The sequence below is a fragment of the Halichoeres trimaculatus genome, unplaced genomic scaffold (genome assembly GCF_033239565.1).
Source record: "Halichoeres trimaculatus isolate MK-OKI-2021-1 unplaced genomic scaffold, fHalTri1.1 fHalTri1_scaffold_8, whole genome shotgun sequence".
Lineage (NCBI taxonomy): Eukaryota > Metazoa > Chordata > Actinopteri > Labriformes > Labridae > Halichoeres > Halichoeres trimaculatus.
The window spans coordinates 5,645,731-5,898,572 of record NW_027437186.1 but is presented as its reverse complement, the minus strand read 5'-3'; the positions used below and the strand labels follow the sequence as shown (position 1 = coordinate 5,898,572).

Below are 252,842 nucleotides of genomic sequence, written 5' to 3'. Positions count from 1 at the left end.
AAGGTTATTTACCACCATCTAGTGGTCAGACAGTAGAACTATATCATGTGAGGAGTGACTAAGCTGACACTGACTGGGTTTCTGCCACTGGTTAGCCCAGTTCTGACGTCCCTCTGAAGTTAGAGGGATGCACCCGCGTCCTCAGATCAAACACACACAGACACCAGGACTGAGGAGGGACAAAGCAGCAGCTTCTTTTCTCCACACATGAAGGTGAAATGTGTCTGTGAGCTGAGCTTAACTCAGTTCAACAGGTGAGAACCCTTCAGAGAAACCTGTACACGTTTGATGATCAGGATCACTGAGCTCACATGCTGCTGGATCACTGCTGAACTGTAGAAATGTTTCTGGATGCTGATTGGCTGTTTGGAACACGTTGTAGAGTTTCTCTTTGAGAGAAAGAGCAGTGGTTTTACAAAAATTGACCTGTTCATTCAGATTGTACAGATTGTGTTTGTGGAGTAGAGTCAGCAGCAGATTGACACCATCAGTGAAAAAAATGCAGCAAGGAAGACAGCTGAAAGAGAATGCAATAATGATCAGTCACAGGCAGTTTATTGGAGCCAGTGATGTCCAAGTCGAGGGTAATGCCTTTGATATGAGTTGGGCCACTGACATGTTGGATGAAATTGAAAGAATCAGTGACTTTTAAAAAGGTTACAGCAAAAGTGCACGCAATGTCATTTACAGGCAATTTAAAATCTTCAAAAAGGAGAATTTCCTCAAATTTGATTATAGAAGCAGAGAAATCTTTGAAATCAGCTAAAAAAGCGCCATTCGAACCAGGAGGGCGGTAATCCAGGACACAATTAAAAGGGTTGGCACGCCAAGCCTTAGTCACTTGGAGTTCAGGTGGTGTAAGCTTTCGTGCTCACCCTTGGGCAGGAGAGACAGTCCTTGTACAGCACAGCAAGCCCACCCCATGGCCTGTGGTCTTAGGGGCACAAACGTAAGAGCAGCCTTGTGGGCAGAGCTCATTCATAAACAAATATTCATCATCCCTTTGCCAGGTCTCTGTGAGAAACATAATATCTAGTTCTTTGGACAAGAATAAATTGTTCAATATGAACAATTTGTTTGCCACAGAGCAGGTATTTAGTATTGCCAGCTTAATCGGCCTCAAATCAACCGGGGCAGTAGTAGGTGCAGGTGGTATTTGACGTAGATACAGATTCCAATCAAAAGTGGATCTAGATGGAATCATATTGGGTGAGTTTTTCTAATCAGCGCATAGAGAGAAAGGTCTGTGCAATCTATTTGACACTCTCAGTGTGATGCTCTTAGGAGTAGTAAGACTGCTGCACAGGTGGGGGGGAGCTCTCTCTCTTCAATGGACCAATGGAGCTTCAAAGAATATATATATATATATATAGCCTATGTAGACATGTTTTTATTAGCAATACTATACAGATGTGCTTTTACTAACTTAGTTGTACACATGTGCTTATTGTTGGGGTATGTATTGCAGGACACTTGAGGGGGGCTGGGGATTTCTGGGATTTTATGGAGCACCCAGAGTAGAGAGTGACCACAAGAGAAGTTAATGTTTATACCCAATAATAAAAAGAAGTAACTGTGTAACACTAATAATGCAGGTCAGCAATTACTTTTTTAGAGTTGAGGTGTTTTAGTCGAAGTGAGGAAGGTAAACAATTAAAGGAAGGAAGGAAGCGAGATTTGTGTGTCTAACAGTTTCTCTACAGATAAGTGAAGGGGGGCTGATCACCCACTTGATGAATGCCAGTCACAGACAGAGACAGAAGACAGCCAGCAGCCAATCAGAGGGGGACAACACCTGGAGAGCCAATAAGAAGATGACTCAACCTACATTCCTTAGAGAAACTCTGTTAGTGACTATATATTGGTGCTGAGAGAGAGAGTCAGGGTCAGTCTCATGAACTGTCTCTGCAACATGTAGGGAACAGGCTGTACCAGAGATCTCTGTAAATGCATATTCTTGACCTATTGTTAATAAATTTGTGTTCAACTAAGAACCAGGACGTCTCCTGATCCTTCCCCATCAACGAACTGCGCGGAAAGAGGTGAGAGGAGAATGGAGTCAGATTAATAATTTCAAGGTATTTTGGTCAGATTGATAGCATCACATTTCTTACAAGAAGTAATTCAAGTATTTGGGAAATTTAGAACTAAGACATCATTTTGAGTGACAAACTATATCTGTGAGGTACCCTGTCAGGAAAGCAGTGTGGGAAAATGACTGAGTGCACAGTAAAAGGTACCCTGTAAGGCAGTGTGAAAATGTACCCTGTCAGGAAAGCAGTGTGGGAAAATGACTGAGTGCACAGTAAAAGGTACCCTGTAAGGCAGTGTGGAAAAGTAGCTCTGTCAGGATAGCAGTGTGGGAAAATGACTGAGCACACAGTTAAAGGTACCCTGCAAGGCAGTGTGGGAAAACAGTAGAATTAACACTTAGATGTATGTCATACACCTCACCTCGTTTCCAACAAGCTTCAGGTTGGTCAGGGGCGTCAAACGGCGGCTGGCTCTGTGGAGATGTTGCAGGGGGCTTCCTTCATGACTGAGGACAACACTGCAGGTCACAATGGGCGCCTGACAAAGGACTTCTTCCAGAGGAATCAGCTCACTCTTTGGACCATCCTGATTTTCCCCTGATCTAAATCACTCTGACAACATTTGGGGATGGATGAAGAGGGACGTTTACAGAAATGGACATCAGGTCCAGACAGTGGATGATCCTCCATGAAGACATCTTCATCACCTGGGGCAACGTTCTCACTAACCTCCTGGAAACACTCCCATCAAGAATGTCAAAAACAATTTTTGAAGTGATAAACAAGGACAGTGGAACTCCTAATAACTGAGTCAAATAAAAAAAATCCCCTTTTACTTATCACATCTCTGGACCTGACCTGGACGGTTTATGCAGAACAAGCTCGTGGTCACATGGTTCAAAACCCCACAGGGTGAGCAAGGTTCCTCTGCTTTGTTTTAAGGTCTTCCTAACCCTGTTCATCAGACTGAACATGAAAACAGTAATGAAGAAACACTTTAAACTGAACCCATTCAATATGGTTTCTTTATTCTGGGTCAGCGGCAAACTGATTAAAAATTGTTTTAGAACAATGGATCTGTTTGGCATCAGTGACAACAGCTGCCATTGGCTGATTATAAAAAATAAAAACATCTTTGGAAAACAAAAAAGAAAAATCACTGGTACATAAAAATTCAGTTCTGACACTGCCACTGAACTCACGTGTTGAGGTGAATCCAGTGAGTGCCTCACCTGTAGCTGGAAGTCATGTTAAAACACACTCATCAATGCTTTAACTGTAGCACAGAAATCTGTGAGATGCCACTCAGCTGACAGATCTCTTTGAATGTGCAGAAAAAAAAACATCAAATGCATTTCATGTTCCATCACAAATACACAGAAAAGATCAAAAACATGAGTAAATAGTGCTTAATCAGGCTGAACAAAAGCATGCCAAGTCTGCGTAATGCCCTGCTACCCATTCTCAGATCTGCTAACCAGACAGAGTTTTAAACCAAACATGTCATACGAGTCATACATCAAGAGATTGATGGATCAAAATAAAACAAGTCTTGTTCTGTAGCGGACACTTCCAGGGACTCTGTCTGCAGCGACAGCACTTTTTCTTCTGCACTGGCAGGTAATGTTTACTACACATGTGGTGTTTCAGAACTACAGAGTGCTCAGGCCTTCAGGGTGTGGGCTGGTTTTAGCCTCTACACTAAAAATCGACCATAGTTTAACGCTCTGAACCGGGGCCCCATCCTATTCCCAGAAGGGCCTTTAGTCAGAAAATCAGTTTGGATTTAGTTGATATTCTTCATTCTCATTATTTGTTTTTGATTTTTGATTCACATTTTTCATTGCTGTTACTCTGAGTTTTTACTTCTGCAATGAGATGATGTCATTCTTTGATCATTATTTGTTTTCTCTACCAGAGCCGTTCTAACAACATCCCCGGCCCCCGAGCAAATTGATATGTTGGGGCCCCCTGCGCGCCAACTTTTTTTAACAAAGACACAATGGATTGAAAAATTAAAATCCTTTTTCATTGATCTGTTGTGCCCCCTAAACCTGTGGGAGTGGGGGTGCCCTAGAAACTGCTCACAGTTCTCTGAAATACTGGTCCAAATGAGAACGGAGAATAGGCCTTCTGACCGTGAGGTGCCTGTCAATCTGTTTGTTAACACAACAGATTTTACAAAGCCTAACTAAAACTAAACTTAAAATTTTTCTTTAAAGAATTTTTTATCTTTTTACTGAAACGGTGCCTTGCCTAGTTTCAAAGTTGGAGTAACATACTCAGATAATGTGGCTGGAGATTGAAATTCTTTTGAATGCAAATGCTTCAAACAGATGTAAACTAACCTAGTCGGTCTTTGCATGCACACCCGGCTTTGACCTGGGAGTACATTTGTTTTCTGCACTCTGGTGTCAGCATAACATGCTCCAGAGGTGAAAGCACGAAAATGAAGAAGTTTGTCAGACTGGCTCATATTTGGCTCTATGATGAGGTGAAAAGCTTTATTTTTGCAGGTTTGAACTGGAATGTGAGCATAGTGGACTTTAGTGGCCGCGGATCAGGGGTAGTTTTCTTTTTTTTTATTCAGTGTTTCTTCAGTCTCGGCCCTTTCTTTATCGGGGGTATCAAGAATCTCACCCATGGCGTCTTTTTACAGCCTTATGTGTGTTTCTGAGCAGACTTAATATATTGTAGGGTTTATGCAGATGCCAACTTTGTCATTTTGTGGAGGACTCTCCATCCTTCAGTAGCTAGCCATGGTTAATCAAATGCACTCGTCTCTTTGAAAGTATAAACCCTGACTCAGAAGCAAAACCAGGTGCTGCCAGTGCAAAAAGATAAATGCTGTCGATGGACCCAGCCCCTGCATTTACTGCCTGATCTTCTTGGTGTTCCAATCTGATATTTTCCTTAAGCTTTGAAAACTAAATGTTTTGATACAGATATCTGCTTTTTGTGCCGCAGTGAGGTCTGAAACTTAACAGATTTAGATCAGGTTGGAGTCCTTTGCATGAGATGAGCAATAATCCTATTTAAGCCGGATGCTGGAGGAAGTTGTGCACCAAAAAATGCCCAGCGACTTTCAAAATAAAACCAGGTCATATTTTACTCGACCACGAAAACAAACTGACATAAGGAGCAGAGCCAGACCAGGAGTTAACAGATCAGAGGTTTTACAGAACAACATGAATAAGAAGATTATCAATAGGTAGGAATTAAAGGGGACTCCTCCAGAAAATCAGACGGCCCATAAATCAGAAAATTAGTTTAGATTATGGAATATCAACTAAATCCAAAACTACTTTCTGAGTAATGGTCAGAAGACCCTTCTGACCCAATCTGACCCATTTGGTTTAGAAAAATGAAGCCTATGCAGAAGCACTAAAGGTTGCTGTTCATCAAGAATCCTCTTGAGGCTGGCTGCAGAAAGACTGGAAGTCATGTACACACCCAGACATAAAAACAGACTTTTGCGGCATTAAAAAGCATATTTACAGCCTGGTTCAAAAAACAGCTTGGGTCTGAAACTCTGTTTTCACTATAAGCACACACTGTACGGTAGGGAATTTTTTTCTAACTCGGCAGTTTAGAAGTTTTTAGGATCGTTTGATTGTCCAATCAGAGACATGGCTTAGCTCATGGGACTGATGGGCACCCAAAGAAAACCCAAAGTCCAAGTTGTATTCAATGTGGCTGTGACCAAAGATGAGCTTCATTTCACTGTATTAGGAACAGACAGGTGACGTCGTGGGGAATACGTCCATGTTTTATACGCAGTCTATGCTTCTAACTAATAGATCTCTGATTTTCTGACTAAAGGGCCTTCAGAGTTGGCATTCTCGTTTTCTGACAAATAGGTCATCTGACTAGTGGACCTTCTGATTTTCTGACTAAGGGGTCTTCAGTCAATTGGGTCTTCTGACTAATGGGCCTTCTGATATTCTGATTAACAGGTCTTTTAATGGCCTTTTTCCACTAGCACGCCTTAGCCCTACTCGATTTGTGGCGTGTTTCCACTAGCCTGGTATCTCCTAAAACAAGACAAGTTTAGGACCTACTCCACGCTGGTCCAAGCGAGCTGAGTCGACACTAAAAGATGACGTCACCAACAGCTGGCTACTGACTGGTCAGACACTGTCGTCATCAATGTGTCATAAGCACGACGCCCAAAACAAGATGGGACATAAGAGGACGAAAGCCACCCAGCCTTTTTTTAAAAACAAATCCAAGAATGGTGTCCCGTCATGTTTCTCCCTGTTCCAACGACGAGGTCCAGACCTTTTTGGGTTTGGTGGCCGAGGACAGGATCCAACGGGAGCTGGACGGAGCCACGAGGAACAAAAAAGTGTATCAGTAAGTCTCCAAGATGTTTTATGGCGACCCTGCTAATGGGAAAAACGCTGCAAATCGAGTAGAGTAGAGTCGCGCTGAGTAGAGTCGGGCTAAGGCGTGATAATGGAAAAAATCCATAACTAATGGACCTTTGACAAATGGACCTTCTGACTAACAGGCTTTTTAAGAATAGGATGGATCCCCATACTTAAGTCCAGCATACCAGTAGATGGACTCATTTTAAGTTTTTTCTAGATTACCATTGGATTGCCTGAACTCATCATCAGATTGGTGACAAACACCTTTTCTGCTTTTGTCTTTTTGAGCAGCCACTGTTCTTTCCTGTCCATCTCTTAGAGGCTTAGTCTACTCGTTCAGACTGAACCGTACCCCAAAGCGGCTGGACAGCATTATTTCCAGATACTGCTCACATGATACACACACCATGAAGGGAATGGGTTTCTCAAGGTATTCAAATGCTCAACTCAAAATACACTTTTGCTGAGGCTGTTTTTTCCAAACACTGATGGAAGGTGTTTGTTGCTCTGCTGAGCTGCAGGTATCTGCTTTGGGGTACTTCTGAGATAAATATAGATTACTTGTTTACAAATGGCCCCCAGGATTGCATCTGTTTTCAGTCCTTTTTTTTTTTTTTTTTTTTTTTTTCGGTTTTTGCTCTCCTGTTCAGGCTGAAATCAAAACACTTCTGATCCTAAAATCTCTGAAATTTTTATGCTCCTTTGTTTCTTTAACCATGATGAAAACCGATACGCTAACTGCTTCTGGAAGAGGATTGCTACGAATGAAAGTAAAGATTTCCTGGAAAATAAAAACAAACAGAAACCAGCAGAAAAAACATCAATGTTCATCTGAAATGATTCATTAAACAACAAAGCAGTTTGATTATCAGGTTTGAAGCATTCACCTCATCACTTTTTTTCAACAAAAAGTCTGAGTGTGTTATGCCCCCAAATAAAGTTAATACCACATAGTTCACTGACTGGTGTTAAAACTCTGTCACACCAACCACATGATGCACAGTTAAAACTCTGATACAAAAAAAAAGTTAATGCAGACTGATACCATAAAATAAATCAAATAATGCCTTCATGAGTTCACATAGATGATCAAAACTTAAAACCTTACAACATTAAAGTAAAATTCTCTAACCCAAGTTCATGCAAAATAAATTACATTTCCGCTGTTTGAAGTGAATTACATAGAAAGAAGTCAATAAAGCTGATGACCATTTTTATAAAACCAGGATTGCTTCATTTTTTGTGCAAAACAGAAACATGAAGCAGAAACGATGTTGAACAATGAATTAGTTTTGTGTATTACTTCTCCTTGTAACAGGGTCACCTTAAAGAGAAGAACATTTCATCTGAGATTTTGAGGGAAAAAATGGAAATTTTTACAAAAGTTTTAAAAGTGTCTGTGAGAAAGTTAAGGTTGGAAATAAGGATGAAAAAATTTAGATTCTTTTCAAAATGGTATGATTGTTTGTTCCTCTTTCTGTGTTTTTTTCCTGTCATGAGATTGTAAATGTTGTATCTCCTTCTGACTGAAGTCACTAGCTTTTACCTTCATTAGGACCTAATAAACTCAGTCACAATATTTTTGATATTGTTCTGTACTCCATTTACAGTTTTTCTCAGTTGCTTTGGTTCATTTCTCAGATCAGAATTGAAATTCCCAAAACTATTTGTTCAATCTTCACATCATTGTGTCACTTGCGCACATCTATTTCTCACAATTACGGAACTTCATTCTTGAATTCTCTTTTTCTTTTCTTTTAAGGTGGCCTGACCCTCTGTTGTATAATTCTGTGTTAAGCTTTTAAATCAAATCCAAATTTGTCTTAACCCTCTGATGCATGAAAAATCATTAATTTTGTGTCAAAATGTTTTACTCAAGTGTTTTTAATCCTCATATGGCATGAGAAAAAAATGAATTCAACTTTTTCATGTCCACAGCATGCCCTCAATGTAAAAATGAATGAAACTGTGATTTTTGGTGATTTGATAATTATCAGTTATTTCTTGTTAAGCTTTGCAAAACATTTTTATACTTCGTATATTTTGTGGCGAATGGGTTTTTTGACCTCTGTAACTTTCAGAAAAAAATCAAATATTTAATAAAAGAACTGAAAACTTTTTTTTCTTCATTCCTTAAAGTGATACTCCGGGATGGAACAAGTTGGGTCCTATCACAAGGTTTAGGGCAGAAATTACCCCTACAGCAGTGATTTTGTGCAGCAGAAGCCCAGGGCGCTCGCACCAAACACCCCCTCCCTGCTCCTCTGCCGGTTTCCTCTGCACTCAGACGGGGCAATATTTTACTTGACCAAAAACACAAATAAACGGACTCCTACCTAAAAAATCTGATATCGGTCTGCATTCACGCTTTATTTAGAGAATTTTCAGCACGTTACTTTCACACAAAAACACCGCTAAATAAGGCTCTAGTTCTCATCGTGTCGTAAAACGGCACTACCTCCGCTGCAGAGCCACAGCTGGCTACGAGGTGCTCGCTGCTTAGTGTGTCAGTCCGTGCGCGGCTTGCCAGATATAAACAAACGCAGGTAGTCTGCCAGGACGAAGAGACACGATGAGAACTAGAGCCTTATTTAGCTGTGTTTTTGTGTGAAAGTAATGCGCTGAAAATTCTCTAAATAAAGCGTGAATGCAGACCGATATCAGATTTTTTTGGTGGGAGTCCGTTTATTTGTGTTTTTGGTCAAGTAAAAAATGGCCCCGTCTGAGTGCAGAGGAAACCGTCTGACGAGCAGGGAGGGGGTGTTTGGTGCGAGTGCCCTGGGCTCCTGCTGCACAAAAACACTGCTGTAGGGGTAATTTCTGCCCTAAACCTTGTGATAGGACCTAACTTGTTCCACCCCGGAGTATCACTTTAATACGAATGAAAACATCACATTCAGATTTCTTTGTGTGACAGCAGAAAACAAGCAGATTAGATTCAGTATGTAACAACTGATGCTTCAGCCTAACACAATCCGAGCCATCAATACAAGCAGGCCAGCGAACGCTCAGAGGGTTTTTGTGTGATTTTTTTTTTTTTGCTTGTGTTCTGATGCCGCAGTCCTACAGACTCCTCAGAGGTTTCTCTTTTGAAGACTGAAAACTGATAAAAACTAAATGAAAAATTTCAAAGTGTTTTACGTTTTGAGCTGGTTTCAGGCAGTTTTGATTCACACACAACAAGAAGAGTCGAAATAACACGTCGTTTCTGCTATGTTCTTCCAGTTTCACACTACTGAAGTCAAACACCAGGAAAAAAAAATAAAACAACAACAACAACAACAACAACAACAAATAAATAGAAAATCAAACACCATTTTGACCCAGGTCTGTTTACGAGGCAGCTGTCAAAATGACTGAAGGAATGCTCTTTGACTTTAATGAAACAGGAAAAATTTCTTTTTGAGTGTTTGATATGCAGCCACAGGGCTTCTCCTCTGGTTCAGGAAAAGAGTCAGCAATTAAAAAAAACTTTTTGAAGTCTTTAGATCTGAACATAAAAACACTGTACTATGCTTGATTAATGATCTATGCAAGTCTGATAAGAGTACATTCTTGAAAAGAGGCCAAAAGATGTTATTCAAATTGTAAAAGAGTCTGGAAACAGTGATCAGCCGTCTGCACAGACCTTCTTTTTGAGGACATTGGTGCTTATTCCACATGCCAATTCATGTTTCATTAAAGCAATCTATTTACAAAGATCCAGTACCTTTATACATACAATCCCTTGTCTTATATTACACAATAATTACAAACAGCATGAGTCAACCCGGTGTCCTTTAACACCTCCATACAAAAGCAATATCATACAATATCATACGGTATCTGTGACCAGGCGTGGTGTGTGACGCTGGGTTCTGCCTTTCCAGCACAGTCATGTCAAACAAACGTCATAGCTGCAGGTACAGGGACTCTTGAAATGGCAGTGAGTGAGATAACATCAAAAAGGAATCATCGAGAGGGTCTCCCTTTGTTTTGGGTTTTTTTTCTTTCATGGAAACACATGGCATCTACCTGCTCTGTGAGCTGCTCTGAATTCTTTATCACAGTTACAGGGTCCATGTCACATCAAACACAACAAAACAGCATGTGCTAGAGTGTCCATGCCTCGCTTTTGACTATAAGATAAATAGATTCATACGTATGCAGTCAGAAGACACGTGTGTAGGTACAGAGAGCCCTCGTGACTAGCTGAAGGATGAGGAAGTGTCTCTACTGTCCAGTCTTAGTGAAGTGAATGTGCTCACCGCTGCCGACATTACTGGCCCTGTGTCCAGCCTCCTGGATACACGTTGAAATGCCAACTCCAGGTAAAGATACGAACTCAAAGATTCCTCCAAATGTCTTCAAGTTTTCCTTTCTGTGACTTTGTGGAGACAGCCTCAGGTGGCCTTACTTCTTGGCCAGCTGGAAAGGATGTTGACCCTTAAAAATACACGTGAACAGACTTATTACTTCAGGAGCAGGAGCACAAATCAGTGGAAGAGCTTTGAACTTGTTAGCTGCTGTTGGTTGTTACTGAGACATGGAGAAATGGTATGTAGCTCATAAAACATTAGTGATTAGATTGTGGACTTTCATATTGACATCTTGGTGAACTGATGCTCACTGTGGTGGAGACTTTTTAAGACTTGGAGAGAAAGTCTGGCAACCCAGAGGCTGCGTCCACTCATACCCCTTTTCCACCTGGTCTTGGTGCTGGTTCAGAGTTAGTTTAACTTGAGAACCGTCTGAGAACCAGTTTGCTTTTCCACAGGCCAGAGCAACAAAAGAGTCACATCATTACTCACTTTGTTTATAGACCTAGGTAAAGAAACAGACGCGATGGATGGGATCTTATATTAAGGTTTCACTTTTTTTCACAGTCCCATAATATGCAAAAATCACTTTATGAAGTCTTTCAGTGAAATTTGTGGTTCTTTGGCTTTCCTCCCAGCCCACAAAATGTGATATTTAATGACAAAACCTGTATTTAGTAGTGCTTGTGAATGTAAAATCCTGACCTAAAATGAGCTGTTTGGATTTTGGGGATTTGCTGACGTCAGCAATTCCCTTTTTTGACCAATCAGGAGCAAGTCTGACCTGATTGGTCCACCAGAGTAGATAACCCCGAACCCCCTCCCCGCCGTCTCCCTTCCCCGTTAAGGATAATGCCAAAGTTGAAGAGCCATCACTGCTTTGTTTTTGGCTGTAAACAGCCACATAGTTCCATGCACAAGATTCCCATCTCGGAAGAGGACAAGACTAAGTGGCTAGAGTTCATTTAAGAGGGAAATATACCAGCTACACTCAGTGACACTGTGCATGTGTGTGCTATTCATTTCACGGCCGACTGCTTTTCCAACTTTGGTGATTCTAGCGAATAGACTGGTCCTGAATCCAGGCGCGTTACCAACCATCTGTCTACAAACCTCAGACCCTGGAAATGTGAGTATCTTAAATGCTGTGTGCTGTGGAGCAGATGTAAGAGCTTTTCCTCAGTGTCCCCCCTGTCTCTATGTTAGCTTCAGAATGCTAACTTTAGCTGTGGTTAGCCTGTTGTTTTGGCCTGTAAGGTTACAGTAATTCTTCACTGTTTTCAAAACATTGTGCACTTGGAGCTTGTGGCGCCGCTCTCAGTGACGCAGAAGAGCGGGGCGGTATCAGCGGTGGCTCATTTACATATGAAGGTCACGCCCACTAAATCAGAGCGTTCTGAACAGAGGGGCTATGAGAGCCTGGAAACAATGCTGCTGTGCTTGATTTATTGGCTTTTTGGACCAAAACATGTTACTACCATTTCGTGAAGACATAAATGATCCATATTAAACTGCAGAAAAGGAGCAGAATATGGGACCTCATTTGTTCTGACAGCACTTCAGTACCAAAACTCTTAACTTTCCCCAAAACAAGCAAGAAACAATTCACTGACTTCATAGAAAGAGGGAAATAGTTGAAGCGTATCCCGTTCCTGATGGGAGGAGGAGGATAAACAGACAGCCAGAGCCAGTGAACCCACAATCTACCGATCATTGTGCACTCCTCCAACTGATCAGGTGAAGGTTAGAGAAATTTACACTTACAGGAGATACAGGGAGGACTCTGCTGCTTGTGCTGTGTTTAAAGATGGAAATGAACACGAGCATCGTTTCAGGAACTTTAGTCAGACTGTTAATTCTGTGGACTGGCTAATGACTGGCTGCCCAGCCACCTGGAGGACAGATATAAATTTGTCCACATTAACAATTTAGACTCAAATCCACTAAAAGTTACATGTGGGATGCCTCAGGGATCAGTACTTGGACCATTGTTGTTCGCATTCTATATTATGATTAATGTTTCATTTCCAGCTCACTCAACTGTATTTTATTTGCTGATGACGCGACAATCTTCTGTGGTGGAAAACACCTCATACAGCTTCTGGATACTGTGAAGGGTGAACTTCTGATACTCAAAAATGGTTTGATGGCATTAAATGATCATGTCACCTTGGGAAAACAAACAAATAGGGCGGCAGACTTTAACCATAACATTAGCATTAGCATGTATTTATTTATTTTTCTGCTTTAGGGTCACTTCTTTGGAGATATATACACAAAGATCTGGTCTCTGGTTGGGCTCTGGCTCAGAACTAGCACTCAGACCTGGCTTGGTGGCAAAGGGGTACCATATGGACCACAGTTTGGTCCTCAAGAATGACCTTCAATGCCACTAAAAAGAGCAAATATCGTTATTTAGTCCATGCTGTGATGCACACACAAACTCATTTTTGGATCAGTCATTGTTAGAGCATCATTCATCACAGAAAAGCTCAAAGGAAGCTAATGTCATTGGATTACTATTTTTTTTTTCCCCAAAATTTTCTTGAACACATTGAGAACAAACCTTTTTTCTTCTTTTGTAACTGAAGTAAAAACACTTTTTCCTCCGGCCTTGTGGCTGAAGTCCAGTGTACACATATTGGTTCACATTTCCCAGCTCTCTCATGAACTGGTTTTGTACTGCTATGTTAAAACAAGTGAAACATTTCAAATTCCACAATTTGTGATAAAATAAAAATGAACAAGGTTCAATGCAGTGGACATTTTGAAATGCAGGACAAAAAAAAATATAAGTTACAAATGCATCACAAGTTTTCTTTAGTTTGTGGTGAGTTATTTACTTTGGACTAGACCCACCTGCCTATTTAAATGAGACTCACATTATTGATTGTTTATTAAATTGTATGCACATTACATTCTTTGCTTTTTTTTCGAGTACAGATGAGCTTGAGTTTTGTTTCCTTAATTTATTTTATTTGGTATTTGGATTGTATAATTTTTCCTAAGAGGAAACACTGATTTATCTTGTCTTTGTGTTTAACAAGTGCAATAGGCCAAACTCTTCACTCATAGATCTGACTACAGTTTACTTTTTTAACTCTTTAAACCGTCTGTTCATCCGGCTTTTTTGATATTTAACTTTCACACTGCCCGATGTCTTCACTTCTTCACTTTCATGTTTTTTCCTCCCCTCTTGCTTCTCCAGCTTCCCTCCATTTTCCTTTCCTCCTTCCCTTTTTTTTTACTCCTTCTTCTGAACTCCTTCCCTGCTATACTTAAGTTTCACTTTTGCTCCCCTGCTTTTCTCCTCCTTTTCTCCTCTTCTACACTCATTCTTCCCTGCATCTGTATTCCATTTTCATTTTTCCCCAGCTTCCTCCCTCCTCCCTGGCTATTTCTTCCCTACTCCTTCCCCACTTCTTTCCTGTGTCTTACCTCCAGCTTCCCTCATTCTTACCTCCTTCCCTTTTCCTTTTATTCTTCCCTTCTCCTTCACTTCCCCTCTTTCTTCCTAACTATTTCTTCCCAACTTCTTCCTTTCTTCTTCCTTACTCTTTCTTCCCTGCTTCTTTCCTCCATCTTTCCTCTTTCTTCCAAAAGTTATCCCTACTTCTTTCCTCCTTCTTCCCTGCTTCTTCCCTCCATCTTTCTTCCTTCTTCCAAGATTTATCCCTATTTCTTCCCAGCTTCTTCCCTCCATCTTTCCTCTTTCTTCCCTACTTATTCCCTCATTCTTCCCTGATCTTTTCTCCATCTTTCTTTCCTCATCTTCCAAGATTTTTCCCTATTTCTTCCCTGCTTCTTTTCTCCATCTTTCCTCTTTCATCCAAGATTTCTCCCTCTTTCTTACCCGCTTCTTCCCTCCATCTTCCCTCTTTCTTTTCTCTTTCTTCCAAGGTTTATCCCTCTTTCTTCCCTACTTTTTCCTTGCTTCGTCCCTCTAACTTTCCTCCTCCTGCATCTTCCAAGATTCATCCCTCTTTCTTCCCTGCTTTCCTCCATCTTTCCTCTTTCTTCCAAGATTTATCCCTCTTTCTTTCCTACTTATTCCCTCCTTCTTCCCTCCATTTCCACTCTTTGACCCGTAGTTCTCTTTTTTTTGCTTTTTTCAGTCTTTTTTTTACTGTCCGTTACCTGCTTTAGTTGTTCACATTATCAGTTTTTCTTTACTGCTTTCATTCATCAGCTTTAACTTTTCAACTTCTCCAGTTTTTGTTCAAAATCTTAAACTGATTTCAGTTGTTGTATGTGCATTTTGTTTTATTTGTGTTATTTTAGAATTCATTACAGGCTACAGAAACAGTTTAAAGCAGAAAATGTTCTTCTTTAATTGAAATATTAAGACAAAACTGAAAGCGGTGAGATGATTAAACTGACAAGTTTTAGACTCTCAATCTTACTGTTCAATACCAGGCGACTTCAAAACTAACGGTGAGGAGAGAAGTTACACAATGTGGCATGAAAGTTCTGCTCTGACATCTGATTGCACAATAACACAATAGTTTGGATCTTTATTGGATCCTCATTAACCACAAAATGCCTCAGTCACACAAAAACAGAAACAAACAAACCCATCAGGTCAGCAGGAGCCCAGCAACAGCTGTCAGCTATTATCCACTGTTCTTTTTGTGGAGTCTAGGGACTTTACAGCTGTTAAGAGTTAAACACTGGGATTTATTCTAATATAAAAGAGACGGTTGGGGTGAGACGTATCCACAGAGAGGAGAAACCCTGCAGAGGACACTGTGTGCGCTGCTCGGACTAGAAGAAGGGACTGATCTCTGCAAATACACCAGGAAACAGACACAGGTACGTCTGTCACAGAGCCAAGCTGGCCACTGAGAGTAAGGAACTTTCCTCCAACTTTTTAAAAAATAAAAAATCAGGGTCAGAAAAAATGTCATGCAGTTGAATATGGGCGTTGATTGTAGAGTTTCACACACTACAAATAACATTTCTCCACATTTAGCTTTTAAAACATCACTTTTTCTGCAGATTTAGTGAAATATTTGCACTGCAGCATCAGTGCTGTGCTGGCACTGTTGCTCCTGTGGCCCACACCAAGGAAGTGGTGCTTGAAAAACCCTGAATCCTGACTAAAACAGCCCTTCCAATGTTCTCTGCTAATTCGTCCAACATTCTCGAAAAACCTTCGTGACTGGATAACTTCCTGGAACTTTTACTTTGGTGCTTTGGGTGGGCCAAGGTTATGATAATTAACCAAAACAAAACTAAAATTGAAAACTAAAATTTAAAATACATTGCAGTTAACTCAAACTAATCACAATCAGAAAAGAAAACAAAAACGATAAGTAAACTTAAACTGTATCTTGTGTTCACAAAACTAACTGAAACTAACTACAATTAAAGACAAAATGCCCTGAATTATAATTTTTTACAATATGAATAGTCTTTAGGATTTAAATTAATCCGACACATTTTCCCAACCAATTTTACGATAGTTTTAGGCAGTTGTCAGTGCCGTACGGCACCATCACAGCGACGTACTGGGACGTGCTTGTTTACTGCACTGACTGGCTGTGCGCTGTGCTGCGAAGAAACATAGTGGAGCAATGAATCAGAGCATCTGTAATAGTTTAATTTCATGTGAGTCTGACTTTAATTGTATTTGAGTCTGCCTTTATTGTTACAGAGTCTGAGTTTCTAATTATCAAAACTCATATTATATTGTTTAATGTAATTTATCTTTGTATTATTTTTATTTAATTTATGTTAACATTATTACTTATATAATTTATGTTTATATTTTTTATATTAAGTTTATATTATTTTCTTGTGTTTAAGGCAGCAGCCAACAGTTCAGTATCAGCATTGACTGAGCAGTGAGCACTATGTTGGACTTGAAAATAAACAGTATGACAAAATATTTACTCTGACCTTTTTGAATCCTGCACCTGGTTGATAAGGTATGAAAAACTAAAACTATACTGAAACCAAACTGAAACTAAAACTAAACTGAAACTAAAACTAAACTGAAACTAAACGAAAACTAAACTAAAACTAAGCCTTGTTGCAAAAATCAAAACTAAATAAAAACTAGAATGCCCGCTCTAAAACTAATTAAAACTGAACTGTAATGGAAAAAAAAAATGTCAAAACTAACTAAAACTAAACTATAATGACAAATCCAAAACTATTATAACCTTTGGATGGGACGGGACTGTGAATTTACATATTAGCTAAATACTTAGAAATCTTGACTTCATATTTAGAGATGTTTGCTCAAGATTTAGAAATATTTGCTTGGGATTAAGAAATTGTGAAATATTTCGAGATCAAAGCTAAATTTTAGAAATCTTAGAGAATTATTAAGTCTTAGCTAAATATTTAGAAAGCGTAACTAAATATTTGGAATGAAAACTAAATGTTTAGAAACAAATATATTGTATTGTATGTATTGTATTCATATACATGCTTCCTTCAGGAGAAAATGTTCAGAGTTACAACACCTCATTTCATTGTTATGCAGATGATACTCAACTTTATCTGCCCATTCACCCCCATAACCACTCTGGTCCCTCAGACCTCGATAATTGTCTGGAGGATATTAGGGTATGGATGGCAAACAACTTCCTGCAATTAAATGATAGCAAAACTGAGCTCATAGTTTTTCATCCCACAAACTCCCCCAAAACCACCCTGCACTCCCTCAGTCACCTATCAGAAAACACAACACCTCATGTGAAGAACCTTGGAGTAATATTTGACAGTAAAGTTTGACAAACAAATTAGCTCTGCGATCAAATCTAGTTTCTTTCAGCTCAGGATTATATATAAAATGAGACCATTTCTGTCTCATAAAGATTTGGAGAAAGTCATCCATGCTTTGATATCCTCCAGACTTGACAACTGTTGTTCCTTGTATTTTGGGATTAACCAAGCATCAATGCAGCGATTACAGCTTGTACAAAATGCCGCAGCACCACTGCTTTGCAGCCGTAAAAAAAAGGGATCATATTACACCTATATCATCATCACTTCATTGGCTCCCTGTTCAGTTTAGAATACAATACAAAATTCTTTTGTTTGTATATAAAGGTTATCACAACACTGCTCCCAGGGTTTTCCTTGCTGTTCAGCAATTTGGCTCAAACTCTGTATTTGAAGTGCTCTATAAATAAAGCTGACTGATTGGTTGATTGATATTTTGCAAATGTTTCTCTGAACCTGCAGAAAAAGTGATGTTTCAGAGCTAAATGTGGAGAAATGTTATTCTCAGCATGTGCAACTTTACAATTGGCGCCCCACAGTTGAATCCACTGACTGAACAATGGGCTGAAATGTTGTTTTACAGGAAGAGAAGATGGAAGTCACAGTCGTTCTCTTCATCACTTTGTGGATCGCCACAGTCTTCACCCCAGGTCTCGGCTGCCCCGAGCTTTGCACGTGCACAAGAAAATTTGGTCAGCACTATGCTGATTGTGGATACCAAGACTTCACTGGATTGCCAGATGGTTTGCCTTCTGATATCATGACTTTGAGTCTTTCTGCCAACAAAATCAGTTCGGTACCATCAGGGAGCTTCGAAAACACCAACGAAGTGCACACGCTATTCATGGCTCATAATGAGATAGTCATCTTTGAGCGTGGAGCTCTCTCGCCGCTGGTTCACCTGAGAAACCTTGATATCAGCCACAACAAAATCGCAGACTTTCCTTGGGAGGATCTGCAGAACCTCACAAGCCTTGAGCGGCTGAAGATGAACAACAATGAGATGTCCCACCTGCCGAGGGACGCCTTCACCAACCTCAAAGACCTGAGGATCCTCCGGCTCAATGACAACAGATTCACAACCATCGCTGAGGGAACGTTTGAGGGTTTGGTGTCCTTGACCCATTTGCAGTTATTTACAAACCCTTTTGCTTGCACCTGCTCCCTCGACTGGCTCAGATACTGGATTTCTACAACAAATGTCAACGTCCTGGAGCAGGATGAGATCAGATGTTCCTCTCCAGAGGAACTCAAAGGGGTAGCCATCGCACAATTACCCAAATCAATGTGTCCCAAAGTCACAATAAGAACCGAGCTGGACATCCTTAACACAACCCTCCAGGAGGGTAATTCATTGGTCCTGTCGTGTAAATTCACAGGAAACCCAAAGCCACTGATCATACGGAGCATTCGGCGCAAGAGCCAGAGGAAACAGGGAGCTGGAGAGGAGGGTGGAGTCCCAGAGACCGACTCAGCAGAACCTGTCCAAGTGTTCAGTAACTGGAATCTGATCATTTCACACTTTAAAGAGAACGACAACGGCAACTTTAGCTGCTCGGCCTTAAATGATTTTGGGGGAGATGAAGATTCACTGTTAGTGGAGGTGGTGGCTTTACCAAAACCAAAACCCTGACCCTCAAAACAGCTGACCACGACTACAAACCTACCTTTGGACTCACCAAACAACTGGCAGGAGATCTGTTATTCACCACAGTGACTGTCAGCGGCTGTGCTTGAGTTTGTATCTGCTTTGAAGATCCTGACATGGGGGGGTTATCTTAAAGATTGTAGCTCTGTCCTCTGGGCCTTAATCTCCAAACAGAGGCGCACTCTGCAACTGCAGTCACTTTGGGAGTCTGCGATAAAATGGTGATTTACGAGTACATTTGTTCACATATGTAAGTTACTAAAATGTGATTTAATTTGGTTAAAGTAGTTTAAGTTTTAATAGTCCTTTATTTCGAATGTAATGATCCTTTTTTAGAACACTTCTATTCATTTAAAGCCATTAATCTTTTTCAACTTTGTATCAACACTTACTCTGGTTTCATTAAAGCAGTTCTGTACACCAATTTAAGCATCCTCGCTTTTTAAGGGTCATTTCAGAGACATTTGTTGTTGTAGGGGACACAAGCTAAAAGCTGTAGATCAGAAGTCTCTGTTGTTAATAAGAAAAAAACAAATAAATAAATAAAAAGCTTTTTTTCCTCAAACAAAACCACAACACAAACCTTTAAATAGTAGGAGCAGAGAAAAAAGAATTTAATTATATTTTTTAAAGTCTTCCCAGTCTTTCCAGAAAAGCATGAATATATAAATAATCAAATCATCTCTCACCCTGTCGACCAAAAAAGTCAAGTCATCTGAGTGCATCTTTTACAGTAACAAAATGTGTGTTTTTATGACTTTAAATGTTGCGAGTGATATCCCAGAAACCCTCAGAAAGCTGTCTCTTCTCTCTTCTCCCCTCCCACTCCTCCTCCAAGCACCCGCCCTCCTCACCTCTTCATCCTCCACAACCCTCTCCTTCCAAACCCTCCTATTTCTACCAGCTTCCTTCGACAGCTCCTGCTCAGTCACACAGAAGGTAAAGTAAGTGCTGGCTTTTATTAATGCTCTCATTTCAGAATAAACTGCAAAAGTTTTCCTGGCTCTGAAACAAGATCATAGTGCACAACCATCTGCAGTACCATCAAAGCCCACTAGGAGGCTGCACCACACTATAATCGTGTTCTTTCTAATGCTAAAAGACTGATTTGGCATTTCAGTGCAATAATGGAGCAGTTAAAACACAACCAACAGGACAGACTAGAACTCGCATTTATTCAAAACCAAATGTTTGATTCTGATACCTGCTGTCTATCAGTTAATGCCACTACACACTGTCTCCTAGACCTCTGTCACTGATTAATTCTACACATAAACATCCAGGGAACAGCTTGGTTTGGGGTTCATCTACAACAACTGGTCACCCTGTGCCTTTGAAATACCCCTATATGTTTTGCACAGCATTTTCTGGAAACCATGCTGAATCAGTTGCTGCCTCAAAGCCTTTATCAACACTTTACATTTTTGAAACTGCAAAGCAGAGAACCACAGCAGGTAACACTTTTAAAGAATATTAAGAGATGCTTTCTGCAATGACTGACAGGATTCTTTCCAGGGTCATTACTTCTTCCATGACTTCATCTTCAGGTTCAGGACTATCACTTTTTCTGTTTTTGCATAATCAGACGTAGGGTATTCAGTTTTTTCCTTAAAGATGCTAAGGAGGATCTGTAGCCCCTTGCCACCTTGTGGCCCGGAGTCTCACACACACTAGCTGTGTCTGAAATCACTCCCTATTCACTATAAAGTGCACTATATAGTGATACAGTGCACTTAATAGTTAATAGGTAATTTTGTAGTGCTATCCAAAATCTGAGTGAGCATGGTCATTCACTATACAGTCCACTCAATGTATCCCACAATGCATTTTGAAAAGTAGTGCAATAGAGATGCTCACTACATGTTCAAATTAAAGAAATGGCTGATAACATGATTACTGATGACATGAAACACTAAAAACTGTCAGAGAAATAAACTTAGCTCCCTGTTTAACTTTGAGACGAGCCGTCTCAACACAGGTGTTAGCCGCTGAACCGGCAATCGCGGCTGATGCATTCACAGGACCTTGTAATTCTCAGACACAGCAAAAGTTCTGTGCAAATATATGGTTTATTTATTTAAAAAATAATGTGTAATAAATGTTTCTATTACATTTGGCTGTTGTGGAAAATAAGCTTAGTATAATATTAGGTATCACTGAAATAAATACCGTTTTGCAGTGTTTGAGAAAAATAACAACTGTACATCCCCAGCTGTCCATGAGCAATGCGAGAGTAATTACATCACTGTCAGCGGCTGGCGAGTGAGAGAGTAGTGTCCGAAATGTTGTTTAAATGTAGCTGATTGAGTGGACTATATAGTCCAATACATCTAATTCAGTCATTCATATTGTGAGTAGTGAGTAGGGAATGAGTGAATGATTTCGGATACAACCACTGTCGTAAATGACTTTTAGCGAGGCGTGTGTTTGTTCTGGAATTATATGGAAATCAGATCGAAACAAATTTTCTTTGTTAAAGACAACTTTTTACTGGATACAGCGTGCCGAGGTAAGGTATTTATCAGTGCAGTTACGTAGCGCTACAGTTTGAAACGTGACATCAAGGTAACGTTATAGCAGCCGACTGTACGTAGAGCTTTAGGCAGCCCGGTGCTACGACGTATCTGTAGGCTAATGTGACAACAAGTAAACACTGTCAGTTTGTATGTAGTTTTGTAGCTGTCTATATTTTTCTTCTGCTCTTATGTCCTTTTTCTGTCTGACAGTTAGGCTCCAGTGTCCACCATTAATCAGAAAATGAATCACAGAAATCGTTTTCAGCAGAGAAAAACACAGATTTCTCTTCTCTCTACTAAACTTCATCAGTCGGCATGGTGTTGTCATAGAGACCTAGACATGCTGCCTCCCCGATCAGGAAGCTAAGACGTTGCATTTTAGAATAACCTGTAACCTGAAGTATTGGTGCTGAGGTCATTTATTTTTCAAAGGGATTCCTCTTCAGGTCAGGGGTCAGGGTCATCACCTTTTCTTTTTTTTTATGTTATTTATTTATTTATTTATTTTGTCAGGTCTGGGGTTATCGATTTTTTTTATTCACCCCCAAATAGGTTCCTCACCAATTTTGGGAGATTTTTGGATTCACCTTTGTGGGGCTTCTGACACAGACAGAAAGTCCCTCTGATAATTAGAGACTGAGCAAAGAGATGGCCAAGTTATCAGTTTAAGCAAGTGCATCTTCATGAGAAATCTCATCTTAACACACTTTTTAATGGTTTATACGACTGTTTTTGTATGTATTAATACAGTTATGAATTAAGAATGTCTATTCCCTTTTGTCTTTCCTCAGCTTGACTGGTAACAGGGTTAAGGTTTGGGTCGGGGATGGGGATAGGAAAACTCTAACCCTAGGGTTATTTCATTCCTAAATAAAAGCTACTTGTATTATGTCATTGTTGGGATTTTATTTGCTACAAATATTGAGAAGTGACAGTATAACGGTGGGACATCCCTATATATCAACAAGAAATGACTGTTTTATTTAGATAACATGATTTAACTTAGAGATTTAGAACAAAAGATTCAGAAGTAAGCCTGAGAAAACACTACCTACCATTTGTCAGCTCATCACTGAAGATTAAATAACACTGATTTTGAGAGTGAAAAAAGAAAAAAAAAACTTTGGAAACGTTTGTTTAATAATGATTGTCACCTTCAGCACAACCAGAATCTGAACATTTCAGAACATATCTGTACATAAGTATTTATGATCAGTACGACAGCAAAATGAAGGCCAGCTAGTGTCTACAAGGCGTGAGTTAATGTGAGGTACTGTGCAGCAACAGGACACACTGCGGGGCTTTGTTGTTGCCATGCTTCCATCAAAGGGAAGTCAGGGCAACACAAATCCAGACAGAGCAAAACACAGACAAAGCTTAGTCAAAGAGCAGCAGCAGATAACGGACCCAAGCTCCACCCCAACCGGTCGGTCCGTTTCTTCAACACTGAGGCACTTGGTACAGTTAATGAGGTTAGCTTAATTAGCTCAATGCTTCATTTATATTAAAAAAAAAAAAAAAGTTCTCCACTGTCTGAGCAGGTTACAGTTCTCTTCTTAGATGGACGACAGGATCACAGCAGCATGCCTTTATGGTGAGCAGCAATATTTCCATACGACAAAATGAGCGGTAATCCGTGCCAGAGATCAGACGACAGACAAACACACAGTCTACAAACACTACAGGTAACACTCTGAGCCTGACAGACGTTTAGCCAAAGGGGTGGGGCTGTCTGTGAAATAAGGCAGTATTTACAATGAACTGAGACAAGAGGCTACGACAAACAAGAAGTTAAAGCTGTTGCTTTCCTGCTATATGGTTTTCAGGGTCTTTCTAGCCTGAACTTTAGAGCTTTAAAGGATTGAGAGATCTTAGCTGATACTCTTCTCTGAGGCACAGTGTTGTTATGTCAGGAATAAGTGACTCTCCTTGTGATTAGTTCAGAAATTAAGGTGGAGAGCTTACAGAAAGCATTAAACAGACATTTTAAGGTCTTTTTTTCCTCCTTATTCTGGGTTTATCTTCTGGGATTCCTTCTCAGGGGGGCATAACAAACATGCCATGATTGTTTCAGTAATGTTAAAGAGCAGTACTAGTTGATTTATAATTATTTTTCTTTTTGATATTCCTGAAATCTTTGATAAGGAAGCAAAAAATCATGTTGCTCTGAGAAACAGCTTCAGCCTGGATACAAAATCAAATTCAAGTTTAAAATGAGCTTTATTGACATTAAGTTAAAACATCTAAAAATCTAAAATCTGAAAACATACGGTATGCTGGAGATTCTTGCTGGATACTGTAAAAGCCAAAATACACCAGATGCAGCCCCAGAACAGTGACATGTCAGTTTACTAACAGCAGATTAATACCGACAGGAAGACGTGCACGGAAACCACCTAAAAACACCCAATGACTTTCCAAATAATAAAAAAAAACACGTCAAAACTAGAATATATTTAGTGTTACTGTCAGCAAACTGACATGATGAGAGGAGCAGAGTCAGCAGGTTTAAGAGCCTGACATGAATGAAAAGATGCAGTTCTGAAAACTCCTCAGTAAAGAAAGTGGCTATATGCTGTCTTGGAAGTCGCTAAATGACATCATTACTTAATTTTCATAAATGGCCATTTGTATAAATGCACTTTCTTTGGTCAATTCTTGCTTTGAAAAAAAAAAGAAAATACACCCATCCCACTTCTTTGCTGTACGAGCAATGAGGACTTGTCTGCCTGTGAGTGTTTTGGAACAGGGGAGGGGCCTATGACAGCACCTGATGCTTGCTAAGAAAAGTAAGATCTTTATGCGGTTTCAGATCAGAGTCTCCAAACTCCAGAAAAAAAAAGCCTGGAGGGGTCGACAAAGCCGCTAAGTTGGCATCACTGAGGAGAGGCTATGAACTGTTTAGAGTTTGGGTTAGGGGGTCTCCATTATGTCACTCGTCTGTTACTAAAACAAAGTTTTTTTTATCTCTTTTTTCATTATCTTTGCATTTGGAGTGGGTCATTACTTTGTATGGCTCATTTGTTTTCCTTGGACACCAAACTTTTTGTTTCTTCAGTGATATTTTTATTATTTTTTCTCCTGTGTTTGTCTGGGGATCCAATATGTGCCATGGCCGCATTGTTTAGATGTGAAATCAGCTGTTAGCAGCAATGCTAATTGGTGCAAGGCCTGATGTTTCCCCACAAGGTAAGGAGAAGGAGATGAGGACGGCATGCTGGTTCTCAGGTGTGAGCTAAGAAGTGACGACATGGACCTGTCTTTCCATCCATCTTTATTGTGAACATAAGATCTATCTCCACTAAGATGGACGAGCTACCCGTGCTAACCCAGCTACAGAGGGAATACCAGAAGGCAGAGTAGCATCATGCTATTCACAGACATGGCTAACAGAGCTAACACCTTTGGAAGAGCTTCACCTGCTGTGAGTAGACAGGATACAGGAGAGATGGATTCCTCTGATTCATGACTCTAGCTCATGTACTTAATTTCTTCTAAACTGCTGAGTTAGAACCCTTACCCTGGTCAGTGTAGGAGAACACTTTTGTACCAGGCTGTAAACATGTTAATTTCTGCTGTTAAAATGGCTTTCTTTTGACTCAGTGTGTATTTGGTCTTCACTATTTCTTGGACACTGACTGACGAAGTGCAGATTTTAGCACGTCCTCATTGTCTCTGCTTGGGAGAAGGTTGTCACTGGGGAGGGAATCAAAGAACCTCCTTGGTCTCGTGACTCAAGCTGTCTAGTAGCTCTGTAACACGGCAAACTGAACACACACAGCCAGGGTGGGTTTACAGATGAGAGAGCACGCGGTCAACAGATGATAGAGCGGAGTCAGAACGGAGATGCATCTGGTGTATTCCTGGCGTAAGAATTGAAAGTATCTCTAAATGCAGAGCTGATGGATCTCCTACAAACCAAGCCAATAAAGAGAAATCAGATCCGTTGATTTCAGTCAGTTTTGGAAACGGGCTCTGTAACCTTTAAATAGGCTGAAAAGAGCTGTCCTTTGGCTTCCTTTGCTGTCTCCGGTAGAGTGAAATGTAGTTCCACTATCCTGTGAAGTTAACTTAAAGCAAGTTTCGGATACAACTTCCAATGTCCTTTTTTATACATCACAGCCATGCGTGTCTCATAAAGTGGAAGTGTCAGTCTCAACCACCTAAGATTATGTGTATCCCTAAGTTTCAGAGTTTTACTGTGTGTAGCTGTAAGATTAGAAATAAACAGGTCTATATCTTTACCAGAAGGTTAAATCTACATATCAGTGCTGGAAATAACAAAATGGTTTGCTTCATGTATTCCCTGGCCTCTGAATTTATATACAAATGAATTTAATCTTTGGTAGACTGTAGGGATCCCTGTAGAGTCACACTGCCCTTATTTCTTATTTCTTTTTTACCCCACAAGCAAAGCACAAGAGTTTATTTACAACACTTTATCTTATAGAGAAGAGTTCAACTAAGATGTCCCAAATGATAACACAAATGTTTCCAGCTCCACCACTCAGTGCAGCATGGTCTATTACAAGAGAACACATCAACGTAATACAATAAGTTAATACGCATCATCCACTTCACATTATGCACAAATATCATGCATATGTAGCCACATTATAACTTTTACTTATAGGATCATATTAAAATAATGCATAGATATAAAAATCCAATACATAGACACTATCATACGTATTCAAATAAAAATAAACAATCTGTACAAAATCTTTGCTGGATGTTTTTAAGACTTTTCATTTTTTTTCCACATATAACAAGTGAAGTAAAAAAATAAATATTCTATGTACAATCACACAAGCCATTCCAAAGTTATCGTCACTGCAAGGAGAAAGCACAAAAACATATTAGATGTTAATTCAAACAGAATTCACAGTGAGGTTAGCATTCAGCATGTGAGCTGCTAACGCTGATAAGCGTCAAAACACAACACCATGTCAGACTTACTTTATTCCAACATCCCGGTACAGGTAAGCCGTCGTCTCCCTGCGCAAAGTGAAACAGGATGAAAAAAAACAGTGAATACAGAGGAGGTGCACAGGTTTATCATGCTTTACACATCGTGCAGGTCACAAACAGTTTCAGTTCATCCTCACTGAGAGTCAAAGTGATCAGAGTCTAGCTCTAAAGGTTTCTGGAAGTAAAAGTCTTCTACTGCATATGTTTACATTTAGGTAGAAGAATCAACATTAATGTTTGGGGATATTTCACAGGGTTTGGGAAAATGGTCCACCATCAGAGGCATGCAGGATGCTGAAAACACCGATGAGGCAAACAGTCTTAAATCTTGGTACAAAATTCAACCCTAGTTCTCTTTTTTTTTGAAGGTTGAAAATAAAAGGGTCAAATATTTACAGTGTTAACCAAAGTGGGTCCACAGTTTCCACTGTGCTGTTTTATTCTATCATTCTGCACATATTAGTTGAAATTCCTTTTAAATACAACTGTCATGGACAGTTTTTATCAACCTTAATAAATAATGACAGAAATAAAATGTGGTTTTCAAATTTTCCAGTATGGAGAAAAATATGTGGACCTGTGAAAGAATTTGCAGTAGTTACAGTTTATTTACTTCCAGAAGCAATAGATTCAGATTCTTGTCATGTGCCATAACTACTTCAGCAGCAGCAGCAGCAGCAACAACAACAACAACAACAACAACAACAACAACAACAACAGCAACAACAACAACAGTGGTCATTAGCTCCAGTGAGGCATCCCCTCTGTATTCAGGGATTTGCTTTATTTTCTGGCGCTGTGGTTCTTCTGGAGGTTACCTTTTGATCGTACATCATGGCACATCAGCGCTCCTCTGTGGCACACAGGGGGATAGCACTGACACTTGTGTTTCATAGGAAAGGCAGATTGGTAGAAAAGAGCCTGTGTCCATTCACGCTTTTTTTCTGTATGTAATCTAAAAAACCCCAATGTTTTCAGAGATTAAAGCTCAACTTGTGCCACATGTGTGCTTATTCATGTCCTGTCTCCATCTTCAACCAATCAAAATCAAAAAGGTCAAAAAATCTACTCTGTCAACAAGAGAACTAGAGGCTTGTATCAGGAGACATTTTCCAGAGGGACTGCTAATACCACAGCATGATTTCTATCAACTATTTTTATGGGGTTTTAATTGTTTTGACTGCAACATGAACCAAAACATACAGAGCATGAACAGAAGGGGGAAGCTAAATCTAGCGGGACAACTTTGGTACCTGAGCAACAGAGTAACTGTTACAGAGTGACCATTACAGATTAACTGTTACAGAGCGACTGTTAAAGAGCGACTGTTAAAGAGCGACTGTTAAAGGGCGACTGTTGCATAGCGACTTAACAGAGGGACTGTTACAGAGACTGTTAAAGAGCAAACCATTACAGAACAACTGTTACAAAGTGACAGTTGAAAAGTGACCGTTACAGAGCAACTATTACAGAGTGACTGTTAAAAAGCGACTATTATGGAGCGACTGTTGAAGAGCGACTGTTAAAGAACCACTCATTACAGAGCGACCGTTACAGAGGGACTGTTACAGAGTGACTGTTACAGAGTGACTATTACAGAGCGACTGTTACAGAGTGACCATTACAGGTTGACTTTTACAGAGCGACTGTTAAAAAGGTGACTCATTACAGAACAACTGTTAAAAGCGACTGTTACAGAGCGACTGTTAAAGAGTGACTGTTAAAGAGTGACCCATTACAGAACAACTGTTACAGAGGGACTGTTAAAGAGCGACTGTTACACAGTGACCCTTACAGATTGACTTTTACAGAGCGACTGCTAAAGAGTGTGTGTTACAGAGCGACTGTTACAGAGGGACTGTTAAATAGCCACTCATTACAGAGCGACTGTTACAGAGTGACTGTTAAAGAGCAACCGTTGCATAGCGACTATTACAGAGGGACCGTTACAAAAGGACCAGTGTTTTGGAGTCCAGAGTGACTGTGCAAACTTAGGACCTTCAGCTGAACATGTCAGTGATTGCAAGCTGACGGTCACCAACTAACAGGGTCCCATTTTACTCTGAAACACCAGAGCCGACTGTGGCTGTGTTACTAAACGTGTTTATATATCAGCCTCAGCTAAACAGGTTTGACTGGAAGATTAACTGATGAAACTCTGATGAAAACGTTGGTTTAGAGCCAGGGACCAAACATTGAGGATTCAATATGGAGAGTAAATAATAAAAGGGAAGTTTAAATTATGATTAACAGAAACAGATTTTGTGTTCATAGTCAAACTATGATAAGTTATTATCAAAATATTAACTATTCTGATTAATAGTACAAGAATATAAAGTCATTTTTATTCTAGACCATAGACTGTAAAAAAATGGATGTCATCTCTCTTGGCTCTAAGTGAGGTCGCCACAAAAACTACCCCCCCCCCCCCCCCCCCCCCCCGGTGGGTGAATGCAGTACTGGTCAAAAACTCTGTCTCCCTAGTCATTCCAGATGTTCTGTGGTCAAACTTCAAAAAATAAATATACCTGGTAGAAATGTTTCTAACATGTGTATGCTGTGGTATTATGAAGATATTACTGGGCTGGGTTGAGTTCAACTCCTCTTTTGTCTTAAAAGTTTCATTTTCATTAGTTATTAGAGGTTTAAATCAGGGTTTTAAGTCATGTTTGATGATGACTGACAGCTGCCGTTCCTGGGCATTTTTCTTGGCATTAGTAAAACATGTCGCAAAGGAGAGCCAAGAGGTGATTAGACCTTCAAAAGAAATAAAAAACCTTAATTTTCCACCTGGCTTCACTCCAACTCTCTGCTGCGCAGACTATCGCTGCACAAACGGCGGCATTTACCGTTCTTCAAAGTGATGTCTTTCCAGTAACAATTGAGATTTTGTTGGTGAACCCAACAGATAGAGGACAGTGGAAGCAAAAACAAGAAAAACATAGCATGCTGAATAGATGCTGTTCGTGCTTGTACCAGGAGTATCTGGTTCCTACTGACTTTCAGGCTATGAACTACTCTGATTCCTTAAAGGTATACCAAATAGTTCCCCATGCAGGAGATAGAGACTCTAGCATTATTAGTGGCGTTACAGTAAAATGTGAGGTTATCTATAATCTGCATTGAGTGATGTTTGAGTGATAAAAGGTAGAGGCAGAGCTCTTGCAGACACCTTGATGAGACTCTGATGGCAGGTCAGATGGTAAAGTTCTGCCCTTTCATTAACTATAGACATAAATTTCATTTTTCATACATGCATGCACTGCTTTATGATTTGCTCTGTTTGAGTTTTGTGAATCCAAGTGTTAGAAATAGCCTAATGCATGCTGGGAAAATTAAAGGAACGAAAGACCACCATACCACAGGACAAGGGGCATCCAGCCCATCCAGGCCTGGCAAGCCTGGTTCACCTTTCTCCCCTTTAAAGCCTCGGAAACCCTGTTTGTGAAATCAGCTGTTTTAAAAAACAGTTCTGCAGCTGTGTGTAGCCGCCGAGAGCTTGTCCTCCCCAGCTCGATAGCCAGAGAATCCTCACCTGTGGGTTCAGGTGTACCATACATGCAGGTAACCTGGAGCTGACAGGAACGAGGCTCGCTGAGATGAGTTCTCAAAGGTGTGCGACACTGTCAAATGTTGACTTCACTTTGGAGTGAAGGAGGCCTCCATGATGGCTTCAATAAGGGTGACGTTTTACATCTTTAAATATCTAAGAGTGATGAGGTTGGATGCAGGTCTAAACTTGGAACAGGTATTGGAGGTTTGGTGCTGAGCAGAATTTGGGTCTAAGTTTTTGAACCAAGCAGGATTGTAAGTGCTTTGCAGTCTTGTAGCTTCATGAAGATGTCAGACAATCAAGACGAAACACTTTGTTTTCTTTTGAAACTCATTTTCAGCTCATGCCTGGTTCCTGTCTGCTTGATTCCTGTAAAAAAGAGGTTCCTAAGGCAGAGTTGTGGTCCATGGTCCTTTTATGCAATTTGTCTGACAGGCTGCTGTGGACACTTGGACCAAACTCCTCCTTAAGTTGATTAGAACCACGTATGACCAGAGGCAAAAGGAAGCTAGCTATCTTTAATCCGACGTGTCTGAGACAGCGCTCCTTCCCTTTGCCTCTGGGTTACACACTGTACTACTGACATACCAACGGACAGGGGGCATCTAATCCAGGTGCTCCTTGGTCTCCCTTATCCCCTTTGGCCCCCCTGTTGCCTTTCTTGCCCCTCTCTCCCTGCAAACAACAGCGTATTAAAAAAGACAAACTTTAGTCCTCCTTATTAAGCCACACAAAGAGCAAATGTTTGTTTGTTGTAGCTCATCAGTAAGACTTTACACAAAAGTAGTCAAGACCGTTTAAGCAATATTTGTGTCATATACGCCTACTCGTGTTTGGTTTGCCTTCTTCAAAAATACTAATGATTTTATAAAGTATATCCAGTGGGAAGAGGAGGTGAGAAGAGGGGGTTAGGGAGGGATTAGAGCCAGTGCTGCTGGTGAACAGAGTTCGTTTAAAGGTCTTACAGACCACTCCTGTAAGCTACTGATCAGCTAAAGAGTCCTCTCAAAAGAGTCTGTGATAATCAAGCGGCAACCTTCAGATGTGTGAAATGAAGCTGATGCTGAACTGCTGAAAACTGAAATTCACTGAGCATATGAAGAACGTAACAGAATGGCTCCAGACGTAACAGAAAACCAACACATCAAATTAAAAAAAGACGATCTAAACAGCATTGATAAAACTATTTATAGCCCTGTTTAAAACATTACTCTAGTTATCCCAGATTGGTGATAATCAGCTTATTCAAATATTCTTAGAGTCAAACTGAGTAGTTATTTAGTTATTGTACCTAAATTAAAAACTGTATTTAAGGATATTTGAAGCTCCCCCTACTGGCAGGCTGCAGTAAAGGTCTTTAGATCACCTGTTTTATGTTATCGGATGGACCTAACTTTAAGATGGGTAAATCTTTAAAACTCAAATACTGGTCAAATGAAGCCTCTCTGCAGACGGCTACAGGATGCTCAACTGGGAAATCAGCCATGCCCTTATATGGACAAAACTTAGTAAGAAAATAACAAGTTAAAAAAAAAACAAGAACAAATCAAATAATTATATATATATATATATATATATATATATATATATATATATATATATATATATATATATATATATATATATATATATATATATATATAAAAACATGGCAGTTCAGTATATGCTCAAAGAGCAATGAGGTACCTCCCCCAAAAGAAAAAAAATGCTACTGTTAAGCTGTTTTAAAGAGATTGTGCTTATACGTTACCATGTAAGACGAAATATGGGTAGAGAATAGATGTTTAGGAATCAAATTAATCCTTTGGAAAAGTCTGACAATGTCACAATATACAGTAAATTTAGATGCAGGAGACCCTATTTTAATTTTTTTTTTTTTTGCTGTTACGCAGAAAACGCAAAGACAATTAAAAGTTGTTGGTTTTCCATTAAGTTATCCAGATAAATAATGTTCTGCCCCTGCCTTGTTTTTATGGTGCAATTAGTTCTTTGGTAAATATTTGGCAGTTGTACATGCGTTCTTCAACCTACACTGGCTGCGTGTTCAGTCCGACAAGCTGTATGACTGACAGACAGCTGGAGTCACAGACCGAGGAGTTCTTGATAAGTCTCTCCTCATTCATGTTGGGCTGTAAAACCTCAAACCTGTTGACCCCTGGTCTGGCTGCGCTCACAATGTCTGTTTGTCATTGTAGTCAAGCTAAAAATGAACTGATTTTGACATGGTCTGTTTTATCTTGAAAGTCACTGCAGTTTCTGGTCACGACTTCCTGTCCAGCTTAATCTTCTCTACACTGAATTTATGTGTCACAGCTCCACGTCTGTCAAAAATAGGATGGCTGCGTATTACCTGCAACATGACGGACCAGCCACACAGACACATCACAACAGAACAGATCCAGTGTGAGCTGACACATTGACTTGAATAGAAACCTATCTGATCTGAGCTGTGACGGAATGGAGACGCACTGCAGACGCATCTGGTGTATTTCAGCCATATTGCCTCCACTAAAAACCCAATTTTGCACTTCCAAACAAGCTTCATATTTGTAGACCTGAGGTTGCCACTTGTTATCCTTTCTTTCTTTCTTTCTTTCTTTCTTTCTTTCTTTCTTTCTTTCTTTCTTTCTTCTTAGTACTCTGATCAGAAACATCTTTTACACAGAAATATTTTAGTCGACCTAAACTTTTGAAAAATGGCCTCCAGAGTGGATTTTTTCTAAATCACTGCTGCGTTGCCATGTAAACAGGAAGCAAGAGTTTTTGGGTTAAACACTGACGTCACCCTCCACTTTGCACCTGCCCATATTGCTACAATCTTCGCAGTCTACCATGTTGTACTTGTGCTGCTCAATCTGCTGACTGTGTTTCAACAAAATGTGCATCTGTTGCTCCACTTTTGCTTGTTAGCTGTATGCATTAGCATATGCAAATACACCATACGATTGGCTTAACACTTCGGGAAAAGAGAGTTAAAGTGCCAACTGCAGGCCTGGCATGCTTACTACAATGTTTTCAGTCCCTCAGTGTTTCCATGTAAATGCAAATTTTTTACCACGTTTTTTTTGTGTTTTGGGGTTAAACATCTACGTGTTAACGGGGCTTCAAATTAATCTCTGCTGTTTAGGGGGAATAATAAAATGAATATTTAAATTAAGAAAATAACATGGGAAGAAAGACTTATAGGGACTTCAAATCCAGTTTAATAAAGCGTCATTTTTCAGCCTGGCTGTAAACAGTGGACTTTTTTTTCCCCTTAAATGTTGGTTACAAGAAAAAAAATCAGTCAAAGCATCTCTAAAATGTTTTCCCTTTTTTGAACCAGGAACTTTGTACATATATAACGTCTATGCTTTAATCTGGTGGTGGTTGTGTTGCATTGTGGGAAGGAAAAGGGGAAAGGAGTAAAATCTTTGATCTGTTGAGCACACTTTCTGAGTTTCCAGCACTGGGCCAAGACTTAAGGGTGCACTGATTTGGGCCAATGCTGATTTTTATTGTTTATTTTTTATAACTGACTGCATATACATTCAATGTTCTAATCACATTTTATTTAACATCTTTGAACAATACCTGTGAAATAATAAAATCTTTATGTTTTGACTTAAACAACCAATAAAGTTACTGAGTTTTAGGTCTGAGAACAAAAAGCAACAATGGCTGGCTGTCAGACCTTCCTGGAGGTACAGTGGGGAAAATAAGTTTTGAACGCGTCAACTTTTTTCTTTTCACATTTATTTCTAAAGCTGCAATTCAAACTAAATTTCTACCAGACATTGGTATTAACTCAAACAATCCACACATGAAAAGAAATCATGACATTCATATCCATAAATAATGATTATGTGGACTCAAGTATTTTAACATGGGAAAAAAGTATTGAACACACCAAGGAAAGGCTGTATACTTTGGCAAGAAAATGCACCATACCACCTGAAATCTGTCAGTAATTATTACTTGAACTTCCAATTAGCGCAAACCAACATCAGCTGGGCTAGAGCAAATTGATGATCCTATAAAAAAGGTCATTTTTTCACCAAGCAGTTAAGTATGACACACCTCATGATGGGTAAAGACAAAGAGCTCTCTGAAGACATTCACAACCTGATTGTTGCTCAGCATCAGAATGGAACTGGTTACAGACTTATATCAAAGCACCTGAATATTCCAGTCAGCACCGTTGGGGCCATTATTCACAAGTGGAAGAAGCACCACCTTACCATCAACAGGCCACGCACAGGAGCTCCTTGGAAGATTTCTGACCAAGGAGTCAGAAAGAAAGTCAGAACAGTACTCAACGAGCCAAGGATTACCCTGAAAGAGCTCCAGACAGACTTGGAGGCAGCAGGTACAATGGTTACAGAGAAAACTAAGGCAGTATACTCCACCACCATGGCCACTATGGATGCTTAGCTTGCAAGACTCCATCCCTCAAGAAAAGGCATGTTGAAGCTGGTTTAAAGTTTGCTAAACAGCATCTTGACGATAGTCTCAGTTAGCGTGTTCAATACTTTTTTCCTGTGTTATCGTACTTAATTCCACATAATTATTATTTATGGACCTGAATGTTGTAATTTCTTTTCATGTGTGGATTATTTGTCTACCAATGTCTGGTAGAAATTTTGTTTGAATTGCATCTTTGGAAATAAATGTGATGAGAAAAAAGTTGACGCGTTCAATACTTATTTTCCCTGCTGTATATAAGATCGGTTTCATATGTAGGGACGGTCCGATCACTGCTTTCCCAAGGAAATTGGCACCGACCGATTGGTGCATGTCTACTAAGACTTCACAGTTTTTTTTGTTGCAGGTTACTACCAACCTGGATGGAGTTATAAACTGAACATCTGCTCACCAAAGATAAAGGCTGTGAGTGACAATTTCAGTGTTACAGGGAAAACGTTTTATGGGAGAACTATAGTTTGTTCCGTGGTTGCAGTGTTCCCACATTGCTGTCCATGGAGGTGCTGCTAACAACAAAAGCTCAGAGTGAGATGAGACTTCGCTCTGATGCAGTTGCGTCTTCAATGTCTCTCTATGCAATCTTGTTTAACTTTGGCCTAGTTTGGGACCAGAGGAACCTTTTGCATGGGCTTTTTCAGTCTTCATTTTTTTGTGTTCTTACATGTCAAACTCTTATAAAACTATAAAACAGATCTAAAACAAGCTCACTTTCTGCTGCACCAGAATCATTTCGCAACACACTCTCTGACAGTAATAGGACAACACTGCTTTAAAATCTGGGGTATGAATAAAGGGTTCAGGGGTTGGAAGGAGTGCATGATGCTTGCAAGGAAGAGGTTCTGTTAAATATGAAGGTAGTAGTAAGTGAGTTAGGAGAATTAGAAAGGAGATGTGAGAGGAGGAAGAAGATCAACCCAGGAATACATTAGAATGCAGGAGGAAGAGGAGGAGCAGGAGGCCAAAGTTTGTGAGAGGGAGAGAGGGCAACTCCGGCAATAAAAAGAGCCACAGGCCACAGAGCAAGGTGGAGGGAGGAAAAAGGGGATAGGAAGACCTGCGGAAACAAAGGAACAAAGGACAGAGAGTAAAATAACACCAACACTATCCCATAGCTTTGTCTTCAGCACCTTTAACTGAGCGGCCACATTCACAGCTGTTTGGACTTTACACATCGAGACATGTCTTGTTTGGAATTGATGCCAGTTGAAAGTGCTGAGAGAGCTTATGAAATGTGAAGACTTTGAAGATGGGAGTGGAAATATTAAGAGAGGTTCATGTTAATGGGAGGGAAACATTCTCTTAGAGGAAGGGTACTTGACATTACAAACAGATGAAACAATTTCTATAAAAATAATTTTACTTGAGGTCACAGTTCAAGAAACATTACTAAGGCTTGTTTTTGATATTCAAGGTCAGTGATGTCATGTCAGGTCAAAATGTAGAGAGATCACAGTTTTCATTTTCTTTTTAACAGAGGATGAAATGAATATTCTTTTCCCAATGTTACTCATCTTCATTGACAAAGGATTTGTTTCTGTGCTCTTCAAACTAAGGTGTGCTTGTATCGCTGCTGAACTCATTTATTTACTTCAGAAAGGAACAAGACATGGTGTTGTAAATCAAAAGCCCTGTTTCCACCAAGTGGTCCGGTTTGGATAAGTACAGTTTGGTACAGGTTGGATCAGTAAAGTCTGATCCCGTTTGCGTTTCCACAGCCAACCGTGTCCTTCTTGGAAGGTGGCGTGTGAGCCAGGTGCTGATAGCTGCATCAGCTATGTGTTAACGTGATGGCAGTATACATGTCTGGCACCCCAACAGAAGGTTAACAAAAAGTGGGATGGTATGGGTTGGTGGTTTGGGGACCTGTCCCGGTCTTAGTCATAAGAACTGCAACAACCGAACAACCGAGATGAACCGAACTGAACCGCTTTGTGGAAACGGGGCTATAGAAAACAACGTGACATACTGAGGTCTTCTTATCGTGTCTGATATCAAAGAGAAGATCTGATCTTTACTTATTATTTATTGATATTCAGCTCTTTAATGTCTATCTCTGCCTTGACTGAGTCTTTGAAGTCTGCCCAGGGATGACCTTTTTAACTCATTGGCTGCCACTGAGGTCGATTACGTTTTTCAACCAGATGGACTCAAGGGCAGTCTGGCAGAGCTTGTCCATCAATATCAGGTTTGTGTCCTGACAAACTGACCCCTGTGGGTGCCAGTAGTGTTCTATTTGGATAAAAGATCAGCAAAAGTTATGAGAAGAAGATGATAGAGAAACAATGGCTGTTTTCCAAACTGCCTATTACAGACCACATGTGTTGGGTCTGTTTTGTAGTATAATACTCTGGTTTCCAGTCTCGGAAGGCGGAGCTACAGATGTTTTTGTTTTTTTAATTTACACACCTTTAATATAAATATACAAAACAAGCAATGGCAGATCTTGGCATTTGGCTATTTTGTTAATCATATCATAGCAAAATCATCATCCTTGATTTCTAATCTTACACCAAAAGTTTTATTGTTTACTGAAAATAAATCTGAAAGGGATTTTTATTTTTTACAGCTGATGGAAAAACCACTTCTATATAATACACTATGGTTTAAAAAGTACACTAGTGGTTTAAATGGGCTAATGAATTTGTAGAAGTAAACACCTCTTTTACCACTGGAAGTGACAAGATTTGCGGGTGTTTCTTTGCATCACTTCACTTCTATCGCATGGACAGTCTAACATTAGTGTAGTTGTGTTGTAGTTATAATGCTGATTAATTCCAGTAGATGGCGGTAATTCACCAAAACCTGCCACCCGCACAGACAAACAGCATTAGCGCCGTGCATTGTGAGAAACAGTATGCCCGGTAGACTGGTAGACTGAGTCCGTTGCATACTGAGAAATTTTCCTGGATCAGTAGGACATCCGGGGACATTTGGCATACTACAGATTTTGCAAGTTTCCACATACTGACTACTACAGACTGAATACCAGCCAAAATAGAAGGCCCAGCTAGTGTAGTAGGCGGTTTGGAAAACAGCCAATGACGTTGTAAGTTGGACAAGTTCAGGTAGCTCACACTTGAAGAAAAGACGGTGGAGATCAAAGGAGAGGATCAAAGAATGGAACCTGGGAGTCAAAGCGCTAAAAACTAATCAAAGCTCGTTTTCTCTGTTTTTTGGTCAAAACAAGCCACTTTTGTTAAAAAAACAACTCTGTTCTACTGATGATAACTTAAGTTGAGAGAAGATGGTCTACTTTTTTGGTAGTTGATTTATTTACATAGTCATTGAACACAGTGTTCTGTGGGTCTTGAAAGATTGATCAAAATGCTCTAAGCCGGCTGGCACTATGGAGCCCTCTGGTCTAAAACGAATGGCAGCCAATGAGTTTAGGGCAGATGACTAAGAAAGGGGGGGGTGAATAATGTTGTCATTGCAAATGCACCAGGCCCATATGTTTCACAAAGACTACTGGAGTTCCTGTCTACAGATCTATGGTTCTGCTCTTTGTCAATGGCCAAACAACACATGAAATGACTTACCCGATTCCCTTTGAATCCTTGTGGTCCTACTAAACCCTGTAAAAAGAGATGAGTCAACATGTTAGTAGATTTACACATTTTACCACAACCCTATATTTACCCAACCTCTCTTCTTGTTTCTACAGACACCAGACTACAGCGCCCCCCTCAGCCACAGAGCAAACAGATAGAGGGAAAAACCCGGCTCCAGTTCATCCTGTATTACATTACACATTGTATACACTGAAACTAGTTATTTTTTCATTTCACTTGTGCCATTGTTTGGCTGTACCAAAAAGATGTTAGGTTAATTTTAACTGGTTGACAAAAATGTCCAAACTCTCTTCTTTGTTCCTTTATGAAACTAAAACTTGGCCAAGTCCCAACCTTCCCAACCAGGTCTGTTAATCATGTCAGAATCAGAGTCGGTGAAAAAAATCACCTCATGCAAAGTAATTTACATTTTTTATCTTAAAGATGCTGTGAGGGTGATTTCTTTTAATTGCACTCTCTCGCCACCTTCTGGCCTGGAGTCTCACACACAGTCTTGATGACTTTTAGTGAGGTGTTTGTTATTGAATTAAATAAAGATCAGATCAACAACTTTTTACAAAATACAACGCACCAAGGTAAGGTATTCATCAGTAAAGTTACGTAGCGCTACGATTTGAAACGCTATCGTCAGCCTGGTGCTCCGACGTATCTGTAGGCTAATGTGATAACAACTTCACACAGTCAGTTTTTAAATAGTTGAGTAGCTGTCTATACTTAGCACAGCTGGCAGCCTGGTGCTTTGAGTTGGTTCAATTTTTTCTCATCAGAGAATAAAACTTTTTTCCACCTTTCAATGTACCGTGTTTGATGCTCCCTGGCGAAGTCTAAACAAGCAGTTTTGGTTTTTGAATTTGTTTTTTGCTTTTGAAACCCTTTTCCCGCAGATGCCGTCTGATGGTTATTGCGTTGTAGTCAGCCCAGTAAGGGCTTTAATTTGGGTCAAGGACCGCCCTGTGTCTTGACAGACAGCCAATCGGATTCTCCGGCTCAGCTCAAATGTATAATTTTTTGGGGTCTACCACTTGACATTTTTGTTCCATAATGCTCAGAATCTTTCCAAAAATGTAGAATGACTGTCTTACTGCGTCCAACCTCAGCAGCAATGGCACGCTGCGAGAAGCCTTGCTGATTCAGCTCGACGATCCGACCACGTTATAGAAGAGACAGCTTCTTAGCTTTAGCCATCAGGTGGGCATGACGGTGTTAATGCCTGAGCAGGCTTTAACAGCCTGTGGTCTTAAACTTTTGATCAGCTGATAAACAACCTATTTAAGTTTTTTTTATTTATTTAATTAAAGTATTTAAATAAAGTTCCATATGTGTTTTCTTCTTGCTTTTGCATATTGTAGCTCTACTTAAAACCTTACTAAGGTCCAAATGTGCAAAATGCATATTCTGGCAATTTTTCAACTGGTCTTAAGATTTTGAACAGGCCTGACTCCTTCTTGCCTACTACACTCTGCTTGTGAAAGACGCCTGGTGCTCCCAGCCCAGCGCAGCTCCAAATCACTAGCCTGACTCTTCTACTCTATAGTGCCCAAATGATGGAATGAATCACCTTACTCTATACAATCCGCAGAGTCTCTTTCTACTTTAAGAGATGTCTGAGGACTCATCTTTCAGGGAACACTTGTGCACTTAATCTGAGCCTTCTCCTCTTTGTCCTCAGGGGTAGAATGAGTCAGAAGGTCTAAGACTCAGCTCTTATGATTTTTCAGCACTATTACCGAATGTTGTTGAAGACTGAAGTATACTGTTGCATCAATAATTGTTGTTTGTTGGCTTGTTGATCATTATATTCCCCTACAGAAAAAAAAAATCCTGCACTTAATGGCAGCACCTGCAGCAGAATAACTTGTAGCACTGTTGTCGCACTAACTAGGTTTTTCCTTTTGTCTAAATTCTTGCTTGTGTTGTACACCGCATTGGACAAAAGCATCTGCTAAATAAAACTGTAGAGCTGTAAAGTGTATCTAGAAAGGAGACTTTTTCAGGATCACTTAGAAACTCCTCACAGCCCCTTTAAGTTATAGAAGTTTCCAGTTGTGAAGGATGTTTGAGTTGGCTTTAAAGACTCACTGGGATGCCTTGAGGCCCAGTTGGTCCTGGTAGTCCTGCGTCTCCCTTTTCACCCTGTTGTAACAGGAAATCATGTGGTCTGACAACAGTGACAGGAAGTTTAAAACTCTTTTTAATGACATGACACAAACAGCACTGTACTTACCCTTTCTCCCTTTGGTCCTGCTGGCCCTGGAACACCTGCTGGTCCTATTAGACCCTTAAAAGGAGGAGGACATAAAATCCTGTGAGCTGTCGCACACAGTATTTACTCCTGAAGACAGTACAATCAATAACTCAAAACAGTAAACCAACAAGCCTCCAGGTGGACACGATTGCATGTAACAGAATTTTGTTTTTATTGACCTTCTTTTCACACCTCTGGGTTAAAAATAATGATTTTGATTTTTTTTTTCTTCAAGCTGCATCACTGACACACCAAGCTTGTTGGAGTACTGTCCAAACTGTTAAAAAGGAAGGAAAATGGATAAAATGTCAACAGCTGCAAATGTCTGTCTGATTAGCAGTCAGGCTTTCAGAGGATGACTCAGCATCTCAGGCATGTGCTGTACGTAGTGTGCTGTTTGGAGTACAGACGTCAATGCACTGTATGACATGTCAACATGCAGCATGGGGACCTCTGCATGCTACTCCTGGACAGTTCTTGGCAAAGGCTGCTCTGCAGCCCGCGGCTGATGAGGTCAGGAGGCAGGAGACGGTTAGGCAGGGCTGGGGACGGAGGAGTTACACTGTTTATCAAATATCAAACAACACTCAAATGCCAAAAAGGATCAGGTAACAGCGCTCATTTAGAGGCTCCAGATAACAGATGGGGTTTGGACATTTACAGCCAGCAGCTCAGCTCTTCATGTCCTACATGGTCATCATTTCATTCTGCTGCCACTGCTTCTCAGAAATATGGACATCCTATGTACTAGGAGTTGTCAATTCTCTCGAGTGACTCTCTTGCTACTCACCCTTGCAGGTTGCTGAAATTTTGGTTGGACATGTATGAGCGTGTTTCTCCAGTTCTGAACTACATGTCCTCAGGCAGAGACTGTCACTGTTGAGACAGTAGTTCCTGTAGAGATGGTACTTTGGAGAATTACTACTAATGCTTAATAACGAAGCATGTTTGTGACAACTGGACTATGACACAGTGGTGCAGTGGTTAGCACTGTTGCCTCACAAGAAGGTTTCTAGTTTGAATGTTTAGCTGGGCCTGTTCTAGCCATGCATGTTGTGGGTTCTTTCTGACACCTTCCTACAAACACGCCTCCTCAGGTTGGTTGGTCACTCTAACTTGGCTGTAGGTGGGAGTGTGTGTAACTGACTGTCTCTACATGATAGCCCTACCACTACCCCATCACATGGGAAGGAGCCAGATGAGAGGGTTCAGGTATCTGAAAAGGATGCTCCCTGATAAGAGTTTTCCAGGTGTGTTGGACTCGTAGGAGACGGCCAAGTAGACTAAGACTTTGCTGTAGGAGCAGTGTACTCACATACTATCATTTGGGGAATTACAGTCCTTACATAAAGAAGCCACTGTAAACCTGGAGCCATAAAGGTGATAAGTGCTGTTGCCATGTTTGCCATGAGAGTAGTTCCTTCAAGCCAGTGCATCCTCTGAGCCCAGCCCTGAGCGCTCCTGCCCCCTCAAAGCTTCCTCAGACAGAAAAAAGAGAGACAGGACAGGCATGGGAAGCAGGAAAGCAAGCGGACAGGACAAGCAGACATGGCAGACGTCAAGCAAGCTGTAGCGGGGAGACAGAGGAGGAGGAGGAGGAGGAAGAGGAGAGAGGGTGATGGGACTGGAACTTGCACCACTCACCACAGGACCCGGTCTGCCGTCTAACCCATGAGCCCCCTGTATAGCGTTGTACATAGTTAGAGAGCAGAGATGAAGGGGGAGATGGTGGGAGGAAGGTGGGGGAGGGGTGGAGGGGGTGGGGGGGTGAGTGAAGCTGTGACTCAGGTGACATATAAAACATATTCAGATGATGACACATGAAGGGTGATGGAAGTGGCGGGGGAAAGTTAAAGTAAGTGACAGTAAATGTGAGTGACGACTTTTACTGGTCAAAGTTGGTGATGACATCATCATTGGGACAGGTTGAGGCACGCTGTAATAATCTGACTATCTGAGAGTTTTCATTTTCAACCTTCTCTCCATTCCATTAGTTCTTGTCCAGAATATTCCCACTTGTTGGATACTGTGATATCTCCAGTGCTGTCCTTTGACATCTATATTTACATTGGTTGGTGCTCCAATTTACTACAGGCTGTTCACTAAGTAACAACTGCTACAGTTTACATTAACCCTCTGGTGCATGGTAGGGATGCACTGATCCCAGTATCAGGTGTTGGCCCAATCCAGCCCCTCAGAGCTGGATGAGGTATTGGTTAGAAAGGGCTGATCCATGATCTTGGCAACGAGCTCTAAGTCTTTTCACCATTGCTCTCATATTTTGTAACAGCACTTTTGTTATCACTTAAAGAACTTGACACTAAAGCAAAATTTTCCCCCTATCTTCTCACAAAATTGTTTCTATGTTTACAGTATGTGGTTTCAAATATTAATATTGAACAGTTTTGTGCTAGAATGTTACCTCTGATGCACTTTATTTTTTTTGCTGCAGTACTAGTCTACAGGGTATGAAAGTTTAAATTTGAAAATCAATTTCCTTCAAGTTCATAGCACAGTTTTTGCCAAACTGATGGTAAACACTTAAATACTTTACAGTTTAAATGAAGCTTAGCGAAAGTTCAGTCAGGAAGACTGGGTGCTTACACTCTTCTGTTCCTTTACTCACTCTTTCCCACTTCTCTCTATCAGCTGACCGGGGGCGTCAACTTTTCTCTCCAGCCAATCACATTGTCTCTGCTTCAATCGTTAGCCAATCATTTCATAGCTGTCAAAGTTTAAATGCCATCTCTTCTGCTGTCCCCCATTCTCCATGGCTCAGTCCTCTGTTCTTCAGCCCAGCAGTTCTCACTGATCTTCAAGACACAGCCTTCTAAAGACTCTTTCCACCACCACCAGAGTCTAGACTCCATCAGGGGATATTCATAACTTATAACGCCATTGTACCCCTACATTGATTGTTTTGCTTAACGCCTGATGGTGTCTAACCGCCAAACTTTCTTTGCATTTATTTATTAAATCTGTTCATAACTCTTTCTGGTGTGTAAGTCTCTCCTGATTAAAATAAATATTAACTTAGTATTTCCATCTGTGCTCATGTTTTGCCTTTTACGCTGTTATCAGATCTGTATCTGTCAATACCTGCCTAGGTATCTGTATCGGCATTGGGGCGAGAAGAGTAGACTGGTGCATCCCTAGTGTGTAGCAGTGACTGCATCAGCCTGTGTCAAGCTATTTTTTGAAGTGTTTTTATTCGTCCTGAGGTATGAACAAAACACAATTCAACTTAATTCATACTGCCTTATGTTGAATGCTCAGAGGCACATTGTCCACTGGAGTGGACATATCTATAACTTTGTGAAAACATCAAATTTTTAAAGGAAAATGGAAAACATTTTTTTCCAAGCTCAAAGAAGACTAAAAATACTTAAGAAAAAAAACTTGTCACAGGATTTAATATTTCATGCGTCAGAGGGTTAAGGTTGATCTCCAAGTTCTTATGAATGTGGAGTCAAAGCTCAATTTGCAGAAAAACTAAACCTAACCTTTACTTTGTTTGATTAGAAGGTAAAAACTGAGCCATCGACAAACTCCTTGAACTTTTAACAGCTCTGAGACGCTGTGGCCCAGTGCTATTTGAACCTTTAACACTATGACACTCTCTTTCCACACGTTTAGCTGTTAGCATGTAATTCTTCAGTTTGCCACTCATTAGTTAATATTGTTGTGTTACTTTAACAGAACATGATAGAACTAGAGATGGTTCATTGTCTGACAGAAAAACACAGAAAAGCCATGTCTCAAGGTTACCACCAATGAGTGCCTTAGTTCAGTGAACATAAATGATTGTGATGTGAGCGTAAACCAGGCACAAAGTCACAACATCACACTAATGCAAACTGATCTGAAGAGGATAAAAACAGATTTATTACATTTGAAAAAAAATGTAATTAGATGTAAAGGGAGAAATGCTTTGATTCTGAGTTTTGTGCTAATGAATTCTTTTCGTCCTTCTTGCAACATCTTAAAGTTACGATGACATAAAACAGCCCGAAACACAAGTCAGTAATTAATGCTTCAGCTAGGATTAAAGCAATGTATTATAAGGCACCTGTGCTGATATGAATACATTGTGATGATGAGACTGATAGCTGATTAACAGATAGAGGGTTTGATTTACTTACAGGCAATCCAAGATGGCCTCTATCTCCCTTTTCCCCTTTTTGACCTGACGCTCCTTTCTCTCCTCTCATGCCTATGCCGGGTTCTCCCTGAGACAAAGATTCAACAAAAATCTCATGAACAGATTGACTGGGATCAGACTACACAACAAAGAGCAGATTTAATCAAACAGGAAGAAAATGAAGGGGATTGATAATAATAATAATAATCTCACCTTAGGCCCTGACGGTCCTTGGGATCCCTGAATGAAACATAAACAGAGGAGCATGACTGACACAATCCGTCTCAATGTATCTCAGCAGCAGCAAGAGATATAATACATAAAAAACAAGAATGTGACATGTACATAAACAAGTAAAGAAAAATGTGTCCTAAAGACTAAGCATGATTCTCTGTAAATATAAACAGAAATCACTTGTATCTGGCGAACCAGCAGGAAAGACCTGATGGTGTCATGTACAGCTCAAATAAAATCTCTATTCCTCTCTCACTGGTGTTTTAGAAAACTCTTATTTCAGCCTCTGTCTGAATACTTTGTTTTAGCTGCTGTCTCTTTAAGGCTCCCTGCTCCACAAAGCCCCTTCCCTCTGTCTGGTCAGCCCTCCTGGGGTGGGGGTGAAGTTATGGGAAGACCTTGGTGTTTGAGGCCACCCCTCCAACATAAACATGGTGAACTAGATAAGAGATCCTTATAGGATGACATCATTATTTCAGCATTTCTCATGAAGAGCTCATTCTATTTTTAGAACAGTATGTTTTTTAAAAACAAATCAGTTCACAGATCAAAAACTGTTTCTTAAAGGTAGGGTCTGCAGGATTTTACTTTTACTTTTACAGGGCTAATCATGCTCATTTGTCACTTCTGGGCCTCAGTGTCTGTGTCTGCCTCAACCCCCTCCTCAGCCTGCATGTTGATGTTTTGGTTGTTTCGAGATGTTTCTGGGCAGAGAATAAGTGTGGTTTGGTTACGTCAGCCAATCACAGCACTCCCAGTGTGCAAGTGACTTTGCGGGTTGATTTACTAGTTGAAGAAGCTATCCTGAGTGGCTACGATAGTGGACGTAGCACGGAGGAAGAAAAACACAACAAAAGTAAAACAAAACGCCAAACTGATAAAGCTTTCAACTAAGCGAGGATGAAGCACGATGCTACAGATGGTTGCTGGGCTAGTGAGTGTGTTCGTGTAGTCACAGTTGAAAGCAGTGGGTGTGTGCTGCCGCTGGCACTGATCCAAGGAGGAGGAGCCCAGTTTGAATGCGTTTGCGATTACTGACAAGTAATGTAAATTCCTGCAGACCCTACCTTTAACATGAGCCAAAACAATTGTGGAAATTTTTTTAATTAATTATTGAAACAAAACAAAAAACAAACAGAATTTCCTTTAAAACAGGCGTTATCCTAAACGAGAAAGAAAGAAAGGTTTTTGATTGACTAAATTATTTGTGCTTTTTAAATGGGACTTCATAAGATGCTTAAAACACAACCAGTACTTTTAAGTAAAGACTAATGAATTCAGTGGATGGTGCTACTGTTATTTTAATGATCACTGGCCTCTCTGCTAATAATGAAACCAGGTTTGAGACATATCTCGATCATTTTCTTCGCTCTTACAGCTTGAGTTTGGCAGGTACTACTTTTCATGCCACAACTAAGCCAAGAAAACATCCAATCACACTTATGGCTTTTAGAAAGGATTAGTCTGATAGCCATGTTCATGGGAAGCATATTTGACTCACCGCTGGGCCAACTGGTCCTGGAGGTCCTGGAGGACCATAGATCTGGACACAGACAAAGACATGCAGACATAGTTCATTAAAGAGAGTCCAAACTCTTTGGTTATCCACCCAACTATATTCAGAACCCAGCTTCAAGACAAACCCTCACCATTTCTGACCTTCCTCCCTCTCCAGCTTCACCTTTAGGACCCTGTAACACAGATAAACACATTGTTTACAAATGAACTCCTTCATCAAAAAATGTCTGAGTTAATTAAAAATGAAGCAGCACAACATATTTTTATTCACACAACGCTTGATTTGAACACAAATGCTCCAGTGTCCCCTCTCTGCAGCATGAGGGGCACCATTGCGTACCATTGCACCAGGTAATCCAATAGGGCCAGGGGCCCCGTTAGCCCCCTTTTCACCAGTAGGGCCATCTAAACCCTACAGAACAAGGAAGGGGAGATAGACATCACAATAACGACAGAGGGTTCAAATTTAGGGACTGAACTGATTTTCATTTCATTAGAGGCAAAAACTGAGATCAGGAAATAAAGGGTTTCATCAACTTTCAGTCTCTGAGTCCAAACTTTAACCAATCAGCACCAAACCCTGGCTATAAACACACCCTACAACCAAACAATACGTTCTCTTTGCTTTAAGGGTCAGGGACGCAGTGCTGCCCATCATTCTCAAAAACCAACAAGAAAACACTTTTCATCAAAGGTTGTTGGAGTAACTCACGGCAACAAACAGAGGAACCCTTAAAAGAGGACACACTTGTGCTCCGTGCCACAGTGAATTAATAGTTCCACCCAGCATCGGTCTCATCAAATCTCTAATTGGCTAATGAGAGGGCAGCTGGACTGAGTGAGGTCTCTCCTCTGGATAATTACAGACACCAGCAGCTGGCTGTGGTCAGGAAACCCCACACACTGATGTGACCTCATGTGGTGCAGTTTGTAGTTCAAACTCACAGGTGATCCAGATTGACCCGTGTCCCCTTTGTCTCCCTTGGGTCCAGGGAAGCCCATGACACCACCTTCTCCTCTGGGGCCTTCAGGACCAGCTGGACCTGGGAGCCCTTGCTCTCCAGGCTTTCCTCTGGGTCCCTGAAATAGAAGAATCAGAGTACTTTCATTTTTAGGGGACAGTCCCTCCCAGTTAACACCTATCATGTAACATGCAGCAATTAGCATGTTATTACCTTTTCTCCATCCAGTCCTGGGGGACCTGGTAGTCCAACTTCACCCTGAGGACACAGAGAGACCGGGTGGTGTTTGTGTTGCCAAAGAATGATGAACGGCTTCTTACTGAGTCTGAATGCATCATTTTGGACTCTCCACTAGGCTTTTGCCTTGGATACAGGTTGAGTTCAATTAATCTAATTCTGACCCAATCGAATCCTCAGATCAAGCTAGAAGCTTCATCAATCATGATTTTTCCTCAGTAGGAGCATAAACCCAACTCCATCTGAATGCAGCCATGTGATCAGTGAAAGTTAAGAGCGCTTGCTGAGTCTTAGTCACCTTGTTTTACCACAAGGACCCTTTTAAAAGATCTGGTTTCTAAGGGCCAGCCTTACACTCAAACAACAAAACAAACTCCACATTCATTTCTAAAACATTTTTTCTTAAAGTTAAGGATGTCCAGAAAATGGTGTGAGAACATGTTAAGGTTACTGTGGTTCTAAAATGCCTCCTACCTTAGTCCCAGAGACACCAGGAGGCCCAGGAGGCCCAGGTAATCCAGGGGGGCCCTGAGAGGAGAATGAGTTCTATCAATCAGTAACATAAGTATGATTACTCTGTGGTTTCTTGTGTTGTGACATCCCAGAAAAGCACTTACCATCAGCGGTATGTTGCGGATATCCTGTGGAGGAGAATGAAATATTAAAATTATGTATCTGATTTTTTTTTTTAATAAAGAAAAGTGCGACTTCCCAGGAGGAACATACATTTTCATTGTTCTGGATTTCAGCTTTCCCTGGTTCACCGGTTGGACCTGGAGGACCCTGTGGAGAGAGACCATCAGTTCCCCTAGACATGGCTGTATGCTTTATACACTGGACATTGTGGACTTTGTATGAATAGAAATGACATGTTCAGATGAGATGCTTACCCTTGGTCCTGCTGGGCCGTCAGGGCCTGTCTCCCCCTACAGGTAAATAAAGGCATAACATTTAGATTCACCTGTGGCATACTTCAGTTAGAAGAAGAAAAACTCAGAATGCTGTCCATCTCACCTTGTTGCCATGATCACCTTTGTCCCCCTAGAAAAGAAAAACAACAGGGTGATTTCTTCGAATGCTAGCTATATTTAGATGTCACAAGGTGAGCAGATTCTGAACTGAGTGTTAGACTAATCGAACACAGATGAAACATGAACATATGGCTGAGATGTGCAATTTGACATTGAATGGCTGAGTGAAAACTCCACATATAAAGGAGCAAAAATACTGAGAAAGTTGATTTCCATGATGTGACCCTCTGAAGCTCTACCATAGGCTGTATAATTAATGGACATAGTCCCCCAAATGTCACCCCTCTGTTTCTGAAACAGTTTTTTAAGCAAATCAGCTGGTGCAGCTATAGTGGAAGTGGGGCAGTCTTTTTGGCTTATCCAACTATGCACCTTTTGTCCCATGGGGCCTTGCTGTCCTGGTGAACCTGGTTCTCCTTTCATTCCCTGTGCGGCAAGGTTGGGATCTCCTTTCTCACCCTTCTCACCCTGCAAACAAAGAGGATCAATGTTAACTGGGCAGAGTCAAGAAAACGAACAAACAGAGATTGAAGAACAAGCAGAGACTGACTTGGATCACTCATGCACTGGCCATGAATGCTGTTACAGTTCAAGTAACACTGATCTAGGAAAATGTCGTCTTCTTTCATCTTCGTTTCACTGTCTCTAGGTCACATGGTTTCGACTGATTATCACGGGGGGAGGGAGGGTTGTAAATCCCTAATTAAAGCTTTCCCAGTTGATTATTTTCCTGGTTTGGTCTGGTTTGTGATTTTTCAGCTTTCTTCATTGGATTCCCTGATCGCCTTTGGTCTGTTTTCCAACATTCACCTGTTGCTGTTACATGTGGCCAGGTAGGATATGGCTGATCTTCCTATCTCTCCCTGTTTCTCTAGTCTCCCCTCCCCTTCTGCCTGCTGCACACAACTTTTATTATTATTTTTTTAACTAGCTTGTTGTGTTGTTAGTGTTAGTTTGGGCTGTAGTCCAGTTTTTGCATTTCACTTAAACTAGTTTTTGTGATAGTTTAGTTTAAGGGGTGGCACTGGCTTGACAGCTCATTGGCTGGCTCAGCATCTTTCCCTTTTTGCCTTTTTTGATTGGGGTTTCCAGCTCTTTTTGGTCTGCCTGTGGGGGTTAACATTCCACTCATTTGTGGTGTCCTTCTTCATATCTTAAATGTCTCCTTTATTGGGCTTCTGTTGATTTGTTATTTGGATTGAGGAGGCCGTAACAGTCACAGATGATTGAAACAACACACAAAGATATTTGAGCGGATGCTCCCGAGATCAGGGGTGCTTGGAGAGATGAATCAGGTGTTTCCATGTTAAATAAGAGCCTGTTTCTGATCCAAAGAACTCTTACCGTGGCATCAGGAACAGTTAAAAGAAAGTCTCTAAATTTGTTTTGAGTGTCATATTTGAGTCTTATATAAGGCTTGTTCTTGCACATTGAATTTAGCTGTCAAGACATTTGGGCAGGAGAGGAAAAAGATTAGTCAGTGAAACAGTAAAGCCACTGACCAACGGATTGAAGCCTTGCATGGTTGGCTGTGGAAACACAAACAGGACCAGGTCCAACCGAGCCAACCCGTGCCAAACCGTACTGATCTAAACCAGACCGCTTGGTGGAAACGCGGCCTATACTTCCTGTCTGCTTCTTCTCACCACCTCAGGACTTCTTGTCAACTTTACGACAAGGGAACACACCCGAAACTCAAATTCTCAAAGAAGATGAAGGCTGTTTGATGAACTCACTGCACAAACCAGGGTTGAAATAAGGTCTCGGATAGTCTCCTCTAGGGGCGGTACTTTGTGAAAAATAAGAGGCGTCGGTGAGAGACATTGTGCAAGGTGGTGAGCATGTCCGGTTGGGGGAGTGCAGGCATGGCTCTTTCAAAGATAAGCACAGTAAATGGCCTCATCTTCATTTGTTTTATACTTCAGTGGGAACACAATTGACACATGGTAAGGGTGAGCCTTTTGGTGCCTTGAAAACCACCTTCTATAACAAGAAGTCCCAGGGGCTTGAAGAGGCAAGGCAGCCAGTGACCCGCAAATCTGTCACATCTTAAGCTGGTTTCACACAGTTGAATTAAACTAAGAATGCATGCGTGGGTGTTAAAAAGACACTTGACGAGGTTTGGTCGGGCAACAGAAAATGGAGTTACCCAACTCAAACCTGGAGCCTGACTCATCCACTTTAAAATCTGATGTGATAGAGTCAAGGATGCATGAAAAGAAGCACAACCACTCAGTTTTAACACTTGGACCATTCAGGCCTACCCTGTAGCCCCTCTTTCCAGGGATGCCAGGGGTACCTGGGACTCCAGCCTGGCCCTTTACAGCGACAGAAAGACATTAAAGATCAACTAATTTAAGTGGGTTTGCATAGAAAAGAACACACACACACTGTACAGGAAATGACTTTACCTTTAACCCAGGAGTGCCAGGGAACCCTAGTTCTCCCTACAGTCAGTCAAAGAAGAAGAAAAGGAAGAACAGGAAAGTGGTTGGTGTTAATTTTTCCTGGAAAGGTGTTAAATGGAAGCATGCAGAGGCAAAGACGTCACCAGAGAGGAAACTCCTGGCAAAAACTGGGAAAACTCAGATTAAGGAGATGACGAAAGACTACCAGAAGAATCTAAAAGAGCAAGAGCAAGCTAAAGGAAGTGGTATATGTCTGACTCTGGGGTCAGGCCCATGTATGACTCTAAAGGCAAAATAGAATCTGTCCCTGATCAACATCTGTCAGGCTGATGATGCTCTTTCTGTCTGGTATAAATAAAGAAGAAACATGCGTGAGTCATTAGTTGGTGTGTGTGTGTGATGCTCCTCCTTCAGATTAATGAGTAGATGGTTTGGAGATGATGTACAATCACAGCTGTGACCACATAGCACACATATAACTGGGAGCTAATCCACATCTAAGTGGATTAGACATGAAAGCAGGAAGCAGAATGACTAGATACAAATGGAGGGATAATCTTAGAAGACTTTCATTTGTGTGTGACAACCGCCTTGGATGGCATCATCTTGGCACCGGGCGCCACTGTCAGGAATCTGGGAGTTTGTCACAGCCAACAAATCTCAAGGACAGCCTTTTCAGAGAGAAAAGTCTTGATAAAGTTGGGTGGAAATTTTGCTTCTTGTGTGGAAAGGGTCTGATGCTGACTTTTTCACCCATGCCTCAGCTGTAAGGTGGAGATGTGAGGGACCGCATAGAGACCGAGTGTCTACAGAAGCTGAAGCTGGTGGTCAGATGAAAGCATTGCTGGACTTCCATAATCCCTGCCACCCTCAGGAGTCCCCTTGTGCTGACGGCTCTGAATGCACAGAGAGGGTTTTAACAGACACTGCCCGACAGCAGGAAACAACACCAACCTTTGATCTATCAAACCTACTTTTAGAACCCCTGTGCACGCCCTGAGAGCCTGTCACGTCTGCGAAGTACATCAGTGCAGTGCAGGATCAGTCACTCTGTCATGTCATGATTTATCAACATGCCAAACTGTTCATTGACACCACGTATGCTCTTCACTCCAAGGAAGGAAAGACGACAGCTTAAAACAAACTGCAATCATCTTCCAGTGATGTTAGCATCACTTGTTTTCATCTTGTTTGTGCTGTGTCCAAATCATCATGTCACACTCAGTTTGAGAGGAAGGACACTCAGCTACTCGCTGCCAGTGTTTCTGCAAAGACCTCCTGTTCCTTCACTCTGTGTGTTTACTCCCAACAGTGAAAATGTACACTTGGAAACAGAAGTATTGGGTTCTGTTTGGACTAATATGACGGTGTGCTGATTCAAAGCTGAAACCAAACATCATGGAAGATTTCCTTCAATGACATCAATGATCAGTTCACTGCTGGCTGTAAACCAGTGCCGCGGATAAGATCATCAGTCCTCTTTTCTGTCAAGACACATCCTGGTAGCCTGTCGTTCTTTCCATTTTGGGCTAAATTATATTTAAATAACAGAAAATACGACTTCAACTGCTTGTTTCTCAGCTAACTTTGGAATCTCAGTTCTTGCATGTATGGGATGTTGATATTACAGAATAAGAGGTAGCTGTGGATGAGGTAGTGGTGCTGGCGAGAACAGGTTTGGGACAGTCTCAAATGTATTTGTAACTCATAAACAGCAATCTGTTTCTGTAACTCTATATCTGTGTCTGTACAATATGGTTCATTTCTCAAAATAAATAATGTCTATCTGGATCTGTAACTGCCTCTAAAGCCTTGTTCAGTTCAGATCAGTACGGTTTACTATGGGTTGGATCAGTTAAGCCTGATCCTGTTTGTGTTTCCACAGCCAACCATGCCCCCTCATGATAGGCTATGCCTAAGCCAGGTGCTGATAGCCACACCAGGCACATTATAGCGTGACGCCATAGTAGTGCAACACTGTGTACCCCGCTAATAAATCCAACAAAGAAGAAAAATGTGATGGGAGACACCCGGCAATTCACCTTCTCTGTGATTGGCATGTAGCTCTTTTATACAAAGTGCAATCAATCTTTGTTTCAGAGAAGTCTGTGTGCCGCCAGGAGAAATGCAGCCGCTGTTGTGTGGTAAGTGATGATTCTTTCCACCAATCAACAGTCTACAGTGTTGTAGCTCCACCTTCCAAGAGTGGATCGGTTTAGTCTGGCACTCCAATGGAAGGGTGCAAAAAAGTTGGACGGTTTTGTCTCGGTTCTCTGGGGATCTGTCTCTGGGTTAGTCGGTCGAAACTGACCAAAAACATAAGCTATACTGAGACAAACCGAAGTGAACTGCTCGGTGGAAACAGGGTTTAATTTAACACCTCTGTTCTGGTTAGTGACACTGTTGCATTTTGGTGTGTGTCACTCTATCTTCCAACATTTGCTGTGCATTCACATAACAACGAAATGAATTAATGAATAAATAAACAAACAGTTCTCCATTGAGAGCAAGGAGCACACAGGCCGCTATTTGTGTTAATTATCATATTGAATTTGAAAAGTATGATCTAAAATCAAATTTCATGTATGGAAACTGGATTTATTTGCTCTGATATGATATTTAGCCTACCTCAAAATCAACTCTCTATTGCCCTTTAATTCAAAATACAAAATTTATTATCAGTTCAGTGTGGCACATCCGTTGCGTCATCCAAGTTTGTACAGATTCACACAAGTCCTCTGCATGTCAGCAGAACTTTATTTCCAAGATGACCTGATTATTTAGTTCCTGGTCTTCAGACATCATGGAAACAGTGCCATCCTCCTCACTCCTCAGGTGGGCTGATCCTCAATGATTTTTTTTGTGGACATTAAGAGGATTTCTGTGTATCTGTACTCGATTACTCCATCCATCCATCTTCTACCGCTTATCCAGTCAGGTCGCGGGGGCAGCTGCCTAAGCAGGGAAGCCCAGACTTCCCTCTCCCTAGCTACTTTGTCCAGCTCTTCCTGGGGGATCCCGAGACGTTCCCAGGCCAGCAGACAGACATAGTCTCCCCAGCGTGTCCTGGGACTGCCCCGGGGTTTCCCCCCGGTGGGACATGCCCTGAACACATCACCAGGGAGGCGTCCAGGAGGCATCCGTACCAGATGCCCAAGCCACCTGGCTCCTCTCAACGCGGAGGAGCAGCGGCACTACTCCGAGCTCCTCCCGGATAGCCGAGCTTCTCACCCTATCTCTAAGGGAGAGCCCGGCCACCCTATGGAGGAAGCTCATTTTGGCCGCTTGTACCAGTGATCTTGTTCTTTCGGTCACTACCCAAAGCTCATGACCATAGGTAAGAGTAGGAACGAAGATCGACCGGTAAACAGAGAGCTTTGCCTTCCTGCTCAGCTCCCTGTTCACCACGACAGACCTGTGCAGAGTCCGCATTACTGCAGATGCTGCACTGATCTGCCTGCCGATCTCTTGCTCCATCCTTCCCTCACTTGTGAACAAAACCCCGAGATACTTAAACTCCTCCACTTGGGGCAGGATCTCATCCCCGACCTGGGGAGGGCACTCCACCCTTTTCCGGCTGAGGACCATGGACTCAGATTTGGAGGTGCTCATTCTCATCCCAGCCGCTTCACACTGGGCTGCGAACCGATCCAGAGAGAGTTGGAGGTCACAGTTTGATGAAGCCAACAGGACCACATCATCTGCAAAAAGCAGTGATCCAATCCTGAGGTCACCAAACCGGACCCCCCTCGACATGGGTGTCCTATCCTGAACTGAAATTGAATTTTGTGTTTTCAAATTTAAGGAATATAGAGATTTCACTAACATGATACACTTTGTAAAAATAAACACATGTGGCCCAAAGATCTTTTGTACTCTACCTTAAAAAAACTTTCCCTCTACACATCATATTAAGTTTGGTCAAACAGCATATGCTATGAAAATGTGAACACTATTAGTTACACATAATCTAAATTAGCCAAAACAAGACAAAATCAGACTTGTCCACCTTTGGACAATGAGTGACAGAGTCCACAGAGTCCAGAGCCAGCCTCTACAGTAGGGTTGAGCATTGGCGAGAAGCTAAAGGTACGATACGCATCACGATACTTTGGTCCTGATACGATAATACCATGATGTCACAATATCGAAGTTGCAATATTTTACACAGTTAACTATTTGATTGAAACAACTTTTCTATTTCATTGCGTTTGAAATAAAGAAAGTCAGACGCAGTGCTTCATACATACACTGAACTTAAAAACATAAAGTGCATCAAATTTATAAACTAATGATGCAAAGAAATGATTGGGTGAAAGATGTGGTCAGTTAATAAAACTGATAAATGTCACTTGGTGTAACCAATGTTACTCTTAAAAAAATCTAAGATTGCAAAAAACATGATTATGATTGTTATTTTATCAGTCTACTACGCTGTAAAAAATAAACTTAAAATGATTTTGAACTGACCCAAGATAAGAGAGAAAACACTGATGTTTAAAGAATCAAAACCCAAATCATTAAGTTTAGGAATAAAATATTTTGAATAAACTTTGAGATTGTATTCATCATACAGTTTATGGGCAACATACATCTGAGTAACTCTTCAGCGCCATCTACCGCAGTGGAGAAGTGGAAGATGGATTGTACTTCAAGCTCACCTAAAGTATGAATTTTTATTTGAAAAAAAAAAAAAAGATATTAAGAGTTGAAATATTTATATTTTATCACAGACCAAAGTATTGTGATACATTTCTGTATCAATAATTTTTCACACCTCTACTCTACAGGCTCCAGTTTTGGGACCTCTTATGTTTGTGCATGTGGCTTTATGTCCCCACCTGCTGCAGCTTCCACACTAACCTCCACTCTTCCTCCTCATCCTCTCATCGTCTCCCTCTGATCCTTTCTTTTTAGGTCACAGGCAGCACATCTGTTCCTCCACCACTTTTTTAGCAGCTCCTGTCTGTTTCTGTTCCTGAAACCGTCATTTCTTTGACCACTAGAGGTCACCACCCATCAGTGAATGTGGGTCTTTGTGACCAGCTTTCTCACACAGGCCTGATATAATCGAGGAGAATCATAGAATGAGGTGAATGATGGGAGCGTTTAATCCATGTCTTCCTCTCAGTTAATATCATTTCCTCCATCTGGGCAGCTCATTGCCTACCATGTGAGGAGGAAGAAGTGCGACAGTTGGCATACACTCCTCTTTACCATGAAATCCAATCCCTCTGTCCCTCTCCGTTCCCACAAGCAAAGTAAAATCAAAGCTGCTCAGAGAGACAGAGATTATTGGATCAGTCTGAAGCACAGGAGTATTTCATGGCAGTGACAGACAGGACGAGGTCCTGCAGTGGTACTTGAGTCTGCTTCCTCTTTGGCTAGACACTGGCCTGTTGCCTGCTGGGAGCTGGAGATCGGAAGTGGTTGGGTCTACAGGAGTCTGCGGTCAGCACCATGCAGATAATGATGGTTACTGTGTATACCACAAAATCCTACAATGGCACTCTTAGTTTCAGCCAAGTCTGTGAGGTTTTATATTAAACAGTTCACCCTGAGATGATGGACCTCTGCTCCAAAGACAACCACACTGTTCTATAACTTTTTATTAGATTCAAGCTCTTCCAGATCGCTGTTTCCTGCTGGTACCAATGGATATACACTTAGCTTAAGTGTTCTCCGTCTGTCTATCTTTGAGGCTTAATGGGGAAAACACACTTTGACTGATGTTGCCATGCTCTTGCAGCCAAAAGAGCGCCACTATTGCTGCAGAACTGCAGGACTCCTCTGATGCTGTCAGTCAGAAAAGTAGCCTGACAACTAGGGTCCGTACGTACGTCCAGTCACTAAACAAACAGGACCATCAGTCTTAACATATTGTTATGACCCAACCCTAACCTTAACCCTTAACCTTAACCCAGAGGTGTCAAGTAACTAAGTAAACATACTTTGTAACTTTTTACTTCTACTCCTGACATTTTTTTTTGGCAAATATCTGTACTTTTTAGCCCACACATTTTAAAAATAGCCTTGCTACTCCTGTTTCATTCCAGCTTGTCATCATTCAAAAAGACAAACCCTAAAAAGTAAAGACCTATCTTAAAATCTCTGAATTTGTGTTATGCAGAAAGAGTGTATTTTATTGTGGATGGATGAGATGTACAAACGTAATACCATTCGATCCATCACACCTGCACACGACAGAAATTTGCCACACTTCAATGACATAACAGATATATGTAGCATAGGCCTTGTGGAACAGTCTAAGCTTTTGACCTAGGCACCCACCTTTGAGTTTCTTTTACTTTATAGTTTGAGTAGTTTTGAAACTGATACTGTTACACTTTAACTCAAGTGAAAAGCTTGAGTTGATACTTCAACTTCTACAAAAGTCTTTTTAAACCCTCGTATCTATACTTCTACTTGAGTAATGAACATGAATACTTTTGACACCTCTGCCCTCACCCTATCCCTGAAAGCGAAGCAGGTGCAGATTATATCATAATTTTGGGGAACCTCCTGGAAAACTCCCTTTCTGTCAAAAATGAATAGTGCATGCCTACTACATATGAACAACAATAAACCTGATGAGCAGGAACACTGTGACTGAGAGAAGATCAAGGAAATGTTTTAGTGGGTGAAATGGAGATTTTAAAATAACCAACAGCTGTTATCAGTGAGTCAATTGTCCGAAATTTAAGGTAAAGGACATTTTGCAGCAGATCTTGGACAGAGTAAGGGTGTATTCACACCTGTGGCTAGTTTCCTTTGTTCTGATTCAGCGGCAAAAATGATATAATTGTAGCGGTTGTGTCTTGGTCTGTTTGTGTTCACAAGGCAATAGTCTTGTGCGGTCCAAAGTTGTAAACAAATGTCACGTACGATTGATTTTTTTCTCTCATTGGTCAGAAATTAAACCTGGAAAGTGGGGAGTTTCCCTGTCTTCATTCATTCATGTTCTTACCCGCCATGGAGAATCAACAACATGTGTGGCTAGTTTGCATTATGGCGTTTATCAGGCTCATGTACCAATATGCACTTTCTGAACAACGTGCAGTTTTTTCAATGAGGCATTTTATTTCCTCACTGTTCCACGTGAGCCCACGACTCTTCTTCTTCTCCTGCCATCGTTGAGTCTTCTACTCATTCTTCTTCTACTGTTTTGACTGTGCAGTTGTCAACCGAGCTCATTCCTGCCCCATCACTACAGTGTGAGCCACGGTTTTGAGCAACTTGTTCCAGTTGCTTGGGTATATGTGTTCTCACTGTAAAGGAACCGCTACAGGGCTCGAATGAAAGCGAGCCGAGACCACCTATTTTTGGCTGTCTCGACCCACTTGCTTTGTCCCACATCTGAGCGGGGTTGCTGTGTGCCCAAACGAACCGGACTTTCGGGAGGGCTGCTCACTGTTTCGGAGCAACTGCCCCAAACGATCCAGGTGTGAATACACCCTAAATGTGTGTGGGGCTTGCAAGCGCTCAGCAGAGGACCTCAAAAACAACACAAGTGGAACAAGCACTGCAGCAATGCTCCAGTAAGTTCATGAATGACTCTACAAGCAGCTGTTTGATGAACTCCATTTCACCACACACATCTTGAAGGACCAAGATACATAGAAGCACAGAACAAAGTAAACCTGCAAAACTAACAGCAGCAAGCCATGACGAGACGTCGATTGCCTCATTTGTCTCGTCTGTTATTTGAATAATGTGGTGTTTCCTAAAACAAAATGTGCTGTATAGCTCCACAACGTGATCCCTATATATCCGCTGCCTGTCTTCGACGGTAACACATTGCACAATATGGCTGTCTTTAAACAGCCAAACAGGTACAAGTACAAACAAGTTGGTTTTTCTTGCTAATGGCTGGACATGCATATGGGCCTTGATTTCAAGAGAAATACACTCCTTCCCAGTTGTACGTTACAGCAGGGATGTCCAGATTAGGTCATGTGATTGAGAATCGGGGCCGATCTAGTAGTTATAGACTTGATCGGAATCAGACATAACATACACCATTGGATGAATGCCGTAAAGTAGAACAGAACATGGCAGGAGCTTTAAGCTGGGACTGCGATGTATCAGAGTAGAAGTATTGGGTCGGGGCTTGGTATCGGAAGATACTCAAAATCAAATGACTTGTACTCGAGCTCAGGGCAAATAACCCGATCAGGACATCCCTACTTTTTAGTAAACCACTGAAACAAACCTTGATACTCTTAAACTACTAGAGTAGCCAGCATCACAGAGATGACCGATGAGACTGTCACTTGCTTAAAAACAGAAGCATCTACCTTTAAATCACTGTAAATATCTCAAACTGATTTGGCTCACTGTGGTCCATCAGCAACAAGGTCAAGCACAAGAATGCCAGTCCCCAAGAAATAATAAAGGTCACTGAAAGTCAATTTCCATAAAAATGACTGGCTTAACAGCACACCAGGCAATATCGGAGTCCTGATTGAGGCACTGTTCCTCTGCACCTGATTGCAAATTTTCTCTGCAGACAAACTTAGTTGTTTTACAAATCTTCACTAACACAGAGTTTTAAATGCTCTTCAGCTTTCACCATTCATAGCACAGCAGCAACACCTGCAATCCTACCATTCCATGCATTGACCTCGACATGCCACACACACGCAACTCCATGCGAACCCATCACTCTACCTGCTTTCCCTTCTCTCCAGGGAAACCACGTTTTCCTTCATCTCCCTGCAGAGTACATGGAAACATCAGCACAGAGAAGCTGGGGAACGCTAAAGATTTCAAGCAAGGGGACATCAAAAGATGTGCAGGAGCTCAGGGGAAGAGGGGAGTTTTCCTTATTTAAACGGAGCTGAAAGGACGGGATCTAAATCTTCAGAGATGAAATGAGGGGCCCTCATGTTGGTCCCATGACACACAGTCAGGAGGGTGCAATATAAATGAAACCAAACAGAACCACAGCCAACAGTGATGACACAAAGCACCAGGTGTTTCAAGGGGCTGGTCTCCAGTGGTTCCCCATACTGAAGTCTAACCAGCATACCCAGACGCCAATCAAAAGTACTCTACATAATGTCAGGCCTCCCAGGGGGCGCTGCTGTAAGGAGTGGATGCGTCCCTGCATATATCAGAGTTGTAAGGACCAGTGGCATAATATCATGGTGGTAGGCCCTGGTGCAAATATTTGTTTTGTGCCCTCACCCCATACCAGGAGATCCCCTCCCTGCCTCAACATTTTTAAGCCCCCACGTTAACACCTTAGCCCTGTTTCCACCAAGCTGTCCAGTTCGGTTCCTCTCAGCACGGCGCGCATTTTGTGGCGTTTCCACTGACTAATCCCAGGACAGATCCCCAAATAACTGAGACGAGCTGTCCCACTTTTTGGGACCCTTTCGTATGGGTGCCAGACTGCACTGATCCGCTCTCGGAAGGTGGAGCAACAACACTGCAGACCATTGATTGGTCGAAAGAATCATCTCTTACTGTGCGACAGCTGGTGTATTTCTCCTGGTGGAGCACAGTCTTCTCTGAAACAAAGCTTGATTTTTCTCTGTATCAAAGAGCTACATGCCAATCACAGAGAGGACAAAATGCTGCATGTCTTCCATCTCTGCTCTTTGTTTACTGTGTCGCGTTTTTCTTCTTCGTTGGATTTATTAGCAGGGAAAACTGTGTCGCACTGCTACAGCGTCACACTATTATTTAACAGCTGTGGCTTTCGGCATCCAGCATACACACCGCCCACCACGAGAGGGCGCAAACAGGATCAGGCTTAACTGTACCAAACCGTGCCAAACCGTACTGAACCAACCTGGGCTGCTTGATGGAAACGCGGCTTCAATTGAATGTGACTCATATCAAGTATATTAAGACAATTTTTACTCACAATAAGGCAAAAAAATCTTTTGCAGTCTTCCTGTGAAAATCCATTACATCCTTTTTATTCTACTCCACCTTATTATGTCTACAACCAATCTTATTAGTGTCTCTCTTTTTTTTTTTTTAAGGGCCAAAAAAAAAAAAAGATATTGATTGACTGATTGAGAGGGGTTAAGATTAAAGACTCCTGCAATGATCCATAACAACATTCACGCAGTCTCATCAGCTCCCTTCAATCAAGGCTTTTCTTCATTTTTTATGTTTTAGAAGCAAAAATCATGGAAATGATCTTACCTTAATTCCTTGGTCTCCTTTGACCCCCTGAAAAAAAAAAGAAGAGACAAACGCTGTGACTTCAGCACACAACATGCCTGACCACCAGATGGAGCCTACGGTCAGGACAGTAAAGGCTTCAAACTCTAAGACCAGTCTGAATTCATCCCTGTTGTGCAACTTCAGGAAAAGCAAATCCAGACCGAGGGCCTCTCCTCTGTCCTCTGAGTGACCTGCTACTGGATTGTGTGATGAAGCTGCTGGAACTAATGCCAGCAAACAGGAACAGTTTTTTTTTCTAATTTAATGTGCAAACAAAGTGAGATGAGGGAATGGTTGGATCAGAGGTTCAGAAAAACAATAATCTGAGAAGAAGCTCACAGGAACAACATTCTTCCAAAGAGCCGGGCCTCTGAAAAGCTCCAGCTTCAGAGGGAGCACATGTTTGTCGGAGTTTACAGTCAGGGAGAAAAGAGGAATAATCACTTTAACAGAGGATCACGTCTGAGATGTCCGCTGGGGGTTGTTGTGACAGCAGCTGCCATCAGTGATGAGATACAGATGACTTTGTTTCAGCTCTGCAGAGCTCAGTGGATGGAGGAACATCAAGTTTTCAGGTAGCAAAAGTTTAACCAAGTCACTATAAAATCAACTAAGCCTCTTGGATTTTAATAACAAAGCTGTAATTCTTCAACATCTCCTCCAGTTGCTGTGATACCAAACAGCTCAGTTTTCTATTTGTGTCATGTGATGACATGGATTAGCTTGGAGCAGTTGCTGTGAGCGTGTACTCGTGCTCGTCCTCTAGAGGAAGTCTGTTAATCCATGGAAAAGAGCAGGACAAGCACGTGGAGAGAGAAGCAGACAGCGCTCACTTTGCCCTCTGCAAAAACACCAACAACTTCAAAGCCAAGGTTAAATCCTTGAGCCCGCTGTCCACTCACACTGTCTTTGTGTCAGCGTGTGCACATGTGTTTGCACGCTTTACACATCTCTGTTTATTCAATACTAAGGAGACCATTATGCAATCAGCCAACCAACATTTTCCACTGAGCAAACCCATAAATGTGTGAGCAGATGCTACCTGAATCATTTAGTGAGGTCAGGGCCTCGGTATTTATGTGATAACAGTTCCAAACACCTCTTAAAGCTTTATCTGTGATTATCTCTTAATGTTTCCTCTAGAAAAAAAAAAGTGATGTGATGCTGGCAGGATAAAGAAAGATGATGCAATACAGATCTGTCATCGTCTAAATAGAAGAAAATAGATTCTTAAAAAAGTAAGTCTGAAGTCTCCACATAGCTAGAAGCCCCATGAACTAAACTTAAATAGCCTAACATTAAATATTAGATCTGCACGAACACTGGAGCACTTTAAATTTTTGCTAAAGTTGCACCGCTATGGACTGGCTTTTACCACAGGTTGACCTGAGCATTTGTCTTCATTGATTTATTGTTTTGTGAGTGTTTTTATCTTAGTTAATATGTTTTACTGTATTTTATTTTATCTATTTGGTTGGTTTTAACACCTGTTACATTGCAGCTTTTAATTTTTCATATATACTATTTAAATTTTACCTGCTCTTTGGGCAGGTTGAGTAAGCTTGAGCTGTAAATGTGTTTGACCTTGGCCATAGTAATTCTATTCAAGTGTCGACACAGAAGCCAATAAGTCAGCTACATCATTGATAGTATGCAAAGTCATAACTTTATCATTTCAGTCTGTAAATTAAGGTTGAGTATGTTTTTTTACTGTTGTTTTCCTGAGATTTAAGTCAGAATTCTGACATTTTTTTCTCAGAATTCTTACTTTAATCTCAGAATAATAATAGTAAAAATAAACAGGACCTGATTTTTTTTTATTTTTCTTTCTTTTTTAAAAACATTTATTTATTTATTTCTTCTTCTTCTTCTTCTTCTTCTTCTTCTTCTTCTTATTATTATTATTATTTCTTTCTTTTTCTTTTTCTTTTTTTTTTTCGTCAAAGGCCCTAATCCTCTTCCACACCCTCTAATAATATTCCTAAAATCAAAAAAGGAGGTGGAATCATTGCCATATCATATCAGAGGAGGAAGATTAGTTTAGGATACAACAAAAAGTTTACATTTATAGTCTGATTTCATACTGACCAGAGAAATCTGTTATCTTATATTTTTGTTTTTTTCTCTTTTTGTAATGGCCCTTTAGTGTATTCTTACCGCAGGGAGTTTTAAGGTCTCTGGCATTGTGGGCTGAAAAGTTGAGAAACCTTTGGCTCTTTAGGTTCATCGGTGGCTATGTCTAATTTTTGAGTTTCATGCTTGACTTTTTGTCATGAGCTCTTGAATGATGCACAAAACAGCACAGTTAATCCTGACGGTGTTACATGAACAGAAAGGGCATACCTGAGGGCCTTCAGGACCTGCTGTGCCGACATCACCTCTATCACCCTGTGGGAGAGATGACAGAGGAACAGATATCAACACTGGTTTAAAATGAGACCACTGACAGCATCAAAAAACGACTCCACACAGGCTAGCTGGGTAAAAATGCTCCAATATGTCTTAGTGAATGCTCTGACTGGTCTCTAATCAAGATGTTTTTCTGCCAACAAAAGCAGGAAGAGTATCAGAATGCTATCAGAGTGCGTTGGTCACTGGAGAAAGTCTTATGGAGTAATAACCTTACATTGTTTAAAAGTGTAAGGAGCTCACCTTTTGTCCTGGCACACCTGGCTCACCCTGGAGAAAAAAAAAAAAACAAAGTGAGCACACTCAGCCAGAGTAAAAAAAAAGAATTAAGTATTTAATATGGACGGATGAACAAACAGGTGTCTGAAGCTCATTGTGAGGGCTGAAATTCTTGTGATCAGTGCTGAGGCAGTTCAGCTATTACTGCTAAAGCCCATCACATGTGAAAAGCTCCGCTTGTTTTCCATCGTCGGAGGCGTCTACAGGACTCTGAACACTTCCCTGACCTCTCAATCTGCATTCCTGCTCTTTAATAATCCATGATGCAATTAATGCGTCATGTGGAGATCTACTCTTCCACTCCAAAGGAAGTGTGCTGTGCTGTGTAGGCGAGGCTGAATCCGAGCGCAGCTGCACAGAGACTGTGTGGAAACATCTCGGCTGGATCCCTGTTTCATGTGGCGTGTTGTGCTTGGCCGTGAGTGTGTTTGTGTGTAAGAAGCTTGAGTCATCATAAGAGGCCTAAATGATATTAATCACTCTGTTCAGAACTGTAATTTCACTGTTTGGACAGAAAGAGAGAGATGTTTACCTTCAGTCCCAGCAAAAGCTGCAGAAACAAAGAGGGAAACACAAAATGTTTAATGTCACACAAACAACCTTTCACCTTTGATCAGAAAAAATTACATCCGTGGACTCAATGGGACAACACTTACCCTCGGGTCTTTTCCTGGTTTACCGGGCTCACCAGGCTTTCCCTGAACGACAAGAACAGAAACTCAGAGTCTGACGCTACCTTGAAGACTTTTCCCTATAGATTCCGGGTGATTAACTTGAGAAACAGCGCTACAGCGCATATGCAGCCTGTTCTCACCACTGAATAGGGTACTATAGTCTAGTTATTTCAACGGCACTTTCCTTCCTTTTTTTTATTTCTTATTTTTTTTAATAACTGAGCCACAAGCCCTTCCCTCCACTTCCAACTTATATTACAGTCAGAATACCAGGTAGTATCACCTGAAGAATCAGCTTCATGGATGAATCACATCAGCCCTCTGTACAAAGAGCTTTCAGATAAATGAACCTGAACATTATAAATCAATGGCATAGAACACCCCAGCAGCTGAACAGATACGAGAGACCGGTGCCTTCATCTTCCATTGTGGACATGCTCTGTGATGAAAAAGAAATTTAAAGTCTTTTCTAAACTGACTTTTCAGAACTTAGGGTCTCAGACTTGTTTAGTTTCAACAACAGCCAACAGATACCACTGAGACACATGAGGCCTTTACACAGCTTGGTTAACTGTCTGCAACTGAAGTCCATTCTAAGGCTCAACTTAAAATTGAGGCTGTCAATTGATTAAATTGACAGAAAAAATCTGATATCAGTCTGCATTCACGTTTTTTTTAGAGAATTTTCAGTGCGTTACTTTCACACAAAAACACCGCTAAATAAGGCTCTAGTTCTCATCGTGTCTCTTTGTCCTGGCAGACTACCTGCGTTTGTTTGTATCTGGCTACGAGGCATGCACGGACTGATACACTAAGCGGTGAGCACCTCGTAGCCAGCTGTGGCTCTGCAGCAGAGGTAGCGCCGTTTTACGACATGATGAGATCTAGAGCCTTATTTAGCGGTGTTTTTGTGTGAAAGTAACACGCTGAAAATTCTCTAAATAAAGCGTGAATGCAGACCAATATCAGATTTCTTCTGGGAGTCTGTTTATTTGTGTTTTTTGTCAAGTAAAATATGGCCCCGTCTGAGTGCAGAGGAAACCGGCTGAGGAGCAGGGAGGGGGTGTTTGGTGCAAGCGCTCTGGGCTTCTGCTGCACAAAATCACTGCTGTAGGGGTAATTTCTGCCCTAAACCTTCTGATAGGACCCAACTTGTTCCATCCCGAAGAATCACTTTAAAGGGATCATTTTTAAATTTTAAACTAAACAGTCTGTTTTTTAGGCTTCTCCTGCATCACAACAACAGGGGCATTGTCAAATCAGTACTTTTGGAAGGAAAAAAAAAGATAATTCCCTGGACACTTCACACTTAATAAATTATCTCAGACAGTGTATCTCTCTGCAGCCCTATATACTTGGCCAGCAAGTGGTTTTTGAGGAAGTGGTCATACTGGCAAACCGTACGGTGCTCAAGCACCTTCAATCCCAAAGCCCAGCTTGTTTGGCCAGTGTGACCGCAAGTGTGCCGTGCTACAGCCCAATTCACTTCTCTACTTTGGCAAGCTTCAGAGAGGTGGGCTTCAGCACAGTTCACTTCATACACAAACACAAGCACGCAGACAGCATGTATGATCCATGACATATGATCCCCACGAGAGCACCTCCTGACAATCATTTCGAACAATAACCTGGTGTTAGAGGTCTGTGTCTGACCAAAACAACTCCCCATAAGTCAAAAGTCACTAAAGTTGTAGCAGTGCTCTCTGTGTCTCATTGTGCTGACTCTGATGAGATCACACTTTGTGTTAACAGACGCTTCACAATGACGAGCCATAAGTGTGTGTAATATTTGCTAACGGTTCATATTGAAGTAGTCTGACCGAGCTGTGTCAGCCGTACTCTCCAGTGGGTGATGGTGCTGTCTGGATGGCCAGTTTTCCATCTGGTAGATCTTTGGAGCTGAATTTCCCATCCAAAACTCCATCTGTACTGATTTCTGCTTGTCAACCACAATGTTGTGTTAGTGCTGCATTGGATCCTGATTAACCAACCTATGGGGGGGGCAGAGGATCATACACAGAAAGCGTGTGCGTTTCAAGAGAAATTTGGTTTAACGCGTTATCACGCCAGTTTTGACGGCCCAACTTAAAACTCTTCAATTCTGAACACATGCTGAATCTTAAGCCTTGGGTTGTTTTTGTGAGCATGCCAATTTACTTTATGTCTGTTTAAGGATGCAATCGCACTGGCCATCTGAACCGTGCACAAGCACGCTTCAACCCTAAAGCCTAGTCCATTTGGCTAGTGTGACCACAAGTGTAACGCTCTCAGGTGTGATTTCCTTCTCTGCTTTAACACCCTTTGGAGAGGTGTACTCCACGGTACACAGCACAGGCACACATACCCAATGAGAGCATGGCATATGAGTCATGATACATGATGGTGCTCCTCTGGACAATTGTTTCAAACAATCGTGGGGGTGTCAGAGAGCTGTGTCAGATCAAAATGACCCAATATTAGCTAAAAGCCACAGAAGGTGTAGCAGTGCCCTCTGTGTCTCATTGTGCAGACTCCGAAGGGCTTGCTTGTTAACAGACGCTTCACAATGACGTAGGCCGGCCACGTGTATGTCTTAAGTCTGGTTCATACTGGAGTTCTGAGACCCCGGTACAAGCCAGCAAGGGAACAGCACAGATGCTTAGGTGCAGTGTGGTTCAGATGATCAATGTGACCACTTTAAAACTTTAAAACTCCTCGAGCGCTGGTGCTTCCTTGGCTGTGAGTGCCCTTTAAATAACCATAATTCCTCAACTATTTGAGCTTGGAAGAAATTTCAAATGGCTCATTAAAGACAAAAGTACAGGCTACATAATGATAAAAAAGCACTATACAAGTACAAGTACAAGTACTGGTCCGCTTGGTCCATTTACCATGATGCTTTGGTGATAAAGGGATTTATCATTGAAAGTGTCTCTTGTTTGATTTCCTTTCTTTTTCATAAAAACTGTCAAACACACACAAAGCAGAAGACTTTCAATAGATGAGTTCAACAGCACAAACTCACCGGAGCACCACTTGCCCCTGTCAGGCCTGGAGGTCCAGGGGGTCCTGGAGGTCCTGGAGGTCCCTGCGCTCCAGGCTCGCCCTGCTGAGAGACCTTGAGTTACAACCTGACATACTTGGAGTGAAGCTCTTCACACAGCCCATGCTTCAAAAACCAAAACCTCACACTACATGTCAAAAAACTGCAGCCAGGGGGGCGGAGCAGGGTTAGCTGGGGGGGCAAGCCAAGCAGTTATGATGCCTGAGTACAGGGTTCATTCTGGAACTAAAGTACTCGCAGCTCAAGGTTCCTGTTTTGGTTCTTTGACACACTTTGAGATCCTTGCTTTGGAAACGGGTCACAGAATCACAGCTTTGACTGTCCAGGTCACGATGGAGAACTTGAGTCCATCATGATGCTGTTTTTTCTGTCCTAAGATTGGCACAACTGAGGTCAAAAGTTTCATTGTTGTCCCAGTAATGTGTCGTCATCTGAGAAAGTGGGTTTAGAGCATCTTTAGTTTTAATGAGTTTTTTTTTTTTTCATTACTCTAACTTTTTTTTTTTTTAGGTTTTTGATGCTGGTACAAGTCATGGCTGATCAGACTTGGTTTCTGATTTTCACAGGACTTGCCACAGGTACGCCATCTTTTAAACTGATCTCTGTAGGTCACATCCTGGGTCTGAATAAAATCAAAGACAGAAGTCTTAGAGTGAGCGCAGCAAACGAGGGGAATAAACTCCCTCAGCGTCTCGCTCTTACACACCCTGAAGCTGCTCCTCTTTTGTTTCCAGCAGAAATAATTTCTCATCCTTTATAACTCACAGAATCAATTTCCTGATTTGCTGCAGGGTCAATATTTCACAGAGCAGACGCCTCTGTGTGGAAACATCCGTTTTCATAGAGGGTAGTAAGTTTGCATTGAAGGGCATTCAATGAATTATGCAGGAGGGGATTATTTATTTGCACATGTGGTCTGACTTACAGAGCTTCCTAACACAAAGCACTGGCTGCACTTCAGTCACTCAGCAATCCCTGTGTGACTGCAGGAATACACACACACACACTGACACACACTTACAGTAGCTGAGGACTGCAGAGTGCTGCCAAGCTCCTGAGATAATAGAGAACATATCTAACCACACTCGGTCCATGTTTTACCATCCATCTATCCCGCTTTGATTCCTGTGTCATGGACCTTCCTCGGGCTCTAAACACTCGGTTATGGATGGACTCCAGCTGCCAAAATCTGATGCAAGAATGTGCTGCTCTGCAAAATTTGACCACATGTACTGTGTCTTGGCACAAAGCACACTGCGAAAACATCAACACTGACACTATGGATGGATTTCTTTCCAACAGGTATACACATGGATTGATTACATCCAGAGAAAATTGGACTTTACTCCCACCAAGGAAGTTTTTTTTTTTCACTTTTTTTGTCCGTTGTTCCATTTATTTGGTTTTTAGATGACCTGCAGGAGAAACTCTAAACTTTCCTGGTTTTAATGAAACTTTGCGAGAGGGCTCAGGATGATTGGAGCCCAAACAACAAGCAGTGTTAGTGAAACCAACTCAGCCTCAGCTCATTCAACTCACAGAGAGAAAAATCTTCATTTTTAAATTAGCTGCTGAGTGCTAACATGCACATAATGTTTGAGAGTTCACAATGTTCTGTGAGACATGTCATTTATCCTCATTTAAAGAGATCATAGTAAATGTTTGAGTCATCTTTATGGGTGTCACTGTGAGCGTCCCTGTCTGTCTTCCTCCATCCCTACCCTGTTTTTTTTAACCAGACCATAGAACAACTTTTCCTGAGGTTCAAAGGCACTGTGAGGAGTTTCATGATGTGTTCATTTGAGATTAAGACTGCATTTCCCATGAGCATCATCACCCACTGTGGTAAGGTTAACTTTCGTAGATTGCTGAGGTGAAGTATGGGTTTACAGCAATGTCAAATTATCGGCTTATCTAATTATCTAAAAAAGTTTGTAAACTCTTATTTAGTATCAAGCTTTAGTCCTTGTGCACACATAGTTGGGTATTTCTGAAAACAAACATCCCCCCTCATTCATTTTTAAATACTTTGTCCACATGTAACCAGGCAAATCATTTGATAAGTGTGTCTTAAAGCATGATAAACCCATTTGTAGCAGTGTTTTTCAGACGTGAAACCCGTACCAGCCAATCAGAATGAGCCACCATCTTTCAGCTGTGACATTTGAGAACCAAGAACTCAATTTCCTGGCATCTACATGAAACAATGAAACCAAGGTTTTCCAAAATCTTCACTTTGGTCGGAGTTTTCAGAAAACATTGTTTTAAGTGATGTAAAACTGCGGTGACTGTGAATGACATGCCTAAATGTATAAAGATATATGCAATTTACCAGGTACCTGGCTACACGTGGACATGGCCTAAGTGTCTCAATAAATGTCTGAGTTAATGAACAAAGCAGTAAAGCCTCACTATCCTGGTATAAACATTAAATCTTGTTCTATTTAGCTCTCTAAAGCCCTATTGGCACAGGACTAGAATTAAGCAGGCACTTCTGGGGAACTTAGACACCCTGACGTCAGTTTTTGCTGTGGTGCATTTGCTTAGGATAAGTGAAGCCGTTAAGTAACTTGGCGTTCCTCATGTTTTTGGTTAAAAATGCTGCACAGAGCCTCCGTACTGTGGCGGCAGCACACAGCCAGCTGTTTATACTGATAAAAGAAGAAGACATCCACACCCAGCTTCAGTCAAACAATGAGTGTTGGAGATGCAGGCTAAATTTCATTATCTTAGAACTTAAAAGCTACTTAAAAAAAAAGGTTTTAATTGACTCCTTCCTACATCTAAGAGCGATAAAATAAAGAAGCCAACACTGTTTTTCCAGCAATGCTGGATTTTAGTCCTCTTGGTTTATGGAGCTGTCTAAATGTTTGACTGTACTTTGTTTTATGTGTTGTCATCAAGGGGCAACATCCAGTCAGTAAAAATGAAGCCTATACAGAAGTGCTAAAGTTGCTGTTCATTGAGAATCCACTTGAGGCTGGCTGCAGAAAGACCTGAAGTCACGTACACACCCAGCCAAAAAAAACAGACTTTAACCGCATTTAAAAGCCTTGTTCAAAAAACAGTTTGTGTCTAAAATGCTGATTCCACTATCGGCACACACTGTACGGTGAGTAAATTTTTCTATATCTGCGATTTAGAAGTTATTAGGGTTGCTTGATTTTCCAATCAGAGGCAATCAGGTCTCGTGACGGGCGGGGTGCCCTGTAGCTGCTTGAAGAAAAACTCACAGTCAGCGTCATAATGAATGTGGCTGCGTCCGTGGATTGGCTTCATTTCATGGTTTCAGGAACAGACGGGTGACGTGGAGGCTACATACAGCCTATGGTTGTTATCTTGATTGTGTTAGCCTAATATCCTGTGACTGATATTAAACCAGTGATGTACGTTCTTGGTCATTGTTATATTTACTTAAGATAGACCAATACGTTTTTTTTTAAGGGCATTACTGATACCAATTATCAGTAGTCAAGGAAAACCGATTACCAATAATTGGGGCCAGCAAAAGTGAAAAAATTGGCGTCAAAATTTGAGATGATACAAGCTCCAGCACTTAACTTTGTTTAAATGCCTTAAAGCAGGGATCTCAAAGTCGTGCCATGGAGGGCCAAAAGGCTGCAGGTTTTCTTTCCAACCAGAACCCCCACCAACTGATTTCACTGATTAGTCCATGCTCTCTGCTTGAAGGTGAGGTAATTAGTGAAATCAGCTGGTGGAGTTGAAAAGAAAACCTGCAGTCTCTTGGCCCTCCATGGCACGACTTTGAGATCCCTGCCTTAAAGCATATGTTAATTAAACAGCTCCGCGGCTAAGCAGCTGTCTCATAAGTTGAACAAAAACTGAAAAAAAAAAAAAAAAGAAAAAACAATAACTCCCTAAAGTTTTCTACAGTAAATCAAGTTTTCCAAAATATGGTTCTGGGTGTCAGCAATCAGATGGTAACCTGGGTGGGACAATGCTAGAGACAGAATAGTGACTGCAGACAGAGAGGCACAGCTGCACTGGAGCAAAAGTAACACAGTCTAAAATTTTATTTCTTATCCGCTGATGCGGAAAGACTGATGCTGATATGCCCAAAAATGGTAAATATCATCAGTGCTGATCTGCCTGGCTGATAATTGTCCTATCCCTAATACTTACGTCCACAAATGAGCCTTTTTATAGCCGATTTACCTATGACACAGGGGTACTAAGCGAGCCTCCTTCCATCTTATGTCATCTTATGAGTGCTGTTGAAACCTTTGTTAAGAATACCGAACACTGTCTCAATCATTTTTGGGCAGAAAATGATGCAGAGACTTCCTCAAATAATCTCAAAGAATATTACGACCTGAAATCACAGAGCTGCCATTTCAGAAATGGATTGGTTTTGTCAGAGGACCTATCAGTTTCTTTAAATGTGGTCGGGGATTTGCTCTTGAAGTTTTGCTTTATAAATTACGGACATGGTTGATTCACATAAGATTAAAAACACAGGTGTTCTCCACAATCATTACAAATCTTCCAAGGTTTTGAGGTTGAAACCATGTTAGTAGGGGTTCAACAGAAAAAACTGTTAGCTAACTTTTTTTACTTTTGAATTTTACCATCAGAGCTTTGAACAGAGACACCTCAGGATGATGAATATCCACTCAGCTCAGGCTTTAGAGTCAGAGTCAGAGTGATTTAGCATCAGTTAAAACTCCTCACAGTGGCTTTGACGTACAGCAGGCTTTTACTTTTGGAGATAAGGGGTTAGGATTTGAGAGAGGTTTGCAATTCAAAAAATAAGAAATAAAAAATAATTCTACACAGGGATAAACCAGGATTTTATTTCACCATTTCTACGAGAGGCACCACTACATTTTTATTTGCTTCTGTTTCTATATCTCTTCAACTGCACATGCCGACAAACATGTTTGTGTTTTTGACCTTTCATGGCTCCACCAGACTGGATAGTTTAAGGTGAAAGCAGGTTTTAGCGCACAAAAAACTTGCTGTTTTTAATTTCCTGTTGTACCATTCGCTTTATAGCACCTTGAGCCTCGGACTTAACTATACACTGAGGAGCAGTAGCAGCCAAACGTTGGTTAATTTCAGCAAATTGGCAGGGTTTGGGGCGTGGGTTTGGGACGAGGTTTTGGCGGCAGATGGCGGCGGTCAGCATCCACAGGGCGAGCAAAGAGGAAAGGGCAGGTGGGGGGGCAGAAAGAATTGTACCTTCAGGCGTTTTAGGATTAGAGGGCTTATTGAGGGCATGTTGCGCACGGTGATGGGCAACATCTGCCAGGGGGGGGCAGTCATAAAGCACAGGTGGCCACCGGTGAAAAAAGGTCACAGGGCAAAGGTCACCAGGAGGCCAGAGAAAGGAAACAAGGTAGGACCAGGGAGGACAGGGTGGAGGGATGTGGAGGGAGAAAAGAAATAGAACATTAGAGTGAAAAGCAAGGAAACGGGAGGCAAAGAGAGAAAAAGAAGACAAAGTCGAAGAAGAGGCACCAGCACCGCAAACTACAGGCCTGGAGTGGCAGCGGGGAGGGTTGATGTGCTGAGGAGCTCTTTGTTCTAAATGATTGCAGAAGCGTTCATACTTCTTTTGGACTGTAATACAGATTATCAGCGTGCATCAGTGTCCCCGTTCAGAGCAAACCAGGCCTTTAGATTGCAGCCGAGCAGAGGTGGGCGCCAGTCTTGCCACAAAGAGAGCAGAGCAGTACAGGTACATCAAATCCAGACTTACTGTGGCCAACTGTCCAACACAGGGCTGTACAATACGCCGCTTCTGTTGAGATGACCAGCATGATCAGATACAGGTTTAAGAGAGGGTGGTACAGGTACGATGGATTATCCTGCTGACAGCTACAAGACCCCACTGACCCAGAGTAGGACACAGCTGCATGCAACTTGCCTACTTTTCAAAAACAGTGTATATATTTCCAAAATAATGTTGCAACAAGAACCTGCAAAGCAATGACCCCGCCCTGACACCCAGTGAGGAAACAAAGTGTTCAACACGTTCCTCGATCATAAAGTCTGTTTGGAGAAGTGTTTCTGTTCTCTCAGTGTGATTAGTCACACTTTGGCTTTTCCATGGAAATATATACAGCATGTTATGAGTATAAGTAAGGGTATCAATCTGGTAAAAGTAGGCAAGTGTGCAGCTTTGCCCCTCACTTTTCCTCACTCTTCACCCAACACGTCTGGAGACAGGTGTAAAAGTATGAAGTATGAAGCTGCTGATCCAAGACTGGAATCTGTCAACTAGGTATGAAACTTTCATTTTATCTAAACAATAAATACGTTTCACCGAGGTGGCGTCTTTGCAAGAGGGCTGGCCTAATGAGACCAAACATTACCATTTACAGTCTTCCTTCCTTCTGCTGAAAATGCTTTTTGTAGGAACATGAATACTAGGATTTTAAATCTGATTTCAGCAAACCAGTGGCAGCTTTGACTTCATCTTGTCCTCTTTGGTTTGGGTGGAGAGCAGAGGGGTTGAAGAGTGCCTCGGCTCATGACCACTGGCTCTCTCTTTGCAGCATGACTTGGTGTCACCCCCTCTGAGAGTAATCTACCGGGGGGGGTGTTTGGAGGCACCCACAAACCTTCAACGCCAGAGCCTGACTGGAGCGCAATGCAGCCAGAGTTTTCAGAGGGAGCTCCTGCACAAACAGGCCCTACACACCAAGGAAGTGGTCATTTCAGTCAGTGCTGGTAACGCTTTACAATGAGCACTTACCCTTTCACACACACAGGGGAGTCAGGTTTTTAACGACTGATGAACTCCGGTACAGCGAGGTACAAGAGTCTGAGTTCATAACACTAATTAATCGGAGGAAGAGACTCCTTCACAAAATTACCCTGGAAGGCAAACTCTCCAAACACAGAGAGCCCCCCAAACTTCAGGGGTCTCACCAAGGGCCTGATCTACTAAGATCCAAAATAACAAGTGCTAAATTGTGTGTACAAACTGACTTACTTGTCTGACTAAAAAGCTTTCTGTTTTTTTGAGTAACAGAACTTCTGATTCTCTGACTAACAAGCCTTCTGGCAAACAAGCGTTCTGTTTTTTCTGACTAACAGGCCTTCTGATTTTCTGACTAACAGGCCTTCTGATTTTCTGACTAACAAGCCTTCTGACAAACAAGCTTTCTGTTTTTCTAACTAACAGGCCTTCTGATTTTCTGACTAACAGGCCTTTTGTTTTTCTGACCAACAAGCCTTCTGATTTTTTGACTATCAAGCCACCTGACTAACAAGCTTTCTGGGGTTTTTTTCTGACTAACCGGCCTTTTGTTTTTCTGACTAACTGGCCTTCTGATTGTCTGACTATCAAGCCACCTGACTAACAAGCTTTTCGCTTTTTGTTTTTTTTTTCTGACTAACAGGCCTTCTGATTTTCTGACGAACCAGCCACCTGACTAACAAGCCTTCTGTTTTTCTGACTAACAGGCCTTCTGACCAACAGTTATTAATTATTTTTGGGCGTGTTGTGAGTGATCTACTTAGACTGCTCTGATCTACTAAAATGTGAAACTGCCCGGTTTAAATGTGGATTTAACCTGTCCTACCTGCTATCACCTTATTGAGTTTGGGAGAGCAGAGTGGCTGTGACGGAAAAATGAAGTTTGAACTTTTTCTCCATTATTTTTTATTTCTGACAGTCCAAATATGTTGATACGCTCACAGAAGATGCCCTCTCTACCTCGTCCGTTATTGTACCTCTGCCTCCTCGCCACATGACCAAAGTCGTTTGTGCGCAACACTGTGCCAGTTTGCGTCTGCCTTTTAAACATGCTAAATAAAGACACAAAAACATCATCTGCTTACAGTTTTAGGTTTGATAAATCACTCTGCAGGTGCTTAATGATAACATTTGCATTTTCTTCCTCCTCTGCGCTCAAATGTTTGCATATATATTTAGCATACTCTGCAAAAAAAACGGAAATCTTATCAAGTGTTTTAGTCTTAATTTCAGTAGAAAATGTCTGTAAATCTGCCAGTAAAATCTGCCAGTGGAACAAGAGAAAAGTTAGCTGTATCAAGACTTGATTCTAGTTTTAAGTAAATTTTCAAGGAAATTTTTCTTGTTCCACTGGCAGATTTTTTTGTAACTCACTACAAGCAATTCAGACCTCATTTCTGTCTTTAAATAACTTGAAATAAGACATTTTTCTGGACTGATCAGTCCATTTTGTGTGGCTCATATCCAGTATAATGAAAATTCATGAAGGAACACGAGCTACATGCTTTAAAAGTGCCACTTTTTTCTTTTGACAGACGCAATTCTCTGTGCACCCAGATAGTAAATCAGATTTTCATGTGCTATCAAGTTTGCACGTGTTTTTACACACGCTAACCTTTAGTAGCTCAGGCCCTCAGTCTGCAGACCCTGGAAACAGACCTCCCATGCAGAGTGCTGCAGGGAGCTCTTAGAGGTGTAGGGAAAATAAATCCACCCAGGGTGAAGCTGGTTAAAAAACAGGGATTTGGCATCATTCAACCCAGAATCCTCTCTGGGTCCTCTTTCCTTTGAACTCTGTTTTCTGAATTGATGTCACCTGACCTTAAAGTCCCTGATGTTTATCACAATCAGAGGCATAATTGATGACATTTCATAATGAATGCGTGCATTACATTGTGAAGTTATTCTTAGGTGCTTCTGGAGAGCACAGAAATAGGTTGCACATGTCTGATCATCTCAGTCAGAGCGTGTCATAACTCAGAGGTTAAATTATACTGGAAATGGAGTTAGCTATCTGAAAAATCCCCCTTTACACCGGAGACTCTTATTCTTGGCAGCTTCACACAGGATCTTATCACGTCTGAGTGTGTGCCGCAGCAGGCTGCTGGTAATTGCTTTGTTTTTCTCCCAACCTGCCAAACCCCAGAGAGGACAGGCCAAAGAAGTGCTTAGCTCCGCATGTGCTACCCATCACGGTGCTACTCGCAATTTGCCTGTCCAGCTTCTGCAGTAGTTTCTCCTCTTCCACCTTCAGATTTCTGTAATTAGCTGACATTTCACATCCAAAAATGAAAATAATGTTGCACGCTGTCGAGTAAAGTACAGGAATTATAAAGCAGTGAAAACATCAGACTTAAACGACAGACTTTTGAATAAACAATCAGAAATAAATGGGTGCTTATGGGGAAAAAATCTTGATGTGTGTGTGTGTGTGTGTGTGTGTTGTGAGCACTTTCTTACCCGGTGTGTGTAGTCTCCACAAACTCCCTGAGAGAGAAAAGAGGAGAAAAGAGACTCAGTCAGGAATAAAAAGCCTGTAAGGTGGGTTCTGTTCCTGCTTGTGATGTTTTACCTATCAGTCCAACACCACTTTTTGCCCAAATGAATGAAAAAACCACATGCAAACAGCACAGAGATCATCATTAGTGTAGACGGTACAGAGATGAAGCGCTTTTGGGGGAGACGTTGGCACTGATTTGAAATGAAGTCTGCAGTGAGTGAAAAAAGAGCAAAATCTACAGTATGCTAAAAAATACCCTGATCTCCTCCTGATTGGGGAAGAATTCTCAGTATGGAGCTGGCCTGTCTAACTCACAAACTGATTCCCATAATGCAAAATGCTAATGCTGATTGACATTTTTTTTCTGTTTATTGCAGGTGGCATGGTTTTTAGAGCATTAACGCCACCTACTGGGATAAGTTACTACAAGGCTACCACAACGCTGATAATCAATGGTCTGTTTCTATCTCACAGGTGGTATCTAACTTATTTTTAAAAGGCCTGTTAGTCAGACAACTTGTTTGGATTGAGTTGATATCCTTAAATCCACACTAACTTTCCAGTTTACAGGCTTCCTAAATAACTGGCCCTCTTATTTTCTGACTAATGGGCCTTACGATTATCTTACTAACAAGAGTTCTGATTTGTTGACTAACAGGCCTTCTGACCAGCAGGCCTTCAGATTTTGTTACGTACAAACTTCTGACTAACAGGCCCTGTGATTTTCTAACCAACAAGTCTTCTGACAAACAAGCTTTGTGTTTTTCTGACTAACAGGCCTTCTTGGTTTCTGACATCCAAACTTTTGATTAACTGGCCTTCTGATTTCCAACTAACTGGCCTTTTAATTTTTTGACATATAAACTTCTGACTAACAGGCCCTGTGATTTGCTAACAAGCCTTCTGACTAACAAGCTTTCTGTTTTTCTGACTAACAGGCCTTCTGATTTTCTGACATCCAAACTTTTGACTAACATGCCTTCTGATTTTCTGACTAATAGGCCTTTTTATTTTCTGACTTATAAACTTTGGACTAACAGGCTTTCTGATTTTCCGACTCACAAATTTCTGACTAACAGGCCTAGTGATTTCTGACTAACAAGCTTTCTGTTTGTTTTTCTGACTAACAGGCCTTTTGACTGACAAGCTTTCTGTTTTTCTGACTAATGTGTTTTCTGACTATCAGGTCTTCTGATTTTTTTATGTACAAACTTCTTACTGGTGGCCCTTTTTATTTTCTGACTAACAGGCCACCTGAGAAGCCAAAAAGCAGTTTTAACAGCAGAAATAAACATGTTTACAGCCTGGTACAAAAAAAAAGTCTCCTGTGTCAACAGTCAATTTCACTATGGGCACACAGTGTTAGGGGTGCAGGAGTTGTTGTGTGAAAGGGGTTCTGGTCAATATAGTGATCTCTTTCTCTGTCAAACTACAGGAAGTAGAAAAATGTCCTACCTTCTCTCCCTTGGGTCCAGGTTCCCCCTGAAAGGTAAAGCAACACAGGTTAATGGTTCACAGCTGAGGGGGTTAGCTTCTTACCTAAAACATTAGAAGTGATACCAGAGTTCAAAAACCTACCGGGACTCCTTTAAGGCCACGCTGCCCCTGAAAGACACCAGCAGCAGGTTAGACTTTGGTTTACAGCTTCTTAATGACTTTAACATGACTCAGCACTTTGAACGGACACGGTGGAATGAGGGAAAATGTCCAGGGATCAATCAAGCTAATGCATTAGCTGCTGCACGGGTCTCTTCCAATTACTTGTTGTGGGTGAATGTTCTCATTTTGACTTCCCATCAGGCCCTGGGATGTGCCCTGTGTATGTAGCTGTCAGAGCTCCGCGGCTGGTTGATTTATGAACTCAGGGAGAGGACCCAGTAGGACGCATCCAGAGCACCCCGTGCTGCTGACCTCACAGAGTCAACACGTCTAAAGCCACTTTGTGAAGGTAACAGCACCTCCATACATTTGGCAGACACTCCTCACAGCCCTTTTCAATACAGGCGGACATTTTTCAGGAAGGAGACGAAGAAACAGGAGCTCATTACAGGGCCATTAATCAACATTAAGAGTTATTTCAACAGTATCCAACCCCACTCGGCTTCCTGGAAATGTTATCATTTATCCTGGCATGGCGTTGGACGCAGAAAGAGCAAGTCCTCCTCTCTGAAAAGTAAACCTTAGCATGTCTGATCTGGAGTCCACAGGCAGAGACATGAACGATGAAACTGCTGAAGGTTTAGCAGGATGAAGTCCAGGGAATCAACAACTTTCAAGGTAAATTCACTTTGAGGAACAGAGCCCTCTCATCCTGCTAATAAACTAAACTTCAACTGACTTAAACATATGGAAAAAATCACAGTCAGATAAAGACATTTTTAACTTTTGTCCCCCTCCCCAAAGACTTGAAGCTAATAGTAGACCTCATCTCTGAGTGCACTCTCTGCACTTTTTCCTTCTCAGTTCTTTCTTTTATGTTTTTCTTTAACGTCGAACAGTGTCTAAAACAGATCCTGTTTCTCAACTCTTTTATTCACTAATCATCTCCATTTGCATTTTTTGGCTTGGTCCACCTGCCAACCTAATGATGCTTATTCAATGATGGTTGGTGCTTAATGTTAACATCACTGGCTTCAGGGCAAAGGTTGGTTCATGACATTTCCAGAGCTGGCAATGTCGGGCTTGGAAAGCAAATGGAAGCAAACAAGTTACCCAAAAATGAGCAGACCAACCAGCTGGACATTTCTCAGGCATTTAGAAAACGGGGGGCCGGCCATGATTGGACGATTTTGGCCAAATATGTGGGCACCATTGCTTTTCAGTCAGAAAATGCAAAGAATCTCCCAGGAACTTGTTACAACTGCATATGTTTTTTTTTTTTTTTTTTTTTTAATTCTTTTGTTTAAATCGGGAAGAAAAGTGGCACATTTAACTTAATATTTGGTAGCATCCCCTTTGGAAAAAAAAAAAAAAAAAACAAAAATTCTGTTAGGGTTCCAGACCAAACTGCTCAGACCCCAGAAGGTGGAGCTAGAAACACTGCAGTCTATTGACTGGTCAAAAGAATCATCACTTCCTGTGCGACAGCGGCTGCTGTGTTTTTCCTGGCGGCACACTGCCTTCACTGAAACAAAGCTTAATGACACTTTGTATCAAAGAGCCACATGCCAATCACAAAGACAATGAATTGCTGGATGTCCTCCATTATTGCCCTTTTGCCGAATTTTCACCAAGCAGTCAGGTTTGGTTCAGTACGGTTTGGCTCAGTTTGGTACAGTTAAGCCTGATCCTGTTTGCGTTTCCACAGCAAACTGTGCCCTCTCATGGTAGCCGGCGTGTAAGCTGGATGCTAAAAGCCACAGCTGTTAAATAATAGCGTGATGCCGTAGCAGCGCGACACAGTGTACCACACTAATAAATCCAACAAAGAAGAAAGACGCGACACAGTAAACAAAGAGCATAGATGGAAGACATGCTGCATTTTGTCCTCTCTGTGATTGGCATGTAGCTCTTTGATACAAAGAACAATCAAGCTTTGTTTCAGAGAAGTCTGTGAGCAGCCAGGAGAAATACAGCAGCTGTCGGGGTAAGTGATGGGCTTTAGTTCACTGTGTTGCGTTTTTCTTCTGTGGATTTATTAGCGGGATACACTGCGTCATGCTACTATGCCATCATGCTGATGCAGCTATCAGCATCTGGCTCACACGCTGCCCACCAAGAAGGTCTGTGGAAACACAAAGAGGATCAGGCTTTACTGATCTGACCAGTAACAAACTATTCCGATCCAAGCAGGAAGAAGTCACTCTCACGGCTCGATTCAAAGCTTTGTTGATGATGTTCTGTTTTCTCTTCTCCACTGACCCTGATTTAGAGCTCCTATTTTAGCCTCTGCGTGTTACTCACTGTGAGTCCACCCCTGTGTTCCTAAATCACACCAGCGCTCTGTTTTCCTCGTAACTTTGAGGGAACAACATAAACATGCAGCTGAAGTAGCCTCCGCAGAAGAAGTTTTTTCTTTAACTTATTGAATGTGCAATGTGCTTGCAAGACATTTTTATCATGTGCATAAAAGTATGATTTCTTGTGTTTTTATTGTATTAAGGTATTTTATCTTAAAAAAAAAAAAAAGAAAAGAAATATATGGGGGTGCCTACCAAGTCTCCTTTGGGTCCGTTCTGTCCCTGTGTGAACATTAACACATAAAGCAGTAGTCATAAAACACACCAAGAAATCTGAACAGACACATTCACTCTGGATATTCAAAGCATGATTAACCCCACCCTTTAATAACAGTAATAACACTAATAGAGACAATAATAAGCATAATTACTCTTGGCTTAATTATGATCATTATCATTACAGATAATCACAGCGCTGGGCACTGCAGGAGCACACAATTTCACAGTTATTTCACTTCCACAGGAAGGTGGGGAGAACTTACAGGCTTGCCATCCAACCCGATTGGACCCTGGGATTAAAAAAAAAAAAGAGAGAAGGAGAGAAGAGGGGGATGTAAGGGCATTTGTGTGTGGATCAGGAAATGCTTCACAAAATTTCTGCTCCAACAGCTGGCCAGGGTACAGCACCCGTTTCCAAACCCAAACCTACTGCTTCCCAAAACTGTCTCAGTGTATAACTGTTTCATTAAGGTACAGAGCAGCGTGGGAGTAGATGAATCGAATAATGTTGTAAAATGAAATGAAATTTATGATCAGCTGCCATTCAGTATTGTCATACTGCGTGTCAGAGCAGGCAGGCCTTTCAATGAACTCTGAAGTATTAGTCACTCTGGACCTCATAAATACGGCCACAGGAAGACGCTGAAAATATCACTTGGCCACTTTGAGATGGAAAAAAAAAAGACACTGTGTCAGTCTGAGGCAACAAAAACGGTTAGTTTTCCCTCCAGCCGACTGGAGCCCTGCTTGGCTGCCCTCTCTGCTGCCACTGGTGGATAGAAAGTGGATTTTCCAGTAAGACATGATGAACGAAGTGTGTCATTTATACGTCCTCTGGTAACGAAACAATCTGCCTCCACAGTCTAGTTAGCAAAGGAGAAATAACGTCCACTTTTAAAGAAACTGTATTGACTGTGAAAGGGAAACACTTCAGTGGCTTAAAGAGGCAATCAACCTGCAGGGGCTGCAGTCATTTCCATCAGAAGGAGCATGCTGCTGATTTAAATACAAATAAAGTCTAATAAACAAATGTCTATTAGACATGAGTGAAAGGTAGTCACAGCAGAAAGGCTCTAGGCCTGAAGGGGGCGCTCATTTTTATCACTTAAAAGGAGAAAGTAAGGGAAGAAAAATAGGGAACAAGAGTGTGATCTAGGTGGAGCTGTTTTCAAAACCATCCATCAGGACACAGTATGAACTGCACACTGCTTTAAGCTAGTTTGAGGTTTGACTGTTTTGTTGAATCTGATTTGCATAAATTAGAGGAACACAGACACACAAATAAATAAATAAATTTGTTTCTTCTTTTTCTACTTTTAAGACAGAGTAAATAACACCAACTGACCTGTATCTAAGTCTTGCCTTCAAACAGGATGAGCTAATCACAGAGTGTAGCCATTCCCATGCACTTGGACATTCTTTGCCTGCACGTCTATTGAATTGTGTTGCACAAAGTCACATTTTGATCAGTTTTATGAGTTTTTCCCAACTGGCAGCCTGTGGTCCAAAAATATGAGACAATACCAAAGTACTAAAATCTGCTGTTTCAAGAGTCCACTTGAGGCTGGCTCCGGAAACACGGGAAGTCACACGCACACCAAGCTAAAAAAGCTGTTTTCACAGCAGAAATTAACACATTTAAAACCAGTTTCCCATCCAAATTGTTAATTTTACCATTGGCACACAGAGGGTGATTTTTTTCTAATTCGGCAGTTTAAAGTGATACTCCGAGATAGAACAAGTTGGGTCCTATCACAAGGTTTAGGACAGAAATTACCCCTACAGCAGTGTTTTTGTGCAGCAGAAGCCCAGAGCGCACGCACCAAACACCCCCTCCCTGCTCCTCTGCTGGTTTCCTCTGCACTCAGACAGGGCCATATTTTACTTGACCAAAAACACAAATAAGCAAATAAATAAGGCTCTAGTTCTCATCGTGTTGTAAAGCGGCGCTACCTCTGCTGCAGAGCCACAGCTGGCTACCAGGTGCTCGCCGCTTAGTGTATCAGTCCGCGCGCCATCAGTCTGGCGCGCACGGCGTGCCAGATATAAACAAACGTAGGTAGTCTGCCAGAACAAAGAGACATGATGAGAACTAGAGTCTTATTTAGTGGTGTTTTTGTGTGAAAGTAACGCGCTGAAAATTCTCTAAATAAAGCGTGAATGCAGACCGATGTCAGACTTTTTCGGTGGGAGTCCGTTTAGTCCGTTTGTGTTTTTGGTCAAGTAAAAAATGGCCCTGTCTGAGTGCAGAGGAAACCAGCAGAGGAGCAGGGAGGGGGTGTTTGGTGTGTGCGCCCTGGGCTTCTGCTGCACAAATACACTGCTGTAGGGGAAATTTCTGCCCTAAACCTTGTGATAGGACCAAACTTGTTCCAACCAGGAGTATCACTTTAAGGACTTTTTATAAAACTGAGTGTGGGTTGGTGACACTCCGTGCTCATGCTGGAGTTCCACAATTAACTGTGATAAATTGTCTTTTTTTTATTTAGCACAATTTTTTTTATGATTATTTGATCATAATTTCATCTCGTTATTACATTATAAAGTCCCAGTCCTAGAAATGACCTTTAACTGGATTTAATTCAGTTGATATCTCTGCTCACTTCTGGTCTTTTGTTAATTTATTCAAAAGTCATTCAAAAAAAAAAAAAAAAAAAAAAAATAGATATCTACTAAAAATCGTCAATTTGTACTATGTTACACGAATAATCCAGACATCATCCACTGCCTCAGCTCACATATGTTGCAGACATTATACGGCTGTGACTTACCGGAAAGCCTGGGAATCCTCTTGTTCCAGGTTGTCCCTAAAAATCAAACAAAAAATAAGCATTGTGTTTTTTTAAATATCAGAGGTTCCCTGGCAGACAGTTTAATAAGCAGCAAAAAAAAGATTCACTTTTCTCCTGAAACCGCTCCACAGAGGTATTTGAAGAGTAGTAAAATTGATTTTGACGGAGGAAGTGATACTGTGGGCTCTGGGGAACACATTACGCCTATGTTCAAGCATTCACTCAACACAGGAGGGAATCAGGTGCTGAAACGGAGCAAAGAAAAGACGAGACGGAGGAGCTGTAATCTAATAAACCTCTACCTTCGACCCAGAGAGCTCAATGAGTGCATGTCAGCAACAATTAGCCGGCGTGCTCTGATGGTGGCCTGTTTGAGCTTTCCTATCCTGTTTTGTTGGAGTCATATAAGACATTTAATATCCGCGGGAAAGGAGAGAAGGAAAAACAAAGAGCTTGAGGAAGACAATTACATAGAAACGTGACTAATGAAGCAGATTGCAGGGACACAGTCACGCCCAAATATTGAGCCAACATGAACATAAGGTTTCTGAAAAATATCCATCTGAGGATGTGGACCACAGGATGGAGATAAACGCTCCTGGAAAAGCTTTAAACTGGGGTTTGATTTAAGATGATGTTGCTTTCAGGTTGTTATATTTAAGGTCAATGAATAACTTCTCCTGCTTAACTCTGATGCCAACACAAATGTGTTCAGAGTTCAGAAAAATGGAGACATCCATCTGCAGATGGAGACCAGATGTGGTTGTTCATTATTTCCTCCTAAAGCGTTCCTTGAAGTCATTGTGCATGTGCTATAAAACATCATGTCTGTAAAATACAACTCCTTACAGCTCATAGTCGAGCTGTTAAGTTGAAAACCTTTCTCTAAGTGGAAAATATCTTCACACTCATCCATCTGACCCGACGACATGACAATGTGGCGTATAAGTCGAAGCTTTTGGCTCGCCTCAGCTGTCATTTCCTCCACTTCTCACTTCTCTCCTGAATTAGCTCCCTTGTTCCATCTAAGGTCATGACTGGGCTCTCCCGTGTCGGTCTCACCTGCTGGGGTAAACTAAGCTTTAAGTGTTTCTGACTGACGGCCCTCTGAGTTCAGGATGGACTCCTCCTACATGAAGCTCTCTCAGCCTGAGACCATCCAGCGTGGGCGCACTAAGGCTGAGATTATAACAACCAGCAATTGGAAAACAGATGTTGCATGCGTGGGTATGGAAGTTTGATTCCTTAACTGTGATTGGCTTTTTGCCAATGAGAGAAATGACTGATAGATAGAGTGAAGCCAAAACTTTTGGAGCTCCCCCTACTGACTGTCTGACTTCAGTAACGGTCAGAAAGCCTGTTTACTTTATTACAACAACTGGAACATGTTCAAAACTGAAACATTTCAAATGATGGTTTCTGTCGTTAAAGTTATTCAAATTCACAGGAATACAGGCTATATCTAAAGGAATAAGGCCAAAATTTCATGGGAATAAACTTGTTATTCTAGTCTACAGCTAGGCTATCAGAAGACCTATGAAATGTAGTGAGGAAAATCATTTTGATGATGCTACACCCCTCCGGGGCGAAGGTGTTTTGAGTTCAATAATTAGGTATCATTTTTTCTATCGGTTTCATTTAAGCAAGAGCTCTCCATGTAGGCCAAAGCAAGTTCCCCAGCGCTGAGGACAGCTTATTTTGAGGAAAATACGTTTGTAGCTCTTAGTCTACTTTGCTATGATTGCAGAGAGGTGTTGAATATCTTTCTACCTTAACTGAAGCTCCTAACAAAGCCCCAGTTTTTCAGCTGCCTTTTCAGGGTCCTTATACTTACCACAATGTTACACCGATGTGCCAAAAGATGAAGCAATTCCTTAATTGTGAAACTTTGTGTGCTCCATGTTCCTTTTTATACAGGCCTAGCTACTAAAATAGCATTATTCTTTCAATTTTGTAAATTTTTGAAATTTTTTCTAATACATTTAAGACTTTTTTCCCAAAAAAAAATCACGACTTTATTCATGTATATTTATGAGATTAATCTTGCAAACTTTTTTTTAATTTTTTTTATTTTTTTTATTGTTTTACCCTAAATAGGCCCTAATCTTCCGTTGCAGCAATGGACAACTACTTTAGCAAACAGTTATTCTGTACATATTTTAATCTTATCTTCTCTAAGTGTATATATATTTTTGAATTGATTTTATTTTTAATGTTTCACTTTTGCATGCCATCACTTTTGTTTTTTTTATGCTCTTAATTAAACATGCACTGATCAATAGATGCCGATTTCCTCTATTTTGGGGGATCAGCGATGGGTGATCAGGGATTGGTGATCGGCCCATCCTTACATATGAAACTGATCTTATAAACCTCTGGGGAGGTCTGACAGCCAGCCATTGTTTCTTTTTGCTCTGACACTTAAAACCAAGGACACTTTATCGGTTGTTAAAGTAAAAGCATAAAGATTTTATTGTTCAATGATTTTCAATAAAATAGAATTGAAACATTGAAGGTATATATGCTGTCAGTTATGAAAAATAAAAAAATAAAAATCGGTATTGGTTTAAATTGGTATCTGCAGGTCAGGCTTTTTAAAGATCGGTGATCTGCCAGAAAATTGTGAACAGTGCACCCCTACTCTTAATACTTCTTAATTTATGCTCTTGCTTTATCTATTTTTTTTTTTTAATTTAATCTAAACCTAATTCTGATTCTAAATAATTACTCTGAGAATGATTTAAGTGACTCTGTTGTGTTTCTTCCCAAAGCTAAATCATATAACAGTAACTGTTTAGTGCTTTAATGTTGGTGGTTAAAAGATTATGTTACTCATGGTTTATTTGTGTATGTAAACATATTTCACACCACACTTGTAAAACCCAGAGCCAGAGTTGGACCACCCCTGATCATAAGCCTGGTCTGAACAATCTGAGTCTGGTTTATGAGGCCATGCTTTCATGTTAAAAACTTACAACAGTCGAGATTTTGACACATTAAACTCGTTTTGCTCCCAGAAAGAAAACAACACCTGGTGTCTGGATAATTGCTGACCCCAGTTAGACCGGGGTAGAGTTTCTCTCTTTGATTCAGGACTAACGATACAATTCATCCACAGTTCCAGCTGTTTCCACACCCTGCCCTCTTAAGTTTTTTTTAATCATTTCTTTTGTTTTCACCCAGTCTTGATTCCATTCAGTCCTGTGAAGCGAACATCCATCCAAACAGAAACTCAAAAGCTTGGAAATCTCTCCGTCGGACTGATTTAATCAGCAGAACTTTACGTCTGTTGGGGTCTAAGAAGTTAATGTGTTCAGCAGAGGTCTACCAAAGAGGCAAGTTGATAGTAAAAAGCAAAGCGTTAAGAAAATATATTTATAGGGTGTAGGCAGAGGTGCAGACACTTACAGGAGGTCCTCTTGGTCCGATGATGGACAGACCTGGCTCGCCTGGTGCTCCCTTTAGACAGATAGAAAGAGAGGAAGAAAGAAGGTAGATAAGATGAGGACGATCATTCATTGTTTCCCTTGTCACCTCTTCTTTATATGAAATCAGGCCAAATCAGCACATTGCTGCATCCCTCAGAGGGTAGTTAGCTGTAGCAGGGCCAGATCCAGCTGCTAGCATGTGTTCAATGTACATGGTGTCATATTAAAACAAAACAGAGAGCTACATGCACACATAGTGAAGCTCTTGTCGCACTTCAACGCTCCACAGTAAAGCGCCCTTACTCTGGAGTTAGTCTGTGATCAGCTGAAGCTAGCAAGTTACTGCTAACATGCTAGCCAAATTAAAGATGCTGAAGCCTCTCTGTTGCTTGGCTCTTCACAAAAGATGGCCTTTAGTGAGCAACAATGCTGGCTTTGAACACACTAGAGAATGATGTTATTCAACCACCTGACTCCTGATCATGTGAAAGTTGGTGTGTTTGAAGATCTCATCTCGAGCTTATCGACAACAAATCTACAAATGTTGGCGAGGATCTGAAGGTGATGGTCTATAAAACATGTAGGCAAAAGCTGAGCATGGACCATCAAACCCACTTCATGCAACATGACGACAAATAAAGCCTTGTTATTTCAGCTGGACTCATACCCAAGAAGCAACAGAACAATTTGGGGCATTTTCACCCACTATCTCACATGTAGGGAGAATCATAATCCATACTCCTCAAATTTAATTGCAGTTCGCATGGCACAACCACCATATCATCTATGTCTGTGAGGAAAAGTAATCAAGCACAGAATAACAAAAATCTTCTCATCTGCTAAAAGCTCTTTTACTGTCCGTCTGTGTCTGTCCTCCCCACCTGAGGACAAGCTCAGATATCGCCATTTCCATGATAACAAAAGACCAGGGACTGAATAATCAGGTTTGCTTTAAAATTAAAACAAAATATAACTAGCTAGCTGCAATGGCTTATGATAGGGCTAACGTTCTGTTTTTTTCCATATATATGGAGATAAATATGAATAATTTGAAGGGAAATCCACTGGATCCTAGGGATACAGCGAAAACACATTAGAAATAACCAAACTTTGGTGCTGGTAGTATTATTTTAAATTGTAAATAATGAGAAGGCAAATATTTAAAGTGACATGATTTGGAGATGACTCATGAACTCCTCACAGTGCCTTTAACTTTAGCAACAAATTTGTAAACAAACAAAAACAGGCAGCTCTGTCTCAGAGGCCAGGCCTTCTGACTAATGGGTCCCGAGTTTTCGACTGTATGTAAAAATATAAAGGGTCTTCTGACTAACAGGCCTCTTGGTTGTCAAATGGGCCTACTGATTTTCTGACTAACAGGCCTTGTAACTAACAGGCCTCATGACTAACAAGCATTTTAAAACCATGCCTTCAGATTTCCTGACTAACAGGCCTTCTGACTAACAGGCCTTCTGACTAACAAGTATTTAAAACAAAAAACACGTCTTCTAATTCCCTGACTAATGGGCCTTCTGACTAACAGTCCTTCTGACTCAAGGGCTTCTGATTTTTCTGGCTGACGGGCTTTCTGATTCATGGGTCTTCCGATTTTCTGACTGATGGGCCTTCTCACCAGTAGGGATGGGTACTGAATTAGGTACTTTTATAGGTACCGACCGAATTCTGTCAAAAGTACCGGGTACCAATTCACTTAAAACCAAAAGATACCATGTTTAGGTACCTAAATGCATCCTTGTGACTTTGAGGGGACTGGAAGAGTAGGTAATTTTCCATGCTGGACATGAACACAGCATTGCAAGGTTATATATTGAAGAATAAATATGTGAAATTTAAGAAATTTGAGATAGTATTACCACTAACTTTTATTAAATTGACATTTTTTACCACATGAACACACAAAAGTACCGGAAATTGGTACTGTTGAGCACCGATACCGATTGCCAGGTACCGGGCATCGGTACCATATCAATTCAATTGTGAAAGGTACCCATCCCTTCTCACCAGTGGGTCTTTTGACTAACTGGTCCTCATGTGATGCTCACAATCATGTTGGACGATTTAATAATAAAAGTCATTAACTGTCTAAATCTAAAGCTCTCATGGCTCAGGTCCACTGCTACTAGTTGAAATTTTGAACTGTAAAACTCAGATTTTTCCAGATTTAGCAGCACACAGGACTTCACACATTGCTGAAGTAAACAGAATTTAGCCACAGTACATTGCTTTACTCAGCAAACACTGACAGTGACTTATTGAACTTCACATTACAGCTTATAGGTGAATGCCAAAAAGCCTAAAGTTGTTCTAAGACAAAGAGAGACGTAGAGATTCAAAGCTTATGTTCAGCCAAGACGACAAAATACAGTAAGGTGTTTTTTTCCACCCACTTAGTTTGTGCAGCCAGGTAAATTTCTATCTCTGACAAGCTATTGTAAATCTGTCTGAGAAAAGGCAATGACTGATATAGAGTCAAGCAGAACAAAATTAGTTCCACTGACAAAGAGAGTATGTAAAGGGCTCTATCTCTCTTTGTCAGTTTGAAAGCTTGAATTCTACAGTTGAATAGGAGCAACATGATTAAATAACACAAGACATCAGGAAAAAGAGTCAGCCGAGCTGCCCAAAAACACACTTATTCCCACACGGAGAGGGCTTTTTCTGACCACTGCATGGCTGACAGATGACAGACCCAGCTATTTGTCAAAGAAAAGGTCCATTCTAAATATTTCTGAACAAATGTCTACTTTAGGAGGCCAGCGATTTGTTTTTGCACTCTGAGTCTGATGACAGATAAATCACCAAGGGGTCAGGAGGCAGAGGTAATGATGGTTTACATCAGCTGAGGTGGTTTTCACTTCCTTCTTTGGTTTTCTACAGGTTTACTACATCAGACAGGTGAGGATCTGCAGATACACTCAGGCAGAGATTGGATTACTTTGGTCCTGAGAGGTCAAGGTAACAAGGAACAGTTAGAATCACAAGTGAAACCGGGGCACAATCTGAGCAAAACCCACACCCATGAGAGCAGTTTCTGTGGAAAAACACGCAGATCAATCTTTGTAGATCTCATTCCCATCAAGTTTAAGTCTCCTGCTTCTGGTTAGGATTCCTTTAGCAAACTAATCCATCATGTCTCTGCTTTTCCTGCTCAGTTTGCAAGTCTCTTGCCCAAAACACACAGCACCCACAATAGCTCTTTGTTTGAGGAGTTTTGGAAAAGGGAGCTTTGTCTTCAACCCTGATTCACTTGGATTTACTCATCAGGAGACGGCCTCACATGTCTGAGGAAGACGCTGCTTTTTAAGAGATGATCTACAGCCAAAGTCTGCTGTGTGTAAATCCTGGACTCCATCTTCTCTGTCCTGGCAGCTGCTGTGAAAGACCCAGGGCCAAATCTTTATCACTCTGTCACAGTGAGTACCCTGCCTAGAATAAAAAGGAAGTTTGTAGATTATTTTGGATGTAGGTCTGTAGAGGGATCCTGTTAACACCACTAGGATGTCTGCTTCTCCGCTTACTGTCTTGGTGGTCAGATTACTATTTCTGTTCCCTGGTTTGAACAATGTTTGATTTTTAAGACACTTGGCTGACAAATACCTCACCCAGACTGTTCCTACCTCCTGTGTGAAACATTTTTGTTACAGGTAGCACAAATCATGTTTTGATGAGAACAAACCTGTGTTGACCACATCTTGTGGACGCTTCACTTATTTTATGAAGCTAAATCAGCTAAATTTGCTCATGATGTGCTGGAAAAAAAGGCTTTTAACTTTAGCTATAGATTTGTTTAACTAAAATAGTCAGCGCTGTCTCTAACAGGCCTTCTGACTAATGGGTCCTTATTTTTCGAATGTAAGGACATAAAAGGTCTTCTGAGAAATCAGCCTCTTGATTATCTATTCGGCCTTCTGATTTTCTGACTAACAGGCCTTATGACTAACTATCCTTTAAAAAACATGCCTTCTGATTTCCTGACTAATAGGCCTTATGGTTATCTGACTAACAAGCCATTTGACTAACATGCCTTCTGATTTTCTGACTATTGGCTAACTGATTTTCTGACTAACAGACCTTCTAACTAATGGGTATTATCACTAACATGCCTTCTGATTTCTTGACAAATGGGCCTTTTAAATTTCCAAATGATGGGTCTTTTGACTAACAGGTCCTCTGGTTATCTGACAAACAAGCCATTTGACCAACATGCCTTCTGATTTTCTGACTAATAGGCTAACTGATTTTCTGACTAACAGGCCTTCTGACTAATGGGCCTTCTGACTAACAAGCCTTCTGATTTTCTGACTGACAGGCCTTATGAATAACAACCCTTTTAAAAATGTGCCTTCAAAAGTCCTGACTAACGGGCCTTCTGACTTTCTGAATGATGGGTCTTCTGACTAACGGGCCTTCTGGTTATCTGACAAACAAGCCATTTAACTAACATGCCTTCTGATTTTCTGACTAATAGGCTAACTGATTTTCTGACTAACAGACTGTCTGACTAATAGGCCTTCTGACTAACAAGACTTCTGATTTTCTGATTGATGGGCCTTATGAATAACAACCCTTTAAAAACATGCCTTCTGATTTCCTGACTAACAAGCTCCTGACTTCATGAATGATGGGTCTTTTGACTAACAGGCCTTCTGGTTATATGACTAACAAGTCATTTGACTAACATGCCTTCTGATTTTTTGACTAACAGGCCTTCTGACTAATGGGCCTTATGACTAACAACCCTTTTGACTTTCTGAATGATGGGTCTTTTCACTAATGGACCTTCTGGTTATCTGACTATCAATCCATTTGACTAACATGCCTTCTGATTTTCTGACTAATAGGCTAGCTAATTTTTGACTAACAGGCCTTCTGACTAATGGGCCTTCTGACTAACGGGCCTTCTGACTAACGGGCCTTCTGACTAACGGGCCTTCTGATTTCTAACTAATTGGCCTTCTATCAGAGTAACAAACCATACAGATCAAAGTGAATGAGGGGTACGGCCCATCCAGCCACGGTCATTTTACTGTATGAATCTCAGTAGCTCACAGGGTGTTTTTTTTTTTTTTGCCAGAAAAAAACTTTTGCTGGTTTTAAGAAAGAATGAGTACAAGTTACTTTAGTCCCTCCAGGTCTTAAAACATGAAACTTTTTTTTCTTTTTAAATCACAGTCTTTGTGATTTGAAAATTGCATTCTATTAAACTGCGATGTTGATTGTTTGATTAATTGTTCAGCCCTAACCTATACATTTGGTGAACTTAGCTTGAACCCTGCCTAAACCTCAGCAGATATCACTTCAGCTTTGTAGGTGAAGTCCGTTTTATTGATGGGAGTTTAGATTCTGATTCTGATTTATATGCTCCTCCTCTGCTGACATTGGCAGATTAACTGAATGATCACCGTCTCTGTTGACACACTTTTGCAGTTCATAAAGCCGAGTGGGAGAACTCTGAGCCTCCAGTAAAATTTGTCGGACGTGTAACTTCCACCACGAGGCCAATATAAATCTTTCCTGTCCCGGCTGGCAGCTTGTATTTATGCTAACTTCAACATGACAGAGAGCTTGGATTTAACTCTTACACAACACAGCAGTAACAATATTTATTTATATCTCTGTATAACTCCATTCACTCTGAGCTCTCTTTGAGAATCTCCTCATGTACTCTGCTGTGGCCTCTATAAACGTCTCTGCGCCTTCTTTAGGGAGTCTTAAATTGGAACTTTCAGACGGTTAAATGACAAATTGTTACGATTGTGTTTCATGGTGTAGAAGTCCAGGTAATCCAACCAGGGTGGGAAACCGTTAACAAAATGTGACCCTCGTACTTCCAGAAAATACAGAACTGAGTCCATGATGTAAATCACACACTACCTGTACACACTGTACACCGCACAGCATGGAGCATCCAACCACATCGCCACCCACTAAGTCACAATTTAACAAAGACCTAACTGACAGCCTGAGCGTACTTCACACTTCCATCCTACCCTGATCTGATGCAGCAATTCAGCAATTCCTCTCAGTTCCACATGCTCCTAAACTTACCTTATGCCCTGCTTGTCCTTTTAAGCCCTGGGATCAGTCACAGCAGACACAGTCGCATGCAAAGAGGTTTGAAGAGGAGGGAGACAAGAGAAAGAGGAACCAGTGTTAGAGACATGGGATTGGGTCATGCAGCATCCTCAGGACTAGAGACTATGGGGAGGTGGTGAGGAGCTAAGGAGAGTTACTCTGAGTTTATGTTACATGGAACTATGTTCAAGTTTCTTTCAGGGGGTTGCACTACAGGCTGGGTGGGCTGAAAGGACAAAGGCATAAGCTGTCTTTAACTTATCACAGGGAAAGAAACACATTATCGTCATTATATAACATTGACAGGTCTACGGCAGCTGGAAGGTCTCAAATCTTTGGATTCTGTTCTATGTCTTTGAATGTGCTGTAGATCTCAGACCTCTGGGGTTAACGCTGGCTATTTTGCACAAACGCTTTCAAAGCAAAATATAAAATCTGGTGATCCATATTTTAACCCTTGAACACTAACGAAACAAGGCAAAACTTCTCGTTGACATACACTCACTGGCCACTTTATTAGGCACACCTGCCCAACTGCTCATCAACACAAATTTCTAATCAGCCAATCACATGGCAGCAACTTAATGCATTAGGCATGTAGATCAAGACTATCTGCTGCAGTTCAAACCGAGCATCAGAATGGGGAAGACAGGTGATTTAAGGGACTTTGAACATGGCATGGTTGTTGGTGCCAGACAGGTTGGTCTGAGTATTTCAGAAACTGCTGATCTACTGGGATTTTAACCCACAACCATCTCTAGGGTTTACAGAGAATGGTCCCAAAAAGAGAAAATATCCAGTGAGCAGCAGTTCTGTGGGCCAAAATGCCTTGTTGATGCCAGAGATCAGAGAATTATCAGACTGGTTGGAGCTGATAGAAAGACAACAGTTACTCTGAACGCACAACACGTCCAACCTTGAGGCAGATGGGCTACAGCAGCAGAAGACCACACCGGGTGACCCTCCTGTCAGCTAAGAACAGGAAACTGTGGCTACAATTCACACAGCAACACCAAAACTGGACAATAGAAGATTGGGAAAACGTTGCCTGGTCTGATGAGTCTGTATTTCTGCTCCACATTCAGATGGTAGGATCAGAATTTGGCATCAGCAACATGAAAGCATGGATCCATCCTGCCTTGTATCAACGGTTCAGGCTGCTGCTGCTGGTGTAATGGTGTGGGGGATATTTTCTTGGCTCACTTTGGGCCCCTTAGCACCAACTGAGCATGGTTTAAAGTCCACAGCCTACCTGAGTATTGTTGCTGACCATGTCCATCCCTTTATGAGCACAGTGTACCCATCTTCTGATGGCTACTTCCAGCAGGATAACGCTCCATGTCATAAAGCTGGAATCATCTCAGACTGGTTTCTTCAACATGACAATGAGTTCCCTGTACTCAAATGTCCTCCACAGTCCCCAGATCTCAATCCAATAGAGCACCTTTGGGATGTGGAGGAACGGGAGATTCTCATCATGGATGTTCAACCGACAAATCTGCAGCTGCTGTGTGATGCTATCATGTCAATATGGACCAAACTCTCTGAGAATGTTTCCAGTACCTTGTTGAATCTATGCCACCAGGGATTAAGGCAGCTCTGAAGACAAAAGGGGGTCCAACCAGGTACGAGCAAAGTCTACCTAACAAAGTGGCCAGTGAGTGTATATCAAAGTTCAACAATATATGGCTAAGTGAAGTAATGGTTTGTTTACTTTTCCATATTCAATGTCTCATGAAATGAAAGAAAAATAAACAGCTATCATGGCAGACCCAAAAGAAAGGCTCTAAAAATGAGTGACAAATCAAGAGGAAAAAAACAGATTTCTAGGATAAATGGATGTCATACTCCCCTCAGAACTAATATATCACCTTAAAGATTGTCAGTGTCATTATGAATGTATTTGCTACTGCAGTGCTCAAACCCAGGTCACTCACCATTCTCCCAGGAATCCCCATACTGCCTTTGTCACCCTATTGACCAATGCAGATTCAGAGGGAACAATGAGAAGGTTAGACTGAAGTGAAGTCTCAAAGGGAAATGATGGCATGTGGAGTTACAGGCTGATAATCTGAATTTAGTGCACCATGGAGTCATGGAGTCTGCTCTGAATTCAGTTGTTCTAAAACAGAGGAACAACTGGAGTTTTCCCTCACTCTTAATATTGGTCTGTTATAACAAGCAGAGGGGATAGATGATGATATTGCTTACTCTTCAAGTTCAGCTTTTAAAGTCCAAATGCCATGCCATCCCTTTGGGGAAACATAGGTAGAGGTTGGGCTTAGTCAGTTAGTCGTGCAGTGCCCAATGATGAGGATCAAAACAAGCAATCTGTGAGGCTTTGTAAAAACACAGTGCAGACATGTCCAACCTGAGACCTCAGGTGAATTCAAGATGTTATGGAAAGAAATGAAAATTATTACCTCCTTCTAAGAAGTGGAAGGTGGTTCGAACAAAACTTTACTCAGACACAGATCTCACCACAGCGTCCTATTTTTCCAACCTGGTTCCATTCCCACTGTAACGCCTTACTCTAGCTTTTGTATGTCCACATCCAGATCTAAAGGAAACAAAGCTTGACTCACATTATGCCAAGCTGACAAGTTTCCATGGTAGGTCAGACCACTCACTTTGCTTTGAGCTGTTATCTCCAAAATGTTTTTATTTCAGACAATCATTGTTTTAGACAGGGCTGGATAGATCATCTCCACCACCTCCTACTTTAAAACCCACTGACTGTCCAAACCAATGGTTTGAGACAGGGACCTTCTAAAAACCAGTGGCGAACCGTGAGTACTACAGCTGGGCCTTCACCTCAGCCCTCACAGCCCAGAAAAGAAATCATCGCGGAAAAAAGTAGTTGACAAAGAACATTTTCATTGAATAAATAAAATAAAAATAAATAAGAGGCTTTACATAAAACAATGACTAACATTATTAAGTGAGTTTACAAAACTTACTTAAATAACCTAAAATTATGAAGAAAATGTCTTTGGTTTTTCTTTGGTTTGGAAAATGTCTTTGGTTTTTGGTTCTTTGTCAATCTGTGTCATACATAAACTCGTTACTTTTACCCATCGAGAGTCCTGGCAGGCTGCCAACACTCCTGAATATGGAGGGAGTCTCCCATTTTTTAAACCCCTTCTCTGGCTGTTCTCCTGGCTTATGATTTCTCCTAATTGTCCCCCAACTTTAAGTATACTCCTGTAATTGCTAATATTTTTTGAAAGTGAATCAAGTCCCGTACTTGGGCGTTATATCGGAAACTCAAAAACCATCCACCCCCCACTCTTAGTTGGTTTGATCCAAAGACGCTACAGCAGACCTAGAACAGTAGAGAGTTCAGGTGGAGGAGACTGACTGAGCCAGTGGAAGAGAGGAATCATTCAAAACAAATTGTCCCTTACAGTGCCCGTGATAGATGAAGTATTAAGACGTAAGCACTCGCACGAGCGCCACCAGATGCAATTTTTACTCGCACACGCTGAAAAAATGCTAATAAGCTAGCCACAACTTCGCTCTTGTCCTCTGCCATTCCTCTCACCGCTCTCACCGCTCTGCCCACTGTTCGGACTTCACGAAGGCCTATGCTCTTCTGTTTGTGTCCCGCCCCCCAAAAAGTCAAATCGTGATTGGTCAATTTTCCTGTCTCTCTCCAAACCAAAACACATAGCCAGGCCTTCGTGAAGTCCTAACCACTTAACAAGCCAGCAAACCGGGCTCCGATAGAGATAACATGTTTCAGGACAGTAACCCTTTCATTGCTGAAGTGAACTTTGCAGAACACTTAATTTCAAAACTTACATGATGTATTAAATGTACTTTATTCAACTAAATGAGAAATTTTATATATATATATATATATATATATATATATATATATATATATATATATATATATATATAAAGAGAGAGAGAGAGAGAGAGAGAGAGGGAGAGAGAGAGAGAGATGATACGTATATTTTTTGGTCCAGATTTTTTTTAAGGCCTTCTCTGAAGGCCTAGAAGTCCCTGACGGTTCCCCACTGCTAAAAACTGATGATGTTACGTTTGATGTTTGTATTAGGCCTTCAGTACTGTTAGAAGTGTGGCTCCAGTTGTCAGCAATAATACCATTTAAACACCAATCAGAAACAATAACTTAAAATACCACCGAGGACCGATACCACTACCTTTGATCGATAAATTTATTTAGTCATTCTGCCATTAAGTCCAAAATAAAACACAAACAACTCTCTCTGAGTGTATAATTTGTTTTTAAAAAATGTACAAATGTTTACAAACGTTTCAAATTAAACTGTCAGAGTTTTACTTATCTTTTAAATAAACTAAAATGCAAAATAAAAAAGTTTAACTGTTAACTTTCCCTGTTTTTTCACGTTGTCTAAAAAAGACTTTCTTTGTGTACAATTTTTTTTGCCCTGAGTATCGGCTGCTGGTGTCGGCAGCCTTCACAAGTAATGAAACCTTGAAATAAGGCTGGTATCGGCCAATACCCCATACCGGTACTGGTTCTTCTCTATCCCTAATTTTTTCATAAAGTCACTGTGTAGACTACATGAGCCTGAGCATTCAACATAAAAGAGTATAAACTTGATGTGAAATTGAATTAAATCATGTACTTTGGTAATTCCACCAAGGATGGGTACCTTTCACATCTTGTGTACCTTTTTGTGTACCTTTCACAATACAGTACCGATTCCCAGTACTTTGCAATCAGTATCAGTACTCAACAATACCAATTTTTGGTACTTTTGAGTGTTTATATGGTAAAAAAAATATCAATTTGTTTAACGATAAAATGTAAATTCTTTTCAATTTAAGATATTTATTCTTCAGTATGTAACCCTGAAGTGCTGTGTTCATGTCCAGCTTGGAAAATATTCTACTTTTCCACTCCCTCACAGTCAAAAGGATGCGTTTAGGTACCTAAACATGGTACCCTTAGATTTTACGTGAATCGGTACCCAGTACTTTTGACAGAATTCGGTCGGTACGTATAAAAGTGCCTAATTTGGTACCCATCCCTAAATTCCACAAATAATTCTCTATTTCAATATTTGCAAAACCTTCTAAAATATTTTCACAGATTTTAACTATGTCTATTTTACAGTTGTTATATAGTTTGTAACCCCTATGAAACATGTCTGCAGCTTTGTGGAAAATAATCAAGTATTTGTCAAAAACAAAAATTTAAAACCTTTTTTTTTTTTTTTTTTTTAGAGTAAATGCACTTTAAGAAAAACTCTGGACAGGCTGAAATGTACTTTAACAATAGAGACCTTTGCATTTAGGAAGAAAGCTGTCCATTGCAATGACCACTGTGTACCAGAGGGTGAAATGTTACTGTATCATATTAACATATCAATGAAATATTTCAGGTCTAACTTTTGAAATACTGTAGTTGCTTTGGGGTAAATGTTCTATAAACTGTATAAATCTGCTTTTCCCCACACTCTTAAGATTCTCACATTTTATTTGAAATTAGGCTTTCACATATTTAGTCAGTTAAATTCACCCACTCTTAGGGGCTGGTGTTACTGGTTATCCATAGAAAGTTAAATAAAGAGGATTTGCCTTCATCACTGTCTCTAACATTTCAGAGACACTTTAACCGTCTTTTCTTAGCTCTTTGAGACTTGTTCCTGTCCTGGTACAGCTGGCCATTTTTGCAGCTCTGTCCAAGGTCCTGATTTCATTTGAGGCCTTGGGGTGACCACTAATCCTGATGAAATAGTTCCTAACATGATGAGTTACTGTAACCACATCATCAGGGGAGATGGTCAAAGTGTTTTTTAACACCTCGATCAGGTCAATAGTTGTGCTGATCTCCGCAGAAGCCTGAACACTGCTGCACAAGATGACTTCAATAAATCCCTGTCCTCTAAGTGTCCTTAAGGCAGTTTAAATCCATGCTTGCACACACGCAAACACTGAATACTGTCCAGCTTCAAAGTGTAGTGTCTGTCACTCTTACTTGTGGTTTTCAGATTGAGTAGGACCCAGGGAAGTTTGTCCAAAAAGTATTTCTACAGTTCCTTAAAGCTGCAAGTTGGAGGTGTCTCAGGCATATTTACAACTGGAATGAGCCTCTGCTTTACTAAAGACTCCAACCAAACACACACATACACACACACATAGCTCCGTAAAGCAAGCCTGGTGAAAAGGACAGTCATAAAATCATCTTTATCTGTCAGGTAGTTTTGCCGTGGAGCAGATGAAGGCAGGTACCTGGGGTTAGGTTTAATAGGCAAGAGTGAATATTCATTCCTCAAATGTAACAGCCAAGAGATTAAGAGGAGACACTCAGGAATCTGCACACTGTTAGCTTTATTCAACTGCATGTGGAGAAAGGAGAGCTGGGTATATGTGTGTGTGTGTGTGTGTGTGTGTGTGTGTGTGTGTGTGTGTGTGTGTGTGTGTGTGTATGTGAGGTGAGGAGGGAACAATGCATTTAAGACTCATCCATCATATCACCGAGGCCTACCCCCTTTGGTTATAAAAACCTGCAGTGTCACATTCCTGAATAACCACGCTCTATGGAAAACTCAGCTCCCTCCTTTTCATTTTGCACAGGTCCTTTCTCTCAAAACCACAGCCGTCCACCCTCATCCAATCACACCCTGCTCCTGATTCAATTTCCCGCCCCATGACAGCTGTAATCAATCACAAATCCTGGAACAACATCATCCCTGCTTTGACACAAAACGTCAGCTGAACTCCAGGAATGAAAGAAAGCACGGGGCTGTCTCTGCTTCACACTACTCGGTGAACCAGGTTCACTGCTGAGCCTGTCAGGACCAAACAGGGAGTTCTCTGGCTGGGAGTGTGAACCAGGACACGGGTCAGGGATGAGAGGGCCGCCTGCTGTCATGATAGGAACCAGGTGGGTTTGACACGTCGAGACGGCTGGTTCAGCAGTGCGAGATTGTTAGGCTGAACATAAGTGGCAGAGAAAGAAGCAGAATAATTCTACAGGATTATAAAAATCTTGCATTCAGAGAGCAGCAGAGTGTAGAGAAGGTTTTAATTTGAAAAGAGAGGCCATAACACCATCCAGCCAACGGACGCCGTGTTAGAAATCAAAACAAAGCTGTATGCACAACGAACCACTGCTGGACTGACATCTCTGCACTTCTCAACAAAAGACTGATCATTTCAGTTTATTTATTTATTTTTTAATCAGAAGTATCCCCAAAACACACAAAATGCATTCTGACCCAGTGCTACAGAGCAGGTCGTGATGGATTTTGAGTTTCACTTTTGTTTCCCTCCTCCTTGTACTTAGGCTTAATTAGTATTGGGACTGTAGTTGGATGGTTGCTCTTCCTCAACTTTATCAGATGTTTTTTTAATGTGATGCTCTTATTTTAAATGTGACTGACACTGTTTTTTTGGATGAGCTGGATGGTGAAAAACAAATTTCCAAACTATCGGACAATACAGTATCATCTTATCTCTTAAAAGCTCGGTCCTATTGTCCGTGTAACTATCCGCCTCCAAACACACCTTTGAACCCTGCATATTTGCAGTGTGCCTTTACACCGATTCATTCCTGTATATGTGTGAGTCAGATGATTTTCTGTTTTGATAATTTTTTAAATTAAAGCTATATTCACTCTCTAAGCTTTACTGGCAGCATTATCATTGATCCTTTGCTCCGTGAAACAATCAAGGTGCCACTGTCATATTGCACAGTCATAACTCTTAGATAGTGAAATGCAACTTCAGGCCTCAAAGACATGGCAGTCAAAATAGTGGAATCAGATTTGTGGTGTATTTTTATCATTTCAAACAAGGGTTAGCTGAGACTATTTTGTGGATGTTTTGAGCTTAACTTGAGCAAAAGAACCATGTACATTTGGAAGAATGCTGCTGTTTGAGTGTCCCATTCCATTTGGCTCTACACAGTCCTGTGGCTGATGTATCTGTATGTATCTGTGCATGTTAAAGAAAGGGTGTTCAGCCGGGGAAGCATTATGGGTGGGCACAAAGGTCCCAGGCCCGCCCTAAACTTTTCTTATTATTAAATTTTCTTTTTTTTTTTTTTTTTTTTTTTAATATTTCATTGAAAGAGCATTGTAAAATTTTGTCACTTCATGTTTTTTTTGTATTGGCGCAGAGACACCTTTGACTCCGAGTCGCACTCACACTGTCATGATGACATGGCCCTTAACAAGGAGTGTGTTTGCTTTGAAAAATGAATGGAGATCAGATCATCTTTTTAACACTGCTTTTCTCTGTTCAAGACAGCTGTTTACTGGATGCAATGAGGTAAGATGTTTATTAGAGGTCGACCGATATGGTTTTTTTGGGGGCCGATGCCGATGCAGATGCTTTCCAAATTTGGGCAGCCGATGCCGATATGCATAGCCGATTTTTCCAATTTGATATTCAGGCCGATTGTTAAATAAATATATATTTATCACATTTTTGTGAAACAGAGCAATTTCTGAGCAACTTAAAGAAATCTATTACAACAAGTCGTGTCCAGTCCTCTGAACATTTATTCAGCTTTCAAAGCGATGAAATATTTTTGTCTGAGTAAACACACAATGTAACAAGCAGTAGTAAACATTCACACTCTTCTTAAAATGTCAAAAAGAAATGTAAACTTGTTAATATAATTTGAACAAAAGTATGTAATGTATCCAAGTGGTTCCACAAGTTTGAGGTGCTCATCTTTTTTGTGCCTGATCAAAAATTGCGTCATTTTATACAACGGATCAAAAATCGGCTTTTTTAAAAAAATACGGCCGATGGCCGATAGAGACAAATGTCCAAATATCGGCCCGATATATATCGGCCGGCCGATATATCGGTCTACCTCTAGTGTGTATAAAGTTATGTAGCGCTGTTGTTTGAAACTTAACAAGCAAACTTGTCATTTTGTACCGTAGTTTAGTAGCCAGCCACTCAGCAGTCTATGTGCTTTTTTTGGTCTGGGAGGGTTTTTGATTTATTCACACATGTTTACGTCCTGGTCTGTCACAGTCCGGTAAGTGTCCACGGATAATGCAGTCATGAGTATCGAGTGAGAGTTGTGTGTTTACATTGCTCTCTGGGTACACGCCGGATTTCTCCGCTAAAAACGTCTGTACACCTGACCTCTTCTGCCAACTCACTGCTATTTCACAAACCTGGGAGTGGTTTACTATCTGTAAAAGTGATATTTAGTTTAAAAATGTGTTTTTTGGTGGTTAACTCCTCAATGTCAGTTGACAAACCATTATACTCCACAGTGCTTCTGCACCCAAGTTGCGTGCGCAATCGGCGTTTTCGAAACATATAATCCCTTTAATGCAACAAAGTTGCTATGTTGGGAAGAGTACTAGCTTTTTTCTTAAAAAGCACTTTTTGAATAATTTGTTTTTAAAGATTCTATATAAATAAAGTTATTATTGTGTTGTTCTGCGTGAGGTTTTTCCTAGAGATGTAGCCTTACCTGCAAATTCTGCATTTCCATGGATGAAAACAGACAATATTTGGGTTAATGTGTGATGGGAAGGATCTATACTTTGATTTAAGCATCACTCTGTAAAGTGTGTTTTTATACAAATATGTGTTTTGTATTTTCAGTGCATCAAATTAAGCTCCCATCACCACATCAACTATCACTGAAACTTGATCAAATTTCAAATGAGGAGAACAACGTCTGAGTAGAGAGCAGGCAGAGAGATCAACACTGCAGTGGTCACTATCTACTCATGCAAGAACACACAGAGGCACAAGTTACAAGGACAGTTACCGGAAAGCCCGCTCGACCAGGAGGACCCTGAAAAAGGGGTGAGAGAAAATTGGTACCAGAAAGGAGCGAGTACATTTTTACACACAATGAGAGATACTGAAACAAGGCTGGGATCAAATGAACAGGAGAGGGAATGGATTGTAATCTCTGACATGGATAGTACACAGGAAGAACACAGCATGCCTCTTCAGATACATTTTACAGCAGTCAGTGAAGTACATTTCACAAAACACAAACTTTGCTGAACATTAAAGTGACTTCAGTTCTCTACAAAGACTCATGCAAAGGTTTGTTTTGGGAGATCACATGCTGAACGTCTCCTTTTTTAACTTTCAAACAAACCCCATTCAAGCGTTTAACCTACAGTACCTCCCTGATGCGGAAATGACAACATATCAGAATGCGGGCCTCGCTCAGACACAAATCACAAGAGGCCAGGATAGAAGGCCTTTCAGTTAATCACAAGAAGGAGCGCATTGTGGAGAGTCAAGTGTGTTTTGTTTTGGAGGAGAAAGAAAACAACACAGGGGCTCTTGAGGAGAGGATGGAGTGCTAATTAGGAGGAAGTCAAAACAGGAACTCTTGACATTTAACAAAAACCCGCTGAGGCATTGAGGCTTCACAGAGGAGAGTGATAACTGCCGGCTCTTGAATTCTGGCATGTCATCAATATCCCACCACGAGGACTTCAGTGAGAGTGCTGCACTTACCGGAGTGAGTGTGTGTGTGTATATGTGTGTGTGTGTGGGGGTGGAAGTAGAGCCTCTCACATCCGAAACCTTGGATGGAAGATATGTCAAACATTTGTCTAAGCTCTGGCTTAATTGGGTTGATTAGTGTTGAATTATAGCGTGCGTTAAATGCTGCTGTGTTGTGTTTATTCTAAGGAGGGACTTGATTGGTGGATTATGATGAATTGTTGTGGAGGACAGCAGCTGTAGACAGACTGGATGTGTTTAAACCATTTGCTGAATAAATCATGGATGAAAACGCTCAGAGTTTTGAAGCCTCAACCTAACTTTTGGTTGACCAACTAGGAGGCATGTGAGCCAAGTCAGTGGTGCTCCTCATATTGCAAAGTTTGTGAGTTTAATATCTTTAAAATAATGAGCTGTAAAAAAAAGTGTGTGCCGCCAGAGAAACTATCTTTGCACACAACAGGGTGGTCAACAAGTTTATTTTAGCTATTTTAAAGACTGGCTAATCAACAGGTGTGTTTGTGGGTCACAATGCTTCTTCAGCCTCAGGAGGAAACCTGATGAACCACCGTTTGTGACGCTTCTGGTTTCATGTTTAGAGACTGGAGACTGTTTGGTTCAAACATCCTTCAGGCTCTCTGATACCATGGTCTGATGAGGTCTCAAATTCTGGATCTGCTCTTTTCTCAGGAGGCCTGTGGGTAGAAGGTCTGTAGGTCAGAAAGCCCTTTAGCCAGAAAGCTTGTTGGTCAGGAAGGCCTCTCAGCAAGAAGTCCCGTTGGACAGAAGTGCTCACTAGTCAAGAAACACATTGCTCAGTCTTCTGATGGGCCTTTAGTCAGGAGCCCCTGTAGTAAGAAGATCCTTTAGTCAGAGGGCCCTTTAGTCTGAAGGGTAGTAAGTTAGAAAGCCAGAAGGCCCTTTAGTCAGAAAATCTGTCAGTCAGAAAGTTAGAAGGCCTGTTAGTCAGAGGGCTCATTAATCAGAAAACCCATTGGTCAAAAAGCCACAAGGTCCATTAGACAGAAGCTCATTGTTCATAAAACCCACTGCTCAGTAAGTCAGAAGACCAGTCAGTCAGAAGGCCCACCAGTCAAAGGGCTTGTTAGAAAACCCATTGGTCAGTAAGTCAGAAGACCAGTTAGTCAGAAGTCCCATTAGACAGAAGAGCTCAATAGTCAAGAAACACATTGCTCAGAAGTCAGTAGGGCTTTTAGTCAGAAGGCACTGCAGCTAGAAGGCCCTTTAGTCAGAGGGCCCTTTAGTCTGAAGGCTAGTCAGTCAAAAAGTCAGAAGGCCCTTTAGTCAGGGGGCCCTTTAGTCTGAGGGCTAGTAAGTTAAAAAGTCAGAAGGCCCTTTAGTCAGAAAATCTGTCAGTCAGAGAGTTAGAAGGCCCGTTAGTCAGAGGGCTCATTAATCAGAAAACCCATTGGTAAAAAATACACAAGGTCCATTAGATAGAAGCCTGTTGTTCATAAAACCCACTGCTCAGTAAGTCAGAAGACCAGTCAGTCAGAAGGCCCACCAGTCAAAGGGCTTGTTAGAAAACCCATTGGTCAGAAAGTCTGAAGGTCTGTTGGTCAGAAGGCCAGTTAGACAAAAATCCTGGTGGTCAGAAAGTCAGAAGGCCTCTCAGTCAGAAGTCCCATTGGACAGAAGTGCTCAATAGTCAAGAAACACATTGCTCCGAAGTCAGTAGGGCCTTTAGTCAGAAGGCCCTGCAGTTAGAAGGCCCTTTTGTCAAGGGGCCCTTTAGTCTGAAGGCTAGTTAGTCAGGAAGTCAGAAGGCCCTTTAGTCAGGGGGCCATGTAGTCTGAAGGCTAGTAAGTTAGAGAGTCAGAAGACCAGTTAGTCAGAAGGCCCACCAGTCAAAGGACTTGTTAAAGTCAGAAGGCCTGTTAGTCAGAGGGCCCTCTCGTCAGAAGGCTTATCACTCAGAAAACCTGTTGGTAAGAAAGTCTGAAGGACTAAATGTCTGAAGGCTAGGTAGTCAGAAAAACCACTAGGTACAAAACAATTCAATGCACTGGCCAGTTTCCTGCTTCATGCCCTGTACCTTTTATCCCTGTAGCTCTTAGGTTGAGGAGCAGTTTAAGTCTAAAGTATCGAGCTTGGTTGAGTCCGAGTCAAGAAGCTATCGGAGTGTTAACTGTTAGCATGTCTCTATTTGAACAAATCAAGTAATGCCACATTGTTGTTAGCATGTGTGCAAGGAGCCGTGCTGCCATCCATTCTGGTAGAAACCTGCTTGCCTTCAGTTTTCAGACTCTAAGTCCACATGGCAGGTCCTCGGCAGTTAAGCTTTTTTTACCACTTAAGGAAGGTTGGCAGTGCATGAAGGTGCACCACCAGGTGCTGAGTGTGAACATGCTGCATGTAGGTGCCTGCCTCTAAGCTACTGGGTCTTCAGGGACCGTCTGCAGGGCCAGAGGTCACCCACTGCCGGAAGGAACCCTTCACTTGAATTACACAGTAAGCCTCCAACATGTGGCTCCCATTTGGCAAAGTGCTGCTGCTGAATGAATGAGCGGGCAGAGAGGGGGTGTGTTGCCATTGTACGTGGGATGTATGGTCCCCTGGGTGCCCCCACTTAATAATAGGTGAGGCAGAATGTGTAGGAAAGAGGTCTGATTTACTCTACACTCATTGGTGTTATTCTACCCACAGTCTGACTTCACTGTCTCCCATTTCTCTCGACCTAGCTGTGTTGTTTGAATAAAAAGAGAACAAGTTAGCCTCCAACATGGCAGTCGTTTCTTCATTTTCTAAAGCTGAGACAGGAATAAAGAAGAGAAGATAATTCACCTTCTCAGTTTGCGTTTATCTGAGTATTTTTTACAAGTCTTTGTTCTTCATTTCACCACACACGGTACTTTCCTGTGGCTGAAGAAAAATTTGTGGAAGCAAATCTCTAGAAGTGAAAATCCTTCATTTCTGAGTAAAAGTTGGTTAAAACCTGGATGACTCAGCCTTTAAAGGATAAGGTGTTTACCATCCCTTCAGACCAGCAGTAGAGACAGTGAAACCTGATCGAGTCCTGAAGTCCTGAAATCTCAGATCCTGTGGAGGTATAAGCGCTGTGAGGGTGGAAAATCCGCCTCGCTGTTTGACCTTCCTCTGCAGGATCTATCCCTCAGAGTTTCCAGGGAGGGAGATTTGGCTGAGGTGATTCTAGCGCTGACGCAGATGTACAAAAGTCAAACTCATAGTGGCCAGATGTTTGGAGTAGTGTTCCTAAACCCTGTGCCATCATGGAGCAGGAGCGAGGCCGTTTTTCTTTGAAACCAAAAGCTTGATCATTTTCACTGTTTGCATATGCTCAGCTAAACGTAATCTGCTTATCCTGAGCCGAGCTGCGTTTGGCTGAAGTTTGTATCACCATGTGGGCTGAGCAACTTTAGACAGGTCTCTGGATTACATCACAAGACTCACTGATTCAGTCGCAACAAGAGAAAATTTAAAGTCTCACCCATGTACACATATGAAGTCCAGTTATCCAGAATATCCAATCTTTATAAACCAGACTTGTTCCTGCATTTTTTTCCTGCCAGCCTCTACACGCAGTCTGAGAAAAGTCTGAATGAGCCACAGCAGGTAACTGCCACACTGCAAAAAAAGTGCAAGTGTTTTTGTCTTATTTTCAGCAGTCTTTTAGACTCAATATGAGCCACATTCACCTGACCAGTCCCAAAAATGTCTAGTTTCAAGTAATTTAAAGACAAATATTTTGTTTTTTTTTGTCTTTAAACAACTTTAAAATAAGACATTTTTCTGGACTGACAAGTTGAATGTGGCTCATATCGAGTACAACAAGACAACTTCTTAAGATAAGAGAAAATTACTTAATGAGATTTCAGTTTTTTGCACTGCATGGACTTTTATGAAGAGTGTTGTGACAAAGCTCAGGTTGTCCCTCACTTATTGAGCCTGTGCAAACAGAAATGTGTGTACGTTTACTTCCACATACAGATCTGCATTTACAAATCTAGGTGTGGGCCAAGGTGCGCTCAAATTCAACGCCAGGTCTCAGTTTGCAAGTTTCAAGTCAGAGGGGAACAGGATGCAGCAAAGTGAACCTGTGGAGATGGTTTGAGTGCAGTGTATTTTCAGACAGAGAAAGAGGTTCACTGATTAATGGGCCCGCCGCTGAATTGGTGCCATGTGTGTCTCCAGGTAATAAGATGTATAAATGCATGATAGAATTAATTGTAAAATAACTTTTTGTTTTAAACCAAGTGCCCTGCACATTAATCTGATTGCATATTTAACAAAAAGTAAAAGATTTATAAATGAAAAGATGATTTTTGAAACTATCTTGAACACTGGAAAAAGGCATTTGTTGCCTGTCCCTACTTTCTAAAACTAGACTTTACCACCAAATACAATATTTGAAATCTTTCAGAATTGTAATCTTTTTTTATGTGTTACTCCATGCCTCAACTATACTTTCAGTTCATTTTATTTGAAAAATAGAAAAAAACATTTTCATTAAAATACACAGTTTAGTCATGTCCCCGGGTTTTCATTCAGCCCTGTTACACTGACACATTACCTCCTCTGAAAAATGTCATCAAGCTCTGCTCGAGCCTGATAACGAGCCATTCATTTGAATCAGGTGTGCTGGAGTAGAGTAACATCTAAAACATGCAGGGCAGGGGGTCCCCAGGACCAGGATTGGGAAACACTGATTTAGGTCATCTTCAGGCTATTGGGAGGCCAAAAAAGGGTTAACTGATTTGTTTTTTTCATGTATATTTGATGATATTTCAACTATGACTGAGGAAGTTAAACCTCAGCTCACTGCTGTTACTATATATATATATATATATATATATATATATATATATATATATATATATATATATATATATATATATATATATATATATATATATATATATATATATATATATATATATATATATATTCGTTGAATAATGTCTTTTTTATTTTTTTAATCTCTATAATATGTTTAGCTTAAAACTGCTATTAGCATAAATGCCACGTGGCTATATTTCACATATTTGCTAATTCTATGCTAAAAGCTCATTCCTGTTACTTTAATTTCTGTTACTCAAATGTGGAGTAAGAGTAAGTAACAGTAACAGGAGTGAGTAGAGTCCTTTAGTCCTCTGGTCAATGGATTTATTAGTGTGAACATCATTTAATGTAATGTTGATTTTTAGGATTTTTACACTTTAGAGTTTTGATTACTGAATTTGTTAAGATTTGAGATCATTTTCAAATGAATTTAGTATGTACAGGGAACCAAGCTCCCACAAAGTGCTGCAGAAAAGCAACAAACTTTTAAACATGCTTGGTATGAACATTTAGGGACCTGTCCATCACGTCTCACCAGTTATGTTAAGCTCTCTTTTTTTTCCATCAATTTTGTCTTTCACGTTTATCTTGTCTGGTTTTAGTTTTTTGGTCACGTCTTTCCTCTCATTTTGGGTCATGTCACGTCCTGCCCTGGTGTTCTCCCACAGTTGTGATTGTCATCCCTGCTCCACATTGTTTCCACCTGTCCTGTCGCCATGTTCAAGTGATCCCGCTTAATACAAACTAAACTACTGTAGTCATTTAAGTGTTTTTTCCTTTTCTTCTTTCTAGCTGTGATTTTTGGTTCTTCAATTTTTTAAGTTTTGCCATCTAAACTGAGACTTTGTGTTTTTTAGTTTTTTTCAGATTTTGCCCACTGTGCTGGGATTTTTTTGGTATTTTTGTTGCCTGCTAAAATAAATAGCATTTTTCTTTGGAAGTCATGCATCTGGGTCTTCCTGGCCAGTCTCCCTATGAGTGTCACTTTAACTCAGATCATTCACTGGCTGTGGTTGGCCCAGGCACACGTTCCATAGATCACACCTGAATCTTGTGGTTCTAAACCAGATTTATCATCATCTCAGATATCTGTAGTGTGTTTTCACTCCTGCGTTTGTGCTGTGGAAAGGCTTTTACACATTTTGTAGACACTGAAACTGTCATGAGCTCCCCTCCTTATCCACCTCCACCTCCTGCATACCCTACCCTAACGCTTTTCAGGGAGTTGTCAGAAACAATCAGAGTTTGTGTGAAGAGGGTTACGTTTTCACTACACTGCCCCCTAGAAGCAGGGAAGCAAAAACTACCAGATTCAACTGATTCCACAAAATAAGATGAGTGAATTATCACTGCAACCAAACAAGGCACTAAACTGATTCCACATTCACTTGTTTCACAACAAAGAGCAAAGAAAACAGTCACTTTACCACATGCAGGTCACAAAAAGGGTCAGGTCTACTTACTGGAGGTCCTGTAAGACAAAAAGAGACAGAGAAGACAATTAGATTTTCAGTAACAGCATTCTTACAAAGATACAGTCTGATCGGGACAAACAACCTGTTCCTCTGCTTATGACATGGAAAATAAAACAATGCAAACAGTGTGGAGCTGAAACAAGCTGAATGTTTAAATCGTCTGGAGGTTTGAGAATTATTCTCTACATGTAAACTTTACACAAGGAAAAATTACATTTCAAGGACATGGCACTCCCTAAAACTCCAGCACAGTCACTCTAGGCCAGCTTTTTCAAAGACACGCCACGTCCAATCACTGAAGTATAAACCACAGTATCAGTTTCAGGGCTCTCGATCATCATGCATCACAGCAGCCCCATGTGTGGTCCCCTGGGGCTGCCAGTGAGCCCCGAAACGTAAAGACATTTCACTGCCCTGGCAGGGTTTGAAATAGTCTGCCTACCAATCAGGCCTGGGATGGATGGATGGATAGCAAGGGAGAAGCCAGATGAAACATCATCATCATCATCATCATCATCATCATGTGTAGCTGCTGAGAAGCATCATCCCTACAAGACTTTCCACCACACCCTGTGTACATGAATGCAAGGCTCTTGGCCGGCCCTGCAGTGAGACCTCTTTCATTCACCATTTCTGTCTGACTCCCAAAACACAGAGCTGCTGTCTGCCTGGCCCCAGCATCACATCCCTGCAGAAGATATTAGCTGAGAGCTACTGATCAGCTTCTTTTTGTGTCAGTCTTTTCAGTTGTCTGTAGCTCCTGTCTTTGAATTTAAAGAGGGGGGTATTGATTTTTTTTTGGTTTTTTGTTTTTTTTTAAGTCTTAATCTGGTCCACCCAGTCCCTCTGTGGTAGCTTTACAAAATTTACAGCTACAAAAAATCCATGTTTATTTCTTGCACTGGTGTTTTGAGAACCCTTATGTCACTCTCTGTCTGAAACGCTTTATCTGGCTGCTGTCTCTTTAAGACTCCCTGCTGTGAAAATAATAACAGATTCAGGAATGTTTACAACATATTAATACGTAGAGGTTTGAAAATCTGCACACTTTTTGTCTAAACATCCAGCTTTGTTACTTTAGATCCACGTGTACAGTGCGGTAAAGTAGAGTATCCCCTCTTTAAGGCTCACTACAAAGCAGCAGGTGCACCAACTCATATCAGTGGTTAATGAAAATTTTGCACAATGTACGTTTTTTTTTTTTTTTTTTTTTAAACAAAGAAAAAAAAAAAAACGTCAACTCTGCAGTGTGAGTAGTAATTCAAAAGTCACAATACTGCGATTTCTACCTTAACCGTAAGATTCTTCGGTCGTTGCTGGTTGATCCCTCCACTGCAGAGACCTCTTAAGAGCCCTTATGAGGCTCATGTGTCAAGTGAATGATTTGAACAGCTCTGTTTTATTAGTACCTCCAGACAGGAAGACCTTATTAAAGCTGTTCACAGGTTGGTACATGGGATTATCCCAGGCTCATCAGATGTCTACTGAAGGGACAGGCTGCCCATGACTCACACAGCTCTGTTAAACAGACCTGTCACAAACAGGATCATACGCCTCATGACCTTATCAGGAGCACAGTGAGACATACAGGGGTCGTCTGACAAAAGCAATTACTGCTGAATGGCATCAGGGGGTCAGTGAGGGTGCTGTTACGTCGACGACGGCCAGGTGAGGAAAACCATGAAAGACAAATCTTGTCTTTGAAATGTCAGATCAAATCTGTTGTATTTTTTTTTAAAGAGGGTTATTTTATTTGCTCATCGTTCAAACACCAGGTATCAGACCAATCCGTTCACTGTGTTCTCACATAAAATGAGACTTAACAGGAGAAAAGAGCAGAGGCAGAAAGGAGCTGAATTAACAACCTAATGTGAACGTTTGGTAAGAATAAAAATGGTCAAGCAATTTGCCAGAAGGCTCACGATCAAACTATGAGTCAGATGTTACACCAGAGTTTCCTAAACATTAAAAGCCAGAATCCTCATCCCAGGAACTTCCTCTCAGGGGACAAGAAGGTTCTCCTGCCTGTTGTCTCTTTTAACTTATCTAAAAAAATGAGTTTGTATAAGGTGGGACTTTTTTTTAACAGCCAAGATTCAACCAAAGCAGCAACCAAAAAGAAAGGAAAGGCCATATTTTACTTGACCAAAAAAACACAAATAAACAGACTCCCACCGAAAAAATCTGGTATTGGTCTGCATTCACGGCTTATTTAGAGAATTTTCAGCGCGTTTCTTTCACACAAAAACACCGCTAAATAAGACTCTAGTTCTCATTGTGTCGTAAAACGGCGCTACCTCCGCTGCAGAGCCACAGCTGGCTACGAGGCGCTCGCCGCTTAGTGTATCAGTCCACGTGTGCGGCGTGCCAGATATTAACAAATGCAGGTAGTCTGCCAGGACAAAGAGACATGCAGAAAATTCTCTAAATAAAGCATGGATGCAGACCAATATCAGATTTGTCAGTGGGAGCCCGTGTATTTGTGTTGTTGGTCAAGTAAAATACAGCCTCGTCTGAGTGCAGAGGAAACCATCTGACGAGCAGGGAGGGGGTGTTTGGTGCCTGTGCTCTGGGCTTCTGCTGCACAAAATCACTGCTATAGGGGTAATTTCTGCCTTAAGCCTTGTGACAGGACCCAACTTGTTCCATCCCAGAGTATCACTTTAAGAGAGTTAGCCCAAGAATCACAAAGAAACTCAGAGAAACTCAAGATACACAAGAAAATTCAAAACTCTGAACTCAAACGACAAACAAAAAACATATCCTAAAAGATTCTGTTTTTGTGTTCCATAGTTTGTGTATATCAGGACTAGGAGTAAGTAAGATGAGTTGACTCTTTGGCAGAGTATCAATCTGCCAAATGAGGCCGACTGCCATCACCGGGCTATGTACCCTACCAACTCTTCCATGGCTCCCAATGACCCATACTTTTTGCAAATCCAGCCTCCAGAACAGGAACATTTTGTCAGGTTAATGAAATCCCTGAGACTTGATTAGAATCTGGTTCCTGTGCAGAAAAACTGAGATAGTTCATCCTCATTCTTTTATTTTTAAGAAATTCTTCCGAACAAATTCTGACAGAGAGGCCCTACTGAGCCTCTCCACATGGCAAAGATGACTGACACATATGTTGGTATGTTCCTTTAAGAACAGACTGATATAAAATATGGAACACACATTAAGTGAGTGTTCTCGTAACAGGATGATTTCTCTCTGTGCCCAAAAATGTGCATCATGATTGTGGTTCAGGTTTCTTCAAACTTCTATTTCCAGCTTCCGGTCATGTTTAGACGCCAGCGTGCACCTGTCCCTTTCCCTTCATGCAGCCGGCTATCTTTGTCTCAGGTCCATCTGGTCCGCGGGGATATTTCAGGATGATATTTTGTCTGTTTGGAGACACATTATATACCAACTCTAAATCTGTATCTCCTAATGTATGAACTCCATAATACTTATACAGGATTCAAAAGTCCTGCTGACCAAATGTGGTTAGTTTATCCAAACCTAAGGAGAAGTGAGGATCTGCCTGAATCAAAAGCACCACAGGTTCTGAATTCTCACGCGTATCATCACTCCAAAGCTGGAGCTACCCAATTAGTCACACGCTATAAGCACCTCTGATTCAGTAATTTGTGAGGTTTCTGTTTTTGGGTCTCAGTTACAGCAGGGCACGGCGAGCGCGGTCATTCCTGCAGTTGTCATCCACTCCCTACAGGGTAAGCTAAGACCTCCTGTGCATGCAAGCGCAGGGAAAGCAAACATGGAGGCTGGATTCCTGTTGCATTCTGGGCCTGCCATTACATCCTGTTGGCTGGAGGTGTTCGCCCAGGAGTCATGCATACTGCAGAGAACCTTGATCCAAAGGCACTTTGGAAGGTCGGCGCAGAAAGGGTTCAAATATAGTGCATGAAGTGGCGCCTGGTGAGGGGGCCGCTGAGGCAACGGCTTTATGTGCAACAAGCAGCGGGCACAACATGAAACAAACCTTACAGTCATAAACACACACACACACACACACACACACACACACACACACACACACACACACACACACTAGGAATCTGCTTGACTGCATTGATATCATGTATTCCAAGCCTCCTCCTCTCCTGGGCTTAGCTGTCTAACTATGGCCGACACCTGTTGTTGCTGCTTATGCAAGGCTGTTGGTAAGACAAGGCCGGAAATGGAGATCTAATATTGCATGCCATCATGCAAAGTCATGGGTGTTTCCCTCTGTCCTGCTCCTATTTGACTCAGTCACTGACACAATGCTGCTATCGCTTGTTCACCAAGTGCTTATGTAACCCAGCGTCTGGGACACCTTGCTACAAAACCTCAAACCTGTCCAGTTCTTCTAGACTTCTTTGCATCTACTTATTCCTAAACCCTTCTACTCTCCGCTTCCTGAAGTGGGGCATGGACGCTACCATCTTTAGACCATCTCTGTCCCAGCATAAGTGGAATCTGGGGTCTGAAAATACCCAGATCCCAAGAAGTCACCACACTGTCCTCTTCACATCAGTCTCACTCCTTTGGACGCACACAGCTGCCCCACAGATCTGAGAAAATGTGTCACACTGGAAGATAACTGACAGATAGGACACGCTGATGAGACTCCACAGGAGGGCGCCCTTGTGCCTGCACCTGGGACTGAAGGCAGACAGCAGAGCTGAGAGTGAGGCTGAAGACGAACGAGTGCTCACACATTTACAGATTTATGGCAGACGGATTAAACAAGCTAATATTTGACTGCATTCCTTTCCAGCTGTCCTTCCAGATATCGGGATGAGCAGGAACATGTCATCACTCTTTCAGGCACTGCTATCATGCTGAGTATGAGAAGGGTGCACGGTGTGAGTGAAGTTTGAGATATTGGTTGGACATTTACTCCAGGAGTCTGAAATAACTCTGAGCAGGTCGGGGTAAAACAGCCCCCAGCACAGTCTCCTCAGATGTCTGTCTAACATGAGTCTGGTTCTGCCTGAGGTCTCTGTCTGTTGAAAGAAGTTTGTTATCATCACTGTAACTTACTAAAAGGGGACATATCATGCTTGTTTCTCCTTTTCACTATGCCAGACTAGGATGCCTGTAAAGCATTTCTGCCCTCAGTACAAGTCATTTAGTTCCTTCATTGCCCCACAATAGCGTTCTCAATATCCTCATTTTAGGCCATTCTGAAGATCTCGTTGAAACGCTCCGTTTCCAGAATGACCTCCAGTAACCTCACAACGTCACAGCCCTTTGTGCTCTGATTGGTCAGTTCTATCAGAGGGGCGGAGGGGGTAGAGCCAGGGAGCGGTTTTTGCAGCATGGCAGTATTTACAAAATCGCCATATTGGATGAGGCAGACCGAGCGAGTTTGCTGTTTGCCAAAACTTCACAGTAAGGCATTGATAGCAGTAATAAAATGGCAGAGTGTAGGATACGTCCTTTTGTATTGGACCCCGAGTCAGACCCGGACGGTTCTGCAGCTCAGGAGGAAGAAAATCCACCTCAACACAGATCATCTCAGGACGCTTCAGTGTGGTGAGTCAAACCGGTACTGTAACATGTATAGTTTATACGTTTATACTCGGCTCTTGGTGGGTGTATCCCTTGGTGGTGGTTGTGTGACTAACTGACATCACAGAGGAGGAGCTGCTTTATCAGATTACTCCAATGAAAAGAAAGGATCCTCGAGTCGTCACAACGTTTGAAAATGGCCTATTTTCAGAGGCATCAAATCTCGTTCTAGGATATCAGAAAAATTACAATGTCTCATTTTTTGAAAATTCAGGGGGTGTTAGGTCTTGTTTTAAAATTTATTATATTGTATGTAAGTATTAAATCAGGGATCAGCATGATATGTCCCCTTTAATGCTGCAAAGGTCTCTCCTCATGGTGGGTTAGGATGAGATCAGACTCCAGATCTGATCTTGTTGTTGGATCATAACATTAGCAGGTTGATGCCTGTGAATGTTATTTACAAAATGTTTACGCAGTGTAATTGGGATTTTAGGACTTTTTTGGACTGACTATCAGGAAACCTGGACGAATGAGGAGGCTGATGAGTTGAGCAGGTGCTCTGAGGTGAGTCTGACATCTCACTCTGCGTCATGCGAAAGCTCAAACCTGCCTGACGTCAAAGGCATCATTTGGAGAAAGGCTGACAGGAAAGTGAAAAGCCTGTTTGCATTGTGAGCAGAGCGTGTCCAATCACCTCCACAGCCACAGTCACACATGAATCACCCCACTCTGAGGCCGCAGCGTTCAAATGAGCAGATTTCAGGGGGAAAAGAGCACTGCGCTACCAAAACTCACTTTCACACTTTAAGGATTTTCGGCTGCAGTTGTGCAAACACTGAGGGGATTTACCGAGGGGTGTGTATCTATCAAAGGATAAAACAGTGAACTTTTGCACCTCTCTCTGTCATGGGCAGGAAAAAGAAACGCCTCCAAGCCTTACGGAGAGCTGGAAAATTCATCTTTTTTTCACATTTCATTTCTTTCACCATTGGTTGCAAATATCCCCTCTCACACATGAAGGCTTTAAGTTTCCAAATGAAAAAGGAGGCGGGTGAGGTTAGAGTAAAAAATGAATTCACGGGGACCTCTCTTTATTTGAAACCACAAGGGAGTTAACAAACCTTACCGATATTAGAGAGTCTGAGACAAATTACCACTTCATCAGACATCATTTCCATCTTCATTTAAAGCCTGTCTAGTAAAAACTAGAGGCCAAGATGAAAAATCTCTGAGCAGACAGATTCAGGACGAAAGCTCCTATTCTCCTCTCTACATTAGCTACGTATAAGACAGCACGCTCTGTCCCATTGAGCCCGTAAAGCTCCGTCGCCTTGTTAAACATGAAGTCATCGTGTGACTTCTTTGGCTCCATGCTAACTTGATGTCACGCTATGAAAAGATGACAAATGTGATGAAAGCGCAAGGCACGCTAATGGAGAGAATCTGAGTTCTTACAGAGCAGTAAACTCTCAGGGTGTGACTGTGAATCCTTTAAACTTCCTGCAGTATCATTTTTATCAGAGGGGGAGGATTGGGGCCAGAGGGTTTGGGATGGGATGGGATGGGATGGGATGGGATGGGATGGGGGAAGAAATCTGCATCCTCAGCCTCTGTGGGATGTGACACCTTCAGAGTCCAGACAGTGGAGCCAATATGCCTCGGGGCTGAGCTGATGAAATATCCATGTGCTGCCTGTAAAGGAGCATTTATCACCACTGAAACTTCTGCAGGAAACATAACGCGTTAAATCAATTAGAGGGAAAATTGCCCTGTATTACACCAACAGCATCAAGTGGATTTAACTCTCCCTGTTTTCTTAATGTTGTGCCATTCTTGTAAATCGTGAAACCGCTCGATGCCAAATTCTTTTTTATAAAGAGGAAGAAAATCTTTGCAGTGGCCGTAGCTCATAAAAAACACCAAGACTAGGCGAGATGACCTCAATGATGACATTGATCCTCTGCCAGAGAAGCCAGCATTAACCCGCCTGAGGGATTAGTCCCTGAACGTACCCTCAGGAGGAAGAAAAGCATTTTCAAGAACTCCCACTGCTCCCGTCCAGTCTGGACAGGAGACAAGCTTCCTGCAGCATGAGGAAAGAAGAGGAGCAGGAAAATAAGTGCATAAATCACAACTCTGTTTATCTTTTCCTTTTGCTTTCTCTGCTATTAATAGGTTCCCCTGGAAACACATCTTTTAACCTTTTAGCCCCTTTCTCATCTCTCAGTTTTCACTTCCTTTACATGACAGTCTGTTTTCTGAGGCAATACACCCATCAAACAAGAAACCAGTCTCCTAGTATGATAAAACCTTAAACTGGACTGATGATGCACCCATGTCGAGTTCAGAGCCAATCCCAAACGCTAAAGGAGCAGTGTCATTTACAGCTTTGAAACCTGGCCACCAAACCTGCCTTACAGGAAGTGATGCGACACTAAAGAACATGATATTTGTGATGTTTATCTCGTGCATGTGGAGCGTCCTGCAGGCGAGGGAAGCCCCACCTCTGCCTGACCTCACAGAACACAGGCTCAGCTTGAACAAATAAGATCTCAGCAAAGGTTAAAACGACAAATTCCCCGAGTTAACCCTCTGAGTGTTTCATGAAAGGGTTAAGATAACAGAAGACACATTGTGCAGGCCGCTCTGCTGCCCTTCCTCTAATGTTTGACCCTTTAAAGATCTGTTCTTTCTTCAAGCTCCTCCACTGGCATCGTCTGAAAACACAATGAAAAACACATTCACTGACATTTTGCTCTTTAGCAGCAAACATGAAACTAAATCAGACTGAATGAGTCAGTCACAGAGAAGTATAGAGTGTATCATGGGTTATTTCCTGTCTTTAGCATCGCCACCTGCTGGTGGTTTTGGTTTATTGGTAAACTTGCTTTTTTGGGTCGGCATATTGTGACATTCTGCTCTGTCTCAGAGTCAAACTGCACCGTCTTTTGATGGAGGTGCTATAAGAACAATCCGGATCCACCAGTGTTTTTCCTGCAGGATGGAAAGCAACAAGGTAATTTATTTATTTTTAGTTATATAGAGCTACTGTTTGAAACCTGTGAACAATCAAACTTTGTAAACTCAGTTTGTAGATTATTTTAGTGTCCAGAAGTTCAGCAGATTCATAGTGTTACTCACAGCCCTGTGCTTTGTAACAGGATCCAACCTATTGGCAGAAAGACTGTTAGCAAGAAGGCACTTTAGTCAGAAATCAGAAAGCCCATGAGTCAGGAAATATTTTCGGTTTAAATTGATGTTCTTAAATCCAAGTTTCTCACAAACAGATCTTCTGACTAAGGGTTTGGTCGCACTGGCCTTTCGAGTCATGCTATACTAAAGCACGATTGCCCCCCAGCAGTGCTGTTCCCCTGCTGGAGAGTACGACCAGCGGTCACACACTCAAGGCACACATATGGCCCAGCCTTTGTCATGGTGGAAGCATAAAGATCATCAGAGTCAGCACAATGAGACACAGAGAGCACTGCTACAACTTTAGAGACTTTTTGACTGATGTTAAGTTGTTTTGGTCTGACACAGCCCTCTAACACCCCGCTATTGTTCCAATTGATTGTTGAGAGGTGCGGACACAGCAATCATGCCTCATGTCCGTATGCTTTTGCTTGTACATGAAGTGAACTGTGCTGAAGCCCACCTCTCCAAAAAGTGTCAAAGCAGAGAAGTGAACCGTGCTCAAGCATGGCATGATGGGGCCAAGGGCCTCCTGATTTTCAGACTAAATTACTCTCTGACTAGGGATGAGTACCGAATTAGGTACTTTTATAGGTACAGACCGAATTCTGTCAAAAGTACTGGGTACCAATTCACGTAAAACTAAAAGGTACCATGTTTAGATACCTAAATGCATCCTTGTGAATGTGAGGGAGTGGAAGAGCAGGCGATTTTTCATGGTGGACATGAACACAGCATTGCAAATATTATAGAAAAAATATGTTGAGTTGAATTTTTTTTATATTCTATTATCAAACAAATTGATATTTTTTACAACATAAACACAAAAAAGTACTGAAAACTTGTACCGTTGAGAACCGGTACCAATTGCCAGGTACTGGGCACCGTATCATTTCAAACGTGAAAGGTATGTGTCCCTACCTCTGACTACCAGGCTTTCCAGTTTTCTGACTAATAGGCCTTCTAAATTTTCTGACTAACCAGCATTCTTACTAACAGGCTTTCAAGTTTTTCTAGCTAATGGATCTTCTTACTAATGGGCCTTCTGATTTTCTGACTAACAGGCCTTCTAACAAATGGGCTGTCTGGGTTTCTGACAAATGGGTCTCCTGAGTCCCTGAAAAGAGAGCCTCCTGGCCAAGGGCCTCCCAATGTTCTGACAACATACCCTTTGACTAACAGGCTGTCCAGTTTTCTGACTAACCCACCCTCTGATTTTCTGACTAGCAGGCCTTCTTAGTGCCTTCTGACAAATGGGCCTTTTGACTAACAGGCCGTCTGATTTTCTGACTGATGGGCCAGTTACGTCCAACCAGGGCTCATCTACTAACTTCAACCTCAAACATAACTTCACTGTTAATTTTAAAGCCACATAACACAATCCAGATTATTTTGCTCTTAAAAAGATGGAAATGTTGCAGCAGAGTTTAAACCGTGGTGTGTTCTCTGTAGTGAATCCACTCTGGGTGAAAGGTAGTTGAGCTTTCAGAGCCATGTGTCATGGATTAGCCCTCGGAGAGGTGAAAGACATAGCATACTATATTTACTACACATACATGTCTTCTAAATCCCATTGGGCTGTGTTAACTCCATGTTCCCACGCAACAAACACTTCAGCTGGAGCTCAGGAGGTTCATAAAGCTCTGTGTCTATCATTAAGAAATTAGACTAAACATCAGTGTCCTTAACATGAGGTTACGTTTCTCTCATTTATCCAACCACCAGAAGTGAACAAGAGTGCCTAATGAGCCAGGAGCTCAGCTCCTCTTTCATTCACCTAATGGTGGGGTTGCACTCACGCACTGATGGTTTGTTGAAGTTTTGTCCACACTGAGCTGCTGTTAGAGCTCAGAGCAGGAATCAGCAAACAAAAGATCTGAGCAGGAGAAGAAATGAGATTGACTTTCCAGATAGAGACATTAAGAGGTTTAGAAAACTGACAGTGGGTTGATTTCCAGAAGAACTTCCTCCTTACGGGGGACAGACAGGAATATAGGATAATTGCTTGAACGAAGACGCCAAACTGGAAAAGAATTAAGCTTATGACTGGCTTCCTCTGTGAGATATAACTTCCCACAATGGAAAAAGACAGAAATGTAAAGGTTTCACCAGAAAGGGGCTTCTTCACAGCGCCCCACCACCCACACAGTAACCCAAGAGGGCCCCCACTGTTAAATAACCTTCAAAAGTCCACCGGCCCCTGTCGTGAAAACAGATCTGTCAGCCCGCTCGCTCTTCTTCTGCTCCATGACACCAGCTGAAGGGAGCAGAGGAGCTGCAGGAAGTCACAGGTTCTTAAAATGCTGAGGAGACGGGTGATGGAGTGAGATCTTTAACGGAGAGTTGAAGGATTTGATTCAGAAGCCAAAGTGAAGAGGGCAGGCCTGTGGAAAGTCAGGCCTGCTGCACGTAAACAGAAATGAGATAGTTTGGAAACCAATGCCAAGTGTCTGTCTTAGTTTCCTACTGTCTGCTCTGACTCACATCTTTGGATTAGTTTTTATTATCTATTCTCTGGATGATGATGATGATGATGATGATGATGCCTTCATTTTCAGTTTTGGAAGACATTGATCATACACCAAAGGCATGGGGGAACCATGAAAAAACCCTCTTTGGTTTACTGTTAAAGAAAAAACTAGGGAAAATCCCTTTCCGGCATTTTGAGGAGAAACAAACACCCTTTTTTTTTTTTCTTTTCTTCTTCTTTTTTTTTTTTTTTTTACATTTTCCTGAACTGTGAGTTACATTCCAGATCAAAATGAAAACGACACATCATGTTTGTGAATGTCAAAGATGTTGCTGTGATTATTTCTAGGGCCCAAGCCCGACCACAGGTGCTGAGAAGGCCATCTTGAAACCCTAAGGATGGTTCTTATTCCTTGTGCCACTTTAAACCCAAATTGCATGGCTTCATCTTTAGATAAACATGAACACATCTAGCCAGGAGTATTATAGTATCTCTCCCATATATTTTCCGATCTGCTTCAAATTGAACATATGATCACAGTCCCACTCTGGACTCATTAACTGGTGCATAAGGTTGACAGGAATAGTGCCACCTATTGGCGACAACTGATATATTTACTCCCATAAACACTTTCAAATCATCCACTTTCTAAAGTGATCTCCTACCCACCTTACTGTACATCAGGGGTGTCAAACTCATTTTCACTGAGGGCTTCATCAGCACCATGGTTGCCCTCAAAGGGCCAGATGTAACTGTCAGACAGTATAAAATGTAGCTAAATGTAAAGTAAAATAAATGCAGCCACTGCTTTGCAAAAATGCACCTCTGAAAAGATTTTTGCGGGCAATTTCTTTAGCCACAATAAAGCTAGCTTCCACTGTTGCATTGTTTTTAGCTTTCTTGAATACATCCTGCTGAGATTGCTGTTTGCATTATAAATCTTGAACTATTTGTTGTTTATCTTATAGGCTCACTTTGGCGCACTGAGCTCTGTGTTTGGTGTCAAAATGCAGACATAGATTGTTCTCTTTGACAACCGCCACAGCTTCATAACACAAAAGACAAACATGTTTTTCTCCTCGAAGCACGAACATACATCGGCCTTCCCATCTTTCTTGAAACAGCCTTCATCTGCATAAACTATTCTCTTCCTGGACATTTTGGGATCATGGCACTGGTGTGAAAACAGTGTAATCTAGTGGCGAGATCTCGTCACCAGGTATCATGGGAAACACAGTATATGGTCAATGCACCTTTTTGACAATCAGTCTTTTAAGCTCTTGTGAGCCACATTTGGCCCATGGGCCTTGAGTTTGCCACATGTGCTGTAGATGATAAGTATATCAAAGTCACAGCCATACCTAGTAGTAAAGAACAGTAATGCAACATACTCTGCGTTTAAAAATTACCCATGGGTGCTTGATGTTGCGGCCAGACATCTTCTACATACATGGCTTATGGCTGAGGCATATCTTGCTGCAGAGGCCGCGACATGCCTCAACAGGCACATGGAGGCCAAGGCTCGCTTATTGCTGCCTGGGGCTTTAATCTAACATTAGGATTTTTTACACTCATTAGTAGGCCTGTCACGATAACAAATTTTGCTAGATGATAATTTTCCAAAATATTATTGCCGATAAACAATATTATTGTCAATATTATTTAGATTTTTTTGTCCATTTTTTCATTGATGTAATTATGATAAGTGAGTACACCATATCAAAAGCAAGAAACTTTAATTTCTTAAGAGTATTTAACTATAATTAAAAGGTCAGGATCTTTTGAATAAAATAAATTAAACAAAAAATATAATAAATTTAACAAACAAGAAAGAGAAAAAAAAATACAATGAAAATGAAATGGACTCTCTTTTAGAAAAAAATACATGTCAATGAAAATAATTAATACTAATCAAAAACAATAAAACATAGACCCTGTCTCTAAAGAATAAACGAAACTCCCCCCCCAAAAAAACAACAATAAAAACTATAGCCCAAATAAAAGGGAGTTTATACAGTTCCTGAATTGTTTGTAACATGTCCCTTTTCCCAGTCAATCCGTACTGTCTGTCAAACATTTTTAACATTTCTGGCTTTCAACTGTATTGAAGGGCTGCATTTCTTTGGCAATGTAGCTGTCTTTGAGCGCCCACCATTTGGCGCTTTTATTTCTATTTACTTTGCAGACCAAAAGCCTCAGTAAGAGCGGATTGTCAAAGAACAAGGCTCCGCTGCACCTCCCCTTCTTCTTCTTCGTCGCCACTATTTTCAAATAAATGCGACATATCAGCTCATTGGTGTTCATGAGCTCACACTTTGTTCATTCTGATAAAAAACAAAATATTCCCACACTGGGACTGTGGCAGGCGGCTTAAGAACCGGTGCCATCACTCATATTAGCTTGTGTTTCCTCCTTACCCCTCAGGACGCTTGCTTTAGCTCTCTCTGTGTGTACGCACGGCAGCCCCGTCTTCACCCCAAAGATCGCATTTTTGACAGATGCTCACTCCGCTATAAATCTGCTAAATCGGCTATTGAACCTGTGCACCCCGATGTTAGGAAAGACAGATGTAGTGAGCCATTGTCTCATTCAGCCTCTTTGGTCGAAAGAGAGGAGGAAAACAAACATGCATGCATGTGTCAGTTTATCGAGGCTGGCAAACTTACCGAGGACGTTTTTATTTATCGTACGGATAATTGATTTATTGATTATCGTGACAGGCCTACTCATTAGAGATATCCAGTTTTTAGGATGAAGACAGTGTGGAGGTTAAGAAGGTGCAGTTCATGGAGTGGCCACTTGCGGCAGGCTCCAGAAGCCACATAGACACCCATTCAAAAGAGCTTCAAAAGAAATGAAACAGGCAAAAATCGTGAATTTTTACGATGACGAAGGTTGAACGAGCACAGCTGTTGTGACTGACAGGTGGACACACTGTCGTTGCAAGTGAAGAGGCTAAAATCCTGACTCAACCACACCTGTCCTGCTTGTGTGTCGTCAGCCAAAAGTGAGGCTGGTTCAGCATTTTCAAAATGACTCCTGCTGCCATTTAGCTCCAAACCTCCACATCAGAGACCAACGGGTGATGTCACTGAAACTTCCTCCATGCTTTCTGCTGCCTGTGGTTTACACCTGGTCTTTATGAGGTATGGTAAAGAAGAGGATGTGTGACACCAGATCCAGTAACACAGATGAGCTGAAGGCTTCCATAAGACCTCAGCAGAGCTACAGGCTGATCTCCTCCATGAGGTCTTTTATTGGCTTCAGTATGGACTCCAAAATCCTACAGATCATCCCCCGAGCCAATTAACTGATACAAACTAAACCTTACTGTCATTGAAGGCGCACAACAAAGGTCTTTTTGCTGACTCTTCAGGTTAACAGCGTCACATAAATAACTAAAACCTGAGGCCGTAGGAAGTTGTTGACATGCCTCAGCTGTTTTCTTCTGTTGGGATTGTTCCTCTCACTTTTTAACAGACATTTAAGTAAACCAGAGATTGAATCTAATGTGAAACTTGCATGTGAAAGTTGCAGAAAATATCAAAATCTGAATGTCCTGAAGTTATCTTAAAAAATATCTGGACATCATGCAAAAACAGCTTTTGCCTCGCAGGAATCCCGCCCTGTGACCACATCCCTCTATCTTTAGCGTGTGATAACATTATTCTCAATCATCCAGTGAAGGCAGTTTTTTTAATAGCAGCCTGAGCACGTGGCAGCTCTTCCAGGCGCCACTCTCTTCCTGTCAGCCTCACACCAACACAAGCCCCTGGGCGTCATGGGAGGGAAACCCCACCTCTGCCTGACCTCACAGCACATTAACTTCAGCAGAACAAATGGCATCTCAGCAAAGGTTAGAACAACAAATTCACAGAGTTAGCCCTCTGAGTGTTTTATGTGGACAGAATACACATTGTGCAGGCCGCTCCTCTGCCCTTCCTCTAACATTTGGCTTTACCTTTACTTTATAAGTTTAAAATAATATCTGAAGCGTGCTCTATCAGTGCTACTGTTCACAGAGGCTAACAAATGTATGAGTGAAGAGGAACCAGCAGAGGTCATGGCTCATTCCATCTTTACTACCTCCAAACTTAGACCTCATGACCATTTGGATCATTCTTTAGTATTTTAGCCATCCCTACAGGATTTTTTTTATTTTTATTTTTTACAAATCTTTTAAAGAAAAAACTACAGAGAAAATCACCAAAGGTGTTCTTAAGAAGTGCTCTGATAAGTGTGTCAAGGGATGGGTACCTTTCACATTTGAAATGATAAGGTACCAATGGCCAGTACCTAGCAAATGGTAATGGTACTTAAGGGTAACATTTTCTTGAACTTTTTTGTTTTCATGTGGTAAAGACTATCAATTTGATCAAAATCCAATAATAATTAAATCTCAAATTTCTTTAATTTAACATTTTTTCATCAAAATATATTGAACTTGCAATGCTAGGATCATGTCCGGCATGGAAAATGGCCTACTTTTCCACTCCCACTCACAGTCACAAGGATGGGTATCACAAGGTATCTAAACATGGTACCTTTTGATTTTACGTGAATCGGTACCCAGTACTTTTGACAGAATTCAGTCGGTACCTACAAAAGTACCTAACTCAGTACCCATCCCTAAGTGGGTCCAAAACCAAAAGAGAAAAACCAGTCAACAAGTTTCTCAAACTGTATATTATTCACTTCGAGGAAAGTCCACAGCAAACTTTCTGTAATGCAGCGTTGAGCTTGCTTTAAAGAGTACCAAAGTGTTTTTCACAAGAAGGTCCAGGAGCTGTTAGTTCCAGGTGAAAAATTTCCAGGAACTATATGGTTCCTGTGGCCCATTCATCACTTGTTTGCTAACCTTGCAGAGCAGATGGACCTGCCTAAATCAGTTTCTGAAATCCTGCAGATCCATCTTGCCAGGCTCCATTGACCAACGAATTTACTTGGCTAAACTCTGACCGGCCCAATCAGGGAAGAGAGGCGGGAGCATCGGAAGTGACGAGAAGACGTGATGTCAGCAGACTTTCGTACTAGTCCGTGTTCCTTTTATTCTTAAGTTAACTTTACAAAAACGGCAACAGTTGTCTAACTGTTATCACTATTATCACTATTATCACAGCTGTTTCTCGTTTTCCTGTAGTTCTTCGTCTATTGTTTCTCAGCAGCGGCGCACATAAGCTACGTCATACCGTGGCAAAATGTGGATTGGTCAGTGGTGAGTGTGTCAATCAGAACAGCTGTCCAATCACCAGTTGTTGATTTTTTTTGAAGGTCCTGCCTCTGAAAACAAATCCAAAGAGCTACTTCCCAGATTAATTTGTGAAATATTTCTGTGGCAGATATATGAAACTGTCCGTCTGGAGTGTCAGGTTATACATTTTCACCCCAGGCTGAAAAACAGGTAGGTTCTGTAAATTAGTTTGATGATGAATTGAGAAAAAAAAATAATTGCAGTACATCTCCAGACCAGTGGAGGGCAGTAAGACAACAAAAAGGACGCCATGAAACCATCTTGATGTGCAGCAAACCCAGAAAAAGCTTTGACCCTCGAAACACTGGATCACTCTGACGTCCAAAGCATGAAATTGGGAGAGGCCTGTGTGGTCTGATCCAACGGAAACGTTTCTCTGAAAAAGTGAGTTCTGGTTCTGATAGACAAGATGCAGTGGATCATTTCTTGACTATGGTCTCTCATCACAAATTCTTGGAGGCACAGTCTTTAACACAGCTGTTTATAGAGTATAAAACTGGTTAATCCACTGAACAATGGCAACAAACGTTACATTCTACAAGACCAAATATTGATCCCTGCCCAGGAACTGTCTTTGAGTTAAAAGCAGTTTGAAGCATCCTTCCCCTGCTCTGTTATCCCCCTGGAAGAAGTACGGCACATCCTTCAGACCAGCCTTGTCACACTGCGAGTATCACAGGCGTCGGAGCCTCTTGAGGAAGAGATCTGGGACCTGGATGCCCCATGTGACTTCATCAGGCGGTCCTCTGCCAAGTCTAAGAATGAGGTGCTGTGAGGATTTTTAAGAGGCAATTCTTCCTTAAATCGACATTCCAGGCGGGAGAAATGGTAGCCGACAAAATACGCTATGCAAGCTATTAAAACAGAAGCTCAGACAGAGAGGGAGAGCAGAAGAAACGAGCATGGAGTGGATGGTTTTACCATGTGTGCTGGAGGAGTTTGGATTTTGTCCAGCTTCAGCTCTTAGTGTTAAAATGAAGGCTCTCACTCTAATAGCCTGAAAGTCTGATAACCAAAGCAGAACCACCAACGTAAACATCACAAGTGTTATGTGTGAGAGAGGACGGAGGGGTCTGGCTCTAATCAGACAGGGTTAAACAAAACTGTTAAGAAGGAAGTGAAAGAAAATACAGGAGGAGAAAACGCTGAAAAGCCCCAAATATGTGACCCTTTCTAGATGCTATCATGAAGTCCTTTGATATGTGACTGGGTAAGATTAGACTTGGGCCTGCAGTCACAGACTGACAGGAAACCTGAGGCCCCAGCACCTCTCCAAACCCTCCTCATGCATTTTATTAATAGTTGGCCACCAATGTGCCTCTGAGTCCTTGAAGTGTTTCTGTGGCTCCACGAATCCGAAAGCCGAGCTGGAGATCCAGGCTAAGACCCCCCTTCGTGCCGTCTGATGATGGGACCACAGCAAAGCTTGGATTTCAGCTTCTCTAAACACTCAGGCAAGACACCAGGCAGCCAAGCCCACATCACCCACTACCCACTCTGCGACTCCTGCTAATACTTCCCACAGAGGACTGGGTCAAGTCTGAGGGGCTCTTCAGTTCACCTGGAGACAAGCCAGAGGCATCACTTAGCATCCTTTGGTTTTCTGAGAAGTTTTCAGCCAGGTGTGAAAAGACTCTGAGCGATCATCGCAAGCACAAATCCACCACACTTAAGACCACTTCACAAGAGGCTGAAACCTAAAATGACCTTCACGACCCCAAAGCTTCCCTGTTCATCACTCCTTTATTCCACAGTAAGCTGTTTCATATCTGGGCCAGGGTTTTGCTCTTTATGAGCTTGAGTAGCTTGAAGCTAGTAGATTACAGGGATTGCAAAATCACACAAAAACTTCACAAGAACACACATGTGACACAACAATGACAACATCAAGATCACATGGTAACAGCAGAGAACAACAGACCAGAAACAAGCCCCTCCAGCTTTCTGAGGATCACTCAGGTGGTCGCTGCTTTCTGTGTTTCTACTTCTGGTTAGCATGCTGCATGTATTTAAACCATAGCAAATGGCTCATATAAACACTCTAATCAGGATAAATTTGATTGGAAATTCAATCGTTTTCTAATTCAACAGGGTGTACATAATGTGCAGTACTACACAGGATGTATGCATGAACAGTTAACATCAGTTGAAGTTGTAAATGGAGTAGCGGTCCAAAAAATCGGGTGGAAGAAGAAGTGGAAGAATACATTTTTTGACACAGAAGAACAAATGCAGTGAATGCATTGCTGCATTCACAGCAATACATAGAGTATTATAGGGGCCGATAGCTGGCTTTGAGTTGGGTTTATTTAAAGGACTCACTAGCTTGGTGTTCAGATTTCATAGAGGCTGGCAGTGGGCCTTAAATTGAGTTTGGGGGTGTTTGAACCCTATTTTTTAGTTTTTTGTTTTTTTTTTTTTGTTTTGTTTTCAAAAGAAAAAACAAACGTATTCCTACCAAGGGGGTGGGGCTCCCTTCGGCCGGGCTGATGGGTGTAGTCCGGGAAGGGGTGCTTAAGTTTGGGTTTGGAGAGCAAGGCACTGGCAGGGATGGGTTCCCCGGGAGCAATTGGTGATCGGGTGTGGGTTCAGAAGGTGCAGTGGTTGGATTTGAAGCCATCAAGAAGGGAAGGTTGAGAAGGTTTAACGTTTAAAGGATCAAAGTCAGGCTCAGGCTTAAGTTTAAGCTAAAGGCTAGGGTTTCGGCTGAGTCTGGGTTATACTGGGGTCGGGATTAGGGTGAGGTTAGGTTTAGGGTTGGGTCTGGGATAGGCGAGGCTAAAGTAAGGTTAGGTTTAGGGTGAGGCCACAGGGAGGGTTATTTTTCAGTTATATTTCAGATTTAGGATTAGGGAAGGGTTAGGCTCAGGGTTAGGCCTGGGGTTAGGTTAGGCTTTAGGTTAGGCTAAGGTGAGGATGAAAGGACATAAATGAATGGATGAATGAAGGCTGAGAGTCCTCTGACACTAAGCTCCTATAATGTCATGCTATTAATGGTATGAATGGAGCTTTGAGAGTGTAAACATTTTAATCAGAATAGCAGAAGTTGGTCTCGTAAACCTACTGTTTCATTCAATAAAACTTTTTTTTCCCTTCAGTTTCTTATTGAAACCAAACTAACAAATTAGCTTTATTATTTAATGACAAAAACAACCCATTTGTCTTCTGTATCATACTGAGATGGACCCACAGGGGTCATCTTGTCATGATTTAGAAGTCCCCACTTCACACCTTAAAAGAGACCATACTGACCTGAATATCAGTCCCAACCCACACACTAAGTCCTGATTTCATGAGCTAATAAAGACCCCTGAGTCCCAGGCAGAGTCGAGCCTCAGTGTCCAGCAGAGGGACAGCCTCCATGGTCATATCTGAGTGTGCTGTTTGTCATTAGCTGGGACGCTTGAATGTCAAAAGGCCAGGCTCAGAATGGGAGCTGTCATCAGAGACATTAGTCAGCTGGACTCCCCCCCGTCCAACACAAATGAATCAAGCTCTCATGGAGCTGTGATGGGTGTAAACAATCAGTTCAGAATAGCACACTCTGCATTTACCCTCAGGTGAGAGGTGAAACTCATATTTATCCTGTCAGAGAAGGACAAACTGTGGGAAAAAGGTTTACAGGAGCAGGAAATGCAACAGTTTGCGAGCTCACCACACTCACACAGCTCAGGCTGTGGTGTGTTTCTCTAAAGGAGCTGAAGAGTCAGGCTTTAGTCAGACATTAAGGTGCGTTGGAGTTTGATATTAAGGCAAACACCTTAAAAAGAGACAACATGTTTACAGCCCGGTCCAGGAGGATGGTTCTGGTTTTTGCTGTTCATGAGTTTGGTCGTCAGAGATGTACAAGGATTTTCTTCATCTGATTCTTTGTACATTCAGACCAGGAGTCACTTAACTAGCAGCACTGTCAATCATGATCATATGAAAGAACTGGAGAAGTTTTGGATTTTGTTAATTAATCTCTCTCAAACCCTCTGACCTTGTTGTTATCTAACTCACAGAGGCCTCCATGGGATTAGGGATGGGTAAAGATAAGATTTTCTTGATACCAATTCCCTTAATGATTCTGTTTATCGATCTGAGTCAAAATCACACATAATGTGAGGTTGATGCACTGTTTTGTTATTTTGACTGAAATAGGTCTTCCAGTGTCTTAAAGTGGTTATAGCATTACTTTGAGTTGTTTGGAACCTTGTTGTAGTTATGAAGCCAACCACGAGCCTGTGCATAACTGTTCTTTTATTTGCCTAAAAGTAATCTGACATTTCAAAGGTTCAAAGGTTCAAAGGTTTCTTTATTTATACCTTGCGGTAAATTTAGTTTGCAGGCAGGAACTTAGCAGCCCAGACAAGACACACAGATAAACAACAATAAGTACAATATGAAAAATGACAGTCGTTAAGAGCCATGAAGTCACATAAAATCTCCCCAGATCCGAAGGTTCAATAAGACTCCCTCATCTTTTTGCCTTGCTATTGAGCTTTGTAATAGCTGCTGGAACAAAGGTCGCTCGGTATCACTTGGTCCTGGCCTTGGCGACCACGAAGCAACAGCCAGAGGGAAGGAGCTGGAACTCACTATGCAGAGGGTGCGAGCTGTCCAAAGCAATAGCGCTGGCTTTACGCTGCTGCCTGGCCTCATAGAGAGTTGTCATGGGGAGTCGAGGCTCCCCAATTAGCCTTCCAGCCTATTTAACAATCTGGCCCAGAACGTTTTTGTCCTGGAGAGTCAAATTGGTGAACCAGGACCCCAGTGCAAAAGATAAAACAGACTCTATTAAAGCTCGGTAAAAGAGAACAAGCATGGTCTTACAACATTAAAACGGGCCAATCACCGAAGGTAAAACAAACGCTGATGTCCCTTCTTACACACAGCTTCACTGTTTTGTTTAAAGGACAGTTTTGAGTCAATAACAGTCCCCAGGTATTTGTAACTTCCCACAGGTTGCCCTTTGAGAACTGTGGGATTGTGGTTTAGTGCCTGGGTTCTAAAACCGATAACCATGTCCTTTGTCTTGGATGTGTTCACCAAAAAAGACTGATTGCACCAACTGCTAAAATCCTGCAGGACTGGACCATGGCTTGTTTCCGCATCATGCAATAGACTCACAATAACAGTATCATCCGCAAATTTTAAAATGTGTCTATTTTCATACACATTTCTGCACATATTTGTGTAAAAGATAAAAAGCAAAGGGGAGAGAACGCATCCCTAAGGTGAGCCAGTGGAGGAACATCGTGACTCAGATACAGTGCTGTTCACTTTGACTATTTGTGTTCAATATGTTAAAAAATCTAAAATCCAACCCACCAAATTCTGGTCCAGTTGAAAGTGCTCGATCAGTCTCACGGCTAAAATGTGAGGTTGGATAGTTTGGAGTTTGGAGTTTCCAGTATCATTTACAAAGAGTAACTTTGGTGTTTCTGTGATGAAAGTTGACATTTTGTTATAAAATCAAAGTTATACCAATGTATGCTAACCTCCAGCACATCAATGTAATTTCCCATATATATTAGCATCAAGCTAGGGCTTTTTTTGTTTTATTCATTTTTGGTAAATAAGGAGATTTATACCATTTTGAATGCGTTGAATAGGAATCTCCTGTGAAAGAGTGATGAACATTTCTCTGTGAGTTCAGTTCTGCAGTAAAACTTTAAGCAGAAAATCCTGAACCAGAGTATTCTTGGGAAATCTAAGCTAACTGCCAAGCTAAGATAGCTGGGGCAAAACAATCGACATAAGGTCCGACAACTCTAGCTTAGTGTAAGGAACTAACAAGGGGATTTCTAAGCACAAAGACTAATGATGTTAATGGACTGAACCATTTCTTATTGATTCTTAACAGGAGCCAGTGTGTGATACCCACCCCTACATGAGAAAATCAAGCTCACATGGAGCCATGACGAGTAAACAATCAGTGCTAAACAGCACACTCTGCATCCATGCACAACACTTTAAATGCAACACTGTGCACCTTGACAGTTCAGTGACATAGCTGCTACACAGTCACTGCTGTAGGCATTGCTACAAGCTGCAGCTCCTTGCTCAATGGCACCTTTGAGGACTAAGCTACTCTCACCCTAAATTAAAGAAAATACCCAACATCTTGGACTCCAAAAAGCTCCAAGTTTTGTTTTTTCCTGTTTGCTTAGACCCTTACTTTTGTCTTGAGTGTTTAACCGTAACTCAAAACTTGGCAGACCCTTTTGATAACAGTACAGCACTTCCAGCCGCTCCTCTTGGCAAACCATGCACTTCTTAGCGTTGGAGGTAGTTTAAGAGTTTCACCAGGAATGTGGACCTGACACCCAGCTTGTAAAACTCAAAAACGTAAGCATCCTCAGCAGGCCTTCAGCTCAGTCACCATCTGTTGAGCTCATTCAGCAAAAAGACAGTGACTCAGCAGGTATTTGCTGAACTGGATATCTTCAGTGTTTACCTTTGATTATTTGAATTTTATTTTCTGTCCCACAGATTGCAAACATTCGACATCAAATTACATAGTTTTTATAAACTTCATCCTGTGGACCGATCTGCAAAGCAAATCCCCGTAAAATTTGATACATACATGTGTTCACAATCTATATGTTGTTTTATAGCCTGATAGAGCTGTATTAGCAGCAGACATATAGTAAAGTAAATGGAAACCGTACAGGGGGCCTTGTTAATTCTTGTGGTAAACCTTCAGGTCAGCTCTCCGAGGATCGCCTCACTCTCCTTCCCAAACATCCTATCAAAATAAATAGTTACAGCTGATGAGGGATGGCATGTCTGCTGCAAAGACAAACAAAATGAAAAGCTCAATCACACCGTGGGATCAGGTTTCCTACAAAGCAGCCCATAATGACAAAAGCATACCTGGCCACAGAAACGGCAGTTTACCTCCTGTTTGGCAGAGTTATGACCAACAAGACCTTCTCGCATTCCTTCATCACCACCAACAGCACCGTCTGCAGCTTTCGCTTTGTGGTCCAGAAGATAACACACTGTGCAAAGAGGGCAACACAAACTTCCACTGCCTGGTAACAAACACACTGAACATGCTCTGTGGACTATCTACAGTACAGAGCATAGACAAAGGGTCTTTTATGGAAAAGTCAGGGGGTCACTGAGACCACAAATACCAAAGCAGTTTCCTGGTTATCTAATAATTTTGAAATATGATCAACTTTAGGCAATATTTCTTCAGGATTCTTCTCAAAGATACCAAGTTTCATGATAACTGGACAACCATTACAAGTTGTGTTCATTGTGGAGAGGTGACTGTGGTTGGGTCAGCAAAGAAAATGTCCTTCCCAAGCTGCAACCTCTGGTCTGGGGACATGAGACAATGCAGAAATGCTAAAATCTGCTGTTTCTGGAGTGTTCGCTTGAGGCTGGCTCCAGAAGTAGCGGAAGTCACAAACACACCAAGCCAAAAAAAGCCATTTTCAAAGCAGAAATTAACGTATTTACAGCCTGATTCAAAAAATGTCTCCTGTCTAAATTGCTAATTTAACTACCGACACCCACTGTACGGGGGGTGAATTTTTTTCTAACGCGGCTGTTCAGAGGATATTAAGATTGCAAGTTCCCCCAATGACAGGCACAGCTGAGGGTCACGTGATGGCTGGCGCCCTATGGCTGTAGGCGAAGCCCTTGCCACTACCAATATGGCCGCTATAGCCAATGTGCTTCATTTTCTGTTTCAGTAACAGATGGGTGACGTCCATGAGACTACGTCCATGTTTTATACAGTCTATAGTCCTTCCTGATTCAAACAATCAAATGCTTTCTACCAAATTCTGAGCTGCCTATCAAACAGTTATCCAGATGTTCAAAGCAGCAGACAGGCCCATGCTGCCCTCCATGGAGTCCAACTGCGAGTGTGACACAAAAGCCTTAAAGAAACCTGGACTCACTGGCCTACGCCGTCTGTTAATTGATTTTATTTATTCTTTTTCTTCCTAAAGAAAGCCAGATAAAGGTAAAACATGGATCTAGACACATCGGCATCATAAGTAAGTTTGTTGTCTGCCTGTTTTTGGCAATGTTGGTTTTCTAAATCTATGATATTTGGTTGGAAGGGTGCTGTAGAGTGGGCACAATCACAATCTAGGAGCTAATTCCTCAAACTAGCCTGCAGGCTGATAGTGTTTCTGCTGGCAGATGACTGGAGCGGTTCAATTCTTTGATAAAGATGCTAACAAAGCCTACAGACATGTCATCCTGTATCATCTGAAAACATGTATTAACTGAAGTTCTTTCTATTATTTCTACAGCTGTGGAAAAAATAAAAGACTCTGTGTCTTGTCAGGTGTTGGGAAAAGCTGAAAATTGGACTCATCAGAGAAGTTGACCTAACCTAACCCCAACACAGTCTCCTCAGGTGTCTGTTTAACATTTGTCTGGTTCTGTCCGAGGTTTCTGCCCGTTAAAGGGAAGTTTTTCATTACCATTGTAACTTGCTAAATGCTGCTAAGTCCTGTACTCATGGTGGGTTAAGATGAGATCAGACTCCTTATCTTGTCTAGATGTTGGGCTTCTGCCAAAAAAAATTATTGACATTAACTAGACCTGTTTATGTTTTTGAAAAGTGTCTTGAGATATGGTTTGGTGTGATTTGATTGATTGATAACCTTACTCTAGGTCTATGGTCTAGGGCTGCAACAAGGAATCAATATTATCAATAAAAATTGATTAGTAAAAGCGGCAACAATGGTTTTCATAAGTGATGCACTGTGCTGCCTCATTATTGTATCAGTTTGTCTTCAGTTTATTTGTCTTCTTCCTTTTTGTTGGATTATTTAGCGGTTGGTAACTGGATGAAGATGCATTACTGCCACCTACTGGACTGGAGTGTAGATTACCTGGGCTGTGGGGCTGTATGTGTCACACGTAACAGATCAATGTGGTGGAGGAGAAACCGAGCCAGCAGGGGAGGGGAATGAGTAAACACACAAACTGTCACTCACTGACAGTGACGTAATTATTCGCATGTTGCTCACAGACAGCTGGGGATTTACAGTTATAATTTTTTTTTTTTCAAACACTGTAAAACGGTATTTAATTCAGTGATAACTTATAGTATACTTAGTGTATTTTCACAACGGCCAAATATAATAGAAACATTAATTACACTTTTTTTTTTTAATAAATAAACCATATATTTGTGCAGCAACTTATGCTGTGTCTGAGAATTACAAGGTCCAGTGAATGCATCACCTAAGATGAACGTTTAGCGGCTAATGTCAGTGTTGTTTGTTTCTCTGCTCCAAGTTGTGAGACGGGCTCGTCCAAAAGTTAAACAGAGAGCTACGTGTTATTTTCTGACAGTTTATAATGTTGTTTCAATTATTCATCATTGTAATCAGTCGTTTCCTTCTGTTTGAACCGCAATGCATGATGGTATATATTGCTCATAGTGATCATTGCAAATACACTGCTTGTGGACTATATAGTGAATGACCAGGCTCGCTCACTCAGATTCACTATATAGTGAACTATATAGTGAACAGGAAGTGATTTGGGACATAGCCTTGGTGTTGATATTCAGTGAACACAGGAATAAATGGCTGCCATGCATTAAGAGTTCTGATTCAAAAAAATAGAAATAAAGGTTAAAAAAAAAAAAAAGATAAAGAAAGAAAAAAAGAAAAGAAAAGAAGTCTCTGTTTTTTTTTTTTTGTTTTTTGTTTTTCAGAGCCGTATGTCTTTCCTGGGTGGGGGAGGAACCTACAAGACCCCCGTGCAGGCAAGAACAGGTAAAAAAAAAAAAAGAGCTAACAAGCCAGAAAAAGTGGGTAGACAATAATAAATTGAGGCTAACCTGTAGCAAAAAAAGCTATTTTCACCAGGCTGTAAGCACGCTGAATTCTGCTATAAGTCCCCCATGGTTACTGAGGGTCCAAAAGAGACTGCTTCTGGAGACAGCTACTGGTGGCCAGAAGAGGAACTGCAGTTTCCGGAGTTACAGAACAGCATCATTTAGAGGAGACCAGGTCAAAGTGTTTATTTTACAATCACTGTGTCAGTATGTTAAACCCCCTCGTTTGGGGAAGCTCTCTAATCTGTAATCTGTCTGTAATTTGTTTTACATGTGTTTCCCTTACATCATCCCTCCATTCTTTTTTCCTGCTTTCCTTCCTTCTTCAGTCTATCTTTCTCTCTCCCATAAACATACCAGGTCTCTGTGTATTTGTTTCCAGATGTCATCTGCACATCTACACAGGATCTTCTTGGGATTTCCTACACATCTGCCTATCAGATCTACAGACACACACACAGTCTCTCTTTCACACACACACACCTCTGCATGCCACCCAGGTTTTAACACAGATATCTCAGTAAAGCTACAGCTGGAAATCAAGTTCTGAGCGATAGATTTTAGATGTTTTAAGTTAAAATCAAGAGGAAAAATTTATTTTTAGTGTTTTATTTATTTATTTATTTATTTATTTATTTAGATCATCTGTCTCTTTCTTCCCTGCATAAATGAGTATGATGGTGTTTCCATTTGCCTCTGATCTGCAGGTCAGATTATACTGATGTGCTTGATTTATAATGTACTTTTGTACATGTTCATGGAAATATTAAGTTGTGCCTTGCATGTCCACAGATTGGTGAATGGTGATAATACCAGGAATGATGTTTAAATACATGAAACACAAACGTGCTGCAAAAATCACCCGACTCCAGGGTCATTCTGTAACGTCAGTTGACAGCTTTAAAGTTTCCTCCAGACCTTTTCACAAGGGGGCAGCTTGCTCAGACAGCATCCTTTACATGCACTTCCTCTTGTATACTCATATTTCATGAAGTCTTAAAGGCAGAGCGGCAGGGATTTGTTGACTGTAAACACAATATTCTAAGTTTGCTCCTCCCAGACAACGCTACACCTCGTCTTTTATGAGTGCTAATGATTTGGCACCTGGCTGTAACATCTTCGTAGGTCTCTGTCCTTACACTCTGCGTGCTGCTTTTAGTGGATGACGCATACTCTGATAAAACTCAAAAAACATGAAGTCCACAAAGAGGGCATGAACCGTCCATTGAGGTATACCGATCATAAATTGTTTCCCTTGAGTGTGTGAATCCTGATTCCCATAACAACAACTTTGTTGACCCTTGAAAAACACAGGCAAATAGTCTCTGATGCAAAATCCTCATGTCTGTGTGTGCACTTGTTTGTGTGTCAGTGTCTGAATAAGCGATCACGACCAGGAGGTGGTCACCCGTCTTTCATTTCCAGAGATCAAAGCTGTCAAAACACAGCCCTCAGATCTGCAGTAAAGCAGGATCAGATCCGACCTGGATTCTGCCAGCTCCTCAGTGTCAGGATGAAATATAACTCCAGGGTTTCCGGACAAAGAAGCTCAGAGACGTCAGCATCAGACCTCCGCTCTGTCCAGATCAACCATCTGTTATTCAACTGTGACCTGAGGAACAAAAAGTGAGGACACTGTTTGTCTCTGTGTCTCAGATCAGCAGAGTAGAACCTCTGAGCAAACACGCCTTCAGCCGCCCCGACACCGCGCTGCAGGCAGGGGAGCTGTGGGCTCCATTCTGGCTCGCTGGAGCGAGACTGAGCCACTGTAGGGAGAGACCGTTTGTCCAAACCCCCCTTTAGTGGCATCAGGCCTTATAATCCACGGTATCCATGTTATTACGCGTGAGCGGGCACAAGAGGGTCAACCGTGACGGCAAACACTGAGGCCCACTGCAAATGAGAAGAACATGTTTAAAGGCCTCATTCAAAGGACTTAAAGTGGCAGAGGAGGATGAAAGTGTGTGGCTGAGGTCAGCTCTGCCGGGGCGGCGGGTCACTCTCAGAGGTCTTGTGTTACCTCACGGGGTTACTCATTTGAACTCAGGCAGGGTCTTCAGCTTTTTCTGCTTTTCAGAGCGAGGCCTTTGCCCCCAGAGGAGTCCAACCCCAGCTTTAAACAGCTGCTGAAGATACTGATCACCTGTAGACAACAATCCCCCAACAATTACTCAAGACCAAAACCTGCTGACTTTAGTCACACCTTCATGTGTGTGTTGTAAGTAATCATAAAAGCTTTTAACCTCTACGTCCATGAAACTAGAAATCTTTCAAACATTTTAGATAATGCTGCTTGTTTTAGTCTCCAGATTTTTTCTAGAGTTTCTTCATGACTTTAATATTTTAATACATCTGTAAAACATGAAACATCAAAATATGCTGTGTCACTTGTGGATGCTCTTGATATCGTGAGACAATCGGGGTCATCCTCAGTTAACTTCTGATGGAAGTCTGATGTTTTTACAGTGGATTGTATTCTGCCTGCTTTTGCTCTCCATGGAGAATGAGTACGGACACTTAAAACATGCTGATACATGATTAGTTGGTGGTATTTGGACAAGATTTTTTTTTTCTTACATCACTTTGAGGTCCTGAACATTGAACATGTTTATGTAGGAACACAGATATGGTATTTTCCAGACTATATGTTGCATCAAACATCCAAAAATGCATCATGAAGAGGAAAATGAGGTACGGTATTAAACAACAGTTGGTGCTACGGTTTGAAATGTCAAAATAAGCAAATCTTGTTAGTTTGTACTTAAGTTTAGTAGCCAGATATATACTGTATTTACCTGAATATGAGGCAAGGTTTTTTTCACTAAAAATGATGTGCATGTTTTGGTTTAAAATGTTGTTTTCCAATTTTCTTGTTTGTTTTTTTTTGTTTGTTTGTTTGTTTTTTTTCTCAGTAGATGGCTGCATTTTGAGTTTTTATCATTTCACTTCTTCTTTTTGCTTTTTCTACTTTTGGAATTGTTGTAAAACAACTTTGCCTTTTTCATAGATGGTTTTGGTGTTTGTGGGAGGGTCTTCGGGTGGGAGATTGGTGGTGTACTGCTTTGTGTGTTTATATTTCTGTTATTTACTGGTTGGAGGTATAAATGGTGAAAATGCTAATAAAATATATATACAAAAAAATAATGTGAAAAAGTGGGTGTCGTCTTATAATCGGGGTCTAACCAGTGGCACATGCTGATAGTTGTCCAGGGTCGCTACACGACCACGAAAACAAAGAGCGTCAGCTTTTTGTATAGCAGGTGACCTCACTGTGGCTGCTGTGATTGGTCAGTCACATCAGAGACGCAGTGACAGGAGATGAAACATGAAGAGACGCGGTGATTGTCCAGGGACAATGGATCAAAAGTCGGTCAAAAGTCACATAACAAATGCGTGCCCATTACCAGAGTTGACATCAGAATTACATTAAAACACAAATCTTACTGATTGGATTTTACACCAAAAATGAAAGCAGTCTTTATTATATCAATGGTTGTCTTAGAATTTCATCAAAAAATAGTTAAAAAGTAAATTTTGGTTATCAGTCCTTTTCTGAAGATTTGTCTTGAAAAGAGGGGGGTCGTCCTATATTCGGGTCTATTTAGTGCTACTGACAGCCCAGTCCTCCCATGTATCCTTCACATTTAATGCTAATGCATTCTCATTATGTCCTGCCAGTCATCTACCAATCAGAGCTAACATAACCTCACTCTTCATTTTATTGATAGACTCTCAAGTTTGAACAGACCACTGCAGAATAACTGCTGACTGTAGGTTGGAATCAACATTAGCACTAACAACTCAACCCCTGTGTTAGCCTTTAGCTCAGGCTCTATCGCACTCCTGTTTATCTTTATTTTGCTCTTCTGCCCTTTTTCTGTCTGACAGTTATGCTCCAGTTTCCACCATCACTACAAAATTAATCACAGAAATCATTTTCAGCAGAGAAAAACACAGATCTCTCTTCTCACTGCCAAACTTGGTCAGTCGGCGTGGTGTAGTCTGCTAAGAAGTAGCATTTAGGAATAACCTATTTTGCAGATGATAATCTTGTTTTAAAGTGTGGATTATGATCAGGCATATATCTAGAAGAGAGACTTTGTCAGGATCACTTAGAAACTCTACATAGCTTCTTTAAGCGTTAAACCTTTTTTTTCTGGTTCTGATACACTTCTGAAAAAACACAAAGTCCCACAAAGATTTAAAAGATCGAAGTTGTGGGCAGTTTAAAATTAAACAAGAGGTCCAAAAGGCAAAGAGTTCCTCCTCTGGAATCATGGCCGTGCTCCGTGTATCCCACTTTAATCCACTAATTGGATGTTTAGTGCACATGTGGGGAGCATTCATTAGAAATAAATAAACTTTAAATGTGGTTTCTATCATAGACAGGGTGTGAGCTGTTTTTTTCCACTGCCAGAACTGAAAGAACCTGAAAAACAGACTTCGGGGTGTGTAACTCAGGATGTGAGGGGATGTTGGACCGAGGTGCTGGATCATCCTTTGATTGGCCTCCTAAGCTTAAGCCTGATGACAGCATTCAGAGCTCCTTTAGCGGATGATCAACCGGGGACACATAGAGGTTCATGTCTATGATCTCACCAGTTCACTGTGAAGGTGTGCCTGTGTGTCTACGTTAGGACATATTTTCATTCTTTGGTGGGGTTTGTGAGGAATCCAACACCAGTTCATTTCTGTCTGATATGATGGCTTAAACAGACCCAATGTGTTGCTGCAGATGGATTCAGTCCAGAATTATTTGTCCAGTTTGAGGGAAGGGAATGTGTTGTCTTCATTTTTTTTCTCATTTACATTCATGGAAACCACAGTTTGGCTCCAGCTTCAAAGTTACGGCCACACATGATCTGAATTTTAAGCTGTTGGACGCACCATGCTTGAAAGGCCCGTGTCCTGGCTGAGAGGAGTCTTTACATTTCCAATAGTTTCTGCTTGAAAAACAATTAGCTTCTCATGTGCCCCTGAGAATCAAGACTTTATTGTATGATCATGAGAAAGTTGACCAGGTGCACACCTAAGGTCAACCAGCACCTTACAGCCAAACTGTTTCTATCTGAATATTATAGTAGAGGAGTTAGGTGAGCTTGATTTTAACCTTGAACTCTGTTATTGAGATGTTCTGGTTTTGCTTGCACATCACCTCTAATACATTGTCATGAAGCATCACCTAATTCAATGGATACACCAGTGATGATCATGTGATTACTTCCGTCAGCCCCACAAGCAGATTAGCAAAAAAAGGAAGGAAAACAGACAGCATGTCAGAAAAGTAGGGGTGGAGGGAAAATTCGATGTATCAAAGCAAAAAAAGTCCTATAAACTGACTCACATGCGATGGGGTTGTGTGTGTGTGTGTGTGTGTGTGTGTGTGTGTGTGTGTGTGTGTGTGTGTGTGTGTGTGTGTGTGTGTGTGTGTGTGTGTGTGTGTGTGTGTGTGTGTGTGTGAAGAATCACAATTTAAATCGAATCAGCACCCAAAAAAATAGTAAAAGAATCAAATAGCATATCATCCCAGCCCCACAGGAAAGGAGGAGACGCTTCTTCTTCTTCTTCTTCTTTGTGGTGTTTAACGGCGGTTGGCCACCTTAGAATGGGCATTACCGCCACAAGAGACGCTTCTTTAACGCTTGCAGGTAATAGTTCCTTATGCTGATGACACACACTCTGATGAGGCAACTCTCTGATGGGAAACTTTCCCATGAGCTCTCAGTTTTTCATGAGCACCTGTGAGACACTGTGTCTGCACACAAGGACTTGATCTCTGCACATGACACCTTCAGGGCTGTGTATCTATTAACTCCAAAGCAGACAGTAGTAAATTCTCCTTCATGCTGTCTAACTCAACTTGTTCAAGTCAGGTCAAATTAGCCCCGTTGTTTCGGTCTGTTGAAAAAAAATAAAAAATAAAAAAAAATCCAAATTTCCCTTTTTCCTGGGAGTTTAAAAAAAAAACTGCTCCCCTGTACAGTGACTTCAAAAATAAACACCAAAGACTGTGACTTCACACACACAAGACCCAAAATGAAAACATTATTATTTATGGAGTCATCAGTGAACTATTCATTATTTCAAATGGACTTTAATGTGTAGGATTGTAAGCCGTGATGGACATACATGTTTTAATAATGCACTGGACTTAAGGTTAATACAGACTTTGAATCTCCTGGTTTTTGTCTCCTTCCTTTGGTAAATGATTAATCCTACACAGCGCATTACCCTAATTTGTGCTTTTTCTCAGGATTTCACCCTGAAACCATGATGATTTAAAAAGCCAGCTGCCCAAGCTTGGCCAGGTCTCCATTGAAAAAAAAGGTCAAATAAAAAAATAAAAATAAAATAAAATAATGAAATACAATTAGAGTTTAAGCCTAAATAAAATCAAAATCAAATAAATAATAATAAAATGAAAATGTAATAAAATAAAATAGTTATATAAGCTTAATTAAATTAAAATAAAATAACATAATAAAATAAAATAATAATAAAAGCTTAAATTAAAAAAATAAAATAAATTGATGAAATAAAATAATAATATAAGCTAAAATAAAATAAAATAAAATGATAAAACAATATAATAATATAAGCTTAAATAAAACAAAATAAAATAATAAAATATTAATCATAATATAAGTTAAAATAAAAAAATAAAAAAATGATGAAATAAATAATAATATAAGCTAAAATAAAATAAAATAAAATGATAAAATAAAGTCATAATATAATCTTAAATAAAATAAAATAAAATAAAATGATAAAATAAAATAAAATATAATCTTTAATAAAACAAAATAAAATGATAAAATAAAATAATAATATAAGCTTAAATAAAATAAAATAAAATGATAAAATAAATAATAATATAAGCTTAAATAAAACAAAATAAAATGATAAAATAAAATAATAATATAAGCTAAAATAAAATAAAGATAATGGCTTGCACACTTTAGCTTGTCTGTCTCTGCTCGAAGAAATCAACTAATGGACTATACATTTTTTTGTAGCAAGAAATAATGCAGTGTTTTCTTTGAAAACTGGCACATTACAGCCAAAATGGGCCCCTGAGCAAGATGAGATAGGTTTGTTTAGATAACAGAATAAAAAGTCTGTCCAATCATCATTTATGTCCCCATTGCAGGCATTGGCCAGGGAAGGATGTGGACACTTGATTTTCTGTGAACATGAAGCTCAGTGTCATCATCTCTGAGGACTGACAGGCTAAAACTTATCAGTGATCACAACAACCTCTGCGTACTCAGAAAATAAATGAAGGGGTCAGGGGAATGGGGAATGTTTGATTGTCCCGTTTATTAAAAGTGACCTCATAGAGACGCTTTGATGAAAAAGTCACAGCAGGACTTTGGTGGCTCTGCCCTCAGCATACCGTGGGAGAGAAAGCATCAGGGGTGTTCTCGCACTCAGCCGCTCTGGATTAGCCTCAGTCATCACCCCCTGCTGAGCTGATGTTGACAAAAGGTAAATAATAAGAACAACACACACACACAGATACACACACACTGAAAAAGCAAAGCTCCCCTCTAACCCCTCATTGCTTTCCCCTTCTCACACAAAGAGGGATTCATTCCTGGAAAACTATAAAGAGAGTTTTGACGAGCTGATCTGTCTCTAAGCCCACCATCAACAATATATGAAGTCCTGTCTCAACCTCACACACAGGGACTCAGATAAAGTTGTAAATAATGTCATCAGGTTTTTGGTATGTGTGATAAAAATGCCAGATGTTTTGTTTCTGTCTGAAATCACAGAATCACAGAAATATAAAACAGTTCATTTTGTTTGTATCAGATTGGATCATGTTGTATTAGATAGTCCTGTATTGTGTCTTTTCATATTAAGTCTTATCTGATCATATTGTATCATTAAATCATGTCATTATGTATTGTACCGTATCAGTGTCAGCTGCATCCTGACACACAGATTAAATCTTTAATTTCTGAATCCTGTCAAACGCGGAATGATTGAGGGCTTATCCACTAAGTTTCTACAAAACCAGCTCTAAACTGTTGGATTATTCCTCGTAGTTTTGCTCCATAAGATCATACTAAAACATACTGTGTAATATATTAGTGTTTTGAATTGTATTGTTTCACCAGATATTATACCTTCTGTGAAATTCTACTGTACTGTATTACAATGTATCCTAATGTATGGTATTGTATCCTGTCATATCACATCATGTTGAAATGCATCATATGATGTCACATTGTATCATATCGCATCGTATCACATGATTTCACATTTGATTTAATTTTTGGTTTGACTTCATTTATTTCATTCTGTAAAAAAATAATATATTAAGTACAAAAAGCAGAACTTAAACATACGAATAAAAAGATTTTTTCTTTTTATATGGGCCCCTTCCCTCACAAAATATTATTTACAAATTACCTAGTGCAAAAATTAAAGAGCACCAGGATCCATAAAAGATCTCTACTTAGACTTCCCTAGTTTCCACAAAATAAAAAGTGATTTTTATTTGAACTCTTACCCCATAGTTTCTTAACATATTAGATTTGATAAGATTTTCAAGATATATATTGGCTATGCCTCTTTGGCTTCCTTTTCCAGCTTATTCCATATTTGCATCCCTCAAACTGGTCCTTTCACTACCTACACATTGTATTATACAATACCACACTGTATGATACGACAAATGATATGATATGATATGATATGATATGATATGATATGATATGATATGATATGATATGATATATGATATGATATGATATGATATATGATATGATATGATATGATATGATATGATATGACATGATATGATATGATATGATATGATATATGATATCATATCATATCATATCATATCATATCATATCACACAATGTAGTATCATTTAGTATTATATCTTATAAAGATAATCTTTTATGGTATCATATAATATTGGTTTATTTTCTAACAAAATGTAACACAATATCATATCTTTATATATTGTTTCCTTTAGTATAGATTTATATTATTGTATATTTCTTACCTTATCACATCTTTTCTCGTTGTGTAATATCACATTGTATCATATCCTATTTAATGGTATCATATTGTATAGTCTGGCGACTAGTCCAGGGTGTACCCCGCCTCTCGCCCAGTGACAGCTGGGATAGGCTCCAGCCACCTATGGTGAACAGGATAATGGGTGCAGAAAATGAATAAATGAATGAATGACTGAATGAATATTGTAAAGTATTGTTTCATATTTTTTGTATTGCATTACACTGTATCATTACATTTCACAATATACTGTATTGTATCGTACTGTATGGCATAATATGGTTTTAAGTTTTGTATCCTATCATAACTTGTCATATTGCACAGAGAGCCAAAAAGTGTTTCTTGATACTCTAAGTTAAATTTTAATCACTCATTTGTAAGTTTTTCTACTGGAAACATTTGGTAGTATTTCTGATTTCCCTGTTTATGCCTTTAGAAGTAAATCTGGCATAATTGTTGTTTCTTGCTTTCCAATTATGAAGGTAACCACTAAAAAGGGTGGCTGTGGCTTGTTGGTGGAGTGTGTTCATAACAGCTAGAAGGACGAGGGTTAAGTCCCAGGTCCTGCTGTCCACAGGTCCAAGTGTCCTTAAGCAGGATACTTAACCCCAAACTGCCCCTTTGCTTTTTAACACCAAATGTCTGCATGTGGAGAAATGCCTTTGCATGTCTGTTAAGACTTCAGGAAATGGTTTCAACTTTCCTTTCTATAATTTTCTCTTTATTGAATTGTGCTCAGATGACTTGAAGTGGTTTAATTTCATAATACCAAGTACGTATTTTTTCCATGCCTCAAAATTCAAAGATTACAAAGTGAATTTAATGCTGTAAGTAGGAATAGAAATTCCACCATAAAATCACATTTTCCTTTTCTCTGGATCTGTCTCCAGCCCTTTCGCGCAAACTATCCAAACTGTTCGAAAGGATGGAGAAAACAGTCACACAGGCACACCTTAAATATTCCCTCTTGTAGTTCAACAATGGCAGGGAGTGGCTGTTTTTGGAAAGACACTGGTCTTCATCCCAGGTGACAAAAGTCTGAAAAATTCAGAGTCAGTGAATGTAACTAACAGTAATGAAAGGTTCTCCTGTAAACCCTCAGAGGCCAAATGCAAACAGCAGAGAGGTGTTGCTGGAAAGCTGGAAGCACTCTGTGTGAATGTGAAGCTTCTGCTAAAAAACAACAACACGGTGTGCTGTCAGCTTTCCCTGAGTAAACACACTGGCAAACAACTAAAACACACATTTGCCTGGCAACTCACCAGGGGGGTGTCAACATCGAGTCAGAGAGAGTGTCCTTAACCCCTCCTCCTCGTGGCTGCCCCCTCCTGCCCTGTAAATAACCCTGTTTATGTTAGCTACATCAAAAGACCGGCTAACAGCTAGATGAGCAAACCAACTGTCCGACCGGCACACAGCACTCTCTCATTCAACAGCTGGTGAAGTCATCGCACTCAGACGCACAGTGTCATCATCTGCCTTCACACACACTCACACACACACATGCACATGCACAGCCCTGGGGTTCAGCCAGCAACAGGTTTGACCTCTGACCTGTATAGATAAGCGGCCTGTTAACAACAGATCCACTGAAGCGAAGATCACTTAACTTCACTGTTATTAGAGATCATTAGTCACAGAAAGTCATACAGTGTGTGTGTATGTTTAACTGTTGATGAAATGAACACAGCACATGGGGCAGGGAATTGTACAACATTCAATTTACAAAATTATGCTGCAAAAAGGTTGCTGCAAACTTAGCAGCAAAAGCATTTACAGTATCATTAGCTGTTTACAGTAATACACCAAAAAGACCTTATCTTAATGGATGATCGAGCAATGATTCGCCCAATTAGAGGCACAGCTCACCTGACAGATAGGTGCACACCCTGCAGCTGTTAGTGAGGAGACTTGAAGCCACCCTCATTTCTAATCTGGCCTCAAAACTCCATAACAGAAGCAGATGAGAGACATGTGCCTGCAGATACCACATAAACACACATACTATGCACAACAGAACTGTAGAAAATGTGTAGTCAAGCGGGACCTTTCACACACTCAGGAATAAGATGATACCAGCAGTTTTATGCGCAAATCCGTGCATGCATTTGTGAATCTAATGACACATGAGCGTGGTATGACGTGATACGAATGTCACAGACCTAAATAGACCAAAATTTTAAGTCAAAGTGATACTAGTTGGATTGGCTGCTCTTGATACTCTGTGTATAAATGTGAGTGTGGGTTATCTTCATGCCAGCCCTGTGGCTGATAGGTGACCTGCCAAAGATGCGTCCTGCTTGCAGCCAAATGTCAGCTGGGATCAGCTCTGGCCTTCAATGACCCTCAGAGAAAAAGTGATGTGGCTCTGGATGGAAAACCAGGAGCTTGTAATTTGCATTTATCAAATTAAAGCTCGAACATGCACGAGGACAATGAGTGAACCTCTTTGTCGGAGTCACTTGTGAATTCTTACATTTAAAACCTCATTATTTCTTTGACTCTGATGGTGCAGTGGGGGTTTCAGGTAACAAATCTTTAAGTCAGAAAACCCCTTACACCCATCACTCAAAAAATCAGAAGGCCCAGAAGTCAGAAAATGTCTTTGGAATTAAGAATATTGACTAAATCCAAAGACTAACCAGCCTATTGAATCTCTGATTGAAGAACCCTCTGTTTTCCAACTAACAGGCCTTCTGACTAACTGGCCTTCTGATTTTTTGACTGAAGGACCATCTGACTAACAGACCTGATTTCCTGACTAACTGCCTTCTGATTTTTGAACTAATTGGCTATCTGACTAATGGTCTTCTGACTAACAGGCCTTCTCATTGACAGGCCTTCTGACTAACAAGATTTTTGATTTTTGAAATACTGTGCCTTTTAACTGAAGGGCCTTATGACTAACAGACCTGCTTTTTAGACTTAGAGGCCTTCTAACAGACCTTTTTAATCTAACAGACTCTCTGACTAACAGACCATTTTAATTTTTGGTTTAACAGAACCTCTGACTAACAGACCTGAATTTTGGTCTAACAAGCCTTCTAAATAAAAGGCCTTCTGCGTATCTGTCTATCAGGCCTTTTGATTATCGGACCAAAGGGCCTTCTGACTAACCAGCCTGTTGAATTTCTGACTGAACCTTCTGTTTTCTGACTAACAGGCCTTCTAAATAACTGCCTTCTGATTTTGAACTAATGGGCTATCTGACTAAAAGTCTTCTGACTAACAGGCCTTCCCATTGACAGGCCTTCTGACTGAAACGGTTTTAAATTTTTGAACTACTGTGCCTTTTAACTAAAGGACCTTATGACTAACAGACCTTCTGCTTTTTAGACTTAGAGGCCTTCTAACAGACCTTTTCAATTTTGGTGTAACAGATCCTCTGACTAACAGACCTTTTTATTTTTGGACTAACAGACCCTCTGACTAACAGACCTTTTCAATTTTGCTCTAACAGGCCTTCTGACTAGCAGAGCTTTTTAATTTTGGACTAACAGACCTTTTCACTTTTGGTCTAACAGACTCTCTGACGAACAGACCTTTTTAATTTTGGACTAACAGACCTTCTGACTAACAGACCTGATTTTTGGACTAACAACCCTTCTGACTAACAGGTGTTCTGACTGACAGGTCTTTATAATAACAGGCCTTCTGAGAAAAGGGCAGCTCTAGAGTTTTAGATCTACTGTCAGTGGATAACCATTACCCTAATAAACAAATGTCCCCATATGAGACAGGAAATATGGACGCTGTGAGTTGTGGGGTAATTAAAGTCTGTACGTTATGCTGATAGGATTATAAAGGATTATAAAGTGTTTGTAATCTATCAGGCTTTTACTGACTTTAATTTTCTACATGTGTCTAAAAACAGTCTGTCAGACTCAGGCTTTAGCATGCTATGCTATGTGGTGCATGTGCTGTATGGGAAGTTAGCTGACAGCTCTGGTCTGACTGACATGTTGCAGAGCCAATACTTAACTTTTCCTAGATGGGGGTTTTACAGCAACTGTAATTGATAAGTGTGCGCTGACGTTTGGGACAGATTAGCATATGTTCTGGAGAAAAGCTTAACCCAAATCCAGCCTCGGCCTCCAGTGATTTGTGTTCCCAGATCTTAACAGCAGTACGGCCAACTTCCTCAGCTTTTCTGATGACTTGCTTTAGTGATTTTGACCACGAAAACTGAGAGATAGATGGATGAGCTGGTGTGGGGAGGACCACACGAGAGGGAGCGTTTCCAAACCCTCTCAGTGACAGACTCCACATGCCTGTTCGCTCTAAAAGAGCCATGCTGAACTTTCCGTCTCAAGGCATTCTTGAATCAAACGTAGTGTGTTGTGCAACCTGAGTGCTCTGATAGAGCCTGCTTCTCTTCTCACTTCCCCACAGCAGAAGAAGAATTGCTAAAGACATCCTCGGCTCCATTTCTCCCAGCTTTTAGCTCCTGGCTGCCTGGTGCAGGAGTCAGCGTCTCTGGTAAAGCTATAGAGCTCCTGCTGCATTCTTCAGCTCACCTCAGAGACCTGACACGCTAACGTCTTTACAAGACAACAAGAAGCAAAGAAGTAGCTCCTATGTGGGCGCACGGCACATTCTCAGGCTACTGAGAGGAATCTGAGGAACTCTGAGCCCGGGTCCAAATTCACACAACAACAGAGATTCAAGAGGGGCGGATTCGGCTGTGCATGAGTGGGCACAGTGGACCCTTTAGTGAGGAAGTAAATATCCTAAAAAAGAAGGTAAACCTTTAGAAAGAAGGTCTCTAGACCATTCATCATCACTGTTTGTTTTCAGAGCATCTTACGCTCACATCTGAGACGTCAAAGGTCCATTTCCTTCCTCCCTTTGGTCCAAGAAAAGCTTCCAGGTTAAGGAGCTCAGATAAAGGTGATTAAGATAAACACTTCAAACAATGAGGTAATAAAATCCTTCAATGTGTTATCATGTTAAAAAAAAAAAAAGAGGCTGGTTGCTAATTAACAGAGATTGTGGGTGTGTGGTAACCGGTTTAAATTCTGTTCTTCTACTCCTGTTTCAATCATTAGAAATCCTTACCATCTTTAATTTTTATAGCTTTTCATTTGTAAACAATTTGCTACCCTTATCTTTCAAATTTCAATTAAATTTTGAAATTCATCTTCAGTAAGAGGGTGAGCAACCTGACTTCACAGAACTGTTCTCCAGAATGATTTTTTTGTTTTGCATCAGAACCATATCATCAGATATAATCATACATTCTCCTTGCTTTCCCAACATTTAACATTTTTTAATATAAATCCTTCTTATTAACCTTTATGTTTTAGTTTTAGCTGTGTAAAAAAAAAAAAAAAAGAAAAAAAACTTCTCTGTCTTTTTACTCCTACCTAGTTCTTGTAACTTAAGTTAGTGTTTATTTTACATTGAACTCATCTACTGTACTTAGTCTGTTTTATCCTGGCTCTGGTCATTAAGGTGTAATGTTTTGTTTTGTTCTGTGCAGTATTAAGATTAAAAAATGTACATTTTCCTGGATTAAGATGCCACAGAACACAACTGGCGAAGAATGCAATGAACTGTCAGGTCTGCAAAGAAAATCATCATCAGAGCCAGCCTGTCCTCCATCCATCCATAACTTCAACAGGTCCAGGACCAGGAAGCAAGCTGGTAACATCTCTGCAGACCTAGGGATGGGTACTGAGTTAGGTACTTTTATAGGTACCGACCGAATTCTGTCAAAGTACCGGGTACCGATTCACGTAAAACCAAAAGGTAGCATGTGTAGGCACCTAAACGCATCCTTGTGACTGTGAGAGAGTGGGAGAGTAGGTAATTTTCCATGGTGGACATAAACACAGCATTGCAAGGTTACATATTGAAGAGTAAATATAATTGATTTTTTTATATTTTATTGTTGTACAAATTGATATTTTTTGCCACATAAACACAAAAAAGTACCGAAAATTGGTACTGTTGCGTACCGGTACCAATTGCCAGGTACCGGATATTGTTACCGAATCGTTTCAAATGTCACGCCATTCCTATGCAGGCCCCTCACACCTTGAACACAAACTGCTTAAACTGCTGCCCTCTGAGTGGCGTTACAGAGCTCTGTGAGTCAGGACATCCAGACACAGGAACAGTTTCTTTCCCCAGGCCGTCACTGATGAACGATTAACCCTGACATAAACTGTAACTCATGTACAGCTACAGCCTGTCTCTGTTTGTTCTTTGCAAAGTCTTTTCCTTTGGAAATTGCACGTTTCTTTTGATGTCCTCTGTGCACTATCTAACCTAAATGTGCAATGTTAAATTAAGTACAAAAGCTTAATATAAATCATTCTTTTAATACTTAGGGCTCTGTTTTTCTATTTGTGATGTTTAGTTTTCTTCCATAAAGGTTTGTACAGACAGTACGGCTCAAAATCTGAGTCAAACTCCTTGCAAAATCGAAGATACTTGGCGAATAAAGGCTATTCTGATTCTGGTTCAAAGTGCAACCAAAAGTGAAGCAAAGCATCATCCTGGAAATGATTCAGGGAAATTTCAATCTGAGGAAAGGGATGGGTGGGAAAAAGTAACATTGGGCTGTTTGTTTTCACGCCTAATTCCTGCAGGCTTCAGGAGTTTGGTTCATGAGAGAATGCAGCTTATGAGTTGGAGTTTTAAAAAGAGACAACTTACTTTAACATGAAGGAACAAAAGCAGAAATGTATTTCAATTAAATGGTGAAAATAAAGATGTATTATTGTTATCCAGTTTTTTATTTTGGATGACAGCAGACAGGAGCTCTGACTTCAGACAGAGAGATGGAGACAGAGATCGTACAGTGTGTGCTTGTCCATCATCTTGTCTCAGGAATAGTCATTCCAGGATTATCACACAGAGATTTAAAGCCAGTGTGGGTGGGTGGTGGGTGGTCAAGGGTTAAAGGTCAAAGTGACCCTTGCAGGGTCTCTGGAGCCTGTAACTGACCCCTCTTGACCAGGCGGCTTCTGATATAACGCTATTTCAACCTCACCTTCCACTGTGGACAAACCTCCCACCGAACTCTATCTGAGGTCCTCCTAGGGGCCCACGGGTGGGGTCTTGTCCTTGTGATAGACCAGTGAAGGGGGCACAGACAGAGGTTAAAGACAGGGTAATGGAAAAAGAGGCTTCCAGCTGATCGAATGCTGTGTCAAACAGCCATACTTAGAATAGGAGCTTGGTCTGTTTTGAAGATTTGAAGTTGGCAGAAAACAAAAAGCAGTTGTAAAGTTGAGCTCCTGTCACTCTGGGTTTGGATCAAACATGGCCCAGTGAAACCACCGCATGTTTCTACATCAGACAGTGTAAGAAAGGACGGTCTATGAGCCATGTTTACTGAGTCTGACTTCTAACCGTCATTTATTTAATGTGAATGTGCTGGCAGGAAGAGAGGATAAGGAGAACAGAGAGACGTTAAATCCCAGGCAGGAGAGACCGAGCCCTTTTTAGGCCCTTCAGCAGATTTAACTCCCTCTGATATTTATGGTATGGAATTTCAATAGGGTTATAAAGAATGCATCTAAAGAAGACTTAAAGATTTAACACAGCACAGATCAGAAATCTGTAAAAAGGGGGAAAAAGACTTTGAGGAGCAGAGACAAACCCAGCAGTCAGATCAGGTCACTGAGGTCACTGCACGTTTCACTCTGGAAATCAATAAGACATCATTTCTGTAAAAGTGAGCATTTCTGCTTTTCTGCTGGTGGATACGAGGGCAGAGTTGGCGAGTGCCCCCCTCCCCAGCTCTGTGGCTTAATGCCTCATATGAAAAGTCCATTGAGCGTGAGGGGAAATAGAATAAGCTCAGCCTCAAGGCCGAGCGGACAAATCAGAGCCGTATGTGGGACACAAAGGGTAAACCATCCACTGCTGGAGCTTCTCTTACTGCGTGCATCTGGAAAAGTCTTTGTTGTTGTGAAGCCGGCATGAAAGAAGAGGATCTGTGCATCCATTTGGTCTATGAAATGTTGGACACAATGCTTCACTTTGCTTTGTCAAAACATCTAAAGATTTTGTTTTGTTTTGTTTTTTAATCAAAGAACATTGATGTATGCATCGTCTCAAACAGAGGTTCAGTCAGGAACATCATGATTGAGCAATTATCACAACTTAAGGTCAATTTCTGCTTTTTCTAGTGTAGATGTGAGGATGGGGGGTAGGGTTGCCACCTTTGAGGCAGAAAAATGAGGGACACCCGCAGCAGGGGGGGTTCATATTTCATTATTAGTTATTAATTAATATTTTATTAGTTATTAATAAGATTCCTGTATCTGGAAATACTTCAGGTATGAAGAACTGTGAGTCTGATCTTTGTTTGTCCTGATGTTGCAGTATCATTGCTCTCTAGCCGCATGCTGTAGGACATGCGACAGGGGACCATGTGCCACAGAGAAGCATTCAGTGACAGATTTTACCGTGTTCTTTGAACTTATTTCACTCACACTGTTAAGCCGTTCATTTGAACTTTCCCACTCAAGTCTGTGTTTCTGCATCCTTTGCTTTTCAATGGGGCACGGGGCGGAGTACCACATGCAGCCACAGCCATGTTTACTTCTGATTTCCTGTGACTTTCTCTCACCCAATTAATGATGAGCACTTATTCCACGTTTAAAATCAACCAACCCACTGCCATTTCTAGTGGGCGGACGCGAACGCATGTTGAATTCAGGCAGAGTGGTGCTGCGTTCAAGGCAAACTGGAAATACAGGACAAATGTATTGTTTTAAAATGGGGCACAACCTTTAAGTGTGTGATACGGGACGATTCTGTGCACCCAAGAATGTCACTTGCTTAAGGAACCAGATCATGTGTCTGAGAACGCAGTCACACTGGCAAACTGTACCGTGCTTAAGCACACTTCCACTCCAAAGTCCAGTTCCTTTGGTCAGTGTAATCTCAAGTGTGCCATGCTTGAGCCCCATTCACTTCTCTGCTTTGGTATGCTTCAGAAAGGTGGGCTTCAGCACGGTTCACTTCATGCACGAGCACAAGTACACAGACATGAGGCATGATCCATGACGTATGATCGCTGTGACAACTCCTCTCGACGATCATTTTAAACAATAGCGGGGGTGTTAAAGAGCTGTGTGCGACCAAAATGACTTAACATCAGTCAAAGTCTAAAGTTGTAGCAGTGCTCCCTGTGCCTCATTGTGCTGACCCTGATGAGATCACACTTTGCAGACGCTTCACAAGGACATAGACGAGCAGTTTCTTTAAGATTTCCTCCGTCCATTGAACAAACTGATTCCTAAAAATCACTTCATGGAGGCAAAAGGTTACAACACAGTTTGCATGATATATGGATGTCGCTTATTTGTTTTATTTAGATTTAAAGCATCAAGTATGCGCTAAACTCAACATAGCTTTGTTTGAGTCAGGATGAGGTAAAGAGGTGGGCTTTCGCAGAGGCATGAAAAAATATCGATACAGCAATATATCATGATGCTTTGACCTGTGATAAAATATTGATATTTCATCTCTTAATATAAATATCTTTGTTCAGATTAAAATTCATAGTTAAGGTGAGTTGGAAGAGCAATACATCTTCCACACCTCCACTATGGTAGATGGCGCTGGAGAGCTACTCAGTGAAGCTACTCAAAGAACTACATCAATGTTTCTCTCTGTTCTTGGGTCAATTTGTTTAAAATCATTTTAAGTTTAATATTTACGGTGTAGTAGACTGATTAAATGATAATTATTGTCATGTTTTCTGCAATATAAGATTTTTTTATAAGTAACATTGGTTACACCAAGTGGCATTTATCAGTTTCACAAAATCCCCACGTCTTTCACTCATAATTTTTTTGCAACATTAGTTTAATGTCCCAGTAGTTTAAGTGACAAACTTGATGCACTTTATGTTTTCAAGTTAAGCGTTTGTGTGAAACACTGCATCTGACTTTCATTATTTCTTTATTATCGTATCCTGACCCAAGTATCGTTATACATATCGTATCATTAGGTCCTTGCCAATACTGACCACCTGTCAGTCAAACTGCTGTGTTTAATAACTTAAAAAATGACACGTTAATTTTGCTGTCGAGATTAGCTTTTTGAATTGGTGTGTATGTGGTTTCAAGTGTTTATGCAGCCAGCCTCAAGTGGACACTCAATGAACTGCAGTTTCAAAAAATACAAAGAAAAATACAAAGAGGTAAAAGAATTACAGGACATAGGAAACACTTAACATGAGCACTATGACAGAACGTGACGGTAAAGAGAGTAAAAAAGTCCTAGCAAATATAAAAGACTATCACCAGATTTATTTCCAAGTAGTTTTTACACTGCAAGGATCTTGTCTTGGTGTGATGGTGCCAACAGCATGAATATGAAAATCTTAAAATCTATAAACACACGTTTGCTGACAGAGTATGAAAAAGGATATATAAATACTGAAATTAGATTATATTTTTGGAAAATTACTGTTTGTAAATCTCTGTAGTCATCTCTCTGGCCCTACAGCTCTCTTCAGAGTGATGCAGCTCCTCTTTCGAGGCCGAACATTCAGACCATGTTTGGCTCCGCTCCTTTTCCTGCAGTCCAGGTTGTAGGTTTCAGCTTTCCACATTCCTCACCTCTTTTTCAAAGCCAAATATGTAAAACTCAATCTCCAAGCCATCAACTTTAAATGCAGAGTGGAGCAGCATCCCAGCAGAAATCCGCAATAACAAGAAGAAATCTACCGTCCTCAGCAAATCCAACTTTTCCCACAAATAAACCCCAGAATAACCACAAACAGAGACGTAGAGTCAGCTCTCGTTCAGCTCTCGTTCAGCTCGCAGGCTCAGGTTCACGCCATGAGCTGACAGGACGAGTGAAAATCTGCTCTTCTGTCCGACACGGAGGGAAAACATTCATCAGCACCACCACGGCAAATAAACGCTTTCCTCCTGAGCTGACTGTTGATGTTACAGCTCGACGGAGAGGTCCTGGAGCAGGGTTTGGAGAGGGGACGACATTTTCACTCCTAGAAATAATATTAGTGAAGGCTCCAGGCCTTCTGGACGGTCAGACAGTGACATGAATCAGAGAACTGGATTCAGGTTTTTCTGTAGACCGTCCATTAGTCACAAAGACAGCTGCTGATGCAGTTTGAAGAGGGCTGATTGAAAATATAAAAACAGTACCTATAGTTACTTTATAGGTACCCAACCTGTCATACCAAATACCAATTCATCAAAAGGTACCAGGTTCGGTACCTAAACATATCCTTGTGACTGTGAGGGAGTGTAAGAGTAGGTGACTTTCTATGCTGGACATGAACACATCTTTCGAAGTTCATATATTCAGAAAAAAAAAATGTTAAATTGAAAAAACTTTGAGCTTTTATCATATCAAGTAGTAGTAGTAACAAAGTTTGTTTTTGATCCAAACTTAGAAAGAAATGAACATAATTTCATGACTGGACGGACGACAAACTCGCAATACGGAGTATTGTAACACCGTGATAAACAAACTGTCGTCCTCCAGCTTTGATAAATCTTGTGATGTTAACGTTTTTCTGCACATGCCCCATTGACTATTCTGTTTGATTATAGCGGCGCATGTAGACCAGAGATTGGAATATTCCTTTTCATGTATACTAGTGTTTTCGGAAAAGTCATTCAGAAAGATTCCATTCAGAAAGGCGAAAACTCCCCATGTAACCGTGACTACTGAAAAAGTTGGGTATGTAGGACGACGCTGAAGTTGACTGTTTTCTGCTCCACAGGTAAAGAAGCAACATACCGCTGAAGAACGTTTCCGTAGCAACGTTTATTGGTTGTAAACTGTATCGTATGTATACAGAGTGATGTGGCTGTCATGGAGTTTTCTGCCTGTTGTTTCTCCAGCTATGAGACATGTCCCACAGCATCAAAGCCCGTCAACATGATGATCAGAATAACTGAGACCATCTTCAAGACCCCCTTTGATCAGCAAAAGCTGAGAGTCTCTGAGTGATGTAATGGTTTAGGAACAGGCTCAGTCTAAAATCTGAATGCTCCATGTCGCTAAAATACTAATTTCTACGCACTGCATCTTTAAGGGACACTGGCAGGAGACAGCGAGAGTTAGATGCCATGTTTGTGCTGCATAATGTCCCCTTAGAGGTGACGTCACTGAGACTATGTCCAGGTTTAAGACAGTGTTTGGGTCTCTCCAGCAACTTCACTTTAGAGTGTTCGTGATATTTTTAGACTTTCTCAATCAAGCGTTTGTAAAATCACTCAAAGATGTCGAGTCCCGTTTTGGTCAGTTAACTCCACATGTTGAAGAGCCATCTGTGTGTGTGTATGTGTGTGTGTGTTTTCCCTTTGGCCCAGTCTTTAAGTGTCCTTAATTACAGCTGACCTCTGAAGGTGATGCTTGACCTTTTGCAAATGAGCTACTGCACTTTTAACTACCAGTCCCTCTCTGCAGCCGGCTGAAGGCAGAAAAAAACACAGTGATCCTCGACTCTGTTCCTCAGAATGTCTCTGAAACGTGCTGTTGTTGGCAGGCGGCCCAGCTCTGTTAACATAAGAGCACGCTCCCTGTGGGTTTGCTTAATCGCCCTGATACCCACAGGATGTCTGGAGCGGAGCAACGCAGGCCTCACACACTGTATGCCAAACTGGGAGTTAGCGAGTTGAACGGTGTGTGTGTGTGTGTGCGTGTGTGTGTGTCGTGGAGCTTCCACCCTCCTGACAACTTACAGTTCGACAGTTTTGGCTCTGTGAACCCTGTAAGCAGTCATTATTGAATAAATGTATCTTAATGAGTCCCATTAGCTTAGCAGAGCTGACGGTGACGCAGCAGCAGCATTGCTACTGATCACAACGCATGTCAAATGTTCCAGAGTTTTCCATCTGTAACACATACTTGGAATGCCTTTAAAGGAACCAACTTTTCAGCCAGAGGTGAACAAAAAAAAAATTTCATCCACATAATTTGGTTTTGTGTCATGATGCTGATTTAGCTACATGCACTGAGGTTTGCAAAGCCAGGGGAGAACCACTCATGACAGGAACTTTTTGCTTTTAACTCCTTGATGTGCACTTCTTGCAGGAAAAAAAAAGGATAAGCTATTACTATAAAATGATGTTGCTGCCTCTTTATTTAGCAACAGTTTAAGTTTAAATTGTCGGATTACCCAATCAGGAAGCAGATTTACAAGACAAACAGCTGGTTGAGCTGCCAGCTTAGGGTCAATTTGGCATCAGATGCAAGTCAATGTTCACACAAATGTACAGATTCTTACAATATTAATATTGAAGCTGTTTGATGCATATCTTCTTTAATTCAACAACAATCCTCACCAATCAAGTGACTGGCTTTAATCTGCCATCTAGTTCTGCTTCGGACAGCTTGTTCTTCAGCCACAGCTCAGGTATATAAACCAGGATTCATGTGTGTACTGTGCTCACTGGCAGGCAAAAATTTTTGATATAAATATCTCTGTGTAGCTTACAAATTCAACCACAAGCAGGGGTTTGAAAAATGGGTGCAAAATGAGGAATTAGCAACTTTAGCTAGGCTACTCATGGAGTGTTTTAACCATCTTTTCTGAGGACTCACAGATGACCTTTTAATTGTCTAACTGTTGCTTCTCAACTAAAATATGATCGTCTAGGTGTGCAGAAATTAAATCTTTAAAGTTTTGTTTTCAACTTTTACATGTTCTTCATGTAGTTTTTGCACTTCTTTTGTCCCCAACAGCTTTCAGACAATAATATATCTGAATAGCAGCGCCACCAGCAGTGTTGTGGGAATTTTTTTGGAGGAAGCCAAGACAAAGCCTCTAATCTGTATGTTTTTTAGGGAGTGGGGTATATAAAGGACTATGTTGCAGCTTGTTTATCTCTATTTCATGTATGTTAAGTAACCGACACTTTGAACACTGACACACGCCCTTTCACTCTCCCACCCTCAGTCACTCATTCACACACGTACATTGTCCTCTTGATGACGATACTGTGATTTGATTGGTTTGAGGCCCAAGACAGGGTGGCTTCCCTTGAAACTGTCTTGTCCAATCACAGGTGAGCAGTGTTATGACCTCAGCATCATCCAATTGGTTAATCATTCTTGTTTTTTTTCATCAAGGGACGCCAACTCAGCTTGGCTTCCTTGCGGTCAACAATGAGCAATATCCTATTTTCACCACTCATTCGGCAGATAACATTTAGGAGGGCGCTGTTTTACACATCGTAAAATGATCAATAAGTAGAGGAGAGAAATAAGGAAGAGATGACAGTGACGAAACACAGGAGAATTATCAAAACTGTTAAAAGGAGTATTTTCATTAAATCACAGCTACAGTCTGAAAAAAGAGAGGAAGCATGGCTTCCCTCAGCCTCCAGGAGAAAACCCCACTGGCCACCAGATGGATATAATCGGACATTTTTGGACACCACAACATTTTTTGTTGAGGTAAATGAGGGTACATGACAAAAAAAGTTTTTCAGAGTTTTAAATAGAGTAAATCGGAGGCTCATATTGGTCAACCATGAGTGACAGGGTCAAAGGCTCTGTGAGGAAAACTGTTCGGCGTTTGTGACAGTGACAGTTTTAGTCACATGGGTCATGTTTATTACAATCTCACTTCTAACTGCTAAACTTTGCCAGCCTTTAGATCCAAGTGGATCCTTGCCCTCTGGGAAATATGACCTGAACCCAAACACTGAGAAATATCCTTAAGAAATAACCACTTTTTAAAATTTATTTTTGTATTATTATTATTATTATTTTAATAAAAATAATAGTTAAACATAAATAAATAACCCCTTTTTTAAAAAAATTATTTATTTATTTTTTATTAATATTTTTAATAAAAATAATAAAAAATAAATAAATTAACAAATATATTTAAAAAGAAATAATCACATTTTGCACTGGTTATCTCATTTTTAAATTGTGGATTATGAATAGGCAAATACATAAAACTGACATTAATTCAAGATCATTTATTATGTCATCATGGTGACTTTAAACATGAATTTACGAAACATTCAAGTTACAAGCTTTTGATCTCCTTTAATCTTTAATCTCTTCTTGTTGTTTTCCATCTTAATAACTGTAGACAATCTACTGAATCGATCTACGACTCCCATGAATCTGAGCTCAACCTTTCATAAAGCCTAAAACAAAAAAAACTCAATCTTTACCACACTAGCTGCACTGCTTTTGTGTGCAGAATGCATGAATATTAACACAAACAAAGGGTCCTCATTGGTGCTTGAAATACTAAATAAAAGTGAATTTAAACATTACTTCTATGTCTTCATTTATTACTTCATTCAGGGCTGTAAAAAGTCTCCTCTAGGTATCTGGTGTGAAATGCTTCACAGTTGCTTGTGTTGTGATCCAGAATGTTTGGTGCTTTGCAGGCCTTTAACAGGCTGTTTCTACAGTAGTACGAGTGTGAAATCGCAAGTGTGACATTCACACAGGGACCAATTAACACTAAAAAACCTGCAACGTGTGAAAATAAGTGATGACTCAGCGAGGAGTCAAACCAATACACACATTTAGTTTGAATGGATGAAAACATTTAACAAAGCTGTTAACTTTCCACTCTCAGGCTGCAGACTCGTGAATATCACCATAAAAAATGTATTCCAACCATAATGTGAAGAGCTATTCTGGCTGGATACTGAAGTCCATCAGTTAGGACCGAAGTGAGAGTTTGAGACCATCTGGAGAAAAGCTCAGCAGTCCATGAGAAAAACACCTGACTGAACGTAAAGCTGAGGTTTGTGTGTTTAGTGGTTTTGGTCCAATGAAATCAAAAGTTGTTTTGCGTTCACATACTTCACTTTTTCACTCACAGCTCCTCAGCTGCAGGTTTATGACGGCGCTTTCAGCCAAATCTCACAAAACATGAAGTGAAATATCGCTTCCTCTTTCTTCTCAGAGTACAGCTCTGTCCTTGTAAGAACGCGTGAAAAATGTGGAGTTTTTTAATGTGTTTCTTTCTGTAATGACTGTTTGCACCAAGGTAACAATTCACAGAGGCATTCTGGGTATAGCTCCAGAGCTGTAACTTAGCTAAGTGACGGAAGATTGAGGAAAGAGTGATCAAAGACAAGAGGAGGTGTGATGGTTCCTGTTTGGAAGTTTCTTGGTTTTAAAACATGCAATTGTTTAAAAAATGGTTTATAGTAAAATAAGCCGAATGTTTGGTACCATCATTTTCAGATTTAGGCCTTTCATCTTTCTTGAGCACAGGTGGAGACAGTCTCAAATTCCACAACTGTAACACCAAACATCCAGCGAATCTTACAGTAGATCTTTTTGAAGGTGTGATGAAGTGTGCAGTCTGAAAGCCCTATCCACTGATTTTTATTGTTTATACTAGGCTTGTCACAATACTGGATTTCTAACTTCGATACGATATTTTGAAAAATATTGATTTTCGATACGATTTTCCATACCACTCAACCACAGGGATTTTCAGTGCAAAAACTTCTCTTTTTATTTAACGAACAGTACAGAACAGTACAGTAAATAAGTGCCCTACTGATGTAGGGCACTTATTTAAAGGCCTCTGATATTTGTCAAACATTCAAAAGTAACTTAAATGCAATTGAAAATAAAGATATGTACTGTGCACTTATTCAAACTAAGGCCTCAGAGTCAGACTATTTTTACTATTTACAGTGCAATTGTACTGAGGTAGGGCATTTATTTAGAGGCCTTTGATATTAGTCACACATTCAAAAGTCTCTTAACTGTATTTGGAGGTACCATACTTTCTGGACTATGTCACTTCGTAGTATAATTATACATTTTTTTAAAGTTGTATCAATCAAAAGAAAAAAATGCGTCATGAAGACGAAAACAGCAGATAGGCTTTAAGTCACACTGGATCATAAGTTTCATTTATTTAGAATGATTTGGTTTGTTTACAGTATTTCCAGAGTGAACTTTTTACATGTAACTGTCATAAATGTTCGTACATTAGGAGGTTTAAATATTGTTCCTACAGCTCCTCGTATCTGTGACCAGTTTCTCTTCTCTACGTGCGCTCCTCTCCTCTCCCCCTCCTCCTCCCCTGCTCTAGGTGAGTGTTGCTGGTGAGATCGGTGCAGGGTGAGATTAAATGAGCTCCATCCGATAAACGTCCTCACTTTTAAAAAGTTACAGGAGTTTTGGTGCTAGTTTGGGACTTAAACCCTGGAATCTCTTTACAATAGAGAGCCAAAAACACTAGTTTACACTTAAACCCTCAATCCAGAATCAAAAATCAGACATGTCCGCAGAGTCCAAATATCCAACACTCACAAACATCTCAACACAGACCAGCTCTGACTTATGTACAGCTTTTTATTGACATGGTTGTCTGGAAAACTCCTGCAAACACAGTCAGTACATTACACTGTACAATGTGAAAGTACACAGTGATCTGACTAAGGTCATAACTCGATCGTGAAGTCACAGCGGAGATCTAGTCTTGTCTGCGTATACGTGCAGAAAAAGAGAATTGGATTTCTGGTTAAGAACGTATGACTCCGCTTCAATAGGTGGCGCTGTGTTCTTTCTAAAAGTGAAGCTGTGTGGGTAAAGCACCAGTTCTGGTTCACCTGAAGAGGAAGCAACGTTCTAGCAGTGTTAGCCAAGATGAATGCAGCTGTAGCTCTTTATGTTTCTCTTTAAGTATGTTCCATGGTGTTTGTTGTGTTGGAGCCATAGACTGTATGAGCACATTTATCATGGTCATCTACTTCATCTTCCAGCTGAACGCCTATGTGCACCAAGACTTGCCGAGTCCACCTGTCTGACTAAAGGCTGATTTATGTTTGACACGTCTGCGGGATCGGCGCAGCTTTGTGTGGATGAATGACGTCAGGTTCTCACCCTTGCATGGTCCTTTTTATGTATAATTTCCACCCTGCGCACACATGAAAATTTCGAACCTGCTGAACAGAGATGCACAGACAGGATGGCAGAAGAACAGGATCTCCTAGTGGTCGAAGTGCAGAAATACAGGTATGACTTTTCACACAGAGATCACTGTAATAACCGAGTGATAAATCATTTATGGCGTGAAATTGCGGCCACTCTTGGCTAGAGATGAGTACTGAATTAGGTACTTTCATAGGTACCAACTGAAATCTGTTAAAAGTACCAGGTACCGATTCACAGATAGAGTAGGTGATTTTCCATGCTGGACATGAACACAGCATTGCAAGGTTATACATTGAAGAATAAATATGTTAAATTGAAAAAATATATATTTTATTATTAAACATTTTTTTTTTTTTTTTACCACATAAACACAAAAAAGTACAAAAAATTGGTACCGTTGAGTACCGGTACTGATTGCCAGGTACTGGGCATTGGAACTGTATCTTTTCAAATGTGAAAGGTACCCATCCCTACTCTCAGCAGAGAAGAGGAATTGGTTAAAAGAGCCTGAAATATCTCCAGGACTGATACGTCATGTTGTAAACAAAGGCAAACTTCTTTGACTCTTGTGTAGTACTCTGGTAGACATGTTTGTGATACAACGCCCCCTGTAGTTTAGGAATGGACACCAACTGATGCCACGTGGGGTGTTCAAAAGCATAAAAGCCTCAAACGTTCCCTCACCCTCTTCATAGTGATAGATCCTGACAAAGCTGACTGAGCTCTAGTCTGATTTCTCAAGCTTTATGTAAACATACTGACTGATCTCAAACCTGTTGGAGTGAGGGCTTCATGTAGACCACATCACAGCTTCTGTGACCAAACAGATGCAGAGGGACTTCATTTGGCATCAGGATGGATGCTCCCAACTGAGACTATTAGAACTAAACTGACTAAAAATCACAACACTTGCAGAAGATATTCAGCCTAAACTTTTTTTGGCAGCCATCATAGGCTGGAAAAGTCCAACAACTCCGACTGTACCCCCTTTTTTCCCGTGAGAGGCAGCTGAGGAGTAATTGTTCTTTTGGGGGTTGGTTTGCTCCAGGGGGGAGGTCAGCACCAATTACCTCTAATTTCACCTCACTGTATTCACTGGCATGCCTTTATATGGAACAAACTGGAAGGCTGCTCGTTTGTGGTCAGCTCCTGCTGAAGGACCGTGCATTCCCTAATCCAATTCACGCAAACATGCAGAGAACAGGCCAAGAGGGAACCAGATCCAGAGGACTCCTGCATGTAGAAATATGTCATCCAATCTGTGTTTGGTGCCTGTGCTCATTGAGGAGGGAAACACTCACATGAAGTGCCAAATGCAGCTCAGACAAAAAAACACGGCCTTTGTGAAATCCTCAGATTGATCTGAGAGGAGAATGAGAGCAGGAGGCCAAATGGCTCCTTCTCTCTGAGCTGGCTGAGAACACTTTCAAACAAGATGCTAACAAGTTTATGACGTGAGGCTGCACCATGTGTGTGTGTGTGTGTGTGTGTGTGTGTGTGTGTGTGTGTGATGACTTCAGACTCAAACAGAGGGACAGAGAGAGGAGATCAGGTGGCTGAAAGCTCACTACAACCTTTATTATGAGGAAACCAGATGGTACATTTGCTTCTGTCACCCACTGGAAACGACTCTTTCACCTCTGTGGACGGCTGTGGCTCAGTGGTAGAGTGGGTCAGCTCTCAATCAGATGGTTTTTGGTTTGAGCCCAGCTCTACAACTCACACACAGGGCCTAACCCTAACCTGTTACTGCAGCAGCCTCTGACATCAGTGTGTGAATGTGGTGTGAACAGATAGCTGTGACTGCTAGTAAATAAAAAGTGCTTTGAGGGCTGGGAAGATGAGAAATCAGCTATAAGAATATCTAAAAAGATATCAGCCTAAACTGAGAATTATCATACAAATGTAAAAACAGTTTGACATTTTAATCCAGAGAGAACTCAGTTTATCAGCATGTATCTGGGATTTGATACCGTATTGACTTGAATATAGGATCACCCCAGTTATAAGACAACCCCCTCTTTTTAAGACCAATCTTCAGAAAAAGACTAAAAAAGAATAATAATAGAGACTGCTTTCATATTTGGCTTTAAATACAATCACTAAGATCTGTGTTTCAGATGTAATTTTGATGACAGCTCTGGTAATGGGCACACCTTGGTTACGTTTCTCAATAACAAACTCACACCCTCTGGTCAGTCTCTTGGTAATGGCCAGTTTGACAACCAGGATAAGCTTTTCTTTTAAAGTTTGCATTTTCAGACGGTCTTTATGGATGCCCAATCTTCAACATTACACTCTGTGACTCCATATTTTTTGGCTGGCTGGCCTGACTGATAAATCACAGCAGCCACCGTGAGGTCACTGGCTTTGTGCTTGTGCTCTGCTGTTGTGGTGTAGTGACCCTAGACAACTATCAACATGTGTCAATGGCTGGATCCCAGGACAACCCCCCAATTTTCAAATTATTTACAACCTAAAAAAAACTTGTCTTATACTTGAGTCAATACGGTAATCCAAACAGCCTCTTGGATTCCTAATCTTTGACTGGAGTGCTGTTTTGTAAAGGGTAATTCCTCTTTAAGGCTTCTACCGGTCACAAACAAAGTGATGTTTCCCACTATATCCACTCCAACAGTTTGTGTTTCAGGTTGGCCAAAACACCAAAAATACTTTTGCTTTTCAGCCTAAAACTGTCTTCAGATGAAGCACAGACGGCCTAGTGGTTTAGGTCATGCTCCACGAGGTTTGCCCTCAACCAGGTGGCCTGGGTTTGGATCTGGCCTGTGGGCTCTTTCCTGCATGTCACCCCTCATTGCCTTGTTTCCTGCTCTATCCACTGTCCTCTCTACTATCCAATTGAAGGCATAGAAGCCCAAAAAGTAACTTTCAAAAATTTTGTTATGTAAACAGCCCCTAAGATGAAGTAAGGAGGCGGGCCTTTGGTCTCGACACAGACAGCTGCTGGGTGACCACCTGTCAGTTAAGTCAGTCATGAGCTTCTATGTAAAAATAAAAACCTCATAAGTTCACAAGCTTCAAAATAACAAGTCATGAAAAAAAAATCATAAAATATGTGCTAATAGAGAAATGAGAGAGATTTTGAACCGGGCTGTAGAGATCTGTCTAGTTAGAATTGGTGCGTGTGGTTTCTGTTGTTTCTGTAGCCAGCCTCAAGTGGATATTCGATGAACTGCAGTTTTCAACACTTTAGCAGAGGGTTCATGTTTGCTCTGAAGAGCTGTTTACACCAAGGCTGATTCAACAGGAAATGATTATCTATGGTCACACTCTGAAATAGTGTATTGGGTAGATAAAAAGAAAAACCTTTGTTTGTTCCACTGATTTGGTACACTGGAAAAAAAAAAAAAACGTATGTTTTTGACTTATGTAAGTAAAATTTGTCTTGTTTAACTTCATTTAACTGGTCTGTCCAGAAAAAAAAATCTTGTTTTAAATCATTTAACGACAAAAATGAGGTCTGAATTACTTGTAACAAGTGAAAAAAAAATCTGCCAATGGAACAAGAATTTTTTTTTTCAAAATTTGCTTAAAAATTAAAATGATGTCTTAATAAAAGTAACTTTTCCCTTGTTTCATTGGCAGTTTTTTTACTTGTTACAAGCAATTCAGACCTCATTTTAGTCTTTAAATAACTTGAAACAAGTCATTTTTTGGACTGGTCTGGTAAATGTGGCTCATATTAAGTCTAAAAAGAATTTTTTTTCTGAGAATAAGACAAAAACGCTTGATAAGATTTTTTTTTTTTTTTTTTTTTTTTTTTCCGGTGTATGATTGTATGATTGCCTGATCCACAGCAATCATTTTGTTCAGACGCAGAAAACTGCCGGGCTAAAGCAGAGTACGTCTGGGTCTAAAGTCTATGAGGATAAATCTTCAGATTAAAGTTACAGCTGTGTTTGACTGTGCTGGATTAAGAATAAATGAATGAAGTTTGTATGAAGTGTTGTTGACACTGTGGAGGGACTGTTGTTTGTTGTGTGTTTATGGAGCTTCCTCACATCCACAAACATCCACACCTGTTTCACTAAACTCAAACCAGACTTTACAGCATTCACTAAGAGACCATTACAAGGCAACAAATACCCTGAAACACAATGTCACTGCTTTGTTCACCTCATCACAGGCCATGACGCAAACGACTAAAAGCGCACTAAGAAATATACAGTTTAATGTGATTCAGCTGATAAAGCTACAGATACATTTAAAAACAGCACTTGTGCAAAAATCATTTTAGTTTTCATTCACAGAGACAGTGAAGCGGGACATTTATTAAAGCTGAAGACAAAAAGCATCATTGTTGTTTGTTAAACAGTAACTATCACAGTCTCTTCTTGTCCCTCTGCTGTTCCTCATTCCTCCAGCACGGCCACACACCGGCAGCTGCACTGTGAACTCAGACTATCACAAGCACAGAAAGGGGATCTGCTGCGCTCTCTTCCTGTCAGCACAGATGTCAAGGTGAACTTGGGAGACTTAAATAACCGGCTCAGCAATCCTGGGACCCTCCGGCCCCCCGCTGTCAACTGCACAGATTAGAGGGAGCCTCTTGTTTACAAGGGCATCCTGGGGGTTTCTTTTTTAGCTGCAAGCATATCTACAGCTGAGAAAAATGTACACAGGATATAAAAAACACAAGGCCTTTGGCTGATGTTACAGTCTGATTCAGCTGCAGCTCTACATGAGTCAAAATGGATCTCGTGAGTTTACTTTTATCTGTTTACAACAGCATTTTTACTCTAAGATCCCAATGAATCCATGTTTGAGTCAGGGTTTGATTTCAACAGGTTTTCAGAAGATTCAAAGTAGTATCATTGATAACAAGCAGTCTTCCTGCACCACCCAGCACTCTCTGCAGGAATACCTGAAATTTTCAGGAAGCTAAGAACCCCATCATATCTTCAAACACCATCATGGAAAGATTCATTTTCCAGTGACCAACGATTCAGCGTCCCAACATGGCTGAGTTAGTGACTGGAGGTGACCTTCCTGAGCCCAGGAGACAAAAAGTTGACCAGGGCCTGTGTGCGTGCCCAGTCTCTAGCATGCAAAACGGACCGTTTGAACTAATGGGGAAAAAAATAAAGATAAGTGGTATGCATGGGCCAGGTTGATGGGCCAAAAGAGCATTAAAGTTAATGAAGGTAGCCCTCACCAGGTGCAGATGGCAGGATTACCTCCTCTGTTCAGCTGTTTAAAGGAAGACATTGTGCTTATGCCTTACCATTTAAGACAAAATATGCAAAAACACCAAATACTTAAGGATGACTGTTTCAAAAAGTGTGACAATGTGCAGCTATACAGCAAATTTAGATTTAGATTTAGATTTAGATTTTGGAGACACAACATTTTTGATGAGACAAAGGGGGCAACAAAAGTCTTAAACTGGCAAGGCTCACTGCCGTCAGTTATGCAAGTTTGCTTCGTTCTTTGGTTTTTATGTATCTGGGTCCTTCCAAGATGTGTGTGGTGAAATGTTGGAGTTCATCAAACAACCGCTTATCAACTTATTCATGAAGTTACTGGGACATTCCTGTTGTGTTTGTTCCACAAAGCAGCTTTCTTATTGCTCCAACACTTGCTTATTTTATTTTTGAGGTCTTCTACTGTAACGCCACGTTCAAGATCGCCAAACTTTCTCTTTCTCTTTGTTTACCTGACTGACTTACTGATAACAGCTGTTTGTATATTCTTGTAATAAAATCTCCATTTCTTCTGCTGAAAATGTTTTTCTTGATCTTCTTTCAGTGACCTTGTTACAGCCCACCAGGTTTATCACTGTTTATGTGTAGTAGGCATGCACAAATAACATTTTTTGGATAGGAGTTTTCCACAAGGTTTCCCCAAATTTTGATCTTGATTTTGGTTGCTTTCATGGTGTAATTAGTAAACTGGACCAATATTGGCAGTTGTGCACACTGCCAATGCTCCCGCCAAATGGGACATTTAATAATGGTACAATTTCAATTTATTTTATTCAGAATAGCCCCTTGAGATGTAGCACCTTAAGAGATGGGTACTTTTCACATTTTAAACGATACGGTACTGGTACCCGGTACCTGGCAATCAGTACTGGTACTGTAATGGTACCAATTTTTGGTACTTTTTTGTGTTCATGTGGTAAGAAATATCTTTTCAATGCAATTTTTCTTTTTTGCAATTTATCATATTTATTACTCAATATATAACCTTGCAATGCTGTGTTCATGTTCAGCATGGAAAATCGCCTACTCTTCTACTCCCTCACAAGGATGCGTTTAGGTACCTTAACATGGTACCTTTTGATTTTATGTGAATCGGTACCTGGTACTTTTGACATATTTCGGTTGGTACCTAAGTAAAAAAGTACCTAATTCAGTACCCATCCCTAAGCATCTTTTTTCAAGGGGGTCCCAAATGTTGGGACTAATGGTCCATAGACATGCATACGGGCCCTGGTTATTAAAATGTGTGTTTGAGCTGTGACTCACAGCAGCGCTCATGCAAATATTCAACATCTTTACTCGTGTTTGTGGAAAATTTGTTGGTCTCAAAACTGTTTGAGTGACCTCCATGTGGAGTGTAGATCGCGCAGCCAAAATAAATGAAACTCCTGCACATTTCCAAAACAGTGATCATACTGGAAAATGATCAGAGCCACATCATCAGAGCACACAGGCTGCAAAACATCTCACATACCAGACCGGTAAAAAGGCTCGTTCAGTCCTCCTGTTAACTCCTATCATTGCCAAACTTGGACACTGAGTGTTCCACAGTGGTCACTTCCCCATTAATGTTGGCCAGGTGGGCCCTGAGGACATGGTCTGACAGCACCCTGGTATCAGTTGACCAGTGCCTCTAGAGTTGGTGCTAAAGCTGTCATGTGATGCTCAATGTTGGCTTTAGAGGGGTTAGGCAGATCAGGATCGTGGGGTACCACAGGGATGAGGAACTTTCAGTTTAGGTGATTTTAATCCTACCTTTGATCACTTTTGTGCCCAGGTGGGATGACGAACGAGAGACCCAGTCCCATGGTGGAGTCAGGGGCAGCCACATCTTTGGTGCATGGGGGCTTTTTTTAGTCCATTTGAGAGTCGTGTTTCACATTTCTGAGAGCTCCCTCAGTAAAGATGTTGTTTGAAGAAACCAGACTGCCTTGGCTCGCACGTGACAATATTACATTTGATCAGTTTCTGAAAGCTGCAACAAGCTCTGAATCGTCGCCTGGTTCAGAAACATAAGGACGAATGAGGTTTTATTATTTATGACCCTGAAAACCAGACACACTCACGCCCACACTGGAGCTCTCTTTGATCCAAGCTGTGAGCAGCGGTAGTCCGTCGGCAGGCACACTGTGAGGAATACTCTGAATGCACACAGATCCAGTTGACCTCTACCTGCACCTCCATCCTGGCAGCCATTTTGGTACCAGAGCCCCTCGATCAAGGGTTTATATCTTTAAGGCAATAAAAGAGTCACATTGTTCCTGCATAGCACTGTCCACGCAGGTTGCCCTCCCATCTTAACCCGAGTTATATTTACGTCTCACATACAAGCACAGCTAAGCCCCTCTGAGTGTACAGCCAGTTCTGCAGGCTGGAGACTCTTGCAGATCTATTTTGATGGGAAAATACTACAGATCGTCTTCAGCCTGTTCGTCAGCCTGCTCTTGTACTTGTCTGATTGACACCGGCCCCAGTCTTCCAGTTGGTAACCCAGTGTGATTGAGCACAGGATTCAAATGTATAAGACCTGATAACACTGTCTGATTGGGTTTGAAACATATTTCCAGGGTACCCCTGATAACTCAGTGACCAACAACAAACTTCAAACTAAATGTCAGTAACATGAAACTACAACTACAATCCATCTCAATGGAGGGAGGGCTGAACTATGCCAGCCATGCCAGGCAGCCAAAGGGATGTGATGGTCATGGGGGGCCAATGTGGGGGGTCACGGTGGAGGGGTCAGGTTACATGCCCCTGTTCTGCCGTCATTACTTCCCCTGGGAACACAGCCAGGTAAACTGTGAATCCCATTTCCTCTCTCAGAAGTGTTGAGCTTTAAAGGGCCTTAAACCTGCTCCACCCTGCCATCCCTTTCCAGCTGAAGCTCTGGTCTTCCCTAGTGGTGAGACGTCATGAAGGAGTAGTATCTCCGAGAGCTTTCCTGAATATAATGCATTCATTTACTTCAGTACATCCATCAGCTCACTTTGGTTACATGTCAACCACAGGTAGCTGAGCCATGGTCTGCTACAGGTAGAGATGTCAGTTTCCTGGGCAGTAGGACCAGAGACGTGCTGATCTGTTCCTGGTATTGGGACTCAAAAACAGACTCAAAAAGTCAGATTAGATTTCAGTGACAAGAGGCCAATCCTTAGGTCAGATCTAACTCAAATCAATTATTTTCTGTTAGAAAAGCCTGAAATTGCAAAAATATAATTCTCAGTCTCATCCTTAGATAAAGAAGTAAAGACTGTTTAATATTAAGGATGCACAGATCCAACTTTTCTGGTCCTGATACTAAAACCTGGGCTTTGGGTATCAACTGATACCGGTACCAATCTAATACCAGTGTTAAACTAGAGTAATAACTAAGCGTGCACCGATCACAATTTTCTGGCCAATCACCGATCACCAATCTTTAAAAAGCCTGACCTGCCGATACTGATTTGGGCTGATACCAGTTTTTACTTTTTATTTATTTATTTTTTATAACTGACAGCATATACCTTCAATGTTCCAATCTCATTTTATTGAAAATCATTGAACAATACCTTTGAATCAATAAAATCTTTATGTTTTAACTTAAACAACCAGTTAAGTGTCCTGAGTTTTTGGTCTCAGACCAAAAAGCAACAAAGGCTGGCTGTCAGACCTTCCCAGAGGTATATGAGATTAGTTTCATATGTAAGGATGGGCTGATCGCCAATCTCTGATCACCGATCACAGATCCCCCAAAATTTAGGAAATCAGCACCGATCCATCAGTGCATGTCTATTAGTAACCTGCCCTACTGTAGGTTAAGACTGGTAATAGTTTGAGTAAAAGACAAAAGTGTTAAAATGTTTACCAGCAGTAAACAATGCTTCCGAACTTACAAAAGTTTCTATTCTATGTCAACTTTTTCCCTGTAGACTAAATCATAATTCAGCTTTGGTGTCTAATTTGGATGGTCCCTCTCCCATTGATACCCGATCCAGCTTTGTGGGGCTGGATTGGGCTGATACAAGATTGGAATCGGTGCATCCCTATCAAACACATACTGGTATCAGATCAGATTAGTATTGGCTGATACAAAAGTCCAGGTTGAGGCTTGGGGGTTGAATCAGTGCACTCCAAAAAAAAAATAAAAGTGCATCAACAGGAGAAAAACATAGTCAGTTGGACTTCACAGTGGCCCCCTTTCTAATGTTTTCAAACTCTTCATGAATCAACTCACCTTGCTTTCAACCAAGCCCCCTCATCTGCTGCTTATCTGCATCAAACCAATACAATATCTGCAAGAAAGAGGCCTGGTTCAGTCTGCCACCTGTCTGCAAGTTGTCCATTTACCCATTGTCTGCTGGGCTTTTGTTTTTTCCTACTAACCCTGTGGCTCACTGTACCCAGATGTTTGCACCACCTGCTTTTCATAATCAAGCGTCCAGCCCACAGAACCAGAATCCTTGAGCAAGTCCTAACACAAGAAGGTAAATACTGTTTTTCAACCTGTTTTCCAGACTCTGTTTGTGTCTGTGGGTGCTGTGGGTCAAAACTTTTGTTGATTATGACACTTGTCTTCACCTTTTTGTCATCTGTAAAAAGAAAGCTCTTTACACAGCCAATCACACAACAGCTCATTGGAGAAGTAGGAATTCAAACAGAGGCTCAGAACAACCTGACCCTCTAACAACACGGTATTCTGTTAAACTTTTGAATTAGTGGTCAAAACATTAATGTAGAACACTTTAAGTGAGGTCGTTACAAGACAGTATTAACTGGGAAATCTTCCAAACCAGTTCAACAAATTCAGACTACGTTTTCATACCAACGGAGTCGCCCCCTGCAGGTCATCAGGAGAACAGGCTGTTGGGTTATCAATCAATCAATGAATTTATGAGAATATAGACACAAGACACAAGAAATGCTCAGAGCTCCAGAGGCCACCGGTTTTCACACTTCTTAATATAGATCAGCACACAGCGCTAGCTTTGACCTGTCGACCTGCTAGCGTGTACTCACATGGCTCATCCACTCGGATATGACCCTGGGCTTGTTTTACCCAGAAGTAATCATGGGTGGGATCTGTCATTTGGCTTTGTGTATGAGCTCTAAATAAGAATGCAAACACAGTAAATCACCGTGTAATGTATACAAACTGTATCCCTCGTCCTGAAACACAACAATACCCTGAGCTCACTGCACAACATAGAAACAAGGACACACACGATCTGTTTATGGAATGATGAGGTGAACTTCCTCTGATAGCCACTGAGCCCGGCTGACAAAGGCTATTTCAAGCTGCAGAAACGTTTCTAATGGTGCCATCATTCAGAGCCTGAAATGCAAACATCTCCTGCACACTGCCCTACCAGCAAAAACAAAGTGTGTTTGCAATGTTTTGGTTCTTTGTTCTGCAGCTTTTGGTGACACATTTATTCCTCTCCTTCTTTCCTGTCATGGGAAAGAAACAAGCAAAGTTCTCTCTGCTTTTCATTACGCGGTGCAACACTATGGTGGATAACTCAGTCACCGTACAGAAGCTATAACCCGTAAAGCCTGGACTGCCTATCATGACTAAGAATGTCTGCCAGTGCATCAAAAAGTTTCTTGTTGTCTCTTAAAACCAAAAATGAAATAAACTGAACAATTGCTGCAGAAACAGATTTCTCTTCACTTTCAAGGATTCTTGATCAGCTGTTACTAGGTGATGAATTGCAAGTCCACAAACTATTAGGGGTGTCAAAAGATCCTTTTTTTTTTAAATTCAAATTCTTCAATTTGGTCTTTGTTTATGAGCTGGATTGGAAAAAAGTTACCACTGTTCTCCAGCAGAGGGTGAAATGTTTCTATCTGACTTACGTGATTTGCATTTTATGGGAAAATATCCTGGAAAAGTCTGTATTCATCATCTTTATCATTTAATTTTTCCCCATGGTCTTACGTTAAAACAGAAAACTAAAATCTGTTAATATCAAAGAATCGCAATTTAAATCAAATGGGCACCCTAAAAATTGTAATATAATCGAAACGTGAGAATAGCACATTGTCCCAGCCCTACTCACTATAACTAGTAGTGTACATGTGTGAAGGCCTACTACACCGACCTCGCAGTGTGTGATCTTGCGAAATAGCAAGAAAGCTAGTCGACATCCCAAAAGTCTTCAAATAAACACACATGGTCTTCTTTTTCTATATTTTACTAGGGGTGGGTGATACTGGGAATTTTGGTATCGATCCGATACCAAGTAAGTACAGGGCTGGTATCACTGATACTGATACCGATACTTTTTACATGAAATCTAATAATCATTGAATAATTTTGTGATTTTGCCTTGAGTTGGTTTATTTTGATTATGGTTATGGTAAAACACAGCACAAAGATTTTAGGCAATAAAAATGCTTTGTATTTACTAACCCCAACAATAGAACACAATTTTAACTGCATAAAAGTAATGAAATAATTATTCTACCGCCACAATTGCATTAAGAAAAAAATCACAAGTGCAAAGTAACAAAAAGGTTCCTTCCATTTGCACAGAGAAGCGGCAGATGGAGGAAAGTAAAGCAATTGCTAGACGACATAAGAGAAACTGCAGTATCAATCTCATCACGCTAGTTTTGGTATCCATACTATAAATATTTAGATCGATACGCCCAACCCAATATTTTACTAGATGCTCAACTGTTGTTTTAGCAACACTATTAAAATGAAACATTATAGAGAAAATGAAAAAAAAAAAATCAGGATACAAGCACTAACATATTTATACGAACAGTTGGTATTACAGGTGAACTGTAACTGTGTCAAACAACAGTTCGACTGTTGAGAAAAAATAAAGAAATACATTTCTAATGCGCACATCTGACTTTGTACACAAATGATTTTGGAAGTAGAAGCGTCATCAAAGACATTAGTGACTCCACAAATTTAGCTCTGTCTGTCTTTGCTTAACATGAGACGATGCTAACAAGGAAACAAAGAAAGATCAAAGATAAGCTGATGGAGCACTCACTCTGTTCCCTTATGAAAGAAAAATACATGTACCAATAAATTTTTTGAAATGTATTCTAATATATTATTAGTATATTATGATATACATGGAATAATATATTGAGGGCACATATACAATGTATTATATATTCATGAAATAAATTGCAATATGTTGGAAAATATAAATACTAAATCTCATATATGGGAATATATTACCTAATATATGACATAATATTTTCCAATATGCTGCAATATATTTTTCTTTCGTAAGGGTTACTACATCTGAAAACCCTAAAACAACGCAGAGCGCTCTGACACTGTGTTTTAAAACCTAACTGGGAGTAGCTTTATAACTTTTTTACCCTTTTATCCATTTTTCCTCACTTATCTGACTTATCCACTGACTCATTTATCCAAATTGTTTGATTAACTTTAAAGACAGCACACCCATGTTTCTAATGGTGAAGAACAACACCAACACAAAATTAGTTTAAAAGTTACAAATATTCAAAAGTGCTCCTCGCTGGGTATTTCAGTCCAGGTCAGTAAAGCTCCAAGCATCCTCATTTGAAAAAGAAATTTACAGGATTATTTTTCTTCCTCAAGGTTCAGGACAGGGATATAGACGTGAGTAGACAACCATGTGTGGAAGGGAAACTTTGTCAGCTTCAAGTACAAGTAATTTTGATCTCAGACTGCAAAAACCTGAAATCTTATCAAGTGTTTTTTGTCTTGTGTTAAGAATTAATTGTCTTTTTATAATCGATATGAGTCATGTTCAACTGGTCAATCCAGAAACATGTCTTATTTCATATGTCAATGGAACAAGAGTGATTGTCTAGAAAATTTGCTTGAAACTGGAGAAAAGTCTTAATACGAGTAACTTTTCTCTTGTTGCTTTTTTATCTTAAAATAACTTGAAATCTGGACTTGTCAGGTGAAAGTGGCCAAAAAAAACATTTTCTACCGAAAATTAGACAAAAACACTTGATAAGATTTCACTCTTTATCCCATGTCCAAAGAACCTTGGTGCCAGGATTTTGAGCTGCTACCAGATTTTTTGTGACGCCCAATTTGTCTTTCCTCATGCAAATGCTGGGTGTGGATGCAACATTAACCGTGCTCTGTCTGAGATTCCCGCCTGTTAAAGGATGTTTCTTGTAAAGAGCTTCCTCAGAGTGGATCAGTTGGCTCTTTATGAGTAACATAACCAAGAGTACAGTTCAAATCTGCTCCTTGGACTCAACTTCACTCATGTTTTGCTCCACGATGAAGACTGAAGGTTACAGAGTTCTCCATCAGCATGAACAGAAAAGTTCACGCTTCTTCATCTTTGTCCAAAGAGTGTGTTGAATGTGTGATGAAGAGTGTGTCAGAGCGCTCCAGCCGTCTGTCTGAACCGCCTCATTAAGCTCTGCCTCGTAATCATCGCGCCTCCAAACCCGTCCTGGTCAAACCCTAATAGGGCCATGTGGTGATAGTTGCATACACAACATAGCCAGACTGTTGATATGAGGCCCACTCAGCCATAAGCAATGTGTCTGGTGATTCATCTCCATCCACTTACAGCAACAAGTATGTTACACATATTTTTAGGCACATTGCTTTGTTTCACAGCCGCGATAAATATTTGAAAGACAACAGTCTCTGTGGCACCCTCTGAGGACCTGGCGTGTTTTTCTGCTCCACTTTTAGAAACAGAGTTCATTTTTCACGGGCCACTCAGGAACATGTCAGGCTCTCAGAACCACTCAGAGGTACTACGGCCTCTTCCCGAAAAGTTCACACACACATTAAATTCACCTCAAATCTTCCTGAAATCTACGACCCAACAACGTGAGCTCAAACCTTCGGGGTCTGACTCCTGCTGTGAGTTCAGCGCTCAGTCACCTGTCGCTATAAAGGATCAGAAGCACGGCAGACATGTGAACACAGTGTTTGGAGAGCAGTGACTGGCAGGCACCAGGTGGGCACTGTGACACCGTGTCTGTGAATACAAGCAACATTTCTCTGCAGCACAGACAGACACGAGTTATGATGTGTGGTTAGACATGGTTAATACCCTCCTTTGGTCGTTTCATTTATTTATTTATTTATTTTATTGATTTTATGATAGAGTATGCTCCATAATCTGGAGAGACTTTTATTTGTGTCTGTAAATTTAATCATATCATATCTAACATTAGTCAGCTTTCATCGGGAAAAAATCTACACTGGAAAAACCTGAAATCTCACCAAGAGTTTTTTGATTTATTTTCACAAAAAAATATCTTTTTAGACTTAGTATGAACCATTCACCTAACCACCTCAGAAAAATGTCTTGTTCCAAGTTATTTACAGACAAAAATGAAGTTTGAATTGCTTGTAACAAGTAAAAAAAAAAAAATCTGCCAATGGAAGAAGAGAAAAATTACTTGTCTTAAGACATTATTCTAGATTTAAACAAATTTCCAAGCAAACTTTTCTGGTTCCATTGGAACATTTTTTTTCACTTGTTCCAAACAATTCAGACCTCATTTTTGTCTTTAATAAAATAAAACAAGGCATTTTTCTGGACTGATCAGTTGAATGTGACCCATATGAAGTATAAAAAGACAATTGTTATTGTACTTAAAATAAAACAAAAACACTTGATAAGAGGTCAGTTTTTTGCAGTGGGAGGACAGCAAAGGTTGAGGATCAGAAATAAGATAAGGTAAAGAAGGCCTCAGTTGTTTGTTTTCCCGCTCCTCTTCCCGCACTCTCTCCCCTTCACTGCTGAAAACACAGAAAGTCACAAGACGCTGTAAAAGTTTCTGACCATCTGGCAGCTTCGAGTTGAAAGACTTCTCACACCTGCAGCGACGAGACGAGTCTCCTGTGAAGCAGCGAGTGATCCACCGCCTCAATGTTCGTTCACGAGCCATCCCACTGACACTTACCGCCACGTTAAAACACTAACATCCTATTGACGAGGCCAATTAGCACTAATGTGTGGTGACGGGCCCCTCCCCCTGTTCTCACGCGTCTAGACACTGATACACACACAAAAGGCTTGGTGACTAAAGTTTTCAGTCCTTCATCTAAAGTTGATGACCCACTCTCTGAAAAATAAACTGTGTTTTCTAATTATTTAACATCCACAGCCTTAATGCGACAAGAGGACAGTTTCTCTTACTCCTGCTGTAGCTGTGACACAATCTTTCACTCTGTAATGGTGATTTAAATGCTAATCTATCGCTTGTTTTTAACAGGTCTGAGCACCTTTGGCTTCCAAAGTGGACAACAAACATCCTGTGACATAAAACAAAAACTAGTTCCTGGCTCGAACAAACTAGTATATATTTGTCTCGGACTTAAAGGAGCTGTGTTTTTCTCTGCTAAAAACAATTTCTGTGATTAATTTTGTCGTGATGGTGGACACTGGAGCCTAACTGTCAGAGAGAAAAGGACAGAAGAGCAGGAGAAAGATAAACTACTAAACTACTTACAAACAGACAGAGTTTACTTGTTGTCATATTAGTCTACAGATACGTTGGAGCACTAGGCTGCCGCTAGCACTACATATAGCCGGCTGCTACAACGCTTGCTTGATGTCACGTTTCAAACCATAGGCCTACGTAACTGTACTGATAAGTCCCCAAGGGCAGACTAGCTCACGGGGATACCGGGGATTTCTCTATCTTGATGTCCAGTGTCCATGGATGTCTCCTCTGTATTCCTTTCAGTCGCCATCTGTAGCAGCTCTTCTTCTGTGTACTCCGGTTCATGTAGGTATCCTTTTGGTTCCAAAGTGAATGGAACGTCATTGTCGCTGTCATAGTCACTCATTTTGAATTTCCTACGCTGCCTCACAATCCTTAGAGTACAAACAAAAGAATTACGATACTTGATCAAACTTACACGAGGCTACAACCGGCGCCCGAAGCATAGCTTGTTTACATTCCCTACAGCTGAAAGGAGGAGGGGGGACGGAGCGCACTAGCGCTGCGCGGAAGGACACATGACCAGTTAGTTAGGTCTAGAGGTTGACCGATATGGGTTTTTAGGGGGCCGAGGCCGATGCCGATGCTTTCCAAATTTGGGCAGCTGATGCCGATATGCATAGCCAATTTTTCCAATTTGATATTCAGGCCAATTGTTAAATAAATATATATTTATCACATTTTTGTGAAACGCAGCAATTTCTGAGCAACTAAAAGAAATCTATTACAACAAGTCGTGTCCAGTCCTCTGAACATTTATTCAGCTTTCAAAACAATGAAATATTTTGTCTGAGTAAACACACAATGTAACAAGCAGTAGTAAACATTCACACTCTTCTTAAAATGTCAAAAAAGAAATTTAAACTTATTAATATAATTTGAACAAAAGTATGTAATGTATCCAAGTGGTTCCACAAGTTTGAGGTGCTCATCTTTTTTGTGCCTGATCAAAAATTGCGTAATATTACACAATGGATCAAAAATCGGCTTTTTAAAAGAAAATACGGCCGATGGCCGATAGAGACAAATGTCCAAATATCGGCCCGATATATCGGCCGGCCGATATATTGGTCTACCTCTAGTTAGGTCCAGATAAATGTTTATATTTCCGAAGACTGAATGCACTTAAAAAATATTTTATGTAGCGTACTCTTAAACTGTGGTATTACTTTTTGATTTTAGTTCTTGTAGGCAGAGAAAATAGCCTTTGAATTTGGTACCGTCTCTCCCTGTTAGCGCCTATTACCTCGTCACCATCAATTACAGTCTGTGTCTTACTGAGGGAGAGGAGACACTTTTCTACTGTATCTGATGTCCTTAGTGGTCACATAGAGCTCATACAACCCCACTTCAAAAAAACTGAACTATCCCTTTAACAGCTACAATGAATGAAGATAGTTCATTAAAGAGGCTAACAAAGCCCTAACCGTAGCTCAAATTAACTGCGTGTTTATTATATTTTTTTATCATAATTGACGTAATTTAGCATTTTACTATATCCAGTTGCTATGTTCAGGGTTGATGTATGTTTATCTGGCAGATAGGATAGCTCCTGTCTCCAGCTTGTGTCTGAGGTCTCTTTGACCTTGTGTAAACTATCACCCAGTCTCCTAGCTCCATGTTCTGATTCAACACACACACACTTTGATAGCACATCTCTCTGAAACCTGACACCAGCTGTAGGTTGAGACAGTGGTGTCAGTTATGTTTTTGGCCAATTACTCTCAAGTGTTTAGTTTAACTCAACCTCTGGATAGTCGTAGCAACGATTGTTATAAGACTGTATTGCTCCCGGATATTGGGGCTCATTCTTTTGGTACTAGCGCTGTAAACCTTACCTGTGACCAGAATAAATGCTGAAATGAGAATTGGATCCTCTTCTTGAGATCTTTATTAGACGTGTAAGTGCACTGAATGAAAAAATCCAAATAATGATAAATAATGATATTTCTCAGCGTTTACTAGATTGTTAAATACTAAATCCAGCTGTAGGGTGTTCAAAATATTTGCATGTTGCTGATTTTGATGCATCCTCCAACAGATCACAGCTGTGAAACTCAGATTTCCCTTAAAGCACCAATATCTGGGTAATTACCACAAAAACAAAGATCATCACTCTCAAAAGGAAAAAACAAAAAGTACCAGCCGGAAAGAACCCCGCTTCAGGCTTTTTACAGAAAAACAAAACAAAATATGACAGCCTGGAAGTTTTCCTCCAACTCAAACACAAACAGGAATCTCTCCCAGCATCCAGCCCGTGTGACGAGAACCCATCAGACGAGGCGACACACACACACACTGAGACACAGACACACCCCCTGTTTAGCTGATAGCTTAATAACACCACCTGGGGCTGCAGCACACAAACAGGTGGCCTGATGCTAAAGAGGTTTCTCAGCTGCTCCAGCTCGAGCTTTAAGACACAAAACTTTAGTGTGTCTTTAAATCCTCTGGAACATTAACATCCACCTACTCCCAGTCCACAGACAGCACGACACAACCATGCAGTACGGTATCAATAAATGCCTCATCATGACCTGGTATGACTCAAAATGTCCCTGAGTGACAGAGACACTCCTCATCCTGTCATCATGTGTGGATGAGCCAAGCGGCACAAGATCAGAGTCCACCAGCTGGCAGTGACACCATCACACACAGCAGAAAGCTGTACAGCTGTTAAACAGTGTCTAAAGCTGACAATCAGAGCTGAGCCTGGTGGCAGGGAGACGTCGCTGACTTTCATACAGACACAGAATGCAGAAACAAACTGACAGCTTTAATACTGAACATAAGGTTTAAAAATGAATCCATCACAGAGGCAGATAGAGATGTAAAGGATCTTACCTGGGGGACACATGCAGCTGTGGGGAACTTCCCTCACCTCCCTTGTCTTTGGTAATCGCGCTGCAAGCTTCTGCATGAGGAAGGAAACACAGAAAGAGACTTTTAGAGCACATCAATCAACCATCTTATCAAACCTTGACTTTTTATTTATCTAAAAACAGCCTTTCTTAACATTTTTCAAACATTCCCAATGAGCAACACATTTGGCAGCAACACAAAGTTTTTGGCAGAAAATGCAACAAACAGAATAAGATCAGGAAGGTTGGCCACAGTAGGAGCCAGAAGGTTCCCCACATGAGCTTTGTGCTTCAGTCTGCCCGGCTTCTAAAGACATTTTTGATCATCTCTGATTGAGAGTTGAAAACTTTACATAAAGAGCTTTTTAGGATCATTGAGAGCCAGCTTATTATGAGCAGGCTGGATTTATTGGTGGATAGCCATCTGGCTCGGACAAACTGTGTCCCAAAGATGATAACAAGAGCATGAGATGTTCAGCTCAGTTCTTAATCCCTGGTTTACAGGTAACAGGTTTATAATAACAGGTTTATATCTGGATTTAAATTTCATTTCTGCCTCTTTTACTACTGTAACTAATTACTTTACTTCCCTACTTTATCAGCTCTTTACTACTTCTATACTGCTAACTCCAAACCTCAGATTCTAGATTTGATAAGGCACAAATAGAGTCTGCCATCATTTTTTTTTTTAATTAATTCATTTGTTCCATACATGAAAACTGACAACTAAATCCATACACAGGTGCACATTACACCCTAAAACAAACACATTCATGATAGGAAAGGAGCAGCGTGAAGAGAAATGTCTCCTATATTTGTCTGCTCCTACTTGAACAACTTTTTCAAAAAGAACAGAGGCTCTGACATCATATACGGTTGAATTTCAACAGCCTACATTAATCCGTCATTGATTTTAACAACAAAAACAAACAAAACAAAAACATATAAATAGCCTATAATAAAATAAAGAACCCCCCCAAAAATTCAAATTTTAATCTCAAAACATGCATCACATCCAATTTAATTTTCTAGTGTGTATTGACTCATTTTTTTGCATTTATACATTTTTTTTAAATTCATGAGTCTCTGCACAACCCTTTAAGTCCCGTGATTGAAAATTCCATATTTTTACACCTACAACTGAAGTACACATTTGCTTTAAAGTAGTTCGAGCGACTTGGTGCTTAAAATCAAATTTTCTTCTATGATTTTGATCTTCTGTGGTAAACACAAATAGCTTTTGTGGGTTTTCTGGTAAAGCTCTGTTTCTGGCTTTAAACATAACTAGTAATGTCTGAAGCTCCATTATCTCTGGAAGCTTCAATAACCCTGATTTAATAAATAAACTGTTGGTGTGTTCTCTGAATTTGACTTTGTGAATGATTCTGATCGCTCTTTTCTGCAATAAAAACAAAGGCTTTATATTAGTCATATATGTATTACCCCACACTTCTGCAGAATAACTCAGATAAGGCAGTATAAGTGAACAGTACAACATTCTCATTGCCTTGCAATCTAAAACATCCTTGGCTTTATTCAAAATAAAAATATTCTTTAACAACTTTCTTTTAACATATGACACATGTGATTTCCATGTCATATTTTCATCCATTATGATTCCCAGAAACCTAAACTCAGATACCTGCTCAATATTAACTCCATCCATGTATAATGAAACTTTATCTTTAGTTCTTTTAGAGAAAACCATGTCTGCCATCATTATTAGACCACCAGATAGATCTGAAAGGACTGACCTTTTTTCTCTAAATCCTGATCCTGAAACATGCAGATGTTTGCTCTGAGCATAGAAAATAACAGATAAGGTCCTGTTTTTATCTGCGTTTAACTTTAATGAGAACTTCAACACTAATGTTACCCCATGACTAGTGCAACAGATCTGTCCACTTTGTGTTACGACTTGAACAAATCTACTGGATGGGGTTCAGGTCTTGACTTTGATGGGGTCAGTTCATCATATTCAGTGTTCCTTTTTAATAAGGAAAATGACCCAAGCCTCCATATAAAAGCTCTATTCTGTGGTTTAAAGAGAATAATGAGAACTTTGTTGATAGACTTTAATGTGTCGTAAGGGTAATTTACTGATTGATTCATCAAACCAACAGTAATCTCAGAAGTATGACAAGTGTGATCATCTTTTTTTGACCATGACCGCACATCATGGTTTCAGTTCTCAGTTTGTTATACACTCAAAAAACTGAAACATTGACCTGAATGAAATTTATTATGTCAACTGGTTCCATGTGAATGTGTTAGGTTGGTTGAGCTAGCCTTCAAACTCGGCTCCTAAGAGGACTCAAAAAGTAGAACAACAGTGGGAGGGCATTATTCCATGTCACTCCACGTCTTGCTCATTTTATCAACATAGAATACAACACGACCACCGATGAGGTCATGGTTTATGAGCAGCAACCAACATTTATTTGGTGCCAGCCGGGAACCAACTTATCAAGTTCCTCACCTTTTAGTCTTAACCCCTAAAAGCCTGTTGTCACAAATTTGTGACATACCCTGTCAGGTCTTGATGCAGCTGAAATGACCTTTGTATCTCATTATTACCTATTGATTCATATTCTACACAAACCAAAGATCGTATCAGATTCACTATGTCACAATATATTGGTCAGGAGATGAACGTCTTGTGTCTATATACTTAATTAAAACTATTTTGTATACTACACTCAAATTTACAATCTCCACCAAATTTAACATCTGTAAGAAGGCAAAAACCCATAAAAACAATTTATTTTTATAACTGTTAATTTATTCAGGCAGTAAGGGGTTAACAAACAGTCCAGTTCCAAGTAAGGTTTAGGAACTGGAAATCCAAGCCAGTGTGAAAGCCGTCTTAGTTAACTTTTGAGGGCCTGAAAATCCCAACAATGACAGCAAGCTAACTTTTGTTGTTGCATTTTGCTTTATTTGTTTCCCTTCCTCTCAATGAATCAGAACCAGGAATGGACAAGGACCAGAACCGATAGTGTTCAATTCGCCTCAGTACAGTGCACATTTTGTGGTGTGTCCTTTGACTTCCGCACTTGCCCGAACAAGATACCCCAAGATGTCAGGGACAAGGTACCCTTGTGGCTGAGCAGTGACATTTGTGCAAGTCTTCAAATTTTTGTCTGTTTTTATCATGTGATTATATGCTGAGGTGTTTTTTCTTGATCTCAAACTGCTCTCTGCTGGGGATTAGTCCGGAACCGAATTTTTTTTCCCTCTCTTCTCCCAGTGTTGTTATTTCATACATATGCAAAGCTCCTAGGTCAATCCCAAATCCTGTCTGTTTTCCCATGTCTGAGTTCGTCTTCTTACATGTCTTGGAAGGGATGTAAGTGAAATGAAATTTCCCCTCGGGGATCAATAAAGTATTCTGATTCTGATTCTGAAAACCAGGACAGGTCCCCAAATTACCGACCCCTACCGTCTCACTTTTCGGTACCTTTCTGTTGGGGTGCAAGACATACAGATTCGACCCCAGAAGGTGGCGCTAGAAACACAGCAGTCTGATGACTGGTCGAAAAAATTGTCACTTTCAACACCTAACCTTGTCATGTTTGAACCTCCAGTTGACTTTTGTTTTGTTTAGAACATAGCGTCATGACACAGTGTAAAACTGCTGTCAAAACGAAACTGTGTCCCGTCTTTTTTCTCAGTTGCATTTATTAGCAGGGTACACTGTGTGGCACTGCTATGCCAATGCACTATCAAGTGGCTGATGCAGCTATCGGCATCCAGCTTACACGCTGCCTACCAAGACGTGCACAGTTGGCTGTGGAAACACAAACAGGATCAGGCTTCACTGATCCATCAAGTGCCTAACTGTACTGATCCAAACCGGATTGCTTGGTGGTAAACGGGCTAAAGACCAAAGGTACGCAATGTCCGATAATCACTCAGTTGTGAGTTTAATGTCACACAGTTACACACAACTGCATCACAAGTTGCAGCAATGATGAGATCAAGTGTGACTGTTAACCGCTTTAGATCAACAAACGTGTGTATGAGTGTGTGTGTTCACAGAACCATCTGAGTACATTCTCAGCAGCAGAGCCGTCAGGCCCTCAGCGGTTACCGGCAGAGGAATGTCGGCGCTGGCTGTTCAGAAGCCTGCAACAGGTGCTGTCATGAAGGCATGGCCGAGGTATTCTGGGTACTGCCTACCCCTGAGTTTGGTGAGACGACCAGGGACAGAAACACGGCTAACCCAGGGGAATTGAACAGTTCTCTGATTTCGTTTAATCCATCTGAGACTTAAACCTTCCATCATGTTTGATAAGATTTCCCTTTTAAAACAAACCCAAGAAAGGTCCAACTAGCATTTCTTTAAAACAGTTAAAGCCTCAAGAGACAAAAGCTGAGCTAATGTAGATAAAACCGAAGAAGGACTCTGCTTCTTACAGGGCTCAGCAGTGAAACACACTCTTAATATTTGCCTTTTAAACCAGATTCCTCAGTTTCACTGTTAAGTGCTCCCGTCATTCAAGAGTCTCATGCGAAAACAATCGTCAGACTGCACACTCAGACACAAATTTCCCTTAACCCACTTTATATTATTCATGAATACTTCCAGGAATTTATTTTAGTTGATCCTGGCAGGCCCTACGAACAACTGGAGAAGTCTTTAGTGAGGCTAATCCACAGAGCCACGCAGCCACGGCTCTCTGTGGTCAAACACGGAGCAGTTATTATCAGAAGACACAAACAAGACAGCAGAGAGGGAGCAGAGCAGAGAGGCAGCGAGTTCTCACAAACAAAGCCCCACGTTTGACCACATCAGAGCTCCGAGTGGAGGCCGAGTCAGCGAGCTGCCCGAGGGGGAGAAAAGAAGGCCTAATGACCAAACTTCAAACACTGTCATCAGCCTGCAACTCATGTCCCCACATACACATTACCCTGCTGTAACTAATGACTGGTCTACCTTAATGCTACGCTGCCCTGTTTCTGTGAAAACACCAATCTCCAGCTTTAATGAGCAGAGCCACAGAGACAGTTTGAACATACTTCTTAGCCAGAGAGAGCAGAGGCATCTGGGCTGAGATCTGCTCAGATCCACTGCTCCCATCGTAAGGAGAAACTCATCAAAACTTTCACAACAGGAGAAACTCCCAGGATGCAAATTGAATGTCTAATATTTCTTCTTAATGGGAGGGTTATTCAGTTTTATTGATATCACAGCTCTTTACAGTCAAACAGCAGGAAAAGGGATCACACTGTTTCTCTGTAGTTCTTAAACTGAGGGGTACTAAGGAATTTAAGAAGATGAAATCAAGAATACAATATCAGCTTGGTTTAGTTATCTTATCTTCAGTAACATTAGTGAGCCTGGAGACCACAGATCAATGCTGTATGTTAGATGTGACATTAAAGAGGGCTCGTGTCAGCTGTGCTCCTTGTCGTGTTTAAAACTAAAGACAGTCAGGTAGAAGTTCAGAAAAAACATTGTTTTTGCCTCATTTTGATCTGCAGCTGGTCCTGATTAGAGCCATCGTTGCATATTTACAAATTGACTGAAGAGTTTCAGATAAAGCTTTTGTTCATTAATCTTGCAGAGCACGTGACGTGAACCTGCCTGATTCAGTTTCTGAAATCCTGCAGATCCATCTTGCTAGGGTTCTTTTCGGATTTTTAAAATGCTTAACATGGACAGTGTCATGATTTGAGTTTTTCTGGATTTGGGATTTTCTTTTGCATTTGATGGATTATGTTTACTCTCGTGTCCTCATGCTTCCTGTGCTTGTTTCAGTGAGTTTTCTAGTGATTTTTGGTTTTGTTTCTTTTCTTATTTTAGAAAATATTTTTAGTTGTAGCTGTTTTTGGGTCCTCCTCTCTTGTTTTTCACCAGGGTTGTTGACAGAATGAACTGACAGAGTACACAAGAAACACAGAGACTATGGACAGGGGAGCAATCAACGCAGGTGTGAAACAAGACACAGGTGAAACCCATGAGGGGCAATTAAACTGGAGGGAAACACAAGGAGAACCAAACCAAACACAGGGAAACTCAAGACAGAGACTAAATCCACAGAAACACTAAAAATAATCACAAAAAGACACACACATGACAAGACCTGGGGCCTGTACTACGAAGCTGGATTAGCTCTTAGAGAGATAACATCCTGGATAAGTTTCGGGTTTTCCGCACTACGAATGTGGATCTCTTTTTATCCAGACACGTTGCCCCAGTAACTGATGCTGAACGCCAAACCTGGTCTGGAGCAGGTTAAGTTCCAGGATAAGAGCTCACGGGGTGTGACAGACCGCCCGCTGGCCAATCAGTTCTCTCGGGCGGGCACAAAAGACCGCACAGTCACCAATTTGCTCAGCCGGAGTGAAGTCCTCAGGCGCGGGACCGCCCCCTGTCTTTTTAGCCTAACATTTTTTCTTATGGGCTGTGAACAAACAATATCTTACTGATCATCATAACTGAGACATTGTCAGGGAAAAGTTAGTTCAACTTGATAACGAGCCTCGTAGTACAGCAGATCTGGATGACTGAGATCCGGTGAAGTTCAGCGAGTTGTCGCAGAGTTATTCTGGATGACTTAATCCAGCTTCGTAGTACAGGCCCCTGACCCAAAACCACAAGGAACACAAACCAAAGACAGAAACAGGAAACACAGAACACTCAACAAGAATAACTTAGATTAACACTAGAATCACAAAGAACCAAGAAACTCAAGACATAAAAGAAAATGCAAAATCCAGAAAAACACAACATAAAACCCAAACCTTGGCAGACAGTAGAAATCATGCTGTGAGCATCTGAAAGCTTAATACACATAAATAATCACACAGGCTTCATTTACCCTCATAACGATGTGAAGATTGGGAACTTTTGGATTCATCTGGCATGAAGCAGCTCTGAGAAATGTCCCGAGAAGAGCTCCAGCAAACGTGTCGAAATTTTCAGTAGTGCAAAGAAAAAAACCTTGGACTGTTAGAGCCATATGTTAATGTTTATTAAGAATATTCCAGAAGATAAAGACATGGATGGAAACCTCTCAGTTATGTTATGAATTCAAGCGTCAACTAAACAGTCCAAGTCCACAGCTGTCTGCAGAACGTACAGCCCAGAGAGCTGTACATCATCAGCATATCTAAATCATCAGCACGCCTGTTTAGTCTCAATCCCAACTGTAATCTATCATACAGGTCAGGTGACAGGAGGGACTCTGAGTGTGTGCTTATATCTGTGGAGTGTGTGTGAGTATGTGTGTGTGTGTGTGTGTGCATAACCTTCACTAACTGTGCTCTGACAAAGTGCAGAGGTGACTCGAGCACTTCTCAATGAGTGTGCTATTCACATTAGGCTGTCTAATTAGCACACAGGTCAGTTACACACACACACACACACACGCACACACACTTATCACAGAATATGTTGACATGTATATGCATGTATTTGTGTGCGTGTACGTGTAGACCTCACAGTGTATTGGGTGACAGCTCTATGGGGAGAAGGGTGAGGAAACGGAGACGGGGGGGACTATATTTCTCAGTTTCTGCACCTCACAACATGGCCTTCAGCTCCCATCATGCCTCTGCACTCACTATGCACACCAGGCTTGTACGCCAGGTCTGCAGAGAGCACTTTGTGGTCAGTGGGTTGTTAAAGGGACATTTCACTTTCTTTCTAACAGGGTTGTACGAGTTACATGTCACTACTCATTGTATTAGCAACAACAAATGCCGCCCAGCTCGCCGGCTTTAATGAGAAACAGCGCACAAATTCCCCTGCAGAGCCTGTCTCATCGTTAAGCTCATTTCAAGAGATCCCGACCCGAACAGTCAACACTTTGCTTTGCCAAAAGAAATCCTGTTTGTTTCTGCATTAATGACAGACTCAACATAGACAGGCTCTTCTGCCTGTAGTGGACTGATCAGCTGTTGTCTGATGTCATGCTGTTTGCTGTGGACACATTCGGACACCTTCTGGAGTGAGAGTTTTAAGAGGTAAAAGCAACTCAATGTACAAAGAAAGGAGGAAAAAGGGGAAGTTGAAGTTCGTCATCAATGTTCATCAAAGAAAGTGTTCAGCTATCTTTTTTTGCCTTTATTGTGAAATGACATAACCCATGGTCATATGACAGGTTTAAATGATCAAAATAGACTGTGTTAGCAGCTAAAGATGGAGACAAAAGACTGGCTGACAAAATCTGAGTGTATGGCTGCAGAGGAGCCACACAGGCAAGTCAAAAATTCATGCCAGTTGATTACTTTTGGGAAAAAGGCATCAGGAAAGCTGCATATCAAAGCTGGGGAGCCATGATAAAATTTGCCAACCACAAAGAAATATGTTAACACTGACGTTATTTACATGATGCTTTTGAAAACGTATAATATTCAGTGCATAACAATGGTGGTAAAGCTTATCACTTACTTTGCTACATCGTTTCACCACCCTTTCATGCTCGCTTTAGCAGACACAGGCAACAGCCAATCACAAACGATCACGACTGTAACCAATAATATCACATTAACCGAAATATAAGACAAGTTTTTTCATTGAATATAATCTTATAATAGTCTTATAATCAGGGTTTAACCATTAACACATGTTGAAAGTTGAGAGTCGCTGCACGACTGCAATAGGAGAGAGTGCCGGCTTTCAGAGACAAAGTGACAAGAGATGAGACGTGGAGAGATGCGCTGATTTTCTAGAGCTAAGTGGATCAAAAGTTGGGCAAGTTAACAGACAATTGAGGCGGAGTTATGATGCTAATTTTAGATGATGATGGTCAATGCAGCAGAGATGTTAAAAAACTGTTAGTCAGACAAAAAAAAAATGGAGTCACGGAGTGCAGTGTGTAATAAAAAAAGGTAAACTGTAAAAGTTTATCAAGATATAGACAGGAGGGTGTATGAGTTTGTTACTGAGAAACGTCTGCTCACGTGGGCAGAGATATGCTCCGCACAAGGGCCGTGAAAGCTCTCGTAAAAGCAATTTGGGGGCTGTTTACACAACAATGGTTTTAGGGTGAAATGCAAAGTTTTGTTGCATTTCAGCCTCATGTCTACACGGAAACGGTGTTTCAGCTGACCTAAAACACAAACTTTTGACAACGGCCTCCAGAGTGGGATTTTCCTGACATGCTGCTAACACCATTGCGGTGTAAACGGTAAGCCGACGTTTTCAGTGGAAATGATGATGTCACACTCCTCTTCACAGTACCGATAACAAGTACCGTTGTTACAATCGCTGACTACCATGTTGTGCTTGTGCTGCTCAATCTGCTCAATCTGCTGACTGTCTTTATACAAAATGAGCATCTGTTGCTCCACTTCTGCTCTTAGTATTACCTAATACACCAGATGAAAACTCTACTTCTGAGGAGATCTCCCAAAAGCTGCTTCTGGACAAGGCAGTTACAGCACCACCTACAGGCCTGGCATGCTTACTACAGCGTTTTCAGTCCCTCAGCGTTTCCATGTAAACACAGATTTTTTTCCTGCGTTTTAGCTTTTTTAAATGAAACGTTGTGTAAACAGGGTTTTGGTCATGCAAAAAATGCCTGGATAGAAGACTGAGCTGAGGTACAAAACTCTACACACATTATTTTATTTGCAAAGTAATCTCCTGAATTTCTTTAACTACAATTCAAAACTAAGACTCAAAATTTTCAAAGTTACACCAGAGACTCAAGGTGGAAAGACACATTTGTTGCACACTTGACCCAAGATGAGAGCTGGGGTTGGAGTCCCCTTGTTATTAGCTTAATTAAGCTTGCTGGCTGTTTTGCTCAGCAGTATCTCACTAAAGTACTTGTGAATTTGTTTTGAAAGTTTTTGTTAAAGTTCAATTGTTTTGTGCATTTGTTTTCTGTAACACAATATTTGCGCAATACACCCACTTGTTTTCTTGCTGTAATTCTGTAAATTTCCTGTACAACCCCACAACAACAACAACAACAAAAAATGCTGAAATATCCCTTTAAAGGAGAGAGAGGTGGAGGTCAGTATGTTTCAGGGCACTGTGACGGATAAGGCAGTTATTTTTGGAGAGGTATGACTCAATCAAATGGCCCCACAAAGCTTATTCTTAACCTGCACACCTGTTGAAAACTCACAGCTATGATGGCATGTAGAGATTTGTGTACGTGTGACTGAGTTCTTACATTTAGAGCTCTGTGTGAATTGAGAGTTTATTTACACACAGGCTGTGTGATGGAAAAGAGGATGCTGTAAAAGTTACTTTTCTCCTTCTGCAGGCTCCCTATGCAGCGAGCGCTGAAGCCGTTTCTGTTGAACTGTGTTAACCTGAGTTAGCAGCCATTAAAATGTGCTGAAGGACCACACAGAGACAGAAACAAACAATGCTCATAATACAAACAAGAACAACAAAAAATACCAAAGACCACAGGGGCAGATCTGTTTTTCAGTCGTCCTCCAGTCCACCTCCCTCTCAGCTCTAAATCTGTTACAAAAAGCTGAATATAAAGTCCAGCGTCTCATTTCTCCATCACTTGGTGGGTTCTGTCGTAATCCATATCTGACTGGAATAATAATAACTCTGAATCACTGCAGCAGAGGACATTTTCCATAACAGAGGAAACTGGTCATCATGAAAGCAGACAGGGAGGTGGATTCTGGACTGGGTTTGGGCTGAAGTATCACAGACGTCCCACCCCCCTCCCTCTCACTACAAAAGGCCACATCTGTGCGAGTGTCCCATTAATAATAACTATTTATACACAGAGCCAAACAAAGAGGCAGGCTGCATCGCCCCGGGCTCGTCTGGAGGTGAAGATGAAGGAATCCTCCTCGCCTGCTCTGACGGAGGAGCTCAGGAGCACTCAGACAGGATCCAGCTCTTTGATTGGCTGTGACTGGGATCAGTAGATCACCTTCAGTAAGAGCAGTTTGTGGAGTAGATCATGTCAACCTGTGAGTCTCTCCTGTCAGCTCAGGATGTATCAGCTCTCAGTTTCCTCTCTTAGCTGAACTGGACCAGGGTCTGGTGTCATGAGAGGTTTTGAGGATAGCTAATGGGGAAAAGTTAATTGGTGCTAATCGTAAGTTGATGTGTTATAATGAATAAACCCTGATGTACACTCAGTGATGTCACAGTCTGTGGAAATGTAGGGTCCACTCAACAAGTGGCTAATTTAGAAAGAGTCAAAGAGGTGGAGGACAAGCAGAGCATCCATGTGTCTGTCTGTCTGTGTCCTAACCATGACCCACAGATGCAGAACAGTAAGCTTTTATATCGACATGTTTAAAGATATGCACTAAATTCTCATACACTAAAACATATAGGGATGGGTACCTTCCACATTTGAAACGATATGGTACTGATACCCGGTACCTGGCAATCCGTACCAGTACGCTACTTTTCTGTGTTTATGTGGTAAAAAATATCAATTTGTTTAAAAACTTTTTTTTTTACAATTAAACAAATATTTTCGTTCAATTATAACCTTGCAATGCTGTGTTCATGTCCAAAAAAATGACCTCCTCCTTCACTTCCTCACAGCCACAAGGATGCATTTAGGTACCTACACATGGTGCCTTTTGATTTTACTAATATATAAATATTAGGGGTGGGAAGAAAACATGATTTACATTAGTATCAGGATTTTTTGTTTTACCATTTTTATATCGCAACTTTTTGTTCAAATATATTTTTAAATTCAGACCTTCATTTGGGTCTTTTTTTTTACAAGAGTTGGAAAAAAAGTTGCTGCTTTTCTCCAGCAGAGGGCAAAATGTTTTTTTTTAGACTATCTAGTAACATGATGTTAGATCCCCTGAATAAATCCTAAATACTGAGTCACATGTGATGTGCGTTTTTGGGAAACATGGTTCCTGATATAATCTGCAGACATCATCATCATCATTCAACCTTATCACTATGTCTGGTGTGAAAAATGTTATCTAAAAATTGCAAAAATTGGATATACAGAGAGGTGTAATTAACACAGAATTAGTATCCCCAGATATTGAAGGTGGGAGAAAAGCATATCGTCCCAGCCCTAGTAAACACACACTATAATAGAGATAAATATTTACTAAGTAATCAGACGCATTATTGGCTGGGATGGTTATTGGCACCAGTATTCAGCATTTTGACGCCTATCGGTATCAGTCTTTTTTGATCCTATGGCGAAGAAGAAATCAATTTAAAACTGTGATATTTTAGCCCTAATGCAGCAGCGCCCTCTCTGTCTGTAGCTTAGACTGAATGAAACATGGACGTAGTCTCCCTGATGTCACCCGTCTGTTTCTGAAACGGAAAATGAAGCAGATAGGCTATGGCGGCCATATTGGTAGTGGCAAGGGCTTTGCACACAGCTATAGAGCGCTTGTCGGACACGTGACCCTGAGCTGTGCCTCTGATTGGGTGAGCTTGTTATCTTAATATCCTCTGAACGGCCGCATTAGAAAAAATCCCCCCTTGCAGTATGTGCTGTAAATAGGTTAATTTCTGCTTTGAAAACAGCTTTTTCTGGCTTGGTGTGTATGTGACTTCAGGTATTTCTAGAGCCAGCCTCAAGTGGACACTGGAGAAACAGCAGATTTTAGCACTTCAGCTTTGTATCGTATTCTTAGACCGAAGGTTGCTGCTTGGACTGCAGTCACTACTCTGTCTCCAGCACTGTCCCACCCACAGCACCATCTGATTAGTTACACACAGAGCCACGGCACTTGTTTATTTAAACTTTCAGTTAACTTAATATGACATGCTACTGAGCCTGGGAGCTCTTCAATAAACAGATGCTCTAAGGTGATTAAACAAAGGCAAGTGTTGGAGTTTGCATTTCTCAAAATTTGACGCCAATATTTTCACTTTTACTGCGAATGAATAAATACCAAATACTGGTTATCATCCTCCTTGACTAGCATTTAGCGGTTTCCGTATCAGCCCTGAAAAAAAAAAAAAAAAAAAAAAAACGTATTGTTCTATCTCTAACTAATATTATATATACCAAACCTCGTTTTGTTGTGAACAAGTTTTGGCATTTCAAACCCTTTGGCCAATATGGGACCAAACAGGGTTACTTTGGGTTTTGAAGAAAGCCTCAAGTGGACGCTCTAGGAACTGCAGTTTCTTTCATGCATAGCTTAGCTTGGTGTGAAGACACAAAGGAAGGACACAGAGGAAACAGTATGTCTCCCCAACCACTCCAGATCTTTGAAATCAACAAGTTCTTCATGACTTCATCAATAAATATAAAGCACAAGTTTTTCTTTCAGAATGAGTTTCCTGAAGAATGGTTAAAAATAATCAGGACTCAAATCCCTGTCCGTAGCTAGCAAAGGAGCAATGATAATCAGCTATGCAGACAAAAGATTCACGGTACATGTTTTTCAGGGGATTTACGATCACTTGCTCAGCTTTGACCACAAGAAGTTTGGGAAACTCAGCCTTTTGACCCCAGTGCTCCTTAAAACCACAATATAACATCTCATTAAGTTTTTTTTTTTTACACATTCTAAATGAACAGCTGGATGTGGATGAATGGCAAATATTAGCACAACAATGATCCAAGATAATTATGACAGAAGCACAAAAAAGTTGTTATTTAAGGCAAGGTGTGATGTGGAAATCTGGGTGCTATCAACCTTTGTATCAACCACAGTGATGTCCCATTCAAATCCGTCTCTATCTGACAAACTGACTGAGCGCATGCAGCAGTAAGCCCAGCAGTGAGCACCTGGCTGTTTTTTTCCCCCCGGGAAGTGCATTATACCAGTCCCAGTGAAGGGGTGATGGGTGGTGTGTGTGTGTCTGTGTGTGTGTGTGTGTGTGTAGGCTTAGAGTTGGGGGTGATAAAAGTCGAGCCAAAGCAAACGGAGGAAGGGAAAACAGGGCCTCTCTGGGACTACAATCAGTGTGGAGGAGCTTATTAGTGGAGCTGTGGAAGTGGTCAATGAAAGGGCAGCTCAGAGGGCGACCTCAGGAGCAACAGATGTGAGAGGGCTCCTCACATGTTATCTCTCTGCATCACTCTCAGTGAGGAAGTGATTTTTACAACATATGTTCAGCTCTTCAGGGGACGGTCTCCTTCCAACGTGAGCTGGAATACAGTTAAAGAAGTCCACCTCTGGCAGGAGAAATCCTGTTACTCTCTGATTCCTGCTGCAGATCTGAACCACCAGAGAAGCTCTTGGTGTAAATGAAATCCTTATTCATTCACACTCAATGTAACAGAGTGGATCAACTGGGTTTTTAATGTCTAGTATCATACACAGAGACCTGCAGCAACTGAGCGACAAAAACTGCAGCGTCTTCTAAATACAGACTTCTATTTTAAGAGAGAAACAGCTCAGGATGGGTCCAATGCGCTGACATATTTAACCTCCAAACAGTCAGAAGGATCACTTAACATTCACTTTTTTACCTCAAAATAAAATGTGATCCATCAAATGCCAAAACAAGAACCTTTAAAGAATTTCTAACTTACACTTAACTATTCCCAAAAGTGTGTTCATCATTTTTTTTTTATTTCAGAAACCTCTGCCTTTTGATTTGAAACAGATATTTTTCAAATTTGTTGAAGATCAAGTTGGGTTTTTTTTTTAATTAAAGTCAAAAACCAGTGATTTTTGGATAAATTTGGGAAAACAAATCCCGAGCTAAACTCAAGACAACCATGTGCATTCAAAGCCACACTTTCCCTTGAATTGGAAGTTTCTGTTTCATTTCCCCAGTCTTCAGATTTTATTTAAGTCTTTCCAAACCCTCTACTCTTCACTAAGTTTGGGGTTGACGCACTCACCTCCTCCAGGATCTGGTCCAGTCGTCCCAGGATAACGGGCTCCACCTGCTCCACAGACAACATCCACGCGGAAAGCTGCTGCTGCTCCAAACTTACTATCCTGGATTGCAGCTCCGAGGTGCGCACAAAAACCACAACGCAAACTCCAAGGCACAGAACAGACACCGCGATGCAAACTGTTACGGCGCACAAATCTCTCCAATCCCTCCACTGCGGCTGTTTGGATGAATTCTGCTGCTTCTTGCCCTGCGTCCTCCTGTCTTCACCCGCCTTACCAGCAGGTCCCCACTTCTGATCCTCCATAATCTAATCGTCCCACTCTGTTTTTTTTTCTCTGAACGAAAATCCACGGATTTTCCAGCTTCTTCAGGCAGAGGACCCCCGACAACCTGCAACTCTGGAGCCTCTGAGCGACTGTCCAACTTCTGAGGGAAAAGTTTGACAGATGTCTTTTCCGTCCCCAAACTGTCTCCAGCTGCCCTCCTGCACCCAGATGAGCACCTATATCAAAGTCATAGTATGAGGCATAGTGTGGATAGTCATCAGTCAGTGATGTTCCTGATTCACGGGCAGACTCTCAGTCCTCGGCGTTCCGCTCCGCTTGTCCCATTCGCTGCTTCTCCTCTGAGCGCTCCCTCTCTGGATCAGGTCAGTGCGCGTCTCTGAAACCTGAGCCAGCCTCCCTCTCCCTCTCCTCTGCGCTGCTCTGGATGCCGCGGGCCCTTTGCTCTCAGTGCATGCTCCTCCTCTGAAAGGCTTTAGGTTAAATGCTGGGGCGGGATCCATGGCGATGTTGCTCCCCCCTTTGATCCACGCACTTGGAGAGGGATATTTTTAGGGTGCGCAAAGCGAAGCGCTCAGTCACACATGCGGTGCAGTGACGGCCTGCTGACAGAACGGCTCGGCTCCAGACCAAAACAACACAGCACTCTGCAGTCCTCAGTCAAGATCCGTGTCTGATGGTTAGAGGATCTGCTGGATTCAGGGAACCTGCTGCGCGCTGCTGGGCAGAAAGAACGGAAACTCACGAGGTCACAGCCGGAGTGTGGAAGTCTTCAGCTCAAACATTTCACTCACAGACTCCAGTTTCTACAGGGTCTCACTGTGATAGGAGATGAAATTAAATGGACTTCCAAACACAGACTCCTTAGATTGCAGTGGATATTTTAAGAGATATGGGGCTTTTAAGTTTACACCTAAGTGTTGTACAAGGCAGGAAAACCTTACACTGTAAACATGAAAACTTGAAATTGTTGGCTTGAAAACGATTTTTTGATTGAGTAACAAAAAATGTTCTACTGTGTTACAAATTTCAACTTAGTTATCTGAACTACTTTTATTAAGTTTGCTGTGTAAAGTTAGTCTCATTTCATAAGTTAAGTTAGCAGAACTTCAAATTGTAGTTTTGAGGTTGAATTCTTGAGTATGCTTCAACAAAAAAACAGGGTCTTCAACTCAGACCTACAGGGGTCGTCATCTACATTTTAACCTTCCCACATGTGCCACCATCTTGCCTATTCTCATCAATAAAATGACTCAGGAGTGGATTTTACCACCATAAATGTGAATATTTTTATCAGTGTTGAAACTCAAACTTTAAAGCAGGTCGACTGATTATGACTTGACCTGTTTGTGGGTGGGGATTTGGTGGGGCAGCTTTGGCCTAAATGCATTGAAGGTCCCACATTCTGCTCCTTTTCTACAGTTTAATATGGATCATTGATGTCTTCATGAAATGGTAGTAATATGTTTTGGTCCAAAAAGCCAATAAATCAGGCACAGCAGCATTGTTTGCAGGCTCTCATAGCCCCTCTGTTCAGAACGCTCTGATTTAGTGGGCGTGACCTTCATATGTAAATGAGCCACTGCTGATACCGCCCCTCTCTTCCCGTCACTGAGAGCGGCGCCAAGAGCTCCGAGTGCACAATGTTTAGAAAACAGCTAAGCTCCTTTACGGTAACATTACAGGCCAACAGGCTAACCGCAGCTAAAGTTAGCACCCTGAAGCTAACACAGAGACAGGGGACACAGAGGAAAAGCTCCTACATCTGCTCCACAGCAAACAGCATTTAAAATACTCACATTTCCAGGGTCTGAGGTTTGTTGGTGGATGGTTGGTAATGCACCTGGATTCAGTACCAGTCTATTCTCCAGCCCTCTGTTGTACTGTCCAAAGTTGGAAAAGCAGTCGGCCGTGAAGTGACAAGCACACGCATGCACAGTTTTACTGAGTGTAGCTGGAACATTTCCTTGATAAATGAACTCTAGACACTTAGTCTTGTCTTCTTCTGAGATGGGAAGGTTGTGCATGGAACTATGTGGCTGTTTACAGCCAAAAACAGCCACACATGCTGCTGGAGAGATTTCTCCCCAGATGCGGGGGGGGGGGGGGGGGGGGGGGGGGGGGGTATCTGCTCCAGTGGACCAATCAGGTCAGACTTGCTCCTGAAAATAAGGGACTCGCTGACGTCGGCAAACCCTGGAAATTCCAAACAGCTGGTTTTAGGTCAGAATTTAACATTCACAAGCACTACTAAGTGCAGGTTTTGTCATTAAACATCACTTTTTGTGGGCTGTGAGGAAAGACAAAGACCAACAAATTTAACTAAAAGAATTGATGAAGTGATTTTTGCATAATATGGGACCTTTAAACTGATGATCCACCTTCGTAACAGTGTGTCCCATCAGTGCATGGGTGGGTGAAAGAGACTAGAAGTGTCAAGTAATTTTGTGAACATTTTTTTTTTTCACATCTAAGTTTTTAATTCGTAGAGCTCAAAACTTGAATTTATATTATATGTGAATAATACAGTAATTCATCAAAAACTTAGGAGTTGGTTCAAATACAAGATTCAAAGAAAAACAGTTGACTTTAAATTTTGGGTTTACACAACTTTTTCATTTTGCAGTGTAGTACACCATTTTTTAGACCCATATACCATATAAAACATGGGCGTAGTCTCCCCTATGTCACCTGTCTGTTTCTGAAATGGAAAATGAAGCACATCGGCTATAGTGGCCTTATAGGAAATGGAAAGGGCTCTATCCTCTAAACTGACAAGTTAGAAAAACAAATTCACCCTCGTGCAGTGTGTGCCAATGGTAAACTTGGTGATTTGGACAGGAGATATTGTTTGAACCAGGCAGTAAATAATTTCATTTATGATTTGTAAACTTTTTTTTTTTTTTTTTTTTTTGGTGTGTACGTGACTTGTGGTACTTCCGGAGCCAGCCTCAAGCAGACACTTGAGAAACAGCATACCCTAAGACCGGAGGTGGCTGCTTGTTTGGACCGTATTTGAGAGTTTAATTTTGAATAGGGGTGGGCGTATCGATCTTAATATCGATAGTGTCAATACCAGGATGAGTATTGGTATTGGATCGATACTAGCGTGATGAGATTGATACTGCAGTTTCTCTTATGTCGTCCAGCAGTTTACTTTACTGTCCTCCATCTGCCGCTTCTCTGTGCAAATGAAAGGAACTTTTTTGTTATTTTGCACTTGTGATTTTTTTTCCTAAAACAATTGTAGCGGTAGAATAATTATTTTATTACTTTTATACAGTTAAAATGTTGTTTTATTGTTGGGGTCAGTTAATAAAAAGCATTGTTATTGCCTAAAATCTTTGTGCTGTGTTTTACCATAATCATAATCAAAATCAACCAACTCAAGGCAAAATCACAAAATTATTTAATGATCATTACATTTTATGTAAAAAGTATCAGTATCTGTATCGGTATCTGTATCGGCGACACTAGCCCTGTATTTACTTGGTATTGGATCGATACCAAAATTCCCAGTATTGCCCACCCCTAATTTTGTGGGAGGAGGTGGTTTGGCCTTTTTTTTTTCCTTAAAAATGAACTCTATCTTTACCTAACAGCTGATGCCTTGCCGCTTTCATTGCAGTCATGGTCATGCATGACCATGATCAATCGTACATACATGTTACAATTTAAGGATATACAAACACATTAGTATCTTTTGTGGAGACACACTGTAAACACAAAAAAATTGTACAAACTCAAAGTTTGAAGGTTACTCAAACTGCAAACTGTTGGCAAGCAGCAGTATTGAGGCGCTGCCCAACAGGCGCTGCCCAAGCAGCTGCCTGTTGCAGCAGCTCTCTCGTCTTTGTCCGTTTCTTGTAATTTTTTTCGTCTCTTTTTCGTCATCTTTGTATTTGGAGTGGATCATTACTTTGTATGGTTTATTGTTGGTCACGGACACCAAACTTTTTGTGACTTCGGCGATATTTTTTACTACTTTTCTCCTGTGTTTGTCTGGAGATCCCACATGTAACCATGGCTGCATTGTTTACATGCGAAATTAGCTGTTAGCAGCCTGTAGCATGTCAATGCTAACTAGTGTAGGGCTTGATGATTTCCCTCGAGCTGAGGAGGAGGAGGTGAGGACGACGTGTTGGTTCTCGGATGTGAGCTGGGAGGTGACGACGTGGACCTGTCCTTCCATCCATCGTTGTTGGGAACGTGGGATCTCGCTCCGGGGGATGGATGAGCTAGCTGTGCTAATCCAGCGGCATCATGCTGTTCACGGACGTGGCTGACGGAGCTGACATCGGACGCCGCGACACATCGGAGGAGCTTCGCCTGCTGTGAGCAGACAGGATCCAGGAGACAGAGACTGAACAGACTGCTGGGGAGGCTCAGTCCTGGACCCTGTGGAGGTGGAGACTGGCTGGGCTGGAGAGTGGTGGACGAGTGGTGGACGGGATGTCGTCATCTAATTTCTTATGGACCTTTTTGCACTTTCTATACTCTTTCTTACTTTTGTTTTCTTAAATGCTGCGGTGACTCCTGAATTTCCCCTCGGGGATAAATAAAGTATTTTCTATTTTCTATTTCTATTTCTATTGGTCCAAGATCTTTGGTGGGTTTTGGTGTTTGTGATCACATGAAATGATCCCACAGCAGAATCTGTGATATTGGTTTTTAGGCTATGCTACATGGCTGTGTGATGTCACTCCTTTTGGTTTTAAAGCTAAGTTTTTCAGTCTGTTATCTTCAGTCACCATATTGGAAACTATGACTCAGCCTGACTTTTTTTAACATGACTTAAATGTTGGACAAACCACTGGTTTATACAACAACTATAATGACACTCATTATTCTAAATCTAAACACCCAACCATCCAAATGTAAAAAGAGTCTTTTCAATCAGTGGTCGTCTCAGAATGCAAACAGCAGCTGAAACCAGCCGCTTAGTTTCTGCCACGCTCCATGGTCTGGAGGTAAATTCCTTCTCTTCCTGGTTGCTGGTCCTCAGAGGGTACGAGCCGGTCAGGGGGAGAAAACAAACTGGTTGGTTTGCTGTCGTTGTTTCAGCCACAGCGAAAGAGTTACACAGTGTTCAGGTCAGCTTTGCTGCTCTTTGAAATTTTCCTCTAACAGCCCGTTAAAACCAGCCTGCTGACTCCATTTGTTCCACTCTGTGACACAGCGGACCAGAGCAGCTCTTCTTCACAGTTCTGATCTGTTTTCTCTGAGATTTTTCAACACACAGTCATCTTCACATTGAGTTTAACGTTGTTAGTGTCCGTATCTGCAACCTCAATCCAGAAAGGTTGGGACACTGTGCAAAACGTTGATAAAAACAAAATCTGATGGTTTGCAAATCATTTGAAGTTGATCTTTAACTGAAAATAAGGAAAAGAAAACCAAACAAAAAATGTCAGCAGCTTTATGAGAAATATATGATTGTTTTAAATCAAATACCAGCAACACATCTTAAAAAGTTATAAAATTCTATAAGAACACCCAGAGGAAGATTTTTTAATTAACTTCATTAGTTTACAACAGGTTAGTTGCATGGCTGTGTATTAGGGCTGCAGCAATCACAATTTTCTGGCTGATGACCAATCACTGATCTCTAAATAGCATGACCTGCCGATACCAAGTTTTATTTTTTATAACTGACAGCATCTACCTTCAATGTTCCAATCTTATTTTATTGTAAATCATTGAACAATACCTTTGAAACAATACAATCTTTATGTTTTAACTTAAATAACCAATAAAGAGTCCTGAGTTTTAGGTCTCAGCAACATTGGCTGACTGTCAGACCTTCCTAGGGGTATACAAGATCAGTTCCATATGTAAGGATGGGCCGATCGACTATCACCGATCACCCAAAATTACGAAAATTGGCATGTTTACTGAGTATAAAACGGACTCTTAAGAGAGGACTAGTCTCTCAGAAAGAAAGACAGGAAGAGATTCACCATTCTGAGGGAGACTGAGCATTTAGAGATTTCATCATCTCTGAATAAAGGCTGGAGCCGTTTACACAACAGCGGTTTTGGGGTGAAACGCAAAAGTTTTGTTGCATTTAAGCCTCGCAATTACATGGAAACGGCATTTCAGCCGACCTAAAACGCAAACTTTTGAAAACAGCCGGCGTTTTCGGTGGAAATGCTGACGTCACACTCTGCTTTGCAGGAGTGCATACAACAGGACAATAGTACTGTTGTTACGATCGTTGCAAACTACTGTGTTGTGTTTGTGCTGCTTAATCTGCTGACTGTCTTGCACAAAATGTGCATCTGTTGCTCCACTTCTACTCTTAGCATTCTCCAATTCACCAGATGATCGGCTCAATTCTACTTCAGTGGAGATCTACCAAAAGACGCTTCTGGACAAGACAGTTACAGCACCAACAACAGGCCTGGCAGATTTTTTTTCAGTACGTTTTAGCATTTTTAGATGAAATGTTGTTGTGTAAAGGGGGCCTGAGAATCTGGAGAAATTTCTGTAGCATAGGTCAAAAACAAAGCAGCGCTGCATTAAAGGTCCCATATTAAGCAAAAATCACTTTATTAAGTCTTTTAGTTAAATATGTGGGTCTTTGGTTTTCCTCCCAGCCCACAAAATGTGATATTTAATGATAAAACCTGTATTTAGTAGTGCTTGTGAATGTAAACTCCAGACCTGAAACGAGTTGTTTGGAATTTCTGGGGTCTGCCTACCTCAGCAAGTCCCTTTTTTCCAGGAGCAAGTCTGACCTGATTGGTCCACCCGAGCAGATGCCCCCGAACCTCCTCCCCGCCCACTCCTCTTCCCACATTTGGGGCGAAATCTCTCCAGCAGGGGGAAGAGGAGTGTGGCTGTTTTTGGCTGTAAACAGCCACATAGTTTCTCATCTCAGAAGAAGACAAGTCTAGAGAAGAAGACAAGTGTCTAGAGTTCATTTATGAGGGAAATGTTCCAGCTACAGTCAGTAAAACTGTGCATGTGTGTGCTAGTCACTTCACGACTGACTGCTTTTCCAACTTTTGACAGTACAACAGAGGGCTAGCGAATAGACTGGTCCTGAATCCAGGCGCATTACCAACCATCCTCCAACAAACCTGGGACCCTGGAAATGTGAGTACTTTAAATGCTGTGTGCTGTGGAGCAGATGTAAGAGCTTTTCCTCAGTGTCCCCCTGTCTCTGTATTAGCTTCAGGATGCTAACTTTATCTGGGGTTAGCCTGTTGTTTTAGCCTGTAATGTTACAGTGAACGAGCTTCGCTGTTTTCTAAACATTGTGCACTCGGAGCTCTTGGCACCGCTCTCAGTGATGTAGAAGAGCGGGGCGGTATCAGCGGTGGCTCATTTACATATGAAGGCCACGCCCACTAAATCAGAGCGTTCTGAACAGAGGGGCTATGAGAGCCTGGAAATAATGCTGCTGTGCTTGATTTATTGGATTTTTGGACCAAAACATGTTACTACCATTTCATGAAGACATCAATGATCCATATTAAACTGCAGAAAAGGAGCATAATGTGGGACCTTTAAAAACAGACATCACTCGGTAGTGGAAATCACCACATGGACTCAAAACCACTCAAAAAAACACATTATATGTGAACGTAGAAAAGAGAAGAGGGAGCACCCGAGGTATCAGCTCACTCTTCAAAGCCACAGCACTGATGGTACAGGGATGAAGAATGTCCATGGCATGGGGAGCTTACACTCTGTGAGGGCTCCATCAATGCTGCACAGCATAAACAGGTTATGGAACAACATATGTGACCATCCAGACAAGGACTTAATCCTTGTACAGACCTTACAGATTTCAGCAAAAAAATAAAATAAAATAAGCCAGTTTTGCAGCTGCATGGCTCTGCAGTCCCTGATTTGTCACTTGTGAAATCTTTTGGAGCATCATGAAATGAAAAATACAAAGAAAGGGGATCAGGATCTGTTGAGCAGCTGCAGTCTTTTATCAGAGAAGAAAAGAGGAAATTTTCACTTTCTGGACTCCAGAAACATTTCCTCCTGGGTTCTCAACATTAACACAGTGTTGTTAAAAGAAGAGCTGATGACACATGATAGTAAACATAATCCTGTCCTAACTGTTTGAACATGTCGCTGGCATCAAGTTAAAAAGAGCACAAGCATTTGATACAGGGCTATTCAATTAAAGATTTAGGACAGGACAGTTTTTCAGACCATGGACATGAGCTGGGCCGCACATGTTTAGCAGCAGAATTAAGCTGCTGTGGTCCTCTCCTGAGCTGTGCAGGAGGGGGCACTGGGGATAACATAAAGTGATCTCTCCTGTCTCACCACAAGAACAACTCAACACAGAAACGAAAAAAGTGGAATCAAGTTTGCAGTCTGTAAACCAAAATTTGATAGCTTTCTTGCAGGGTTCTCATTTTACCAGAGTGACCTCAGGGAGAGTCAGCAACAGAATAAAGACACAAACAAAAATACTGTGATAAATCAAAAACCTTACCTTTCTTTATAACAAAAGAAACATACAAAACCTACTGCTAATGCTGCTAACACACACACACACACACACACACACACACACACACACACACACACACACACACACACAGACACACACACACACACACACACACACAGCACTCAAAACGTCTCCCAAGAATGGTGGTGGGGAGGCAGGAGAGCCAGCATCCGACCTGCTGCAGCCCCCTGATGCATCCCCACACCCCTCAGCCAATCACAGCCCCCACCTGCAAAGAGCTGCAAGGAGGAGAACGGTGAGAGGAGAAGAGGAAGAGGACAGAAAGAAAAAAAACTAGAAACAAAACAGCGCTCCTCCATCTGCGCAACAAATACATAAATAAATATGACTCACAGTCCTAACACCCCCCCACCTAAGATCAAGCATTTCTTCTCTCTAAAAGAAATGCTTGATGAACTATGACCCAACTCTTGACAAAGCGTCCGAGACAACATTTTTAACACCTTTAATGTTGACGGGCCTCGATGTCAAAGTCCTGCAACAAAGACCAAGTGCATGAGACACTGGTTGCTGTTACACAACAAAAGACAAGAGCATACAAAAATACAACAACTAGCTTGGAACTGGACCAGTGGCAGATTGCTCTAAGACTGCAGGGGAAACTCAGCTTCCTCTAAAATGTCCCCCAAAAAGTGGTGATATGTTCTGCTGTGTGTACATTTCATTGACAAAATATGTGCTAGAATTCCTTCATCTTTTGTTCAGAATCAGCTCCTATCACAGGTAACTGGCTCCACCTCCTTCTCATTCATCCCAGCGGTGTCTCAGCGCTTTAACACCTTGCCATTCACCAGCGCTTTAAGGCCCCGTTTACACAACAACGTTTCATCTGAAAACGCTACAACGCAGTGAAAACTCGGTGACAAAAATCTGATCGGGAACGCTGATGGACTGAAAATGCTGTAGTGAGCATCCCAGGCCTATAGGTGGTGCTATAACTGTCTTGTCCAGAAGCCGCTGTTGTGGGATCTCCACCGAAGTAGAGTTGAGCCAATCATCTGGTGTATTGAGGAATACCAAGTCAAAAAGTGGAGCAACAGATGCAGATTTTGTTGAAAGACAGTCAGCAGATACAGCAGATTGAGCAGCACAAGCACAACACGGTAGTTCGTGACGATTGTACCAACGGTACTGTTGTCCTGTTGTATGCGTGCGCGCGAGGCAAACTGTGATGTTAGCGTTTCCACTGAAAACGCCGGCTTTTATCGTTTACACGGCAACGGTGTCGACAGCGTTTCAGAAAAATCCCACTCTGGAGGCCGTTTTCCAAAGTTTGCGTTTTAGGTCGGCTGAAACCCCGTTTCCGTGTAAACGCGAAGCTGAAACGCAACGAAACTTTTGCATTTCACCCTAAAGCCGTTGTCGTGTAAACAGCCCCTAACACAGACGCTGAGGGTCTTCTGACTTCAGCAGGGAAGCGTAGAGTGGGTTGTTCCACTGTGGAAACTGGACGGTCATTGGATAAATGCTGGGCTTTGTCCCGCCCTCGGATGCTCAGCGTCTCTGGGGGTCTATGAGGCAGTGGGCTGGCCTGGACGTTCGGCTTCTGCATGATGATTGGATGATCTGTCTGAGGCCGAATCCCTTTTTGATTGACAGTGAAATGAGCCAGTCAGCGATCTTGAAGTATATACCTCCACCGGAGCATCTTCTGAATTCTACATGTAGTTGTTCTTGACTGATCTGGAGGCTTTATTGATCCCCAGCGAGTTTACTTTTCTTAAAAACGACGAGCATTGTGTTTAAAGATTCTCTCTGTTTTCTCCAATAAGCAGCTACAGCTACAGCTGCGGAGCTTCTCCCCCTGTCACTCACGCATACAGCCTGTCGTAGTCTCACGTAGCAGCTCCAGCTGCTAACAAGCTGACACGGAGGGTAGAATTTACGTTTAAATAAATAAATTTATGATGATTGCCGGAAAAAAAATGAGCCTGGTCTTCAGCCCTGGAAAACCCAGAATGGTTTGACCTTTAGCCCTTTGAGGGCACACTAGACCTGCTTACCCAAATACATGACGACAACTTTACTGTCACATACTTGGCTGAGCCTACCCTGTCCATGAAGTCACCCATACGTGGAAGTGGGAAAGAATCAGGCTAAGTCACAGAATCTAGGAGTTTGGTCAGATTTTGGGACCAGAAGGCACAGAGAGCTTAATTGTAACACATTTCTGGTTGTCAGACACAGTCTAACTCTGAATTTTAGCCACCCTCTCATGAGATCCCTTGGGAAAGTTTGTCCAAAACATGACATGTTCTACAGTATGGTGTCTTCAGGCATTATAATCTTTCAGCACTGCAACTCACTCGTTGCAGAGCAAACACATCGCTTTGGTGTTTGGACGAGGTGGTGAATACTTTTCAGTCCACGCAGAATTAAACTGACAGTTATCCTTGCTTATTCTTTGTTTTTGGTTAGAAAGAGACGTACCAATTTCGCCTATGTAGAACTGCTAATGTTAGCTTTTTAAACGCACCTGCTCTATGACACAATGCATTGTGTGTTAGTTGCTAGGTCATGAAAGGTGTTTCAGTCAATATCTGTCATAATAATTTTAGTTTTTGTAAGAACTTGTCATTTTTAGTAAAAGATGTTTTTCTCTTTGAACCCAAGTCCCAATCACTCAGCACCTGCTTCTAGCCGCATGTGGCTGGCGGGCTGCTAATTGAATAGAGCTGATTTAATACGTTCTCAGGACGCTATTTTTCATTTAACAAAGGGCTTAGATTATTGAATGAATTCTGTTTTTTTAAATCAAATTTTACATAACATCCCAAAAAAATTGGGAAATTAAAGTAATAAATGCATCTGAGTGGACACACAGGTGACATCATTTTAGCCATCAAGACCTGACAAAGTGTGACTTTAATCAATGATGAGGTGTGGGGCTTGTAGCAATAAGAGGGAGAGGGAATGAAAGAAGAGTTAAAATTTTGAGCAAAGTTCATGAATTCACTATCAAATCATTAGAAACTTTAAACAAATTTTGATCCATCAAAACAGACAAAAGAGACACACCTACGTTTCTGTGTTTGAACATTTTTCATTTTGATTGCAAACATCCAGCAACAGATGTGTTCATAGAATTTTAGGTTGAGTCCCAAGCAGCTCTGGCTACATTCATTCATTCGTAATAATTCAAAATGCAGACCAAGCCAAAATCCTTCAAACCAACACATCGAAACAAGCACAGATATGTGTAATACCAAGAGGAAGACCACTGATGATGTGAGGGGAGGGATACAGTGTGCTCTTCCAGCTCTGCTTCCTTCATGAGCACCTCCATTTCTGCTTCAGAAACTTTATTCCTCTGCCTCCCTCTCTGCCTTTGGCCTTCTGGCTCATTAGCATGTATTTTCATTCACCAGGTGCTCTGCACTGAACATCTGTGAAGGAATGTCGGGGTGTAGAAGGTGGAACGTAACACTGAACCCCCTACTGCATATTTCAAGGGCTCTGTGGTTAAGAGAACATTTTGTGAAAGTGTGCGAGCGCATGCTTTTATAATTCTGAATTATTTTTGGCACACACCATTTCCGAGTCTTTGATGTTTATACATTATTGGTAATGAGTCTATGTTCTGTAAATAAAAGAGGCCCTGGGAGAACACAATGGAAAGAGAGGAAGAGATGGATGATTGGTGAGATAGAGAAACAGAGAAGGAAAGAGGGAAAAAAAGAAATTCACTTTCTGAGAGATGCATTCCTAAACATCCCCCAACAACAACCTCCCAAAGAGAAGCTCCAGTCCCACTGGGTGAAGGACCAACAGCTTCTTTGTCGGTCATTATGTCACTTCCTGCCTTAACCCTGTCGCCTCACACACTGTTGGGGGCTTAAAGACTGCAGGAACTTTCCCCAGGAACTAGAGACATTTTGAGGAACCATGGGCTTTACCACTGCAGGAATTAGGGTCTAAATTTAGTTCTTGGGTAGTTGAAACAGCCCTGTAAAAATTGGGGGTTTGTATAGAGAATTTGGGGAAATTTTTTGTATCTCTGATTGGTGGGGTACCAACAGGGTTTTTATTTCCCCCTCTCTCCGTCCACAATAATATGAACCCCAGCTGTGATGGACTTGGTTTTGAACCTCCTTAACAATGGTCTTCTCTGAGCCTGATAGTGTGAAGCTTCCAGTGTTCCAGTTTAAAGAGTGACCCTGTAAATTGGAGACCTTCAGCTGAGCGTGTCGGTGGAGATCCAGTCTACAATGGCTGTTGAAACCATAGACTGTACATAGAGTGGACTGTGTGGCTCCGCTTTTTACTGTTTTACTCTTTGAAACCAAAGAGTCAGAGTCTGCACAAGAGAAACTATGAGGGAGCCATGTGACAATATATATATATATATATATATATATATATATATATATATATATATATATATATATATATATATATATATATATATATATATATATATATATTTTTTTTTTTTTCTTTTTCTTTTGAGAGTCTAATCTCTTTTTGGATCTCCCTCCCACCATATCTTACTATTCCTGAAAACTACAAAAACGGCAGCTGCCAATCATCAGGACATAATGTAACACCCCGTTTTTGATCTCTAATAAAAAATGAAAACAAAACTTTTCAGGAAAAAAAGAAGACTTCAACACAGCACAGCCCCAAATTTTCTTCACATCACCACAGCATATGGACATGAGAAAAATTTCTACAAGGTGTATTTATTTTTTATAGTTTGGCCACAGCTTATCTGGAATGACTGGGGAGACTGAGTTTTTGACCTATACTGCAACCAGCCACCAGGGGGAGCAGTTTCTTTGCTCACTGCATTATAATGATTAACCCTAAAAAAAAACAAAAAAAAACAACAACAACAACTGTATTTTATTAATGTGTTCCGATATAGAATTTTATTGCTATATATATATATACATAGTAATACTCATTTGGCAACATTATTGCACAGTTCGGGCCAATAAAGCAAAACTTTAACCTGAACAGGGAGAGAGGGCAAGAGAGAGAAAGAGGGGGGCACAAAGATGGAGACACATGGCATTAACATTTTCACTAAGTTTCCAGCAATAAATTAAACTTAAGGTTTAACTCTTTGTGTTTTTACATTAGGATAAACATCAAATATAACTGATGTCCCTTGAAGAGGACATAACGTACAGAATGCTCCTTTAAAGATCCATCACCCACCTATACATCACCCACATAGTTGACAGACAGCAACCTTCCATACAGCTAATCCATTTCCCAGACACCACCTTTCAAACTGTGCGCCTGGTGGAGTTCTGAATGAACCGGCTCCCCATAAACTGTGTGTTCACCACCCACGTCCTCAATGATGTCGATCACTAAGTGTGGTTCTAACCTCTGCTCCATCCTTATTTCATGTCTGTCATACACTGTCTGTCTTTCAGTGTTTTCCCTCCTTTGTGATTGTGTGCCCCATCCTTACTGTGCTTATCTGTGTTTCAATGGTATCACCTGTATCTGATTAACTCCCTTTGTTCTTTTCTCCATTGGGTGAGTTCATTTTCAGCACAAGTGGATATTTACATGAATGTTCCTTTTCACGTTTTTCCCCTTTATTTACATCTTTCACCTTTATCTATTCGGTCTACACTTTCTAATCAAAAGAGCCTACAACAAATAATGTTCACCAACAAGGGTGCTAATTGCACTGTTGTGCTCGTGCTTTTCAGTGATCAGAACACATTTTCCTCTCTGATTCCCTGTTTTAATATTCAGTGGTTATGTCATTCTGGAGCTATCTGGTCTCCACTACATCCCTTCATACAGGAGCTGAGCTACCTGCAAACGTTGCAAGTTACTTATTTTAATTTAGAAAAAATAAATAACTAAACTTTGCACAAAATTCAGTTGTTTATAAAATTTTGATTTATTATAGGTCTTTCAAAAAAATCTAAAAAATATGCTCCCCTTTTGCTTTCAAACACGTTTTTCATGCATGAGCTCAAGTTTTCATAACCCTGACATCAAGACCTGCAAAGAATCCTCTTCCACCCACCTACTTTCACTTAACTGAAAGGGCGCCACCGATGGTTGAAAGTCAGAAATCTTTACTGTACAAGTTTAAACTCTGAGTTAAACAGATCTGCATCATTTGACTCAGGATACCCCTAAGAGGTTAATCTTCACATGGAATCAATACTGTGAGTTGTCTTTGGAAGGCGTGGTAGTTATTGTATGGTGAAGTTAGATACCAACCTGATCCGTCACCATAACATTAAACAATTCTAGCTCTGATCTCTTTATATATTTGAAAAAAACTCAAACTGTGCTTGTAAGAGATCCAAAAATCTATCTTTGAAAGTTAAAAAGAAAAAATGCCACCTACTGGCAACAGGAAGAAACAGCTTCTGCCTGAACACTATTTATTGTTCCTGGGTACCTGGTTTACTGAATTCCCTTCAGGTTGGGGGTACATTCTAAGAACTTCCCCTGGACTGCCCCTAAGACTATAAAGTCTGTGCTCAAAACTGTTGCAATAGCAATTGAGTTTTAGGAGGTCTTAAACTAAATGAAATCTCATCAAAATTTGCACACATCAGCCACAATGACTTTATCATATTGTATGGGTCTTGCAGAAAAACACTGATTTGTTGCATTTATGATATATAGTAGTGAATATATTCATTGAGGCCAAGTGAGACAAAGCCTCTAATCTGTATGTTTTTCAGGGAGTGTGGTACATAAAAGACTATGTTGCAGCTTGTATATCACTATTTCATGTAATGGAATGACCAGTTAAGAGCGCCCAGAGAGCACTTATTTTACTTACACACGCTTGTTATGTAACCATCACTTTGAACACCAAAACATGCCCTTTCACTCTCCCACCTTCAGTCACTCATTCACACACGTACATTGTCCTTTTGACTTAGCTTAAATATCTTATTAATTTACTCAACCACCCACTCAAATGCACAACCGGCCGCTTTATGCACACTGCTAACGTGCTAACCTCCCTGATTTCAATCAGTGGCTTGATGATGACTATACTGTGATTTGATTGGTTTGAGGCCAAAGACAGGGTGGCTTCCCTTGACACAGTCTTGGCCAATCACAGGTGAGCAGTGTCATGACCGCGGCTCATCTGATTGGTTAATCATTCTTTTTTTTTCACCAAGGGACGCCAACTCAGCTTGGCTTCCTTGCGGACAACAGTGTGCAATATCATATTTTCACCACGCATTTGCCACAGAACATTTATGAGGGCGCTGTTTTACACATTGTAAAATGCTCAATAAGTAGAGGAGAGAAATAAGGAAGAGATGACAGTGACGAAACACAGAAGAATTATTGAAACTATTAAAAAGGAGTATTTTCATTAAATCACAGCTACAGTCTGAAAAAAACAAAGGAAGCATGACTTCCCTTGGCCTCCGGGAGAAAATGCCACTGCACTAGATGGTCTGTTTTAGTCAATGACATAACAATACATCAATGTTACGTAACGTGGTTTTTACTCTTTTAAATGTGTTGACCAATTTCATATTTATTAAATTGTAAACTCAATAAAATGCTGTTCATTTTGTATGTTTTTAACTTTTACCCTGACATCATCGTCTTAAATCCTCTTAAACCCAATGAGAGAAAGGTGTGAAAGTTAGCATGAAGACAAAACTCAATTCTTGCCATGAGAAAAGATAATTCAGGAGAGAGACTGCAGAAAAGGGCTTTGAAAGTTGTGTCCATCTCTGCCTCATAAGGTATTAAATATAACACCTCAGGAACAGGATAAATGGGATTCAGTAAAAGCAGTAAGGTAAGACCAATGTTTCCATCACTGATTTTTATCAGTGAGGATCACATGAATGCACTGAGACGGTATCATTTGACTGCACAGATCTTTATGAAGACATGTTAATTCACTCCCAGCTAACTTCATAAATCTGATGTGTATCACAGCTGTGAAAACACCAGGATTAGTCCATTTTAATCGAGACCAATCCCATGATTGCAATAAATGTACCTTTCATTTCGAGGATCATTTTCAAAGTGTGTTTTTCAGCTCGCAGAATTACAAAGCCAGCTGGCCACACATTGAGCCACGTAGTAATTTCAAGGGCTCTCAGCATGGAGTCGCGGTTTGAGACGCCGCCACAAACCTCTGCAGACGCACGGGAACCTTAGATGTGGCTGACAGTCGAGGGGGCATCTCTTGGTCTGACTGCGATTACAGTGCAAAGACACAGGGATGAAATTCTTTATTAGTGTTTTTGAAGCTTCCTGCGGTGGCCTGAGACTATAAAGAAAACCACCGTGTGCCTTTTCATTAATGTGATTAGAAAGCCAACGCTTGAAGTTCAACGTCTCTATTTGACCGATCGCTCGGACGAGCCGTAGAAAGGCAAACACCTGATTTATTAAAGATGGTGGAGCCTTTAATTTGTGGATTAATCAGTGTGGTGGCATGAGGAGCAACCACATAAAAACAGAACGGTTGTAAATTCAAATGAGTATTTTAATGGTCAATGGACCAGCACCAAACCCTAACAGCCTGTGCAGCCCTGCAGACCAGGAACACATGCTCAAACCATTAACTAGCTGTAAATTATCTCCAGCAGAGGACTCCCTCAAACAGTGACCACTGGTGCTTTACATCAGAAATGTGATGAGGAGTTTCTGTGTGGCATCGAAGGCTACAAGGATGACAGTGTAATAAAATTATCTGAATGTACAGGAGGGCAACACGTTCACATATGGAGGAGTAAAACCTGTAAAGATTCAGAATGTGTCCAATACTGAAACAGCACAGAGCCTCTCAACAAACAAAATGTACTTTTACCCTGATAAAGAAAATTAAAAGCCCAGAGTGTAGAGTCTGCAGAGGGATCCTGAAGATACAGCCGGAGTATGGAGTCTGTCTAGATAGGCTGTACTCCCTACCTTCCCCTACTCCTCCATTTTTATGAGTAAAACAATATATACTACAGGAAAATCAGGCTGATTTTTGTCCCCTTACGATCTAAACCAGCAAAGGCCCAATTGTCTGATTTTTGCAAATGACATCATGTGTGATTTTCCTGTGGTCTCAGATTGAGAGATCGCATATAGTGAACATGTTTAATTTTTGTCTCTAGAAATCCTATAGTGCAATCATTTACAAAGTCTGGGTCCTGACCCAAAGGTGGATCGCCAGAGATTTTTTATGGGTCACCAAATTAGTTTTCAAAATGTTTACACGAAATTTATGCTTTCCTTAACCAGGAGAAGTCTCCCATCTCCAATTTGTTTACTGATGATTGGCTCCTCACACTCTCATAGCCGGTTGTGTTTTCATTGTAAAGGGTCATCACCACAATGTTTAGTTTAACTGGAAACATGTAAATGTTTTTCTAAAGTCTGAAGCCAAAGCCAAACCACATTCACTGTCACTGTGTCACCATCACACATATGAAAGAGCTGACCCATTGATTACTTTGATCATCAGTTTCCAAAAGAAAGATTTGAAATCAGATTTAAAACCTCTATAAGTTTGAAAGTTCAGTCACTGCTGGATCTTAGACGGGCACCAGCTGCAGAAACGGGGCTGTTACAGCTTATTACAGCTGTGCAGTGACGTCACACTGAAAAGGAGACATGGACGATGCTGTTACCTTTATTATGGATGAACAACGCATCCTTATATCTCGTCCTGAATATCACATGACTGGGATACAATTCTGAAAAGCAAGCAGGCTAACTTGTATGGTAAAAATTCAAGTATTTTCAGAGTGTAGGCCTAACAAAGCTGAAATAGATTTGTCAAATATGTTAAGCCTGTAAGCTGGTACAAAAGATGTAAGATGATGCAGATGATTAAAGAACCTTTTTTTTATTTTTGCACAGTTACCCTGTCAACTGGTTTGATAGATTAGACATATTTTGGATTGGGTTGCCATGTCTTGTGGGTCAAGTGGGTCACCTGAAAAAAAGTTTGGGAAACACCGCTGTAGTGTGTGGGGTGCTCTGAGAGGAGCTGAGCAGGTACAGAGTGTAATGTCACGTGTACCGGAGCAAAGCCAATCAAGACGTGAGCTGACTCGACTGCCTGACAGAAGAGGAGGTAAGAAATCTATCTGTAATACTTGTGACAATTTTATTCACCATCAGCTGCATTGTTATTCATACAGCCTCTATCCCCAACACCTTCAAAACTTTTTCCATAATCATTTTTCTTTATGTGTGGGGTTTTTTTTTAAATTCTAGAGGCCGAAAGCAACCGAAGCTGCTTTTTCCTGTTTGTCTGTCATGTTTGTTTACCACGGTGATCTCTGCATGATGAATCATATAAATGCCAGTATCTTTTGTACTTCAAACACAAGGAGGTTCTATTCGTACAGAGGTTCCAATTTTGGGGGGATATGGAAGATCTGGAAATGTTCCACTTGAAAAGACCCTGTGAGAGAACAAGGCTGCTAAAATGACCTAATTTGTCTGCACAAATCTGCACTGACCTCGCAGACCCATCAAGCATAAACCAAGCTTTAGTCTGTACGCTCTACCTCCCCCCACTCAAAGAATCACCAGTTTGACTGGAAAAGCTCTTCAGTAACAACTACATTTTTAAAAGTGTGATGTTATCTCAGCGGACGGTATAAAGAAGTGGACATAGACAGCTGCTCACCTTCTGGATACTATACCATACACTCCAAACTAAGTTTACAGATTTGATTGTTGTCACCTTCAAACATTAACAATCCTATTTGTCTGAGAGGACCTTCTCTGTTCACCTCGGTCAACATGCTTCATCAGAGGCCCCTATAGTCTGTGGGGTCCATCAAGGCTATATTCTTGGCCCTGCACTGTTTTCTTTATATATGCTCCCATTGGGGTCCATCTTTAGAAAACACGGTGTCTCTTTTCATTGCTATGCAGATGACTTGCAAATCTATCTGTCATTTAAAACCAATGATTCTTTGAATGCATTATTGTCCTGTCTAGAAGATGTCAAATTATGGATGGCATTTAACTTCTTAAGTGTGAATGACAAGAAAACTGATATTATTGTTTTTGGTTCACATGATCTGCTGGATGGTGTTGACAGTGTTTTCGGTAATCTCACTGCTGTTCCTCAGTTAGGAACCTTGGTGTCATTTTTGACACCTCTTTCAATTTTGACAAGCAGATCAGTTCTGTTGTAAAGACAAGCTTCTTTAAGCTTAGACTCCTGGGTAAGGTAAAGGCATACCCACCTCCTCAGGATCTCGAAAGAGTTATACATATGTTCATAATATCTAAGCTGGACTACTGTAACTCTCTGTATGTCGGTGTTGACCAGTCATCCCTCCGGCGCCTCCAGCAGGTTCAAAATGCAGCTGCACGCCTGCTGACCGGGGGGACATGACGTGACCACATAACACCTGTTCTGGCCTCCCTTCCCTGGCTCCCTGTCAGCTATAGGATCCAGTATAAAGTTGCACTATTGGTTTTTAAAAGTCTTTATGGGTTGGCACCCCCCATACCTAAGTTACTGTCTAAACCTGCATGCTCCAGCCAGAGCACCCGGGTCGACACACCAGGTCCTTCTCCAGGTACCAAGAGTGAGGCTTAAAACAAGAGGGGACAGAGCTTTTGCCGTGGCTGCTCCTACTCTCTGGAACAGTCTTCCTCTATTTATCGGGACAGCTCAGACCCTTGAGAGCTTCAAGTCCTTATTAAAAACACCTCTTTGCACTGGCTTTTAATACTAGTTGAGCAAGACATCCATGATTTTTTTTTTACCTTTATTCTATTTATAATGAGGTCCTCTTTTGCTATTTATTGTCTATTTGTTTTTTTATTGTTTTTATTCTCTTTGAACATTTTTTTTTTTCTAAAACTTGCTTTTATTTGATTGTGTTCTAAGACTGTGCAGCACTTTGGTCAACCTTGGTTGTTTTTAAATTTGCTATATAAATAATTGTGATTGATTGATTGATTAACTCTATGTAAATATAAATAAATACATTACATTGCGGCTTTGCATCCTGGGAAAAGTTGTCTTGAACAAACAAATGTAGAGTGAAAAAAATCTCCTTCTAAAACAAATGCACGCAGTGCATCAAAATAACTGCTGTGGATTACCATCTATTGTACTGTATGACTGTTTAAATGTACATTTGAAACTATTTACTGCTCTTGTCTTGACCAAGAAACTCTTAAAAAAAGAGATTTTAAATCTCATTGAGGTTTTCTCCTGGTTGAATGAAGGTTACAAAAAAGAAGAAGAAGAAGAAGAAGAAGAAGACTTTGAAATAACTCGACCTGGGTGACTGAGAACATTCAGTGACATTTGTTTGCATCTGACTTAGAAAAGAACAAATAAGCAAAAGGTCTGAACTCTGTCTAAAAGGACATCTGGAAAAGACACGAGCAGTTAAGAGTTCAAAAGAAAAATTTTAAAGGCCTATGGCATTTAGTTATATACAACATTAAACTCAGGTGAAATCGAGGACTTTGGATGTTCAATTCTTTTACAGAAAAAAATTGATGTGAAGCCTGTTTTGTGACCTTTACCAAATTTACCAACAGCACAAGAGGCCCAGTGACTATTGTTTCTTCAGCGGAGTAAAATTAGAACAGAAAAAAAAACCTCTTTGTTTTAAAATATGTTGGTGAGCACGAGGTTGAAAATATATTTTTTTATTCATATGAATTTTACCAAAATGAAACATGGGTTGGAGAAGGACCATCATCAAATACGTATGATCTTCTTCTCTTGTTGTCTGTCTTCAGGGAGTTAGCACAGAGATTAGCCAGTTACTGATGACATTGTCACCCTGCGCTGATGCCTGGTGTCGATTCACTTAAGTACAACTGCTACAATCTGCCCTGAGCTTCAGAAAATACGGCAAACGTCCACAGGTCAGGGGATGTTCACAGGCCTGGAGGCAAAGAGCTACTTATCATCTGAAAAGGCTTGTCCCAGTAAAGTGGACACATGTGTCCACAACAGGTTTTATGTCCATTAGAGAAGACTGAGTCTGAGAGAGGGCTCACAGATCATCTGTCTCTGATTGGACCACCATGAACACGGCACAATGAATCACTGCAGACTTTGAGTTTTGGGCTAATGGTTGCTGTGATTTGACTCATAAATCAGGTTCAATCAGTGTACTCACACATGGTTACACGGTGCCACTTAAGCAAACTTAGATGTGTTCTGCTTCAAACAGGCAGGATTTTCACTCTGCAGAGACATCATCATAGGAAAAATAAAGAAATAGTTTGACTAAAATGTGTCTGGATGCTTGAAGTGGGAAGAACACAGTGATCCACTCTGCTGTAGGACTCACTGAACTGTGGACTTCTACTCTACACTCTTCAGAAGTGAGTAAACCGAGAGCTGTTTGAGGGGTTCTGTGCTGGACTGGTCCAGGTCTCTGAGGAGAGCAGCTCCGAGTTAGATCATCCTCCAGGGGAATACGAGCTGCCTCCAGCCTCCAGAGTATGCAGGGTTCAAAAGCCCCTGGCATTGACGTGCACGCCGTTCAGTTCTACAAAGCCTATTGGGATGTGTTGGCACAAGATTAGTTAGCTGTGTTTAATGAAAGTCTGGCCTCTGATTCGCTGCCGCCATCATGTCGCAGGGTCGTCATCACCCCGTACAAAACGGGAAACATGCAAGACATAAAAAACTGGCGCCTTGAGTCTCTCCTCTGCACAGACTATAAAACCCTCTACAATAACTGTGACTGCTGTTTTTAACTGATTTTACATCAAATACTTTATCACGAGGGTGTTTTCACATCCTGTGCTGTTAGAATGGTAAAGAACTCAGAAATGTCAGCCTTTAGCAGTGGAACCAGACCAGACGTATGCTGTAACACTGCACTAGGATGGATGGGGGCGCTGTAAGGTCCATAGACTTTACTTTTAACGGACAGCAGGGCCAGCCCTCACTGATGCCCAGACTCTGAGTCTGATGTTAGGGTGCTCTATGTCCAGTTAGTGCAGAGAAGCCTGGAGCTCTGGAGACAGAGTTCACACTTTGGACAAAAAGACAGTTTTCATCAAGCACGTCCAAAGTGAGGCCAACCACGGCCTGAGGTCAAGTCACATTTGGCTCCCAGCTTCCATCCCATAATGTGTCAATTATTGCACTGAAATCTTCCAAATGATGTGTACATCTAGATTTTCTGTCATGGTCACAAACCAAACTATATTGAGAAACATTACTCTGCACTCAGACAGGGCCATTTTTTACTTGACCAAAAACACAAATAAACAGACTCCCACCGAAAAAATCTGATATCAGTCTGCATTCACGCTTTATTTAGAGAATTTTCAGGGCGTTACTTTCACACAAAAACACAGCTAAATAAGGCTCTAGTTCTCATCATGCCGTGTAAAACGGCGCTACCTCCGCTGCAGAGCCACACTGGCTACGAGGCGCTTCCCGCTTAGTGTATCAGTCTGTGCGCACGGCGTGCCAGATAAAAACAAACGCAGGTAGTCTGCCAGGACGAAGAGACATGATAAGAACTAGAGCCTTATTTAGCGGTGTTTTTGTGTGAAAGTAACGTAATTCTCTAAATAAAGCGTGAATGCAGACCCATATCAGATTTTTTCGGTGGGAGTCCATTTATTTGTGTTTTTGGTCAAGTAAAATATGGCCCCGTCTGAGTGCAGAGGAAACCGGCAGAGGAGCAGGGAGGGGGTGTTTGGTGCGTGCGCCCTGGGCTTCTGCTGCACAAAATCACTGCTGTAGGGGTAATTTCTGCCCTAAACCTTGTGATAGGACCCAACTTGTTCCATCCCGGAGTAACACTTTAAAGGCTGCTCATATAAAGCTAAAGCACTGCATATTCTGCAGAAACTCAACAACTCTTCCAGCTGACGTCTTCAAATAAATGGATTCATCAGGATGTGAAAATGTGAGAGGACAAAAAACACAGAGGACACAAACCAAATTAAGGTTATGACATGAAGCTGAAAAATTGTTCAGAATGCAGGATAAGAAATATTTGAGGTCAAGGATATGGGGACATTATATTACCAAAATTTGATGAGATATGAGATTCAAACATGAGATATGAGGGCAAATATGAGATTATATGAGACTCGTGTGCACGTGTGCGTTGCTTTGGAGGAGCTCCAAGGGGAGGGGGAGGAGGGGCTAGGCGGAGTCCTGACGAGATGCTACATTCAAATTCGTGCTGGTTTTTCAGGTCTGCCAACCCTGCCTTTAAGTCTAGCATCTAGCAAGCATATTACTTTACATGTGCAAGCTTTCACGTCGCTTGCACATAGAGGCTCTTCTGACCGCAAAACTTTCTCCTGCTCTCAAGCAAGTGAGCAGATTTTCTTTTTAGCAGTCAGTGAGTGGACCCAGGCATTGTCATCCTATCTCCCAATGGGATTGGCTATGGTCCTATACTCAAATGACTTGCTATGGTCTTTTGGCCTCTATGTGCGAGCATTGTGAAAGCTTGCAAGCGCGCAGAAACTAATCTGCTGGACTTTAGCACAAGCCGGCTCCTCAGCTTACGTGCTCACTGATCTCATACATGCTCTTGAATTTTGGCAGTAAAATGCTGCCATACAAAGGCTGTTATGTGTAGGTCAAAATAGTCTGAATGAGGGCACGGATGGTCTAGTGGTCTGGGTCACGCCCCATGGGGTTCTCCCTCTAGCAGGTGGCCTGGGTTCGCGTCCAGCCTGTGGCCTGTTTCCTGCATGTCATTCCCTCTCTTGCCCTGTTTCCTACTCTATCCACAGACCTCTCTTATCACATTAATGCAGGAAAAGCCCAAAAATAACTTAAATACAATACTCTCAATGATTAAATCCTGATCCTGATTGTCAGGAAACCATCCTGACATATTTTTCCCATATCCCCCTCTTATGGAGAATATCCTCCTTGGTCAGAATCAGTGTTGGTCCAGCTCACACAAAGATTGAGCAACCTCAAAGTTCAGTTCACATCAATCAAAATGAACTAGTTCACATTCATTTTCATGCTACAAGTTCTCATTTTAGTAGAGCAATCTACACTTTAATCCAGGGGTCTCAGACTCGAGCCATGGAGGGATAAGAGGCTGCAGGGTTTTTTTTCCAACTAAAAACTCCAACAGCTGATTTCACTGATTAGTCCCTGATCTCTGCTTGAAGGTGAGGAAATCAGTGAAATCAGCTAGTGGAGTGTTTGGTTGGAAAGAAAACCTGCAGCCTCTTGGCCCTCCATGGCACGAGTTTGAGATCCCTGCTTTAATACATATCCCTCAAACAAATGAATCCCTGTATGATGTTATAGTAGCTCAGAGAGAAAAACCGTCACGCTATTTGTTGAACTGTCAGCAGGATGAGCCATGCTGAATGCACAGAGAGTGCTGTGGAGAAAACTGACCACTGATCACCTGAGGGACAGGTAAGGTTTGAGTTCATCTGTCTGTAAAGCTGGAAAAAGACTGAGTGACTGATTTTTACAGAAACATCTTAAAGAAATGGTGAACAAAAAGAACACTCAGATGTTACTTTCAGAGCTTAAATCTGTCAGTGTCAGCTTGTTTAACTGGTGTGTTTGTGGTTTCTATCAGGACCACCAGTTTGTAAAGTTTCTTTTGTTACCTTTTCGCTCATTTTCCACTTCCTGTTTCATTTTGTTAACTTGTGTCTCTTTCTTTTTTCAGTTCCTGTCAAGCTTCTCCCACACTGCTGATCACCGGGCCCCTCCCTAATGTGTTTCACCTGTGTCTTATTTTCTGGGCACTCCCTGTGGGTATTTTACCCTGGTCTCCCTTTCACTCCCTGCCAGATTATCACAAGTAGTACTTTGATTTTCCAGCATTCCTTCGTATCTGATCTCTCGTGTTCTGACCCTTTTCTAGCTTTCTCGTTGACCCTCTGCCTGCCGATTTTGTACCTCTGCCTGTGTTTGGATTTCTCGTGTGCCGACCTATTTTTGGATTAAAGACCTGTGTTGAACTCTGACTCCTGCTCCTCGAGTCCTCCTGTCTGTGCCCTTGACAGTTTCTGGACTTCCTGCTGCAGCTTAAATAGAACGCCCAATGATCTGCTTTGACAGATACCATCAAGTATTACGTATTATAGCTTTAAATGAAAAGGTGATTAATGGTATGTTAAAGAGAATTATCTTTTATTAGGGACTCATGTTAATAATATTTTGGTGTTCACAAACTGTCCAGTACCCATGTGGCTCTGCTTTAGTGGCAGATTACTTTGTGATGATCACAAACTGCAGGTCCATGTCTGAGCCCAGCAACACGTCCTCCAAAGGCCGCAAAAACACCAGTCTGTCTCTTTTTCATGAACTCATCTTTAATCAGCCTCACTGAGACCAAGGAGATGAGCACAGGACATGAGGCACCTTCTAGAAAACAGGTTTTTCATCTTTTCCCAGGAAACCACAGTATCAACCATCTGTGGCTTCTGGATAACATAATGACAGCCTGTGTCCTGCTGCAGTGTGTCATTAAACGGGAGAGGAGTCACGAGCTAAACTAGTTCAAAGAGACGCACTGCAGGCTGTGTGGACCGTACTGAAGCTCCTCTTCAGGGATTATTTTCAAGGCTTTTCAGGACATCACTTCATTTGTTATTCATCTCTTCCTCTTCATCATGACCTGTTGTTTTTCTTCTCACTCGTCTCTCTTTGTGTCCTCCCTCTGAACTACTACTTGGACAAGCTTGAGAAAACTTTAAGGAGGTATTAAAGCGTGTGATGATCTTACTTTTCTTCATGTATCACCATCAGACTGTGGCTTAGACTCACTCTCTGTTGATGTAGTTGTTGCAGCTTTGGGAAACCTCTGGATGGTCTGCACTGTATTTGCTGCCTCACAGCAAAAAGGTCACCAGTTCAAATCCTGGTTCAGGCAAGGAGGGCCTTTCTGTGGAGTTTGCATGCCTGGCTTCCTCTCATAGTCCAAGAACATGTTCATCAGTTCATCAGATACCGATCATGAATCATGGATCACTAGAGAGTGAGAATTCTTTAGTTTCCTTTACCATTTAAATTTTCTAATTGAACAAACTGTGACACTCTCAAGGTAAATATCATAGTGCCGGCACTCTGGCAGATGACAAAGTTTAAGGTAGGGTCAACTGGAACTTTCATAACTTGTTAGTAAACGCAACACTAAAAATAGGCTCCTCCCCCCTGGCTCAGTGCCAGCGGCACCGCACACCCACACAATTGTGGTCCTGCGTGGGAGAGAATTGAGAGCAGAATACTTAAATTGGCATGTTAGCACAAGCTAATCACAGGTATTTGACACATACCTGGTTAGCAGAAAGCTAACTCGTGTTGCTCTTCAACCTGTGCTGCTCTCCAAGTGCACAATCACAGCTTGTGTCTGGCTTTCCCCCTGAAGTTAAATAACACTGGAGCAGCTCTCCATCACCTCAGAGTGAGGCTGATCTGTGGAACATACTGGGCCCAGTTGGTCTGAGTCCTCACCCCAGACCTCTGATGGTTTGGATGGTTTTCTCACTCATCTGTAATTATTCAGCTGCTCCACCCTTCATCTTATTTTCTTTTCAGATATTAAAGTATTGCTTACATCCTCGTCAGATAAATTAGAGACTCCACTGCAGTCCTGGTCAGGCCATTTAGCCTCTGTGTGAGCTGGACACTTGCCCCCTTTAGCTCCACATCCTGGAGGCTGAGACACCTGCCAGACCAGAGCAGCACTCGCACACACTCCACATCTGTTCCTGATTTCATCTGAAAAATGAAAACTGTTGAAATACATTCAAGGAAAAAAGAAACGCAACATTTTAATTTTCAAAAACTCCTACGAAATACGGGTGCATTTGGAAAAATGGCTTAGCATCATGACTTCACTCCAAATTAAGCTGAAGACTGTGAACCGATTTCTTGGTTCTGCTTGACTGATTGTGAGGATGATAAAGAGTGCATTTCAGGATTGTTTATGCACAAACTCATGTTTGAAACTCAGAGTTGAGTTTTACCACTGGTTAACTGTGCTCAAGCCTTCTCTAAAAAAGGGCACCAGAATGAAGCCAAAAACACACTTCTTCACGATGCCACAATTGTCGCAACCAGAGAGCAATCGAGCTATTGGCATTCTGAAAGCTGGACAAGGTTGTCTTGCTGTCGCCAGGGTGTTTGGAGTCCACCACTCTACCATTACTTGTCTTGCTGAGCGTTACCACACAACTGGTTCCTCTAACAACCGCTTGCACTGGTCACCCCTGTGTAATAACCGGTGCACAAGACCGCGCCAACCAGTTGGCACATCTCTGTGACAGGTTCCAGCCTGCCACCAGGTCCACAGCCGACATCATTGGAACACACCGCAGGCCAGAGTCGGCCAGAACCATAAGTAATCGCCTCTGCGCTGACGGTATCCAACCATACTGGCCATATGTTGGATCAGTACTTACCCCCCAACATCGCCGAGCTCGGGTCTAATGGTGCACTGCCCATTGTCATTGGACTTTGCAGAGGTGGTCCCAAGTGTTCAGTGTTTCAGAGCAGATGGCCGAGATCGGGTGTACAGAAGACGTCGGTATAGGTTAGCCGAACCTTGTGTGCGCCAAGTGAACCGGTGGGGTGGTCCCTGTGTCGTGGTTTGGGCAGCCATATCGGCAAATCACCGGACAGACCTGGTTTTCATCGGTCAGGACTTAAAACCAATTGAAAATGTCTGGGATCTGCTCAGTTTGCATGTCCGCTGACGTGAACATTCCCCAGAAACTCAGCAGCAGCTGAGGGCAGCACTGGTGGAAGAATGGGCAGCGATTCCACAGGATCAACTCAGACACTACTGCCCATCCATGAGGCAACAAATAACCGCTGTACAGGATGCCACAGGGGTCACGTGAACTATTGACTGCATAATGCAATTCCTGTCACTTTTGGTTTGGGGGCGCTCTATTGTTTGGTTGTGTTATTGGACTCAAAAATGTGTAAACGCTGAATGAGTTGGTCTGAGGATTAGAAATGGATCTAGCGTTCATATAAAACTGACAGATCTCCAAAATAAAATTATTCTGCCCCCGAAAACTCCCAAAACTGAGTGTTGTGTTTCTTTTTTCATTGAGTGTACATGGACCATGGACACTTCACCATATACACCGAGCTCATTCTGCAGTTCTCTTAAAGATCTTCCTGTTGGGACTTTATTTTCTGTTCATTCCTCGATATGTAAAAAGAAAAAAATATCATTCAGTGGTTCATTTTTTCTTACGGCAGAAGCTCCCATCTCTGTTTGTGGGGGAGTCTCAGTTTCACAGTAAATGGCAAGTTCACGCTGGCTCTCTCCTGGGATAAAACTTTAAAAGAGATCAATTTTCTTTTCATTTACTTAAAATAAGTCTTGAATTTGCCAAAATTAGCTCATGTCACAGATTTGTGGGATACTTAGTAGAAACAGCGAGTGTGGCAGGAAGTAGAGGGTCAAACCCAGCAGAATTTCACCTCATCTCATTAATCGTTCCAGAAAGACCTGACTAATACGCTAAACTTGGATTCGTCTTTGAAGGAATGACTCAACAAACATGGTCTTCCTGCTAAGCATTACCATATGCACACACAGACCAAGTGCTTATTAGATGCCTCTGGTGTTATCCTCCACCCAGGCACCCCTGTCTTTCTCTCTCTGCTTCACTATAGATGCATCAGATCCACTTTGAGAGTGGTAAAGTTAATAGCTTGTAAGGGATGACAAATTTGAACCAGCTAGCCTGAGGTTTCACCATAAAAAGTGGGGAGTTGTTAAAGGCACATGTGGAGTGAAGATCTGTGATGGAGGAAGAAATTGGAGCTAAAAACCCAGGTGTGTTGGTGTGTGTTGAGCTCAGGAGCTGAATTTGAAGAGAAAGAATGAAAGTGAACTGCCTTTGTATCATATTTGTGTTTTCACTTGGTGCCACGGAGTAACACAACAGATTTGCCTCCACTCGGTCACAGCATGGGAGCTGAAAGGTTTCTGTTCAAGTGTGTTAAATCACACTAGGTTGGATCTCAGCTTTGGGAGGTCAGAACCCTCTGCACCATTTATCTGAACTACAACACATCAATTTCCATGGAGCAGATAAAGGCAGGCAGGAAGTGAGATACTGGAGCCACATTTAAAAAATGATGGGTGAATAAATGAAATACACAGTGTCAACACCAGATCATGTTTAGCTCAACAATAACAACAAACTAACATAATGAGCAGAGCCAGACCAGGGGCCTATAGCACAAAGCGCCATTAACTTACTATGGGTAACTCGCATCTATCCACGGTTGACTAATCCCAACAGCAGCAATTAGGATAATCAATAGCACGACACGAGTTATCAACACGATAACTCAACCCAGATTTGTCTCATCAAGAGCTGTGAACACGCAGGTATGAAGGGAGGGCTCAGAGGCAGCTGACCAATCACAATCGTGAGCACAACAGACACAGAGAAGCAGAGTGACAGAGTGCCCTCTTTTTACCCTGTGAGGAACAACGTCTGATCATGGTTAAAGGATGAGTTCGGTTTATACAGTTTTTACATTGTTTATAGAATGAAGTAGAACAAAATACTCACCAAGAAGGTTTTCCTGATCCAAGCAGTGCTTCGGGAGATATTTAGATCCAAAATTGTGCAGTGGACATCCGTATAATGGGATCCATCGGGGCATAGACAGCGCCTAAAACTGCATTAATCGTCCAAAAACTTGTGTTTTTCACCAATATTCCATCATCGTCCGCTCCGGGTTAGTCCTCTGCTGCAGTCTGTGTCACTCCAGACAGCGCTGTGTGGCTGTAATGACCTCTGCACTGACGAAGACTTTGTTTACTTTTGCCCCTCAAAGAAAGGAGGAAGTGGAGTCAGCTCTCCAGAGAGTACTGCGCATGCGCGGAGGGGCAAACGTAAACAAAGTTTTCGTCAGTTCAGAGGTCAATACAGCCACACAGCGCTGTCTGGAGTGACACAGACTGCAGCAGAGGACTAACCCGAGGCGGACCATGATGGAATATTGGTGAAAAACATGAGTTTTTGGACGATTAATGCAGCTTTAGGAGCGGCGCTGTCTATGCACCGATGGATCCCATTATACGGCCGTCTGCTGCACGATTTTGGATCTAAATATCTCCCGAAGCACTGCTTGGATCAGGAAAGCCTTCTGGGTGAGTATTTTGTTCTACTTCATCCTATAAACAATGTAAAAGCTGTATAAACCAAACTTATCCTTTAAATATGAAGAGGAAAGAGCCCGAGGAACGGAAAAGAAAACACAGTGGGGGCTGCCAATCGAAGGCAAAATGTGAAGCAACACAAATCAGACTGTGTAAATGCTCAAGTTTCAATGGCTCAGTCTGACACTGATCAGGCTCATGAATTTGATTAAACAATCTATTGTGGCAATAAATTGCGTGTATTACAATTATCATAGAATAGAATAGAATAGAATAGAATAGAAAATACTTTATTTATCCCCGAGGGGAAATTCAGGAGTCACCGCAGCATTTAAGAAAACAAAAGTAAGAAAGAGTATAGAAAGTGAAAAAAGGTCCTTAAGAAATTAGATGACGACAGCCCGTCCACCACTCGTCCACCACTCTCCAGCCCAGCCAGTCTCCACCTCCACAGGGTCCAGGACTGAGCCTCCCCAGCAGTCTGTTCAGTCTCTGTCTCCTGGATCCTGTCTGCTCACAGCAGGCGAAGCTCCTCTAATGTGGCGCCGGCGTCCGATGTCAGCTCCGTCAGCCATGTCCGTGAACAGCATGATGCCGCTGGGCTAGCACGGCTAGCTTGTCCATCCCCCGGAGCGAGATCCCACGTTCCCAACAACGATGGATGGAAGGACAGGTCCACGTCGACACCTCCCAGCTCACATCCGAGAACCAGCACGTCGTCCTCACTCCCTCCTCCTCAGCTCGAGGGAAATCATCAAGCCTTACACTTGTTAGCATTGACATGCTACAGGCTGCTAACAGCTGATTTCACATGTAAACAATGCAGCCATGGTTACATGTAGGATCTCCAGACAAACACAGGAGAAAAGTAGTAAAAAATATCACCGAAGCCACAAAAAGTTTGGTGTCCGTGACAATGAACCATACGAAGTGATGATCCACTCCAAATACAAAGATGATGAAAAAGAGACAAAAAATGACAAGAAACAGACAAAGAAGAGAGAGCTGCTGCAACAGGCAGCTACTTGGGCAGCGCCTAGCAACGGAAAAAAAAAAAAAAATCTTGTCTCGGTCCCCAGACATAATCCCTCTGCAGTAAAAAGGGCATGGGGCAAATCATTTATTTAAAATATATATATGTATATATATATATATATATATATATATATATATATATATATAAAAAGTTAAGTACAAAAACGTTGTTGCTGCTTGAAAGTTGGTCTGTTCCATGTCATAACATCCTGCTACAATTGAGCTTAAAGTTGTCCCCACAATGGAATCATGTCAAAATACCGAGGTGACGTCTGACCAAAATGAACGATTCACAAATCAGCTGGACTGAAATACACTGTCCCCTTTAAAGAAAGAAATCTCTCGAACACAATGTATGAAGTGTTGAAATAACATAACATTTTTGTAAATCCAAACTTATTTCCTGACTAACAGGCCTTCTAACAATAAGGTGGGTTGTTCAGCAGTAAAGAAGCCTTCACAGAGAGAAACCTATCTATGCCACATGCTCTGTCGCATCCCCCTACCATTAGGGTTGGGTACTTTTCACATTTGAAACAATACAGTACCAATGCCTGGTACCAATTTTTGGTACTTTTGTGTGTGCTTATGTGGTAATAGGTATGAACTTGTTTCACAATAAAATCTCAAAGTTTTTTAATTTAACATATTTATTTCTTGATATATAAGCTTGAAACGCTGTGTTCATTTCCAGCATGAAAAAACACCTACTCTTCCACTCCCTCACAGTCATAAGTGTGTGTTTTGGTACCTAAACATGGTACCGTTTGATTTTACATGAATCAGTACTCAGTACTATGGATTTGGTCAGTACCTATAAAAGTATCTACCCATCTCTACCATCAGAGATGTGCTGGCTTTGAACTCTGTGCTGATGAAAAGCCAGGTCGTCCATTTTTTAATTTGTGTGGAGGATTCAACATAAATTTTAGATAATGGCTAATTTTGATTCCTTTGATCACAGGACAATTTTTAGTTTCCTTCAAGTCTGTCTTTCACAAGCCCTGGTTCAGAAAAGTCTCCTCTGTCTCTGGATCATGTTTATATTTGGTTTCCTTTGGTTTCCTTGGTACAATCTCATCCTGCATTTGGGGATACAGTGACTCAGCATGTCACAGATCATGATATCTGAAAGTGATTTTGAGCCCATGAGGTGTCCTGTCTTTGTACCAAATCGAGCACTTAAGTCATTAATTGAATGTTTCATCATGTGTTTTTGTAGCTCTCCAGTCTTCAAAGATTCAACATTTGATATCCTGTCTTTGTTCTTCTTTTAATTAAATGTATGTGACGTAATGTTTTAGTTTTCTTTCTGTCTCTTTCTTCACAGAGTCCAAACTGGTCAGGAAATGAGGTTAAATATCGTAGAGTCCGTTTTTAGATTCTGGTGGTAGCAGAAAGATTCAAGCTCAATCCAGCCTGGCTAATCAGAGTTTATTAAACAAAACCACAAAGGAGAAAGTGATGCCAATAGCCCTGCCCGCCCATCATATATCATTACTGTCATTAATAAGAAGTCGCTGCAGATGAGAGGCTATTCCTGGACTCCTGGATTGGGATCCTAAATAATCCACAGCTGCATGGTTTAATTAGGCCAACCACAGTGAGTGAGCTCATGGACGCAGGTTTACTTTGGGAGACATGAGGAGTGCTGCTTCAGCACCTCATCCTGTTCACTGGAGGATGTAACCACTTTTGTCTGGTCATGGCCTCTGGCTGCAGATGATGTGCTCTGACCCTGAGCGGACTGATTTAGACCCTGAGGTTTGGCATGACCCAGACCAAAGCTGGACCAGTGCTGTTTGGATGATCCAAATCTAACAGCGCGCTGTTGGTCTGTGGTTGGTCAAGATGTCAGGTCCAGGAGCAAGACTGACTGGATCTGCAAACAGTCGTTAAGAGAGCCTAAGAGATGAAATAAAAACTATTATATATATAGTTTTGTCTAACAAGGCTCAATTGGCCACAGACACACACGCACTCACATCTAACCTTACTGGGACCAAACACAGACAGTGCAGTGAACATCTGAAAGTTTTATGCAACAGAAAATTTAGGACATATGACATTATTTACATTTTGCAGCTGTCAAGAGACTCTTTGCAACAAAGCACTGCTTGAAAAGCTTTTTTGTGCTGATGCATGTTTTGGTTTTTCAATCTTGGATGCTTTAGTGTAAACTTATTACTTTTATAACTTTTTTCATACAGGCACATTTATTTACCAATACTACCTCAAAACTCTGCCTTTACCTTTTAGCTGACCCACCTTTTTGAGTCTTGCAGCAGCCTTCAGTGCTCTTAGCTTCGCTTGGCTGTCACAAATGTAAGGCGGCTCTCTGGTCAGGCCTTCAGGGAATGTGAGAGCAGCAGAACACGTCGCCTTCTTGTGACGGAGCCAGCGTGTTGGGCAGCAGAGCAGCCGCACCCTGCACCACTGCCCAGCGCACCAGCTGCCTGCCGACGGTGCCAGGGCATGGAGGGGGGAGGGGCTGATCCCTGACAGGGAGAGGAAAATGAAACCAGGCAAAGCCCCTCATCTCCTCTGACTCGACAAAAATGCCGCTCAGTAGGCCAGCAGGGCTGACACTGATACCACCACATGGGGTGTATCCTCTTACTCCCAGCGTCTGGATACAGACTCAGCTCTGCCAGAGGATGTAAGACACAAGTCTTCACAGTCCCTGCAACTCCTCTTTCATGTCCAATTTCCTTCACAGCTTGAGGCTCATTTGATAAAACTGTGCATGCAAAACCTGCTCAGTACTCTGAACACTACATGGAAACTGTAACTCTGATAAAGTTATGAAGAGTTATGACGAAGAAACAGAGAAAACCCCTCAAAATCCACTTTTAACAGCAGCATTAGGCAACAGCTAAAGTTATTCATCAGTGAACATCTTAACTACAAAAAATGATATTTGCTCTCCGTTCCCAGAGAGAACACTGACCAGATCGCTTACATATTGATTTCAACATCATAAATTAGGCAACAAGTAAACCCAGAGGGCCGTGGTATGGGCTCCACAGCCTGAACATTCAGAGGGATATTTATAGATATTTGGCAGGACAGTTTAACAAAGAGACCTTCGGGCTGAATGGGTTTCCTGCAGACTCCCAGGGCTCTCTGGTTTGGACACTGATCCAGGACGCTGGGATTTATTGGGAGACTGACGACTTAAAGCAGTGGAACAAAAATGACCCATACAATTACAATTTTGATACACTGTTGACACCTATGGAGTGTCTTTATAGACCGCATGAGAGCCATAGCCTAAGTAGGCATCATATTTGTCAGCTGGGACCGTAATAAAGCCACAACTGGACCATAGAGGACTGAAAATCGTCTCCTGGTCTGATGAGTCTGGATTTCTGCTCCACATTCAGATGGTAGGGTCAGAATTTGGCCTCAACAACATGAAAGTATGGATCCATCCTGCCTTGTATCAACGGTTCAGGCTGCTGCTGCTGGTGTAATGGTGTGGGGGATATTTTCTTGGCTCACTTTGGGCCCCTTAGTACCAACTGAGCATGGTTTAAAGTCCACAGCCTACCTGAGTATTGTTGCTGACCATGTCCATCCCTTTATGAGCACAGTGTACCCATCTTCTGATGGTTACTTCCAGCAGGATAACGCTCCATGTCATAAAGCTGGAATCATCTCAGACTGCTTTCTTCAACATGACAATGAGTTCATTGTACTCAAATGGAATCTCAGTCCAATAGAGCACCTTTCTATGGGGCGCTGATGTAAAGGTGCACACACTACAAATAACAACATTTCTCCACATTAAGCTCTAAAACATCACTTTTTATGTAGATTAAGAAAAGTTTTTGTCAAATATGTCAAATATTATTTATGAATGTTGAATGTTTTATCTAAATGTTAAGTATAAATGTTAAAACTAAATGTCCTGATTCTTAATATTAAGCTACGTTTCTGAACACTTAGTTTTTATTTGAAATGTTTAATATTCCTAAATATTTAGCTAAGACTTAATATTTCCAAGATTTCCAAATGTTTAGCCTTAATATCTATGGTTGCTAGGCGCCGCCCTGTTGGCTATTGCTGCCTTTTGCAGCAGCGCTCTCTTCTTTGTCGCTTCTTGTAATTTTTCCATCTCTTTTTCGAAATCTTTGTATTTGGAGTGGATCATTACTTTGTATGGCTCATTTGTTGGTCATTGACACCAAACTTTTTGTGGCTTCAGTGATATTTTTACTCCTTTTTCTCCTGTGTTTGTCTGGAAACCCTACATGTAACCATGGCTACATTGTTTACATGTGATCTCAGCTGTTAGCAGTCTGTCGCATGTCAATGCTAACTGGTGTAAGGCTTGATGTCTTGAGGAGAGTGAGGAGAAGGAGGTGAGGACGACGTGCTGGTTCTCAGGTGTGAGATAAGAAGTGACGACATGGACCTGTCCTTCCATCCATCGTTATTGGGAACGTAAGATCTTTCGCCAATAAGATGGACAAGCTAGCCATGCTAACGCAGCAACAGAGGGAACACCAGAGGGCAGAGTAGCATCACGCTATTCACAGGCATGGCTAACGGAACTAACATCAGACACCAACGCCATGTTGGTAGAACTTCACCTGCTGTGAGCAGACAGGATCCAGGAGACAGAGATGGAGCATGACATAAAGTTCTATTCTAAGTTCTTTTCTAAGTATTTCACAATCTTTTTTCTAAATCTTTGCTCTAGATTTCTAAATATGAAGTCATAATATTTAGTGTTAGCTAAATGTTTAGAAAGTTTAACTAAATATTTAGAATGAAATATAAATGTTTAGAAACGTAGCTAAACATTCAGAATCAGGACATTCATTGATAAGATATATTGTGACGGTTTGGTCAACCAGCGGGTTTTTAGGAACCCAAGAGGAGGCGGAGGCAAAACAGGTTTGAGGGTTTTTATTGTATAGGTTGGTTGGTTTGAGTGAGGGAGAGAGTGTGGCTGTCAGTGAGCGGCTGCAGGAGCGATCACAGAGGCACTGGAAAAAACAGAGAGACATAAAGGCATTAGTCTTAAGGTGACCCACCAAGGGGAGATACTTAAACTCGGCTTGATTACTACGGTGAGAGCAGGAATTAACTGGCGCTGGCCCATCCCTCCAGCAGAGCTTAAGAGCCGGCGTTCCTAATGTCAAACTTGATGCAGGTGTGCGAGGTGGAGCCACGGGAAAACCTGAACAGCTGCTCAGGGAGGGGAGGGGGGAGAAGAGAGAGCAGCCTCACTGCAGCCAGGATCACCACAATATATAACATTTAACATTCAATTATAATATTGAAAATTTAGATAACACATTCAACGTTTATATATAACATGTGACGGATATATTCCTCAATTTTTTTTTTCTAAATCTGCATAAAAAGTGATATTTTGAAGAGATGTTGTTGTTTTCAGTTTTTAGTGCAACTTTACAATGTGCGCCCCCTACCTTTAGGATGTAGTGGAACGGGAGATTCTCATCATAGATGTTCAGCTGACAAACTGCTTCAGCTGTGTGATGCTATCATGTCAATATGGACCAAACTCTCTGAGGAATGTTTCCAGCACTTTGTTTAATCTTTGACACCAGTCAGGAAGCCAAAAGGTGCCTTTTCTGACTTCTGGCTCATATTTAGTCTATGACATTGTTTATCACTCACTTCTTACGGGAAAAAATGGAGATAAAACCCTTGCTCAGTTTGAAATGTTTGCTGATTAGTAGCCATGCCGTGCTTTAATGGTGTACTTCTGAACAGCTTTGTTTAATGTTTATTATGTGCTGTCCTGTAGCTGTTGATTACTTTGTTTTGTTTCTGTGCTCTTGGTGCTCCAAAGCAATTTCCCCTGGGAATAATCAAGCTTTCATTCATTATCCACAGGAAGTCCCCTGCTGCTCTCTGATGATCAATCACTTCCACACCAGATCATCTGAGTCATACCAGACACAGCTATAGAAGTGAGGTTTATATGTGTGTATATGGACATTTAGGTAACTTAGAAAAGTGAAACTCATTTATTGTACTGATTTAGTCCACACCATAGACTGAATATAGATTTGACAGCGTGGCTCTGCTATTTACCATTGTACGGTTTTGAAGCCAAAATACCCCCATCACAGACACAGCCATTGGCAGCAGTTGTGCAGCCAGAGTCTGCGCAGTAGACTGTGAGGGATTCTGGGAGAATCTGAGTGGAGCTGGGCGACAAAAATAATATATATTATTTTTCTTTTGAGAGTCTAATCACTTCTTGACTCTACCTCCCGACATGTTTTACAATCCTCGAAAAAAATACACAAGAACGGCAGCTGTCAATCATCATTAAATGTGACTTAAAACCTCGTTTTTAACCTCTTGTATCTAATAAAAACGAAATTTTTCAGAAAAAAGAGAACTTGAACACAAGGGAGCCAAATGATATCTTCAAATCACCACAAAAATCAGACGCGAAAAACATTTCTACGAGGTGTATTCATTTTTCAAAGTTTGACCACAGCCCATCTGGAATGACTGGGGAGATGGATTTTTTTTTTTTTTTTTACCTATACTGCAGCCAGCCACCAGGGGAAGCAGTTTTCCTGGCCTCACTTCAATCTGAGTAAGATGACGTCCATTTTTTTTATTATTATTTATTTATTTTTACAGTCTATGGTCCACACAGAGTGAGATATTTCAGCATTTATTTATTTCACTTGTGATGATTATTGTTGACAGTTGGTGAAAGCCTAAAGTTCAGTATCTCTAAAATCAGATTTGTGGACAACTTCAGAATCCAAAAGGTTTTTCAGGAGGATCAGGAAGAGGATCTGCTACTGCTCCATCCTGCCACAGGATGATCACTGAGAACTTTTCGGTGGGACTATTTGTGTAAATAAACTGTAAATAAATATTAACATGACTGTCTTAATAATAAACACACAGTCAAATGCAGTTAATCTGCTTTAGCCAGTTTCTTGTCTAGATGCTGTGATTGGTTGAGACCTAGAGATATTTTGTAGCGCTCGCTGTATCAGCGATACAGTGCTGTTTGTGTGGTCCTAATGCTCGCTGTAGCTACTCCTGCTTATTCTTCATTCATTACACACTAATTACACAACTACAAAGGTTTTGTGTGGTGAGACTTCAGGATTTTCTCCCTCATCTTATGAAACTTGTAGCATTCAGTAAGCTTTTCAAAATTCAGATCATGTTTCTCTTCTCCAAGACAGCTGAAAACGTCCACATCTGTGACTCTACATTTCTCCGTTAGCTTGCTGCAGCTGCACTTTTTCTCCGTCTCTGATTGTGATGACAAATTGCTCACTGCCTCCTGCTGAACCAGAATTTGTTGGCTTGTTAATGAATAAAAAAAGCAACTTAAATTGGTTAAAACTGTCATGCCAGACCATACCAAATATCCGCCCAGTACTTACTGTGGATCCTTAATGAGGGTTTTGATGATGTGGTATGAGAGCGTGAAACCTTTGAGGAAAGCTTTTCAAACAATTAAACAGGAATACATTTTCCTGATACAGTTATGAAGTGGAATTGGAATCTGCAAGAGAGAAAGTTCAAAGGAAACACACTTCTCATGGAAAACACCAACTCCTCATCCATTGAAACTCCTTGTGTTTTGTATGTGGTGAAAGTGAACTAAAGGCGTGTTACAATCTCACAGAACAGAAGGAACAAGCCAATACAGGTGCATCTCTGAAAATCATGGAAAAGTTGATTTATTTCAGGACTTCAGCTTAGAAAGTGAATCTCATAGACTCAGTTCACACAGAGTTAAATATTTCCAGCACTGATTTTTATTCATGGTGATGGGGAGGACCCAAATGCAGATGTAATAAAATGTTTTATTTTAGCTAAACTCAAAACCCTAAGACTCAAAGCCAAACACTCTAACAAAAGAAAACAAAACCAAAAACACTTACACAAGAAACCAAGAGGATGCAACACGAGACATGAGGAAACAGCAGGCAATGAACTGACAAGGAACTCAAGACACAGACACTGGGGCCATGTCCACACGTAGCCGGGTATTTTCAAAATCAAGTCTAACCCCCTTGTTCATTAAAAAAAAACCTTTTGTCCACACGCAGCAGATAAATCTGCCGGTGAGTGTGGCTCGAAGCACGCCAAACCCATAATGGGCAGTGTTTTCTTGACATAAAACCCATACCAGCCAATCAGAATGAGCTCCTGTTGTTCAGCTGTGATGTTTGAGAACCGAAATCTCTGTTTCCCAGCGCCCACACAAAATCATGAATCCGGTGATGTCCAAAAGCTTTACTTTGGTCAGAGTTTTCAGAAAACATTGTTTTTAGAGACGTAAAGCTGCAGTTTCGCATGGACAACAGGCATAAACGTATAAAAATAAATGCAGTTTCCCAAATACCCAGCTATATGCGGACATGGCCTAAATAAACAAATGGAAAATCAACACAGGTGTGAAACGAGACATAGGTGAAATACAGGGGTAGTCACAGAGGAGGGAAACACAAGAAGGACTAAACCAAACAGAGGGAAACCAAAGACAGAGACAAGAAAAATCCAAAACACAGAAACACTAAGAAAACATAAAAAGACCGAAACATAACAAGAACCAAACAAATACTACAAGAAGCACAAACTATAGACTAATGGGAAACAGAAAACACTGAACAAGAATCATGAAGAAAAATAAAACTCAGGAAACGTGAGAACACACGGGAGAAAAAAAAAAAACAAAAATCAAGAAAAACGCAAACCCAAAACCAAATCATGACAGATTGTGTCTTACAGTTACCGGTTTCTTTTGCCTTATTTCTGACAAAGAGATTTCATTTTAAGACTGCTCCTGTGATCTTTGTTTTCTCAGTAACCCTCAGATCCTGACTTTGCAGATTTGGATGTAACAACAGGTTTATTTTGACGTGTAGTTAAGGAAACTAAAGGAAAGGATTCCAAAGACGGTTTTGCTGACTGAATAAAAAAAGAGAGGAGCAGAAAGGACCAGCTGAAGAGTCTGGTGGACCTAGCAGCATCACAATCGATGTTCCAACTCAGCCATCAGTCACGACCCTGAGTTCCCTACAGGAAGTCGTCTGCTCCCGCTCCCAGCAGCGTGACTGCTGCCTCCCCTGTGCCTGTCTGCTCCTTCTGGAGAAGAAAGGAGGAAGTGCTTTGATGCTCCTCTGAGTGCATTTTATCTCATCACCACCCTCCTCCTCCTCCTCCTCCTCCTTCATCTGCTTACATGGCTTATTGTGACGGTTGACTACACAGAAAGGATGGTTGCTGCGTTAGTATGTTGCCGGCCTCACATCAGCATCTGTTCGCTCAAGTTGAACAACTGAGGAATGAACACCTGTTTGATCAATCAGAGTTTAAATGATCCTGATACGCTGTAATGTATCGCTGAGAGACACACACATTTGATTGACTTCACATGCACTCACACACGCTTGATGACCTGATTACTCGCGTTAAACTGTCCATCTTCAGCAAAAACAAGAAAAATACTATTCTGTGATGTGTAAAACCTTGGCTTAGAGTGTCGAACTCCACCTGAGATCTATTAGTGAAGCCTTCAAAGCAATCATTGGGGCGGTATGGAAAGACCTTTGAGCATAATATTGATGTAGTTCAGCTCTACTAGTACTCAGTCTTGGTTTACTAGTGCACGTATAGATTTTACTAGTGAAGCAAATAGTGTCACTAGTACTACAACTGAACTGAAATATTTGTTCACTAGTACTACTAATGGATGTTTTAAGTCTGCTAATACTACCAGTGGACTTTAAAATGATCATTTGTACCACTAATAAGCCTTATATGCAAACAAGTGGGTGAGGAAAGAACAATTCAGGCTTCGCATTGGCTTCTGGATTTATGACAACCAATCAGGGAGCTGTTTTTGTTTATAATCCCTCCTTCTTCATTTGCATCAGGTCTACTTGTACTATTAGTGACTCTTTTGGCTTTACTAGTACTACAAGTAAACTACAAACAGTCTACTAGTACCACTAGTGAAATATTTGAGTTTACTTGTTGTACTAGTAAACCAAAATTTTGTTCCACCAGTAAAGGTTTTGGCGCACTAGTGCGAAATTAGACCTCACTACCACAGCAAAATTGTCTACTTGTAGATAATTTTGTGTTACTAGTAGTACTAGTAAAGCTTTGAGTTTTTACTAGAAACATTTTCAAAGTCTACTTGTACTACCAGTGACTTAAAATTGTCTTCATGTAGACAATTTTGCTTTACTCGTGAGGTCTACATGCGCATTAGTGTGCCAAAAACCTTTACTAGTTAGTCAAAATTTTGGTTTACTTGTTCCACTAGTCAACCTAAAATGTCTAACTAAGGGTGCTAGTAGACTTTTTTAATCTACTAGTACTACAAGTGATGCCAAAAGAGTCACTTGTAGTACTAGAAGACCTAATGCAAATGAAGTAGGAGGGATTATAAACAAATACACCCCCCTGATTGGTTATTACATTTTTATCAGCCAATGGGAAGCCTGAATTGTTTTTCTCCCACCCCATTTTAGCATCTAAGGCTTATTTGTATTACTAGGGATCATTTTTAATTCTACTAGTAGTACTAGTGAACATTTTTCAGTTCACTAGTAGAACAAGTGACACATTTTGCTTCACTAGCAAAGTCTACACGTGCACAAGTTAACCAAAACCGAGTACATGTACTCTGAAACTGAGTAGTAGAGCTGAACTATGGTTGATATCACTGATATTAATTTTGCAAATAAAGTAGGAAAGATTTTAAAAAATGCAGCTCCCTGATTGGTTGTTATATTTTTAAATGCCAATGGGAAGCCTGAATTTGTTTGTTCCCACCCACTCATTAGCATATAAGGCTTACTAGTAGTACTAGTGATCCTTTTTTAAATTTTACCAGTAGTACTAGTAGACTTAAAACACAGTACTTGTACTACCAGTGAACATTTTTTGTTCACTAGTAGTACTAGTGAAACTATTCGATTCACTAGCAAAGTCTACACATGCACTAGTTAACCAAAACCGAGTACATGTACTGTAACTTAGCACTAGTAGAGCTGAACTAGGGTTGATATCACTGATATCAATTTTATGCTCAAAAGGCTTTACATAGTGTGGAGCTTGGATCTCATGCCGTCAGAACCAGAGCGAGAACCAGAGGCAGTTGTTGCATTGTCACAGTAATGGGAATGTTATTTCAGTTATTCTCTGTTTGAGAACGACATTGTTCAGTGAATGAATCAGCCGCAATGGTGGGTTCTTATAATTCTCTGATAAACTAAAATTTTTCCACTGGTCTTGTTTATTCCCCCTCCCTGACTAACAGAGGTCGTTCAGTGTTTTAAAAGCCAGTGAGAGCTGGACCAATGTGCTTCCTTCTCCTGGAATCAACCAGAGGCCTGGCAGTAATTTTTGGACAAAGTTAAGGTGACAGAAAGGGGAACTGGCTGATCTCAGTAAGCACGGAGTCACTTCTATTAAGTGTGGAAGAGATTAAAGTGAAGTTTTCCACTGTAACTCAATAAGAGTGAGATCAGGAAATGGTTTAGAGCCTCAAGAAACTGGGTTTTAGTTGAGGTTAGATGTAGAGGCAGAGCCATCACTACAAGGATTTGAGCATGAAGCTTAAAGAGGGGGTATGGCAGTGTTTGAAACATTGATAAAAAGTAACTGGATGGTGAGACTTCCTAAAACATGTGGATTTTCAAACCCCTACACATTCACATGTTGTAGTAATCCCTGAATCTGTCTGTGAACTGATCAAAACACAAACACCTAGGTCTGCCCATAGTTCTGCCCTCAACAGGCTTCCAGTGGGCTGGCCAATCAGAGGGAAGGAGGTTTGTGGAACAGGGAGCCTTAAAGAGACCGCAGCTAAAATGTGGGTTTTCTAAAACACCAGTGGGAGAATTTTTTTTTTTAGCTATATATCACCCATCCATCCATCCAACATCCACCACTTATCTAAGTCCGGGGTCATAGGGGCTGCAGTGTCATCTGAAAACCAATGACCTCTGTCCAGCGACATCCAGCAGCGCCTGTGGGGGGAAACCGAGGCATTCCCAGACCAGCCGAGAGATTTAATCTTCAGCATTTCTTGGGTCTACTCCAGGGTCTCCTTCCAGATGGACATCAACACTGACCAGGCCCCCATGGGTAAAGGCCCAGCCACCAAGCATTTGCCTGCTGGGCCCAGCCTCAGGCCTGGCTCCAGGGCGGGGCTCTGGTGACCTTCCAGCCAGGGTGAACTGGTCGTTGCTCATATGATCACACTTTTTCTGGCCCCTTTACCTTAGACCAGTTTGTTTTGGGGACCCTACCAGGGTCAACTGCCCCAACAACATAGCCACAAGGATTTCATAATGAACTGCAAGTTTACTTTTTCTCCACCTTCTCTCTGCACTCCTGCATTTTCCTTTTGATTTTTTGATTCCACTTCTCCCCGGGGGGTTTAGTTTAATTTTAATGGTTTTAGTTAAAAGTGGAGCCACAGAATCTAATGTTGATTTCAATTTGATGTTAAAATCACAAGGTGCAGGTAAAATTTCAGCAGGAGTGCTCTGTAAAATCTCAATAAAATATGCAACCCCTTCGGAAGTAAGGTAGCGTTTCTTCACCGTACTCACTGGGGCCTCCTGATACGGCCCTGACTTTCAGACTTTAAATTGGTCATTATACCCCTTCTTTAAGTTAACTGCTCAGTTTTCTTTACATGTTAGGTGTTACGTTAATGAAGTCTGAAAAGCCCCCCAAAAAACTTTTATTTTTCTAAGGTTATTTTTTGCGACTTTTATGCCTTCAAAGAGCAAGAAACAGGGTGAGAGTGGGGTGTGACATGTGGGAAAGAGGCCACAGATTGGACTCAAACCTGGGCCACTCTTGCAAAGGCAAACCCCGTGGAGCCGGCATACTTGCCAACCTTGAGACCTCAGAATTAGGGAGATTTTCAAGGGGGGGTCATATACAAACAAAACAAGAACAAGGAAATACTTGAATTTCACAGAGTTCATTTATTGAACAAGGAAAAAAACAGTCCACAGTAACAAAGTAAAGTCGCATAGCAAATTTAATAGCTGTCCACTGTACCCATGCAAAAGATGGTAATTAAAAAAATGTCTTAATTAAATAAATAAATAAAACAAAAAAATAAATAAAAATACAAACAAAAAAGGCATAAATTGCATAGATTAACCATCAATCTATGCAATGTATGCTAGAAATAAAAGTAATCATCAAAAGTTGTATTTGAAGGTGCAATGCTTCACAGCCTGTAGCAAAGCCCTTGAAGGAGCGTTCGACCACCGTGTTCAATCGAAAAGTCAGATCTACAGAATGTGCACGAAGCATATCCCATTTCCTTCGCACCGTCCCGGATTAACGGGAATTCTCTTTTCCACTCATTCTGGAATTTACACGAGTACTTTCTCTTGTTACTCATTTCTTCTTCTTCTTCTGTTTGCGGCGTTTGACCTCGAGACGAGGTGTAACCCTTATTAATGTCTGGCTGGAAATGGTGCCCAGTCAGTAGAGAAGGATGGTGTAGCAATATTGTTGTCCGGGTGGAAATCGGGAGAAATTAGTGACAATTGTGGGCCCGGGAGATTTTCGGGAGGGGAACTGAAATTCGTGACTCTCCAGGGAAAATCGGGAGGGTTGGCAAGTGTGGGGGCCGGACCTAGACCACAAGGTCATCAGTGCTCCTCAAAAGCCAAAAAAAGCCTTAAACTGAAACTTCCAAAATATTTTCAGGAGCAAGGTCCCATGAAGTGTGAAGTGTTCTCTGTCAGAAGAGGTGGGTCATGGGTTAGTCTTACGAGTCAGGACATAACATCAAAAGTAGTCTGGATAAAGCAACAGAGACCGACTCTATGATGACAGATGGATGTGAAGTTGTCTTCTTTTTACTCACCCTGATTCTGATTCTCCTCCAACTTTCACAAGGATCAAAAACACACTTCTAACCACGGTCTAAAAGGGTACAAAGAAGCTAGGGTGACCAAGCGTCCTCTTTTGCCCGGACATGTCCACTTTTTACGTCCTGTCCGGGGTGTCCGGGCGGGTTTAATAAATTCACGAAAATGTCCGGTGTTCACTGATTTTCATAGGACCATTACACGCGTCCGTAAATTGACCGCCGCTTGCAAACAATACTATCATGCGCATCACTTACCGAGAGGCTGCCTTGTGGGCAGGTCTGCTCTGCGCGTGCACACACACGCATAGAGAGTGAGAAGATCAGTGAGAAGGCGAGAGAGAGAGACATAGACGGAGAGCGGAGAAGACAGGGCTGTTTAGACAGCGGAGCTGTATTGCACGGAAGATGCCTAAGCGTAAGTGCAGCTTCACAGATGAACTGCAAAAAAAAATTTCCGACATACCGTCCCGAACGGGACAAGTGGGAGGCAGAGTGAACCGTGTGCAAAGCTGGCACATATGTCTCAGTGTCCAACAAAGGTGCAGGAGATCTCAAAGCTCACATGGACACCGAAAAACATGACATGACAATGGCATTTCATACTGTAAAACACCACAACAGCTACAGGTCCATGGATTGTACCAGTGCCTTGCTAAAAAAAGACATTTCCTGACTCTGACGTTGCTAAAAAGTTTAGGAGTGCTGGCACCAATGCCTGGTACCTGGCAATCGGTACCAGTGCTCAACGGTACAAATTTTCGGTACTCTTTTGTAGTTATGTGGTAAAAAATATCAATTTCTTTAACAATATTATATATATATATATATATATATATATATATATATATATATATATATATATATATATATATATAAATATATATATATATATATATATATATATATATATATATATATATATATATATATATATTTTTTTTTTTTTTTTTTCAATTTAACATATATATCCTTCAGTATATACCCTTGCAATGCTGTGTTCATGTCCATCATGGAAAATCGACTATTCTTTCACTTCCTCACAGTCACAAGGATGTGTTCAGGTACCCAAACGTGGTACCTTTTGATTTTACATGAATCGGTACTCTGTACTTTTGACAGAATTCGGTCGGTACCTTTAGAAGTACCTGATTCGGTACCCATCTCTAGGTGTAATAGCCCCCCATTCTGTTGAAGTCACTCATGAAGCACTCAAAAAAATCCAATACTGTGGTGTTTCCACAGACGGGAGTAACCACGGGGCAGTGAAAATATTAAGAATATAAGAAGCCTGTCTGAATTTGTGCCTCGAGGCCAGTGCCTTTGTCCTCTTTTTTGGAAATCAAAATATGGTCACCCTAAAAGAAGCTGATTAAAACCTTTCTGCAGGGTCAGGAACAGACGGGTATGTCAGTCCACTTTCATCCAGCTGGCACTCAAGCACCCAAACCAGCAGTGGTCAGGTTCAGCTACTGGCCAAGCTTGAAACAAACACACATGTATTCACATCTCCGGATGAGGTTCTGGTCTCACAGTCCAGAAAACATGCTTGGACAAACTCACCCCCCAGAGGCTTTCCTCACTGAACACGTCTGAGCCTTTAATGACTCCTGGACCTTGGGAGGTTTTGTGTGGACTCACATGAAAGGAGATTTGTGTGGAGTGACTTCTCTGCCTTTTGTATCTGTGTGGAGTGGTGATGTTAGTTCTTAGCAGGCTTTGAGCGTCACTCCTCCCTGTCTGCTTTTAGACTCTCAGAGCAGCTGAAGCTGAAGGTAAGAAATGGAGAAGACTCATTAACATCTTCTTTGAGTGAATCCAGCCTCACATTTAACTCGAGCTAACACATAACATCCATTAAGCTCATGCACATTCTCTCTTTGGCTCAGCAGGTCTTTCATCCCTGGTGGACCATCAGTGCCAGTAAATACATTAGCCATTTAAACACAAACAGGTCGAAATGATGGCCTGCAGCTCTACCGTCAGCTGAGAAAACATGAAAGCTCCCCTTGTAAGCGCTGCAATTGAGAGGCCAATCGTTTGCCCCCCTGAAAGAGTCTAAACCTGGCAGGGATCAGAGAAATATCAGCCTAATGTTCTCTGCTCTGCTTCACTTACACCAAACAATCACTTTACATCCCACACCTCCTCCATCACTCACAGTTTCACTACACCGACTCTCAGGAATCACACATAATGATTCTGAGTCATATTCTCATGGATGAAACTGTTATAATCCTGCTAACTCTGGATGTTTTCATGGCAAGTTTGGCAGTTTGTGTAAGGTCACTAATAGCACACTTAAAATCTTATTGGAAACCGCTATCAGTCTTCTATTTGCAGCCAAAATCTAGTTTTACCTGAACGCGTCCCTCTATTCATACGCAGGGATCAGCCCAGACATGTCTGTCTGATCTATGCACCAGATTTTACACCAAACTGGTTAATGTCCTGTTTCCCTCTCTCCCCTGTTTGTCACTAAGTTTGAAATCTTAAGCTCTGTTTCCACTAAGTGGTTTAGTTTGGATCGTCTCAGTACATCACTGTGGTGTTTCTTTTGACAAAAACCAGGACAGGTCTTCCTAAAACCGGCCCGGTACCCTTCTGTTGGGATGCCAGACATACCAATTCAACCCAAACAGATGCAGTCCGCTGATTGGTCACTTCCTGTGAAACACTGGTAATAAAAAACAACAGATAACTCTGCCATGTTTAAATCTCTTGTTGACTTTGTCTAGTGAACTTTCTTCTTTTTTGGAAAATGACTGTCTTCCATTGTTTTTGCTGTCACATTTTTCTTCTTTGAAGGATTTATTGGTGGCTGCTATGCGGTCACGCCATTACGTAGCTGACGCGGCCATTGGCATAGAGCTTACACACCACCTTCCAATATGTGCACAGTTGGCTGTGGGAACACAAACAGGATCAGGCTTTACCAATTTGAACAGAACTAAACTGTACTGATTGTAACTGGACTGCTTGGTGGAAATGGAGCTTCATTCAAGTTCTTCACCATAGATCCTTCTAGAGGTTCCGGAGCCCCCTTGTCTCGTAGGTTCCTTTTGATCAGCTTGCTGCTGTGGACGTGACAGACTGCAGCTGCTACAGGTATTAAAAATCTCACCATCATCCCCTCACAATATCAACATCAACAGCCAGAGGTGTCAAGTAATGAGGTAAAAATACTTTGTTACCTTACTTAAGTAGAAAATTTTGGTATCTATACTTTACTAGAGTAGTTATTTTTTAAGCTGACTTTTTTAATTCTACTCTTTACATTTTCAGATAAATGTAAAGAGTAGAAGATAGATGACATATAAGTGTACTTTACACTCCCAACATTTTAAAAATAACCGTGTTACCTCTGTTTTTATTTCAGCTTATTTTCATTCCAGCCTGACATCACCAAAAGACAAAACAAAACAAAACAAAACAAAACAAAACCCTACTTAGTACGGTGGCTGTAATGGGAAAAACATGACAATTATTCAGAAAACAATCACAGTAAGCTTAAAGCTTAAAGTAAAATTAACTTACCTTACATGGGACATGGGAGAAACACTGCAGGTGTCGTGATAGCGTCAAAAAAATAACCAAACATTTTGGCTAGCCTGGATTAGTTTAAAGCGATCTAGCCTGTGTTTCGTAAGATCCCACTGATCAACATTTTAATACTTTTATACTTTTAGTAGTTTTGAGACCAGTACTTTTACACTTTTACTTAAGTAAGACAGTAGAGGTGATACTTCAACTTCTACAAAAGTCTTTTTAAACCCTACTATCTATACTTCTACTTGAGTAACGGATGTGAATACTTTTGTCACTCTTGTCAACAGCTGATCCAACATAACAATCCAGCATTAAAATAATAATTGGAACAACAGCATAAACGCTCACTGTTATGATCAATGTTTTTTTTTCTTCTTTATCGTCGTATCATGTTACTAAACATAAATCAACAGATTTACAAACTCTTTTTCTCACTGTTTCTGATGTCTTTTGTTCTTATCAAAATTCAGTTGCGTTTTTTGTCGGGGGGTTTGGCCGCCATGTTGTGGTGTTTGGTCCTTCTTGCCTTTCGCTCTACCAAGCCTTTTTTTCATCACTTGCACTGATTGATTGATTGATTGATGTTTAAATGACAAATAATTATTGGAACATATCAATTTTTTTCTGGAAGACTGTGATATAAAAACCTTCAGTTGAAATGCATTAAAAATCAACACTCTGTAGCAGTGGCGTTTTCTCCCGGAGGCCAAGGGAAGCCATGCCTCCACTCTTTTTTTAGACTGTAGCTGTGTTTTAATGAAGACCCTCCTTTTTAACAGTTTTGATAATTCTTCTGTGTTTTGTCACTGTCATCTCTTCCTTATTTCTCTCCTCTAATTATTGATCATTTTACGATGTGTAAAACAGCGCCCTCATAAATGTTCTGTGGCAAATAAGTGGTGAAAATACAATATTGCACACTGTTGTCCGCAAGGAGGCCAAGCTGAGTTGGCGTCCCTTAATGAAAAAAAAAAGAATGATTAACCAATCAGATGAGGCCGCGGTCATGACACTGCTCACCTGTGATTGGCCAAGACTGTGTCAAGGGAAGCCACCCAGTCTTTGGCCTCAAACCAATCAAATCACAGTATCGTCATCATCAAGCCACTGAATGAAAACAAGGGAGGTTAGCACATTAGCAGTGTGCATAAAGCAGCTGGTTGTGTGTTTAAGTGGGCCACTGAATGAATAAATAAGATGTTTAAGCTAAGTCAAGAGGACAATGTATGTGTGTGAATGGGTGAGTGAGGGTGTGAGAGTGAAAGGGTGTGTGTCGGTGTTCAAAGTAAGTAAAACAAGCGCTCTCTGGGCGCTCTAACAGGTCGTTCCATTACATGAAATAGTGATATACAAGCTGCAACATAAACTTTTATGTACCCCACATCCTGAAAAACATACAGATTAGAGGCTTTGTCTCACTTGGCTTTCTCAAAAAAAAATCCCCACCCCACGCCACTGCTCTGTAGTGGAAATTACTGCATGATAAACAGATATTGCAGAGCACTGACTGGTAAAAACAACTGAAAAACGAAAACAAAGTCAAGCAACTTACACTGCTGGTCAAACGTTTCGGATCAGACTGATTCTCCAGTTTTTTTTTCTTTAAAATTCAAGTTTAAGTGGCTCTGCTAGAAGGTGCCCTCAGCTCAGTACTGCACTGCAGAAAGTCGTGTAATTCTTAATGAAAGAGACAGAGCATCAGAACATTTACAGAAATGAGTCTTTCCTTCAGAGAAGTGGAGTCAAAGAAAGTCAAGGTGAGCTCAGGGAGGAGAGTTTCCTTGAGCATCCCAAAAATAAATCCTCAGAAATTTAATCATTTGGATGTTTCATGGCACTGTTTCCTCAGAGTTTTCAGATAAGGAGGAGTTAAACAGATTCAGAGCAGAAGCACAGCTGTGTGTGTGTGTGTGTGTGTGTGTGTGTGTGTGTGTGTGTGTGTGTGTGTGTGTGTGTGTGTGTGTGTGTGTGTGTGTGTGTGTGTGTGTGTGTGTGTGTGTGTGTGTGTGTGTTTTAGTGAACTTGGTCTGGGAACAGTTGCTCTATAAAGTTACAGTGCCAGCAGCGACCCCCAATTAAAGGCTTTGCTGGTGTTTCTTTGGCATAAATCAAAAGTTTAACCCCAGGAAGCTCTGGGCTCTGCCCTCCTCAGCTGTCCATGTTTATATTTAGTGCTGCAGGCACAAAGATGGAGCTGTGGTGTAGGTTTACTATGAAACCCAAACTGCTGGGCTGCTTTATGGTGCGGCCTCCAGTTTTTTCTCTCTGTCCTCCGTGTGCAGGTATGTCTCATAGACTGTATATAGAGTGGACAGTGTGGCTTTGCCATTTATCACTGTACGGTTTTGAAGCCAAAATACCCCTGTCACAGGCGCCACCATTGTAGCAGTTTGCAGCCAGAGTCTGCGCAGAGAATCTGAGTGGAGCTGGGTAACAAAAATAATCTTTTTTTTTTTCATTCGAGAGTCTAATCACTTCTTGACTCTGCCTCCCGACATGTTTTACAATCCCCGAAAAAAATACATGAGAACGGCAGCTGTCAATCAGTGTTAAACGTTATGTAAAAGCTTGTTTTAACCTCGTATAACTAATAAAAACAAAACATTTTAGGAAAAAGAGGACTTGAATACAAGACAGCCAAATGATATATTCAAATCACCACAACAATCGGATGTGAGTAACATTCCTCCGAGGAGTTTAAATTTTTTTAAGTTTGACCACAGCCCATCTGGAATGGCTGGAAAGCTGGGTTTTCTAACCTATACTGCAGGCAGCCACCAGGGGGGAGCAGCTTTTGTGGAGACCTCACTTCGAGCCGAGCAAGCGAACGTCCATTTTTTTTACAGTCTATGGTATGTACTGTGCCAGAGGCTGACCCCACCAATCCTCTTAGCATTGGAGCTAACAGAAGGTTTTTATTAGATGTCTCTCTATTTCTTTATGGTGGCATCAGGGACTGAACAGACCCCCTCTGGACCCTATGGAGAAGGTGGTTTACAGGAGAATGATGGCCAAGCTGTTGTCTCTGATGGACATCCCAAACTTTACAGGAGACTCTAACACTGGGAAGCTCATCAGTGACCAGCTCCTTCACCCGGTGAGTCTCACAGATACTGCATGTCTTTCTTCCTGCCGTCATCAGACTCTACAACCAGCGGCAAACACACTCAAACAGACACAAAATACAACAACCGTCATGAGTGCTCCCCTCCCTACTGAGCATCACGTCTTGGTGGTTTTCTTTGGGTGTGGAGTTCAGATCAGGATTCTGCAACACCATGTATTTCATCCCCATCCTTCTAGGATAACCTTGATGGTTTCCCTTGAACCCTATTCTTAAGATTTATCAGGAAATCTCCTGTTTTTCCTTCCGAGAACACGATATCAGGGTTCAGTCACATAGGGACAAGGACAGTGACAGGGTTTCTCAGAACCAAAGAGAGAAGTGACGCACAAATGCAGCGCTATATGAGGACATACAGACAATCGCGAATACAATAGAAACTACGGGATAGCTTCTTGGAAGGACTGACAGTGTGAGACTAGACTAGAACTTTTTTTTATCAAAATGTGTCAAAATTAAATCCATCACCCCGAGTGAACCCCTGTGACAGCCATTCAAACCTCTTTCCAAACAGCCCCTGAGGTCGAGACTGAAAAAAGGATGTTTTAGTTTCTGGATCCTCTTCTTTTTCGAAGCATACCAGCATTTTCATTTGAGTTTAATCCACTCAGATATCATCTTACCATTAGCTCAAACTTCTCAGCAGGGGCATGACAGACTGTCACCATGGGTTAAGGTGACAAACAGCATCAGGGTTAAAGCTAAGCTAACTGATCCCACAAACAATAGCTCATTACAAAATGATGTCTGGCTCACACTGAGATTGAGTATCTTATGTTTAATGGCGCCTGTTCAGACACAATGTGTGTCAAAGTGAAACTGATACAGTTGGAGTTCAGCAGTTGTCCAAACAGCTGGTCTGCAGATTCAGGATTTGAAGATGGCGTCCAGGAATATTCAACCAATCAGCTGGGGTACAATGCAGTACAGACAATCGATTGGCTCTTCTGGCTTAGTGTAGGTAAATTTTTTCTGTCTACCACTTGACTTTTGTTTTTGGTCTCATAACCCTCAGAAACATTCCGGTCCTCCTGAGTCGAACCATGATGTGGCTTAATGAAAGGCCTTGCTTGTGCATCTCAACGGTTCTACTATGTTCAAAGACAGAAAGCCTTTGTGCCATCCAGAGGTCATGACAGAGTGAATCATTTAATGAAAATGACATAGATGATAGATTTCTACATAGATTTGGACTTTACATCAGCTGATTTTGTTCTTTCTCTTTTTTCTTCTTTTGGTATCTTGAATCTCTTCTCACAATCCACCAGTGTCAAAATGTGAAATTCTTGTAGTTTCTTCCCTGTTCTTAAAGGGGACATATCATGCTTGTGTCTCCTTTTCACTATGCCAAACTAGGATTTCTATCAAGCATTTCTGCCCTCAGTACAAGTCATTTAGTTCCTTCATTGCCCCACAATAGTGTTCTCAATATCCTCATTTTAGGCCATTCTGAAGATCTCGTTGAAACGCTCCGTTTGGAGAATGACCTCCAGTAACCTCGCAACGTCACAGCCCTTTGTGCTCTGATTGGTCAGTTCCATCAGAGGGGGTGGAGGGGGTAGAGCCAGGGGGCGGTTTTTGCAGCATGGCAGTATTTACAAAATCGCCACATTGAATGGAGCAGACCGAGCGAGTTTGCCGTTTGCCAAAACTTCACCGTAAGGCATTGATAGCACTAATAAAATGGCAGAGTGTAGGATACGTCCTTTTGTATTGGACCCCGAGTCAGACCCAGACAGTTCTGCAGCTCAGGCGGAAGAAAATCCACCTCTAACTGACATCACAGAGGAGGAGCTGCTTTATCAGATTACTCCAATAAAAAGAAAGGATCCTCGTGTCGTCACAACGGTCGAAATCTCACGGCCAAATGGCAATGACCTATTTTCAGAGGCATCAAATCTCGTTCTAGGATATCAGAAAAATTACAATGTCTCATTTTTTGAAAATTCAGGGGGTGAAAGGTCTTGTTTTCAAATTTATTATATTATAATAGAATAGAATAGAATAGAATAGAATAGAATAGAAAATACTTTATTTATCCCCGAGGGGAAATTCAGGAGTCACCGCAGCATTTAAGAAAACAAAAGTAAGAAAGAGTATATAAAGTGCAAAAATGTCCACAAGAAATTAGATGACGACATCCACCACTCGTCCACCACTCTCCAGCCCAGCCAGTCTCCACCTCCACAGGGTCCAGGACTGAGCCTCCCCAGCAGTCTGTTCAGTCTCTGTCTCGTGGATCCTGTCTGCTCACAGCAGGTGAAGCTCCTCCAATGTGGGGCCGGCGTCCGATAACAGCCACGTCCGAGAACAGCACGATACCGCTGGGTTAGCACAGCTAGCTCGTCCATCCCCTGGGGTTAGATCCCACGTTCCCAACAACGATGGATGGAAGGACAGGTCCACGTCGTCACCTCCCAGCTGACATCCGAGAACCAGCACGTCGTCCTCACCTCCTCCTCCTCAGCTCGAGGGAAATCATCAAGCCCTACACTAGTTAGCATTGACATGCCACAGGCTGCTAACAGCTAATTTTGCATGTAAACAATGCAGCCATGGTTACATGTAGGATCTCCAGACAAACACAGGAGAAAAGTAGTAAAAATATCGCAGAAGCCACAAAAAGTTTGGTGTCCATGACCAACAATGAACCATACAAAGTGATGATCCACTCCAAATACAAAGATTACAAAAAAGAGACGAAAAAAATTACAAGAAACGCACAAAGACGAGAGAGCTGCTGCAACAGGCAGCTACTTGGGCAGCGCCTAGCAACGGAATCGCACGTATACGCAAGTATTAAATCAGGGAGCAGTATGATATGTCCTTTTAAGGTTCTGCCGGAGGATTTTATCAGTGCCCTTACCAAGACAGTATATGAAGTGACCAGTTGACTCTGAAGGTGCCCATAATTTGTAATTCTGCCAGTGTTGACAAGTTTCTGTGTATACTGACCTTCTCGTTACTCCTCACTCATCAGCATTGGAAAGACAAGCTCACCTGATTTTTACCTTCCTTTATCTTGTGCTGAGAAAACTACAATCCTTACTTGTTGCTCTCAATCTTCAGCCTCTCTCCAGTAATAAAATGGCCAAAGCTAAATGTGGTCTAAGAAGAAAAACTTACAGCACAGTTTAAAAGAATATTACATGATTGAGAACAAATTGATTTCAGCACAATGTTGTAAGTGTAGAGAGATCTGGCTGCAGTAGTGTTTTCAACTACCGGGAAGGAGATTAGCTAACAGCTGTCCTGAAAGTCACAAGAAGTCACTAAATTACATCATCCCATAACTTGCAAAAGTGGCCATTTGTATGTAATTCTCATTGACGCTGCAGGAGAGAGGAACTTTGTGGGAGAGACAAAAAGTGAGTAAAAAACAGTAAATATGTTTGGAACTACAAATACGCTTTCTCTGTTGGTTCTTGTTTACTTATAAGGCTTGAGAGCCCATCTCCCTCATCCGGGCTTAGGACTGGCAGAAGTGATCCAAAAGAGGCACACACGTGCAGTTTATTTGGATGCAGTCGCTTGCTCTGGCTGCAGCAGGGAGGGACTGCTGCGAGCAATAAGATTTTCCTGAGTGGTTATGAACTTTTTTTCACCTCAGAGTCTCCAAACTCTAAAAAAAGCTGCTAGATTTAAATCTAGTCACATTTTCTTTTGAAAAGTCTCTATTGGGGTCTGAAAACTCCCTGGATTTGGGGACAGAGTCACCAAGTTGGCAACACTGGGCTGCAGACCTCCACAGTGAAGCACCTGCACTGTCAGCGACAGAGATGATGTCATTTGTTGTGGCAGTCTCACTCTCTCTTAAGACAATCAGACCGTTTTTGTTGTTGTTTGTTTTTTCTTTTTCTTTTGCATTGGATAATTTTCACAATTTTATTTATTTTTGGTGTTCATCAAACAAGTATCGAAAGGTGACACCAGTAAAAAGCTTTTGTAGTTCTAAAATACACAACCATAAGCGTTATCTCTGCTTCATGAATGAT

General features: G+C 41.2%; 2 protein-coding genes across 2 annotated transcripts; one reads left to right on the top strand and one right to left on the bottom strand.

Moving 5' to 3' along the window:
- Positions 1–18,031: 18,031 nt before the first annotated feature.
- On the top strand, positions 18,032–19,193 carry LOC141795213 (immunoglobulin superfamily containing leucine-rich repeat protein-like). Its single transcript, XM_074676023.1, is given in 2 exon segments — positions 18,032–19,111; positions 19,113–19,193. Coding segments are annotated over 2 exon segments (1,161 nt in total).
- Positions 19,194–26,318: 7,125 nt separating this feature from the next.
- On the bottom strand, positions 26,319–197,149 carry col13a1 (collagen, type XIII, alpha 1). The gene is made up of 38 exons (XM_074676290.1): positions 196,402–197,149; positions 181,644–181,713; positions 109,978–109,985; positions 102,996–103,022; positions 95,185–95,220; positions 93,221–93,247; positions 87,132–87,182; positions 83,703–83,738; positions 81,195–81,221; positions 80,908–80,934; positions 78,332–78,358; positions 78,209–78,235; positions 76,714–76,740; positions 73,249–73,290; positions 67,488–67,571; positions 64,466–64,507; positions 64,342–64,359; positions 63,774–63,800; positions 63,465–63,509; positions 61,101–61,127; positions 48,904–48,990; positions 48,515–48,541; positions 48,391–48,426; positions 48,227–48,283; positions 48,118–48,141; positions 47,975–48,028; positions 47,477–47,521; positions 47,247–47,381; positions 46,433–46,474; positions 46,285–46,326; positions 44,763–44,789; positions 44,551–44,637; positions 40,388–40,441; positions 40,243–40,296; positions 38,131–38,166; positions 30,716–30,802; positions 26,563–26,601; positions 26,319–26,436 (listed from the first exon to the last, which is right to left on the bottom strand). The coding sequence occupies exons 1-38, from the start codon at positions 196,702–196,704 to the stop codon at positions 26,434–26,436; spliced, it is 1,914 nt and encodes a 637-aa protein (XP_074532391.1). The 5' UTR covers positions 196,705–197,149; the 3' UTR covers positions 26,319–26,433.
- Positions 197,150–252,842: the final 55,693 nt, after the last annotated feature.

What these genes read in the sequence shown, in the direction of transcription:
- col13a1 (XM_074676290.1), bottom strand. Translation starts at nt 196,704, where the DNA reads ATGGAGGATCAGAAGTGGGGACCTGCTGGTAAGGCGGGTGAAGACAGG. An exon ending in ACGGACCCAAAGGAGACTTG is followed by an intron (nt 78,359 to 80,907) that starts GTAGGCACCCCC and finishes GGTGTCTTTCAG; the next exon opens with GGGCAGCGTGGCCTTAAAGG. An exon ending in GAGGCCATCTTGGATTGCCT is followed by an intron (nt 40,442 to 44,550) that starts GTAAGTAAATCA and finishes CCTCCTTTTAAG; the next exon opens with GGTCTAATAGGACCAGCAGG.